At 40.3% G+C, this 288,358-nt stretch overlaps 2 protein-coding genes and 2 long non-coding RNA genes across 4 annotated transcripts in view; 2 read left to right on the top strand and 2 right to left on the bottom strand.

Moving 5' to 3' along the window:
• LOC134529063 (uncharacterized) overlaps positions 1 to 39,061 on the top strand; it is a 52,168-nt gene extending 13,107 nt beyond the window's left edge. The window contains exon 2 of the long non-coding RNA XR_010074452.1: positions 38,721 to 39,061. This is a non-coding gene — a long non-coding RNA (uncharacterized LOC134529063). The remainder of the gene's footprint in view (positions 1 to 38,720) is intronic.
• A 13,856-nt stretch (positions 39,062 to 52,917) lies between these two features.
• LOC134529061 (ras-related protein Rab-44-like) lies at positions 52,918 to 74,734 on the bottom strand. The gene is made up of 5 exons (XM_063362765.1): positions 72,760 to 74,734; positions 68,566 to 68,773; positions 66,052 to 66,233; positions 63,142 to 63,285; positions 52,918 to 56,706 (listed from the first exon to the last, which is right to left on the bottom strand). The coding sequence occupies exons 1-5, from the start codon at positions 74,683 to 74,685 to the stop codon at positions 56,593 to 56,595; spliced, it is 2,574 nt and encodes an 857-aa protein (XP_063218835.1). The 5' UTR covers positions 74,686 to 74,734; the 3' UTR covers positions 52,918 to 56,592.
• A 5,924-nt stretch (positions 74,735 to 80,658) lies between these two features.
• On the bottom strand, positions 80,659 to 149,691 carry LOC134529949 (uncharacterized). The gene is made up of 18 exons (XM_063364494.1): positions 149,611 to 149,691; positions 86,784 to 86,980; positions 86,436 to 86,700; positions 86,210 to 86,362; positions 85,984 to 86,136; positions 85,500 to 85,625; positions 85,274 to 85,399; positions 85,080 to 85,232; positions 84,513 to 84,665; positions 83,834 to 84,040; positions 83,608 to 83,760; positions 83,382 to 83,534; positions 82,702 to 82,908; positions 81,910 to 82,116; positions 81,424 to 81,495; positions 81,135 to 81,323; positions 80,891 to 81,043; positions 80,659 to 80,817 (listed from the first exon to the last, which is right to left on the bottom strand). The coding sequence occupies exons 1-18, from the start codon at positions 149,689 to 149,691 to the stop codon at positions 80,659 to 80,661; spliced, it is 2,907 nt and encodes a 968-aa protein (XP_063220564.1).
• A 76,740-nt stretch (positions 149,692 to 226,431) lies between these two features.
• LOC134529062 (uncharacterized) lies at positions 226,432 to 243,149 on the top strand. The gene is made up of 3 exons (XR_010074451.1): positions 226,432 to 226,512; positions 230,154 to 230,335; positions 243,058 to 243,149. It is a non-coding gene; the product is annotated as an uncharacterized LOC134529062 (long non-coding RNA).
• Positions 243,150 to 288,358: the final 45,209 nt, after the last annotated feature.

Genomic DNA, 288,358 nt, shown 5'->3' with positions numbered 1-288,358 from the left:
AAGAACAGTGGCAACCTAGTTACGCCACTTCTCACGATGGTTCTGTCAGGATAAGTAGAATGTACCAGGCTTTCCCCCCCCCCCCCCCCCGAATCAAGCTCCGCAGGACAGAGGTATGTTTCACAGAAAGCAGCCTGCTAATAGAGCTAATAGAGGGGGAGAAACAGGAATTAGCTGTGTCGCAGTGAGGTTTCCGCAGAGATAAGCGCTGCCAGCGTGCTACTCCAGCCCTCTGGCCTTCTTGTAATACAGTACACTCCCTATTTAACGCGGTTGTCGGGGGACATAACTTTTACCCGCGTTGTTGCATAACCGCGATGTTTCGATGTGACCAAGGTCAAAAGGCATAAAACACCGCCTGTGTTCTAATAGGTCGGCAAGCACGCACAGTATAGACGGCCCGCCTTTGTGCGGACTTTGCATCCGCAGTTTTCACTAAACGCGGCTGAAAAAATAAAAATAATAAATTTTAAAGATAAATATTAAATGTTGAATTTTATTTTTCCGCATGCCGCGCACAGTTTGTCGCACGGCCTACGAGCGCGCCACACGCCGCCATACACACGTGCGGCACACAAGCTGCTGCCAGTCTCGTGGTGTCAGCCACAGTATCTGCTTCGTCTAAGTGTCCGTAACAAAGTAAGTGCAGTGTGTGCGGTTACACACGATTCTGTGGTCAAAGTCTTCTAAATAGAAAGGCCATAGTAATACTTCAAACCGAATATGAATCGCAAAGTACCGAGTTTGATTGACAAAATAAAAATTCTAGATTTACGTACTTACAGATAGCGTGTCTTTTGCAGAAGTATGCAGCAGATACGTGAAAAACGATTCTAGCATTCGTACAATATAAAATAAAGAATCGTCTATCGTGTAAAGTGGTTAAACTTTGTTATCCATGCTTACAGTAAATTATAAATGGTCACATGTGGGATACAAAAATTGCGCCAAAATAATTTTAGCGCAATCAGTGGCGCCGTATTAAAAAGTCTGTTAAACGTTGTCTTTACTTATTCCATCAAACGCTGTGTCGAGTTGCTGAGTGTGTGTGGCTCGGATCGGCAAGTGTTATATTCCCCAGCCTCTGGTTAAAGGTCGGGAGGCCGCTACACATAAACATTTCCGGGGCTTGTTTACTACCTCACGGCAAAAGTGGTACAGTATGGTTCACGTAAATATTGGACCACTGGGAATTCCTCGGCAAAGATTAAAAATACGCTAGCTGATTTACTTTACTATTTAATGTTAAAACATTATACCAAAGTAAAAAGATGAACGTGTATAATACAACGAATAATATTACGTCTGTAGGTTCAAGTTGTAACAAAACATTTATATGTCTCCGCTTGTCAACACACGTGACCACGAGAAGTGTGCAGACGGAAATGAGTGAACTACTCAAGGTCACCATACTTCCCCCCTTTCGGCTTAATCGCCCCTCTCATCACTGGCGCTTATATTCCACTCCTCCCGTCTACCCGGGTGTCTTGGTCGCATATTCTCGGCTCGCCTCTCCCCTCCCAGCGCTGGCCGTCAACCAAACCTATCCAAAATCAATCCCCAGCCGAGTCACGCTGGATAATGTCGCTGGACGGTGGGCTTTATCGGGTCCCCTTTCCGATGCTTTATTTGTGGGTTTAAAAAAAATGTTAAGAACTAGTGTTTCAGAAAATAACACTGGGCTGGATTGGACCATAATTTGAAAACACTACAAGATAGAGGAATAATGTACGGAGATATCTTGTTTAGAATTTCACTGCGGACATTTTCTACGCCTAGGATTTTTTCTTCCCGATGCTTAGTTTGTGAGTTACAAAGCAAAATTATCCTAATCGGCTGTCAACCATTTATTCCATTATTATTACAGTAGAAACTCGTTAATCCGTGACGATTTAAAAGTGCAGAAAAAAAAGAGAAGTAAAAATTTGTCAGCGCTTAAAATTAACGTCACGCGGGCCGGCGGCCGGCAAACACTGCAAGCCTTCGCATGGGCCGCCAAACTCTGCAACGCTGTTTGTACCGACCCTTTGTGTCGTCCCCCTTTCAGCTGTCACATTTGTCACTCTTTAAACTTGAGGGGGATGTCCTGACTTCTGCTTCCCGTCTCCCTTTGTTTGTTTCCACCCGCCAACGCACCAACGCACGGCAGGCGCCTGGCGAGTGACGTGTCTGGCTGGCATTCGGCTGGACGAAGTGGGATGAGTGGGGGGGGGGGGGGGGGGGGGGGGGGGGGGCTACCTAAAATTGATGTGTGCAAGTTCAGCACGATCTTATCTTTCTCTCTTCGGCTGTTGTAAATGACCGTGAACTAATGGCTAGGCAGTGCCGTATTTTTTTAAGCCGAGACTAATTCGAAGACGGTCCTTACCTTGAACGGATTATCCGGGTTTATTACTTTTTTTTACAGGATTTTAACTATCCGGGCATCGGCGGGTCCCAATTAACACGAATAATGGAGAGTTTACTATTTTTTATCCATCTGCTGCCAAGGCGCAGTAAGCCTCGGTAGATGTTACATCACCTGACCTTGGCCTTAACCCAGCTGCACGCCGGTGTCTGAGAAGCTTGACAAGACCTTCCGGGCTTTTAATCGCTAGCCCGTGAAATTCGGTAATCCGTGATTATCTCGGTCCCGACCATCACGAATTAACGAGGTTCTACTGTTATTATTATTATTATTATTATTATTATTCATTTCTGATTGGGGGACATGGTTTGACCCGCGATATACCCGATTCCGCGATCTATCGGGGCGCGGTATACCGGGAGTTTACTGTATTATATACATTTTTTTTTTCTGTTACGGCGGACTCTCAATGATCCGTCGCGTCCTTCCGTAATCCGTCGGTAAAAAGCTGAGTAATTCACAATGATCCACAAGCCCGTCAAATACTTTTCCTTTTTAATGCTGCGAACAGATTAGAAAGCTAAAATAGTGGTGAAAATTTCTTTTGTATAGTAAATGAAATTGACAAGTCATGAAAGTTAAGCATTTATAAATCATTAATTCATTCTATTTCTTTCTGATATTAATTTATTTTCAGATTTATCATATGTTATTAATTACATTCCAATGTGTCTGTAATTTTTTTTATCAAACATTAAAATGTATTAAAACATCAAGTTAAAAAAATCAGCTACACAAATAAACTTCAAAATCTTTTGATAGTAAAGGTTGCAAACAATACCTTGCTAACCTTTTAGAGGTTATAATTTCATCCATTTGTCCATCTGTCGAATGTTAAAGCTTGGGAAGTTTATTGATGGGCCTTTTGTTTGGGTTGGGATCTTGCGATTGACGGTCCGAGGGGAAACGGGAGGACGTGGGGACGTGGGGATATTGAGAGTCCAGCTTTCACTTGTAATTCATCCCAAAAACCCACATTTAAACATTGACAAAGCCTCAGTGACAAATTTTACATGGTGATTGAGACAGACACCACAAGGTCAATACATCAGAGTGGACCCAACGAGATCATTATTTATTTTGTAACGTTTTTGAAACCATAAAAGATGTTGCCAAGATGAACACGTTGAACTGTCACCAGTAGGTGAGATGTTCAGGTTTCCTTGTACAGTTGCCAAGATGAACATGTTAAACTGTCACCAGTAGGTGAGATGTTCAGGTTTCCTTGTACAGTTGCCAAGATGAACATGTTGAACTGTCACCAGTAGGTGAGATGTTCAGGTTTCCTTGTTGTACAGCCGCTGAAGACGTGGGGTTCGGTGACCGTCGCTCAAGACTCGGAGGAATCTTGACAGTTGCGATATGAGGGAGGGAATGGAGCATGGGAAGATGAAGGAAAAGAGGCTCCATTGGAGGGATGTTGGGGAGCGAGGAGTGTGTGAAACTCTAAAGGGCTTGTGGCGCTCCATGGTTAAGTACTCAACTGGTTTGCTGTTTTAGTCCTCTGCCATGCCTGCTTCAGGGATGTCTGACACTTGGCCCGTATCAGCATCCAGCCAAAGAAGGTGCAGTAGTGGTCTTGAAGTGCGTGAGGAGGGGCAGGGAAGTAGCCGTGAAGTTATTCAATGTACTTCAGTTTATTACTCATCCAGACCTCGATGTTAGTGTTTGGATGGACATATACAATGTTTGCAGAAACATTTTACGGTTTTATTTTAGGCCTATTTTGTTTTTAAAACAGGAGATAACGGTAATATTGTCTTTATTTTGAATGAATTCTGTTTATTCGTAAAGAGAGCACCACTTTCAACAAATATATATCACTTACTTGTTCAATGATACTTTACCAAAACAGTGTCATTTTGACTGATACATGATGCAGTTTTACAATATAATAATTTGTAATAAGCATGTTCAACTACTAAGAACAATACAAATAAAGCGCCAAGTATATTGCAAGTACCTCATCAGCTCGGTGCTTTGATTCCAGATCCTTGCTGAGGGAATAAACTAGATCATGCTCCTTGCACTTCTCGTCAAGAGAATTCATGCCCGTCGCCTCGAGCTAGCCGTTTGGCTAGTTTCATGCCTGGAATGTGTAGCTGTAAAGGCAGATTATTTATCAGTGAGTTCACGAGTTCTGCACCGATGTGATTTTTGTTCTTACCATGCCGTCGTCCGGGGTCTCGGGCTCGAGTCCCGGTGTGGCTCCTAGTGGGAAAAGGCGGTTCTTGATCTGTGTTGTCCGGGTGGGCGCCAGACTAGCTCGTTTCTAGTCGTGAATTTGGGGTCGTGGGTGTATGTGCCCCTGCGTGGCCCACTAGGGCCGGCGGCGGTGTTGCGTGAGATGATTTTAAATAAGAGACGTGGAGTTGAGGTGGCGGCGTCATACCTTTTATTCAGAGGAGCGAGTCGTACACAATACAACACTCTACAGAGGTCCCCGGGGGGGGGGGGGGGGGTTTACTCGTTATTCCGTGGCGCCGTATTGTTTGTGTTCCGCGTTACGTGGGCCTCGGACGCTGTTACGTCTCAGACGTCTCACTGGGTACGCAGGTAACGTAATTTCGTAACACAAAGGCGGGACACAAAATACACTGAATTAAGGGGGCGCGCACAGGTTACGTGGCACTCGTTACTCGGGTAACGTAAGTTAGCAATACAAAAATACGGGACACAAAAATACACTGAATTAAGGGGGCGCGCACAGGTTACGTGGCACTCGTTACTCGGGTAACGTAAGTTAGCAATACAAAAATACGGGACACAAAAATACACTGAATTAAGGGGGTGCGCACAAGTCACGTGGCACTCGTTACTTGGGTAACGTAAGTTAGTAATACGAAATACGGGACACAAAAATACACTGAATTAAGGGGGTGCGTACAAGTTACGTGGCACTTGTTACTCGGGTAACGTAAGTTAGTAATACAAAATACGGGACACAAAAATACACTGAATTAAGGGGGCGGACGATTGGAGACGGCCAATCCCGTATGCGAATGTGTCTGCGCGGGTGTTGTGCCCACTGTGGTGAAACACGCACCGCAATTAAGTTTGTCCAAGTTCCCTTGTGGGTTTGTGGTCAGCGCCGTGCGCGTGACCTTAAATAAAGTTCTGTAAGTTGCGGGAGGCGGCCCGTGCCGTATACTGAAGATCAGCCCCGCTGACCAAGTGTGGTGCGGGGTGTCTTTAAATTGATGCGGTCGGATTAGGTCCTGGACCGAAAAAAGGGACCGGGTACTCACGGAGAGGTTAAGTAATAAAAGGGGTTCTGTTAATTAGTGACTATATTTACCGGACGTTACTTTCGATGAAGACAAAGGATGTTGCCTCTCCGTGGGACGTAGGTCCGCCCCGGTCCGTGAGCTGCGCTGAACTGCCGAACTGGCATGGCGTCCGAGGGAGGCTCGGCCTCTCTCGCGCCAGGCGTGACCTCATTACGCTAGACTCCAAACGGGTGTGTCTGGAAGAGACTTTATTGTCGCTAAAATCCTAATTTAATTTTCCAGGAGGAATGGGTACGGTTCTTCTCTTGTCTACTCAGGTTTTCGCGGGTTTGCTTTTAATCGCTGTTCGGCTCGCCTGACTCGGGTGGGCCATGGCCAGGGGTGTGTTCCGTTAGCGGGAGCGTATACTGGCGGGTGCAGGTCGGGCTCTGGGGTGGTCGTCGGCCGGACGATGTCAACCACTTCGAGGCATTATGCACAACTGAGCGGAAAATTATAAATGTGTTTACTTTTATAAAATTTCGCCAGTACAATGCAAGTCGTCAAGCAATAAGTGTGTTTGTCCATGCACATTATGTGAGATGACGAAGTGCTCGTTATTGCTTTCTAACTTACGATGCATTACAGCAGGCCTGTCCAACTGTGGAAAACATGTGTTCTACTGAGTTATCTGGAAGACCCAAACGGTCTTCGGTCCGAGAATGTTTACCTCTATTCCAAGATGTTGCATCAGCCAAAATATCAGCACCTAGCTACGATGCTACAAGTGATGGAAGGCCTGGAATATTTTCCATTTAATGATAATGCAAATGTGGTGCTTCCTAGTGCAGCAAGAGCCAATTCAGTAATAGTCCTCCATTTTGCAAACTCCCTCCTCCCTTGTGCAATTCAAGCACCCTCCTTCATGCATACCCCCCTTCTACTTGCGCTTCTTCTATCTCTGCTTCGGAACTCCCTCCGCTTTACCTTCGCGCATCGCCCTCCATCCCCCCAGTTCCCCACCCTTGAGGCTGCGCCTCAGTGAGTGAACAGCTGAGCGACGTCAGCGAAGCAACCGCGCACAACCTAATACCCCGCGTAAACATACAGAATGCTGCCACATAAGATAACGGCGGTGTGTCCACACCACCTCGACCGCAGAATGTCGATATACTGACGGGCCTCTCGCAATGTCGGGACACATGCACGTGCCCGCCAAAGTCAAGCCTCATGCAAGGTAAAAGCGAACCAGTAACACAACAGTGGAAGAAACCGAATTAACATGGCCCATACAACCCGAAACAAAACCGTAGCCCATGGACACCACGAGGCGCGAAACCGGAATGCAGACAAACAGCAAAGTAGACGCAACCCCCAACCTCGCCTGCCATGACATGAAGAGGATGTTGTACATGAAGGAGCTGCCGACCTCGGTCTACATGGACTGGACAACCTCACCACCACCCCTGATGAGCCGGCTAATACTACCAGGGTTTGGCGGAGCCCCATACGATAACCCTGAGGCATACTTGCAACAGTGTGAAACTCGACTGGCGTGCTGCGGGGTTATCACAGGACGAGCGGGTGGAGAGGACCGGCGAACAGCTGTGCGGTACAGCCCGGAAGTGGTGGAACCTGTGGGGAAGGTTCGACATCACATGCCAGAATTCCACAGAGACCTTCACATGTCGATTCAACACCGGGGCACCTTTAGTACACTGCGTGCCAGTTTTACGGCACTGCGTGAACTTCATTGCGAGCAGACTGCAACTGTTCAGACGAATTTCATCAGAGATTGACCCCATCCATGCATTACTCATGGTCACTATGTTATTAAAGGATGAGTTACAGCCCTTCCTACGAGTCAGCCACAGTAGAGGACTACGTTCAAGGTGGTAGCGACTGAATGCAACCTTCAAAAGATCTAATGCTGGAAACCACCTGAAGCGCACAGGGGAGACCATGGACCACCCAACAGCTGGAGATAACTTTCCCTGCAGGCCCTGTGATCTTCCCAACCACGACGCACCCGGGCAATTGACAAGGCACCACCGCCACCGGCAGCCCAACGTGCCAGGGGCCCCACGAACACGGACAGCATACTTCAATCCCCCCCCCCCCTTGCCATCAAGGTTGCCCTCAAGGGACACGCCACTGGCATCGCTACTGTCTACAGATGCCAGTTGACCCACAGTTTGGAACCACACAACCACTGCCACAGCGACCACAACCTCAAAAACCGCCTCCAGGAAACTGGTCGCAGGGAAGGCGAGAGTAGAACTGCCATCCTTGCGCCAACAGGAAGCACCCGCCACCGATATTGGGACAGATCAGTGGAACCCGACAACCTACTCTGCATCCCAGTGGAAGTGAACAACCAACCTAAAACCGCCCTGGTTCACACGGGGGTGAGTTACGTGTTCGTACACTCCTCCCTGGTGTCACCCGGAGCGCTATGCCCACACCGTGGTGAACTGCACCTGGCCACCACCACCCACACCTGCCAGATGATCGGGTACGTGGTTGTCAGGGTGAGCCTACGGGAATTCATTACTCATATCACTCACAATAACAGAAATAGCGACAGGGGAGCTCCAGGAACAGAGCGAACAACCACCCGAAATGATCTCCAGCATGACGGAACCGGATGAACCAGAAGCAAAACTGAGGAGGATGGGGTCATCAGACGACACTCGCAGACACGAAGTTCCGCATCCGAGTGGACGAGCCAGACGAGGTGTGGGCAGGTAGGTCCAAGCGAAAGCGTCGCTGCCCAACATGACTGCAGGACTATGTGGCAGGTCAGATCGGGCGAGACAGCCCTACCAACTACGACCCACGGACAACATGGCACCCACACCTCCGCCCGGTATCACAGAGCACGAAAGGCGACCCTGTCAGCTGCAGACACTGTCCAGCATGACAAAGGTCTGGGCACCCACACCGCAGGACAACCTAAAGGGCAGAGCGTGGACCCTACCAGCTGCGGCCACCCCAGGCGCCCCCAGCTTGGTCCTGCTGCCAGTGCTAGGGGTGGACACGGAGAGGGGGGTACCGATCGCGGGGTATGACCGGGCTTCTCCAGAGGGGTGGGGCGTGGGCGCTTGATGTTGTGTACCTCCTGCAGCATAAAGCCCGGTCCCCACCCCGTCAGCACCGGATCCTGCTGGTGGAACACACCCGTCCTGCTGTCCGCACGGAGGAAGTTCGCGAAGCCTCTGCCAGGCAGTAGACAACAGAACACGACCTAGGTGGTAGCTCCGTCCCACAGAAAATAAAAAGAAAACGTGTTTCCTGATTAGGATGACGACTGAATTCGCGATTATGCCTCACAGCACATGTTAACGGCGACAAACGCTAATAGTGTGGGTGGTGAAGAGCTATGTGAAGTGTGTGGTGGCATCCACCCCAGTGTTCCAGCTAACACAACAAGCAACAGGTAATTCTCTGGGAGAAGAATTATGCTTACCGTGTAAGAACAGTGCACATGAGCAGGCTTTATTTGGAAACTCTTGTAACCCCATAAAATTGTTTCGCTGCACAAAGTTAATAAGTTAATCATCGCTGCGAGTCCTGTGATCCACACTGGGGCTTATGACCCATGCAAGAGCAACGGCTAGCCTGGCACCCTCTCATAAAGAAATCCATTAAATAATCCCGACCAGCAATCCCTGGGCTCATCCCAGGTCCCGAACTTGAGACCTCGGGAGACGGCAGGACGAATTTAATTTACATTACACTTATTATGATCATGTACATACTGACATGATGTTTCAGGAATTAAAAGATATGTGCTCGTAGTGCTGGAAAAAATGAGCACGGATTTTTAGTTATAGTAAAGGACTGGCCTCTATATAAAGGTGGGTACACACAAGGTTTCGATCAGTGTATCGTCAAACATGAGTCATAGCACTTCGAAATTCGATCGTAGCAGTCGCACTACCAAACTGCATACTGTTCTCAAGTATCACGATCCCGATATCCGGAAATACATTTCGCTACTGGCTTAAAAAGTAGAAAGTGAGAAAAACGAATTACTATAGTATCTGCTAGCCATTGACCAGCGAGTGTAGGCCTCTGATTCTCAAATTCGCGACATGATCGAAGTATCCAACACACAAAGACGTGACGATTTAAGTAGCCTGCATGCATCACTAACTCACTTGACAACGAAAACAGTGACGTCGTCCGACCGAAGGCCACCCTAAAGCCCGACCTGCAACCGCCAGTATTCAACCCCGCTAACGGAACGCGCCCCTAGCCATGGCCTACCCGAGACAGGCGAGCCACCGGCTGACAAGGTAGAATCCGGCCCCATAATAACCAGACCGACACTACAGTCAATCCCTCTGATAAATCACACGCAGAATAAAAACAACATTGCGTATAGGTTAAACGTTCTCGCAATGAAAATGCGACGTAGGAGTGCCCGGGCACTCACGTGTGAAAATGTGTCAGTACGTGTGCGAGTGTCCCCCTGGCGGCCTTCTACCTGTATTAATTAAGTGTTTCAGGTGACATAATTGTTACCTCCCTATGTTAAGTTTTTACTCCCCACCAGAGCGGTCCGGCAAAAGACGAACAGTCTCTTGTGTGACTTACAGTTCAAAAACATAATCCGTAAACATGCTAAATCTAAATCGTAGAAGGGATGTGTAATTTAAATTTAGTTTGAATAATTAATGTAAGAATTTAGCGCTCTTAAAATCTCTTGTTAACTTGGAAAATAACGTAATGAGGTCAACCCCGGCGCGAGAGGACACTGAGCCTCGGCCGGACGCCATGACACCACGGCAGTACAGCGCGACTCGTGGACTGGGGCGGACGCACGTCCCACGGAGAGGCAGCATCCTTTGTCTACACTGAAGTAACTCCTGGTAAATATAGTCACGCCACCGAAACTTTTGTTTATTAAGCTCTCCGTGCGTACCCGGTCCAACCTTTCGGTCTAGGACTTAATCCGGCCGCGTAAATTCAAAACTCCCTGCACCACACTTGGTCCACGGGGCAGTTTGCCAGCATACAGCACGGGCCGCCTCCCGAAACCCCGAACTTTTGTTAAAGTCACGCGCCCCGGCGCTGACCTTACCAACGTAGGACTTGGACTAAGTTAGCTGCGGTCCGCGCTCCACCACAGTGGGCGCGAAGACCGCCTTGAAGCAAAGACATACGGGATTGGCCGCCTCCAACCACACTCAACGCCTTATTCACGTAACATTTTTAGTAATTTTGTGCAACGCCATATTCACGTAACATTTTTCGTAAATTTGTGCAACGTCTTATTCACGTAAAATTTTAGAGTGACTCTGTGTAATGTGTAACTTGTGTATTGCGTGACGTCAGCTTCTGTACGACGTAGTGTGTAACCCACTGTATTACGCCAAATCCACAGTCGCACGAATAAACGGCACACGTCATTTGCCGCATTAATTCAGTGCCTAATTAATCAGTCATACAAACCCCCAACCACCACCAAGTAGGGAATCCTTCATATCCCACGCAACACCACCGACGGTCCTAGTGGGCCACGCAGGGGCAACCGCCCCCACGACCCACCTCTCGACTGTGGTGTATAACGGTTGGCAGCAAGGGCGGACTAGAAAGGTGGTGTATGACAGGCCAAGATGGTGGTTTTGTGATGTGTTGACGAGTGTGTGATTTCCTTTGGGAATGGTAATAAAGAACTTAACAATTGGCGACGAGGATGGGATCGGCGATGTGCGGTAATTTATGGGAGTGCATTACAACAACAGTGGGGTGTATTGTGAGTAAGGCGGGCCACATTTTGTTCACTTTCACGTACCGCACATGAAAATGTAAACATGGGGTTGCTGGGACATATTGGAGAATATAATGCGCAGACAGAGGACTTTGATTCTTACGTGGAAAGGCTAAAACATTTTTTTGTAGTGAATGAAATCAAAGAAGATGCCAAGGTGCCACTATTTATTACCCTTATGGGGGCCAAAACGTACGCTACCCTCAAAAGCATACTGATACCAGACAATCCTACATCAAAGAAATTTGAAGAATTGTTGGAGGTGCTTTCTACACATTTTTCGCCTGCCAAGAACATCATAGTCGAAAGGTTCAGATTTCATAAATGTGATCAGCAAAGCAATGTATCGGTATCTGAATACATAATAGAACTAAAAAACCTGGCAAAATCATGTAACTTTGGTAAATTTCTACAAGAAGCATTACGGGATCGTTTGGTATGTGGCTTGCGGTCCGAAATCATACAACGTTGTCTGATCTGTGAACCTAACCTAGACTTTGACAAGGCTTGCCTTATCGCCAGCAGCATGGAACAGGCCGCACAGCAGACAAAGTTGTTCCAGCCAACATTGCCAACTTCGCCAATGGACGTAACAGAAACTGTCAACAAAGTAACAGATCATCAACAAGGTACAGTCCAGGAAACATACTCGCGAGGCGGGCAGCAGAGAAATAATGACTACAAGTCCACATACAGGTCTACATCCAAACACCCTAGTGGAGCAGCGGCAAGCGGAGCAGCATCATCTTGCTTCCGATGTGGACGGAGGCATGCTCATGAGACATGTCCAGCAAGGCAGTGGACCTGTTACTCGTGTGGGAAGAAAGGTCACGCGGCTCGAGTATGTCGCTCTGGTATGGTGAAAGAACTGGGGGCAGAGTCAAGTGACGAGCTTCTGGAACTTAATGCATTGCATCTTAATCAAGTTAACTCTTCCGTGAACACAACAGTATATATCAATAGTGTAAATAAACCCTTGACTGCAGTGGTTTCCGTAGAAGGTCAAAGGATAAAAATGGAGATAGATAGTGGAGCTTGTGTATCTGTTATACCAGTTTCTGCTTACAAGGACCATTTTCCACGGGTAGTACTTAAACATTGTGCCTTAGAATTAAAGTCAGTCACTAGTAACCATGTCAAAGTGTTGGGGCAAATCAGTGTAAATGTAAGAGGGCAGTCTGGGAGAGAGCACCAACTGCCCCTCGTGGTAATAGGAGGGAGAGCAAACATGTTGCCTCTGTTGGGAAGAGAATGGCTTGATGCTATTCTACCTGATTGGAGAAATAACTTGGAGGCAGTAAGTAACGTAGGTAAATTGATTGGTTGTGGTCAGGGTCCAAATGAGGTATCAAGCACATGTGTTGAAGTGGGGACACCGGGACTAAGTGAAATGAGTACAAGATTTCCTAGGGTATTTAATGCAGACACTACTGGATGCATACGTAATTTTAAGGCCCATCTGAATGTCAAAGAGGAGGCAATACCAGTTTTTCACAAAGCTTATGATGTGCCTTACGCACTTAAAGAGCAGGTAGAAAAGCAGCTACATGATTTGCAGAATGTAGGTAAAATTATTCCTGTAAGACATAGTGAGTGGGCTAGTCCCATTGTGGTGGTACCAAAAAAACAGGGGGGTGTAAGAGTATGTGTAGATTTTAAGGTGGCCTTAAACAAAGTCCTAAATGTTGATTGTTACCCGCTACCAAAATTGGAAGATATTTTTGCTGGGTTAACAGGGGGTAAGATTTTCACTGTATTAGATTTGAGCAACGCGTATCAGCAGTTAGAAGTGGGGGAGGAATCTAAGCCTTACCTCACAATGAATACTCACCTAAGCTTGTTTCAGTGGACAAGTTTACCCTATGGCGTAGCTAGTGCTCCAGCCATATTTCAGTCCGTTATGGATAGAGTGCTGCAAGGATTACCTGGGGTGGTATGTTACATAGATGATGTTTTGATTATGGGGACATCAATAGATGATTGCAAGCAAAAAGTATTTGCTGTACTAGAGCGGTTAAATGATCATAATATTAGAGTTAACCTGTCGAAATGCCGCTTCTATGGTGAGTCAGTAGAATATTTAGGGCATAAGATAGATGAGTATGGAGTTCATCCTACCGATGAAAAGACTGAAGCCATTACACAAGCAGCCTGACCTTTAAATGTAACACAGTTAAAATCCTTTCTGGGTCTGCTGCAGTTCTACCATAAGTTTTTACCTATGCTGTCCAGTAAGATGAAACCCCTGTATGACTTTACTAAATGTGGCAGCAAGTGGATTTGGAATGCAGAGTGCCAAACAGCCTTTGAGGCAGTGAAGCAAATGTTAACATCCAATCAGGTATTAACGCACTTTAACCCAACAGCTCAAATTGTGGTGGCATGTGATGCATCCCCATATGGAGTTGGTGCTGTGTTAAGCCATAGGATAGAGGGAAATGACAAACCTGTGCTTTTTGCATCGAGCACACTTTCAAAGGCAGAGCAAAACTATTCACAAATCGACAGGGAAGCGTTAGCCATAATGTTTGCGGTAAAATGTTTCCACAAGTACATTTATGGTCATCAGTTTGTACTGGTGACAGATCATCAACCTTTAAAGAGACTGTTGGGCCATGATCAGGCCATTCCTACCTTAGCACATGCACGGCTTCAGAGATGGGCAGTTATCTTAGCAGCTTATAATTATAAACTTGAGTACAGACAAGGATCATTAATGGCTAATGCAGACGCCTTATCTAGGTTGCCCCTGCTGGGGAGCATAGATAACGGCATTTTTGCTTTCACAAACATTCCTGATTTACCCCTCAATACAGATGATGTTTGTAAAGCTCAACGTCAGGATGTAGGAGCAGCAAAGGTAATATAACTCACAAAACATGGATGGACAGATAGGTTATCAGATCCAAACTTGAAGCCATTCTTCATGAGGAGGCATGAACTGTCGTTACAACAAGGATGCCTTATGTGGGGAAATAGAATAATTATACCAAAACAGCTACAAGAGAAAGTCATTGAAATGCTACATGATCAACATCCAGGAATTGTGAGAATGAAACTGTTAGCACGTGGTATGGTTTGGTGGCCTGGTGTTGATCAGGACATTCAAAATAGAGTGCAGACTTGTGAAGCCTGCCAATGTACACAGAATATGCGCAAGGAGATTCCAACAATGACCTGGCCTCAAACTTATTCAGTATGGGAGCGAATTCATTTGGATTTCTTGGACCAAGGAGGAGAAAAAATACTCATTCTATGTGATCACTTTTCTAAGTGGGTGAGTGCCTGGGTCATGAGTACTACATCAGCGGGGAAGGTCATTGAAAGGTTACGTTCATGTTTTGCCATTTTTGGAATTCCAGGTGCTATTGTCTCTGACAATGGGCCTCCCTTTAACTCTGAAGACTTCATATCCTTTTGTAAAGGAAATGGCATACAGGTGTTGAAAAGCCCACCGTATCATCCCAAATCGAATGGACTAGCAGAACGGGGGGTTCAAACATTAAAACAGGCATTGAAGAAACAGGTCATTGATGGAACACTCAAAAATAAGCATGTAAACATCCACCATAGGTTAGAAGAGTTCTTGTTTGTTTACCGAAATACTCCTTGTACAGTAACGGGACAGACCCCGGCGGAAGTGATCTTTAAAACAAAAGCCAGAACCAAGCTGAGCATGTTAAAACCTGATAAAAATAAAACCAAAAAGTGTGAACGAAGGCAACCAATAAAGGATGGTGTTCCTTTATATGAAGTAGGGGAAAAGGTCCTGGTGAAAACAATAGGAGATAAAGTATGGAAATGGGTTCCAAGTAGAATTGTAAAAGTCTTAAGTTCATTGACATATTTGGTGTTATGGGGAAGTAACCAAAGAAATAGGATAGTGCATGTGGATCAAATCCGGAAATCACAGTTACCAGATTGTAGACATCCAGTAGTGTCAAACAATGTGGTTAGTGACACACTGGCATGGGGGCCTAAGTTAGGAAACTGGGCAACATCAAAGCGTGGTAGTGGGGAAGGAATTGATGACGAAGTGAGGGGGAGGGTTGCCACAAAGGTGGTGCCTAAGGAAGGAATACCGAAAGAGCTGTCTTCCTCAGGACTACTTAGAGAAGATAGCCATAGTCCACCCTTCAAAGGCTTTGTATCCCCCACTTCAGTGCAAGGGGAAAGCAGACCTAGACCAGACAGACGGTCAACACGATTAGTGAAACCTCCAGTAAGGTTAGATTTGTAACATTATTTGTGATTGTTGAGAAATGCAACTTGTCATGTAATATGTATTTTTAGTAGGGTAATATACAACTGTACTATGTATTTTGGAGATCATTTGATCTCAAGCTCATAAGGAAGGATGGGATTGTGGTGTATAACGGTTGGCAGCAAGGGCGGACTAGAAAGGTGGTGTATGACGGGCCAAGATGGTGGTTTTGTGATGTGTTGACGAGTGTGTGATTTCCTTTGGGAATGGTAATAAAGAACTTAACATCGACTAGGAACAGAGCTAGTCTGGCGCCCACCCGGAAACATTCCATTGATAACAGCCTTTCCCGCTAGGAACCACACCGGGTCCTGTCCCGGAGCCACCAACCACGGCAACAGATTTTGATAACTACAGAGAAGAGGTTCCTGCATATGAATAAAAAGTATAAAAGGAAGTCTTCCAATATTATTTCAGCCAGTAAAATGTCGGGCTTGGCCAGTGACCTTCATCGTTCTTTACTGTTGGTTCGTAAAAAAATATCTACGTACTTGCTATAAGCGCCAGACTTTCAAATGAAATGGAAAATGACAAGACATTTAAACCAATCACTAGTCGTCCCGACAAACTTAAAATAAGGAACAAACACCCATCAACGTGAATACACAAGTGTTTGACGAGATGCCTACTGGAAAGGAGAGGAAATATGAGTCAGAAGACAACTTTACGAGTAGGTACACAGAATAAGCACAAGAAAAAATTACAGAAATACAGACACCAAGTTAATGCAATGGTCCGGTCATATCTGATCTCTTTCACGAATCGGGATAATGAAACGACATAGGGAGTCTACAGAAAACATAATAGGTGACTCCTCGGTGCTAAAGAATTTTTTTTTTACCAGGAAATGTCAAATGTATAGAGTAGTACAAAATGCACGGAACTCCAGGTCTGTACGAATTCCTGTTTCGCAGGGAACCTAAAGGTTATTCAAATGAAAATTTGCAAGAGTACATAAAAGTTCTAGAAATAACTCAAGCACATTTTCGCGATAACGATCATGAATAAATCGACATTCTCATAAATCTCTTCAGTGAAATAGCAGTACATGGTAAAGGTTTTAAAAAAGCTAGAAAGTGCTCAGAATTTTGACTATGTGTGTTGGGACGACCCAAACTAATTGATCGACAGGTTAGGAAATTTACTCGCTTCGCTTAGTGCAGGAAACTATTCGCACATTAACAAAAAGTCTCCATACTCGAAAAACTGGGGGAAGCTGGCTATACAATTAGTCGAACCGGAATCGCTTGTGAACTTCACGCTCTTGCAGGGCGAAAATACCTTCGGCACAAAGTCATAGTACATGGACTTGATTTATCCCAGGCGGACGTTGTTGAGATATTACCATATTACTGAAAGAATAATGGTTTTAAGTACATGTTGATGGTCATCGATGTGTGTAGCAGGATCGCGTGGGCCAGACCTGTGAAATACAAGAATGCAATTGAAGTAGCCAAGGCCACGAGAGACATTTTGTGTGATGGATGTGTACCATGGCACCTGCAAACGGATCTTGGCAAATAATTTTACAATGCAACCTTCAAGGTTTTTACAAAGAAGTTTGGCATCAAACACTACTCTACATTTAGTAATGTCAAAGCCTCTGTTGTCGAAAGGTTTTACAGAAGTTTGCACACTAAGATCTGGCGACAGATCACTTCTAATGGAAATTACTGCTTAGTGCCTGGATATCTTGCCAAAATTAATAAGTGAATACTATTTCATGGTGCATTCTACCACGAAAATGAAGCCTAAAGACGTGAAGGACGATCACCACTTTCGAACAGTGTTTTCCAATACAGAGAAGAAAGATCCACGAAAGCCTAAAGCTAACGTTGGTGACATTGTGCGGATTTCCAAGTAGAAAGGAATCTTCGAGAAAGGTTTCACTGCAAATTGAAGTGTCCTATACTTTTCCGTGTGACCCACGTTAGCGAATTGGAGCCTAGGACCTACTATCTCAAAGTTTTGGACCATAAGCCTATTCGTGGTGCCTTCTACGCCGAAGAGATTCAACCTACGATGTATCCCGATAAGTACTAGGAGAAAATTTCAAATGAAGAAATGATCGATCCTACGCCAAGTGACGGGGTTTCCCACCTCGCTTTAATTTGGGAGTAGCAGATGCTGAAATCGAATAATGCTAGTAAATTCCTTGTAGAAGATAAATTACGAAATAAATTTTTTATTGGCAGTTTTGTTGTTTTATTTCTCAAACCTGTCATATTTTGGTAAATTAAATAACATTTTTTTTACTTAAAATTAACTTTTTAATCAGTTAAGGATCGAACCAAGCACTTTATGCGATCGAATCACTCATTATTTTAACATGTGATTCTTGCATGATTTTTGAAATTTTTTCCCGAATTTGTAGCTAAAATATTACAGATTTTCAAGATGGCATACAAGATGGCCGACAAGATGCTGACATATCTACCTTGGTATTAGAGGTGGGAAGTCAGTCTTCTGGTGGCTTCCGCCGAGGAAGGATCCATAGCCATTTGTAATTGAATGACCTGAACTGGTTGACACCCCGTACATTTTTAAAAATTTTATCAAAATATAAGTACAGTTTTAATAAATTTTAAAATTCATCAGGAATTCCTAGCTAAAAAATTATGGATTTTCAAGATGACGGCCACATCGAAATTTGTAACGATGACGTAATACACATAGGTACTCCTGGCCATAAACTTTCTCCAACTTCGCATTCTCGTCTCTCACTGGTTTCCGCATTTAAAATAAAATATATACTATTTATTGTAGCTATTAGTTCAATATTAAAAAAATAATATAAAAGCTTATGTTTTTCAATTTGTTGAATTAAATATTTTTTCATTAATTTGAAAATGGGCCAGGTGCTAGGGGAAACATCTTGTGTATGACCACAACTGGATGAAACGCGCATGCCCATCATCCTGTTAAATTTCCATTGCATGGTGAGCGTGCATTTAGTCGCATAAAACAAGGGACGTAGGCAGAGGGGAGGTCATTGGGTCCGGATTAAAAAAATAATAAAACTAATGCCGGAATAAGAAAATTACTGCAACCTAACAACACAAGGAAGTTTTTATTGTAAGCCTTAGGGGTTACAATAATTTATTTCCTCCGCATTAGCTAGACATGTCTCGTGCACCGGCAATTAAATGGCTATCGAAACAACCAGATTTTTAGTCGGGGATCACACGCGAGGTCAGAACGCAGGGCGGTGCATTCATTCAAGCACCGACCGCGACGTGGCTTCGGAACCGCGCGGTCCCGGCGTCGAAACCGCGCGCGACCTCCTGCGGCGATCGCTCGAAGGCCCCCCCCCCCCCCTCCTTCACGCGAGGTGGCGTCGTGGCGGGCACTTGCGCCCTTATCGCCGGCAGGGAGACACGCACTTCTCGCTGGTCGCCACGTATAACGCAGTATCCGCTCGCCGCTACTAAACACGCTTCTGAAACATGCTGGAACCAAGTTGCCTTGGGTCATGCTCCCGTCGGTGAGTTTCATTTAGCAACTTACTTACATATAACCAACATCAATGTGAAATGCATTTTCTAGCATCTTCAGTCAGTGCATTATTTATAACTAATGAACTCAACACACGGTTTGCTAAAATATAATTTTTATCGATTATTGGTCTTTCAAAAAATTTAATTACGAAGGATATACATGCACCAAACACTACTGTACACTTCCTGGTCCAAAAGCTAGCTAAAATCTTACACCACATCGCTGCTATCCGAAGACGAGATCTGGCTTTCTTGTTAAAATCTGGAATTTGTAATAAATATTTGTACTTTTACCACGTCAAAATGAACATTGTGTTGAGCGGCTCAATTTTTAACGGTTACTCTATCAAGTAAGTAATATCGACTGTCCTGCATTATTTTACGTAATTCACAAAATCTTAGATTTTAAATATGATACGCAGATTGTGTTTACAACACATTAAAAGAGAACTGTAAGTACCGTAATGCATTTATGCTATCGGCTCGTAATTTCTCTCTTTAGGCATAGTGAATAAAGGCATTTGCATGGAGACGAGAATGCGAATTTGGAGAAAGTTTACGGCCCGGAGTTTGCCAGAAGGCCTGGGTTCGATGTCACATTTTATGTTGTTATTAAGTCGGCCGCGCAGCTTCGCGAAGGGCTGAATAATGTGGAACGACGTTGAACGGTTGTGTTACGTTTTTAGTTTATCGCAGCTACTGGAATTTTTATATCAATTGAAAACTATAAAAAAAATAAAAAAAACTATTTTGCTCGCGCGTTAGATTTTGATAGTTCACCATGCCACTTCAATTGGAAATTTTATTTTTTAATCGTCTTTACTGTCGTGTTTATTTTACGCCCAGAACATTTCGAGTAGTTTGTGGCATAGGCTACAGATTTATCCCCCCCTCCCCAAAGTATTTAAAACGTTCACGTCTACAGTGAACCATATATGTATGTTTAGGAATAGGATTAAACCTAGGGCAACCGCGATCGCCAGACTACAGGCTGGATTCACACTTCCACACTACGTGGACACTGCTCCAACAGCTGTGGCCGGCAGCCTGTTTACGATCCTCGTCGGAGACACGATACACGATACACGGTACACGGGAAAGGTCAAACGCTTACGCGAGACGAGCCGGTTAATGGTTTAATCACGTACTTCGACGGGCCTTATCAGTGCCTAGTCGGGTTAACGAGACACTTCAGTTTACTCTTTCCGTTTCGCGTTTTTTTCCATGCAAATCACAATTTGTACAGGATTAACTCCAGCTGTTGTGTGTAGTGTGATAATTCGCACATTTTGCTTGTATGTGCCTTTTTGGATATCTTATTTTTTTCCAAAGTTTGTGACGCAGATTATGGAAAAATAAATTTAATATAATTCTGACATCCTCCCTTCCAACCAGGGGCGCAACAACAAGGGGGGAGGGGGGAGGGCATGGGTATTTTGGCCCCCCCCCCCCTAAACCTTGAAGCGGGGGCAAATGGGGGCAAAGAAAGTGCTGTGTAACCAATTTTTAGATAATAAAACTGCTTAAATATCACCATTTTCCACCTTGAAATACAAATTTTCCTGGGGAAGGACCCCCGGACCCCCCACTTCAATAGGGGGGATCGATGATTCTTTATAAAAAAAGGTATATTGTCCCTCCCCCCCCCCCCCCCCCCCGGTTGGAAATTTAGTTCTTGCGCCCCTGCTTCCAACGAATTTAAACATGCATATTTTAAATGTAACACACACTTAATTTTATCATCTCCTTGTCTTCTGAGTTTAAATGGCTCAAAAAGACAATACTATACATTTATTTTGTGTTTCGGCTAAATTATTGTACAAGTTTGCTTGAACGACCAAAACTCAACTCTTCTCATACCAGTTTTTTTCACTTGAAGTATATTTTTAAGTTTTAAAACACCTATTCCTTGTAATGTAAAATCTCTTTAAAAAATGTTTAACACTCATGTGTTCAATCTCCTCAACTACAAATTTATTTTGTAAATTTGTGATGTAACATGTATATTCCAACAGTCATCATTTACTTTTCTTCTTGCACTTATTCAATATTCTAATGTTATGATTTTGTTCAAAGAATTAAAACCATTAAAATATGCATTATATTTTCAAGTAATACAATCATATTTGAAATACGCCAAATATTATACAAACTAAGTATAGCTGTTTAACTGCAACTCACAATACCGATTTATTCGGATTGCCAAACAGGGCAGTCGTGCGCGGGAATGAGATTCCACATCATTTTTTAAGCACTTGTTTACCCTAATTGTTGGATGAAATTACAAGTCTATTTGCTAATACAATTCACTGGAAATCTTACACATTATGTAAAACATACAGGTCACATTTACAGTTAGGGCTACAGTAACGTTCAGAGTGTAAACTTTTTTTTTTCCCCTATATTGTGGGGTTTAAAAAATTGTACAGACAAAATTAACTCATTCTGGGCCACTTTTTCTCAACTGCCTTGTTACCAATTGTAAATTTTTAGTTCAATGCAAGTTAACATACATATTCTTATTTCAAGATTAAAATCATTGTGGCAATTTTTTTACATTGCAAGTTTCGTTAGATACCAAATACCGTAAACCAAAACTTTGAAAATGGTCATCATTGTTGCATGCAATATGGCATCACACAACCTTGAAGTCAACAGACTCTTAATTCAAACATTGCACAAGATTCCCTAGCTACTGGATGCAATACATAAAACTTTCCCCAGCATTTTAGCTGTATGGTCTGTGTTGAAGAGTTCAAACAAGATTCAACGCAAGAAAGATTCACGTCAACTGCATTGATGATGACATTTTAAACAGTAAATACCTGTTACTGCTTTGATAAGTTTTTATGTGGATGAAATAAATGCACATGGTCAACTATCTGACAATGACGTGGTTTTAATAGCCATAGCTATGCGACTGTGTGATGAATTTGGGGGTAAAGAAAAGGAGAGTCAACACCTTTGAGAAATGAATATCTAATACCTTGGCGTACACCATAGCCTTGCTAACAATTGTAACCATTGCTTCTAAGGTTTGCAGTTGGTACTCTGATCACACCAACTTGTAATGAGCTAAATGGTGCATTAATTTCCTGCCTAATGACGGACTGCGGAGGCCATCTCTAACGTGTGCAGATCATGCAGAAAAAATTTTCATGGCAAGGCTATATCTTCTTTAAAGTAAATTTAATGCAGTGTTGCTTCTTTTGATGTGATAACGTCTTATAAATCGATGAACGCCCGCTGCACGCACGAAAAAGCATGACTCATTGTCACGTTCCGGCTGACCCGAGCGTGCAAGAACCGGCCAACCACCGTGCGAGAAAATCTTCTATAATATCAAACAGGTTAAGCGGGGCTTTTTAAAAGCAGCAATTTAAAAAATTTGATTTATTTGTCCAATTTCATCATTTCAAATTAACAATTTATTGACATTGATTTGATTTCAGTTTATTTATATAACTAATTGTTCGTGATTATATTTTAAACAAATTATTTAAAATAAATTTGCAAAAACTGTAAATAATATTTGAAAATTAAAAAGTATGCAAATTTTCATCAATGTTTTCTTATGACGTCACGTAAAATTATTGTCCATAAACCGACTTTACAGACAACCCCCTTTTTAGTTACAAATGTGTTTTTTAACAATAAACTGTCTCCGTCATCCTCATAGTGGGCCTGTATACCCTTCTAGGTTTAACAATAAAGCCAAAATTGATAGGAAAACAAGTATTGTAAGATGTTTTGCAATGCTGTGACGCAGGGTGGGAGTGGCCTAAGTCAAGACTGATCAGCTGCTCTATCCTAGAAGCATGAGAGAGATACGATGGAGTGTGCTGGAGTAAGTTGTTAAAAAGATAACGAGGATTGGGAATCTCGAGAACACCACGTCTGTGCACATGACAACTATCAGTTTTCCTTTTCTGTGGATTTTTTAACAAGTAAAATCACACCAAGAGATAGAAAACCAACAATGGAACAGAAAACAAGCCTTCCCACTTTGAGAAAATCAGTCTTATTATATGATTGAGATCATGTAATCAATTTCAAAAGTACAGTTTGAATTATTGCAGGGCAAGCACCGGAAATTGTTTACCCAAGCGAGAAGCAGACAAAAGAGACTACATGCAATGTTGAATTCACAAGTTCTTGAGCAGGAGATTCAAAAGCCCCAGTCAAAAGAACTGCTTCAGGCATTTAAGTTAAAAGTAAAATTAGGTTGCATATTTAAACAAGATAAAAATTGAGCACAATAAATTAACCGACTTGGCGGTTGGAGACCGATTCTCGTCTCTGGCATAAATGATAAGAACTGTTTTGAGAAATAGTTTGTAGCCTGAGTTGAATTCAAAGTGATATCAACATTGCTTTCCACCATCCACTTCAATTATGTGTGTACAAACACACTGTACTTATTACATCCTGATCGACTACAGCTTGGGTGGACTGTCATACAGGAAGGTCATCAAATGAAGGGTTCGGCTGTAAACAATGGTAAGGGACATTCAGTGAGAAACAGAGTTATTAGGTGTAAAACATGGTAAGTAACATGGTATTATGTATTAGTAAAGAGTTACACTCTCAGACAAGAGATGGCAGCTCTGCCTTGTCTTGCAAAGTTTTGCTCTTTGGATGTTTTTTGGGGTCTGTGCAAGTAAATAATGGTATGTGCCAATAACATGGCTGCCAGTGGCAGTAAGATGTGCGATGCTCCAATGAAAAACGTGAATATTTGTGAGTATTTAAACGAATCTGGAGATGATTTGGACACGTACGATTCCGAAGGATCCAGAATATGTTCCTGAAGGTAAAATCACCTTAGGATTGGCTGATAATCAGGTAAATGTGATTTATTCTTAAGCAAGTAAACAATGTTATGTTCTGACCCTTACCATCGTTTACATGCTGTCTCATGAATATGTTAAGGTTACAATGGTAAGGGGCTTCCTTAACATTGTTTACGTGCTGTGATGTTTGCATAGTTTTAATTTACGTTTTCATCTGTTGCTATGGCCGTACCACAAAATTAACAATTAGACAAACTATTTTGACCAGTGCATAATTATGCTGTGCAGTATACGAAATTTGTATGGACGGGTGTTTCAGGATAGGGGGGGTGGGTCGCTACCTAATATTGAAATAACCAGTAACTTCCCTTATTTTCCTTCCGAGAGTGGTTAGTTACATCAGTATCATAACTTCTAACGTTTCAAAGGTTATGCAAGCCGACTTGGCTCTAAGGTGACGAAGATAGAACGTCAGGAGTGCGAAAAATGGCATAAACATACTTCAATATTACTCAGTTTACTAGAATTTTCAGCGGTGACCATGGGGTTTTATGTTAAAACTTTGTTATTCGTGAGACGGGTGAATGTTTTCTAAAACTTAAAATAGGCTTCAGTTGACAAAGAATGAATTTTCATTCATTTATTGCTAAAAAATAATCACCCAGAAATGTTTTATAAATTTTGAGACAATATAACAGAGGTGAGTGTTTGAAACGTTACTTGATTTCCTGCAGTACGGATGCCCCTTAGATTCTGAACATTATCTTTAGCTGGGTTTTCTGTATGTGTCATTGTTCTAATTGGGCAAATGATTACACTTAATATCTAAATGGATATATAGGTTCAGAGGGACGTTGCTGATACTATTGGCGGGAGTGAACCTGACCCTGTGGGGAAGGTGATTGTCCCCTGAGGTGTCGGAGCTGTTGCCGGCTCTAGTATCCGAGACATGATCCTACAGGTGCACGGAATGGGTGCAAGGATGCGAATATATAGCCTCTCCACACCAAGTGGCAATCCTCTGCCTCCACGTGGGCACCGCTGTTGGGAGCGAATCGTGGTGACCATGTTGAGATGGGTAGCCTCAACCTCTGGTCATAGCATCGCCTGAACTGAAGAGGACAATGCCGGGCGTAACCCTGCCACAGTGCATCCTCAATTGCATGTATGGGACCAGAAATGGTGGATTGGCTGAATCTGCGGGCAACAGCAGATGCGATTGAAACCTTTCTGGGGGGTTCGACTGCCGAGCCTCGGTGTCTTGGTCCCAAAGGGCCCCATAGTGAATGGATCAGGCCTATGGTAATGGAAGGACCATGAAAGGCGACCCTGTGTTCGGGTGCACCCGGGCTTAAAAAAGGGCTGTAAACCGCTCGACTAGATACGATACGTTCCCCTAGTTCAGTGGTCGGGGGAGGTACCGAGGCATCCCCGAGGCCCTTCTGCACACGCACCGTGGTGTCATTCTAGCCAGGGCTTCCTGCGATCACCGCCGGATGAGTTCAGGCACTTCTGGGCCTTAATCGGCTGTAAATCCGCCGGGCCGAGGTACGGCAGGTCGGAGGGCAGTCCGAGGAGACGAGGACATCCAGTGGAGTAACTCTGATGAGTGGCAGTCGGTTAGCAGCTGGCGAACAGTCTGCCGAATCAACGCCAAGTTGTTAGCAGTCCGGGAAGAATCCATGAAAGATTGAACGGTGTCCCGCTGAGGTTTCCTCCAAGGCCCTGGATTCTGATTGGGTAGGACTCGTACTTGGTAGTGGTGCCCCAATCGCTTGTAGCAGGCTCCAAGGGTTCCCTAGCCTGATGCGTAGTCGACGTGGTGAGCGACTACACAGCTCCGGTGCTAGCCTGGACAGCTAGGCCTCCACCGGACCACGGGTTCACTGGGTCCCAGTGTGATGTGGGAGATTGGGTAAGGCGCCAGCAGTGCTGATAAAGTCTAGGGCACAGGACACAGCCAACTGTCTGGTTAGCTGAGTGTGGTAGAGGGGCTGAGGCGGTGACTATGCTGGGTTGGTGGCCCCAGCCGCTGGTCGGTGCCGAAGCTCTAATACCCTCCCAATCTACAACAGGGAGCGATCCCTACCAGTTCTGTATATTAAAAGCTCTGGAATGTTTAAAAGAGAACTGGAAGATACTCCCACACTACCCTTCAAAGGCGCATATTGGGAAGGGAATGTTGAGAAATGCCGGCCGCAAGGTCGGAATATATCTGCTGATACTATTGAAGCTGTACCTGGTAGTGAACATGGAGAAGATGATATAGATGGATATTATGTATGGAGCAAACGGAAAGGACGTAAGAGGTTAAACCACGGCAGTGTACAAGAAAAGATGAAGAAGAGAAACAAAGGAAATGAATATAAAAAATACAGGTGGAAGGGAAAAATTGTTGAAGGTAAACACATAGTTCCTCCATGCACATGCCCTAAACAGTGCTTTCAGCTAATAAATGAAGAAGACAAGCAAAACATTTTTAGAAATTTCTGGGTTATGAATTGCTACGATACACAAAATGCTTACTTACAAGGTTGTTTTCGATCAAAAAGTGTTTGTTGGAAAAAGACAAAACATGAGACATCTTGAAGAATTAAAACGCTTGTGTACACAGTTAAATCTGCAGGGAAAGATGTAATAATCTGCAAAAATGCATTCCTCAATATTCATGGAATTCAGACACATAGGGGGCGTGTAGAGAATATTGTGAAACGGTTAAAGAATGGAGCGTTTTTACCAGTTGCTGATGGCAGAGGTAAACATACCAATCATCCTATGAAATATGCAACAGAAGATATAGGTGATGTCAAAGCATTTATAGAGAGATTGCCTAGATACAAGTCACTACTGCAGAAAAGATTCATTACGAGAATATTTAAGTATGGAATATACAATACAGCTTTGTTATAATAAGCATGTACAAGAACGCATGCAAGTAAACAAAAAGGTTGTCTCTGCAGACAAGTTTAGGCGAATATTTACAGAGGATTTCAACTTTAGCTTCAAGAGCCCTAAAATGGACACATGTCAACTTTGTGATTCACTTGATTTAGCAATCAGACATGCTGAAAATTGGAAGAATGAAACAGACGCATGTCAAGCAGGAACTGCACCATCGAAAAGCAGAAGCTGGGCAGTCGGCAATACGTGAAGCAATAAAGGTAGCAAAGCAAGATAAAAATGTTCATGTAATCACATTCGATTTGCAACAGACATTTCCCACACCTAAATTGACTACAAGACAAATGTTTTACAAGCGTAAATTGTGGTGTTATAATTTTAGCATCCATTCATGCGGAGAGAGTCAAGGACACCTTTTCTGTGGGAAGAAGCAACAGTCAAAAGGGGGTCGGACGAGTTAGCAAGTTGTTTGAAGATGTATTTTGAAAAGAATGACATAAAACGTGACAAATTGATAGCATTTTCAGACAATTGTGCCGGGCAAAATAAAAACTGGACTTTAGTTTCTTTTGGTTATAACTGCTGACATCCGGTCGTTTCAAACACATTGAACACACTTTTCCACAGGTTGGACACAGCATGTTACCCAGCGACAGAGACTTTGCTAAAGTTGTGAAGAATGTCACTTCAAATTATCAGATGGTGTATGGTCCTGATCATTGGTAAGTAGTTCTGAAAACGTCCCAAAGAAAGAAGCCATTCAAGGTAACTCGAATGACTCAAGATTTTTTCTACAACTTTTCTGCACTAAAACAGCTGTTTCATCAACCTCAAGCTTCTGCAAAGCTAAGCAAGTTCAGCATAAGAAAATGTGTGCGACCAGTTTTTTCCGCTGAGTAAATGCAGCCTTTTCCGACAATGATGTTTTGTGATACCTATAGTTGTTCTCTGGAATCGGTATCCCTGTCAAAACATGGATGGCCAGCAAGTAGCATTTCGTTCCTTAACAAACTTAAAACAAAATACACTGCACCACTTCCTATCAAAGCAGACAAGTTTAGAGACATTATCTCCAGTTTGAAATGGGTCCCTACTGTTTATCATGATTGGTACAATTCCCTCTGAGCAGCAAGTAATTCAGCAGTTAGCCAAGGAGATGAGGAGGAAGAAGAAAGTTTGGTTTAAGTGTGATAAAAGAGACATGATAACTCAATGGGTACAGTTACAAACATTATGACAAAAAATTTAAAGGTATTGTGTGTTCTATACAAAAAAAGGGTAAATTCAGCATTTTGGTTCAATATCAAAGACTGTAGGATGTTAAGCCAACTTATTGAGCAAGTAAACAGTGTTAAATACAAAATGCTGAAAAGTAAATAATGTTATGTACATATTGACATAATCATGAACATTAATTTTTACGACTAATGGGACACACATAAATATTTATGATACAGGATTATCTAATAAACAATCATAACCATCTAAAACCACTACAATATTGCCTTGTTTTAATAAATTTGTTATTATTATTTTATTAAAACTTAAACCTTCAGTTTCTCAAATACACACATTTGTCCCTTAACATTGTTTACGGCCGAACCCTTCAAATACATTCTTGATTACATGACTACTATTACATTCTTTAAATGATAAATGCAATGGGAATTTTTAATTTAACACAATTTCTTGGGTATACACCATTTCAGTTTTGCACCATTGTCATGGGAAAAAATTTATAAATGCGAAATAAAAAATAAATAAATGTGAAAAACTAAACCCACAGAAAACAAGCCTAAATCAGCTGATGTCAAACAGATAAACCCAACAATGAACCTAAACACGTTATTATGGACATCACGACAACAGCACAGACAAACACATTCAAACTTAAATATCAGTCAGCACAAGAATTCTGTGAAAGGAATTCAGTCATGTAAAAGTAATAGCAGCACAGTCAAACACACTGGGCTAACGACAAGACAGTTTCAACAATAACAGTAAATGCAGACAGACAACAAAACTTCTACAACGCAGCGAAGGTACGAACACAACGATGACGATAAACAGATATTATGGAGAACACAATGACAACACTAATAAACACAGTAGGTTTCCTATGACAAAAAAGTCGTGAAATTTTGGGAACAGATGTCAGTTATAGAATAATGAGGAATGAAATGTATTATGTTGTATACTATGAAAAAAACCCTTGAATTATGAGCAACTGAAACTTGTAAAATAATTTATCAAACCAAGATATCTGATAAAATAAGTGTACATGATGCCCACCCTCATAAAAAAAAGTAAGAGGATGTTATTACTGTTTTTGTAATAAAATTTTCACAAATTAAGTGTTGCCAGCTTTTAATGGCAGAAGATGAAACATAAGGTAAATATAAATAAAATGTTATTTGGTTCTCGAATTAGTTTGACATGTAAGGGTGGTGAGTAATCTAAAGAGTTGCAAGACATGCTGCAATTAAAATAACTTCATACATTGATTCATATTACTCTATTTTCTTTGAATCAGTACAAGCACTGCCTTCACACAAAAAAAAAAGCCTGCAGTAACTGATTAAGTTCATTACTACACACATACAGTACTTGGCCAGTAATTGTTAAATCCCGGCTTCCTTGCCCATAACGTATCAAGCAATTCTTAACTGCTATATTGATAAAGGGGAGGACGAAATCACTATCTCACATTGCAAAGCATTAAAACTATTAGTAGCTAAATTTAATTAAATGAAGGTATGTTAAGTTATCTACATATACAAAGCACTGAAGCAGTTTCATCCAGAAACTAGCATATTGTCTTAACTTGCTTCTTACCCATCCTATTATAAGTGGAATAATTGGAAAAAAATTGTGCTAATTAATGTGAGGGACAAGTGTGTTAATTTAAAGTTGTGTACACCTGAGCCCTATTTCATAAAACTACAAGAAGTCACAAGTAAGTTATATTGTAGCTTGCAGCTAAGGAAAAATTTTAAAAAGTTGTTTCATAAAACTAGAAGTAAAAATTTACAATTACAAGAACAGATTTACAAGCCATAAGCTGTTCCTACAGATGATATTACCTTTGTGTTTCATAATGATTCTTGTAACCTACATGGGCTTGTAATTTATGTTGAAATTTCTACTAGTCTTAAAACCAAAGAAAATCATTTTTCAAATATAATTTGTATTCATAATGTGTAAGTACACTTGATAATGTATTCACAGACATTGATGGAAATGATATGTTATTGAAGTTAGGAGAGCATGCAATTTTCGACTCAGGATTAAAATCGTTATAGTGATATTTGAATATGAGAGATTCTGAATGAAAATTGCATTTTTAAGATTTTGTGGAGTTACATAATGTCAACTGAAACATCCAAACTAGCATAGGCTAGGCATCAATAATCTCAGTCCATTGCCACTTTGGTTATTTTTTTTATGCAACAAATACATAAAGAGTCCTTTACTTATACACTCATTTCCACATCAATAAAGCTTACCTACATATTATAAGCATTCAGACAATAACTTCACAAGCTACAGATAATGAAGATTTATAAGTCACAACATGTTTAGAAAAAGTTTTAAAAATCGGGCAACAGAATTTTTTAAACCTACTGATGCTCCTTTACTATCTTTTTAAACAACATCCCGAAATGTTGTAAATATTGCAGACCTAACCTAAATAAACTTCCATACATATTTACAGTACGGTACGTAGTTTAATTGTTGCCAACTTAACCTAAACATTTTGCAAGATTTTACAGAATTTTAAATGTTGCTAACCTAATCTTATTGGCATTTGACTTCTAATGTTCACATTTATGTTCAAAATCCTACTAAAATTTTAGAGATTTTTGGAAAATGTTTACAGATACATACATACTTTGAAAGCAATTAGAACTACTAAAACCATTTCCAAAATTTCTTTTCTTGGAAAATTTGATACTCTAGAAAATTACCCAATATATCTTTGTACGTACTTATTAACTTTCGCAAGCAATGAGTTTGCTATGCATTTTCAGGTTTTTCAAGTTAATACTTATATTTTTTTTACAGATTTTTTTTCTTCTCAATATGAAATTCCCTCCAATTATAAGCAATTCCAGCTAAATTGTAGACTTGTAATTCAGTTTAATTAGTGTTCAAACTTTTACCAGTCATAGAATTCTCTTTATAAAACAGTTAATTTTTATGATTGTAAAACTTTACTTGTAACTTGTAGCCTGTAGCACTGGTGCTGCGGTATGCACAACAAAATCTTACAAAGAACAATCAACTAACTCCACTGGGGTAGGCGTCGTGAAGTGCTGACAACAAATACTCCTGGGCGTCAAGGCTTCTGGCGAAAAGCTGCCGTTGTCTGCTGGTGTGCCTAGAATTGCCAACACGAACCCTTGGGGCATGCCTCATTTCTCAGCTGAACTCCGAAATATATTCAGCCTTTATACAAATTATCTCATCTTCTTTTCACCTCCTTAGGAGTGGAAAAAAATAGTCCAAAATGTGCTTTTATTTTTAAACCTGATTATAAAGGCTTTTTTTTTAGTTTGTAGTATACATTGTAACTTCAGATTCCTCTCAAAAATTATGTATTTACAACTTATGGCCTAAAGCACTTGAAAATTAAATCTCTAAACATATTTCGTCAAAAAAACCAGCAACTACAAAAGATTAAACAAAACAATTCCTGGACTGTAATTTAAGGAAGGTTGTAAACACAACCAGGCATGTTAAAGTTATACAGCATGTCCATAAAAGAATGTCTCAGTTTCAATGGTACATTGTAACAGTTTAATTTAGACTATTTACAACAAATTATACAACAAATTTAAGGTAAACTAACCAAGTTTTTTTTAACAAATGTTCACTATGTGCACCTTTAGTTAAATGGCACACATCAAACCTTAAGTCCATTTATTCCCACACTTCTGGAGTAATGGAAGCAACAAACAGCCTCTTCAATTCTGTGTCTCAACTCTGGCAAATCAGTAGGTAGCGGCGGAACATGGACACAACCTTTTATAAAGCCCCAAAGGATAAAATCGCATGGCGTTATATCAGGTGCGTGGATGCCAGCGAAAAAGAACTCTGTCATCTCGTCTATTAAGACAAATCCAACAGTCAGGGACATTGACAATCAAACTTTAAAAGAAATGCAAGTTAAACTGAAATTACAGATTCTTAGCAAATTGCAGAACACAAAATGCTTTACGCTCAGGAGTCACCATTTTGCGTAGATGGCGATGCAAGCGAGAAAACAAGAAAGCAATACTCTTGAATCACATATCTAAAACTGTTTTGAGTTACTCTTAAATTGTGACCTTGAACCAAAACTCTAATACTCATACAATTTATATTATTAAAGTTTATAACCGGGACATTCTTTTATGGACATCTGTATTTGCATTGGAGCTGCTGGAAACTATTTTTAAATGTGTTTTGTTTGGTAAATTTCAAATTTAGCGGCTCTTTCATAAAAAAAAGAAAAAAAAATTAACAATGGTGTTTTAGAGCACTACAGACTTTCCTTTATTTTCCTTGAAAAGAGTGTTTCAAAATTTCTACTGGTTTGAGAAATGACAGTTTATAGGTTACATTAGGTAGCCTGTGCAGTGATTCAGCCACTTCCATTGTGCTTTATAGCATAGCCCAGATTATTGTCACTGCCCTACTGTTTACTTGATGCTAGCTGAACTTGGATCCTGTGATTTTCCAGAGAACCTTAGGAATATAGCAAAGCCAAAGCTGTTATCAAAAAGACAGGCATGTTTAATGCCAATACATTATGGCCTGTGCCAAGACTGTTTCCCACCATAATTTGTTTCCATTTCAAGTGAAAAATATTATTCTGTTTCACAGTGCAAAAGTTTAACAAGGGAAAACATTACGTTTATAATAAAAACATTGAAGCCTCCAATGCATGTAACATCTGCATCTTTGGACTTATATAGTTTTTAATTGTATTCTAAAATATGGTTGCTGAATTTTTTGCTTAAAGCATTTCTTAAATAGTATGTAAACCTGTACTTTGAGTGATATACTAAGGTAACCTTCTTTATTAATCTGTAACTTTTTACTATTACAAAAAGTGATTGAATATCTTAAGTTCTTTACTGTTGCAATACTAATATGACTAATTATTGCAGTGAAAGGAGACTATCGTAATGAACTCCTAAAAAAAAAAAAAATCTATCATTCCGTAACAGACAATAGTTTGAAAGCAAACAGCGAGCAAAGTGGTTCTATACCCCCTCCCAAAATAAAATGGAATTCTTTGTACACTCCAGCATATTACCAACTATAGTTGTGAAACGTTCGTGAACAAACAAATCACTGTAAGAGAATTTTTTTTGTTTCCATCTCATGTAGTTAAAATATTTGTATAAAAATATTTTCCTACATTTTTTTTATGGGTGCATAATCTTTTTAGACAGTAAGTTGTAAATGCATTTTATCTTTTCTTTTGTTAAAAGGAATCTGTCCTTACAACATGTACTACGAATTAAACAACAGCCTGTATGTGTAAAATTTCACTTCACCCACTTAAGTTGATTAGGATCTACGCTTAGTCAAACCAAAATGTACTATTTTATCACTTTTACAGGGGTGGAATTCAAACTCATGCTCAATTATTTTTAATGTAGATTATACAGACCAAGACGTTATTAACAAAAGTATTATCATAACCTACTTATTAAATTTTGTATGCCAAAACAGAAAAATAGATAAACATGAAAAAAAAAAAGCGTTTTTCTATCATTTTTACAATAAGTTTTGTTAAGAGTATTTTCATTTTAGCCTGAAAGAGGTCTGCAGAAGTTTTGTCACTATGTTTTAGAAACATCCTGTACGTTCACAAACTAACAAAATCAACTACTGTTTAAGGATTGCTGACTACAGTTTATGTTAGCTGGTAATAAAACCTTTCAACATTAAAGTCTTATGATTGTTGGTAGGCATTTTACAAATTAAATAATAATAATAAAAAACAGTAAGATATTTTTTTAATTGCTCTAAATTATCTTATTTCCACATAAATAAACTTTATGTGCATGGGAATATATGGGTTGCATGTGTAGTGCAAAATCAATGACCACTATAAAACAACTTTTAACCCAACCAGTTCACAGATACCATCATCACGCTTCAGCGCATGCAAGCTGCAGTCTGTAAGCACATGTAATAATATGTTACAAAATTTAGGTTACACTATTAACATGTAAACAAACCATGTCACACCTTGAATAAAAGTACGTTAACTGCTGCTATCTATGTCTTTTTGTTTACTGTAGCTCAGTAAACCAACTGGCATCTCATAGACAGTATTTGGTCCAAATACAGCCTGCGTTAAGTACCTGATTTGGCAAATGCACATAAGGGTGTAGGTACACTTTCATGTATTATTCTACCTACATTGTAATACATCTTTTGTTGAACTGCCACAAAATTTTTACTTGTCAAAATTGTATTACGATATAAAATAACTAAATCCAATGCTTATAATTAAAACTGGTAAATGTACATTACTAATCTCAATCAGACCATACAGAACTCGCTATGTGCCACAATAATATATTCATATTGTCTAAGCAATGACTATTTGTTTGTACTCAAGAAACATACACATCAGCTCTTAATTTATGTTTGGCTGCCCAGTTCACTCATAAAATTTCCGTATGGGAACAGGCCCCCTCAGGTTTGGGGGTTTTGCCCCCTAACATTCCGCACATGGGGTTTTATACACAGACATGTACATTCAATTATTTTTACTTACTTAATTTGGCAAGCACATTGGCACATACAACAAACATAAGCAAGCCAATTTGGATGATTCTGGCTGTTCAGTAAGTATGAGAAATCATGAATGATGTGAGAATGTGCACAGTTTAAGTTTACCACTCAATCTACAGTATAACTAGGGCCAATGGAAAATGTTAAATAAAAATGGTCAATTTCGGTGAATAAAAACAGTTATTTTGGTACAAAATTCAGGTGGAAAAAAAATTGTTTCATTAATAAAATATAAAAATTTCATCATTATAACTTTACACATATATATTTATTTGATGAAAATTATTATTTTATTAGGTCAAAATTTATCAATAACAATGGTTTTAAGTACAACTATGACACCTTACAGTTAAATTGGCATACTGAGTTTACATTGTAACAGATTAAAATTCTCAAGATTGTATACATTTATAAAACAAGCCAGAAACTGATATGAAAAACATGCTTATTTAGGAGAAGATTAGTAACTCAAGTAAATTTTGACCACTATCTCAGAAAATAATTTTTTATTTACCTGCTGCTAAAGAGTCCCTCCTAAAACACATTGAAAACATTACCCCCAGGTTTTCCACCTCCAAAGATGTGCGTTTGTCATTTATTATAATGCTGTACGTTGAGAAGGCATGTTCGCTGTCAACATTGCACACTGGCAGCCAGGCTTGACACCTATCTTTGTTCACCTTATGCAATGCTTGAAATTTACAATGTTTTTCACACGTGTTTTCTTTTCCAATCTACGAGCAGGTTACAAACCTTGCACATCATAATGCCTTTTTCTTTATTGAACACAAATCTTTAGCTCTTTCGAAAACACTCGCAACTTTCAGCATTTTACATGCTTATTAACACGCCACAAAACATTAACGGAAAACAATCATAGAATACCAAAGATATACACATTACATCCACTTGGAAATGTTAAAGGAATTAATGTCGACAGATACGCATTCGTCTAAATAAACTATTAGAACATTTCGGTACCACTAATTCAATATTTTATATTTCATAACTTCCATTGCCACCTGCAATTAGCCAGCGAGTGGCTGAAGTTATGATGTTTATCACCACTCTTTACTCTATGGGTGCTGCAGAAAAACAAAATAGTCAAGACGGCATCCCGCGTATAACTGCTTTGTATTGTAAACAATGTTTTGTGCATATTTCAGAATGATTCAACCTAAAAAAAAAAGTTAATTTTGCGCAAATATTGTGATTCCGTCGTATTTCATGAAACATTACGGATTTCGCACATCATAACAAATTTCATTAAAACTAAATGCAGCATATTAACTTCTTATTGCTACTAAGATAGGTAAATTGCATTACACATCACGTCAAGTGATTTTTTAAATTTCGCGATTTCGTCATTAACGAAATTGGACTACCCCTAGGTATAACCTACCTACGAAGTTACTACTAAACATCAAAGAAACAAAATTGTAGATCTATGCTAATTATGTAGGCCTGCCACATTTGAAGACTGTAGATTTCCGTTATGTTTTGTATTTTAGAAAATGTATTAGATTTTATATAAATGTAATTTTTTTACAACTAGTGTCTTCAAAATTGGCAGACATATTCACATATTTAATGGCCACAAGCATGTAAAATTTGGTTGTATTAATTGCCATATAAGAAAGGAAAAACAAATAAGAATGTGTCGAGATTTACATTTCATCTAAGTTGTTAACAACACAATCTAAGGTAAAACCAATAAATATACAGCATATATATACATATATTTAACGTGAACAGGCCTGCGGAGTTTTAAGACTGAGGACTGAGGACTGAGGACTAAGACTGTCCATTTAGTGTGCAAAAGAATAAAAAAATTACATTGTAAAAAAAGCACATAAAATATCCTTGATCTAAAAATATGGCTCTATCTCGAGCATAACATAGAAATATGTATGCAACTTAAAAGTTACCATTTAAACTGTTAATGTTTCACTAGCTCTTGATAAAAGCACTTAATTTAATAACATATAAACTATTTTTGACTGTCTAAGAGGTTGAAAGTAAATTTAAATTAAAAAAATTGGTTGTAAAGTCGGTTTACGGGCGATAATATAATGTGACATCATAACAAAACATTGATGAAATGATTGCATACTTTTATGAATAAAATTGAATCATTTAAATTTTAATAATAAAAGAATAAATACTTGAAATTATACTAGTTGACGTCGACCGGGGCTACGCCCTCCCTATGCCCGATGTGCCTCACGCCGTCGCCACCCCTCTCCTCCCACCACCACCCTCTATTTCAAACCTCCCGCCCCGTGCATGTGTGTGTGTGTGTGTGTGTGTTGGGCGCCCGGCAAGAGGCGGTGCTAGAGTCAGTGCGACGACCCCTTTCTTTTATTAAAATAAACATAATGTATAAACCTTTTTATGTAATAAATTATCCCCAATTGTCACGCCTCAAGTTTTAGTAAGTAAGGACTGCGCAGCGCCCCATGCGGGCATCCGCAGAACTACCCGCCAATAGTTTTTAAACTTTTAATAAGAAATAACACCATAACTAAAGGTTGTTAATTATAAATAAGTGTACTTAAATCATGTTTGTTTTTTAAATAATATTTGTTTGATTAAGTATGTTACCGGACGGCTGCCTGGTAACAAAGCGGGAACTTAACCCTTCCCGGCGGCCATGATGCTCTGGTCTCGTCAGTCTGTTTCCGTTCGCCGCCTGGAGTAGGAGCGGCCCGCGCACCTCGTCGACTTCATCTCTTTTGTTCACTGATCCATTAGTTTCCGTCGCATCTTTAAATAAATCTAAAACCTTTTAACTTCTTCGAGGCCTGCTCCAGGTGGTAGACTCTTTCGCATAAATATTTGTTTTCCGTTTACGGATATTTCGTACGCGTAATACGTGATTGACTCTCGAGGCCAGGCCACGCGGTGACCTGGTCAGCCTATAAACTGGTTATCACCCGCAACGGTGTTTTTTAGTACTTTACGTAAAACTCTTTTAACATTTTTGTAACGTGCCGTGTAATAAAATCGCTGGTAATAAAATCACTAGCTCAGAATGTGTGGTTCAGTGGTCACGTGTATAATTCCCTGAGTTGCGAGGCGTGTGGGACGCCTCAAGAGCCCACGAACACGATGCATGAGGGGGGAGATTAGCCTAGCCTCACACGGGTCACGTCACGACCCTGAGCCGAGAGTTCGTAGCCGGGTCCACGTGCCCTTCCATGTGGTGGCGCCCAAATTACTCCTTTTTCGCCCATCCGAAAACCCCCCCCTACGACATAGTAATAAGATTTTTAAAATGCAAGAATAATTAACCTTTATTGCCGAAATTGTTGTTGTAATAAGCAATTAAAACCACATTAACTTTTCACTTCACTTTATAAACAGTTGACAAAACAGTTCACGTGTAGATGACTTGTAATTAATTTTAAAAACTGGCGTTTAGCTATAAAGTTTAAATATAATTATGAACAAGTTTTCATATAAATAAACTGTAATCAAATATCTATCATTAATTATATAAATCACCATAATTTTTTATTAGTTAATTGTAACATAACCTATTATTACTGCACACGCCGACAGCGTAACGGAACAATGAGCGCAACGGGACACTTTTTTGTGCGTGCAGCTGGCGTTCATTGATTTATTAGATGTTGTCACGTCAAAAGTTTTAAAAGTAATGATTGTGGTAAGTGTGTATTCTGGGTCTCCCGACTAGTTTTACGAACAATATCTGGCTCACGAAGAGTGAAACTGGTCATCACTGCTGTACACGTATGATGTATTTTGACCTGATTTCGATGTAATTATCATAGAAACGTTTGGGACTTAGCCGATTATAATTATAACGTTTGGAATAAACATTGGGCCATAAAATTGTACTATAATATAGCTTCTATTCATGAATTAATGGACATCAATATAAATGTTTTGAGTAAGTAATCATTTAGGCTGCATGTGTGAAGTATGCCTATATGGTATATAGCTTTGTAAAAACCCACTACCCCTGAGTAGTAGTTGTATTAATCTTTTGTGGTTTTGTGTGTGACAGCTGCAGAGTGCAGCAGAGTCTGTTTTCACTGTTGCAGCAACTTGGAGGACGAAGAAGAAGAGAACGTCCCCATGCCGGACGTGATCGCTCCGTACCAGAACTTCCCGATAGAGGACGACCAGTTGGACGCTCCATCAGAGCTCGACTCCGAAGACGAGGAGGAGCCGGGCCGCTGCTGCCGTTTTTGGTCTCAGTTTTGTCGCATGTTGAACCACTTCTGCGAATGGTTCATAACTTACTGCCTGTAAAAGTTAGAACCAGTTGTAAACATATTGTTTACTTTTGAGGACCACCGACCAGTAGTCTGACTCGCTAACAAAAAGTCGGGAAAAATCACAAACATTTTAAAATCCTCAAAATAAAATGATGTAAAGGAAATTTTGTTTTATTCAGTTTTAAAGGTAACCCTGAAATCAAAACATATGAGAATAAAAATGGTATATTAAGAGTTCACAAACCTTACATTCTAAGGATCACACAGCACATTTACAAACATTATTATTAGAGACCGGAAAAATTTGCGGGTTCAATGACCTTTAGGATAGACTCCAATATCCTTTACACACTCGGGAAAATGCCAACTGTTCATTGGCTGCTGACTTGTGAGTCGTCTCGACTGGGTGGCCTGTGATTCGACACTTCTATGAGTGAGGGTCTCTAATTGGCCCACTGTCCTCCAGATTCACAGTGGACCAATGGCAGAAGCAGCACTAAGGTATAATTATTTGAATTTTAGCATAGCACGTAATGAACCCGCAAATTTTTCAGGTCTCTAATTATTATTAAATGCATAATGTCTGGGCTATTTGCCAAATCACAGCCTTAAGCCAAGGCCACACAGAAAGCCACGCTATGTTCGCTATGTTCGCTATGTTCGCTGCACCAGGTGGCCAGACAGGGTAGTCCAGTTCGCGATGTCGGAGAAACGCATGGCGTCAGATTCAAGTGATGATTCCGACGATAATATTCTGCTGGCTTCACAGAATGTAAACGTAAAAAGAAATAGGTTAATGAATTTAATCTAAAAACAAAAGAATTTCATCATTTGATGATGCAGTTGCTTGTGAGGATGAAAACAAATTTATGGATTATTTCAGAATAAATTTAACTCAATTTCATATCATTCCTTTGGAATCAAATCCCAGGCATTGATTGACCTGCATATCCTGCCTTTTACATTCTTCCATCAATTTAGTCCATAAATATAGATAATTTTGTAATCTTCCAATGTACTTTTTCCATAGACTATTTAAAGCACAATACCGAGAGAAATTAAACTTTATAAAAATAAAATGCAGTACAGCACAATTCTACGTGAAAACAGATGTTTTTGATTATCTGTGCATGCGTGAAGTTGGCAACATTTAGAAAAATAGCAGAGAACCAGACACCCGGACACGTTGCCAGGATCACCAACATAGGGAACACGGCTTCATCTTGCCGTAACTGAAAAGTCTTTTCTTCTACACTTATATGCCTTCAATTATCATATAATCCAAAAAAAAAAAAATGGTTATAACAAAGGTGATGCAATTCAAATCCTTAACCACTGCCCAGTGACAAGAGATAGCTATGCTGTTAGATATTAACTGAACAACAATTAGTCTATGTTCTTTAAATGATTTATGCAATGGGGAATTTTGATTTAATGCAGTTTTTTGGACATACACCATTGCAGATTTGCAATGTTTGTCGTGGAAAAATTCCAAAAATAAAAAATAAATAAAAATATGAAGATAAAGAATTTACAGAAAACAAGACAATCAGCTGATGTCGGACAATCGGAACCAAATAGTACCAATCTGTGATGGTATATGTCCAAAAACCTGCATTAAAACATCGAGTCTGATTCTTTGCTAAGATATGATTATTTAACTGCTATATACTATTTCTTTTATGGACTTATTTTGTGTAACAAAGTTGTGTTCCTCGTCTACTACGTTTTACCCACTAGGCCACCCATACAGAGTAAAAGGGTCTTAATTGCAATGAAAACTATGGTGTCACACACTGGGTGCTAATTCATAAAACTACATACATATCTACAAGCTACACATAATAAGTTACAAGTGGAAGTTTTACAATTGTAAAACTGAACTGTTTCATAAAGAAAATTGTTCAACTTTTACACGTTGGCACACTAACAAAACCAAATTTATAGTCTTCAACTCAGATTCATATCGAAACACCAAATTTTATGTGAAAATTGAAATGTAGGTAGTTGCTAAAAGAGCGGCTCATTAGTGGAAAAAAATTTCCAAATGGAATTTCTGAGTTAATGCTTGTTTTTTGTTCCGCAAAATGACTTTCAGTAATTTTAATTTTGCTAATGCAATTTAACCAACCATTCATACAATTTTACAATATTTAAAATATAGATAACTTTAACCTTATTAACGGTTTACACAATTTTTACAGTATTTTAAATGCAGCTAAGCTAACCTAACCAAACATTCAGATGATTTAACACACTTTTAAATGTAGCTAACTTAAACAACCATTAAAACAATGGATTGCAGTAAACTAACTAAAATATTGAATTTTCTTATATAAAATTGTTAGAAAAAATATTAGGCAGTAAAATAAATCTATTATCAAATTTTTATTACCTTTTCTTTTGGTTCATAGGGGTGGAATTTGGAAATTACATATAGCCTAGTGTTAAGTTAGCAAAAGACCTTACTAAAAAAATCTCATTAAAATCCATTTAGTATTTGCTGAGTGATGCTGGACAGACAAACAAACAAACAAACTTACAAAATTTAAAAAACTATATTTTTAGGTTCCAAACAATGCAAATAGCAGTTTTCAAAAGATTTTTTAAATAAATTCATGTAATGTAGAGATTTTCCACCAGAAGAGTTTTATTATTAGTATAGATTATACATGCATAAGTTGAAAATGTTCAGCTTAGTTGAAAGTTACAAGGCATTTACACAAAGACCTTATATACCAGGACGAAAGGATCAAAATGACTTCCAAGTTTATTAAAGATAAAACTAGTACTAAACAATGAACAGGACATGTGAGGGTTTCACTTTAAAATAGAGTAATTGACTAAATATCTCAGATAGATATTATCAAAGTTGGAAAATAAACATCAGGTTTAAAAAAAAAACCAAAAAACCTGGGATTTTTTAAAACCAAGTATTTTTTTTTTTTTAGGTTTAGATCAGGTTTTTTATTAAGTTGGTTATTTTGGTTGTCACCATGTTCAAAGCCCTAAAACATCCTGCTTTCTGCCACTCTAGTTGAACCAGAAACTTTACAAAATCAAAGAACTCAAGTCTACAGAAAGGGTATTTTTCCCTACAGGAGGAGGATTCTCCATAGAATAGGTGTTTCCCACAGAATATTTACAGTAGTCAAGAGATTTCCCACAGAATAAGAATTAAATATGAAATATTTTTATTTTATTTTATGTTAGAGGAGTATTTAGCTAGGCAAGATTTACAACTTATTCTTAGCTAGGCAAGATTTACAACTTATTCAGACAATTAAAATGATAAGATCTTGATTATTATACAACTTTTTGTTCCTGTACATCACAAGAAACATTAATGACCAAAATTTTGTCATTATGAGAGTGGAATTACACCTTTCATTAAAATAATTAAAAAATACAATATTGAAAAAACCACTTGGTTTAAATCAGCCAACCCCAGATATTATTGACTAGTTCATTGTTTCAAATTAATTTTCTTTTATATAAGGTTCAAAAATTACTAGTAAAGCATTTTAAGTGCACGGACTGTTAGGGAACGGGACTCGCGTTCAAGTATTCCGCTGTAAGATCAGCACTCGTGAAGTATTGCACATAGCATCAAGCATGATAAAAAAGGATCAAAATTTCTTTAAACTAATAGATAAAAAAATGCACAGGATATGGTAGGGTTTTTAATTTTTTGTAACTGCAGCAATATATAATAATCTTATGAAGGACAAAAATCAGATCAACCTAATTTTTTTTAATGAGAATAAAAATTAGTAAGCACACTGTTTAAGAGGAAAGTGGTCAATTTCCAACATTTCCCTTTAAAATCAAGCGTCCACAAAATGTTGTACTTATACACACTGACATTTAGGTCACAATCACTTTTAAGACGAGCGTTCAGACTGAGAGGACGTGTTTCGGCCGCGCTCCTCGGTTTCGATGTTTTGAAGCGATTAACTCCGTGTTTAACTTTTTAGTTAGTGCTCAGGATCATTAATCATTAATTCCTGAATACTAGATCAATCGGATTTTGCGGGTTTTGATCTATCAAGTAATGATGTATCTATATCAGTACTAGACAGTGACGTCTGCGCGACCATGTTTTGGCCGCCTTCTAAAAAAAACGCCTGTAAAATCTGTGTTAACTATGGAAATACCATCGAATGACACCCTCACTTCTGAAAGTATCAACAGGGACATGGTGAACATGGAAGATCTGCTCAAAATAATGAATACGGTATGTGAAAAAATCGAAGAGTTAAAAAATGAGAATTGTATACTGAAAACCCTGCTTATGGATTCCAGAGCGGAAACGGCAGAAATCAAGCAGGAACTAACTAATATTAAAGAAAAACTATTCTCCGACAATCATCCTGAATCTTCATACAGCCAGGCCCTCAAGAAGCCTTTCATCGCCAAGCCAGCTGACCGCGCGATTCCACAGAACCGCGCCGGTAATAGCAGCCTGTCCTCTGACCTATATTCCACTCAGCACGACAGCACAAAGGAAAATAAAAAATGTGATGACACAGATGGTTTTACGCTGGTACAGCACAAACGTAAAGCCAAGTCAACGAGTCATCCTGAAATGAAGCGTGAACTGGTCATGAAAAAAACACCCATGAAAGTGGGCATCAGAAATATATCCTCATTAAAAATTATTCCCAAACCTATTTATAAAAAAACGAAGGCACTTTTTATAACTAGGTTTGATCCGGCCGTGCAAGAACAAGAGATCATCGACTAAATATCTAATGAACTGAACTTATCCCAAGTTAAAGTAACAAAACTCAAAACTAAATTCAACTCCTATGCATCTTTCCACATTTCCGTGCTGGAAGAGGACTTTACTAGAGTAAATAATATTGTTTTTTGGCCAAATGGCTGCTTGTTAAGCCCCTACTACGGCAAACTACATCATGATCAAATTCTAAACAACAACTCTACATCTGAAGAACCTATCTTCAGGCCTAGTGCATCTACTTCCACATCCACCTCTACTTCTATTTCCGCATCCACATCTACTTCAATCTTGGTGCCTGGAGGAGCATCTTAATCTCCACCCGTGAAGCAGTTTTTACATGCTTTATATTAGCTTCACCTGTATGTTTGTCTGTCCGTCTGTAACTCTGTCTGTACGTCTGTAACTCTTTCGACTAAGAGTGAGTGACTCATCACTGTAAAATGTCCCACCCATTTCATTACGTTCGTTAGCCGAGCGGTCTAAGGCGCGCGACTTCTGTGACGTCAGCTTTTGGATTCAGCGATCGTGGGTTCTACTCCCGGCCACGCCGAAAAAAAAATGTTTTTTTTTTTTTTCCCCGGTAAATTCTAATATTATATCCATACATCTAACTGCAAATGATTCGTAGAGACTTTACCATTTCTTTGTGACGTTGCAACTCCAAATAGTTATCTCAGATGGTAATAGGTAGTGTCGGTAACTCATTTCCCTATGATAATTATACATAAATATAGTTTAAAAAACTAAAAAAACATGCTTTTAAAGAATATCAAACTAAAAAGTTAAAAATAAATATAGTTTAAAAAACTAAAAAACATGCTTTTAAAGAATATCAAACTAAAAAGTTAAAAATAAATATAGTTTAAAAAACTAATGAAACATGCTTTTAAAGATTATCAAACTAAAAAGTAAAAAAATAATTTTAAAATTAAATTTATGACAATAGTATATAAGCAATACTAGTATAAATGAGAAAAAAGCTTGAGGCGCTTTGTGCCATATTTTTTGAATATTAAGCACCCCATGCTTTTTTCTCATTTATACTAGTATTGCTTATATACTATTGTCATAAATTTAATTTTAAAATTATTTTTTACTTTTTAGTTTGATAATCTTTAAAAGCATGTTTCATTAGTTTTTTAAACTATATTTATTTGAAGAATATTCAGTTGCGTATCAAAATGTGAGAGGTTTACGAACCAAATCTATTGAATTTCAGGAAAACCTAATTAGTTCACATTTTGATATTATTTGTTTAACAGAAACATGGTTTAATGAAAATAATATAAACTCTCACTATTTTACAGACAGTTATTTAGTTTTTAGAGACGATAGAAACTCACAACTGACAATGAAGAATAGAGGCGGAGGTGTCTTATCTGCCATCAATAAGCATAAATTCTTAGCAGTGCATCCTTTGTATGATTACGTCTTCCCCGGCATTGAAGCTGTCTAGTTAAAAATAAAACTAACGCCTACGAAATCAATAATCCTTGGTACTATCTACTTACCTCCAGATATCACACCTAATGTTTACCGGAATTATTTTGAAGCCTTGGAAGATAAACTGCTAGTTTGTTGTGATGATATATTGATTCTTGATGATTTTAATGTGCCTGGCATTGACTGGTCTAATTCTCATCCTGATAACATTATACACTCACATGTCAAATCTAAAGCCAGTTACCTACTTAACTTCACATCCAGCCTTGGTTTATCACAATTTAATTGTACCCAACCAGCTATAAATCTCTTAGATCTGTGTCTTTCTAATCTTCCTCATTGTTTGGTATCACATTCTGCTGATATCCTTATCAAAGAAGATACATTCCATCCCACTTTAAATATTAACATCACATTAGAAACATGGCATAATAATATTAATCCCTCTACTGTGTTCAGAAATTACAAAAAAGGGAATTATCTTGGTCTTTACAACTCTATTAATGACTGTGACTGGTCACACTTTTATAGTTCTACTGATGTTAATGATCTAGTGGATCAACTAACAACTTGTATTGCTGAAAAAATTGATACTTATATACCTCTATCTAGTAAAAAAAAATTGAAATATCCTATTTGGTTTTCCAGCGATTTAATACGTGCTCTTAAATCTAAAAAACATTTCCACAAGCTGTACAAAAGAAACAATAATCTACTCTACTATGCGCAGTTCTCTCATTTTAGAAAATCTGTGAAATCTCTAATTAAGCGCGACAAAATCCATTGGACTCAATCGACAAACAACAATATCAAGAAAAACCCTAAAAGTTTCTGGAGATATGTTAAATTAATAAAAGATGGTTATTACGAACAACTTTCTCTTAAAGTAAATGGTGATATATCAAATGATCCGAACGTGGTAACAAATGTGTTTGCTCAGTATTTCTCTAGTGTATATGTAACCCCAAATACTTCTCCCCCAATAACTACATCGGTCATGTCTTTTGAGACTATAGCTGTGCATAAAATTTCTGAAAGTCTAATACTTTGGGCAATTAAGGACTTAAAATCAACTAAATCCACAGGTCCTGATGGCATTCCCAATTTTATTCTCAAAGGCTGTGCCCAACTTTTAGTACCTCTACTTTATCACATTTTTAACATCAGTCTGAAAACAAATATATTTCCCAATAATTGGAAAATAGCAAAAATGATTCCTATTCATAAAAATGGTTCAAAATTAGATGTCTCAAACTACAGGCCAATATCATTACTTAATGGGTTCTCCAAAATTTTTGAAAAAATTATAGCTAAATTTTTAAATTTTCAACTTTGTAATATACTCACCAATAATCAACATGGTTTCAGGTCTGGTATGTCTACTACCACTAATCTTCTTACCTTTCTTAATCCTGTATATAATATAGTTACTAATAGGGGTCAGGCCGATGCCTGTTACTTCGACTTAGCTAAAGCCTTTGATACTGTAAACCATTCCTTACTTCTTATTAAATTATCCCATTTAGGTCTTTGTGGAAACTATATCAATTGGTTCTCAAGCTACCTATCCAACAGAAGTTTTTTTGTATCGATCAACAATCATAGATCTTCTCAGTATAATGCGTGTTCTGGTGTTCCCCAGGGAGGTACTCTTTCACCTCTTCTCTTCAATATATTTATTAACGACATTACACAAGTACTTTCCTACTCTACTGGCATTCTTTTTGTGGATGACCTAAAAATCTATAAAATTATTTATTCCTTAGAGGATTGTGAATTATTACAAGAAGATATTATTAAAGTTAATAATTGGTGTCTAAGAAACATGGTCAAACTCAACAAAGATAAAACCAAGGTCATATCTTTCACTAGGAAATACCATCCTATTAAATACTCATACAAATTAGTGAATTCTATTATCTCTCAAGCCCACTACGCAAAGGATCTCGGTATCATTCTTGATTCAAAATTATATTTCCATAAACATGTAGATTACATATATTCCTATGCACGAAGAACTCTAGCGCTTATAAAATTTATCACTTCTTATGCAACTAACTCAGACTCACTTATCTCTCTTTACATGGCACTTATAAGATCAAAATTAGAATATGGTTCTGTTATCTGGAATGGCATCAACTTAACAGATACTGAAAAAATTGAAAGTATTCAAAATAAAGTTATAGATTTAATTATTACGAGGAACCTCCCACGCCCCACTTGGACACCCCTGGTTGACCGCAGGGCCTATCATGATGCCCTTTTTGTTCATAATTGTTACATTCATAAATTAAGATGTCATTTTCTTGACAATACTGCCTTAAGAATTCCTCAATTAAATTCCCGCTTACGCTCTACTCTGTGTACTCTTCATACTAATAATGATATAATTTATAGACTTATAACAAACTACAATAATCTATATTTGAATTCTAACAGTGTTTAATTATAAATTCTGATTTATGTCTGTCATATCTATATTATTTTTCCTTCAATTGTTCTCTTAACACTTAATGATATGATTTTACCTATATGTTTTATGTGTTATGGTTCTTTTATCTTGTTAATGTTTTGTCTGTTTTGTTATTATCACTACTAGTGTGTGGTACTCTTGCTCTCGTTTGCTGGCCATCTGTATAGGTTTTCCTCCTATGGTACCGACGGAGGTGGGAGTCCATACACTGGTAGTGATAACTGTGTTCTTGTTATTGCATGTAGTGCCCACCACTAAAGTCTACGACTGTTGGTGGGCATGTGACAAATTACAAATAAATAAATAAAAAAATTAAAAAAATCAATGATGAATTCAAGGGCAGAAGAAAATTGGAGTCAACAAACAGAATCAAAGTTACAAGAAATCACATCCACACCTTATAACACTAGTACAAAAGTGTAAACTAGTATTTAAAAGGTACCTATTATAGAATTAAGAGTAATAAGTAGTAATCTGGGCTTTTAGGTGAGAATTTCCATGCTTGTGAAGTTTCTTAATCAACTCTTCTGATACAAAAATATACAAATAACCATTAAGCAGCTCATCCACAGCTAACGTAAAAAAAAAAGTCTTGCAATATTACAGCACAAATGCGTAAGCCCTTAAGCTATATCAATCAAATTTAAATTTCCGTAAATTATTGAAGTCCATTGTGTGCTGATTCATGTGGAAAAGTCAACTCATTCTAACCAGATTCAAATATGCATATCTTTTGAGATTTTTGTTCAGAGTTCAGCCACGCGACATTCAAAATTTATTAAATTTAATAATACAACAGTGGATATTCGTAAAAAAAGGGGGTTGTCTGTAAAGTCGGTTTACGGACGATAATTTTACGTGATGTCGTATGAAATTTTTTAAATTGCTGCTTTTAAAAAACCCGCCTTAACCCGTTTGATATTATAGAAGATTTTCTCGCACGGTGGTTGGCCGGTTCTTGCACGCTCGGCTCAGGCGGAACGTGACAATGAGTCATGCTTTTTCGTGCGTGCAGCCGGCGTTCATCGATTTATAAGACGTTATCACGTCAAAAAAAATGGAAAATGCTAGGGCTAAATAAACAGGACTTGTGTTAAAGTCAATGACTGGCAAAGGCAGACATGAATGAGGTTTCTTGGGCCATGACTGTTCAACTTGTATACCCTGTCCGAGTGGCCTGTAGTGCGCATCGGGTCTGCTGGACTCAAGTTGAACTCGTCAGTTACCACACTTGCGCCAATTCTTCGCGCCCATGTGGTGGAATCATGGGTTTAACCACCAAGTCGGGACGCAAGTACTTAAGAGCCTACTATAATATAAGTGGTCCCATCATCTCCTTTAGCCTTTGTGCAGTAAGCTCAACGGACAAAAAATGAGTCACCCCAGTGTTCATGCACAGATGAATCGTTTAGCCTGTACAGATGGCGCAGCGAACTCGTCCCGTGCTCAATCGCATGCGCACTGCCTCTACGTGAGCACAAGGCACGATCAGCGAGACATTGATGTTTCAAGCGGACAGCGTACATCAACATGGGTAGATGCCAGGATGTGACGAGTGGCCAAAAAGGGGCAAGCGTGTTTGGCCGTGCCCATGACCATACAGTGCGAGAAGTTGCTGGATTTGTTGGTGTTTCACAGCAGACTGTTCAACGTGTCTACAAGTAGTGGTGTAACACATGGCCACAAGCACGTCAGCATTGTGGTCAGAAAAAGGTCCGGACATGTTTCACAGCTGGTGAATCAAAATCGCTCCCAAACCCGAAAGGAATTGCTGCAGTCAGTAAATGAAGGTCCATCCAACCTGTTGAACATTGCAATGTGAACCGCATGCAATGAACATTTGGAGTTGTCACCTCGCGAGAGGAACATTGCTAATATAGGCACATAAAGCTGTGCATCTTCAATGGGCTAGAAATCATTGAACGTGGCCAGTAGCTGACTGGCGGAATGTAATGTGGTCTGACAAATTACCTTCTGACCTGTATTCCAATAATGCACGTTGAGTGCACCGAAGGCCAAATGAAGCATTCCAACCTGGATGTGTGCAAGCTCAGGTTCAAACCAGATGTGGCTCTATAATGTTTTGGGGGTGTTTTTCGTACATGGATTGGGCCCGCTCACTACAGTGACCACTAACATGAACCAGCATGTTTATATTAAACATTCTGGATGATCAGGTGTTGCCTTTCATTCAACATTTGTATGATGAGTATACCCCAATTTTTCAAGAGGACAACCGCAAAGTTCTTCGGGTTGGATGCATATGCGACTATTTCATGAACACTCCCCCACCCTATTACATCTCAATTGGCCTAAAAAAAATCACCTGAATTGAACCCCATGAAAATCTGTGGAAAATGTTGGCACAGTGGGTAAAACACACAATATCAGCATCCCCGCAATTTTATGGAATTGCATGACCAAATCCTCAGCGAGTGGCTTAACATGGATGTGACGTACCTCCACAACCTTGTGGACTCTCATCCTAACTGAATCCATGCGGTTGTCAAGTCCAGAGGTGGAGTTACACGTTCAGAGGTGGATTCAGAGGGGGACAGAAGTCAATCATGGGACCGCACCTGTTCACATTAAATGATGCCTGTAATGATTTCTCCAGGGGTGACTAATTTTTTGTCTGGTGAGCTCATTATAGAATGTAAATCCCAACCTTCGACAATGAGGGTGGGCAACACATTAACCATTTTGATTTTCCACATAACCTAAAATTAAAAAGTGACTAAACAAAGATTAACTTTTCAGTCGCACGATAAATTCTCTCTCTCACATCTAGTACCTTCAACTCTACTTATTAAGTCTACTTCTGACCTTAAATTTCTGTGATGGATAATGAATTTTATACACAGTTATGCTTATTATAGCAAAACAAACTTTAAGTTTGGCCATATATAGAAATATCCTCTGCCTATTACACACCATGCATCCCATGCTTCTATAAAATTTTTCTTTAACAAAATGGGGCTTACTTTGAGAAATATACAGCAAACGTATGTTTCAAATGCTTCCAACAGAGTACGTGAAAATGTTTTGCACTTACCCAATTCCTGGACTGGTTGCACGGTTCCTTAGCATCACCACGCTGGGAATAAAGTCGCATCCTTTCTACATGTCTTCAGTAACATCACTGTAAAATGACCAACATTTAATCTTGGGGCCCTCATCAATAAACTTGCCGTAAAGTTGATATTTCGGTGGTAACATTGCCTCCACGAAAACTGATCAATGCCTGTAAAGAAATTTAGATGTACTCTTTTACTTTCCCTCTGAAAATAAATGTTAAATACCAGAACTTCAACAAAAATTAAGTTTTGAGCTTCACTTCTTGTTTTTGTGGGATGATTAAAAAAAAAGACAATGAAGTCAGTTCAACAAGTGAAAGTAAGTTTAAAAATATTTTAACACCTAAAAACAAAAGACCAACAGTGCATGATAAATTGTTTCAATTTGTTACCACGAAAGCATTTTAACATTACAAGCATAGTCATGTAAAAAAAAAAACAGAAATCTCTGGTAGATAATCTAAAAAAAACTAGCACAAGTCTTGTTCAAAGGAGTGTAACATTTGTAAAAAAAATAATGGTGCAGACGATAAAATGGTGGAATGACATACTGAATGTGCACATACTAGTCAGATGCTATGAAGCAAACCACCTTTGTGTGCAACACTAGTGTTCAACATGCCTAATTCGACTTCAATTTGGAACTAACATAAGGAACTTTTTTAAATCACTGGACAGTGTAAAATCATGTTTTTGAGCGAAGATCACAGCTGATTTTCTAATCAATGTAGATTCCTTTTATTTTGGGGCTAATTCACACTATGACTAAGCTTGTAGTCATGGAAGCCGCTTCTTGAATAACAGCAAAAAAGTGAGATGCTGGACCAATCGTTGTGTAAATTACATACATCACAGTAGGGATAATACTACCCACAAAGTGACCACAGATGTTTTTCAGCTACCAAAGTTTCCAGGAAAATTTTTGTTGGGTCCAAATAATTAGTAAATTTTTCTTGTTCAGCATAACATTGCAATTTTAGCATAGTTAACTTATTTGTGAAGTAGCTCATCAGATGAAGGCATTTTTCATTATAACTTATCCATATTGGATGACAATGCAAATTTATGTCAATCCAATAGAAAATAAAAATTTCAAAAGCACTATTTCCAAAATGCTTTATATAGATTTTCAATTAGCCAGTGCCCAAAATGTGAGTTTTTCATAGGATCAAAAGGAAAATGTAACCTAGTAACTCTCACCCTACATCCAATTGTAAATAGGGAACAAACATTTTATATTGTGCTTAAAAATCTATCAATAGATGACACTGCATATATCTTTTAAGAGCATCCTACATATTGATATTTAAAATACATTAATTTTTTTTTTTTGACATCTCATTAGGCTCTAGTGGTTTTGCTCAGCACTGCATTCACCCTTTCGAATTCTTACCTACACACCCAACACGACACAAGTTGGTTGCTGATGTTTTCTCAAGAGTTGCCAAACATAAGCTTCTATGCAGGATCAATTAAACAACTTTCTGCAAGAGTGGCAGCTCCATTACTGGGCAAGTATGTTCCGAATGTAAAATATTTATTGAAATTAACAAATCCAAACTTTATTGGTTTAATAAAGCTGCAGCCCCATATCTTTATCATGTTCTCCAAACTGCCAGTCTAGCAGCATTTCAATTTCCAACCTGCATTCTTCGTTGCACACGCATTCTGAAGAACACACAAGCCATCTACAAACACCTGGCAAATGACTGGGCCGTTTGATAAAACAACAGGATTAACTTTACATACATTTAGTGAAACGGAACATAGTAGGTATGTAACTAATCTAACATTAGCATGTATGTTCCGATTTGTGCATTAGAGAGCTAAAACCATTCGAGAGAATTTCTATTCAAGTGTTCCAGTGAACAGTATCCAACCACTCATATTTAATGTTGAGACTAAACTGAAGGGAGGTGTAAAAAAAATGCAGGTTAGCAATAGGTTGCTGGAAATTAAGTAGCAACTTCCATCATTACAGTATTTTGGTACCATCATGATTTCATAATTAGTTCAGTTTTGTGACCGACATGAATAATTTATACACAAAGCATATAAAAATGGGATAAATCCACACAGGTTAACATACCAAGACTTAAAATCCACTTTTCTTCAGAGTCCTTTAGTTACCTATACCATAATTAAACAGCTTGACATCATTTGATGGATTCTTAAAATCATGCAATTTTTAGTTCAATATAAAATTAATATTTTTCATGAAATTTTTTTATTTTATACTGTTCATTGCTATGGTTTTAATTAAATAAAATGACAAACACAACATGACTAAAAATTTTATATTCTTTCTTTACCTTTTGCAAATACATTTGGCATTGCATGAATAGCAACAATGATGGTAGCAGCACACACAACTTCAAAACTGTTCTTTAGTAACATTATGAAAGTTCTACATGTAGCATTGGAAAAAAAAAAACACTTATTTCAAGAAATGGCAAAATATTGAACAATCAGTCTTGGAGCTACCTGCAGTGTACTAACTAAAATAACTTATAATGGTAAACAAAGAAAACTAACAAAAGCAAGTGACCCAAACATTTAAAGTTGCTGACAAAAAAAACTAAAGTTTGAAATCCGAAATCTCATCTATCACTGTTGATAATAAAAATTAACTAATCACAAAAATCATACATTAAACAACATTTACTTGAAGCAAGGTGACAGAACTCTTGTTAACTTTGAGAATTTTGGCGATACGAAGAATTAATAGCTTAAATTTGGGATGTGCTTTGTGGTCATACTAAAACTACAGAGCATGCCAAAAGCTGCCAGAAAAAAAAATTGTTATACTTTAAAATATAAAAGGATGCAAGAGAATTGGTTTTTAGACTAACATTTAGGTTCTATTCAGACTGTGATTGAGTAGCTATTTTGAAATCTGTAAACAAGTTTATAGCATACTATACTTTTCCACATTGTACATGTGCTACAAACCGAGTAACATTAATTTTATTAAACTGAGCCATGCCGCATGGAGATAAAATTTTTGGTGCTCTCACATCTAAATGACATCAAATCACTTGCAAAAACATTTAATATTCTTGTTTATTATTAGTAAAAATATTTGATGCCACAACAAAGAGATACCAGAGAAACTTCATTTTCCACTGCTTAGTTGACACGTAACAAGTGTTCAGTAGAATATATTCTGTCAGTGTAAGTACACTACAAAATTTCACAAACTATTTCCACATGAACTGGTAAAATTCAATTTTTTATCATGTACAAAAGCAAACACAAAGCAAAGCTTAAAAATTACAGTAACACTTCCAGGAGAATCAACTTTTGCAATCCAGCTCAGATTTAATACTATTTAAGGGCAGGCTAGGTATCAAAAGCTCAAGAAATAAGACAATAATACACCTTGGAAACAGTAAGAGGCACATTTAAACTGTCCAGTACCAGAACAGCATTAATTACAAACACAAATATTAAATTCCTAAAGCCACATAGCCATGTTTGCAAACCCAGACTTTAGTACACAAGATAAGGGTTAATACGCAATTTAAACAATTTACTTGCACAATGAATTATTTAGTGTTGCAATTGTAGAGGAAGTGTACAACTACTAACAAGCACTATAAAAGCTGATCTAGCAAAAACCATAAGGTTAGCTGCACTCCTTGCTCAGTATATATGGCACTGCTTGAATTATTTTTAAGGGAGCAACTGTGTTACAATAATAAAAAGCTGCTTGTAATTGCAGATTGGCAAAAATGCTTCACAACTATTTTATTTAATGTTTAAAGGAGAAGTCAAATACTGAAAAAAATGCAGTTTGAGATTTCTTTGAGATTTATCACAACTATAATATGCTAAACTTTCTTACATTTAAGTAATGACTGATAGTACTAAAATAATGTTCATCTTTACACTATTCAACAAATTCCACTAGGTTTACAAAAAAATCTTATTGAAGTAAAATATGCCAAACTTAACAGCAAAAATTTACATAGGTAAGAATTAAAATGCAGCAGAAAATGCTCAGACAAAGATTTACATAATTACAAATTCATTAATATTATCATTTAAGGGTAACAATGACAAACAGTTCATGATAAACAAATCTAATATAAAATTATGGGAAAACTGCAAGTCTGAAATAATTTTGGAAGATTTTTAACGAGTTTATATTACAGTAATGCTGTGAACATTTCCCAATACAAAGTGCAGAATGACACACCACTTTTACATCGAGAAACCCATTTTAAATCAAGATTCTTTTGAAAAAATATTTTTTAAATACTTTCATTAGTGCTGCAGTTATAAAACGTAGTAACAAATAATGAAATAAAAATTACAAGTAGTTTGATTTATTAACGTTACCTATTGTATAAATTACTAATAATTCACTTTTCATTCCTACATAATCTTTCACAATAGCTACTCCAAGATATTTAATAAAAATCTTGAGCATAACTACATTTTTTTCACATTCTTTTAATGATTTTTGCAATGGGGAAGGTATATTTCTAACAATTTCACGGACCTACTCCATTGATGGTTTGCACTGATGGCAAAGAAAAACCTGAATGCACAAAAATTAATACATACACACATTGAAAACAAGCCATATTGGCTGATGTAAAATTCTAATTGCCTAGACAGTACAGAGAATTACCCAGAAGCAATTTTGTCAGAAATTAATTAATGAAAACTAAATTTAAAGAGTGGCTTTATTAGATAGTTGCGACAGAAACAGTAACTACAGACTACCTTCAAGAACAGTGATACACAAACATACCCAACAATGAAATAACATTCCGGGCAATATGACAACGCAGACTAACACAGGCGACTTCCTACGACAAAACAGTTGCATATTTTGGGCAAGCAGCCCGATTACCACAGCAAATTTGAATTAAATTCCAACAACTGAATTCTCTGTTCTGCCTAGGCATCTAATACTTGACATCAGCTGATATTGGTTTCTCAGTGTGTATGTATTTATCTTTATTATCCATTCATTAGGTTTTTCTAAGACATCTAGTGCAAACCAGCTATGGCATTGTCCAAAAAGTTGTTTGAAACACACATCTTATCATTTAAATATTAACAGGTTTTAAAATAATAACTGCAGCAATATATTTAATTTACAAGAGTAACGTATAACAAATTCCAACTGTTGTAACATTAGATTTTAAATTTTGTCCACAATTGAATTGAAAAATAAAATGAAGGCAGTAATGAGACACAGGAACCAACACAATTTGTACTTTTTTTACTGGCAAGAATAATATTCACTGAGGCATCATCTTAGTTGCAAATAGCAGCCAAAGGCATTTTATAGTTAACTACAAACATGTTCAGTCTTGCAAGTGGTCACAATATTTCCAATAATTGTTTTAACACACACATCACAAATATACTCAATTATTATTCTTATTACTTTCATATACTTAAAAACATTTCCATGCCAATGAATGCTGCTTCCATATTCAAGAATTAATTGTATTTTCTTGAATTCCATAATGCAATTCATTTTTAGAGGTATTAAAAAACTTTATACTGTTAATGCATATATTAATATATTAGCAGAAATACCTAGCATACTTAAAATTAATTTTCTGAATAGCTTACATTATGGGTTTAAAGCACCTAACACTTAACTTAATTTGCAGACCTGAATGCTATATTGATCTTGCTATATGCAAGTTATGTGAAAAAAAATGAGGCGGATCAACATCTTACAAATCAATTATTCTATAACTGTAAAAAATATAGCTTGAATGTTTTGAAATATGCCTGCACCAATCACACTAGTTTAAAACAGACTGTACAAAATATTTAAATAAATTTTAAATACTAAGTGAAAAATCTCTACCAAACCTTTAGTTAACAGGAATGTATAAAAAAAAATATTCAAAAATTGACCAGTGAACAATTAGCCTTACAACACTTTCACAGTGTATCAAATATGACTTCAGTCGCCCCAGTATGTCAGCAGGAACATGATTTTCCACTTTTCTCACTAGTGTTCTTCCCATCAATCGAAAATTTGTCCGAATCTTTTAGTGTGTCATTTTGATGGATAAGTTTATCATTTTGCAGTATCTGGAAAATAAAATACAGACAAATGAGAAAAACCAAACTCTTTCACCATGAACAATTTAATTTGATGTTGGCAGAACCTGTGATCTTGAGAAACCTATAGATGATTCAACCAAGTGAAAAACACACACTAGACATGATGGAAATACTGAAACTGTACAAAAATAGAAAAATAGGTTTCCAGCAATGCATTTTTCTCAAGCACTTATGATTCTGACAACACATTACTTTTGCATTCTGCGACTAACAAATATTTGATGGTAGGAAATATCTAAGAACCAATGTGTGTGTTAAGTAAACTTTAATGTAAGCATATATATATTAAATGACTTAAGTAAAGGCACGCTTAAAAAATGAGACCTGAAAAGTGGTCTGCAGTAGCAAAGATTTGTAATCTTACATTTTACTGATAGATCTCTCAGATAACTGAATGCTATAATACATGTGATTCAAGGATAGTGTAGTTATTTTTGAGAAATTAAATCCAAAATTTATTGATGAATTTGTCTCCCAGTCTGCAAATGTTGGTGAGCACGTTAAAATGTTATCAATAAATTAAAGCAGCTTCGTGTAAGCACCTGGACTAAAAAGAACGAAAAGTATTAGATTTTGTGGCATTTTGAGTCTTTGCCCTTCCCAGCTTTGAAATATTCTTGCAAAATGTCCCAGTATTATAAGCCGATAATATAGTTCAAGGTCATGGTGACAGTTTTATATTTGTATTTTATTGAAAAGTATGTTTAATAGCCACCGATGTTTAATTATTTTATTCAGAAAAGCCATTTAAGTATGTGTTTACTGGTTTTAAAGTTGTTTGCTAGGTTTGTAAACACATTTGTAAGTATTTTATTTACACTCATTGTTTTTATGCCTATATTTTATGTTTGGGTTTATTTAGAACTTATTATGTTTCTAGAACATTGTGTACTGTTTTGGGAAAAGGACAAGAGAGAGGTGCACAAGACAGCACCAAGTTTCCAGATATTTTTCCAGCTGCTGAGACATTTGACTTTTCCTGTATGTATTATGTTGGGAAAATCAGCAGGTGTTCACTCCCACAGGAGACAAAGTTATCAGGGTTTGGTGCTAGCAGATGAAAAAGATCTGTGATTTTTTTACTTTTTTTTTACAGAAAATCCTCAGTGCAAGGTTATTTACTTTATGTGTAGTTTCCTTGAATGAGAGGTGTGCTGTGATTGGTCGGAGGTCACTCAGCTTCCTCCTCCCTGTGTGGCTGACAGTTGTGCCACATCTTGCCGGTTTTCTGTTCAATGTGGACTAAGTAGGTGGCGTTGGGCATAGGCTAACACCATTGGCTAATTATGTAATAAGTCACTGACTACGCTGTGGTCTGGGCAATGCAGAGTACGTAAACTTTTTTCGGAACAATTAACTAGAATTTCTGCGACTACAGTAAAAAACACTCGGCCAACGATGGAGCTTTATTTATGTTTTAGCTGCCATCCCGACATGTCTTTGGTTGTACCACCAACAACAAGCAACCAGGCATCTTATTTGCGAGATGTAATTTAATGTGAGAATTCCAAACATTTAGACGTGATTTAACGTCTTATAAATTGATGAACGCCGGCTGCACGCACAAAAAATTGTCACGTTCCGCCTGAGCCGAGCATGCAAAAAAAATCTTCTATAATATCAAACAGGTTAAGGCGGGCTTTTAAACTAATTGTTAGTGATTATATTTAAACAAATTATTTAAATTAAATTTGCAAAAACTGTAAATAATACGTATTTGAAAATTAAAAAGTATGCAATTTTTCATCAATGTTTTCTTATGACATTATCACGTAAAATTATCGTTCGTTAACCGATTTTACAGAAAACCCCCACCCCTTTTTGGTATCAAAATTAACCAACATTAAATTTTCAAGTAGGGAAATTTAATTCAAGCTGTTGCTATGGAAACCGTGTAAACCTGTTCTGAATAGCGTAGTGTTGTTTTTATTTAACTAAAATTAATCCTAACTTAAAGTTCAAATTTTTCTCTTCAGAAAATACATTCATATGCAACATCAAAATTTAAAACCATCGCAAAACATTTTCAGAATGAAATTTTTTGTAATGTTCAAGTCAGATAATCTTAACCAGGCCAATCAAGTTTACAATTTACCTGCCAAGTTTTTGCTTAGATTTTCCATACATTAGTTATTTATACAGTTAAAGCACTCGCATGAAAACAGCTTTGAGATTACTGAACCTTCCAGAGACTCTTCCTGCCAGCAACAATTAAAGCTTACAAGCAACCCGACCGTTGTACATATGGGAACATAACCATACATACACACTTGAAAATACCTTGAAAAATTTTATTGAACAATTTATATTGCTAATATTCACAATGTGTTTTTAACAATATGGACTAGTATTCAATATCAATTACTTAACGTATAAGATTTAAAAGCACATATTTGTATGTAGCCCAGGGGCGTAGCCAGGGGGGGGTTTTAGGGGTTCGAACCCCCCCCTTAGCACCAAATCTTTAATTAATTTCTTATTCATCACTCAAACAAATTTCATATTAAAATTAATAAAATTTTTACCATTACAATATTTAAATTTAAGTACCGAAAACTGCTAATATAGCACTATTTTACACCTTAAAATCCAAATTTTCCCGGGGGAGGACCCCCGGACCCCCCGCTTTAATACGGGGGTGGGGGGCCATGCTTCTTAACACCCCCCATATGCAAATCCTGGCTACGCCACTGATGTAGCCTTTTCTTCGTGTGGAAATTTGCATGGTGCTTACACATTGTACAAATTCACTCATTTTTTTCATAATGATTTTACAGTAGAACTTCAAAAAATTAAGAGAAAATTTTCTAAAAATTCGTCTACTTCACAGATACAGCTAAGTGGTTTATTGGTTTATTTTGTGAGAAATACAGTTTTGCTGCGCCAGTGCTGAGACCAAGTTCCATCACAGTTTTCAGCATTAATGATTAAAAAAAATTAAGTTTTTAAAATAAATATATGAAAAAGAATTTTTTTTATACCATTCAATTACCTGCCTTGGATAGATCGTCACTATCACTGTTAATACCCATATTGTTACAATTACTTTGTCAATCTCAAGTCAAAATGCACATGTGTCTTAACAGTTGCCGAGATTGCTTACCAAAGCGTAAAACCACTTTTCCGCACCTTTTAAGCAGAGCGCTTATAAAAAAGTCTTCAAATAAGCAACAAATTAGCATTTTTAATCTATTTTTCTTAAGCTAATACAAAATCTTACTTGTAATAAAAATGTAAATATTTGAAAATTTTTTGACTTGCCACACAAATATAATCACTTTTGATATCATTAAGTTCAAAATGAAAATTTTGCATTTTTATGATACAATGACATTTGGCGAAAGTATTTCCTATTCATGAGTTTTCATACGAGACTTGATCAAAATTTCAAATATTGGGACTTTTTCTATGAAAAGTAAAAACTTTTGCTTAGACTCAATGGGGAGGGATAGAACTCATTCATTGCCTTTATTAAAGTTTAAAGGCAGTTTTAAATTTTTTTCTTTTTATTACACACATTGACTAGTTTTGGATTCAAGAGATGTGGAATATAATGTTCTTCCTCTGGCCATTTGCCTAGTAACACACCATAATTAGGGACAAGACTATATGGTGAATTACGATAAAACCAAAACACCTAAAAGCATATAACATCCAAATTGAAGTTAAAATACACCACAAAGCACCGAAATTCAATTGAAATCATTAAAATAATCAGCATTTTTACTCAAAAATTAAAACTAATTACAAATTCGTAATCTTAAAAATATTAAATTCAATGAAAGTAATTTAATCAAGTTTGTACCATATTTTAGGCAAAAAATGGAAAGTTTACTTCTTTTTAATCCTCCTATGGTTATTACTAATTTTTACATTACAATGTTAGTACATTTTTTAAACTAAAAAAAATTATAACTTATTTTATTTGTTCAGAATAGTTAGTCATACATATTACAAATTATATTGTAAAATAATCATTATCAGTCAAAATGACAACTGTTAAGCATCATTTATTAAGTAATATACAATATTTAATAAAGTTTTCATCAAAAATAAAACCAGTAACACAGAAGCCGCATGTTTTACAAGCAAAATCAGCCCAAAAATAAAACAATTAAATCTTGTCTAACAATAATGTGCAATAGAGCAACCTAGAGATTTTATTGTATGTTGAGTAAGGTGAGCACTATTGTCCTACATGGTCCTCTCAAATAGACAAAAACACTATTTGGCACTTTTAAAAGATTAGTGGATGACTGAACTAATAGACATTGACCCACCAGGTGCCGACAGACTTCATGCAGTTTCATTCGGACCTACCCTACTCTGGCACTTTTTATCATAAAGTTCAATGCAGCACTCGCTGGAAAGAATATTACCTTACTAGAAAGGAGTGACCAAACAATAATGTCACAATGTCGGTAAACTACCATTACAAAACGCTCTCCGCTCCCACCCGCTGCTTCTATACAGTCCACATCTTTGCCTGCTCACGTTCACAAGTTCAAAGCTGTTTTTTAAGATATTGGCCTGCGCGCTATAATGATGTCCAATCAGCTTTAGCTCCATCAGCTTTAGTTCAAACTGCATAATTACAAGTTCCTTAGCAACCACTGTTAAGGAAAAAAAAGGGAGGTGGTGTAGCTATATACAACCAAAAAAAAACTTAATGTATATTGTCATCAAATAGTACGTACTGTGGACATGCTGAATTTACTGGTTCAGCTAGTATAATAAATAATCATGCTTGTATGTAAACCACCGAAAGTCCGACTTTCACGAGTTACAAAATAAGTCTATTTACGCATCACAGTAATTACCATTATGCAATAAACATGGGAGACGTTCAACACTGAATTAACAATTACTACTCTTCAAAACTTAATTTTATTTCTTCAGCAACCTGACTATCCTCTCAATGTGACGCACTCCACTGCAATGTGAAGTACTTTGCTTGACCTAATAATCACCTGAGATTCAAACAAGTTCTACCATGGGCATCTCCCTGCCCCTGGTCTTATCGTGCCATCTCATTTATCTGGCTTTTTCTACCGCATACTTGGTTTCTAGCTAAAACCATTACATGTAGGAATACCAAAAATATTAATGACTGACTTGCTTAGAGCAGTTAAGTTACTTGGCATTAAATAAACAAATGCTCACAGTTAATAAAGGTCAGCTCTTAAATGAGATATTGGTACGTTTCCTCGATTCGCGCACTCAGTTGAAAACCTGGCATGTGATGTGTCCATCTCTCCATCTCCGCAGATGACTCCTGGCATCTAGTCATAGATGGCTCGACGAGATACGGCTTTCCGGGGATACAAGAAAGTTCTTTAACCGATTAAATACAATTTTTGAATCTTACAGTGTCCTAACGAACAGTTTTACCCAAGAGGTACGCAAGGGTAAATTCGCTTACACCTTCACAATCAGTCAGCAACATTTCTCACCAGCTCAATTATGGCATGATTTAAGAAAGATACAAATCCATAAAATGATATTAATCCTAACAAATTGAACTAATTTTGCAAGCAATTCTATTCCTATGGCTACTTAAGTAAAAAAAAGAAGTAAATTACATAAAAATTTTAACGACGAGGTTCAAACATTTGGCTTCGGAGACGTTAAAAAAGCAGCCTACCGTGTAAAGAGTTAAACTGATCTAGTCGCATCAGACGTTAACTAAATCTTTTCTTCTTCGAGACCTACTCTGGGTGGTGGACTGTAACCTAATAATTTAGTTACTTGTTGAACATTTGAAAACTATAGACGAAACCTACTTCCAGGCCAGGTCATGCGGTGTCTTGGCCCACCCGTAAACCTACTGTAATGCCGCTGGCAGCTTTATTAGATTCATTACGAGACTTGAGCACATCCACGTGTAGACACTTGTGTGAAAAGCCATTTCACCATCACCGTTGAGTATTCTGTTAGTGCCAACAAGTGTTGTACACACAGGGACCCAGACGTGTGGGATGCCGTCAAAGCCTCAATACTAGCAAGTAACATCTCAACAGTGTGTGACGCTCAGAGCTGACCAGGTCAATGAGGTCTGAGGGAGTAGTAGGGTGTTCAGTGTGCCACACATGAGCGACTTCATGACCCTAACAGTCTCGGCGGGGTCTGTATGCCCAGCAAACATACAGTGGCACCCAGTTACCTTCCGTCAACATGTACAATCAGGATGTGAAAGGACCTACAACAATCAGCATATTTGCCAGATAGCTTAAGTTTCTTATAGACCACAATGTTTTGACTTTGAAGCAGGTTTACTAGTTGATAAATAATGTGCTATTAAATACTTATCACTGGAAAAATATTCTTACTTTAATAAAACTGTAAATCACAATATATATTAAAATCTTTTTAAGTACATATTTTACTAGCTGAAAGGTTTACCTTGGTAACAAGCATTTTTGCCGCTTCTTCTATGTTGATATTCTCTTTGGCTGATGTTTCATACCATCCTACGAATCCTTTCTCCTTGCAATACTCTTCCATCTTAGCAGGATTGTTTACCAAGCCTTCCTTTTGCTGGTCACACTATCAACAAAACATTACACTGTATCATAACACACAGCAAACATGTCTTCTTAAAAATAGTCTGATTTTAATACTGGTTTCCATAATTCCAACAATAAAGACTCAAGATGCATTATTGCTGGGGGCCTTCCGAATTCTAGTTCCCTCTGGGTACTACAATTTCATTCACCATTTTCAATTTAATAGTGCTGCTTCATATACAACCTCATAAGGCTATGTAGAAACATACTTATTGAGTAAAATAGCCAGCTTCACTTTTCACTCTCATACACCATGGTCATTTTTTATTTTTTTTGTCATTTTTATTTAGAAAATTTTAATTATGCATCATTTGCATTTATTGTTCTGCTATAAATATTCTTGACATATATTTACTTGGTGTAATATCATTAGTGTAAAATGGCAAGTAATTCGTCATAATCACTTGTAAATATCAGTTTGAAAGTATTAGTGGTAGAACAAATGCAAGAGGCATTTAGTTAAAATAAAAAATCAACGTGGCATGAGAGACCGAGGCTTAAAACACTGGTCCTCTGACCTACCTGCAGTGCGAATCACATTTCTTAAAATGACGTGTCTTGATGTATACTATTCTCAAAATATAAAAGCATTACAACTCCCAGTGGAGACTACCGTTCAGAGTTTTCCGAACTAAAAAAACATTTACTGTGACCAAGTCCAAAATGTTCATTTTCACAGCTCATAAATATTGCAAAATTAATTTTCTTACCGCCTTAACTTTCAAGACACAAATATAAACTTAACAGATGAAGTTTAAAAGCTACTCACTGACATTTACCTCCCATATTTATTAGAGTCTGAAGAGAGGTAATTAGACTGATACAGCTTACACTAACACTTACAAAAACTAACTTGTGTTTGCAGAGGCCCATGTTAAAACTGTTACACACATTTATAAAATGACATGTAACAAATTTTAACAAAACGCGGGCATTTTTTTAATGTGTACTTTTTGAATCAAACAAAACAAAGTACCAAATTTCCAAATCAACTCCATATTTCCTATTTTGTTAGAACATGTATGATCATTTACTAAAAATTTCTGTAACTTTTTGTTTTAGCAAGAAACCAGAAACCTACAACAATAACTACGCATATAAGGAATGTAATTTAGTTAGAAATAAAATGCCAACAAACTTTATTACCGCTGTCAATCCCATACATAACTTGTGTACTTTTTTTTCACCTTATCTGACTACTATATCTAGTTCACCATTTGCAATCGGCTCTTTTAAATGTTAGTTTCAACGCTTGCATATTTATGCTTTAGTGCAAAACAGCACCAGTGGAGGAATTGCATCCTGCAGACAATCCCATTTCTTGACAGGATTTTCATTATTAATTGTGTGTATAGGTATACCATGACACAGTCTGCAAAATGGTTGTGTATATGGAGAGCAAGGCAACCAAATTCATGAAAAATTTTTAAGTGCTTAGGCAACATGCTTACATAATGTCAGATCCACATTTGACCATTAAATTGCCTTTGCCTGCTAAAAATGTCAGGTGGCTGGTTGGGAGGAAATATAGCAAGTTTCTAAAAATGTTGCTAGGATTACCTCATTCAAGTACATTTCAGCAAACAACTATAACTACATTCCATTCACAACTATCTATTCCACATACTACTAAGACTATGATATTTGAAGGCCTAACATTATATATGCTTGCAAATACTTTTCTACCTTTTAGGAAGTAATAAAAAACAGAATTTATAATTTATGATTTTCACCAAAAATACAATACCGGTCTACCTACAGGTACCCTCAAGACTACAGCTACAATTTATCTAAAATAATGGCACATTTCTCTTCTGGCCAAGAGATCAATTCAGAAGAGCAATTCCAGCATAAAATTTTAATGTAAATATCAAAACACAAAATGCTAATATATTTTATGGATATTAAAGAGCAAAATAACACAGTCAAAATAAAAAGGGAATTCTTAACTTTTAGATATTGAGAAAGTACCATTTACGAAAAAAAATATCTTTATACAAATGGTTTATCAGATACTGGGCAATTATTGTTTCATCCGAGACATGAATGCTGAAACATTTTTCATTTGTTTAACTTGCATTTCAGGGCACACAATGTTTCTCCATTATTAACATTGCGCCAGATACAAAGCTTTCTTAAATTATATATTATTTAAGAAACATCTATGATGAAACTGGAGTTTGCACTCCTAGGTTCTTTCAAGATAAAATAAGCAAAGTCTTCTGTAAACATTAATAAGCAGCACATACAATAAGTTATCCAGGTTAAATACCTTGTATACCACTAATTTTTTACAGTAACAATGACTAGAAATTGTATTTAAGTTCTTAAGGAAAAAAGTTAATGAGTGAAAATACAAGGGGCACAAACAGGCCAAACTCCAATCAATAAATATCACATTGTGTTCGACACTAGTTGCAGCTGCCAAGACAAGACAAAACATGAATTAAAAACCATCACAAACATGATAGTGAGAAGAGAATACTGCGTGTGCTTAAAATTTTTAATTATAGCCATAGGAAACTACTGTCAAATTAAAATACTTCAAAGAATATATTTAAAGAGACATGTCGAGATTGTGTAATAACACACATTTGAAGGTAAATTATATTCCCATTTATCAAGACAATTTTAAGAAAGTACTATTTTTTAACACCACCTCTTTTCACACAGGTGTAGAGAACACATTCTAAAAAGTGGGTACCTTGAACAGACAGACAGATAAGCACGTCTAGCACTGGAGTACCTTGTTAGCCAAAAGAACACACGGGATTGGTGATCCGTCCGGAAGCTGTACTTTGGTGTCCAAGTCCTGCTTCCACTTCACCACCGCCTCAAACGTAGCTGCACGCGTCACATCAAACACTATGAAAGCACCAACCGCCTCTTTGTAGTACACTCTAGTCATGTTGCCGAATCTCTCCTGACCTGAACAAAGCAAAACAAAACAAATCCTAATGGTGCCGAATCTCTCCTGACCTGAACAAAGCAAAACAAAACAAATCCTAATGGTTAGGGTCTGACAATACTCCCGATACAAGTGATAGTCGTTGGTTCTAACATTACGAACTCCGCTACAGGTAGGCTACTCAAGGAAGCAAGATTATAGAGCAGTCAAGAGCCTTTTTGGTTCCAAATGTACTGATAAATCTTGCTGGACTATCGTCATGAGTGTGATGCATCCACCATTTCCATCAAGGACAAAATTACTTCATCTAATGCAGGGTTGGCTGATTTAAACCACAATGGTTTAAACTACAGTTTAAGCTATGGTTTAAATAAAGTGGTTTTTATAAAAAACCAAATTTTTTAAAATTTATTTTTAAACTGAATACCTTAAATTTTATCTAAAGTTCTAATTCCACTCTTATAAAAATAGTTTGCTCATTGATGTTTCTTGCCATTTACGGAACAAATTATATACTAATCACGATCATGTTGTAAATTATACCCAGCTAAATACACCTCAAATTAAATTAGAAAATTATAGTCGGCAGTATAAAAGAGCAAATAAATATATTAATTATTAAAAAAAATTCCTATTTTGCAGGAAATTATGGGAAATGTACTGTAAATCCCTTTTCTGTGGGAACGCCCATTCTATGTAGAATCCTCCTGTGGGGAAATACCCTTCCCAGTCAGATGTGCAGATTTGCTGACTTCAGTTCTTTTATGTTATAACTTTACTGGTTCAACATGAGTGGCAGAAAGCTAGATGTTGTATGGCTTTCATTTGAACATGCTGAGAACCAAAATAATGTAATAAAAAACCTGGTTAAAAAAAGGTTTTAAACAGAAAACCTAGTTTAAACAAAAATAAACTTTTTTTTAAACCTGGTATTTTTCCAACTGACCTAATGGTTAGTTTGCAGCAATCAAACTTATATGAGTGAAAGGTTAGGACTGGTCACTGTTGTATCCTCCTCTAAACTTGTTTAACAGCAGTCTTTACCAATAGCATGATACACAGGTTGTAGATTTTGCTAAAAAATATTTTTTTTTGGTTGCAGTGATTAAATTTTATATTCAGTACAGTATTCTTTCATTACATTTCAAATAACTGTCGGACCTGCTGCCTTACACATTTGCTGAGCAACACAGAACACTCCACAAAAAATTTAGGCTCCCATCAATTTTAAACATATTTAAAATACACGAATTTTGGAAATACACAAGTTACAGGTATTCTGCAAAAAATAACTAGTTGTGGAACAGACTTATGAACACATTACATCATTCCCAGCTTATAGGCAGTAATTTATTTTAATGCTTCATTCTAAAAAGTATTCAGAAATACAAACATGTGTGTACAATTGAATTGGCTGGGAGGTATACTTATAAGAGTAAATTATTAATTACATAGCTTGTTAGAGAAAAAAACTTGAAAATCTATAGTGTGTTTGTATAACATTCCACGTATTTATTTAACATTCCACTTATCTCAGGTTAATTTTAAGATTTAAAAAAAAAACTTGTGGAAGACCAAGGGACAGTGTGGTAAACAATCAACCAATAAGAAAATATCATTACTTTGTTTTCACTTGAGTACAATGTTGCAACAACAAACTGTGGCGCCCAAGCAACAAAAATAAAAACACAGCACTCACTTTGATGCCAGAAACGAATCTTATGTTCTGGTTGGGAATCAGTATCTATACGCAAATCCCTCACTTAGCACGACTAATACATTCCTAAAAATGTTTTGATATTCAAATGCTTGTATTTTGAAGCAGTCTCCATAAATAGCAAGGCTAATTTATTTAGTGTTCCCAAATGTGTAGGGAAATATTCTTTACGTAATATAAACGTGTAGACTCAATGATAATTATGTCACTTTAAAAGCCTACCATCGAATAGTCTGCATGACAAATACAACACAGCATAACGGGAGATAGGTGGTAATGTACCTATAAGTCTGCTGGTTGGCCTGCCCACTTGGGCTCTAACAACTCACATCTTTTCAAACCATCCTTTACTGGCAGAGAAACTGATATTACTGTCCAGATATTTAAATTTGATTTCTAAACTAGTCCCAGGGCCAGACATTAGAATTAATATTAAATACCTTCTCACAATTTTTTACAGAAAACCATGAACACACTATATGGCATCACAAGTACTTTCAAACCGTAAAATAAAGTTAAAAAACTTCCACAATTTGCTTTTTTCCCCTTTAAATCCATATTGCTCCACAACTGCCCAACACTTGTAAAAAATAATCTTAAAAATAAACACCCAATCCAAATCAAATGTTACTCACCAGCAATGTCCCACAGCTGTAGTCTTATGATTGAACTTGTGTCCCAATTGAGTACTTTCAGTGCAAAGTCCACACCTATTGTGGCTCGGTAGTGCTGGGAGAAAAACTGGTGCACGTATCTCTTTATGATGGACGTCTTTCCAGTCCCCAGCTCGCCAATAACCAGGATCTTGTACAAGTGCTCTCGCTTGTCTCCACTTTGCTGAGCCTGGAAAACAACGTTACCTGCACTACAAAACCTTCACAATTATCGGAAAACAAAGTAGCAACCAAATTAGTGCCGTGGATCATCTCTCGCTACCAAAATACCAATTACGTTGTCATACACTTTTCCAACAATTTCTAGGAAAAAAAAAACCAAGATAATATTTATAACAAATCATAGTTAACATTACATATAACACCAGTTTGACAAGATTAAACGTTATTTTATAGTTTAGAGGCTTCTGTGAAAAAAACATTTCAAATCATTTAGTGCCAACCTTTGTGGTGATAATTTTAGGACAGAAAAGCAAGCTTGCTACGTTTGAATTATTTGCAAAATGTTCGAAGGTTAAGGGGTGTATTCACGTCAGTGTATAATTAGTGCCATTTTAATCTTGTGTTTGTTTCCATTTCGGTACTACCTGTGTCATGTGATATTTTATTAAGAAAATTGTTTTGTACGTAATCCGATGTTTTAGTGATTGCAACTACAAAGGCAGGTTAATTTTCCAACACATTATTTGTGTTGTGCAATAACATGGGTGCCACCATGGCTTGACTCCATGACAGGGATCTTAAGAGTCAGAACCTGTATGTGACAGGTATCAAGTGACAAAGATACTTGGGTAATTTTTCCTTATTGCAAATGCAGTTTTATTATAAAATAGGTTGTGTGTGTGATGCAAAGCTGTAGAATTACCAATATATATTTGATTTTGAAAATATGTAAAAACTTAGAGGAACGTTGTTTCTGGGAGTAAACTTTCGTTTTAACATACCAATTAGTACTTTAAAATAAAATATTAAAATAAATCAAGCAATTGAATGTGTGCAATTTGAAACTGTACAATTATCAAAATATTAATTTTCAATATGCATAGTATGTATTTTGAAGTAAATGGTATAATCAATAAAAAACAATTGCAAATACTTTTTGCAATGTTGAAATCAATATTTTTCTAATTTTTAATGACTTTTACCCCACAATTTTCCTCAACGTCATGGTCCTGCCCACTAGAAAGTTTCTCAGAATTCTATTGAATAAAAACAAGACAAATATTGATGGAAAATTACAGCAAGTATCTGTTACTTCACTTGATACCTGAAGCTCCGCAACAGGTTCCGATTTTCAAGTCCCCATCATTGAGGCAAGCGTAAGCAAGCACGGTACACACTAGCATGGCAATGCCTGTGCAGTCACAGGTAAACCAACTTCAAAATGGTTAACTGGAAAATTATCCTGTCTTGGTAGTTGCACGAAAACCATTATTGATAAAATATCACACTTGACAAGTAAGGAGCACACACAGTTAAAAAGGCGCAAATTATATACTGACAAATACACCATTTAAGCCATAAATGTTTTGCAAGTTAAATGTAACAAAACTTTCTCTCCTCTCAAAATAACCACCAAAAAGGTGAGAACTATAATCTATTTGGATAGTTTTCGTAAGCAGCAGCTTAAATAGAAAATCACTAATTATATCATTGCCTACCTGTAAACATGTTGTAGCAAATACTATTAAGTTAAAACATACCCAAGAGAAACTTATGACAAAGCATTTTTGTAATATTCTATAGGAAACTGTTAATAAAATGCAAACTTGTGGGAAAACTGTATCTTGTTAGGTGTACAAGATTGCAGATTTTATATTTTTAATACTACTGGGCTATCTTTCTGAAAGCGTGAAAATAAAATTTTTGAATATTATGTTTTCTGGTGCAGCTTATGTTTAATACTGCCCCACAAGAACACTTTCAAAAAATTCTATATTTGTTTTTAGTAATTATTTATGAGAGGTGAATATAAAAAAATAAATTTAAAACACACTTATTTGTAATCTTTTTTATAATTATACTGTATAACTGCAACTATATTTGTATTACTTCATTAACTGGAACAGAACACTATCAGTAGTAACATGTTTATGGAACAATTGTCGGTATGTTGCATACTTTAAATAAGACATTCCAATGTAGTTTGAAATTTGAATGTTATGAGCAGCTGTAATCAGTTGAAAAGGTTTGCGTTATTTAATGTTTTCATATTTTGTAGTATGGGTGTTTATTTCATCATGAGTTACCGAGATTAAATTTTTGAAAGTGTTGCTTATCCTTGCAAAAAATAACCGTGTCGGGTTCGGTCAGCTATTATAATGTTTTTAATAGGTATGTTATCTGTAATGAATAATGTAGTTGACCTAACCTATTAAGATCAAACATTTTTACTGTGTTTTAAATGTTGCTAATGCAACAGAGCGTAAGCATTAAAATTGTTAAACTACTAGTAAACTCATTGGAATATCACAATGCTATTTTACAAAATTATAAAATGTCTCTCCAAGAAAATTAATATTATTGTTATTATTATTATTTTGTTGCCTTTTCCAAATACACCTTCATAGATAATTGCCTTTTTTTAATCACATACTGCTTTGTGTGGCTAAAGTGGGGCAAGCATGAAGACCACACATGCATACATGCTGTGTTTTATACTTTGTTTCTCCCTGTAGGTTCAGTAATTAAAAATTGTACACACTAATTTTCCTCATGCACACATACTTGCACACTGCCTAATGATTTTCTTATACCAAAATTCTTTTAACACATATTGCTAAAATTGTGTGTATTTAACCATCATACTGTTTTTAGCATGCACATGTTACAAATCATGGTGAATATTGTTCGCACGGGGCAGACAATCATGAAAGAACCAATTATGTCAGCACTACTACTCCACGATGCAAATGAGGTACTTAAAACTAATTGAACAGAACCAGATAAATTTAAGCCTACATGTTGCCGCTACATTACACAGAGCAGGTTCTGAAACCTGTTTTATTCGATTGGGTTGCAATGGTTGTGAATATTGGTTTCTATTTTTTCTTATTTATACGATTTACAATAATTTTCTAAATTTTTTTTTTTGGTGTGACAAACAGGGCAATGATGATAATTCCTGCATGAAACACTTATGATACTACTAAAATTAGATTTACTAGAGCGACAAAATATTCTACGAGCTGTAAAATTCTCACGGCTGCTTTTTCGTAAATATAATAAAATTCCGAAAATGTTTTTTTAACGCTAAAACATACCTCTATTTACTCTGAAAACAGAGTTTCTAAATTCCAACAGGTTTCTGAGAAAATGTAATTGTCATAGTAAGTGTATTCAACTTTTTTTCATGTCTGATTACAAGCTATCGCACACAAGTCTGCACTCCACGCCTCCATACTGCTATAAAACATCCCTGTCAAGGGTTAATTAACACTTAGGTTTGTAAGCACAGTAGAGAATGTGCGTTTTCATTTTTATTTACTTTCCACTGTGTCACAATCTCAATTCGGAATAAACATTCTTAATTGTCGAGAACCACAGGATCGCAGTGCAATTAGAGCACACATTAGCGATGGCCTGTCAGTGCACTGGCTTTAAAATGTAAACGAATGGTTATTTCTCAGAAACCAGTAGGATTTCATGATCAAAGTTTTCAGGGTAAAACAAGAATGTCTAGTACTGAAAAACACTATTTTTGAAATTATATATTTATATTTACGGAAAAGCAGAGACATAATTTACCAAATTAAAAAATTCTCTTTGCAGGATAGTTTAAATTGGCAGAACTTAAGCATTTTTGAAAAATAATACATTTCTTCAAAGGTTGTAAACAATTACCACAAAATATTTTGCTTTCTATGAATTTTCTCAATTTGACTAGCCCAAAAATTAAATTGGTTAGGCACACCAATTTTGTATGTGAATAGAGATTAGTTCCAATATATGATGGGGGAAAAATTATGTTTGCATAAGTTTAAGTGTCAGAAAACAGTTTTACGAGTAAAAAACAAGAATTCTTAATTAAAATTAAAAAAAAAATTCTATTCGTGAAAAAAACCTAGCATTACAGAAAAAAATGTGTTTTGCAATAATTCACTATATGTACTACTGCAATGAAACATACTGCCAGGTAGAAAATAAATAACTTACAGATGCTGCTGTGGCATGCGAGTTTCCAGAGGTACTAACATTAGGCGCCGGCATTTCCGAAGGTAAACTACTTGACTCTTCCTCCAAATCGTCTGTATCCAAATTATCACCAAATTCTTCAACTTCTTCCTCTTCTCTCTTCAGTGCCTGTGAGGACTTGTCGATACTTTTTTCAATGGATTGTAAATACCTTTCTGATGAAATTCTTTCTTCTGCCAAGAGATTAGCAATATCGTCTTCTAAATTATTTTCTGTTGATTTGGCAGCAGCGGAAGTAGCTAGCTTCTTAGCTTTCAGGGTCGGAGGGGAATAAGGTTTGCTGTGGCGGTCCGATTGAGCCTGCGACATCCAAGCTTCAGAGCTATCAAATTCCAAGCTTTTAATTTCCTTATTTTCCACTAGCTCTGGGTGCTCCGAGCCAATATCCTCACTTGCTTCAATTGGCTCACCAGCTTCAGGTTCCAACTTTGACAAATTAGTTGCTCTTAGTTCTGGATACTCAGAGCCACTATCTTCTGTTAATTCAATTGGCTCACCAGCTTCAGGTTCAAACTTTGACAATTTAGTTTCTCTTAGTTCTGGATACTCGGGGCCACTATCTTCACTTGCTTCAATTGGCTCACCAGCTTCAGGTTCCAACTTTGACAATTTAGTTTCTCTTAGTTCTGGATACTCGGGGCCACTATCTTCACTTGCTTCAATTGGCTCACCAGCTTCAGGTTCCAACTTTGACAATTTAGTTTCTCTTAGTTCTGGATACTCGGGGCCACTATCTTCTGTTAATTCAATTGGCTTACCAGCTTCAGGTTCAAACTTTGACAATTTTGTTTTTGTTGGTTCTGGATCAGCATCAGGTTCAAACTTTGACAATTTAGTTTCTCTTAGTTCTGGATACTCGGGGCCACTATCTTCTGTTAATTCAATTGGCTTACCAGCTTCAGGTTCAAACTTTGACAATTTAGTTTCTGTTAGTTCTGGATACTCAAAGCCACTATCTTCTGTTTCAGTATCAATTAACTCACCAACTTCAGATTCAGACAATTTAGTTTTTGTTAATTCTGAATACACTGAGCCAATCCCTCCTGCAAACGCACCGATTAGCCTACCAGTTTCAGGTTCGGACTTCGAAAATCGATTCTCTGCTGGTTCTGAATATTTAGAGCCAACCGACTCGGTTAACTCACCCGGTTCCGGTTCAGACTTCAGCAACTTGGATTCTTCAGCGGCATCAGATTCCAACTTTAGTTCTGTCGCATTTCTATCTTGCCCAAGATTTTCTTCCACCGTCTGAAGCGGCTCTAGTTTGTAGGACGGTGGACTCGGTGCGGTCTCCCAGACAGGTTCCGTGCGCGGCGCGGGCTCAGGATCCAACCTGGGGCCGAGCCCGAAGAAGGCGTCTCTCGGCAGGACGGCGGGCAACTCGTCCGTCGCAGCGTCGCTCGGGCGAGACCTCGGCGTGCTGGGGCTGTCGCTCTCCTCGATGTACGGTATCCGCGCCTCGCCGCTGCCTTCTGACGCCGTCTGCGCGCGGGGCGCCGCGTCCTCCGCTCCGGCCGGCTCTGATTGGCCGGCGCCGGCCGGCGGGGGGGAGGCCCGGGGGGGAAGCGGCGAGCCCTGCGTCGGCGACGCCTTGCCCGACTTGCTCAGCATGCCGATGCTCAGCTTGCGCACCAGCTGCGACGCCTTGCTGGGCTTGTGCGGCTTGGGCTCGCCCTGCTTCTCGCCGCTCGCCGCCTTTACCTTCTTCTGCTTCTTCTGCTTCTTCTTGTCGGCGACCTCCTTGGCGTCGTCATCCTTGTCCTTGTCCTTCTTGCCCAGCTTGAAGGAGCTGCTGCGCACCAGCTTGCCCAGCTTGCTCTTGGCCTTGTCCTTGTCCTTGTCCTGCGCAGACGCGGCGTCGCCGCTAGGGCCCGGCCTAGACGCCATGAGCACGCGGGAGTGTCGGCGCGTGTGTCCGCGGTGGAGCGGCGCTACAGTCTGCCGCGGCCCGCACACGGTCAGCCCGCTCACCTGTTCCCGCGCGTCCGGCGGAGGAGGGGGGGAGCCCAGGGGAGGGGGGGGCTGCTCGTTCCTCGGACCGTCAAACGCGACCGAGCCCCGCTCACACCGGCGACGCGTTCTTCAGCGGATCCACGCGGGAAGCCTTGGATGTCCATCAAGGTTCTGTCCCTGCCCGAACACGCCCGAATATTCACCTTCGGCCAACCTCGCGGTTATTTATATACATATTTATATTTCTCTATTTTGATGTAGCTATACTAACCTAACCAACCGTCCATAGTGTATTAATGCGGGCTGGGTTTTCCAATTTTTCCCAGCATCTTATACCTTTGCTGGTAATACCTTCTTTTCATTCTTTGCTTTATTTTCCCCCGCTCGTAGCAGTGTTTACGAAAGAGCTCCAAGAGCTGGAGCAGCGTTTGAACCAAACTGTTGGTGGTGGGATCGTGTAATTTACACGAGTGAGTATCTTGCACAATAGGTGATACTTGACTTGTCAAACCTTTAAAATAAAAACAAAACAAAAAAACATAGTGTTTTAAAGTGTTTTTATGTAGCTAACCTAACTGACCACTTTTAATATATTCGAATTCATTTTCCCTGCGCAAAAATAAAAAAAAATCCCGAAGTTGGCCGAAGGTGAGTTGTTCGGGTGTGATCGGGAATGGCAGAACTTTGTGTGCATCTTGGGTCTCCCGATTCACGCCGCGGCTCGTCCCAGTGACGCAACCACGCCCAGGTTTGCCATCCTTTACAGCGAAAAAGAGAGCTCGTTTGATGTGAAATCTGCTCTTTGTAACGAAAAAAAAAAAAACAAATGAACGAGGGCACCTGCAATCGCAGAGATTAAATCGTACATGGGTACACCAGGGTTTGGCGAAAAATAGACGAAACAAAAATTAAGAATTTTACCAGGTCAATATTTTGTATTTGTCGACACTCGAGCGTCTACCGAGCTCGCGTCTTGCCTTGTGTGAGCGCTCACATGTCCACTTGCCACTATCTGTCCGCTTGCCACTCGACTAAGTCACTGGCCTAGTGTAAACGAGCCTTCATTTCAAGGCTCGATCCGCTTCACATTGCTACGTTTTGTTTCTTGTATTTGGAAATCCGACGATAAACAGCTGACGCACGAAACCGTTGAAACTATGTACGGTATTGTTACATCTCTTTTAAATAAAAACTATGAAAAAAAATCAAAAGCACTAGAAAACATGGTCTAAAAATTTATCATTATAATTATCTGAGCGAAGTTGACGTAAACATAGATAAACACGTCCGTAAGTCCATTCACGCCTATCTGAACACTTCTGCTATCGAAACTTGACAAAAAAAAAAATGGTTGTCTGTAAAGTCGGTTTACGGACGATAGTTTAACGTGACAACGTCATAACAAAACATTGATGAAATGATTGCATACTTTTATGAATAAAATTTAATCATTTTTTATCGAATTATCACTATTTTGTATGGATACAAAGGAGTGAAATGAATCTACAATTTAATTGATAAATTTAGTTTTATTTGCACTCATTAATTCAAATATGTTTATTACTTTAAAGAACATATTATTTTAACTATAACTTTTATACATGTTTGCTATTTAACTTCTTCCAATCTGTGTTATTCTGTTAAGGATAAGACGATGATAGGAAAAGTAGGAAACCAATGGGAGTGTTTCAAGTTTAATGTGCCTCGAAAAAAGCCAAATCGATGGTTGTTCCAATCGAGTGGAAGAGAGATAGATGAGCGCAAGCGTACAATGAGCGTAACGGGACAAAGCGTAACGGGACAATGTGCGTAACGGGACAATGAGTCATCCTTTTTCGTGCGACTTCATCGATTTATTAGACGTTGTCACGTCAAAAAGATATCCCTGCTTCGTAAAACAGAAATGAATGTGTTAATTTCCTGGTAATCACCCTAATAGGCTGGCAGCATATGAGCAAATGTTGTTTCTGGCTGTTGGTCTTGTAAACTGCGCAATGCTTTTAGACTACAGCCGCGAAAATCTGTTTGCTTCATGACGAGAGGTTTTAAGGGGTTGCCTCTCATTTTAGGTCAAGATTTTATATTTACATTAATTACAGATAAACTTGTAGACTTTTTCAATTGTTTAACTTTCACGAAATGAAAAATATATACAGCGCATACTTTTTGCATAATTAGCTGCCAAAGTTACATTTTTAATGTTTTTGGGTTGTACAAATAAGAATAATTTAATTTATTGCAGCACTGCAACTTTTTAGGTTTAACTGCAATGTCACTGGCTACTTCAAGAAATGGTTTGAATTTCTTTCAAAAAAATATTAATTAATTTTACCTGGCATTTTAAAATCCTCAAAATTGTTACGAATTTGACAGCCAAGAAACATGAAATGTGTTTTTGTGATCGAAATGCAAACCATATCATGAAGTAGCCAGTGGCATTGCAGTTAAACCTAAAAAGTTTCAATTCTGCAATAAATTAAATCCTCTTTATTTGAACAACGGAAAAACGTTAATAATGTAACTTTGGCAGCTAATTATACAAAAAGTATTCGCTGTACCTATATATTTTTCATTTCGTGAAAGTTAAACAATTGAAAAAGTCTAAAAGTTTATCAGTGATTCTTTTAAGGCCTATCGCTTCGCGGTAAAATCTGACCGTTCTGCCTCGCGTCGCGCTGCGTTGAAGCTTCTGTCGTGTCTTTCAGCACTGCTCTGCACCAGGTTTCAGATACGTGTACATTCTGAACTGGCAAAATTATACAAGCGTGAGGTGGAAGGACGGTCAAGACGGAACGATAAAAAAAAAAAAAATAGGGCGCGGAGTCCCTCCGCGCGGAAGAAGTGAAACTTCGTAATGTGGAAATGAAAATAGGAAGGGGTAGAAATTGATTTTTAGTGAAATCATATTGTATCAAATCAAACTAAAAAAAATAAATCATGAAATCATTCAACGATAAAAGCTGTTTATTTAATTAAGCGGACGGGTTCGCCCCAAGGAGAAAATTGACGCGGCGAGACCTCGTGGACATAGAGAAATAAATGACACACACTCACTATTTGTGTGTCTATGAAACATGATTTTTTTCTGCAATTTAAATTGTAATATACAAAAGGGTATTGAAAATTGAAACAAATATGGCGACACTACAAACTGTCAGGATATTTTTTTTTTACCCTTTACTTAGTTCCTTACAATAGCAAAACTTAATGGCTACCCCCTCCATGGTAGCGTTAAACGTTTAACGCAACCTTGTTGGAAGTCGCATTAGAAGTTTCACTTCAATAAGTTTCACCAAAACTAAGATTAACCTAGAAATGGTTGCATTCATGCAAACAAAAATTTTATATAATGTTCAGATTGGTAAAACAATTGTTTAGAGCATAACTATTTTAGAGTAAATAACTTGGTTTGTAGATTGGAAGGGCTTGTTTGTGCAAGGCATAAACAAAGAAAAACCTTCGAAGCTGATACGCTATTTACAGTTTTTATACAAACTAAAATCAGCGATAAGTAAATCGCATCTTTAATTCATCGAACACGATTAGAACATTCTAGCGCCATTTCAGTTATTTCTTACGCCATTTAATACTAATCATATTAAAGATATTTAAAATGTTTATTCTGTTTTATCCTAGAGAAAACCCAGCAAGCTTGCGAAGTGAAGTTTTCCGATAATCTCTGTTTGAAAAGAAAGATAACAATCATAAACGTAAATTTTGACATAGCTGTCCACAAAAACGTAGTAGCTACACTGTAAAAAATGTTTTGTATATGCAACTGAAATAATTATATCAATTTACAGATATTTGTAAATTTATACATTTACATGAAATCAACTGTATCGCTACAAAAACGTTCGCAATAATACTGGGTTCGGATTTTTGCCAGGGAATATATGCTTTGTGCTGTTTAAATCCCTCCAGTTACTCAAAGTTATTGTAATCCGTTTCTTGAATAGCTTTCCAGTTTTAACTGCATAAATTAATAATCATAATGAAACAAAATACAGGTCAAATTTTCGAATATACGATTATCTATTCCATGGTTTAAAAAATTTAATCTTGTGTAAAATATCCATCAACATTAAAACTTAAGCGCAAATTTTCGTAAGGGAAACAATTAATATTTAAAAAAAAAAAGTATTTCACGTAAACAAAACTAATCGTAGCAATGTGCTGTACAAATAAACATTTTTTTTCTTGTGGTAATACAAACTATTTCTTGACAACTGGTTTCCAAAGAATATTTTTTGAAATACAAAAAGATATCACAAATTGCTAGCCACAAACACGCTTAGGATAAGACAAGTGGATGATAAAACGATTAATATCATGCTTTGAGGAATTAATTAAAACTACGGAATACAAATGTAGAGACGAAGCCTTCAAAGAAAAAAACTTTTTTTTTAACAAATTTTGTTTACCATACAATTATTTTTGTAACTATTTTATTCAGTGAGTAGCGGAATTGAAAATTAAATCAATTGTATTATAAATATTAAAATCAACGCCAATATCTGCCGAATTAGAACTTATAAACATAGTTTGCGATCACCACTACTTACGCAATTACTACAACTGAGCATTGCTCATCTCCGGTTTGTCAAGAAACCCGTTAATACAAAACATTATAAATATTTACAATAAGGGTCATTATTCATAAATATGGAAATCAAGACACGTTCTAGTAATAAATGATGATAATGGTGAATAAATATTTCTAGATTTGATACATTTCAACCTTCAAATAAATTAATTCAACTAACGTGTCTATCTTTAGAGGGAGACGAGATAGGCAACTTAATTGGAAAGATCATGTAACACATATAGTTCACCAATTAAATAGTTCATGCTTTATGTTAAAAGCCCTGTTATCAATTATTTCCACCCAGTGTTTAAGAATGTTTTATTTTGCACATATGCACTCACACATTAGCTATGGTATCATATTTTGGGGAATAAATAAAATAAATTTAGTCAATTTTTGTATTGCAAAAAGAGTTATTCGCATTATGTTGCATCTTCGCCCTACTGATAGTTGTAGAAATCGCTTCAAGGTAATGAGAATTTTGCCTGTACCTAGTATTTATATTTATAAATTATTACTTAATATACATAAAAATAGTGTTTACCATAAAAAATCATGATATTCATAAATATAATACGCGTATTAACAGTGATTTTCATTTAAATTTTGTTTATAAAAGTATTACATTAATTTCAACAAAAATTAATGGAGTTAGATTGTTTAATAAACTCCCATATGATATAAAAATGATAAATAATCCTAAATTGTTATAAAAAACAATTTTTTAAATTTCTTTTAGATGGATCATATTATAGTATATCTGAATATATGAATATGGCATAAATATGTTAAATTGTTGCGTATCTCTCCATTGAAATATAATAGATGTATGTATATGTAATATCTGTATCATGTACTGTACCTTTTTTTATTATTTATATGTGTGTATACTTTTTTTTTGCACAGATGTGACGAGTTATATAGCATGTATTTTTGGTCTTTTATAACAATAAAAAGAAGAAAAAAGTTCACAAAAACCAGGTTCGTCTTACATAGGCACTAAAACTAACGTTATTCAACACATCCACCCACACACCCTACCAACCGGCTAAGGCGTACATTAGGGACAGGGATAAGACACCGATTAAATAAAATAAAATATTCAGAACAATATTTAAACATGTATGCACGTAAAGTATAAATAAAGACATTATTTTACTGGGAGGGCCGTTCATCTCCGTGATCAGGTTAAAGCAAAACGTCCAAAAATAAAAAAAATCTTCTTTCACGGCCAACAAGAGGTATTTTTGCAAGACTCGTTTCCCTCGTGACGCACGAAACTTGCACATCAGGTTCGGTTGCATAAATGAAAACGAGCTCTACTGGCCGAATGACGCACAGACCGCGCCCTGGTTCGACGGCCTCCTGCACAGGGGAGCGACTGTCCGCGCTGTTCCCTCCCTCGCCCGGGCGGTCTCGCTGTTCTCGGGGTAGTCACGTGCAGTCACGCTAGGACCGCGCCCTGGTTCGACGGCCTCCTGCACAGGGGAGCGACTATCCGCGCTGTTCCCTCCCTCGCCCGGGCGGTCTCGCTGTTCTCGGGGTAGTCACGTGCAGGCACGCAAGGACCGCGCCCTGGTTCCACGGCCTCCTGCACAGGGGAGCGACTGTCCGCGCTGTTCCCTCCCTCGCCCGGGCGGTCTCGCTGTTCTCGGGGTAGTCACGTGCAGTCACGCAAGGACCGCGCCCTGGTTCCACGGCCTCCTGCACAGGGGAGCGACTGTCCGCGCTGTTCCCTCCCTCTCCCGGGCGGTCTCGCTGTTCTCGGGGTAGTCACGTGCAGTCACGCAAGGACCGCGCCCTGGTTCGACGGCCTCCTGCACAGGGGAGCGACTATCTGCGCTGTTCCCTCCCTCGCCCGGGCGGTCTCGCTGTTCTCGGGGTAGTCACGTGCAGTCACGCAAGGACCGCGCTTTGGTTCCACGGCCTCCTGCACAGGGGAGCGACTGTCCGCGCTGTTCCCTCCCTCGCCCGGGCGGTCTCGCTGTTCTCGGGGTAGTCACGTGCAGTCACGCAAGGACCGCGCCCTGGTTCCACGGCCTCCTGCACAGGGGAGCGACTGTCCGCGCTGTTCCCTCCCTCGCCCGGGCGGTCTCGCTGTTCTCGGGGTAGTCACGTGCAGTCACGCTAGGACCGCGCCCTGGTTCGACGGCCTCCTGCACAGGGGAGCGACTATCCGCGCTATTCCCTCCCTCGCCCGGGCGGTCTCGCTGTTCTCGGGGTAGTCACGTGCAGTCACGCAAGGACCGCGCCCTGGTTCGACGGCCTCCTGCACAGGGGAGCGACTATCCGCGCTGTTCCCTCCCTCGCCCGGGCGGTCTCGCTGTTCTCGGGGTAGTCACGTGCAGTCACGCAAGGACCGCGCGCCCTGGTTCCACGGCCTCCTGCACAGGGGAGCGACTGTCCGCGCTGTTCCCTCCCTCGCCCGGGCGGTCTCGCTGTTCTCGGGGTAGTCACGTGCAGTCACGCAAGGACCGCGCCCTGGTTCGACGGCCTCCTGCACAGGGGAGCGACTGTCCGCGCTGTTCCCTCCCTCGCCCGGGCGGTCTCGCTGTTCTCGGGGTAGTCACGTGCAGGCACGCAAGGACCACGCCCTGGTTCCACGGCCTCCTGCACAGGGGAGCGACTATCCGCGCTGTTCCCTCCCTCGCCCGGGCGGTCTCGCTGTTCTCGGGGTAGTCACGTGCAGTCACGCAAGGACCGCGCCCTGGTTCCACGGCCTCCTGCACAGGGGAGCGACTGTCCGCGCTGTTCCCTCCCTCGCCCGGGCGGTCTCGCTGTTCTCGGGGTAGTCACGTGCAGTCACGCAAGGACCGCGCCCTGGTTCGACGGCCTCCTGCACAGGGGAGCGACTATCCGCGCTGTTCCCTCCCTGCCCGGGCGGTCTCGCTGTTCTCGGGGTAGTCACGTGCAGTCACGCAAGGACCGCGCGCCCTGGTTCCACGGACTCCTGCACAGGGGAGCGACTGTCCGCGCTGTTCCCTCCCTCGCCCGGGCGGTCTCGCTGTTCTCGGGGTAGTCACGTGCAGTCACGCAAGGACCGCGCCCTGGTTCCACGGCCTCCTGCACAGGGGAGCGACTGTCCGCGCTGTTCCCTCCCTCGCCCGGGCGGTCCCGCTGTTCTCGGGGTAGTCACGTGCAGGCACGCAAGGACCGCGCCCTGGTTCCACGGCCTCCTGCACAGGGGAGCGACTGTCCGCACTGTTCCCTCCCTCGCCCGGGCGGTCCCGCTGTTCTCGGGGTAGTCACGTGCAGGCACGCAAGGACCGCGCTTTGGTTCCACGGCCTCTTGCACAGGGGAGCGACTGTCCGCACTGTTCCCTCTCTCGCCCGGGCGGTCTCGCTGTTCTCGGGGTAGTCACGTGCAGGCACGCAAGGAAGGCGCCCTGTTGCGACGGCCTCCTGCACAGGGGAGCGACTGTCCGCGCTGTTCCCTCCCTCGCCCGGGCGGTCTCGCTGTTCTCGGGGTAGTCACGTGCAGGCACGCAAGGACCGCGCCCTGGTTCCACGGCCTCCTGCACAGGGGAGCGACTGTCCGCGCTGTTCCCTCCCTCGCCCGGGCGGTCTCGCTGTTCACGGGGTAGTCACGTGCAGTCACGCAAGGACCGCGCCCTGGTTCCACGGCCTCCTGCACAGGGGAGCGACTGTCCGCGCTGTTCCCTCCCTCGCCCGGGCGGTCTCGCTGTTCTCGGGGTAGTCACGTGCAGTCACGCAAGGACCGCGCCCTGGTTCGACGGCCTCCTGCACAGGGGAGCGACTATCCGCGCTGTTCCCTCCCTCGCCCGGGCGGTCTCGCTGTTCTCGGGGTAGTCACGTGCAGTCACGCAAGGACCGCGCGCCCTGGTTCCACGGACTCCTGCACAGGGGAGCGACTGTCCGCGCTGTTCCCTCCCTCGCCCGGGCGGTCTCGCTGTTCTCGGGGTAGTCACGTGCAGTCACGCAAGGACCGCGCCCTGGTTCCACGGCCTCCTGCACAGGGGAGCGACTGTCCGCGCTGTTCCCTCCCTCGCCCGGGCGGTCCCGCTGTTCTCGGGGTAGTCACGTGCAGGCACGCAAGGACCGCGCCCTGGTTCCACGGCCTCCTGCACAGGGGAGCGACTGTCCGCACTGTTCCCTCCCTCGCCCGGGCGGTCCCGCTGTTCTCGGGGTAGTCACGTGCAGGCACGCAAGGACCGCGCTTTGGTTCCACGGTCTCCTGCACAGGGGAGCGACTGTCCGCGCTGTTCCCTCCCTCGCCCGGGCGGTCTCGCTGTTCTCGGGGTAGTCACGTGCAGGCACGCAAGGACCGCGCCCTGTTGCGACGGCCTCCTGCACAGGGGAGCGACTGTCAACGCTGTTCCCTCCCTCGCCCGGGCGGTCTCGCTGTTCTCGGGGTAGTCACGTGCAGGCACGCAAGGACCGCGCCCTGTTGCGACGGCCTCCTGCACAGGGGAGCGACTGTCCGCGCTGTTCCCTCCCTCACCCGGGCGGTCTCGCTGTTCTCGGGGTAGTCACGTGCAGGTACGCGAGGACCGCGCCCTGTTGCGACGGCCTCCTGCACAGGGGAGCGACTGTCCGCGCTGTTCCCTCCCTCGCCCGGGCGGTCTCGCTGTTCTCGGGGTAGTCACGTGCAGGCACGCAAGGACCGCGCCCTGGTTCCACGGCCTCCTGCACAGGGGAGCGACTGTCCGCGCTGTTCCCTCCCTCGCCCGGGCGGTCTCGCTGTTCTCGGGGTAGTCACGTGCAGGCACGCAAGGACCGCGCTTTGGTTCCAAGGCCTCCTGCACAGGGGAGCGACTGTCCGCGCTGTTCCCTCCCTCGCCCGGGCGGTCCCGCTGTTCTCGGGGTAGTCACGTGCAGGCACGCAAGGACCGCGCCCTGTTGCGACGGCCTCCTGCACAGGGGAGCGACTGTCCGCGCTGTTCCCTCCCTCGCCCGGGCGGTCTCGCTGTTCTCGGGGTAGTCACGTGCAGTCACGCAAGGACCGCGCGCCCTGGTTCCACGGCCTCCTCACAGGGGAGCGACTGTCCGCGCTGTTCCCTCCCTCGCCCGGGCGGTCTCGCTGTTCTCGGGGTAGTCACGTGCAGTCACGCAAGGACCGCGCCCTGGTTCGACGGCCTCCTGCACAGGGGAGCGACTGTCCGCGCTGTTCCCTCCCTCGCCCGGGCGGTCTCGCTGTTCTCGGGGTAGTCACGTGCAGGCACGCAAGGACCGCGCCCTGGTTCCACGGCCTCCTGCACAGGGGAGCGACTGTCCGCGCTGTTCCCTCCCTCGCCCGGGCGGTCTCGCTGTTCTCGGGGTAGTCACGTGCAGTCACGTAAGGACCGCGCCCTGGTTCCACGGCCTCCTGCACAGGGGAGCGACTGTCCGCGCTGTTCCCTACCTCGCCCGGGCGGTCTCGCTGTTCTCGGGGTAGTCACGTGCAGTCACGCAAGGACCGCGCCCTGGTTCGACGGCCTCCTGCACAGGGGAGCGACTATCCGCGCTGTTCCCTCCCTCGCCCGGGCGGTCTCGCTGTTCTCGGGGTAGTCACGTGCAGTCACGCAAGGACCGCGCGCCCTGGTTCCACGGCCTCCTGCACAGGGGAGCGACTGTCCGCGCTGTTCCCTCCCTCGCCCGGGCGGTCTCGCTGTTCTCGGGGTAGTCACGTGCAGTCACGCAAGGGCCGCGCCCTGGTTCCACGGCCTCCTGCACAGGGGAGCGACTGTCCGCGCTGTTCCCTCCCTCGCCCGGGCGGTCCTGCTGTTCTCGGGGTAGTCACGTGCAGGCACGCAAGGACCGCGCCCTGGTTCCACGGCCTCCTGCACAGGGGAGCGACTGTCCGCGCTGTTCCCTTCCTCGCCCGGGCGGTCTCGCTGTTCTCGGGGTAGTCACGTGCAGGCACGCAAGGACCGCGCTTTGGTTCCACGGCCTCCTGCACAGAGGAGCGACTGTCCGCGCTGTTCCCTCCCTCGCCCAGGCGGTCTCGCTGTTCTCGGGGTAGTCACGTGCAGGCACGCAAGGACCGCGCTTTGGTTCCACGGCCTCCTGCACAGGGGAGCGACTGTCCGCGCTGTTCCCTCCCTCGCCCGGGCGGTCCCGCTGTTCTCGGGGTAGTCACGTGCAGGCACGCAAGGACCGCGCTTTGGTTCCACGGCCTCCTGCACAGGGGAGCGACTGTCCGCGCTGTTCCCTCCCTCGCCCGGGCGGTCTCGCTGTTCTCGGGGTAGTCACGTGCAGGCACGCAAGGACCGCGCTTTGGTTCCACGGCCTCCTGCACAGGGGAGCGACTGTCCGCGCTGTTCCCTCCCTCGCCCGGGCGGTCCCGCTGTTCTCGGGGTAGTCACGTGCAGGCACGCAAGGACCGCGCTTTGGTTCCACGGCCTCCTGCACAGGGGAGCGACTGTCCGCGCTGTTCCCTCCCTCGCCCGGGCGGTCTCGCTGTTCTCGGGGTAGTCACGTGCAGGCATGCAAGGACCGCGTCCTGTTGCGACGGCCTCCTGCACAGGGGAGCGACTGTCCGCGCTGTTCCCTCCCTCGCCCGGGCGGTCTCGCTGTTCTCGGGGTAGTCACGTGCAGGCACGCAAGGACCGCGCCCTGTTGCGACGGCCTCCTGCACAGGGGAGCGACTGTCCACGCTGTTCCCTCCCTCGCCCGGGCGGTCTCGCTGTTCTCGGGGTAGTCACGTGCAGGCACGCAAGGACCGCGCCCTGTTGCGACGGCCTCCTGTACAGGGGAGCGACTGTCCGCGCTGTTCCCTCCCTCGCCCGGGCGGTCTCGCTGTTCTCGGGGTAGTCACGTGCAGGCACGCAAGGACCGCGCCCTGTTGCGACGGCCTCCTGCACAGGGGAGCGACTGTCCGCACTGATCCCTCCCTCGCCCGGGCGGTCTCGCTGTTCTCGGGGTAGTCACGTGCAGGCACGCAAGGACCGCGCCCTGTTGCGACGGCCTCCTGCACAGGGGAGCGACTGTCCACGCTGTTCCCTCCCTCGCCCGGGCGGTCTCGCTGTTCTCGGGGTAGTCACGTGCAGGCACGCAAGGACCGCGCCCTGTTGCGACGGCCTCCTGCACAGGGGAGCGACTGTCCGCGCTGTTCCCTCCCTCGCCCGGGCGGTCTCGCTGTTCTCGGGGTAGTCACGTGCAGGTACGCAAGGACCGCGCCCTGTTGCGACGGCCTCCTGCACAGGGGAGCGACTGTCCGCGCTGTTCCCTCCCTCGCCCGGGCGGTCTCGCTGTTCTCGGGGTAGTCACGTGCAGGCACGCAAGGACCGCGCCCTGGTTCCACGGCCTCCTGCACAGGGGAGCGACTGTCCGCGCTGTTCCCTCCCTCGCCGGGCGGTCTCGCTGTTCTCGGGGTAGTCACGTGCAGGCACGCAAGGACCGCGCTTTGGTTCCACGGCCTCCTGCACAGGGGAGCGACTGTCCGCGCTGTTCCCTCCCTCGCCCGGGCGGTCCCGCTGTTCTCGGGGTAGTCACGTGCAGGCACGCAAGGACCGCGCCCTGTTGCGACGGCCTCCTGCACAGGGGAGCGAGTGTCCGCGCTGTTCCCTCCCTCGCCCGGGCGGTCTCGCTGTTCTCGGGGTAGTCACGTGCAGGCACGCAAGGACCGCGCTTTGGTTCCACGGCCTCCTGCACAGGGGAGCGAATGTCCGCGCTGTTCCCTCCCTCGCCCGGGCGGTCCCGCTGTTCTCGGGGTAGTCACGTGCAGGCACGCAAGGACCGCGCTTTGGTTCCACGGCCTCCTGCACAGGGGAGCGACTGTCCGCGCTGTTCCCTCCCTCGCCCGGGCGGTCTCGCTGTTCTCGGGGTAGTCACGTGCAGGCACGCAAGGACCGCGCCCAGTTAGCTCCAGTCATGCCTCTAGCCTGACATCATTACTATCATATTCATTTAAGTGAACATTCCCTTCCTAAAACTAACAGTGAATATGCTTAACCATTCCCCGGATAGACGTGTTTTTTAAACACGATTCACTAGGGTACCTACGAATCACAAATCCTTTCGTACACGCACTAAAGGGCTCTCAGACGGCCATTAGAATTTTTATTTTCCTTTTTTTGTTTGGGTTTCAGTGAAAATATACAGGTATACTTTTAATGAACAGCGGAAAAATTAAATCTTTATTTTCAAGTAATTTAAAGTGCTAGTTCAACTGAGTTTTCATTATTTTGAATAAAAAAAACCTTCAAGGATTTTATTGACTCATACGACGCGATTTCACCGGACTTGGATTGTTAGCATTTGTGAAACCAAACTTTTAATAAATTAACAAAACAATAGTAGAAATTTAAGTAACAGGTTAGCTTGAAATAAAAATTATTAAACAAAAAAATTTTTTTTTTTTTTTCCACATTTTCCGAGCAGCGCTCCAGAACATCCCTTCACAGGGATGCTGCTCCATAAAAGTCATCGACCGATCAAGAGTTCTGACCGTCCCGGGCTAATTATGAGATCGCGCCCCCGCCAGGTGACAAGTCAGTGTTGGTTTAACGCGCGCTTTTTAAAATTTCAAAATTTATTGTTAAAATCAGGGAGCCCCAAGCTTTTTCAGTCCACAGCGCATTTAGTTTTAGTGTTCTGTCTCGGTCTAGTTGAGATATGTAGATTAATAGTGCATGCGAAGACACGATTTCAGCGCATCCCCCCCCCCCCCCCCCCCCCCCGATCCACGCGCCCTAGGCTGCAGCCTATTTAGCCTAAAGGTTAATCAGGCCCTGAAAAAAGTAACAGCCACTGCTACTTGCAAACAGCTTGCCTCAATGACAGGGATCTTAAAATCAGTGTCGTAACAAAGGTACTTCCTGCAAATTTCAAATCAAAATGTTTCTAGTTTTTAATAGTTTAAGTGCCTTTGTAACGTCACTTGATGCCTCTATGTCGCGTTTTCAAGGTTTCAACCCACGCGTTTTTTTTCATCTTAAAAAAAAAAAGGTGTGTGTGTGTGTGGCTGTGTCATGGACACGGCCGTGTGTTGTACGTGAATACGTTTACGTAACAGGAAATATTGTCTATACAAAATATAAAATACGCTATTTTATGTAAGTTCTAATCATGTTTGAACACTAAGAAGTCATCACCCACTCGCATAATCTCGACCGCCCCAGCTGCAGATGTACTGGTACCGTCGTTGATCCGCTCGGCCGCATTCATTCTTTTACGTTCCCGGCACTGCTTCACTCGGTCATGCGGTGTTTTATTGGTATCATTCCATTGCTTTTGGGAAGCCCTTTCCAATCGTATACGATCTCTGTATTTGTATTTGGCTTTTTGACGAGTATAGGCCGACATTATATATTTTTGATTATATAAGTATATTTTATTTTAACACCATACATATTCACTGCAACAATTTACACTAATGTTTTATAAATGCAATCTATAGATTTTAACGAAATCTGACGATTGAAACCCAAACGAACGCCGTAGCTTCTCCGAGTCAAAAGTTATACCAAATGGAAATCTCGAAACGCAGCGAAATGACCTCAAAATGGCGGCGCTTCCCCCTCCACCGCGCGCGATGCGTCAGTCCTCACTTAGGGTAACGAATTATTTGATCCTTTAGCTATCCAGTGGTGTGTTTATTTTGAATGGAGATGATAGATGTGTAGCTGCAACACCATTGTTATCATTCGTTTTTTTGAACGGCCTCCCACTATGGAAGCAATTTTAAAGACGTATTCACGTCAAAAATCCCGAAGTCCCACTACGGCAAGTGGTCTGCTGAGGGGACGCACCACAACGCCGAACGTACAATAACGCCGAAAACCATAACGCCGAAAAATGTCATTGCAGGACTGCCACAAAGGTTAGGTTAGGTAAGGTTAGCACACAAATTCATTCAGTTGTTTTTCATTTTGCTCCTGTGGCACCCCCCCTTCCCCGCAGCAACATTTTTCGGCGTTTCTGTATTTCGGCGTTGTGGTACACAGCAGTTTTCTAGCTGTCGGCGTTGCGGTCAATTTGGCATTCGGCGTTATTGTACGTTGGGCGTTGTGGTATTTCGGCGTTGCGGTAACGACCCGTCTGCCGAGACATCGTGAATCGCAGGCTCGGCGGCGCAGGTGGCGCAAGGCAGGGCCCGGAGGTCGACGGGTTGCCGTCATGTGACTTGGTCGACCACATGACGCGCGGCGCGAGCGGTCACGAGGTGTCCGCAGCCGGTCAGACGTGTTCTGCGCCTGCGTAGGGAACCGGTCCCCCCTCCCCAACCCCTCCCAAACAACCCCCCTCCCCATCCCCTCCCAAACAAACCCCCACCCCCACCCCCCCTTCCTCGGACTGCATCTGTTTTTAACAGCTTTTTCGAAACCCCGCCAGTTCCACGACTACAGAAACCGGCACAGCAAAGTCCCGTGATCGGTCCCAGCGCCGAGGCCAAAACGCACACCGAACCTACGTTTAAAAACACCGCTAATAATAATTATTACGATAGCAGCGACGAAAAATTCTTACACCTCAAAAGGCTCACACACCAGTCAATCGGATTGGAAGTTCAGAGTAAACTGTGTTTCAATGTTGCCGGATTCTAACCTCATTGTGTGCTGCATTATTGGAAAATTTACATAAAAACTGATCACACTAGTACATGAATTCCCATCAGGATACGCAGTGTTTCAACAAATACGCCATAACTAGTTTTTAGGTTACCTAGCATCAGAAGATTGTTTTATCTAATTTAATTTTTTTACCTTCTGGGTTTATTTCTGTAAGAATTGTTCGAGTATCACGTTGTTCTTTTCCTAAATATGGTGTACTTCGGAGACATAGACTTTTCTCACAAAAAAATAAATTCTTCAGGAGAATGCATATGGACGAGTGAGACAAAGTGAGAGACAGAGAAATAAAAAGAGAAAAATAGAGGGAAAGAAACAAAGAGAGAGAGAGAGAGAGAGAGAGAGAGAGAGAGAAAGAGAGAGCGTGCGAGAGGAAATGTTCATTTCGGGTAGAGGTGGGTTGTTACAGCAATTTTCGGTATCTGTACCAACCTGATACTGATACAGTAATGTACCTAGCTACAAGTATCTGATACTTTTGTATCAGAGCAGTAGCGGTCCCAGGAAGCGACAAGGTATCAGCATTCTCGTTACAGGGTACACATCCTCTGTGCCGTCATCACCAGCGTAAATAGGTATCGGTGTCTCTGATACATTATTTATCACGCCCGGTAATTCTCTACCTCTGTTACTCTCATGCCCGCCTGATACAGCCAGTATCAATCAGTTCAACATTCACTGCAGTTCGTCCTGGCTGTGTATTAATTACCACCATGTACATTGTTGCGGGCTGTCATGCTTTGTAGTTAGTATCTTTATAGTGAAATAAGGAATGGATAAGTGCAGGAAAAAGACTTCATTTGTGTGGAATTTTTTTACGGAAAATAATTAGTTTGCTAATTGTAATTTGTGTAAACAAAAACTGAGTTATAAATCATCATCGACTAATCTGAATAAACATTTGAAACGTAAACATTGATATAGTATGCTCACTAATGTACGTATCTGTTTTTTTTATTTTTAATTTTTGATAAAATCGTAATCTTTTAATGTATGAAAACACTAGTTACTAATTGTTTTCGGAAAAAAAAGTCCATATGTTGATTACATCTGTTATTAGTGTCAACTGAGAATTTATTTGCATTTTCATAGCTGTTAGGTGCACAAATATAAATATTATATCTTGTATTAATGTACTTTTTAATATTAAAATTTCATTAGTTTTATTATTGAACGAGACTGTGCACGCACTGCGCACTGAGCGTACTTTGATGTGGGACAATAACCAAACGACTCGTAACAATTTCGCTTTGTGCCTCTCCTTCAACGCCTTCCCCTGCGCTTCCTCCCCTACATTATTTCCCTTCTTTATCCCTTATTCGTCGTTCCTGCTCCCTCCCCTTTCACAAGCTCCGCCCAAGTGACCGTCATCTGTGATCGGGTTCTGCGCACATTGGCCGTGGTGTTGTTCCAGGCGAATTCTGAACTGATACTAAAGTACTTGAACTTTTCAAGTGTACTCGTTTGCCGTTCCTGATACAGGCGGTTATCAGTGCCAAAGTATCAGGTTGATACTTTTCGACCCACCTCTAATTTCGGGTGTAGTTAAATGCATGTGTTCATGCTTCATTAGGTCAAAACAATCTTAAGATACTAAACAGTAAAAATAGTGAGCTAAGTTAAGACCTTAAATATGTTGTTTGAAAAAAATTAATATTCTACCTGCAAGTAGGACCTGTATTTATTTAACAGATCACAGTAGTTTAGATGGCGAGTCATTTATATAGCTCCACTGCGGTTTGGGTTTGATACCTAGTACATTAAAAATAAAATTTTCGCATTTGGAAAACATAGCGAACGCTCCCATTTATGTGGGGTTTTTCTTTCCAGATCACACCCTTTTACAACCTGTGCATTCCAACATAATTCCTTTATAGAGCCTCACTTAAGGCCGTCCCTGGTCTGGCGACTTGATAGGGAATTGTAAGTTAAAAAGTGTTTTCTACATCTTCTACAACTTTTCAGATAAAAATTTCGTACTTGGCTTGTTTGCTGCAGTTTTACAACAGACATCATCGTACAGATTAATATTGTAGAAAAAATATTGATAAGTATTTTATTTAACATTTTTAAAATTCAGGAAAACCTATAAAGTGGTCAAAAAAACAAGCTGTAAGATATAAAAATATTTAGAGCCAGCACTATTTTTTATTTTAAAGTAAAGATAAAAAAAAGTAAGCGGTGGCATACTGCTAACTTTATTAGAACAATAAATATTTCGTATTTTGCATTTTCAGCTATTTTTTCTGGCCGCGAGTAGGTTCACTTGCGCGTGTCTTGCACGCGGGAGCATGCAGCCGACTGCCGTGTTTCCAGTACTTCGGACCCATCCTCGGCTAATGGAATATGACCCCACCTCCTCCGTACCAGTAAATAATCAGTATGGTGCGGAGTACTGTGTCAACGACATGAAGAAAGCTAAGAACAGTGCTATCAATTCAGAGACGCATGGATGTGCTGCGAAAAGCGAAAGGTTTGAAGAGAAGGTGAACCAAAAATTTTTATAGTTTTATTTTTTTCCATTTACTGTAAAGAGTGTTTGGGCAAAAAATATTTTGTGCCATAATGTCCTTTACAAAAACTTCCAATTTTTTAAAATTTGAAATGTTATCAAGGGGCGCTTTGCATACTAAACTATCCTGATTCAAGAAATGCGTTTATTTTTGTGTAAGTATAAGTTAGGTAAAAAATCCTCAGCAATAAAAGGCTCAGTAGATTAAGCAGCCAGTAGGTACATATGCCATTGTACTATTACATAACATTTTAAGTTAATCTGTTCTTCGGAAGAGAAAGAATAATTGTAAATTTTAGACGGCTTTCTGAATGTAACTTAAAGATAAATCCCTTTATCAGGCATTATTTTGTTTTTACTTAGGAAGCTACATTGTATGAATCCACATAGCAATGAGACAAAAGTTTGAAAATCGTATTAGTTGACTAAAACTGAGTATTTTATTTAAATTTAGTATACCAATATTAGTCACAAAAAATGGAAAATGTATTGGGGTGTGCGGATATTCGTAAACACGAATAGTTGCGCAGTTATTTATGAACTATTCACATTCGGAAGTCGAATATCAAAGATTAAAATTGCGAATATTTACAGGACATCTGCAGTTGCTGGTTGTTACTCAGGTGAAGCCAAACTTCTCTGTATTTCATAAGATATTATAGTCTCCATTGCCTCTCAGTAAAGGCTGCTTATGCGACCAAACCAATTGATACCGTTCGTCAGGCAGCTAGCAACTACGGGAACAATATCAGCATTCAAATAATCTAGGGTTTGTTTCACGCAATGTTATCTCACACACTGTGTGTATGGCAGTTCTCACCTCAGCTATGTGCCCAGTCGTATTGTGACGCTCCGCAAAAACTGTTGCTTTTTTCGTTATGATAATAATAGTGCAAATAAAAATGGCAGTTAACAGTTATAGACTCTCGTTTCTACCTACTGATTACTTTTTGGTAACCAATGAACGTTTTAAGATAAACACGTTTTAAATAGCGAAACTAAACAGATTTACATACAAACACAGTTATAAATAACAAGATGATAACACCATCGCTTAGCACTCGCCGCCCACGACCGTGCTACCACATTCGTGAAATGTCAGCCTTCGCGTGACACTCCTGGGAAGAGATCTACAGAACTATCAGGAGATTGCCGCTACTTTCGGGCAGCTGAGAATGTCTGCCCCAAGTGGTGTGGGTGTGTACGTGTGAGGGCGCCCAGTGACAACACGAGACGAAGCGCTGAATCTCAAATTCCAGCTACTCTTCAAGTGGGCCGTCGACCTTGGGTAGCTAACACAAGCTGGCTGGTAGTATAGTTCTCTGGAAGAGGATCTCAACACGCGGCACCCATGAGTGCAAGTTATTTTCCAGCCTACTTCCTTCAAATTTTACAAATTATCAACTCTCTCTCTCTCTCTCTCTCTCTCCCCCCCCCCCCCCCCCAAGGTGTCATTGCTTGGCAAGGTCCTTTATTCATTGCGGTCATGGAATTTTAATTTTAAAAAGTACAACACTGCACTTTTTAATATTTCTATTTGAGAAATGTGAATATTGAGGATGTTTACATTGCTTCAATGGTTAATAAACATGGTACAATTTTCACTTTGTCTGCAAAAGTTAATATAGTTTTACTATTTTAACTACTTGTGTTCTGTATTGTTATGTATCTATCTAAGTAACCTATAAAGAACATATGTGAATTGTAGCATTTTTTTACTATTAAAATGAAATTTGCACAATTAATAATGTGAAATAGCTATATGAACTGTCTGATAAATGTAATATTAAAAACATATAAATAAACTGCATTAAAGCAAATTCAATTTCACTTGTATCCTTTAAATTTTATATTATATTTTGAAACTAACCTACCAATAAAAAATGCAATCTCGTTAATTAAAAAAAGCTCTGTTTTTGTTTTTAAAAACTAAAATAACTTTGTTATATTTTTTTGCAAATGAACTATAGAGGATAAAATTTTAAAAAATCATTCACCAGGTGACATAATTTTCAACATAAACAGCTGCAATTTTCATTTTTTTCTTCAGTATTTTGTTAAATTGACAACAGTTTTATCCTTTCCTGATATGCTTGCTTTAGTCGGCAACTGCGTTGGCTGGTTTTCTGCTAACATTTTAGGTATCGTGTGTATGGAGTTAAGAATTCTTTCTTCTCTTCTGCTATACAAACTTTTATGCACATTTGTATACCCATGGGTATAACAAAAGTTATAGCAGAAAATGGGCCTCGTGTGGGGTGGGCTTTACGGCCGGGACGCTATGAGGTCGATGTAAGACAATGCCTCTAGGGTTATCCAGTTTCATAATGTTGCGGTTGGGCGACATCCAATACCCAATTCTACCCACGTGGCCAGAAAAGCATCTAGCATCTGTGACCGCTAAGCGAACAGTACATCGAGGAATGTTTTTATTCACACAGAAGCGACTGGTTATGGAAATTCGTATTTACAGAACCAGCACACGTTTAGCACTAAATAAATCGCACAACGCTTGTCTTTTTCGTTATATCAACACCTCTTTATCGACACTGTCTGTATAAAACATACGAACTAGGCTGTAATACATAAGTTGATCATGGAAAATATTTTTATGTACATATATAAACAAAAGTAGATAGCAATAACTATACGTTCGTACATGTTCTTCCAAAGTCAGAAAAACCGAAAAACATGTATTTTATTCTACTAATAAAGGTACAAAACGACACTAGTAGTATGTAAATGGGGCTCCGGAAACTGGCGCTGGCGCGTGGATTGTGATTGTCGGTCCGCCATCTTGGATTGTGACGTCACGGCGGCCATCTTGGATGACCTTGACCTTGACCTTGAATTTTATCCTCAAAATTTGCCAAAATTGGGCAAAAATTGCCCAAAATTCCTCAAAAATCCACAAAATTTCAATTTTTGTGGAAAAAAATTCCGCCAAAAAATCTTAAAAATTTGGATAAATTGAAAATTCCCATTTTCGAGGGAAAAATTTCCCTTTAAGTTCCTTCAAAATCCCAGCGACTAGAAAGTCCTAAAAGAGGCTTAAAACTCCTAAGAGATAGCCGCTTATAAGCCTCTGACGTCATCTAGGATTATGACCGCCATTTTGAAAGATGACGTCACCGTTTCAGTTCCCATTACGGTCGCCATCTTTAAAATCTTTATTTATTATCCGATTTTACGGGAAAAAATTTAAAATTTATAAAAAAATTCAAATAATAAAAATTTAATAAAATATTTAAAAAAACATACATTTTTGACACGGAGCTCGGAGTCTCGGTTTGAACCCGGTGAGGGCAAAAAAATATGGCGACAGGCTCCTTCCTCAATGGTGGATGCAGTAAGACTGACTCCCACCACTTTTTTTTTTCAAAGCGTATATAACTTCATCTAGTATGACGAAATATCCGCCATCTTGTCTTCGTTGCTGGAAGCCATCATCATTGTATCGTCGGCTAGAGTGCGCCGACGCCATGTTAGTTTAATTCGTACCCGCTAGAGTGCAGTAATAATTTATTATTACTGTGACACCTGCCATCTTGAAATGTAGGCGCCATCTTGAAAATCCGTAATTTTTATGCTAGAAATTCGGGAAAAGTTCCAAAATTCATTAAATAAATCACTCATTAATTTACATATTGATTCGATCCGCACCTGTCCTCGGTTCGATACCCGATCGATGCAATAATGTTTAATTTTATGAAAAAATAATAATTTCAATAAACCATGTTCAAAATTCTTAAAGAGACTTTAAATCCTCTACTACCATCATCCTATCAGACATCAAGACCACCATATTGGAAATTCGTAATTGTAATGCTAGAGATTCGGGAAAAAGTTCAAAATTCATTAAATAAATTTCCGATCAATATACTGATTGATTAGATCGACTTAGGTCCTTAGTTCGATCCCTGGCCAATACAAAACTTTAATTTTAAAAAAGTACCAGAAAAGTGTAAGGTTCGAGAAATAAAACACCACAAAGTCTTTTACAAACATAATATTTATTACACAATTTCTATCCTACTACAGAATGACTTGCGAAGGCCAGCAATATTATAAACATTTAGCCCTGCATAGACGTGCATCGACTACTTCTTAGCTCCAACAGCTCCAAATGCTTCAAATGGCTCCAAATGGCTCCAACAGCTCCAAATGGCTCCAAATGCTCCAAACGGCCTCCAAATGGCTCCAACAGCCACCAAATGCTTAACACAGCTCCAAATGGCTCCAAATGCTCCAAACGGCCTCCAAATGCTTGACAGCTCCAAATGGCTCCAACAGCTCCAACAGCTCCAAAAAAAGGCTCCAAATGCTCCAACAGCCTCCAAATGCTTAAAACAGCTCCAAATACTCCAAATGCTTGACAGCTCCAAATGCTTCAAAAGGCTCCAAATGCTCCAAATGACTCCAAAAGGCTCCAAATGCTTCAAAAGGCTCCAAATGGCTCCAACAGCTCCAAAAAAGGCTTTAAAATGCTCCAACAGCCTCCAAATGCTTAAAACAGCTCCAAATGCTTCAAAAGGCTCCAAATTCTCCAACAGCCTCCAAATGCTACAAATGGCTCCAACAGCTCCAAATGCTCCAAAAGGCTCCAAATGCTACAACAGCCTCCAAATACTCCAAAGGCTCCAAATGGCTCCGACAGCTCCAAAGGCTCCAAATGCTTCAAAAGGCTCCAATTGCTCCAACAGCTCCATCTTCAATTGGTTCCAACTGATTCCAATTACTTTTCTTATCGAACTTGGCATGATTACTAACATGTCTTTATTAGTATACATTTTGACTGGCAGTGGTAACGTATTTTGCACCTTTAAGTTATAAGTTTTATTTAGAAATCAGATTTCGATAAATGGTAGATACCATTTGGAAAGAAAATATATTAATTTATCTTCAAGTTTATACACATAAATTTAATTTAAGCTATTATTGTATGTAGCCAGCTTCCCTCAGTTCTTTGAGTATGAAGGATATTTCTTTAATGTTCGAATAGTTTCCTGCACAAAGCGATCCATGTAGTAGTCGTAGCCTGTCAATCAATATGTTAGGATCTTCCCATGAGGTATAATCAATCTCTTCTGCTGCGTTCATCATCATCCTTGCATGTTTATAATAAATATTATTATCTCTGGTGTCTATCGTTTTAACACCAACCACAAGGCCACTTTCGTCATCGTGCCAGTGATTATCACAAGCTTGATCAGGATAATTTATTTTATTACGATGTTTCCATCGTTTTGGTCTCAAACCACCATCACAGTCTTCGCTCTTGCATGCTTTTGGTGCTTCAGCACAGTACTCAATCATGTCAGCCTTAGATGTGTCAGCACAGTCTTCGTTCATGCCAGCTTCTGATGTGTCACCACAGTCTTCAATCATGTCAGCATCACAAACTTGATCAGGATAATTTATTTTATTACGTCGTTTCCATCGTTTTGGTCTCAGTCCGCCATCACAGTCTTCGATCTTGCCTGCTTTAGGTGCTTCAGTACAGTACTCAATCATGTCAGCCTCAGATGTGTCACCACAATCTTCAATCATGCCAGCTTCAGATGATTCATCAAAGTCTTCGACCTTGTAAGCTTCAGGTGGTTCTCCATCTTTCACATTTTCATGGAGATGACTAGATATTGGAGTAAATATATTTTCATTTCTAATGTGGTTACAACTTCCTTCGTTTGTTTTAAATTTTAAATTATTATCTTGATCTAGATCAGTAATTTTAGCAATAGCTTTTTCGCCTTCGTTCCTCTTCCGCGATGTTGTAGCCCAATCTTCGTTATCTTTATTCATCTTAATTGTACAGGTCTTGTAATGTCTATCCAAGTAATATCTTCTACCAAAGTATTTCTGACACTGACTGCAATGAAATGGTTTTTGACAAGGACCCAAATTACACTCGCTTCTCTCATGTCGTTTAGCATTCTTTCTCAAGGTAAACACCTTGCTACAGTATCTACAGTGATGACGTTTTGATACAGCAATTATTCCCGAATCAGGATTCATATTAGTTACTGAGACTAATGCCAGACGCAAACTAAGAGTTTTAAATTAGATATATTACTTAAATAGAATTTTTTAATTATTTCATCAGCGAGAATTAATTTATCTCATTCAAAGGTACTTGTTGCAAGTAGTTCTGCTTTTCAACAACAGATGTCGCCACATGTTACTTGCAGGTAAATAAAATTTAGTTCTTTTATGCGGGATGCGGGATGCTCACTAACGATCGCAAAAGAAGGATGGCTTCGCTAGACTCCAAGGAGAAGGAAGTTCGTCCTTCCTGTTAGTGCTTCTTATATTTCTCAGAGATTATTATTTGACTGAGTAATGATATTTTTATTAATTTCCACCTGATAAAAATATTACAAGTGTTGATTAAGTAGCAGAAATTCACTAATTGCATGTAACCTTGAAGAAAAAATATGACATGCCTCATTAAGTAAAAAAATCCTTCATGCAGAGATCAATTTCTCATCTGTAACCAGAAGCACTCGGAGAAAACCATCAAAATATTGACAATAATAATCAGGAGCACACGGAAAAAACCACCATAATATTGACAAGAATAATCGGAAGCACACGGAGAAAACCGCCACAAGTTTTCTTTGATATCATAAAAATACAAAAAAAAATAATAAAAAAATAAAAAATTAAAACGAAAAAAATTCATACATTCTGCTAGCTTGTGAACTTCTCTTTGATGTGCAAAGTTAGAGTTCTAGTACAAGCCAGAATCAGTTTTTGAATTTTTTTCGTTTTTATTTTTAATTTTTTTATTAATTTTTTTTTTGCAATTTTATGATATCAAAGAAAAATTGTGGCGGTTTTCTCCGTGTGCTTCCGATTATTCTTGTCATATTATGGTGGTTTTCTCCGTGTGCTCCTGATTATTATTGTCAATATTCTGATGGTTTTCTCCGTGTGCTTCCGATTATTCTTGACAATATTATGGTGGTTTTCTCCGTGTGCTCCTGATTATTCTTGACAATATTTTGATGGTTTTCTCCGAGTGCTTCTGGTTACAGATGAGAAATTGATCTCTGCATGAAGGATTTTTTTACTTAATGAGGCATGTCATTTTTTTTTCAAGGTTACATGTAATTAGCGAATTTCTGCTACTTAATCAACACTTGTAATATTTTTATCAGGTGGAAATTAAAAAATATCATTATACAGTCAAATAATAATCTCTGAGAAATCTAAGAAGCACTAACAGGAAGGACGAACTTCCTTCTCCTTGGAGTCTAGCGAAGCCATCCTTCTTTTGCGATCGTTAGTGAGCATCCCGTTTCCCGCATAAAAGAACTAAATTTTATTTACCTGCAAGTAACATGTGTCGACATCTGTTGTTGAAAAGCAGAACTACTTGCAACAAGTACCTTTGAATGAGATAAATTAATTCTCGCTGATGAAATAATTAAAAAATTCTATTTAAGTAATATATCTAATTTAAAACTCTTAGTTTGCGTCTGGCATTAGTCTCAGTAACTAATATGAATCCTGATTCGGGATTAGTTGCTGTATCAAAACGTCATCACTGTAGATACTGTAGCAAGGTGTTTACCTTGAGAAAGAATGCTAAACGACATGAGAGAAGCGAGTGTAATTTGGGTCCTTGTCATAAACCATTTCATTGCAGTCAGTGTCAGAAATACTTTGGTAGAAGATATTACTTGGATAGACATTACAAGACCTGTACAATTAAGATGAATAAAGATAACGAAGACTGGGCTACAATATCGCGGAAGAGGAACGAAGGCGAAAAAGCTAATGCTAAAATTACTGATCTAGATCAAGATAATAATTTAAAATTTAAAACAAACGAAGGAAGTGGTAACCACATTAGAAATGAAAATATATTTACTCCAATATCTAGTCGTCTCCATGAAAATGTGAAAGATGGAGAACCACCTGAAGCTTACAAGGTCGAAGACTTTGATGAATCATCTGAAGCTGGCATGATTGAAGATTGTGGTGACACATCTGAGGCTGACATGATTGAGTACTGTACTGAAGCACCTAAAGCAGGCAAGATCGAAGACTGTGATGGCGGACTGAGACCAAAACGATGGAAACGACGTAATAAAATAAATTATCCTGATCAAGTTTGTGATGCTGACATGATTGAAGACTGTGGTGACACATCAGAAGCTGGCATGAACGAAGACTGTGCTGACACATCTAAGGCTGACATGATTGAGTACTGTGCTGAAGCACCAAAAGCATGCAAGAGCGAAGACTGTGATGGTGGTTTGAGACCAAAACGATGGAAACGTCGTAATAAAATAAATTATCCTGATCAAGAGTAGTATAGGAAAGTATTTTCTGGCACAGGATTCAGGTTGTGGTGTGTGGTGGGGTCAATGACCGACCGACCTCTGACGTCACGGCGGCCATTTCTGACTCAAAATTCCTCAAAATTGATTCAAAATTCCTCAAAATTGACTCAAAATGACTCAAAATTTCCCGTTTTAAGAAAAAAATTCCCGTTTTCGAGGGAAAAATTCCCGATCCGAGGGAAAATTTCCCGTTTTATTCCTCAAAAATCCCAACGGCTAGAAATGTCCTGATAGAGGCTTAAGCATCCTTAACTCAAGCCTCAGTTAAGCCTCTATCAGGATGTGACCTTGACCTTTGACCTTGACCTTGACCTCGGCGGCCATTTTGGATCCGACATTTTGGATGACGTCATTGTGTTCTAGAAAATTCCGGTGATGTGTTTTCCGCCATATTGGATGATGACGTCATCGTTGCATTTTCCGTTACACGGCCGCCATCTTTAACTTTTTTATTTATTATCCGATTTTAAAGAAATTTTTTTTAAAAAATATAAAAAAATTCAAATAATAAAATTTTAATAAAATACTTATAAAAAATATACTTTTACGACACGGAGGTCAGAGTCCTCGGTTCGAACCCGGTGAGGGCAAAAAATTAAAAATGGCGACCGATCCTTCCCCCGCGGTGGCTGCAGGCATACTGACTCCCACCACTTTTTTTCAAAGCATATATATCGTCACCCAGTATGACGTCATGTCCGACATCTTGTCTTCGTTGCTGGAGACCACCATCTTGTATTCGTCGGCGAGAGTGCGCTGATAACATGTTAGTTTAGTTCTTATCCGCTAGAGTGCAGTAATCATTTATTACTGTGACACCTGCCATCTTGAAATTCGGCCGCCATCTTGGAAATCCGTAATTATTTAGCTAGGAATTCGGGAAAAGTTCCAAAACTCATTAAATAAATAGCTCATTAATTTACATATTGATTCGATCCGCTCCTGTCCTTGGTTCGATACCCGATCGATGCAATAATGTTTAATTTTATGTAAAAAATAATAATTGCAATAAACCATGTTCAACATATATTTAAAGAACCTCTAAATCCTCTACGACCACCATCCTATCAGACATCAAGACCACCATATTGGAAATTCGTAATTTTAATGCTAGAGATTCGGGGAAAAATTCAAAATTCATTTAATAAATTTGTAATCTATATACTGATTGATTAGATCGAATAAGGTCCTTGGCTCGATCCCTGGCCGATACAAAAAAAATTTAATTTTAAAAAATACCACAAAAGCGACAGGTTTGAGAAAATAAAAACACCACAAGTTCTTTTAAAAAAAATTATTACATAAATTCAATACACTACTACAAGTACAAAAAAAAAACACTGACAAATTACCAAAGCCTTTTGGATTCCTCGTTTCAAACAGTCTTCTTATTGTACGGACTAAGCCTTTAACATGACTTTAAATGTCTATCCGATCCGTTCATTACCTCAGCCAGAGACGGACTGAAGTCCATATCACCAGGGTCTCACTTATATAGACTCATCAGTCGGTACAACACATGAGTCAAAACAAGAACCATGTTCATTATACTCACACTTAACTTTCTCGGAGCATTTTACATAATGAAGATGTAAGCTATCAAGACGTGAAATTAGTTTTTTGCACTTATTGCACTGAAATTGTATTCTTTTAACATTATTAGAACAACTGCTTCTTTCATGTCTGCGAGCATTTGAGGTGATAGTAAATGATGCGTCACAGTATTTGCACTGACGCAATGTACGCTCTTCATTAGTTGAAGAATCCATTGCTGACGATGAAACTTCGGATGATGGTGGTATCACGTCTGTTGAAATCTCCTCCAATGTTGACATCGTCGGTGCACACGGGATCTGCTCCTTCTCCGTCGTAGCTGTCGTCAAGGTTCCCGTAGTCGATGGTACAACCTCCGAGTTCAACGTTAAAGACGGTAAAGATGCCATCGAGGTCTCAAGAACAGCTAATTGACACGACTTATGCACCAGAAGAAACAAACTAGGTGATCCTTACACCGCCGTCGTCAGAAACAAACTGAGCGTCCTGCTGTCTAGGACTCGCTTATATACATGCACCGTATGGAATAATACGCTAGTCAAATCAAGAACCATGTACAATAATTCTAGAGTCAAATCTACAAATTAAAAAAGAGGATCATTTGATCGAAAAAAAATTCGATCTCTCCAATATACGCCAGGCTCCAAGAGCTACAATTCACGTCATCAGATCCATCTACATTTTGCTCCTATGCTTCAATTGACCATTAGCTGCAAGTGCTCCAACAGCTCCATCAGCTCCAACACGTAATGTACGCAATGTACGCGCAATACATGCAATTTACACGCAATAAATGTAATGATTACACAGTACACACAGGAAATGGAACGTACACACAGTACACACAGGAAACTGAACGTACACACAGTACACACAGGAAACGGAACGTACACACAGTACACACACACAGGAAACGGAACGTACACACAGTACACACAGGAAACTGAACGTACACACAGTACACACAGGAAACTGAACGTACACACAGTACACACAGGAAACGGAACGTACACACAGTACACACAGGAAACTAAACGTACACACACACAGTTCACACAGGAAACTAAACGTACACACACACAGTTCACACAGGAAACTAAACGTACACACAGTACACACAGGAAATGGAACGTACACACAGTACACACAGGAAACTGAACGTACACACAGTACACACAGGAAACGGAACGTACACACAGTACACACAGGAAACGGAACGTACACACAGGAAACGGAACGCACACAGTACACACAGAAAACGGAACGTACACACAGTACACACAGGAAACTGAACGTACACACAGTACACACAGGAAACGGAACGTACACACAGTACACACAGGAAACGGAACGTACACACAGTACACACAGGAAACGGAACGCACACACAGTACACACAGGAAACGGAACGTACACACAGTACACACAGAAAACGGAACGTACACACAGTACACACAGGAAACGGAACGTACACACAGTACACACAGGAAACGGAACGTACACACAGTACACACAGGAAACGGAACGTACACACAGTACACACAGGAAACGTAATGATCACACATACAGTAGCAGAAACACACACAGGCTTAGTTGGAAATCAGAATACAAGAAATAAAAACATTAAATTTTTACTTTCAATATTTTATTACTTCTCAACATTACACAAATACAAGTAAAAGAAGCCATTATTGTATGTAGCCAGCTTTCCTCAGTTCTTTGAGTATGAAGGATATTTCTTTGATGCACGGATAGTTTCCTGCACAAAGAGAGCCATGTAGAAGTCTTAGCCGGTCAACCAATATGTTTGGATCTTTCCATGATGTGTAATCAATCTCTTCTACCACCATCTTACTTGCTTGTTTATTATAAATACTTTTAATATCACAATCGTCCCAGTGATCATAATAAGCATTATCAGATTTATTTATTATAACACGACGTTTCCATCGTTTCGGTCTCAGGACATCGCCACATTCTTCGATCTTGTCAGCTCTAGGTGCTTCATCACAGTCTATGCCTTTCTCAACAGCCTCAGAGTCACTGTAACAATCACTGTAGAAGACATCCTCTTCACCCAGATTACCATATGAATTCGCTATCGATGATGTCGAAGTGTCTTCATCGTCTTCATGCTTCCTTTTTAGGAGTCCATCATTTTTACAAAGAATGGAGGATCTACTGAATATAGGCTTGAATGTATTCTCACTTTTCACGGTGTTGATACTTCCATTAGTTTCAGTCTTCCCGAAGCCATTAGCATCCTTCAATTTATGTTCTTCCTCACGATCGGGTGAGCTAATTCCATCACGCTCAGGACAAGGAAAATTATTGTCATAATGCAGATCACTCTTCTTTAGTCTAGTGGATCCATCGGTGTCCTCTATGCCGTAAGTAGTCTTGACTTTACATGTTCTACCATGTCTTTTTAAGCTGTCAATTCGTGTTAACAACCTGCTACAACGATTACAGCTTAACATGTTGCGTAGTGGGTTTCTAGCACAATCATTCTTCTCATGTCGTCTAGCATTCCTTCTCATGACAAAATCCTTGCCACAGTATCTACAGCGGCTTCCTTCCGATTCAGCTATAGATAACAAACCACGATCCATGGTAGCTTCTGTGACTAATGTTAGATACAAACTGTCAGTTTTCTCCAATTGGAACCATTTCTTAAATAGAGTTTTTGAAATATTACATCAGCGAGAGTTAAGTTATCTAATGCAAAGCAAATTGATGCAAGTAGTTCCGGCTGTCGTCAACAGATGACGCCACGTGTTGCTTGCAGGTAAATAATATATATTTCATAATGTGGGATGCGGAACGCTCACTATCGATCGCAAAGGGAGGTTGGCTTCGATAGTAGCCAAGGAGAAAAAAGTTCGTCCTTCCTGCTAGTGCTTCTCAGATTTCTCACGGTCCACCATCTTGGATTACGACGTCACAGCGGCCATCTTGGATGGGTGTGACCTTGACCTGTGACCGAAACCGCAGGAATGATCGCAAGCACACGGATTAACCATCAAAATATTGATAAGAATAATCAGGAGCACACGGAGAAAACCATCATAATATTGGCAAGAATAATCAGGAGCACACAGAGAAAACCGCAACAAGTTTTCTTTGATATAATTAAAATACAAAAAAAATTAATAAAAAATTAAAAATAAAAAGGAAAAAAAAATTCAAACATTCTGCTAGCTTGTGAACTTCTCATTGTTGAGCAAAGATATAGTTCTAGTACAAGCCAGAATGTTTGAATTTTTTTTTCCTTTTTATTTTTAATTTTTTATTAATTTTTTTTGTATTTTAATTATATCAAAGAAAACTTGTTGCGGTTTTCTCTGTGTGCTCCTGATTATTCTTGCCAATATTATGATGGTTTTCTCCGTGTGCTCCTGATTATTCTTATCAATATTTTGATGGTTAATCCGTGTGCTTGCGATCATTCCTGCGGTTTCGGTCACAGGTCAAGGTCACACCCATCCAAGATGGCCGCTGTGACGTCGTAATCCAAGATGGTGGACCGTGAGAAATCTGAGAAGCACTAGCAGGAAGGACGAACTTTTTTCTCCTTGGCTACTATCGAAGCCAACCTCCCTTTGCGATCGATAGTGAGCGTTCCGCATCCCACATTATGAAATATATATTATTTACCTGCAAGCAACACGTGGCGTCATCTGTTGACGACAGCCGGAACTACTTGCATCAATTTGCTTTGCATTAGATAACTTAACTCTCGCTGATGTAATATTTCAAAAACTCTATTTAAGAAATGGTTCCAATTGGAGAAAACTGACAGTTTGTATCTAACATTAGTCACAGAAGCTACCATGGATCGTGGTTTGTTATCTATAGCTGAATCGGAAGGAAGCCGCTGTAGATACTGTGGCAAGGATTTTGTCATGAGAAGGAATGCTAGACGACATGAGAAGAATGATTGTGCTAGAAACCCACTAAGCAACATGTTAAGCTGTAATCGTTGTAGCAGGTTGTTAACACGAATTGACAGCTTAAAAAGACATGGTAGAACATGTAAAGTCAAGACTACTTACGGCATAGAGGACACCGATGGATCCACTAGACTAAAGAAGAGTGATCTGCATTATGACAATAATTTTCCTTGTCCTGAGCGTGATGGAATTAGCTCACCCGATCGTGAGGAAGAACATAAATTGAAGGATGCTAATGGCTTCGGGAAGACTGAAACTAATGGAAGTATCAACACCGTGAAAAGTGAGAATACATTCAAGCCTATATTCAGTAGATCCTCCATTCTTTGTAAAAATGATGGACTCCTAAAAAGGAAGCATGAAGACGATGAAGACACTTCGACATCATCGATAGCGAATTCATACGGTAATCTGGGTGAAGAGGATGTCTTCTACAGTGATTGTTACAGTGACTCTGAGGCTGTTGAGAAAGGCATAGACTGTGATGAAGCACCTAGAGCTGACAAGATCGAAGAATGTGGCGATGTCCTGAGACCGAAACGATGGAAACGTCGTGTTATAATAAATAAATCTGATAATGCTTATTATGATCACTGGGACGATTGTGATATTAAAAGTATTTATAATAAACAAGCAAGTAAGATGGTGGTAGAAGAGATTGATTACACATCATGGAAAGATCCAAACATATTGGTTGACCGGCTAAGACTTCTACATGGCTCGCTTTGTGCAGGAAACTATCCGTGCATCAAAGAAATATCCTTCATACTCAAAGAACTGAGGAAAGCTGGCTACATACAATAATGGCTTCTTTTACTTGTATTTGTGTAATGTTGAGAAGTAATAAAATATTGAAAGTAAAAATTTAATGTTTTTATTTCTTGTATTCTGATTTCCAACTAAGCCTGTGTGTGTTTCTGCTACTGTATGTGTGATCATTACGTTTCCTGTGTGTACTGTGTGTACGTTCCGTTTCCTGTGTGTACTGTGTGTACGTTCCGTTTCCTGTGTGTACTGTGTGTACGTTCCGTTTCCTGTGTGTACTGTGTGTACGTTCCGTTTTCTGTGTGTACTGTGTGTACGTTCCGTTTCCTGTGTGTACTGTGTGTGCGTTCCGTTTCCTGTGTGTACTGTGTGTACGTTCCGTTTCCTGTGTGTACTGTGTGTACGTTCCGTTTCCTGTGTGTACTGTGTGTACGTTCAGTTTCCTGTGTGTACTGTGTGTACGTTCCGTTTTCTGTGTGTACTGTGTGCGTTCCGTTTCCTGTGTGTACTGTGTGTACGTTCCGTTTCCTGTGTGTACTGTGTGTACGTTCCGTTTCCTGTGTGTACTGTGTGTACGTTCAGTTTCCTGTGTGTACTGTGTGTACGTTCCATTTCCTGTGTGTACTGTGTGTACGTTTAGTTTCCTGTGTGAACTGTGTGTGTGTACGTTTAGTTTCCTGTGTGAACTGTGTGTGTGTACGTTTAGTTTCCTGTGTGTACTGTGTGTACGTTCCGTTTCCTGTGTGTACTGTGTGTACGTTCAGTTTCCTGTGTGTACTGTGTGTACGTTCAGTTTCCTGTGTGTACTGTGTGTACGTTCCGTTTCCTGTGTGTGTGTACTGTGTGTACGTTCCGTTTCCTGTGTGTACTGTGTGTACGTTCAGTTTCCTGTGTGTACTGTGTGTACGTTCCATTTCCTGTGTGTACTGTGTAATCATTACATTTATTGCGTGTAAATTGCATGTATTGCGCGTACATTGCTTACATTACGTGTTGGAGCTGATGGAGCTGTTGGAGCACTTGCAGCTAATGGTCAATTGAAGCATAGGAGCAAAATGTAGATGGATCTGATGACGTGAATTGTAGCTCTTGGAGCCTGGCGTATATTGGAGAGATCGAATTTTTTTTCGATCAAATGATCCTCTTTTTTAATTTGTAGATTTGACTCTAGAATTATTGTACATGGTTCTTGATTTGACTAGCGTATTATTCCATACGGTGCATGTATATAAGCGAGTCCTAGACAGCAGGACGCTCAGTTTGTTTCTGACGACGGCGGTGTAAGGATCACCTAGTTTGTTTCTTCTGGTGCATAAGTCGTGTCAATTAGCTGTTCTTGAGACCTCGATGGCATCTTTACCGTCTTTAACGTTGAACTCGGAGGTTGTACCATCGACTACGGGAACCTTGACGACAGCTACGACGGAGAAGGAGCAGATCCCGTGTGCACCGACGATGTCAACATTGGAGGAGATTTCAACAGACGTGATACCACCATCATCCGAAGTTTCATCGTCAGCAATGGATTCTTCAACTAATGAAGAGCGTACATTGCGTCAGTGCAAATACTGTGACGCATCATTTACTATCACCTCAAATGCTCGCAGACATGAAAGAAGCAGTTGTTCTAATAATGTTAAAAGAATACAATTTCAGTGCAATAAGTGCAAAAAACTAATTTCACGTCTTGATAGCTTACATCTTCATTATGTAAAATGCTCCGAGAAAGTTAAGTGTGAGTATAATGAACATGGTTCTTGTTTTGACTCATGTGTTGTACCGACTGATGAGTCTATATAAGTGAGACCCTGGTGATATGGACTTCAGTCCGTCTCTGGCTGAGGTAATGAACGGATCGGATAGACATTTAAAGTCATGTTAAAGGCTTAGTCCGTACAATAAGAAGACTGTTTGAAACGAGGAATCCAAAAGGCTTTGGTAATTTGTCAGTGTTTTTTTTTTGTACTTGTAGTAGTGTATTGAATTTATGTAATAAATTTTTTTAAAAGAACTTGTGGTGTTTTTATTTTCTCAAACCTGTCGCTTTTGTGGTATTTTTTAAAATTAAATTTTTTTTTGTATCGGCCAGGGATCGAGCCAAGGACCTTATTCGATCTAATCAATCAGTATATAGATTACAAATTTATTAAATGAATTTTGAATTTTTTCCCGAATCTCTAGCATTAAAATTACGAATTTCCAATATGGTGGTCTTGATGTCTGATAGGATGGTGGTCGTAGAGGATTTAGAGGTTCTTTAAATATATGTTGAACATGGTTTATTGCAATTATTATTTTTTACATAAAATTAAACATTATTGCATCGATCGGGTATCGAACCAAGGACAGGAGCGGATCGAATCAATATGTAAATTAATGAGCTATTTATTTAATGAGTTTTGGAACTTTTCCCGAATTCCTAGCTAAATAATTACGGATTTCCAAGATGGCGGCCGAATTTCAAGATGGCAGGTGTCACAGTAATAAATGATTACTGCACTCTAGCGGATAAGAACTAAACTAACATGTTATCAGCGCACTCTCGCCGACGAATACAAGATGGTGGTCTCCAGCAACGAAGACAAGATGTCGGATATGACGTCATACTGGGTGACGATATATATGCTTTGAAAAAAAGTGGTGGGAGTCAGTATGCCTGCAGCCACCGCGGGGGAAGGATCGGTCGCCATTTTTAATTTTTTGCCCTCACCGGGTTCGAACCGAGGACTCTGACCTCCGTGTCGTAAAAGTATATTTTTTATAAGTATTTTATTAAAATTTTATTATTTGAATTTTTTTATATTTTTTTAAAAAAAAATTTCTTTAAAATCGGATAATAAATAAAAAAGTTAAAGATGGCGGCCGTGTAACGGAAAATGCAACGATGATGTCATCATCCAATATGGCGGAAAACACATCACCGGAATTTTCTAGAACACAATGACGTCATCCAAAATTTCGGATCCAAAATGGCCGCCAAGGTCAAGGTCAAAGGTCAAGGTCACATCCTGATAGAGGCTTAACTGAGGCTTGAGTTAAGGATGCTTAAGCCTATATCAGGACATTTTTAGCCGTTGGGATTTTTGAGGAATAAAACGGGAAATTTTCCCTCGGATCGGGAATTTTTCCCTCGAAAACGGGAATTTTTTTCTTAAAACGGGAAATTTTGAGTCATTTTGAGTCAATTTTGAGGAATTTTGAATCAATTTTGAGGAATTTTGAGTCAAAAATGGCCGCCGTGACGTCAGAGGTCGGTCGGTCATTGACCCCACCACACACCACAACCTGAATCCTGTGCCAGAAAATACTTTCCTATACTACTATCAAGCTTGTGATAATCACTGGCACGATGACGAAAGTGACCTTGTGGTTGGTGTTAAAACGATAGACACCAGAGATAAAAATATTTTTATAAACATGCAAGGATGATGATGAACGCAGCAGAAGAGATTGATTATACCTCATGGGAAGATCCTTACATATTGGTTGACAGGCTACGACTACTATATGGATCGCTTTGTGCAGGAAACTATTCGAACATTAAAGAAATATCCTTCATACTCAAAGAACTGAGGGAAGCTGGCTACATACAATAATGGCTTAAATTAAATGTATGTGTATAAACTTGAAGATAAATGAATATATTTTCTTTCCAAATGGTATCTACCATTTATCGTAATCTGATTTCTAAATAAAACTTATAACTTAAAGGTGCAAAATACGTTACCACTGCCAGTCAAAATGTATACTAATAAAGACATGTTAGTAATCATGCCAAGTACGATAAGAAAAGTAATTGGAATCAGTTGGAACCAATTGAAGATGGAGCTGTTGGAGCAATTAGAGCCTTTTGAAGCATTTGGAGCCATTTGGAGCATTTGGGGCCTTTGGAGCATTTTGAGGCTGTTGTAGCATTTGGAGCCTTTTGGAGCATTTGGAGCTGTTGGAGCCATTTGTAGCATTTGGAGCTGTTTTAAGCATTTGGAGGCTGTTGGAGCATTTGGAGCCTTTTTTTGGAGCTGTTGGAGCTGTTGGAGCTGTTGGAGCCATTTGGAGCTTTTTTAAGCATTTGGAGGCTGTTGGAGCATTTGGAGCCTTTTTTGGAGCTGTTGGAGGCATTTGTAGCATTTGGAGCTGTCTTAAGCATTTGGAGCTGTTTTAAGCATTTGGAGGCTGTTGGAGCATTTGGAGCCTTTTTTGGAGCTGTTGGAGCCATTTGGAGCTGTCAAACATTTGGAGGCCGTTTGGAGCATTTGGAGCCATTTGGTGCTGTTGGAGCCATTTGGAGCCATTTGAAGCATTTGGAGCTGTTGGAGCTAAGAAGTAGTCATGGCACGTCTATGCAGGGCTAAATGTTTATAAGATTGCTGGCTTTCGCAAGTCATTCTGTAGTAGGATAGAAATTGTGTAATAAATATTATGTTTGTAAAAGACTTTGTGGTGTTTTATTTCTCGAACCTTACACTTTTCTGGTACTTTTTTAAAATTAAAGTTGTTTTGTATCGGCCAGGGATCGAACTAAGGACCTAAGTCGATCTAATCAATCAGTATATTAATCGGAAATTTTTTTAATGAAATTTGAACTTTTTCCTGAATCTCTAGCATTACAATTACGAATTTCCAATATGGTGGTCTTGATGTCTGATAGGATGATGGTAGTAGAGGATTTAAAGTCTCTTTAAGAATTTTGAACATGGTTTATTGAAATTATTATTTTTTCATAAAATTAAACATTATTGCATCGATCGGGTATCGAACCGAGGACAGGTGCGGATCGAATCAATATGTAAATTAATGAGTGATTTATTTAATGAATTTTGGAACTTTTCCCGAATTTCTAGCATAAAAATTACGGATTTTCAAGATGGCGCCTACATTTCAAGATGGCAGGTGTCACAGTAATAATAAATTATTACTGCACTCTAGCGGGTACGAATTAAACTAACATGGCGTCGGCGCACTCTAGCCGACGATACAATGATGATGGCTTCCAGCAACGAAGACAAGATGGCGGATATTTCGTCATACTAGATGACGTTATATATGCTTTGAAAAAAAAAGTGGTGGGAGTCAGTCTGCCTGCATCCACCATTGAGGAAGGAGCCTGTCGCCATATTTTTTTGCCCTCACCGGGTTCAAACCGAGGACTCCGAGCTCCGTGTCAAAAATGTATGTTTTTTTAAATATTTTATTAAATTTTTATTATTTGAATATTTTTATAAATTTTTAATTTTTTTCCGTTAAAATCGGATAATAAATAAAGGTTTTAAAGATGGCGACCGTAACGGGAACTGCAACGGTGACGTCATCTTTCAAAATGGCGGTCATAATCCTAGATGACGTCAGAGGCTTATAAGCGGCTATCTCTTAGGAGGTTTAAGCCTCTTTTAGGACTTTCTAGTCGCTGGGATTTTTAAGGACTAAAAACGGGAATTTTTCCCTTGAAACGGGAAATTTTTTCCTGGAAAACGGGAATTTTCAATTTATCAAAATTTTTGAGATTTTTTGGCTTTTTTTTCTTCCACAAAATTTGAAATTTTGTCGATTTTTGAGGAATTTTGGGCAATTTTTGCAAGTTTTGAGGATCAAATTCAAGGTCAAGGTCAAAGGTCAAGGTCATCCAAGATGGCCGCAGTGACGTCACAATCCAAGATGAAGGACCGACAATCACAATCCACGCGCCAGCGCCAGTTTCCGGAGCCCCATTTACATACTACTGACACTCAGGACAAAAAAAATCCAGTCACTGTACCACTGCGTAAAGTTTCATTTGTCCTTCATAGTTCATCCATACATGACATAAATATTGACACAATAATGTAATATAGAGAATTCTTCCACAAAGCTAAGTCTTTAGTATTTTATTTAGCTTCCTTTTCCCAAGACTAACAAACAGCCTTCAGTATACCGGACATGAAATTAAAAAGTTTTCTGACGACTTCGGAGCCAAATATATTTCACTCTAGCACAAGCACCTCCTTTTATTTGGTTTTGTTGAAACACTGTGCTTCTCACTCTTCAGCTCAATTGATCCCAGAGATGCTCGATGGTGTTCAAGTCGGGTAGCTGTTGGAAGAAAGAAATAATACGTATTCAGTTGACAGAGGGGTGCTGTAGACGAACCACAAATTCCAGTGGTGTCTTGGGGCCATTTTCCTTAATAAATAGAAGTCGTCGGCTAAGCGCAGTTTTTCTACACTTTTGAGGGTTTGTGCAAAAAATATATTTTTAGACACATTTAACAAAAAATTGTTACTGGATATGTCTTATCCTTCTCCACATGCTGTCATGAACTGACTGCATTGGGGAATGTCATATTCTTTGACGAAAGTCAATTCAAAATTCTTCAGAGTGATATGTGGATATTGGTATGGCGTAAAAAGGAACACAAAATGAGATCGTCACACTAATCAACCTACTGTTAAACATCGCGGAGATGGTAATATATCATGATGTTGCACAGGATGCATGCGGGGGAGGGGGGGGGGGGGGGGTGCATTATGAAATCTAATAAAAACAATTTAGCGGAAAAACTATTTATTAAATTACTTTTACCATTCTCTAGCATTACTAAATAACAGCGAACAAAATTCATTTTAAAATAATAATATAACATTGATTTTGACATACAGGTAATAAAAAATGCATCACCCATATGTAATTTTAACCTGTATATTATCTTTTGCCTTTTAACGACTCATCGGCACATTAAAAAACATTTAACATAACTGTTACACAAACTTATTTATAAAAAAAAATCACAATTTGATAAAGTTCAGCGAATGGTAACGCAAAAGTTGGAAATTGTGGTCAAGTTTGTGGCTCAAAGACATAACGGCATGTCGGTGATCTCTCTCCGATATAAATAACAGTCAGGTCAAACATGACATGCCCTTAGTGCATCCCTTTCAGTAACCAGTAGTAGCCGGTATTGGAGAATTCTCATTAAAAAAATTCTTACGAAAACAAATGCACAGGGAATGTTTATCTGACATGAAAACATCAATGCAACAACTCAGGCGGTGCTGCAAATTGAAGCAAATATACTTCATTTGAAGACCGATAGTACACTACTGCAGACTTTATTGAGAGTTGATGAGCTCTTTGCTTTTATGAGGGCGCAAGTGGCGAGGAAAAGAGCCGAGGACACAACATCGCCCCAGGAACTCAGCCACGGCGGGGAGGAGACCGGACGATGCCCCAGGCCGCTGGGGTCTTCCTTCGCGGGTGGAGTTACACCTCGGCACTTGGCAGAGTTCTGGATCGATGCCCTTCGACATCGTGCCGGCCGCGAGCAGCCACACTCATGGGAAGCCGTGCACAAGCCATCAATACACTCTCAGGAGATCATAACAATGTAACGGTGCAGCCGATTCAACTCAAACATCTTTAAATCAGTAAAGAATCTCTGGAAGTTTTCCGGATTGCTTTATTGCAGGACACCATCGCTAGGAGTAGCTAGCGCGAATAATGGTGCTTACCCTACAGTAGAAAAGCTGGCGCGTGCTTCAGTCAGCAGAAAAAAAGGCCAGTAACTGAAGGGCAATGTGAATTCCGCACACACCATAACACGAAACCACCAAACCGGTCATCCATTTACATCTGGTACAATTCGTTTGTAGACAGAGGCTGCATTTGCCTAGGCAAGACTAGTGGTCGACACTCTGTGCCCAAGGAAGATGTGGACCAGTTCGAAAATCATTTTTGGTAGAGTCCCCAAAAATGGCTAGAATATATAGCGCAAACATTATGCTTGAAACCACACACACTCCGTTGGTCCAAACACTCAAACAGGATGATAACAGTGCTTGTTCCGCATTCTGCTCCGAGTTGTTAACGAGGATTGACGACAACAACCCGCTCATGAGGTTAATTTTCAGTGACGAGGTCACATTCCACACTAATGACAAAGTAAATACGCACAACAATCGTTTTTTAGGAATAAAATCATCATGTTACCACCCAGCATGAAAGAGATTCTCCGAAAGTGAATTTGTTCAGTGCCATGTTGTGGTAGAAGATTTACATCACGTCAAACTCGAAAAGGGGGGGGGGGGGAGGGGGGGGAGGGGGTAGGGAAAAATCACGAAATATCACAAGGGGGGAAGGGGGTGTAGAGAGATATCACGTGTATTTTTTTTCCGCCCGATTTCTACTAAACCGAAAAGCGACGCGTGACCTTGACTCGCTGTAGCCAGGCAACAATATCCCCGCCCGCCGCAACATGAACCACCCGGCTCGGCTTGCCAGTCGCCAGTAAGACTGTGATTTTGGCGCCGAATACATGCGTAAATCACATATAAGCCTTTGCTTTATTATTTTTATGCCAGTGAGAATAAACCTGCAACCTTAATGTGTGTCTGGACATTTTTATCACTGTGCTTAATTTTCTAGAATTAAATTAGACTATACCTATATTTAAAGATAATATTCTGAAATTTTTAAAAATATTTTGTACCAAAAAATACACGTGATTTAATGGGGGGAGGGGGGGGGGGAAGGTCTAAAACCTCACCCCAAATCACTAGGGGGGATGGGGGGTTAAAAATTAGCTAAAAAAACATCACATGATTAATGGACGACCCCTAAGGAGTCTGTCGCTTTTGCACACAATTAGGGCAGTTGAGAATATAATCTTTCAAGCTTGTAGGAAATCGTAAACACTAAACTGCCATTTTTTCCCACTACCTACAATTCCATTATGACCACAGTAAATGCATGCAAGTAATGGGACTGAAGGGCGCCTGGGACAAACAACTTCGTTCCTTTTATGAGGTATGGATGGATCACTGAAGGAAATTTCATGTTTTGAACTGAAAGTATGATAGAATTATCTCTGGAACTTCTTTTCACTCTGACCAACCCAGTAAGCAGCATTACTTTAATATGATTTAAGTCGGATCTTTTCCTTGTTCTTTCTGTATCATAAACAAAAAAAATATATATATGACGATTTGAAGACATTTTCTTTGTCGTAGAAAACCACGACCCACATATATTATTACGTAGAGAATTGTCAAAAAAAGGAACCAAGTCAGTAGATTATAAAACAAAACAACAAATAATAGATAAGAATAACAACCAGAAATATACATAAAAAACAGGCTGACTTCTCTGGACGACAGCAGATAAGAACACATCCACACCGCTGTCTGATAGGAATAAATTGCAGTTCCCGAAATGTCAATCTGAAGTTTTCCTTGTATTGTCCTGTAATGTATAATTAATGTATCTAGATTCCCAAATAAAACTGCAACTATCTTTGGGGATCTATCTTGTATAATAGGTGACATATTTTTTTTAAAAAAAATAGTACAACTAAAAAAAAGTATTCTAGCGTCAGTAAAACCTACCATAGTTTTACAGTGGCAATTCAAATAGTTTGCAAAGTATTTAAAACCTCATCTTCAAGCAAAATTTGTAGTGAACTAAAAATCTTGTTTGTATGCGTGAATTAAATTACAACAGTTTAAAGTGGTCCCGAGCCAAGATTTTTGAAGGGAAAGTCTGCGAAAAACGTTCATAGCGACAGTGATGACTTTTAATTAATTAATGTAACCACGCTGATTACTTTCAACATGCCAGCCATTCTGTTGCGAAATTTGTGTCTCCCATGCTTTCAGAAATTGAAATAACGTGGTTTCATACATACGGTTATGCATCGAGAAATGTTTAAAACTACTTATGTACTGCCCGAGTGTTTGGTCTTGTGTTCAGGACACCTGGTTGGTGGACCAAAGGCACTGGGCTCAATTCCCTGTCGGGCTAGAAATTTTTCACTTGTAGAAGTTATTATTTTTTTCCCTGGTTCTGAACTGGGTTCTGTGTTGTCTTCTTCTGGCAACGAAAATTCGCCGAAGAATCACCCTGCCTTGAGAACATTAGCTGCAACATGGGTTCCGTCGCCGAATGCGGGCTCATCATCGCTTCTAACCTCTTGAGCACCGAACCAGTGGTCAGTGGTCAGTGGTCAGTGGTCCAGAGGTCGTACCCAATCACTGACAGTGCCGGTCTGGTTCTGTTCGACCTCTGGCACATGAGTGGCTAGCGAGCTCCCGGAGACCCCTCAACACCAATCAGCTTGCCTGCCATGTTTCGAATACAAGCCTCGTATTGGCTGCACGTCAACTTGTGGCGTGCGGAAATTTCCTCAAATTGTCATTTCCGACTGCTTTTTTTACACAAAAAAATCAAGCCTTCGCCAATAACGGAGTATTTTAAACAGTTCTTGACCAAACATTGCATGTCAACACTGATTCAACACTAAGTCACAATTGACATTTGTAACAGAAATAAGTCAAACCAACATAAGGATACCCGAGATGGGAATTTTGTTAAATATTTTAGTCACAGCAATATATACTGGTTTAAAATTCTACAAGAACTAAATCATGTTTAATAATAAGAATCTAAAAAAAATTATACTGCCTCAGATGAGTCAACAATATAAATGATAGGAAAACACAAGTTACTAAATAAGGAAAAACCAAATAGCACAGACATGGGAATCAACCGAGATCCTAGTAATAAAAATCCATCGTGAAAATTGGAGACACGAATAAAAGGCGCCAAAATATATTTCCGAAATAACATAGGCCTAATTTTAGCAAATTTTTTTTTGGCAAATATGTAGCACAAAACTGAATGTCTAGAAGACATAACACTCAGTTATGTTTTGTAACGTCATTATTTGTTTGTGTATTTACAGTTACTTAAGGAAAGTGTACTATATGGTAACTATTTTTTTTAAAAAATAACAAAAGTAGTCATTTTATTAAACGTTGCAAGGGCTACACTACAATCCTGAGAGAAGGTTTGGTTTTGGTTTGGAGAATAACATGGCTGGAACGGGGAAAAGACGGAACAGGAAGATAATGACCACTGGTTGGAAGGAAATGGCAAGCTATAAAAAGAATAAAAACCTATGCGGATTAAAAAAAAACAACGTTTAAGAGGATAAAGAGAGCAGTCGCCAGGGGCACATCACTTATGTTGAGGTTGAGGAATCTTTAAACAACTTTCAATCCTACGCATTCGGTCACGGGATTCAAAATAAGGTGCCAAGATGCCATGGATATGCAATGCAAAAGTTAAAACCATCCAACACAATCTTGGTCGACGTTCAGCACTAAACCTGAACGATTCTAATCCAAAGTACGGTCACTACGACCGAAGACATTTCGAAGCTACAGTACTATTGAAGAAAAAAGAAAATGGAAGATAGCTAAATTGTACATTCCGACGTAGCGTGGTAGGTGCTTGGTTAACTAAACCACTGTAATAAAGTAATAAACAACTAGTTATAATCCAACTAGCTGAAATCGTTTGGTACCAAATGGTATAGCGCCTAGAGTAGAAAGTTAAGTTTCCTTTGTTCGACTGTTTGACTGTTTGACTCTCCAGCTCGCCACAGCTAAGGAAAGCACAGTTAATGAAGACTGGATCTTGCCACTTGGATCTCACAATACAAGCCACAACGGCCACACAGGTTTTGTAATATATCAGACGGCTCACAAGTCACGTCAGCCAGCTCACTCACTGCCAACAAGCCAACATCAGTGGACGAGTGTAATTATTACATTTGATGTTGCCGCCTTTTTAATAATTTATTCCTTCCTGGTTACAGCCTGTAATCTGTTACATAATATCACAAGGAAGCTTGGAACACCAATATTTATGTCCTCCTGATTATAAAAAAATGAGGGTCAACACACAATATATTAATTACTAGCTAATGCCCGGTATGAGTTGCTATGCCACTTTCAATTTTTTTTTTTGTAATCTGAAGAAAGAATTTCCCTCTCTCTGTATATATGACCCTCTATAAAACTCACTTTATTTCTCTCTATACATAATATATCTCTATACGTATTTCTATATATATATCAATGTCTCTCCACATAACTCTATCTCTCTATGTATCTATGTTTCTATCTATATCTCTATCTTCCAATCTATTTCCTTCCATACTCTAAATATATTCCTCACTCCATATTTATATATATATATATATATCTGTATATTACTCTATATATATCTTTTTATGGCTATGTCTTCCTATCTATATCTTTATCTTTACAAAACAGAAGAGGAACCACAAACATTCATTTATATGTACATTTACCTATCCATGTTTTTATTTATCTTTTTACCTGCCACAGGTGTGACATAGGTATAACAAAAACACGCGCGTATTCCAGTGTACAACGTTGTGTAGAAATTTCACGAGATTTCGGCGTTGAAGAGACAAAACTTATAGTTTGCTTATTTGTTCACTCATTCTTTGCAACACAGCATTAAAATGCCGTGTCTATAAAAAAGTTAATAAATAAAATTGAAAACCATTTAAAATTGGTTCGAACATAAATTTAGGAAAAAATTAGAACACACAATAGAAAATTCTTGTTTAAACTACTTTCCTGAATAAACAGGAACGATGAATAATCGTCGGTCAAACTGGTTTCAGTAGCGAAAATGCTAAATGCCTACAGCGACGCCTGACTCGTAAACACATAAACAGAGAAGAAGCCGAAGAGAGATCAGGCACAGAAAAAGCTCAATGCGAGAGTTCCATTCTCGAGTTTTGACGCCACGCCGAGGAAAGACGCGAAGAAACCAAATACAGGACAACTTAAATGATTTTCGTGTGTCAAATGTACAGTTATTGTCAGACCAGTCAAATGGAAGGCAGAATATATTTTCAGTACATAACATTGTATTCGTTTACAAATTTATGATACCAACATTACGAAAGTAAAAAAAAAAAACAAGCGTTATGTGCACTTGAGTACACGCGTTCGAAGTTAAAATTTATATGCCCATTACTAAAAAAAAAATTAAACTGAAACATTTTAAAAAACTTACATAATATGACACTATGTATAAGTTTATATCTTTGTTTTTGCTTAAACGTCTTAAATAAGGATGTAAATACTTCCTACACAGTGGCGGACACAAAAATTGGGGGAGGGCGGGTGGTGGTGGTTTATAACCACAAAATTATGGAATTTTTTTTAAAAAATATCAGTGAAGACAGTATGTTACTGTGAGAAGCCACGTTGCCTACTACTACTGTAGGCCCATATGACGTGTGTCAATAGTAATGTATGACATTTTGAACTCACGTGTTCAAATATTATTTTTGACGTGACAACGTCTAATAAATCGAAGAACGCCGGATGCACGCACGAAAAAGTGTCCCGTTACGCACATTGTCCCGTTACACTATGTCCCATTACGCTCATTGTAAGCTTGCGCCGCATCTATCTCTCTTCCACTCGATTGGAACAACCATCGATTTTACTTTTTCGAGGCACATTAAACTTGAAACACTCCCATTCGTTTCCTACTTTTCCTATCATCGTCCTATACTTAAGAGAATGACACAGATTGGAAGAAGTTAAATAGCAAACATGTATAAAAGTTATAGTTAAAATAATCTCTTCGTTAAAGTAATAAACATATTTGAATTAATGAGTGCAAATAAAAGTAAATTTATCAATTAAATTGTAGATTTCATTTCACTTCTTCTTTGTATCCATACAAAATTGTGATAATTCAATAAAAATGATTCAATTGTATTCATAAAAGTATGCAATCATTTCATAAATGTTTTGTTATGACGTTGTCACGTTAAACTATGGTTCGTAAACCGACTTTACAGAAAACCAATGTTTTCTATTAAAATATCTCTTCCCCACCCCAACGAAAAAAATCCCTGTACCCATCACTATCCCACAAGCAAGCCTTAATCTTATTGAGATGATTCAACATATAAGATTTAACAGTAAATAACAATTTCATCACACAATTCTTTCATTCATCATAGCTTCAAATTAATGTAAAAACTAATTTCTTGAGTCTCCACAGTGTGACGAATGCTGCGCTATCTTGCTTTTGATGTTCATCACAGGATGATCTTAATTTGAATGCCAGTATTCTAACGTATTTTTCAAGCTACCATTGTTTCTTGTAATGACTATAAATGATAACGAAAATTATTACGGGATAGTTTTACTATTATCAAGTGTTAATTGTTTAATCACTGTGATGTTCACGAAAGCAATATATACGGATGAATCACGCCGATCTCGAGATTCCCGCCCCTAACGAAGTGTAACTTACGTTCGCGTATGCGCGCTAGTAGCAGAAAGCTAAAATTTCTCTCCCAACAATGTCCCTAAAGAAGTATAACTTCATAAAAAATTGGTTGTCTGTAAAGTCGGTTTACGGACGATAGTTTAACGTGACAACGTCATAACAAAACATTGATAAAATGATTGCATACTTTCATGAATAAAATTGAATCATTTTTATTGAATTATCACTATTTTGTATGGATACAAAGAAAGAGTGAAATGAAATCTACAATTTAATTGATAAGTTAACTTTTATTTGCACTCATTATTTCTAATATCTTTATTACTTTAAAGAACATATTATTTTAACTATAACTTTTATACATGTTTGCTATTTAACTTCTTCCAATCTGTGTTATTCTGTTAAGGATAGGACGATGATAGGAAAAGTAGGAAACAAATGGGAGTGTTTCAAGTTTAATGTGCCTCGAAAAAGTAAAATCGATGGTTGTTCCAATCGAGTGGAAGAGAGATAGATGCGGTGCAAGAGTACAATGAGCGTAACAGGACACAGCGTAACGGGACAATGTGCGTTACGGGACACTTTTTAGTGCGTGCAGCCGGCGTTCATCGATTTATTAGAAGTTGTCACGTCAAAAAACTGTATTTTCTCTTCGCAAAACCTATTTTTGCTAGACAAATTTCTTGCAAGAATACCTCCAGTCCTTCAAATTTCCTGGTGAAAGTAGTGAAAAACGTTTTTTTTTGCCAAATAATAAAATACACTATTTAAATATTGACTGCAAAATGGGCGCGTGGCCACCACGCCACACTTCACGGATAGAGGGATAGGAAATTTGTAGGGTACACAAATATTTGAAACTCATGCACAAGTGTGCTAGTGTACAAGTGTGCTAGTGTACAAGCGTACAGTTGTACAGGCGAGTGTGCAAGAATATGTGCAGATATTCGTTTGAGCAAGTATGCGAGTGTGCTACAATGAAAACACACCATAGAGTGGTCTGCTGTCTGCTGCCATATTGATTTCGTCAAAAAAAATATCGACAGCTAACAAAGTACACAATGGAGGTTCACACCTGCGACGAAACTCTTGCAGAGTCCTTCACAGCCATTTCACGAAAAGTAAAACCAAAGTACTATGTGATGTAAAATAATTTTGCTCATTATAAACTTACAACGCTGTATATGATAAAAGTACATAGTTAATAAAACTAATATTTGAAACTAATTTTCAAAAACTTTCCCGGGACTTTCTTAGGTTAGTATGTTAGGCAACGTATCATATGCACGAAATCTCTCTGCCACAATCATATTTTAACAGCTGTTGTAGTAATGTTTATGAAAACATATGGTAAGGGCAAAAAAAAATACACCACGAATACTTAGGATGAAACATGCATTACTTTCGAACAAATAAAGAAAATTTTACCTATCCAAACATAACAGCAAGTGGACACAGTGTATTTTATGTCCTGAAAAAAAAATGATTCATTTATAATTTGGTAAACTTTCAACATTTTTAAAACATGACTAAGTTATGTGTATTCAATTTCAATCAAGGTTTATTTTGCATGAACTCGTGTCTTCATTAAATATGTAGCCTACATTGTAAGTCTGTTTATTGCACTATTCTTCTTAATTACTTAGAAATATCACAACAAATAACATTACCAACAATCAGTATTCATACTGGTCACATTCGTTACCCAGCTAAAAATTCATATTCTCATTTCAAGTGTAGATGTGTTAGTTTCACGATGTGGAAAGCTTCTTTGTTCATTTATCAGAACACATAAAAATAACCGTTACATTAACATGCACCAGACCAAACGAATTTGAAGTAGTTTTTGTAAGTTTCGTGACTTTTAGTTGTGTGAGTCACGTCCGTTGCCAATCATATCAGTAGATGGTCCTCAAATCTAAAATCCGATAACGTGATTAGGTACTCTATAGTTTTAATGATAGTAAATATATAACCGTCACAAGCATTATTTGGAATGGTTCAGTTAGTAAGGATCACGGGTTCGCGGCCATTTGTCTCAGGCTGCTTCTGGCTTCTAGCCGCGTCGAAGGCGAAGAAGCTTTCACCGACGTTTCGGTCAACCTCGCAGTCGCCATCTTCAGCAGACAACGGCTACCCTGAAGATGGCGACTGCGAAGCCGACCGAAACGTTGGCGACATGTCCGCCGCCGATGCGCCCTGGTGACGTTTCGGTCGACCTCGCAGTCACCATCTTCAGCAGACAACGGCTACCCTGAAGATGGCGACTGCGAGGCCGACCCAAACGTCGGCGACATGTCCGCCGTCGACGCGCCCTGATGAAGTTTCGGTCGACCTCACAGTCACCATCTTCAGCAGACAACGGCTACCCTGAAGATGGCGACTGCGAGGCCGACCCAAACGTCGGCGACATGTCCGCCGTCGACGCGCCCTGATGAAGTTTCGGTCGACCTCACAGTCACCATCTTCAGCAGACAACGGCTAACCTGAAGATAACAACTGCGAGGCCGACCGAAACGTCGGTGACATGACGCGCCCTGATGACGTTTCGGTCGACCTCACAGTCGCCATCTTAAACAGACAACCGCTAACCTGAAGATGGTGACTGCGAGGCCGACCGAAACGTCGGCGACATGACGCGCCATGATGAAGTTTCGGTCGACCTCGCAGTCGCCATCTTCAGCAGACAACGGCTAACCTGAAGATGGCGACTGCGAGGCCGACCGAAACGTCGGCGACACGTCCGCCGTCGACGCGCCCTGATGACGTGGTGGGCCGGGAAAGAGCGGGGCGCGCCGGGCGCCAAGAAAGAGTCTCGTCGTTACGTAACGCACATGTGCAGCGCGGCAGCTCGGCCATGCTGGAGTTACGCAATCAGCGAGGCCGGACGCGAGAAGCCAACCACACACGACACACCGCGTCTATATCTCACCAAGGCGTCCGTGGTGTCTCTCAGGTAGGGACCGGAAAAATTGGCGGTTTTCGATGACTTTCAGGATAGACTACACAGTCCTCAGTATAATGGGGAAATAACGCCTGTTCATTGGCTGCTGACTTGTGAGTCGTCTCAACTAGTTTGCTTGTGATACGATACTTCTTTGGTTGAGCATTTCCCATAGGCCCAGAGTCGTCCAGATGAACAGTGAACCAATAACAAAAGCAGCATTAAGGTATATGTATTTGAATTTTAGCGTATCGCGAAATGAATCCGCGAATTTTACCAGTCTGTACTCTCGGGTCTCTCAGGAAGATTTATCCCATGAAATCCTAAAACAATCCGTCATTCCTACCAACAAAAGTAAACAATTTGAAAGCAAACAGCAGGCGAGGAGGTTACCCCCCCCCCCCCCGGCCCGAAAACTAGAGAAAGGAAAATATGCATACGTTCCTGGTATCTCTCTTATACGTCTCTAAGAAAAATACGTATGCCTAGCAAATCCACTCAATTCTAATGGTAAAATTCCCATGCACCGTACTGCTTTGATTAATATTGTCTGAGATGATGGTTGTGTCCTGCCCGCAAGAAGATTCTCCCCGCGAGCTGCATCTCGTCCGCACTGACCCGGGCTTGCTGCTGTTTACTTCCAGTGCAGGCCCTGGACTTGCGGGGCTCGCCGCTGTTTACTTCTAGTGCAGTCCCTGAACTTTCGGGGCTCACAGCTGTTTACTCCCAGTGCAGGCCCTGGACTTGCGGCGCTCACAGCTGTTTACTTCCAGTGCAGGCCCTGGACTTGCGGGGCTCACAGCTGTTTACTTCCAGTGCAGGCCCTGGACTTGCGGGGCTCACAGCTGTTACTCCCAGTGCAGGCCCTGGACTTGCGGCGCTCACAGCTGTTTACTTCCAGTGCAGGCCCTGGACTTGCGGGGCTCACAGCTGTTTACTCCCAGTGCAGGCCCTGGACTTGCGGGGCTCACAGCTGTTTACTTCTAGTGCAGTCCCTGAACTTGCGGCGCTCACAGCTGTTTACTTCCAGTGCAGGCCCTGGACTTGCGGGGCTCACAGCTGTTTACTCCCAGTGCAGGCCCTGGACTTGCGGGGCTCACAGCTGTTTACTTCCAGTGCAGGCCCTGGACTTGCGGGGCTCACAGCTGTTTACTTCCAGTGCAGGCCCTGGACTTGCGGGGCTCACAGCTGGTTACTCCCAGTGCAGGCCCTGGACTTGCGGGGCTCACAGCTGTTACATCCAGTGCAGGCCCTGGACTTGCGGGGCTCACAGCTGTTTACTTCCAGTGCAGGCCCTGGACTTGCGGGGCTCACAGCTGTTTACTTCCAGTGCAGGCCCTGGACTTGCGGGGCTCACAGCTGTTTACTTCCAGTGCAGGCCCTGGACTTGCGGGGCTCACAGCTGTTTACTTCCAGTGCAGGCCCTGGACTTGCGGGGCTCAGCTGTTTACTTCCAGTGCAGGCCCTGGACTTGCGGGGCTCACAGCTGTTTACTTCCAGTGCAGGCCCTGAACTTGCGGGGCTCACAGCTGTTTACTCCCAGTGCAGGCCCTGGACTTGCGATGCTCACAGCTGTTTACTTCCAGTGCAGGCCCTGGACTTGGGGGGCTCACAGCTGCTTTCTCCCAGTGCAGGCCCTGGACTTGGGGGGCTCACAGCTGCTTTCTCCCAGTGCAGGCCCTGGACTTGCGGGGCTCACAGCTGTTTACTTCCAGTGCAGGCCCTGGACTCGCGGGGCTCACAGCTGTTTACTCCCAGTGCAGGCCCTGGACTTGCGGGGCTCACAGCTGTTTACTTCCAGTGCAGGTCCTGCACTTGCGGGGCTCACAGCTGTTTACTTCCAGTGCAGGCCCTGGACTTGCGGGGCTCACAGCTGCTTTCTCCCAGTGCAGGCCCTGGACTCGCAGGGCTCACAGCTGTTTACTCCCAGTGCAGGCCCTGGACTTGCGGGGCTCACAGCTGTTTACACCCAGTGCACAACCTGGAATTGCGGGGCTCACAGTTGTTTACTTCCAGTGCAGGCCCTGGACTTGCGATGCTCACAGCTGTTTACTTCCAGTGCAGGCCCTGTACTTGCGGGGCTCACAGCTGCTTTCTCCCAGTGCAGGCCCTGGACTTGCGGGGCTCACAGCTGTTTACTCCCAGTGCAGGCCCTGGACTTGCGGGGCTCACGGCTGTTTACTCCCTGTGCAGGCCCTGGACTTGCGGGGCTCACGGCTGTTTACTTCCAGTGCACGCCCTGGACTTGCGGGGCTCACAGCTGTTTATTCCCAGTGCAGGCCCTGGACTTGCGGGGATACAGCTGTTAATTCCAGTGCAGACCCTGGACTTGCGGGGCTCACAGCTGTTTACTCCCAGTGCAGACCCTGGACTTGCGGGGCTCACAGCTGTTTACTTCCAGTGCAGGCCCTGGACTTGCGGGGCTCACAGCTGTTTACTCCCAGTGCAGGCCCTGGACTTGCGGTGCTCACAGCTGTTTACTTCCAGTGCAGGCCCTGGACTTGCGGGGCTCACAGCTTCTTTCTCCCAGTGCAGGCCCTGGACTTGCGGGGCTCACTGCTGTTTACTTCCAGTGCAGGCCCTGGACTCGCGGGGCTCACAGCTGTTTACTCCCAGTGCAGGCCCTGGACTCGCGGGGCTCACAGCTGTTTACTTCCAGTGCAGGTCCTGCACTTGCGGGGCTCACAGCTGTTTACTCCCAGTGCAGGCCCTGGACTCGCGGGGCTCACAGTTGTTTACTTCCAGTGCAGGTTCTGCACTTGCGGGGCTCACAGTTGTTTACTCCCAGTGCAGGCCCTGGACTTGCGGGGCTCACAGTTGTTTACTCCCAGTGCAGTCCCTGGACTCGCGGGGCTCACAGCTGTTTACTTCCAGTGCAGGTCCTGCACTTGCGGGGCTCACAGTTGTTTACTCCCAGTGCAGGCCCTGGACTCACGGGGCTCACAGCTGTTTACTTCCAGTGCAGGTCCTGCACTTGCGGGGCTCACAGCTGTTTACTTCCAGTGCAGTCCCTGGACTTGCGGGGCTCACATCTGTTTACTCCCAGTGCAGGCCCTGGACTTGCGGGGTTCACTGCTGTTTTCTCCCAGTTCAGGCCCTGGACTTGCGGGGCTCTCAGCTGTTTTCTCCCAGTTCAGGCCCTGGACTTGCGGGGCTCACAGCTGTTTACTTCCAGTGCAGGCCCTGGACTTGCGGGGCTCACAGCTGTTTACTCCCAGTGCAGGCCCTGGACTTGCGGGGCTCACAGCTGTTTACTTCCAGTGCAGGCCCTGGAATTGCGGGGCTCACAGCTGTTTACTCCCAGTGCAGGCCCTGGACTTGCGGGGCTCGCCGCTGTTTACTCCTAGTGCAGGCCCTGGACTTGCGGGGCTCACAGCTGTTTCCTCCCAGTGCAGGCTCTGGACTTGCGGGGCTCACAGCTGTTTACTTCCAGTGCAGGCCCTGAACTTGCGGGGCTCACAGCTGTTTACTCCCAGTGCAGGCCCTGGACTTGCGGGGCTCGCCGCTGTTTACTCCCAGTGCAGGCCCTGGACTTGCGGGGCTCGCAGCTTTTACTCCCAGTGCAGGCCCTGGACTTGCGGGGCTCACAGCTGTTTACTTCCAGTGCAGGCCCTGGACTTGCGGGGCTCAGCTGTTTACTTCCAGTGCAGGCCCTGAACTTGCGGGGCTCACAGCTGTTTACTCCCAGTGCAGGCCCTGGACTTGCGATGCTCACAGCTGTTTACTTCCAGTGCAGGCCCTGGACTTGCGGGGCTCACAGCTGTTTACTTCCAGTGCAGGCCCTAGACTCGTGGGGCTCACAGTTGTTTACTCCCAGTGCAGGCCCTGGACTTGCGGGGCTCACAGTTGTTTACTCCCAGTGCAGTCCCTGGACTCGCGGGGCTCACAGCTGTTTACATCCAGTGCAGGTCCTGCACTTGCGGGGCTCACAGTTGTTTACTCCCAGTGCAGGCCCTGGACTCACGGGGCTCACAGCTGTTTACTTCCAGTGCAGGTCCTGCACTTGCGGGGCTCACAGCTGTTTACTTCCAGTGCAGTCCCTGGACTTGCGGGGCTCACATCTGTTTACTCCCAGTGCAGGCCCTGGACTTGCGGGGTTCACTGCTGTTTACTTCCAGTGCAGGCCCTGGACTCGCGGGGCTCACAGCTGTTTACTCCCAGTGCAGGCCCTGGACTTGCGGGGTTCACAGCTGTTTACTTCCAGTGCAGGCCCTGGACTCGCGGAGCTCACAGCTGTTTACTCCCAGTGCAGGCCCTGGACTTGCGGGGTTCACAGCTGTTTACTTCCAGTGCAGGCCCTGGACTCTCGGGGCTAACAGCTGTTTACTCCCAGTGCAGGCCCTGGACTTGCGGGGCTCACAGCTGTTTACTCCCAGTGCAGGCCCTGGACTTGCGGGGCTCGCCGCTGTTTACTCCTAGTGCAGGCCCTGGACTTGCGGGGCTCACAGCTGTTTCCTCCCAGTGCAGGCTCTGGACTTGCGGGGCTCACAGCTGTTTACTTCCAGTGCAGGCCCTGGACTTGCGGGGCTCACAGCTGTTTACTCCCAGTGCAGGCCCTGGACTTGCGGGGCTCGCCGCTGTTTACTCCCAGTGCAGGCCCTGGACTTGCGGGGCTCGCAGCTTTTACTCCCAGTGCAGGCCCTGGACTTGCGGGGCTCACAGCTGTTTACTTCCAGTGCAGGCCCTGGACTTGCGGGGCTCAGCTGTTTACTTCCAGTGCAGGCCCTGAACTTGCGGGGCTCACAGCTGTTTACTCCCAGTGCAGGCCCTGGACTTGCGATGCTCACAGCTGTTTACTTCCAGTGCAGGCCCTGGACTTGCGGGGCTCACAGCTGTTTACTTCCAGTGCAGGCCCTGGACTCGTGGGGCTCACAGTTGTTTACTCCCAGTGCAGGCCCTGGACTTGCGGGGCTCACAGTTGTTTACTCCCAGTGCAGTCCCTGGACTCGCGGGGCTCACAGCTGTTTACTTCCAGTGCAGGTCCTGCACTTGCGGGGCTCACAGTTGTTTACTCCCAGTGCAGGCCCTGGACTCACGGGGCTCACAGCTGTTTACTTCCAGTGCAGGTCCTGCACTTGCGGGGCTCACAGCTGTTTACTTCCAGTGCAGGCCCTGGACTCGCGGGGCTCACAGCTGTTTACTCCCAGTGCAGGCCCTGGACTTGCGGGGCTCACAGCTGTTTACTTCCAGTGCAGGCCCTGGACTTGCGGGGCTCACAGCTGTTTACTTCCAGTGCAGGCCCTGGACTTGCGGGGCTCACAGCTGGTTACTCCCAGTGCAGGCCCTGGACTTGCGGGGCTCACAGCTGTTACATCCAGTGCAGGCCCTGGACTTGCGGGGCTCACAGCTGGTTACTCCCAGTGCAGGCCCTGGACTTGCGGGGCTCACAGCTGTTACATCCAGTGCAGGCCCTGGACTTGCGGGGCTCACAGCTGTTTACTTCCAGTGCAGGCCCTGGACTTGCGGGGCTCACAGCTGTTTACTTCCAGTGCAGGCCCTGGACTTGCGGGGCTCACAGCTGTTTACTTCCAGTGCAGGCCCTGGACTTGCGGGGCTCACAGCTGTTTACTTCCAGTGCAGGCCCTGAACTTGCGGGGCTCACAGCTGTTTACTCCCAGTGCAGGCCCTGGACTTGCGATGCTCACAGCTGTTTACTTCCAGTGCAGGCCCTGGACTTGGGGGGCTCACAGCTGCTTTCTCCCAGTGCAGGCCCTGGACTTGCGGGGCTCACAGCTGTTTACTTCCAGTGCAGGCCCTGGACTCGCGGGGCTCACAGCTGTTTACTCCCAGTGCAGGCCCTGGACTTGCGGGGCTCACAGCTGTTTACTTCCAGTGCAGGTCCTGCACTTGCGGGGCTCACAGCTGTTTACTTCCAGTGCAGGCCCTGGACTTGCGGGGCTCACAGCTGCTTTCTCCCAGTGCAGGCCCTGGACTCGCAGGGCTCACAGCTGTTTACTCCCAGGGCAGGCCCTGGACTTGCGGGGCTCACAGCTGTTTACTCCCAGTGCACGCCCTGGAATTGCGGGGCTCACAGTTGTTTACTTCCAGTGCAGGCCCTGGACTTGCGATGCTCACAGCTGTTTACTTCCAGTGCAGGCCCTGTACTTGCGGGGCTCACAGCTGCTTTCTCCCAGTGCAGGCCCTGGACTTGCGGGGCTCACAGCTGTTTACTCCCAGTGCAGGCCCTGGACTTGCGGGGCTCACGGCTGTTTACTCCCTGTGCAGGCCCTGGACTTGCGGGGCTCACGGCTGTTTACTTCCAGTGCACGCCCTGGACTTGCGGGGCTCACAGCTGTTTATTCCCAGTGCAGGCCCTGGACTTGCGGGGATACAGCTGTTAATTCCAGTGCAGACCCTGGACTTGCGGGGCTCACAGCTGTTTACTCCCAGTGCAGACCCTGGACTTGCGGGGCTCACAGCTGTTTACTTCCAGTGCAGGCCCTGGACTTGCGGGGCTCACAGCTGTTTACTCCCAGTGCAGGCCCTGGACTTGCGATGCTCACAGCTGTTTACTTCCAGTGCAGGCCCTGGACTTGCGGGGCTCACAGCTGCTTTCTCCCAGTGCAGGCCCTGGACTTGCGGGGCTCACTGCTGTTTACTTCCAGTGCAGGCCCTGGACTCGCGGGGCTCACAGCTGTTTACTCCCAGTGCAGGCCCTGGACTCGCGGGGCTCACAGCTGTTTACTTCCAGTGCAGGTCCTGCACTTGCGGGGCTCACAGCTGTTTACTCCCAGTGCAGGCCCTGGACTCGCGGGGCTCACAGTTGTTTACTTCCAGTGCAGGTTCTGCACTTGCGGGGCTCACAGTTGTTTACTCCCAGTGCAGGCGCTGGACTTGCGGGGCTCACAGTTGTTTACTCCCAGTGCAGTCCCTGGACTCGCGGGGCTCACAGCTGTTTACTTCCAGTGCAGGTCCTGCACTTGCGGGGCTCACAGTTGTTTACTCCCAGTGCAGGCCCTGGACTCACGGGGCTCACAGCTGTTTACTTCCAGTGCAGGTCCTGCACTTGCGGGGCTCACAGCTGTTTACTTCCAGTGCAGTCCCTGGACTTGCGGGGCTCACATCTGTTTACTCCCAGTGCAGGCCCTGGACTTGCGGGGTTCACTGCTGTATACTTCCAGTGCAGGCCCTGGACTCGCGGGGCTCACAGCTGTTTACTCCCAGTGCAGGCCCTGGACTTGCGGGGTTCACAGCTGTTTACTTCCAGTGCAGGCCCTGGACTCGCGGGGCTCACAGCTGTTTACTTCCAGTGCAGGCCCTGGACTCGCAGGGCTCACAGCTGTTTACTCCCAGTGCTGGCCCTGGACTTGCGGGGCTCACAGCTGTTTACTTCCAGTGCAATCCCTGGACTTGCGGGGCTCGCCGCTGTTTACTTCCAGTGCAGGCCCTGGACTTGCGGGGCTCGCTGCTGTTTACTTCTAGTGCAGTCCCTGAACTTTCGGGACTCACAGCTGTTTACTTCCAGTGCAGGCCCTGGACTTGCGGGGCTCACAGCTGTTTACTTCCAGTGCAGGCCCTGAACTTGCGGGGCTCACAGCTGTTTACTCCCAGTGCAGGCCCTGGACTTGCGGGGCTCACAGCTGTTTACTTCCAGTGCAGGCCCTGGACTCGCGGGGCTCACAGCTGTTTACTCCCAGTGCAGGCCCTGGACTTGCGGGGCTCACAGCTGTTTACTTCCAGTGCAGGCCCTGGACTTGCGGGGCTCACAGCTGTTTACTTCCAGTGCAGGCCCTGGACTTGCGGGGCTCACAGCTGGTTACTCCCAGTGCAGGCCCTGGACTTGCGGGGCTCACAGCTGTTACATCCAGTGCAGGCCCTGGACTTGCGGGGCTCACAGCTGTTTACTTCCAGTGCAGGCCCTGGACTTGCGGGGCTCACAGCTGTTTACTTCCAGTGCAGGCCCTGGACTTGCGGGGCTCACAGCTGTTTACTTCCAGTGCAGGCCCTGGACTTGCGGGGCTCACAGCTGTTTACTTCCAGTGCAGGCCCTGGACTTGCGGGGCTCAGCTGTTTACTTCCAGTGCAGGCCCTGGACTTGCGGGGCTCACAGCTGTTTACTTCCAGTGCAGGCCCTGAACTTGCGGGGCTCACAGCTGTTTACTCCCAGTGCAGGCCCTGGACTTGCGATGCTCACAGCTGTTTACTTCCAGTGCAGGCCCTGGACTTGGGGGGCTCACAGCTGCTTTCTCCCAGTGCAGGCCCTGGACTTGGGGGGCTCACAGCTGCTTTCTCCCAGTGCAGGCCCTGGACTTGCGGGGCTCACAGCTGTTTACTTCCAGTGCAGGCCCTGGACTCGCGGGGCTCACAGCTGTTTACTCCCAGTGCAGGCCCTGGACTTGCGGGGCTCACAGCTGTTTACTTCCAGTGCAGGTCCTGCACTTGCGGGGCTCACAGCTGTTTACTTCCAGTGCAGGCCCTGGACTTGCGATGCTCACAGCTGTTTACTTCCAGTGCAGGCCCTGTACTTGCGGGGCTCACAGCTGCTTTCTCCCAGTGCAGGCCCTGGACTTGCGGGGCTCACAGCTGTTTACTCCCAGTGCAGGCCCTGGACTTGCGGGGCTCACGGCTGTTTACTCCCTGTGCAGGCCCTGGACTTGCGGGGCTCACGGCTGTTTACTTCCAGTGCACGCCCTGGACTTGCGGGGCTCACAGCTGTTTATTCCCAGTGCAGGCCCTGGACTTGCGGGGATACAGCTGTTAATTCCAGTGCAGACCCTGGACTTGCGGGGCTCACAGCTGTTTACTCCCAGTGCAGACCCTGGACTTGCGGGGCTCACAGCTGTTTACTTCCAGTGCAGGCCCTGGACTTGCGGGGCTCACAGCTGTTTACTCCCAGTGCAGGCCCTGGACTTGCGGTGCTCACAGCTGTTTACTTCCAGTGCAGGCCCTGGACTTGCGGGGCTCACAGCTTCTTTCTCCCAGTGCAGGCCCTGGACTTGCGGGGCTCACTGCTGTTTACTTCCAGTGCAGGCCCTGGACTCGCGGGGCTCACAGCTGTTTACTCCCAGTGCAGGCCCTGGACTCGCGGGGCTCACAGCTGTTTACTTCCAGTGCAGGTCCTGCACTTGCGGGGCTCACAGCTGTTTACTCCCAGTGCAGGCCCTGGACTCGCGGGGCTCACAGTTGTTTACTTCCAGTGCAGGTTCTGCACTTGCGGGGCTCACAGTTGTTTACTCCCAGTGCAGGCCCTGGACTTGCGGGGCTCACAGTTGTTTACTCCCAGTGCAGTCCCTGGACTCGCGGGGCTCACAGCTGTTTACTTCCAGTGCAGGTCCTGCACTTGCGGGGCTCACAGTTGTTTACTCCCAGTGCAGGCCCTGGACTCACGGGGCTCACAGCTGTTTACTTCCAGTGCAGGTCCTGCACTTGCGGGGCTCACAGCTGTTTACTTCCAGTGCAGTCCCTGGACTTGCGGGGCTCACATCTGTTTACTCCCAGTGCAGGCCCTGGACTTGCGGGGTTCACTGCTGTTTTCTCCCAGTTCAGGCCCTGGACTTGCGGGGCTCTCAGCTGTTTTCTCCCAGTTCAGGCCCTGGACTTGCGGGGCTCACAGCTGTTTACTTCCAGTGCAGGCCCTGGACTTGCGGGGCTCACAGCTGTTTACTCCCAGTGCAGGCCCTGGACTTGCGGGGCTCACAGCTGTTTACTTCCAGTGCAGGCCCTGGAATTGCGGGGCTCACAGCTGTTTACTCCCAGTGCAGGCCCTGGACTTGCGGGGCTCGCCGCTGTTTACTCCTAGTGCAGGCCCTGGACTTGCGGGGCTCACAGCTGTTTCCTCCCAGTGCAGGCTCTGGACTTGCGGGGCTCACAGCTGTTTACTTCCAGTGCAGGCCCTGAACTTGCGGGGCTCACAGCTGTTTACTCCCAGTGCAGGCCCTGGACTTGCGGGGCTCGCCGCTGTTTACTCCCAGTGCAGGCCCTGGACTTGCGGGGCTCGCAGCTTTTACTCCCAGTGCAGGCCCTGGACTTGCGGGGCTCACAGCTGTTTACTTCCAGTGCAGGCCCTGGACTTGCGGGGCTCAGCTGTTTACTTCCAGTGCAGGCCCTGAACTTGCGGGGCTCACAGCTGTTTACTCCCAGTGCAGGCCCTGGACTTGCGATGCTCACAGCTGTTTACTTCCAGTGCAGGCCCTGGACTTGCGGGGCTCACAGCTGTTTACTTCCAGTGCAGGCCCTAGACTCGTGGGGCTCACAGTTGTTTACTCCCAGTGCAGGCCCTGGACTTGCGGGGCTCACAGTTGTTTACTCCCAGTGCAGTCCCTGGACTCGCGGGGCTCACAGCTGTTTACATCCAGTGCAGGTCCTGCACTTGCGGGGCTCACAGTTGTTTACTCCCAGTGCAGGCCCTGGACTCACGGGGCTCACAGCTGTTTACTTCCAGTGCAGGTCCTGCACTTGCGGGGCTCACAGCTGTTTACTTCCAGTGCAGTCCCTGGACTTGCGGGGCTCACATCTGTTTACTCCCAGTGCAGGCCCTGGACTTGCGGGGTTCACTGCTGTTTACTTCCAGTGCAGGCCCTGGACTCGCGGGGCTCACAGCTGTTTACTCCCAGTGCAGGCCCTGGACTTGCGGGGTTCACAGCTGTTTACTTCCAGTGCAGGCCCTGGACTCGCGGGGCTCACAGCTGTTTACTCCCAGTGCAGGCCCTGGACTTGCGGGGTTCACAGCTGTTTACTTCCAGTGCAGGCCCTGGACTCTCGGGGCTAACAGCTGTTTACTCCCAGTGCAGGCCCTGGACTTGCGGGGCTCACAGCTGTTTACTCCCAGTGCAGGCCCTGGACTTGCGGGGCTCGCCGCTGTTTACTCCTAGTGCAGGCCCTGGACTTGCGGGGCTCACAGCTGTTTCCTCCCAGTGCAGGCTCTGGACTTGCGGGGCTCACAGCTGTTTACTTCCAGTGCAGGCCCTGGACTTGCGGGGCTCACAGCTGTTTACTCCCAGTGCAGGCCCTGGACTTGCGGGGCTCGCCGCTGTTTACTCCCAGTGCAGGCCCTGGACTTGCGGGGCTCGCAGCTTTTACTCCCAGTGCAGGCCCTGGACTTGCGGGGCTCACAGCTGTTTACTTCCAGTGCAGGCCCTGGACTTGCGGGGCTCAGCTGTTTACTTCCAGTGCAGGCCCTGAACTTGCGGGGCTCACAGCTGTTTACTCCCAGTGCAGGCCCTGGACTTGCGATGCTCACAGCTGTTTACTTCCAGTGCAGGCCCTGGACTTGCGGGGCTCACAGCTGTTTACTTCCAGTGCAGGCCCTGGACTCGTGGGGCTCACAGTTGTTTACTCCCAGTGCAGGCCCTGGACTTGCGGGGCTCACAGTTGTTTACTCCCAGTGCAGTCCCTGGACTCGCGGGGCTCACAGCTGTTTACTTCCAGTGCAGGTCCTGCACTTGCGGGGCTCACAGTTGTTTACTCCCAGTGCAGGCCCTGGACTCACGGGGCTCACAGCTGTTTACTTCCAGTGCAGGTCCTGCACTTGCGGGGCTCACAGCTGTTTACTCCCAGTGCAGGCCCTGGACTTGCGGGGCTCACAGCTGTTTACTTCCAGTGCAGGCCCTGGACTCGCGGGGCTCACAGCTGTTTACTCCCAGTGCAGGCCCTGGACTTGCGGGGCTCACAGCTGTTTACTTCCAGTGCAGGCCCTGGACTTGCGGGGCTCACAGCTGTTTACTTCCAGTGCAGGCCCTGGACTTGCGGGGCTCACAGCTGGTTACTCCCAGTGCAGGCCCTGGACTTGCGGGGCTCACAGCTGTTACATCCAGTGCAGGCCCTGGACTTGCGGGGCTCACAGCTGTTTACTTCCAGTGCAGGCCCTGGACTTGCGGGGCTCACAGCTGTTTACTTCCAGTGCAGGCCCTGGACTTGCGGGGCTCACAGCTGTTTACTTCCAGTGCAGGCCCTGGACTTGCGGGGCTCACAGCTGTTTACTTCCAGTGCAGGCCCTGGACTTGCGGGGCTCAGCTGTTTACTTCCAGTGCAGGCCCTGGACTTGCGGGGCTCACAGCTGTTTACTTCCAGTGCAGGCCCTGAACTTGCGGGGCTCACAGCTGTTTACTCCCAGTGCAGGCCCTGGACTTGCGATGCTCACAGCTGTTTACTTCCAGTGCAGGCCCTGGACTTGGGGGGCTCACAGCTGCTTTCTCCCAGTGCAGGCCCTGGACTTGCGGGGCTCACAGCTGTTTACTTCCAGTGCAGGCCCTGGACTCGCGGGGCTCACAGCTGTTTACTCCCAGTGCAGGCCCTGGACTTGCGGGGCTCACAGCTGTTTACTTCCAGTGCAGGTCCTGCACTTGCGGGGCTCACAGCTGTTTACTTCCAGTGCAGGCCCTGGACTTGCGGGGCTCACAGCTGCTTTCTCCCAGTGCAGGTCCTGGACTCGCAGGGCTCACAGCTGTTTACTCCCAGGGCAGGCCCTGGACTTGCGGGGCTCACAGCTGTTTACTCCCAGTGCACGCCCTGGAATTGCGGGGCTCACAGTTGTTTACTTCCAGTGCAGGCCCTGGACTTGCGATGCTCACAGCTGTTTACTTCCAGTGCAGGCCCTGTACTTGCGGGGCTCACAGCTGCTTTCTCCCAGTGCAGGCCCTGGACTTGCGGGGCTCACAGCTGTTTACTCCCAGTGCAGGCCCTGGACTTGCGGGGCTCACGGCTGTTTACTCCCTGTGCAGGCCCTGGACTTGCGGGGCTCACGGCTGTTTACTTCCAGTGCACGCCCTGGACTTGCGGGGCTCACAGCTGTTTATTCCCAGTGCAGGCCCTGGACTTGCGGGGATACAGCTGTTAATTCCAGTGCAGACCCTGGACTTGCGGGGCTCACAGCTGTTTACTCCCAGTGCAGACCCTGGACTTGCGGGGCTCACAGCTGTTTACTTCCAGTGCAGGCCCTGGACTTGCGGGGCTCACAGCTGTTTACTCCCAGTGCAGGCCCTGGACTTGCGATGCTCACAGCTGTTTACTTCCAGTGCAGGCCCTGGACTTGCGGGGCTCACAGCTGCTTTCTCCCAGTGCAGGCCCTGGACTTGCGGGGCTCACTGCTGTTTACTTCCAGTGCAGGCCCTGGACTCGCGGGGCTCACAGCTGTTTACTCCCAGTGCAGGCCCTGGACTCGCGGGGCTCACAGCTGTTTACTTCCAGTGCAGGTCCTGCACTTGCGGGGCTCACAGCTGTTTACTCCCAGTGCAGGCCCTGGACTCGCGGGGCTCACAGTTGTTTACTTCCAGTGCAGGTTCTGCACTTGCGGGGCTCACAGTTGTTTACTCCCAGTGCAGGCGCTGGACTTGCGGGGCTCACAGTTGTTTACTCCCAGTGCAGTCCCTGGACTCGCGGGGCTCACAGCTGTTTACTTCCAGTGCAGGTCCACCACTTGCGGGGCTCACAGTTGTTTACTCCCAGTGCAGGCCCTGGACTCACGGGGCTCACAGCTGTTTACTTCCAGTGCAGGTCCTGCACTTGCGGGGCTCACAGCTGTTTACTTCCAGTGCAGTCCCTGGACTTGCGGGGCTCACATCTGTTTACTCCCAGTGCAGGCCCTGGACTTGCGGGGTTCACTGCTGTATACTTCCAGTGCAGGCCCTGGACTCGCGGGGCTCACAGCTGTTTACTCCCAGTGCAGGCCCTGGACTTGCGGGGTTCACAGCTGTTTACTTCCAGTGCAGGCCCTGGACTCGCGGGGCTCACAGCTGTTTACTCCCAGTGCTGGCCCTGGACTTGCGGGGTTCACAGCTGTTTACTTCCAGTGCAGGCCCTGGACTCGCGGGGCTAACAGCTGTTTACTCCCAGTGCAGGCCCTGGACTTGCGGGGCTCACAGCAGTTTACTTCCAGTGCAGGCCCTGGACTTGCGGGGCTCTCAGCTGTTTTCTCCCAGTTCAGGCCCTGGACTTGCGGGGCTCACAGCTGTTTACTTCCAGTGCAGGCCCTGGACTTGCGGGGCTCACAGCTGTTTACTCCCAGTGCAGGCCCTGGACTTGCGGGGCTCACAGCTGTTTACTTCCAGTGCAGGCCCTGGAATTGCGGGGCTCACAGCTGTTTACTCCCAGTGCAGGCCCTGGACTTGCGGGGCTCGCCGCTGTTTACTCCTAGTGCAGGCCCTGGACTTGCGGGGCTCACAGCTGTTTCCTCCCAGTGCAGGCTCTGGACTTGCGAGGCTCACAGCTGTTTACTTCCAGTGCAGGCTCTGGACTTGCGGGTATCACAGCTGTTTACTCCCAGTGCAGGCCCTTGGCTTGCGGGGCTCGCCGCTGTTTACTCCCAGTGCAGGCCCTGCACTTGCGGGGCTCGCAGCTTTTACTCCCAGTGCAGGCCCTGGACTTGCGGGGCTCACAGCTGTTTACTTCCAGTGCAGGCCCTGGACTTGCGGGGCTCAGCTGTTTACTTCCAGTGCAGGCCCTGAACTTGCGGGGCTCACAGCTGTTTACTCCCAGTGCAGGCCCTGGACTTGCGATGCTCACAGCTGTTTACTTCCAGTGCAGGCCCTGGACTTGCGGGGCTCACAGCTGTTTACTTCCAGTGCAGGCCCTAGACTCGTGGGGCTCACAGTTGTTTACTCCCAGTGCAGGCCCTGGACTTGCGGGGCTCACAGTTGTTTACTCCCAGTGCAGTCCCTGGACTCGCGGGGCTCACAGCTGTTTACATCCAGTGCAGGTCCTGCACTTGCGGGGCTCACAGTTGTTTACTCCCAGTGCAGGCCCTGGACTCACGGGGCTCACAGCTGTTTACTTCCAGTGCAGGTCCTGCACTTGCGGGGCTCACAGCTGTTTACTTCCAGTGCAGTCCCTGGACTTGCGGGGCTCACATCTGTTTACTCCCAGTGCAGGCCCTGGACTTGCGGGGTTCACTGCTGTTTACTTCCAGTGCAGGCCCTGGACTCGCGGGGCTCACAGCTGTTTACTCCCAGTGCAGGCCCTGGACTTGCGGGGTTCACAGCTGTTTACTTCCAGTGCAGGCCCTGGACTCGCGGGGCTCACAGCTGTTTACTCCCAGTGCAGGCCCTGGACTTGCGGGGTTCACAGCTGTTTACTTCCAGTGCAGGCCCTGGACTCTCGGGGCTAACAGCTGTTTACTCCCAGTGCAGGCCCTGGACTTGCGGGGCTCACAGCTGTTTACTCCCAGTGCAGGCCCTGGACTTGCGGGGCTCGCCGCTGTTTACTCCTAGTGCAGGCCCTGGACTTGCGGGGCTCACAGCTGTTTCCTCCCAGTGCAGGCTCTGGACTTGCGGGGCTCACAGCTGTTTACTTCCAGTGCAGGCCCTGGACTTGCGGGGCTCACAGCTGTTTACTCCCAGTGCAGGCCCTGGACTTGCGGGGCTCGCCGCTGTTTACTCCCAGTGCAGGCCCTGGACTTGCGGGGCTCGCAGCTTTTACTCCCAGTGCAGGCCCTGGACTTGCGGGGCTCACAGCTGTTTACTTCCAGTGCAGGCCCTGGACTTGCGGGGCTCAGCTGTTTACTTCCAGTGCAGGCCCTGAACTTGCGGGGCTCACAGCTGTTTACTCCCAGTGCAGGCCCTGGACTTGCGATGCTCACAGTTGTTTACTTCCAGTGCAGGCCCTGGACTCACGGGGCTCACAGCTGTTTACTTCCAGTGCAGGTCCTGCACTTGCGGGGCTCACAGCTGTTTACTTCCAGTGCAGTCCCTGGACTTGCGGGGCTCACATCTGTTTACTCCCAGTGCAGGCCCTGGACTCGCGGGGCTCACAGCTGTTTACTTCCAGTGCAGGTCCTGCACTTGCGGGGCTCACAGTTGTTTACTCCCAGTGCAGGCCCTGGACTCACGGGGCTCACAGCTGTTTACTTCCAGTGCAGGTCCTGCACTTGCGGGGCTCACAGTTGTTTACTCCCAGTGCAGGCCCTGGACTCACGGGGCTCACAGCTGTTTACTTCCAGTGCAGGTCCTGCACTTGCGGGGCTCACAGCTGTTTACTTCCAGTGCAGTCCCTGGACTTGCGGGGCTCACATCTGTTTACTCCCAGTGCAGGCCCTGGACTCGCGGGGCTCACAGCTGTTTACTCCCAGTGCAGGCCCTGGACTTGCGGGGTTCACAGCTGTTTACTTCCAGTGCAGGCCCTGGACTCGCGGGGCTCACAGCTGTTTACTCCAAGTGCAGGCCCTGGACTTGCGGGGTTCACAGCTGTTTACTTCCAGTGCAGGCCCTGGACTCTCGGGGCTAACAGCTGTTTACTCCCAGTGCAGGCCCTGGACTTGCGGGGCTCACAGCTGTTTACTCCCAGTGCAGGCCCTGGACTTGCGGGGCTCGCCGCTGTTTACTCCTAGTGCAGGCCCTGGACTTGCGGGGCTCACAGCTGTTTCCTCCCAGTGCAGGCTCTGGACTTGCGGGGCTCACAGCTGTTTACTTCCAGTGCAGGCCCTGGACTTGCGGGGCTCACAGCTGTTTACTCCCAGTGCAGGCCCTGGACTTGCGGGGCTCGCCACTGTTTACTCCCAGTGCAGGCCCTGGACTTGCGGGGCTCGCAGCTTTTACTCCCAGTGCAGGCCCTGGACTTGCGGGGCTCACAGCTGTTTACTTCCAGTGCAGGCCCTGGACTTGCGGGGCTCAGCTGTTTACTTCCAGTGCAGGCCCTGAACTTGCGGGGCTCACAGCTGTTTACTCCCAGTGCAGGCCCTGGACTTGCGATGCTCACAGCTGTTTACTTCCAGTGCAGGCCCTGGACTTGCGGGGCTCACAGCTGTTTACTTCCAGTGCAGGCCCTGGACTCGTGGGGCTCACAGTTGTTTACTCCCAGTGCAGGCCCTGGACTTGCGGGGCTCACAGTTGTTTACTCCCAGTGCAGTCCCTGGACTCGCGGGGCTCACAGCTGTTTACTTCCAGTGCAGGTCCTGCACTTGCGGGGCTCACAGTTGTTTACTCCCAGTGCAGGCCCTGGACTCACGGGGCTCACAGCTGTTTACTTCCAGTGCAGGTCCTGCACTTGCGGGGCTCACAGCTGTTTACTTCCAGTGCAGTCCCTGGACTTGCGGGGCTCACATCTGTTTACTCCCAGTGCAGGCCCTGGACTTGCGGGGTTCACTGCTGTTTACTTCCAGTGCAGGCCCTGGACTCGCGGGGCTCACAGCTGTTTACTCCCAGTGCAGGCCCTGGACTCGCGGGGTTCACAGCTGTTTACTTCCAGTGCAGGCCCTGGACTCGCGGGGCTCACAGCTGTTTACTCCCAGTGCAGGCCCTGGACTTGCGGGGTTCACAGCTGTTTACTTCCAGTGCAGGCCCTGGACTCGCGGGGCTAACAGCTGTTTACTCCCAGTGCAGGCCCTGGACTTGCGGGGCTCACAGCTGTTTACTTCCAGTGCAGGCCCTGGACTTGCGGGGCTCTCAGCTGTTTTCTCCCAGTGCAGGCCCTGGACTTGCGGGGCTCACAGCTGTTTACTTCCAGTGCAGGCCCTAGACTTGCGGGGCTCACAGCTATTTACTCCCAGTGCAGGCCCTGGACTTGCGGGGCTCACAGCTGTTTACTTCCAGTGCAGGCCCTGGACTTGCGGGGCTCACAGCTGTTTACTCCCAGTGCAGGCCCTGGACTTGCGGGGCTCGCCGCTGTTTACTCTTAGTGCAGGCCCTGGACTTGCGGGGCTCACAGCTGTTTACTCCCAGTGCAGGCCCTGGACTTGCGGGGCTCGCCGCTGTTTACTCCCAGTGCAGGCCCTGGACTTGCGTGGCTCGCCGCTGTTTACTCCCAGTGCAGGCCCTGGACTTGCGGGGCTCACAGCTGTTTACTTCCAGTGCAGGCCCTGGACTTGCGGGGCTCACAGCTGTTTACTCCCAGTGCAGGCCCTGGACTTGCGGGGCTCACAGCTGTTTACTCCCAGTGCAGGCCCTGGACTTGCGGGGCTCGCCGCTGTTTACTCCCAGTGCAGGCCCTGGACTTGCGGGGCTCACAGCTGTTTACTCCCAGTGCAGGCCCTGGACTTGCGGGGCTCACAGCTGTTTACTTCCAGTGCAGGCCCTGGACTTGCGGGGCTCACAGCTGTTTACTCCCAGTGCAGGCCCTGGACTTGCGGGGCTCGCCGCTGTTTACTCCCAGTGCAGGCCCTGGACTTGCGGGGCTCGCAGCTGTTTACTCCCAGTGCAGGCCCTGGACTTGCGGGGCTCACAGCTGTTTACTTCCAGTGCAGGCCCTGGACTTGCGGGGCTCGCCGCTGTTTACTTCCAGTGCAGGCCCTAGACTTGCGGGGCTCACAGCTGTTTACTCCCAGTGCAGGCCTTGGACTTGCGGGGCTCGCCGCTGTTTACTCCCAGTGCAGGCCCTGGACTTGCGGGGCTCGCCGCTGTTTACTCCCAGTGCAGGCCCTGGACTTGCGGGGCTCACAGCTGTTTACTTCCAGTGCAGGCCCTGGACTTGCGGGGCTCACAGCTGTTTACTCCCAGTGCAGGCCCTGGACTCGCGGGGCTCGCCGCTGTTTACTCCCAGTGCAGGCCCTGGACTTGCGGGGCTCACAGCTGTTTACTTCCAGTGCAGTCCCTGGACTCGCGGGGCTCACAGCTGTTTACTCCCAGTGCAGGCCCTGGACTCGCGGGGCTCACAGCTGTTTACTCCCAGTGCAGGCCCTGGACTTGCGGGGCTCACAGCTGTTTACTCCCAGTGCAGGCCCTGGACTCGCGGGGCTCGCCGCTGTTTACTCCCAGTGAGGCCTTTGCCCGGAAAATTGCGGAAAGTCTACTTTTTCGAACAACATTTTTACGCCAAACAGGAACTTAAATTTCGACGGCGGTTTTACTCATTTATTTTTCCTGATAAATTATCCTCGTTTTAGTAATATAAATAAATATAAATATGATAAAATTTTCGCTAGAATCGCGTCATTATAAGCGGCAGTAAAATATTTGAAAGTTTTTTTGTAATGCGACTTTGAATTGCACATTACGAGGGTGCGTCACATTTTGGGTCATTATTTTGCATTTAAGAAAACGCTGGTAAACATGTGGACTTTTTTTAATGGATCAACTTTCACGAAATTATATATATATACGCACATACATGGCAAACTTCTTGCAAATTTAGTTGCGAAGTAAATTTTTTTAACGTTTTTGTGATTTAGAAATAAAGAGAATAAAATGGAAAACAAGGACTAATTTTTATTTATTTATTTTTTTTAGGTTTAACAGCAATTTTACTTGCTACTTCATCATAAAAGGCTGGAATTACTTTCAGAAAATTTAACTCAATTTTACCTAGCCTTTCAAAATGTTCAAATTTGTGAGGATTTTGACAGCTAAGCAACCGAATTTTTTTCCCCTTCTGTAATATACATACAAACCCTATCACGAAGTAGCCAGTTCATTGCCATTAAACCTAAACAAATTTTAATCATGTTTCCCGTTGATGTAACTTTGGCAGCTAATTATGCAAAAAAAATTGGTTGTCTGTAAAGTCGGTTTACGGACGATAGTTTAACGTGACGTCATAACAAAACATTGATGAAATGATTGCATACTTTTATGAATAAAATTGAATCATTTTTATTGAATATTCACTATTTTGTATGGATACAAAGAAGGAGTGAAATGAAATCTACAATTTAATTGATAAATGTACTTTTATTTGCACTCATTAATTCAAATATGTTTATTACTTTAACGAAGAGATTATTTTAACTATAACTTTTATACATGTTTGCTATTTAACTTCTTCCAATCTGTGTTATTCTGTTAAGGATAGGACGATGATAGGAAAAGTAGGAAACGAATGGGAGTGTTTCAAGTTTGATGTGCCTCGAAAAAGTCAAATAAATGGTTGTTCCAATCGAGTGGAAGAGAGATAGATAGATGCGGCGCAAGCGTACAATGTGCGTTACGGGACACTTTTTCGTGCGTGCAGCCGGCGTTCATCGATTTATTAGACGTTGTCACGTCAAAAAGTATGCGACGTATTGACTCTTCGTTTCGTAGAAGTTGGACGGCAAGCTCGCCGGTGATGAAGGTATACAAGACGGTGACCTGGAATGGGAGGCACCCCCTTGAGCCACGGGGGACCACGGGGGGTCACGGGGGGGCACGGGGGGTCACGGGGGGTACGCCCCTGCCAAACCTCAGACGGGCCGACGACAATACTCGGGGCAGGCGCTCTTCCTGTCGCGCGCGGCCAGCCCAACAGAGCTTCATTAGCGCCACAATGGCCGGGGCCTGCGAGCTGCAATTAGCGCGGCGCATCCCCGCCCGCCGTGACGAAACAACGCGAAGGCAAATACCGAGTCAAATGCCACTCCCACCACTCCCACTCCCGTAAGTGACCTGCCGCGCCAACTGTCAGGGGCGTACCTGCGTCTGTGAGGCGGGATGATAAGCGCGACGCTCGCTGGTGCTTCTAGCCAGTGGCGTAGCCAGAGGGGGGTTTTAGGGGTCCAACCCCCCCCCCCCCCCTTAGCTCCAAATCTTTAATTAATTTCTTATTCATCACTCAAACAAAGTTCATATTAAAATTAATAAATTTTTTTACCATTACAATATTTAAATTTAAGTACCTAAAACTGCTAAAATATCACTATTTTACACCTTAAAATCCAAATTTTCCCGGGGGAGGACCCCCGGACCCACCGCTTTAATTGGGGGGGGGGGCATGCTTTTTAACACCCCTCATACACAAATCCTGGCTACGCCACTGCTTCTAGCACGTAATATGAAAACACGCGTTTTAGCCATTTTTAACTCTTCCAAAACTACAGTTTAAAAACTTAAATCCGAAATCAAAAGTACTTTTCGGCCCTCAGCGAACTCTTAAATGCTTTTCGTAAACATACGCCGCTCGGATATCTTGCGTAGTTTTCCAATCGCGTTGTTTTTTCCTGAAGCTCTGCGCACCGTGTGTGTGCCCGGGTGGGCGGGGGCCTTAACAACTCGACTTGATGTAGTCTCGCACTGTTTGTCATGGAATAAAAAAAAATCACAGAAGACGACGACGACGATAGCACTGACGAACTCAGGTTTCCAGTGCCAACTTATTTGATTTTCGGAATTTTTCCATGACAAACAGTGCCAAACTACAATGGCGTATGTCCAAAAAACTGCATTAAATAAAAATTCCCCATTGCATGAAACATAAAAAAAAAGTTAACAACTCGACTACTGAACAAATTATCACACAAGATAACACTTTTTTTTGTGCGAAATCCCAACTTGCGAATAATGCCTCCTTTTTGAGAGAGAACTGTTATATTACTAATGCAATGCTAAAATGCTTGTGCTCACCGTTTTATCACACCAAAATGACATATCGGAAGGGGGGAAGACAAAAACAAACAAATCACGCAAACAAAAATTATCTTATTTAACTACGTGAAAATAGCTTGGATACAATTAACATAAACTAAAATAACTCCTGAACACAACTTTATTTGTATCAAATATTTTCCACAAAAAAAATTGAAAGGATGTAACTATTAAATTAACAAGATCTTATTATAAAACTCTTGGTATATTCGAAAAATGTTCCTTACTATTAACAGCATGTTTATTATATCTACATTAAATTATAAGAACATAGACGGCGGAGTGTTTTTAATTTTTGTAGCTGGCTCCTCGCCAATTGAAGACTATGAGCCCCAGGACAACGGTTTGCCGTCTGATCGCTACGAAGGTTCAGTGAGGTCTCAAATGCCCGAGATTCCGTATCATCCGAGCTGAACTAAAGCGCCATTACCAGCAAAGATTGTTAAAAAATTTCTTGAGGACCTGGATAGCCATAATTAGAGGTGGGTTGCAGAGTATCAACCGGCTACTTTGTAACTGATACACGCCTGTATCAAGTACTGCAAACGAGTACACTATTAAAGTATCAAGTACTTTAGTATCAGTTTAGAATTTGCCTGGAACAACACCACCGCCAATGTGCGCCGAACCCGATCGCAGATGACGGTCACTTGGGCCTTTGAATATATATACTGTATAGAAGTCGCGAGTGGATAGGATTTATTCTACGTTTTTCAGAAGCGTATGATGAGCAGCTTGGGAACTTCACCGCTGCAGTGCGCTGCCGTAACGCCCTGTATCGTCTTAGTTGTTATTTACACGTTAGAGTGCAGCACTGTCGCCCGCTGTCATTCCCCCCCCCCCCCCCCCACCAATCATTCACTGCAGCTCAAGGTCGTTCAACAGGAGGGGGAAGGGGTGTTTGAAGAGTTCGACACTTGTCCGCTAGGGACCACCACAAGTCGATGCCCTAGAGATGGTGGCGATTGCGGCGGTGAATTAACCAACTACCTCAAAACCGTATTAGAAATTTTAACCTGGGCTGGCAACTTCTATACAGTATATATATTCAAAGCTTGGGCGGAGCTTGTGAAAGGGGAGGGAGCGGCACGACGAATAAGGGATAAAAAAAAGGGAAAGAATGTAGGGGTGGAAGCGCAGGGGAAGGCGTTGAAGGAGGGGAAGCCTAAGATGCACATCAAGTTCTGTCCCTGCCCGAACACGCCCGAATATTCACCTTCGGCCAACCTCGGGTTTATTTATATATATTTATATTTCTCTGTTTATTATAATGTAGCTAAACTAACCTAACTAACCGTCCATAGTGTTTTAAAGTGTTTTAATGTAGCTAACCTAACCGACCACTTTTAATATTTGAATTCATTTTTCTTGCGCAAAAATAAAACAAATCCCGAGGTTGGCTGAAGGTGAATATTCGGGCTTGTTCGGTCAGGGACAGAGCTTGATGTACATCTTAGGCTTATCACAGTACGCTCAGTGCGCAGTGCGTGCTCCTTGCAAAGATTGAAGACTCCGATTACGAAAGGCGTAGAAAGAGAACATCGATACCTTTTTTGGACTACGAAGAATGTAGAATGAGAAAACTGATAACTTTTTACGAAGAACGTGGAAAGAGAAAACTGATACCTTTTTACGCTGGTGATGACGGCACGGAGGATGTGTAACCTGTAACGAGAATGCTGATACCTTGTTTCTTCCTGGGACCGCTACTGCTGTAGCTGATACAGAAATATCAGCTACTCGTAACTAGTACATTACTGTATCAGTTACAGGCTGGAACAGATACCGAAAATTGCTGTAACAACCCACCTCTAGCCAAAATAAAAATTATCTTCAAAGCTGCCATTTACTGGTAAAGCGAATCACGGAGTGACGTGGAAGAATCTACACAACTGAAAAGCAGGGGGGGGGGGGGGGGGGAAATCGCCCCGAAAAATGATACCACTGGCCCAAATGAAAACCAAGACGATATTCAAGGATACGATAATATCCATGCTATCCGAGATTTGGCTTATCGCAGGTTGTGGCGGTTCACATGACGTCGGCTTACTTCTAAAACCTCGTAACTTCATTTCAGTCAATTTTACAAGAGAACTTATGAGCTTTTGGAGCACGGTTTCGACTGACAAAGATACGAGGTTTTATAATTTGTGAATAGAAAAGAGACTAAGTTGAGTTGACTTAAGTGGTTTTAAGAGCATATGCACTTGAAAAAATGAAAAAAATACACCAAACACATCCAGAATATAAAACTGGGAAAATCTGGACTTACGAGGTTTTAGAAGTAAGCCGACGATGAGCTCTGTTAGTCGGGACACTTCTGTGGTTACAGACGGAGAACGGAGCTGGGCCTTCGACGCGATGTCGTGGAAACCCCCCGGCCAATGAGGAAACCCACAGGCACAGTAACGTCCGCCATGTTTTTCGGTTTCGAAGGCGGGTGACACTGCGGGTGACATGCCGAGTGACATGGCGCCAACAGTTAACCAACTCTCGAATGGAGGAAGAGTTTGCCAGCCAAATATTGTCGAGTGTCGCCTGCTTGCTCCATAGAGATTTTAAGCAAGGTGTTTTTTGACTATTGAATAGTGTTGTTCTCAGAAAGTTTTTACGTGTTATTTTTCTTAAAAATTAAAAAAATTGGTTGTCTGACAAGTCGGTTTACGGACGATAGTTTAACGTGACAACGTCATAGCAAAACAATGATGAAATGATTGCATACTTTTATGAATAAAATTAAATAATTTTTTATTGAATTATCACTATTTTGTATGGATACAAAGAAGGAGTGAAATGAAATCTACAAATTTAATTGATAAATTTACTTTTATTTGCACTCATTAATTCAAATATGTTTATTACTATAACGAAGAGATTATTTTAACTATAACTTTTATACATGTTTGCTATTTAACTTCTTCCAATCTGTGTTATTCTGTTAAGGATAGGACGATGATAGGAAAAGTAGGAAACGAATGGGAGTGTTCCAAGTTTGATGTGCCTCGAAAAAGTCAAATCGATGGTTGTTCCAACCGAGTGGAAGAGAGAGAGATGTGGCGCAAGCGTACAATGAGCGCAACGGGACACAGCGTAACGGGACAATGTGCGTTACGGGACACTTTTTTCGTGCGTGCAGCCGGCGTCCATCGATTTATTAGACGTTGTCACGTCAAAAAAAAAAAACTATTTCCGAGACCTCAACCACTAATAAACACACAGCGATGAACTACATTAAAGCAAATCCATTTTCCAGAACAGAATAAACACAGTAGGCTTCAAAACAACAGTTGCGACGTTTCGGGAACTGAGATCATTTCTCGTCCTCAGGCACAAATAGACAATCTTGAACCACAGGGTTTCAAAGTTAGTGTTACTAGTTTTCATTGTCTTAATTGTGACGGTCTACAAACAAGGACACTAAGTTCTTAAAAAATATAATTGCTAAGAGCCCTTTGTACGTAGGCGACCTCAATTTAAAAAAAAAACAATACAATGTTTTTCCATTCGAAATCGACGAGACGCAACCACAATTCAATAATTTATGGCCCAATATATAATCGAGTTTCCCACTCTCTTATTCTAGATAATTTGCTTGATTTTTCAGTTTTTTTTTCCATGTCCATCAAAACATTTCCCCCTGGCTAATTAATAGATTTTGCACGATACACAGGTAAATATACTACACTAAAATCATGTATCGAAACACGTTTCGACAACACGTAATATGCCAAATTGACCATAAAATCTTTTCCTCCCTTCCATTCACAGTTTGCACTGTTATCATTTCCATTAATGCTATGCAACCATGCCGCCGGTCTGTAATATAAAACCACAGTATGTAATCGAAATTTAAACAGTTCATCATTGATTGTAACCCGGCAAATTACTTACACAAAAATCATTAAATTAACAAACATTCGTTCCACTAGTAGTTGTTCCTATCACAGAGAAAAAGGGTTGTTTGAATCAAACAAATATTTGTTTATAAATGGGGAAACAAATATTTACTTGGTGGAACAAAATATTTCGTTAGTTTAATCAAACTCGGTAAGTAACAAAAATAATTTGTTACACCTAAACAAATATACATTTGAGTTGACAAAATCATTTTGTTGGGTCAACAGAATCTTTCCTACTACAAAATATTTGTTTGAATTAACAAAATATATTTATTTTGCCATATATAAACAAATATTTTGTTGAGGCAAACAAACCTTTCTCTCAGTGGATACGTTTCATTAATGATTATAACAGATTGGTTTTGTGATTAAAGTACAGGCTGGTTTCAACAACAGTTGTATTGTAATTTCCCTGAGTTTCCCTGTCTGCGGCAACCCTGGTGACGTGGACGCAACCAGGAAATGTCGAGGTGAAAACTCACGCGCCAGTGCGGCTTGCGTCTGCGTCGCCCGCTCTCCTCGGCGACCAGCCACAAGCCGCCCCCGTTCCCTGGACACCCCATCCGGCACCACTGACACCACTGACACCACTGACACCACCGGCACCACTGACACCGCCCCGGCAGTTCGCGAGCTCCAGCCTCGCCCGACCTCTGGACCATTGGTCACCGGCCCTCCTCGCCGCTGTGCGTCAACACGTCACCGCAGAAGAATGATCGACGCACATCCCCAAGACAACAGGAGCGGTCTCACTCGCCACGTGATCATTCCATCTCGTCGCCGTCACCGTCGTCATGTCACGTGATCATTCCATCTCGTCGCCGTCACCGTCGTAGTGTCACGTGATCATTCCATCTCGTCGCCGTCACCGTAGTCGTGTCACGTGATCATTCCATCTCGTCGCCGTCACCGTCGTCATGTCACGTGATCATTCCATCTCGTCGCCGTCACCGTCGTCGTGTCACGTGATCATTCCATCTCGTCGCCGTCACCGTCGTCATGTCACGTGATCATTCCATCTCGTCGCCGTCACCGTCGTCATGTCACGTGATCATTCCATCTCGTCGCCGTCACCGTCGTCATGTCACGTGATCATTCCATCTCGTCGCCGTCACCGTCGTCATGTCACGTGATCATTCCATCTCGTCGCCGTCACCGCCGTCATGTCACATTGCGGCAATTTCATAAAAATAGCTATCTCTTCCGCGTCTGCCGGTTGGTAAAGCAAGTTCTGTTACCAGAAGCCCGAGAGCTGAAGACAGTCACGGAGGTGGATCACAGTTACAGAGCTGCCAACCTCCAAGAACACCCATAAGTAATCTTCATCATCAACGGCTTTCCAGCCTGTGGCCGGGCCGGCAAAGTTATCACGTTTGTGTAAATTCAACAAACACGTTCAAACGAAAGCTATGAAGTTTATGCCAGGTACTAGATTCTGCCAAGTCATCAAGAAATATAAAAATTCAGAGATTTGCTGACCTCTTAATAATTAAAATTCTGAAATAAGTTTCAGAGTTCATTTTCACGTTGAGTACATAACTTAAGATAAACCTTCTCATTAGAAGAGATTAATGAGCCGTATTTATCGCACTAAACGCTGATTTCGAGACGTCTTTAAGTATCTTTTTTTTTTCCCGTAGTTCCGTAATTGGACGTCTACATCAGTAATATTTACTAAAAATCCGTAATACTCGGCAGTATTGTACTTTTATGAACACTTTAGTGAATTTTCACCACCACAAGATAATACTTGGCAACTCTCTGATGACTAAGTTGCAACGCGACTCGAAATGCAAGATAAACTCCGTGATAGATTTACCGGGCTAGACCTTAAATAGCAGTAATGGCAATAAAACGAAATAACCATTTGGCGCGTGAGAACAGCCTTAACGTCGATGTCGAGGACCTTAGAGAGGAATGATTGGGTGAGGGAAAACCCACCAACTCAAGGCAACGTCCGACACGTTTTCCCTCTGGCGAGAATCGAACCCTGCAAGTGATTTGATCCCATGTCACCGCGGCTTCTAAAGTTCACTGAAGTTTAAGCAAAGAGACATGTTAACTTTGCCACAACTTAAAGACAAATAAAAACTAATAACGCTAAAGTTATCATTCACCTGAAATTCACAATTAATTGTTCAGTCATGCAGAGTATGAACACATATTAAGAAGCCAGACAAATAGTTTGGCTAAACATCCGTTTGGCGAATAAAGGAAAATGAATTTATCTTTTGCGAATCCCAAATTCCTTAAATACTTATAAACTGCTTATTATTTCATTTGGCTGTCGGTAATTGTACAGTTAAACTTCAGACGATGGTAAAAGAAAGAATAATGTATTTTTTTAAATATTCAAATGACTTCACACAAACGTCTGTAGAAATATGTTTTTGACGTGACGTCTAATAAATCGATGAACGCCGGCTGCACACACGAAAAAGTGTCCCGTTATGCACATTGTCCCGTTACGCTGTGTCCCGTTACGCTCATTGTACGCTTGCACCGCATCTATCTCTCTTCCACTCGATTGAAACAACCATCGATTTGACTTTTTCGAGGCACATTAAACTTGAAACACTCCCTCCATTCGTTTCCTACTTTTCCTATCATCGTCCTATCCTTAACAGAATAACACAGATTGGAAGAAGTTAAATAGCAAACATGTATAAAAGTTATAGTTAAAATAATCTCTTCGTTAAGGTAATAATCATATTTGAATTAACGAGTGCAAATAAAAGTAAATTTATAAATTAAATTGTAGATTTCATTTCACTCCTTCTTTGTATCCATACAAAAAAAGTGATGATTCAATAAAAATGATTCAATTTTATTCATAAAAGTATGCAATCATTTCATCAATGTTTTGTTATGACGTCACGTTAAACTATCGTCCGTAAACCGACTTAACAGAAAACAATTTTTTTTATACACAGACATGCCCGGTCCATAAAGAGATGATTTCAACAGTTATCCATAAAAAATAAAATTCCATAGGTTAGATACATGTTGGAGAAAAATAGTTTACTGACTCGTACAGTAAACTTCAAAATCCTGAGTGTACACTTAATTTCACTGGGTGATCGGATACTGCCTTACTGTAAAGTATTTTAATGCAATCCTCGAGCTGGCTGCTGACGCAGAGGAGATTGTCCTCGCGGGAGCTGTCTGCTTGCGTGTCACTGTTGCATTCAGTTACAGCGGCGCCGCTGTTTCAAGTCAAGCTTCGCTTTTAGCAGTTTACAGATCTCCTTCTGGGTGTCTCGACGACTTCCTTAATTCATTAGACAATGCGTTCACCGTTCACAATACTTCAAAATTAATGCTAGTTGGTGACATTAATAAAAATATATGTACGACTGTTTATGATAAATACACAGAAAAATATTTAAACATTCTTGCTAAACATGGCTTATCATCTTGTATTAACAAATATACACGCAAAACACCTTTCATACAAACCTGTATAGACCATGCGTTTGCAAAAATTAAAAATAAAAAGATGTTTATGCTGCTGTGTTACATACTAATATTACAGACCATTTTGCTACTGTTGTTAGCTACAATATTGTGTGTCAAAGGTCTCTTAGGAAAAACAATATACAAACTAATTTTGGTGGAAAAATTTTATCTGATTTTCTTGAATTCGAGTCTTGGAATTGTGTATTAAATGAACAAAATGTTGATATTGCAACAGATAATTTTGTAAATTTGATAGAAAATTACATAAACAAAGCTAGTTCGCTTACTGTTAATACACGTAAGTCAGTAAAAATGTTAAAACCATGGATTACAATCGGGTTGATTAAATCTATTAGAACACGAGACAAAATTAAACAACAATTAAACAAACAACCATTTAATACGCAGCTAAGACAAACATTTTGTAACTACAGAAATAGGCTTACGTCTCTTATACGAATAACTAAAGACAATTATTATAAAAGAAAAATTGCTGAAGCAAAAAATGATTCTAAAAAAGTTTGGAATATTATTAAAGAGGTTACTGGCTCAAAAAATGAAAAAGTAGATATTAAAACTGTATTAAATGATAATAACATAATAAATGCCATGTCAAATCCTGAGCAAGCTGCAAACACACTAAATGGATAATTTACAAATGTTGGAAATGCTATGGCTTCAGAAATCATTAAAAATAATTCTAGTAAAAAGTCCAAAAATTATTCAGTTGCTACAAAAATTGTTCAAGGGTCTTTATTCTTAGCTCCTGTGTCAGAATATGATATACAATTAATTATTTCTGAAATTAAAAACTCCAATGCATTGGGTTCTGATAAGATAAGTGTAAACATATTAAAAGAACAAAGATATAAATTGTGTAAACCTCTAGCTCATATAGTAAATTTAAGCTTAAGTTTAGGTAAATTTCCTAGAAGTCTCAAGGAAGCGATTGTCATACCATTGCATAAAGGGGGTAGCTTTGCATCCTCAAATTTTAGACCAATCTCTATATTAAGCAACATTTCAAAAATTATAGAAAAATGTGTTAAAAAACAATTAATGTCATTTTTGGATAACAACAAAATACTGTCTGTAAACCAATTTGGGTTTAGAAAAGGCTTAAGTACAAATGATGCTCTAATTAAGGTAACAAACTTTGTGCACAAAGCCATAGAACAAGATAAAAAATGTATTGGTGTAATGTTGGATTTTGCTAAGGCTTTTGATACAGTCTCACATAAAATACTTTTAGATAAACTGGATAAAGTAGGAATAAGAGGTTTGGCAAATACTTGGTTTAAAAGTTATTTGGAGGGTAGATCTCAGAGAGTCAAAGTAAATAATAAATTAGGAGACATCCTACATATAAATATAGGCGTCCCACAAGCCAGTGTTCTTGGGCCAATTTTGTTTCTGATATATATAAATGATCTATGTAACTTAGACATAACGGGGCAGATAGTTTCTTTTGCAGATGATACTGCAATTTTATATTCATCCGACAATTGGCCTTCGGTTTTTGAAACGGCAAATAACGAACATAAATAAAACCAAATATATTACTTTCTCTGCCAACATTTTTGGTCAACCTATCGAACATGAACTAAAAATTCACGTATGTAACGAAATAAACGTTAACTGTAAAAAATGTAGTGTCATAGAAAGAGTACAGGATATAAAATACTTAGGTATAGTTCTCGACTCTTTTTTAAAATGGGATAAACATGTTTCTTATCTTACGAACAAGATTCGAAAAATGGTGTATAAATTCGTTGAACTAAGAACAATATTATCTATTGAAGGTATTAGAATGGTTTACTTTGCTATTTTTCAGTCTGTTATGCAATATGGTATTCTGTCTTGGGGAGGGATGAGTAAAACGTCAATTAAGCCACTTATAACAATTCAAAAACTTATTTTACGAGTTATTTAAAAAAAAAACCACATGTACCCATCCAAGGAACTTTTTAAACTATTAAATGTATTTGATATTAAAAGATTGTTTATTAGAGCTGCAATAATTAATATGTATCAAAGGGATAATCAGTTAAATTATATAGATCATAACTATCCCACACGACATAGACAGAATATAAATTTACAAATCCCTCAATTTCATAAAACAATATCTCAGAGATCTTTAGAATTTTTGCTTCCAAAAATTGTTGTTATTCTTCCTGCAAAACTAAAAACCAAAAATTATTTTCAAATGAAAAAATATGTTAATATTTGGCTACATAATTTAACTGATGAAGAGATGGCTTTAGTATTTAAGTTAGTTTTATATATTGTTATAACTTTGTACCTGTACTTTACTTAAATACTAATTTTTATTTAATTGAATTTTCATTTATTCATGTAACAATTATATAATTTATACTTTTTTGTTTATACATAATATTGCGTTTTAATAATTTGCTCTTTTTAACTTTCATATTTATATAACTAATGTAATATTTTATATATTTATTTCTCAGTTATTATACATTTACAAATGTTTACAATCGTCAAAATACCGCATGTAATTTGAAGTGACTAGATGCACTCACATACAAGCTTGCTTTCGTGAGTGCTAGCTAAATTTCCTGGTTAATTAAGTGAATATTGTCAACAAAGTGTAAAAAAAAATGGGAAATAAATTATTATATTATATATTATATTCTTGGTTCGAGTCTGCGTGTAAGCTACGGCTTCGTGTGCCGTATTCAGACACTGATGCCGTTTATACGTTATTGTAGTCTTGCCTTAATTTTAGAAACTTAAGTTCTTGCATATCTGAATTTTTTCCCCCCAAAAAAGTCTGGATACTATTTCGTACAAAAGAATGAAGAAATATCTTTGTTTTACTTGCGTTACGATAAATCATTTGAAATGTTACGGTGCTTCGACGAGATAAGTAACGCATGTTCGTGCATAAACAGTCAGTTGACCGCCGCGAGTTGACTTGCACTGACGTGGGGCACAGAGGCGAGGATGTCGACTCATGCAAGTCGTGCGTCTGAACCGGCGTGAGTCACATGAGTCACATGAGTCACATGAGCCAACATGAGTCTTCTCAAGGGGGACGCACCGCAACGCCGAAATACCACAACTCCGAAATGCCAAATTGACCACAACGCCGACAGCTAGAAAACTGCTGTGTACCACAACGCCGAATTACCACAACGCCGAAATACACTAACGCCGAAAAATGTCATTGCAGGACTGCCACAAAGGTTAGGTTAGGTTAGACTAGGTTAGGTTAGACTAGGTTAGGTTAGACTAGGTTAGGTAGACTAGGTTAGACTAGGTTAGTTTAGATTAGGTTAGTTTAGATTAGGTTAGGTTAGGTTAGGCTAGGATAGGCTAGGTTAAGTTAGGTTATATTAGGTTAGGTTAGGTTAGGTAAGGTTTGGTTTGATTGTGGTATTTCGGCGTTAAGGGTGTATGACCCGTTCCAGGTCATGATTTTAGATTTATATTAATCACTGATCAACTTTTAGACATTTTCAATCGTTTAACTTTCACGAAATGAAAAATATATATAGTTGCATACTTTTTGCATAATTAGCTGCCAAAGTTACATTTTTAACCTTTTTGGGTTGTACAAATAACGAGAATTTAATTTATTGCAGAACTGAAACTTTTTAGGATTAACTGCAATGCCACTGGCTACTTCAAGAAATGGTTTGCATTTCTATCACAAAAACTCATTTCATGTTTCTTGGCTGTCAAGATCATACAAATTTTGAGAATTTTTAAATGTCAGGTAAAATTAATTAATATTTTCTGAAAGAAATGCAAACCATTTCTTGAAGTAGCCAGTGGCATAGCAGTTAATCCTAAAAAGTTTCAGTTCTGCAATAAATTAAATTCTCCTTATTTGTACAACCCAAAAAGGTTAAAAATGTAACTTCGGCAGCTAATTATGCAAAAAGTATGCAACTATATCTTTTTTTCATTTCATGAAAGTTAAACGATTGAAAATGTCTAAAAGTTGATCAGTGATTAATATAAATCTAAAATCATGACCTGGAACGGGACATACGCCCTAAAGGTACATTTAAGAAACACACACAAATTCATTCAGTTGTTATTTCGGCGTTGTGGTACACAGCAGTTTTCTAGCTGTCGGCGATGTGGTAACGACCCGTCTCAAGTCGGCCACATGTGCGCCGCCGTACCCAAAACCCGTCTCCGCTTCCAGGCCAAATACCGATTAGGCCTGACCACACAACACCAAGTCTGCCTGGTATGCTCGTTACGTACCATTTCCAAAAACTATACAGAATTCAGCTCTGAATAAACACACGCGCTGCTTAAAATGGTCTCAAGAGGACGATTTCACATTTTCTGGAAGCACTTACACTTAGTTTCAAGTTCCTGAAATTAAAACGGTAACATAGTAATAAACGGAAATGAAAACCAAATTCTATCAGCATGATGGCAGTTTTGTGGCTTACTGTAGCCACGTGCATTCTAGTTGTTCGAGAAGACAACAAACATTTCCTTTCTTTTTGAATCAGTGGTGAGAGATATTCTCTTGTAAGTAGACACAGAAGTGTAAAAGTAAGTTCAAAAACCTTGGCAGATATCTCGTAAGTTACCGTCCTTAAATACGCCTAGAGACTGAAAGCGGACAGCTCAAATATATCGGTGTGAAAACCCGGCAGTATAACATCAACCGGTCAGTCCGATAGATAACAGCTTGTAAACTCGCTCAATGTAATCGAGCCTAAACCTGCTCAATTTGGAGAACCTGGACGTGATACGTCACTACGCCTAATACAGGGGATGGATGGGAGGGGGGGGGGGGGGTTCCAATTTGCGCGCAACTTACCGAGCATGAAACTTTGCCGAGTTGCTTTTCCGTACGTATGTTCTTTAACAAAAAAAGAAAGAAAAGGGGGTTGTCTGTAAAGTCGGTTTACGGACGATAATTTTACGTGATAACGTCGTAATAAAACATTGATGAAAAAATTGCATACTTTTTAATTTTCAAATATTATTTACAGTTTTTTGCCAATTTAATTTAAATAATTTGTTTAAATATAATAACGAACAATTAGTTAAAGAGCCCGCCTTAACCCGTTTGATATCATAGAAGATTTTCTCGCACGGTGGCTGGCCGGTTCTTGCACGCTCGGCTCAGGCGGAACGTGACAATTTTTCGTGCGTGCAGCCGGCGTTCATCGATTTATAAGACGTTATCGCGTCAAAATGCTTGTTTTGGCCTTTCCCTGCAACCAATTCTATTTATGCCAAGTTTTTCACGAAAACCTATAAATTACATACTAAACTTGCTTACACCACTCAGTAAACTCATATACATCGGCGATCTATAGTTATATTCCTCATCTTTCACACACTCTCCTGATAGCAATACAGACTTCGCAGCGTTCTAGAATGGCCGCCAGAGCAAACCACAAGGTCAACACTGAGTTTTTATCTGCATCCATACGGCTCATGCATTTCCAACCAGCACCTGTCAGAGCAACCAGTTACAAAACTTAATATACAGCTGTTGTGAGTCAGATTTCGCCCGACAAACTTTGAGTGCAGATAAATCACGAATACGTATATAGCTACACACTACTAAAGGTCTAAATGCTGCCCGAGGCTATCGGTACGCCTTAAAAGTTTTTTTATTTCATTTTATACTCAGCCAATGGAACATAATTATGTTATTGGTCTAGCCAAAAATACAGAGTACATTTGCACTTAACATTCAAGGACGCAAGAGAAAAATAAGCTGTATCAGAATACATAGGGATGCGTCCATAGCACACACATCCCTGCATGCCTTAGAAAATGCAGCCACAATTGTAAAGGAACATTTCTAATGGATGGATAGTATCCGAATACTTTTACTGTTACAACCACCTGTTGATAGTTGGTCGTACTAATGTGCAAGAAAACCATTTGTAGTCGTGATATCTACAAATCTTCAGAAAAAAAAGTAAATAACAACGACCAATTAAAAAAAAAATTAATGTAGCGTAACTGTTATAAATGTCAGCGATCAAAATAAATATTTTGTTATGAATCACACAATATTAAAAATACTTAAAATGAGCATTAAATACAACTTCTTTAAAGTTCAACTTTCGATAATTTTTATTGTATCTATTTGAGTAATCACTTACGCTTACAGCGTTTTAAACAAATCTTATGCCAAAAAACTTAACTAATATCATATACTAACAAAATGAAACTCGATTCCGGAGCTAATGGATGTTTTGACGCGTTAGTGGATGCGAGTGTCGCCTCCCTAGAAACCTCGACTTTAGTAGACGGATGTAGGGATGCATCAGCAACCCTATAGAGAATTCGGAAGCAATGCAAAGATAACCGCGTCCACTACGATGCACTTTTGGTGGATCCCTTAGCTAAGGGATCCATTAGGCTAGTATTCAGATCTAGCTATAACAACTTGAAAAAAAATCCACCACGTTACATTGTATTTTAATACAAAACTTTAATTCACAAATAATTTGAACTATAACAATTCTTTGAGATGAAATAATTTTACTGCAAAGACACGAGAATTATGAATAAGCCCTAAATGGCATTACATGTTATTTCTAATCTTTAAGGTATTCGTCTACTGTAAAAAACAAAACAAAAATTTTGTCTGTAAAGTCGGTTTTCGGACGATAGTTTAACGTGACAACGTCATAACAAAACATTGATGAAATGATTGCATACTTTTATGTATAAAATTGAATCATTTTTATTGAATTATCTTTATTTTGTATGGATACAAAGGAGTGAAATGAAAGCTGTAGAGTGTGTAGAGCGTGTAGAGCGTGTAGAGCGTGTAGAGCGTGTAGACAGTGCAGACAGTGCAGTAGGGTAGAGGGTGCTGCAGGAAACCGGGCCGGGAGGGTCTCGGACGGACCGCGGCCCCAGCTAGGGAACTGGTTCCCGGCCGGCACGCTGTTAGACGCCCATCCCGCCCAGCAACTGGTTGTGTTACGTAAGGGCGAGCGCCAGTCAGGTGCCCCCAGAGGCGACCAGCTACGCATCTGTGCTTCTTCCAGCCACGCCTATACAGGCTCTCACACTTAGTTTGCACTATTGTTGTTACCAGGCTTCTTAACATCCAAACTCTTCATTTGCACAACATATTTGTTCATAATAAATTTTAATATTATATGATTTACTATTTTTTGGTTTTTCTAAGACTATTTAATAGTGTATATTCAGGGGCACAACAAGGGGGGGGGGGGCAAGGGTATTTTGCCCCCCTCTGAAACCTTGAGGTGGGGGCAAACGGGGGCAAAGAAATTGCTGTGTAATCTTTTATTAGATAGTAAAACTGCTTAAATAGCACCATTTTCCACCTTGAAATACAAATTTTCCCGGGAGAGGACCCCCGGACCCCCGCATCAATAGGGGGGATCGATGATTCTTTATAAAAAGGTGTATTGCCCCCCCCCCCCCTACCTTTGGAAATTAAGTTGTTGCGCCCCTGTGTATATTGATAGTATTTTTGCAGTTGCAGACATCCTGAAAGAAGGAAAATAACTCAATGAAACACCAAATGTTATTGAAGTTGCCTGGCTTCTGTGTTCCAGCCATGTCGACGGCGAAGATTTCTCGATGTTTCGGCTAACCTTGCAGTCGCCATCTTCAGGGTAGCAATTACCTACTCCGGCATACCAGAACTAAGTTCCGTTCGAGATGAATACCACGCGACTTCCAAACTCGCGTGCAAACTAAAAATTCAAACATTTGGCTCCGGAGTGCCTAACTGCTACCCTGAAGATGGCGACTGAAGGTCGACTGAAACGTTGATAAACTCTTCGCTTCGAAACGACTTGGAGCCCAGAAGTCAAGCAACTCCGGACAATGTTCGCGAAAGAACCTCGAGCTTTATTATCCAATTATTATTTTACAGGAATAAAAATATATATTTTGGCAGCAGAGAAAAACATTTAATATCAAATCATATAATATTTCTTTTTAAGTTGAATCTTCTTAGAAGTAAAAAAAAAAAAAACTTGAATATGATCAGTTGATGGCCTTGATGTAAAACAACACGTAAATGTATTTCCAATATTCTCAATACAAATTTTTCTTTCAAGATAAAATGTTTCAGATGCATTTTAAAATTGTGCATTACATTACAAAGTTGTGTCTAAAACTTTTGCAGCTCTCGGGTGTACACGTGGCAACAGCGCACACCGAAACGATGGCGGTGCTAACGGCCGGAAACGTGCATCGTGAACAGAGAGTAGATGTTTATTAATATGCACATTGCAAAATAATTTGAGACGCGCTTTACAAGTAATACATCCAGACTCGTATGGAAAATGATCCAACGCAAGCATAACTAAGTTCACACTCTTGACAGGTTGGTACTTAAGGTCCTCATGTCGAGGGTCGTGTGTTCGATACCTACACCCCAGCATGACTCATATTCATGCCCGGCATGACTCATATTCATGTCCGGAGCCACTCAATCTTGTAGATCCCTTCTTCGTTGGCCTCCATGCGGCGTTAAACCCTATCAAAATACCGACAATTGTGCAGTACGCAACTTCTACAAAAGTAGATGTTACACGAACTTGCTACGTTCAAAAACAGCCTCTAAAGTATGCACTTACTTCCTAGAGTAAGAACTAGGTGATAGTGTCATATCCACTCGGTAACTCACGCATAGAAAACACTGGCCCCATTGAATTTTTTAACTGTCCATCTAGGGCCTATTAAAAAACAGCGAACGTTACAAGTTGCAGGTAGATTATCCTGCAAGTTATGAAACATGAAAGAGATTTGTCCTACAAATGTACTAAAAATTTTTTGTAAATACCAGTGAATTTGTACAAGTTACAAGTGTTTATTTTTGACGTGATCACGTCTTATAAATCGATGAACGCCGGCTGCACGCACGAAAAATTGTCACGTTCCGCCTGAGCCGAGTGTGCAAGAACCGGCCAACCACCGTGCGAGAAAATCTTCTATAATATCAAACGGGTTAACTAATTGTTCGTGGTTATATTTAAACAAATTATTTAAATTAAATTTGCAAAAAACTGTAAATAATATTTGAAAATTAAAAAGTATGCAATTTTTCATCAATGTTTTCTTATGACGTTATCACGTAAAATTATCGTCCGTAAACCTTTTTTTAATGCTTATAGATCTACCCTAATATCAGGACGAAAATTACAAAAATGTAAACCTTAATTTACGCGAAATGATCAAATCGCGTTTACAGTCTTGGCCGTGGTAACTTTTTAAACGAAAATCTGCCTGGAAGAAAGTTATGATAACATCCTACGAGGAGCGACAAAAAAAAAATATGTAAGATATTTTGTTTAATCTTAAACGAGGAGAAGGTTTGGTTGTGGGCGAAAATCCGTAGGATTCCAATTTCACAGTTACGATTTAGCAAGCGCAAGCGGAGTCCCTTAATTAAGAGCTATTTGATTCCCTGGAAGGGGGGGGGGGGGGGGTAACCGCCCCGAGATTTACGTCCATGGGCTTCGGTTATCGCTTGGCGGTGGTGGAATGTTGCAAAACTGATGATAAGGAAATGAAAAACCTGCCGGCCACGACAGGGGGAAGTTGCGTGAGGGAGATGTTATTTCAAAGATAATGAGTTTGACGGCTTCTATTGCAACCAGTAACTCATTTATTTTCGCAACTTGATTTGTATACCGCGTTCATTCAGTTACGGACGGCGTGTTACAGTGTGCACAACGCACACCTACACTAGGCGAAGCATAATCGAGTTATATGTGAGTGTATATATTATATATATATATATATATATATATATATATATATATAATCCAGTTGTCTACAGTATGCTTGGAGTAACAATCAAATGACTTGTAACTACAAAGAGCCGAAATCTCTCGCAAGAAACAGTGGTGTGTATTACTGAACACGCAGATAATAAATAGGGTGGCTTCAAAAAAAAATTTGTTGTCTGTGAAGTCGGTTTACGGACGATAGTTTAACGTGACAACGTCATAACAAAACATTGATGAAATGATTGCATACTTTTATGAATAAAATTGAATCATTTTTATTGAATTATCACTCTTTTGTATGGATACAAAGAAGGAGTGAAATGAAATTTACAATTTAATTGATAAATTTAAAGTTTAATGTGCCTCGAAAAAGTCAAATCGATGGTTGTTCCAATCGAGTGGAAGAGAGATAGATGCGGCGCAAGCGTACAATGAGCGTAACGGGACACAGCGTAACAAGACACTTTTTCGTGCGTGCAGCCGGCGTTCATCGATTTATAAGACGTCACGTCAAAAATATCTGTTACGTGACACATTAAATATACATCGAGTCTAATTTTGTTCGGAGTTAGAAATGAGAGCAGATTTCTGAAACTCATCGATATGTTACACTTTTTTTTTTTTAAAATTTTATCTATTTATTCAAAAATTGTGTTTCGTGCGCATATACTGCGTGTCCTGTTTGTGTCGCTCAAGCAAGAGATCTTTCAGTGTCTTTCACAGAATAAAGAATCAGTCAACAAATTCATACTAATCTAGGAACATTAAGCATTGATTCGAGCCTTGCGCGGAGACCACATTTTTTCTCTATTATTTAAACTTTTGTTAATATGAAAGCGAATTTTTTTTAATGATCATTGACTTTTAATTTACTGGGTATTAAGTATGTTATATTTTAAGTTGTTTATAAATTACATAATTTTTTAAGTATAAAAAAGAGCGTGTGTAACACAGTAGGCCTACATGTGATAGAAGTGAAACTTCTTTGGCAATTTAAACATCGACTAGTAAGTATACCGTAAGGGGTAAAACGCAGCAAGATAAAAAAAAATATATATATATATTCAAAATAAACATGAATCAACTAAATTATTACTCATTTCAAAATAACTGCTCATGATATCAATACTAATTGATCAATCAATAATGATCAATTAACAATAAATATTACTCACTGTTGAAATAATAACACCGTAAAATGTTATATTAAGATTTTCAGGACCCCAACTATAGCACGAAAACAATTCTAACAGCGATTTAAAAAGTAACTCAAATTCTGTCAATTTTATTCTGAACCACATTTATAATATTATCCAGTACAATTATTATAACATCTGTAACGATTCTTTGTGGAACACCTGTGACTAATATGTACGAGGCCATGTACTTGCATATTTGTAGCGTTTACATCTGTACCTTCGTGACATGAATATTGAACGTGCGTGGATTATTATTGGAGCTTACGGAACAAACCGCATTAAGAATGAATGAATTAGGGTGACACATCTCGGTGACATCGACGTAGTTGGACACGTTTAGGAGTGATGACAAAATAATCACTATAGCAGACCTGCCAACATTCAAATTTAAAAAATCATGAGGTACTCGATAAAAACTTTCAGGCACATAAATACAGGTTAGATATAAAAAAACAACAAATGAGAATCTTTAAATTTAAGTGACATACCTGTAGGCACATATGTTTTGTTACATGGTCTCTGCTTCAAAATTTATTTCAACAAATTATAGGTTGCAGATTTAATTTAGTTGAACATAATTTAGCGCTGTCGTGTAGTGATCATGCAGGGCCGCAACTAAAAAAGATGTAAAATAACATTCTGCTCGTGTAACACTATTATCACTGTTCACAGAAAAATTAATTTTTTTTTATTGGAAGCAATACACTTCACGTGTTAGTTGTGTTTTTTTTTGTAGTGACATGTTTCACAATGTCTCCTCTTCCACTATGCGAGATAGAAAAAGCACGGCACACGCTACAAAACGCAAAATTGCTTCCTTTACGTGACTCGAGTATTGATTGAAACTCGTTACTGTAAGATTTCGTAAAACTTGTTTTGTAACTTTTACAAACAAAATCTTGGGGCCCCGAAAAATCGTGAGGAAACACTATTTTGGCGTGAGGGCGTGAGATGGACCTTAAAATCGTGAGCCTCACACCAAAATCGTGAGAGTTGGCAGGTCTGCTATAGGAATGAGTGGGAGGGGGGATCGGGAGTACCCCGAGACAACCCACCGTCTCACGCACACGTCCGCCACATTTCTCGCTTGCAAACAATCCGGGCTGGACCCGCCGTGCCTATACAACTGCAGCCTACATGATTAGATGCTGTTATTATTTAGTGTCGCGAGCGACCGCAGCAATACACGTAACTTTAAATAATTGCACTTAATGCCTTTTTGACGTGACAACGTCTAATAAATCGATGAACGCCGGCTGCACGCACGAAAAAGTGTCCCGTTACGCACATTGTTCCGTTACGCTGTGTCCCGTTACGCTCATAGTTCCGTTACGCTGTCGGCGAGTGCAGTAATAATAGGTTATGTTACAATTGACTAAAAAAAATTTGGTGATTCATATAATTGATGATAGATATTTGATTACAGTTTATTTATACGAAAACTTGTTCATAATTATATTTAAACTTTATAGCTAAACGCCAGTTTTTGAAATTAATTACAAGTCATCTACACGTGAACTGTTTCGTCGACTGTTTATAAAGTGAAGTGAAAAGTTAATGTGGTTTTCATTGCTTATTACAACAACAATAATTTCTGCAATAAAGGTTAATTATTCTTGCATTTTAAAAATCTGATTACTAGTATAATTTCAAGTATTCATTCTTTTATTATTAAAATAAAAATGATTCAATTTTATTCATAATAGTATGCAATCATTTCATCAATGTTTTGTTATGACGTTGTCACGTTAAACTATCGTCCGTAAACCGACTTTTCAGACAACCATTTTTTTTTTAAATGTGCAGAAACACAACACGTCGGAAGCGAAATGAGCACGTATGAGGTGGAGAACGTGTTGCACGTAAGGTCGACGGGGCTACCAGACGCGCGTGTCCCACTGACCCTTGCTCAGGGACGCGCGGTAAGTGCCCGCCTGGTAACATCCGCTCCTCCGGCGGGTAATTGCAGCCTCGAAGGCCGCCCCAAGGCAGTAGCGACCGGCGACTGTCTGCAAACGAGCCGCGCGATTGGCCGATAAGGCAAGCGGCCAGTAAACACTGCCGGCCACAAACCACAGGCACGACTAAAGGCGCATCCGCATTTTGACGATACGAGTCGAAAAAAAACGTGTTGTGGCTGTGTCATGGACACGGCCGAGTGTTGTACATGAATACGTGTACGTAACAGGTAATATATATTTTTAATTTTAACACCATATATATTCACTGTAACTATTTTACACTAATATTTTATATATTCAATCGATAGATTTTGACGAGAGCTGACGATTGAAACTCAAACGAACGTCGTAGCTTCTGCGAGTCAACAGTTATACTAAGTGGAAATCTCTAAACGCAGCTAAATGACCTCAAAATGGCGGCGCTTCCCCCTCCACCGCGCGCGATGCGTCACAGTCCTCACCTAGCGTAACGAATTCTTGAGCTATCCAGTGGCGTAATTAAATTTTGGATGGAAATGATAGATATGTAGCTGCAACACCAAACTGTATCCCCAGATTTTATTCGTTTTTTTTTTAATTGCCTCCCATTACGGAAGAAATTTTAAAGACGTATTCACGTCAAAACAACAGGCACGACTAAAGGTGCATCCGCACCATGACGATTCGGAAGTGAATCGTGTAGTTCGACTCGTGGACGTGACGAAAGAGTCACTTGTAAGTTGAAAGTCGAATCGAATGGAGACGAACCTAACCCGAATAAAACGGACAGGGGGTCCCAGTTGATGAGACGAAATCGAACGGGGTTGCCTCGTCTGGACGTGTTGAATCATGTCGAAATCATGTCGCGGCAACTGATAATAATAATTTATTTCCCTTTTTTTTCACTTTGTTAACAATATTCACTTAATTAACCAAGAAATTTAGCACTCACGAAAGCAAGCTTGTATGTGAGTGCATCTAGTCACTTCAAATTACATGCGGTATTTTGACGATTGTAAACATTTGTAAATGTATAATAACTGAGAAATAAATATATTGTCGCGGGTTGAAATTTTGCAGGGTTGTTGAAATCAAATTTAGGGACTTTACTGACGGGACTCTGGGCTGGCTGCTCTGTTCACTCGTCAGCGCAAGTGGCGTGACCATGTAATTGGGGCACGGGGCCGGCGCGGCGCGCTGCGGGCTTGCAGAATTTTGTTTGTTTGTTTGGCCGCGCGCTGGCGCAGCCACGGGCCGCAGTTACTGGGGCGCGCTGTCGTAACAAGCCGCGCGGTGTGGCCTGCACATTGGGGTAGAGGGGGGGTAGTCTTCCCAGATGTTCTAGTTAGTTGTTTAGTAAATTTGACTTCAATAACGAGCTTTTGTTATGGTAGGCGCGGCAGGGCGCGCGAATTTAAGCGCAAGTGAGTGGTGACTCGGGGCTCACTCAGGCGGAGGCTATGCGTCTCACCTGTGGTCACGAGTTGTTAGTTCGTTCGTGATGTAGGAATTCAGGCTCACTCAGGCGGAGGCTATGCGTCTCACCTGTGGTCACGAGTTGTTAGTTCGTTCGTGATGTAGGAATTCAAGCTTTCGGGCGGAAGCTATGGTCGACGCCAGAGGCCACGAGTCGTTTAATTTAAGTTAGGTCATAATGTAGTCGTCAAGCTTTCGGGCGGAGGCTATGGCCCTCGTCAGGGGTCACGCGTCATAGTTTTTAAAATGTAATGTTCGTTCGGGATTTCAAGGGCAGGAGAGGCCCCTACGTTATTTTTTTAAAGTAATCGATCAAGAAAGGCTTTTCGGAAAATGTGAGTATGGACTTATCTTTGTTTTAATTTTAAGTATTAATTATGATTTGAGGTATTCGGAAGGACTAGGGAAGTGTTTAGTGAAGTTCTCTCATTCTCTCTCTTGTAAGGTCGTTCAATCGTTAAGGAAGTAAAGAGATTATTGTTTTAAATTGTAATCCCGCTATTTAAATGTTCTTTAAAATGATGTTGAGTATTTGACTTTAAGAATAAAATAATTTTAATTAAGTATTATGTTATTTTGCAAAATCTCCTTAGTTCAGCTCTCACCAGACATCCTGTACGGGATGACGAACCTATGATCCTAGGTACAGTAAAGTATTTTATGAAGTTAAGACTAGTTGATGCCAAGCGAGTTGTTTCTATGTAAAGAGCTACGATTCTCGCCCCCCCCCCCCCCCTCTGAAGGTGGATCGTGACTGAAATGGCGGTGGCACCGGCTAGGAACACGTGACAGAAATGGTAGAGTTCGCCGGATAGGTTCTATTTCTGGAGAGAGAGAGAGGTAGATTTTTATGTTTATTATTAAGTTAGTTTCAGCTTCTGATAGCAGGTTATTAAGAGTTTACTTGAGGAGAGGATTACGGAATTTAATCTAAGTGGAGGAAGTCTTTGAGATTTTTTTTGACGTAACAGATGTTTATTTGAGGATACTTGTAAGGATAAAGTTTATAGTGATAAGTTGTTTTAAGTCGTTGAATTTATTGTAGATTTATATCGGGGATTATTACGTGAGGAGAATACGTTATAAGTTAAATGCTTATTAGAGATAATGCAAGTGGTTTAATTTAATTGAAGTTCATTTTAAGATTGTAGGTTAAGAGAATTATAATTTAAAATAAAGTTTTTTGTCGTAAATAGGAATTATTTTCAAGAGAAGTTTGTTTTGTTTTCGTGCGCGTAGGAGACGAGACGTACGAATTAAATCAGTCGAGGGAAGGATAAACGTTAGAAAGGAATTAAAGAGAAAACGAGAGTTTATGTAAAAGAGAGTTATAGAATTTATAGTGATGTTTTGTTTTAATTAGAAAAATGTTGAGAGTTGTTTCAGAACGACACGTCAGTGGACGTGGCAGAGTGAACACGTGACGGGGAGGTGCTGAGACCTAGCGGAGAACGGAGGAACCGCAAGCGAGGGTTGGCGCACCTGATGGAATTCGGTGACGTCACGGGCTCATACGGAGACGTGGACAGGCCGTGACCTTGTTTTGATCAGCTGTACGGTAACTTAGCGATAAGAAAATAGACTATTGGTTAAATAAATTTAAATTTAAGTGTGTTTTAGGAGAAGAGGAACTTTCAGTATGTAAGTAATTTAATTTAAGAAGTGTATGATGTATAGGCTAGAAGTGTTTCGTTGTAAGTTGTTTATGTTTTTGTTAGTTAAATTCTACCTCGGTTTTAAAAATATTTTTTTGGGATTTGTAAACATTATTAAGGAGGTACACTATAAAATCGATAAGCATTGAGAAAACTGGGAAGGCTAGATTTTGTGTGTAGAGGGAATTTACTCCAAAAGAACAGAGAGACAAAATTAATGTTTTCATTAGGGCGAGGGACCCTAAGGTGAGGCGTTGTGTCCCTGGGAAGAAAGGGAATTGTAGCGCAGACCATAGGAGATGGGCTGACTACGGAATTAAGGGTCAGGAGAATCCTGAGAGTTGTGAGTAGTTTGGGGCAGGAGTTCCCCATGGTAGTACCGAAGTGGCTATCCTGTATGGGATAGGGTACCATTTCAATGAAGTTTGTTGGTGGGGTTAGAGCCCCCTGTGTAGTGGGCCTATAGCAGATAGGCACTACAGTGAAATTTTTGGTTATTTTGTGAGGTAAATTCCCTGGAGGTTAAGTAAGATTGGATTCAGTTAGGAAGGAGGGAAATGAGAAACATTGCTGTAGAGAGTTAGTGTACTTGCCTAATGTGAAATTGAATTTTACTAAATTAATTTAGGAGAAAGTTTTGTTCGGTAAATAAATAATAATGGAAGATAGCTAGATAATTAATTAATTTTTTTTGAGTAAGGTGTTTTAAGTAATGAAATAAAATAATGTGAAGAAGTTTGAATAATTGGGGAGGAATTTCTTTAAGAGTGTAGATAATTGTTTTTGAATTTATTGAGATATTCAGCCAGTGAAGTTTGAGTGTGAGAGATACAGTGAGATTTCAAGGAAATTGGTTGTTTATTAATTAGGACGAATGAGATTTTATGATTAAGAGTCAGTAAGCAGAGTTAAGTTTACGACATGATATTTGGTTGACAGTTTACAGTTATTAAGGAGACAGAGTAATCTATTTATTTTAATTTTAATGGTTTGAAGATAAGATTATGAATTTTTTTTTGGAAGTTTCTTTGGCATGTTGGAATAATTTTTTTTGATTTTTAGAATTTACAGAGAAAATTTAATTGATTTACATTAGTTTGGAAGTATGGAGGTTTAGTGTTTGATTAGCCCTAACTTGATGGTCGGATCCCAAAAGAATGCCGTAAAACCGATAGCCAATTGAGAGGAATGCGGTAGGCGCTTGTGTAGAGAGGGGTTGTGGGAAAACTCCTTGGGACTGATGGCAGATCAGGGGCCCTAAATAGTGTGTGATGCTGTAAAACCAGTGCAGGGAAAGCCTGGTATGCTTAAATTTTTGGGCACAGGTTATGTAAACCTGGGGTTCCATGGGATTTAGTCATGTTAGCTGCTGTGAGACATTGAGATTTCCAGGCTCCATAGTAAAGTCAATGTAAATTTTTGTTTTCTTAAAATAATAAATTTGTTTTTAATTTATTTGAGATATTTGATTTGGAACAGTGAATACAGACCCCGAGGAATAAGAGTTATGCTGTGAGAGGAGAAGGTGGTAGGCCTAAAGGGTACAGGCACCACAGAGGTTATTTGTATTGCATAATTTAAATATAAGGAAACTTGAGAATTTGAAATTTTGTTGTTGGTTTGTACACCCATAAGAAGAGTATAGGCAGAATTTTTATTGTTATGAGATGTCTAATTTAATTGAAAAGAAGAAAGTTTAAAGATGCAAGGTAACATTATTATTGTAATAATTGAAAGAGATTAAGAGGTAGAGAGAAATAGGCAGTTTTTGTTTGTAAGTACTAAAGTTTACATATAGAAATTTAGTAACTAAGAATGAATAATAAGTTAAGTCTAGTGTAAAAGTTTTTTTTAAGTTTGTTAAGTTAAGAGTCACAAGTAAATTTTTTTTTAGAGAGAATGTCTTTGATAGGAAGTATTAGAAACTTATGGGAATTTTAGGGTAACATAAATAATGTAGGTAATGAATAATAAATATATGGTAGGTCTTAAGTTAAGATTAACATTTGAAGCAGAATTTAATTAAGAAGAAGGAAAATAAATAGGCCTAATGAAAAGAACAAAAAAGTATTTTATGGTAAAGCATTTTTTTTAAGTAATAAACAATGAATAATAATGTTGTTTCAGGGTAATGTGTACTAATAATACAATTTTTTTTTAGGACCAAAGAACAGGAATTATGTAATTTAAATTAACATGTATTTTTGAAACTGTTACAGATTCCTTAAGATGAGCTGAGCAGCAGTCCAGTTTACAAGATGACAAGAGTTCGAGAGACAAGATACAAGATCACTGAAACAAGAGCCAAGACTGAAGATTCAAGAGAAGAGAAAGCTGGCAGCCATGGACTTACAAGTGGAGATTAATAAGGTCATGTAAAGTTTTATTTTTTTTTATGGAAGACAGTAACTGGAGTTTTTTTTTGTTATAAACATTATTTACAGAACTTTTTAGGTTATAGTAATGTAATGGAACTAGTGAGTTGTGGTAGCTGTCAAAAAGAACTAATACCTTAAGTTTAATTTTTAAAGTTAATTTTCTTAATTTACAGAGGGATTAGTAGTTTTTTTTAAACCTTATTTAGGTTGGAATTTAAATACAATAGCTTATTATAAATGTGTACGAACAGTTCAAGTTCACAGTACTGATAGGTAGGTCAGATGATCTTATTGATTTTGATGATTTGTTGTTTTGAGTTGATTTTTAAGTGTTGTGAATTAGACAATGAAATAGTTCTGAAAACTTAAATTATTTCAAGCTAAGAAATAGTAAAGTTAATTGTAACTCAAAGGACACCAGAATTTAATTTTTTTTTGAATTAGTAATGTTTGAAAATTTTATACTTTACAAGAAAGGTTATAAACAAACAGATCGGATGGAACAAGGATGCAGTAAATCACAATTTCATTTAGAATTATTGATTAGCTTTTGAGGTTATGAAGTAAAAGTAATTATAGTTTAAAAGTTTGAATAAAAAAAAATGTTTTTTTTTTAATTTGTTTGAAATAGAAAGTTTAAAAGTTAATTAGTCATGATCTAGGTGGGTGATGGGGTGGGAATTGGCCACTCTTTTTCCCTATAACCTCCCTAACATGGCCTTCTATTACAACTAACAGAAATAAAGAAGAAGAAAAATGAAGAATTATTAGTTAGAATGTTTCTTTCATGAAGATACCTGATGAACTTTTACTGTTTGGAAGAATAGAAGCAAGGTTAGTCAGATATTTTTACTCAGAAGAAGAAGAAGATAAAGCAGTTTTATGACTCGACAAGCCAGAGATTGGTGTTTCCCCTCTGCGCTTCTATTGACTACGTTGTTTACTCTCATGGGATAGCTGGTTCGGCACCATGGAGAGAGATTGGTGGGCATTGTGGTTGCCCCCAGAAGAAAAGAAGAGTAGAAGAGGTTATGGGTGGGTCATGTGAACTGACCTTCAACCCAGTTACTTCGTGGGGACTATTTGCTGTATAGAGAAGATCAAGACTCAAGAGTTAGGGAAAATCATTGGAGGTCATGTTTCCCTTCCTTAAGTTTTTCCTATCAAATTATTTGCCTGATTAGATTATGCTAAGGGTGGGATACTTTATGTTAGCAGTTGAATTAATTAATTTTATTTTTTTGTGTGTTTGCATCCTTGCCCATCGATTGCAGTTTAGTAGTTAGTTTTGTATTTGTCAGGCGTGATGGTAATGCCTGTTGATGATGTTTCAGAATTGTAATCTGTTCGTGATGAGGATGGCACAACTCCGAAGCAGATGTGGGGAGAAGTTGTGAGCTGCCCTGGAAGCCAGTCCAGTAGCTGTTGGAGTTGAGTGGTGTTTGCTGATGGCCAGCCCAGGGAGCTACTCTTCTCGACAACACTGACTTCGAGGAGTTGCACCAACCTTCACGAGATAAGAGTTTAATTAATTGAAACACTGTAAGGACACTTAATTTTTTTTGAAGAACGAAAGAAGTATGGTAATAAACGGAAACCGAAAAAAAAAAAATAATAATAATTATCAAGAATTTGCACATTGTTTAACGAATACTGAGAAACTAAGAACAGTAATTTAATTTGTAAAGAAAGCTTCACTAACAGAACAATTTTTTTAGAATTGAGAACTCGAGCCTCTGAAGGTTCCTGTGAGAACAAACCAGATAAAAGTTTTACATTTAATTTTATGAATACTTGTTGTTTTAAAATAAATCTTATGCAGAATTTAGATGTATGTTCAGACAGCAAGGAACTAAGAAAATTATTATTTTTGTGAAATGAGGAATTTATAGTTATGGTTTAATGGAAAAAGACAATTTGTAATTTTGAGGTAGCTCGATGGGGCTCGAGCTCTGTGAGGGGAGGGTTATGTCGCGGGTTGAAATTTTGCAGGGTTGTTGAAATCAAATTTAGGGACTTTACTGACGGGACTCTGGGCTGGCTGCTCTGTTCACTCGTCAGCGCAAGTGGCGTGACCATGTAATTGGGGCACGGGGCCGGCGCGGCGCGCTGCGGGCTTGCAGAATTTTGTTTGTTTGTTTGGCCGCGCGCTGGCGCAGCCACGGGCCGCAGTTACTGGGGCGCGCTGTCGTAACAAGCCGCGCGGTGTGGCCTGCACATTGGGGTAGAGGGGGGGTAGTCTTCCCAGATGTTCTAGTTAGTTGTTTAGTAAATTTGACTTCAATAACGAGCTTTTGTTATGGTAGGCGCGGCAGGGCGCGCGAATTTAAGCGCAAGTGAGTGGTGACTCGGGGCTCACTCAGGCGGAGGCTATGCGTCTCACCTGTGGTCACGAGTTGTTAGTTCGTTCGTGATGTAGGAATTCAGGCTCACTCAGGCGGAGGCTATGCGTCTCACCTGTGGTCACGAGTTGTTAGTTCGTTCGTGATGTAGGAATTCAAGCTTTCGGGCGGAAGCTATGGTCGACGCCAGAGGCCACGAGTCGTTTAATTTAAGTTAGGTCATAATGTAGTCGTCAAGCTTTCGGGCGGAGGCTATGGCCCTCGTCAGGGGTCACGCGTCATAGTTTTTAAAATGTAATGTTCGTTCGGGATTTCAAGGGCAGGAGAGGCCCCTACGTTATTTTTTTAAAGTAATCGATCAAGAAAGGCTTTTCGGAAAATGTGAGTATGGACTTATCTTTGTTTTAATTTTAAGTATTAATTATGATTTGAGGTATTCGGAAGGACTAGGGAAGTGTTTAGTGAAGTTCTCTCATTCTCTCTCTTGTAAGGTCGTTCAATCGTTAAGGAAGTAAAGAGATTATTGTTTTAAATTGTAATCCCGCTATTTAAATGTTCTTTAAAATGATGTTGAGTATTTGACTTTAAGAATAAAATAATTTTAATTAAGTATTATGTTATTTTGCAAAATCTCCTTAGTTCAGCTCTCACCAGACATCCTGTACGGGATGACGAACCTATGATCCTAGGTACAGTAAAGTATTTTATGAAGTTAAGACTAGTTGATGCCAAGCGAGTTGTTTCTATGTAAAGAGCTACGATTCTCGCCCCCCCCCCCCCCTCTGAAGGTGGATCGTGACTGAAATGGCGGTGGCACCGGCTAGGAACACGTGACAATATAAAATATAACCTAAGAAACTTTACATTAGTTATATAAAGATGAAAGTTAAAAAGAGTAATTTATTAAAATTCAATATTATTTATAAACAAAAAAAACGTATAAATTATAACATTGTTACATGAATAAATGAAAATATAATTAAATAAATATTAGTATTCAAGTAAAGTACAGGTACAAAGTTATAACAATATATAAAACTTACTTAAATACTAAAGCCATCTCTTCGTCAGTTAACCTCTTCCTCGGTCATATTCTCTCGGTCCTTGCGTGAACATCGCGAAGCGCTCCGTTTCAAGTGGCTGTTTTGAATTAAATAATTAGAGTGGAATGATGAAATGCACTTTGAAGTTAATGGAAATGTACCGCGCCCGGATAACGTTGTGGGATTCAAGGCGCAGTTTATAAAACGAGGTAAAAAGACGGAACGGAAATTGCCGTTTCATTTGGAATTGATAAGGAGGAAGTAGAACGTAAAATTAAAAATAAAAATTGGTTATCTGTAAAGTCGGTTTACGGACGATAGTTTAACGTTGACAACGTCAAAACAAAACATTGATGAAATGATTACATACTTTATGAATAAAATTGAATCATTTTTATTTTAATAATAAAAGAATAAATACTTGAAATTATACTAGTAATCAGATTTTTAAAATGCAAGAATAATTAACCTTTATTGCCGAAATTGTTGTTGTAATAAGCAATGAAAACCACAATAACTTTTCACTTCACTTTATAAACAGTCGAGTGGAAGAGAGATAGATGCGGCGCAAGCGTACAATGAGCGTAACGGGACACAGCGTAACGGAACAATGTGCGTAACGGGACACTTTTTCGTGCGTGCTGCCGGCGTTCATTGATTTATTAGAAGTTGTCACGTCAAAAAAAAAAATAATTACGGAGCTATTTCTTGAAAAAAATCTCTTTCAATCCTTTCACAATACAAAGCTTCTTGGGCGTTATGACGAACCAGACGAGCCGAATGGAAAAGTCTAACAGAATGAGACGTCATAGCGTGGATGCGCCTTGAAATAGCTTGGTCGAGTCAACAAGGACGTGAACAAATCACAATCAATCATAACATTGAAACAATGTGTTCTTGCGGCTCTCATACGAACTAACACCGAGGGCAATAAAAATCGTGCACTACGTAACAAAGTGATTTTAAAAAACTTACACAAGACCCAAACACAATGAGGTCAAATTAGCGTACGTGTAGGCGGAACTGAATATACCAAAGTGACCCACGTGTCTTTATGGCCTAAGAAAATTAGATATTTTTTAGAATGGTGATTTTTTTTAAACTTCACGTGTTATCCAGTGGAACTGGTAGGAAAAATATAATAACTACATTAATAAAGTTTCACGGCCATTTTCTGAAGTAGCTTGGCTTCTGGGTTGTAGCCGTGTCCTTGGCAAATAATTCACGGACGTTTCGGTCGACATTGCAGTCGCCATCACCAGGTAGCAGTTACCTACAGTACCTACAGCTACCTACGGTAGGTAACTGCTCCCTGATGATGGCGACTGCAATGTCGACCGAAACGTCGGTGAATTATTTGCCAAGGACACGGCTACAACCCAGAAGCCAAGTTACTTTAAATAACTGCATGATTCAGTGAATTAGCAATGCGAATGAATGAATAAATAAATGCAGGCTGGTGACGGCTACCCTCCAGATTCGTTGTTACGTTTGCTTAACGGGAGCTGCACACACATCATTCATTGGTTCGCCCGCATTTTTCCGTCTCCGTGGCTCAAACACCGCGTGTGTGGTGGATCAAGCTGGCGTGTTTTATACACGTAGTTAGCCAGCGCTGTTACGTATCGAAGGTTGACTGGTTGGGTGTTCCTTGGAGGTGTTACGTAATCCCCTTCCGCTACAGACCAGACGCAGCCCGGTGTCTGGAACTTCACGGCCAGAACCAAACCACAGGAGTTCACTACGGGGCCAACGCGTTACATAATCTCTGTCCCGGGTGGTGTAATACAATTTACATAATCGGAAACTAAATTAGCATAAACATTTAACAAGAACAACTGCTCAGAAGCAAAACTAAGTCGCGAATGGCGTTAGGCAAGGACATACATCGTGTTGAAGTAGGGGGGGGGGGGAGGTCCATATTCGGAAAATCCACGTACTACTTTGTAAGAGTGATCCATTCATCACGTCGAAATAAGTGTTGTTGATATAATAGCGGTTCAAGAAACAATACTATTAAGTCCCAATTAGAGCTTGAAAAATGTGATGATGTAAGTATTCTAAGCGCAGTTCTGTGATCTCACTGGGACCGGCAGGTCGGCGCGGTGAGAGTTTCTGTGCAGCACAGACATGAACACAACTGCGAGTCCTCGCGCAAGAATAAAGTCACGTGTCCGTGAGCAGCGAGGTCTGTGCTCGTGCCACAGTTCTCACTAGCGACTGCGACCCCGCACGCTGTGACACTAGCGACTGCGACCCCGCACGCTGTGACACTAGCGACTGTGACTCACACGCTGTGACACTAGCGTCTGCGACCCCGCACGCTGTGACACTAGCGACTGTGACTCACACGCTGTGACACTAGCGTCTGCGGACCCGCACGCTGTGACACTAGCGACTGTGACTCACACGCTGTGACACTAGCGTCTGCGGACCCGCACGCTGTGACACTAGCGACTGTGACTCACACGCTGTGACACTAGCGACTGCGACCCCGCACGCTGTGACACTAGCGACTGCGACCCCGCACGCTGTGACACTAGCGACTGTGACTCACACGCTGTGACACTAGCGTCTGCGGACCCGCACGCTGTGACACTAGCGACTGTGACTCACACGCTGTGACACTAGCGTCTGCGGACCCGCACGCTGTGACACTAGCGACTGTGACTCACACGCTGTGACACTAGCGACTGCGACCCCGCACGCTGTGACACTAGCGACTGCGACCCCGCACGCTGTGACACTAGCGACTGTGACTCACACGCTGTGACACTAGCGTCTGCGACCCCGCACGCTGTGACACTAGCGACTGTGACTCACACGCTGTGACACTAGCGTCTGCGGACCCGCACGCTGTGACACTAGCGACTGTGACTCACACGCTGTGACACTAGCGTCTGCGACCCGCACGCTGTGACACTAGCGACTGCGACCCCGCACGCTGTGACACTAGCGACTGTGACTCGCACGCTGTGACACTAGCGACTGTGACTCACACGCTGTGACACTAGCGACTGCGACCCCGCACGCTGTGACACTAGCGACTGCGACCCCGCACGCTGTGACACTAGCGACTGCGACCCCGCACGCTGTGACACTAGCGTCTGCGACCCCGCACGCTGTGACACTAGCGTCTGCGACCCCGCACGCTGTGACACTAGCGACTGCGACCCCGCACGCTGTGATACTAGCGACTGCGACCCGCACGCTGTGACACTAGCGACTGCGACCCGCACGCTGTGACACTAGCGACTGCGACCCCGCACGCTGTGACACTAGCGACTGCGACCCGCATGCTGTGACACTAGCGACTGCGACCCGCATGCTGTGACACTAGCGACTGCGACCCCGCACGCTGTGACACTAGCGACTGCGACCCGCACGCTGTGACACTAGCGACTGCGACCCCGCACGCTGTGACACTAGCGACTGCGACCCCGCACGCTGTGACACTAGCGTCTGCGACCCGCACGCTGTGACACTAGCGACTGCGACCCCGCACGCTGTGACACTAGCGACTGTGACTCACACGCTGTGACACTAGCGACTGCGACCCCGCACGCTGTGACACTAGCGACTGCGACCCCGCACGCTGTGACACTAGCGACTGCGACCCCGCACGCTGTGACACTAGCGACTGCGACCCCGCACGCTGTGACACTAGCGACTGTGACTCACACGCTGTGACACTAGCGTCTGCAGTTGTCGGCTCTTGCACGCACCGCGGACTACGTAGTTCCTAAGCAACCAGAGACATATTATATAGACGCGACGCCCGAAATGAGGAGGCGGTTCCAGAACGTGTTTTGAGACAAAACTTATTTCTTACAACGTCAAGTCTGTCGCTATGCTGGGGAACATACATGTTTGTGTCCAACTCCGATGGCCCAACAACAGTCAACGAGGCGAGGCCATACTTGATTGGCCGATACAGTGAACAATGGCAGGCGAGCCCATGTCTGCTTGGCTGGCGGTGGAGCCAATAGGAGGAGGCCTCTCGTGAATATCACTGAGGAAAACCGCTGTCTAGTGTACCTGTACACAGCCATAACATAGCTGTTGTTTGAAAGTTTTGTTGGAAGTAGGGTGAAAAGTTGAAAGTTGAGAAAACAAACCACTGAAGATTATTTGCACAACAAAGTGTGAGTCCATGATCGACATTAAAGCCAGTAGGACGGATGAAGAGTTAAAGTGATTATGGATGAAATACAATGCAACGTTTGATGTTGACCGGGGGGGGGGGAGGGGTTGTTTACCACGAAAAACCCACTGGCTTACAGCAACATCCGCCACGTTCCTTGCTCGCGTCTGTGAAAAATGTGGTATTGATCCCTCGGGGTTTCGAACCCAGATTGCCTTGGTAAGACAGTGGGTCTATTTTAAGCAGTTAGGGCCCCGGATTTTAATTTAAGCCTACAACATTGTTTTCCAAATTGCTTAAGATAACAAACTATATGAGGAAAGCGGAATAGTTTACGCTTGTGATCTACGTTCAGCTTTATTTGAACCTTTACGTATCAATGCATAGAGCATTAAAAAAATTGAAATTTGTTAAGTCATAAATACTTCATTATTGCACTAATGCTACTAATAATTCAATAAAACAGGAAGTCAAAGATCATCGTGGATAAAAATATTTTGAAATGTAATCACGGAACTAAGGCATGGATCAAGGATCAACTTTCTTTCTTGGCTTGCTGCTAAATTATGTGGGCGTATAACAGGCAAAATTAATTCTCAGTAACAAGCTTCAGTTTTTTTTTCACATTTGTTTCGATTAGCGTAAACGCACTCTACAAAAGGTCATGTGACGTCAACGCAGCTAACGTCACATGAGCTGCTTGGGCGTGGCATGAAGACAGGTATCGAGAAATGTCAAGGCCAAGACGGAGCGACATATACATACATCACGGCCTACCTGAGTATACAAATAAATTTTCATTTATTTTTTATTTTTACAAAAGAGTCCAATGGAAATCACTTGCCAATAAATAGTTTTAAGACTACAAGGGAAATCGTTTAAATTCGTACAACAAACATCTATTGTTATTTATGCACATTTGAGATCCGTTCTTAGAAACAATTCTGAATATTTCTTGTCACGCAAACGAAAATTGGAACATAATTTTAAATTTTGAAATGATTTTTATACGAGCATTTTACACAATGGAATATATAATCGAATATTCAACAATTGGACTTAATTTTGTTTAATCATGCTTATTAATTTCCGCAGTTAATACTGGTAAGCTATTCAGGGAACAGTTCACAAATAACTTTAAAACTAATTAAGTATTGGAACAGCACAACGCATAAATTCCTGGGCAAGAATCCGAACTCAGTATTACTGCGAACATTTTATTGTAGCGGTACAGTTGCTTTCACGTAAATGTAAAAATGTACAAATATCTGTAAGTTTACATGATTATTTCAGTTCCATTTACAAAAAAAAAGTGTGCGTAATGTTTACGCGCGATAAAAGTAAAACTTCTTGCTTATTAGGTATAGAGAGACATAAATTATTGGTAATTTTTTTTTAAATTATTTAACAAGAGATAATAATCGAGAATATTAAGGACGCAGGTATGATCTTACATGAAAAACAAAAGCCAATCGAACATAAATTACAATTATAAAGTCTATCTCACAAGTCTATTTATTATAAGTCCGTTTGACATCTAAAATCACAGTGTTTATATATCAAAACTAAATTACACTATAAAGCTAACCTCGTAAGTCTATACTTTTGTTTTACATTTTCAATCACACTATTGATATAAAAATGAATGATACTTATTAAGTTAATTGCACAGATAAATAACTCTTTTCTATACGATTAAAAAAATTGTGGATTTTTTTAAATAAAAGAAAATAAATATAATAGTGTCAATTGTTTGCCGTTACGAAAACTGAGGAATAGACAAACACAAGCAGCGTTAAGAGAAATCCGTAGCATCACTGCTGCATTATTTCTACATCTCCCCTGCCGTCTCCCCTTCCGGCCGTTAAAGCTGGCATACAGCATGCTATGCTACGTACCTATCCCTCCTCCTCAATTACCGTCTTCCCATTCGACCGCTAGCGCATGCGTTGGAGTGGCGTCGCCGCTGACGCACTCCCCTCCTCTAGCGGTTCCCCCACCATGTACCTATTCCCCTCGTGCGGTCGGAATTTTCGTAACCTCAAAAAGTGTAGCCCCCATCGCAAAAGATGTTTCACTTTAAAAATAAATATTAGTTACAGTCCAGTCAAGCTTATCTGAACACCTTGAAAATTAAAATTTGAAGGAGAAAAAAAAAAGGACTTCCAGTATCTGCCGACACAGCCAAAGTTCACGTCATTTCAAGTTAGAGGACCAGGGCCGGATTTAGAGGTCTGGAGGCCTCGGGGCAACAGAGGAGCGGAGGCCCCCTGGCCCCAAATTATTTTCCAAATAAAATGAACAATTTTTTTCAGTCGAGTTTTCCAATAAATAATTTATTGTGAAATTAAGTAGATTCTCTTAGTATTTAAAAAAACATACATAAATATAATCGGAGACAAGAATTATATGAAATTAAATTTTAGTGTTAATGAGTATTTCTGTTAATATTTAACAATAATATAATCATGTATGTACAAAGTACTGCAGGTAAAGGTAAAACAGCGAAAAAAGAATATCAAAGGAAAATATGTTTACCAGTGTTTACTTGTCGGAATTTGGAAGATTTTTTTTCCGAAGTCTCCGTTTGTGGGGGCCCTCCGTTTGTGGAGGCCCCGGGGCTTTCGCCCCGGATGCCCTCCCCTAAATCCGGCCCTGTAGAGGACAATCAAGAAAATAAGCTGCTTCTGAACGTACTACGTCAATAAACAAGTCATTTCTTTCAGGAACTAGAGGAAATTAGTTTAGATGAAAATTGCGACAATTGAAGAGTTTTGCGTGATAGAAACATGCGCGCACGTCTACGGACCCAAGGCAATGCTGAACGCGACCCCTCGAGTCATTACGGACGGGTCCATGCTTCAAAAGTCAGGGAAAATGCGGAAGTATTCGGCTAGTTGTGCCAGCAGTTATTTCTGGAAACCATGGGATGGATGATCCGGTCAGAACCCAGGTCTCAGCAATCAAGAGTCCATGTTACACCGTCGCGGCACTCCGCTCCGTGGAGAGGCATTCAAAGTATTTTTTTCAAGCAGAGCTTCCAAAGACTACCGGGGCACACATACGGTGTGCAGGGCTTCAGGAAAAACAACGCGATTTGAAAACCACTCAAGATATCTGAGTGGGGTCTGTCCACGAAAAGCATTTAAGAGTTCGCCGAGGGCCGGAAAGTACTTTTGTTTTCGGATTAAATTTTTAAACTGTATTTTTAGAAGAGTTAAAATGGCTAAAATGCGTGTTTTCAGAGTAATTTTATAGGCGTAAAACAACCGGTATAGATTCTCGAAAGCACTTAAGGGACTTGCATTACACCTTTATCTTCATTTCTCGGCCATATAATGTTACGGTCACCGCTCATGTGACGACGAGAAGACTGCGCGCCAGTCCAGAGGAGACACCGCGCTAGAAGCACCAGCGAGCGTCGCGCTTATCATCCCGCCTCGCTGACACACATACACCCCTTAAGGGGCCCGCCTCGTCAGGGGTGTATGTGTGTTAGTGAGGCGGGATGATAAGTGCGACGCTCGATGGTATTTCTAGCGCGGTATCGCTTCTAAGCGCAAGGCTCTGAATTGACGCGTAGTCTTCTCGTCGTCACAGAATAACTGTGAAATTTGAGCGGTGACCGCAACATTATATGGCCGATAAATGAAGATAAAGGTGTAATGCAAGTCCCTTAAGTGCTTTTAATAATCTGTACTGGTTGTTTTACGCCTAAAAATTACTCTCAAACTATGCGTTTTAGCCATTTTAACTGTTCTAGAAATACAGTTTAAAAACATGATCCAAAATTAAAAGTACTTTTCGGGCCTCAGCGAACTCTTAAATGCTTTTCGTAGACATACCCCACTCGGATATCTTGAGTAGTTTTGAAATCGCTTTGTTTTCCCTGAAGCTCTGCGCACCGTGTGTGTGCCAGGGTAGGCGGAGCCCTTAAGAAGGGCTGGGTGGTAGGCCGACAGGCTCCAGGCCTTGAAAGAGGCAACACTTGCCTGCTGTTTCCTGGCCTTGGGCGCCGCGTGGTCGTCGCAGCTGACCCACAGATGCATCGCCGCCGGACAGAGCGCACACCCGCCCGCAGCGGCGTCCAGACGCCAACATTGATCCGCTGCGCCGCCCGACCTCTGGACGCGTCGTCGGGCGACCTTGTTCGAGACCCGCGTGCAACCTTCTGCTGCTCCCGCGATCAGCGCGACTGCCTGTCTCCCCTGCTAGCCGCTCAGTACACCGGCAGCTCTTTAGTCCGGCACGTTCTGCAGTCCGGCACCCACCGAGATGTTACAGTTCGATACCAGCGTGAGGCATAAATCTTTGAGTTTTATTTTCTTCAGATTTTCGTGAACATTAAAGTCATTTTCTAGACTTGATGTAAGCTTTTGGACATACGCCATTGCTAAGCACACGTGTGTCTGTAGAAGAAAACAACAGAAAACACAAATTAAGCAAAAAAATTTCTGTTCAAAGATAATGTCATTTTCTAGGTCCTCAAACAAATGTTTCACGAGTCTTTGTTGGTAAAGTCACTTTAGGTCGGGACGGATAATGCGCAACCTCGGTTTATCGAAGTTCCTTTCACAAAGAGTCAACTGCGTGTGTGTATTCGATGGAGAACACTGCTTAATAAGTTAAATTAAGTCACTGACCAGAAGTGTTTCTGTGATTCCTGTCGAAGTATTTTAGTGGAATCAACATTTTGTTCCAACAAACTCGAGAGAATTTGTTTGACACTTCATGTTCATAAATGTCACTTAGAATCACCTGGCTGGCATTGTGTCTCGTCTCTCGGCTGCCACGAGATTTGGATGGGGAGTGAGCCGTCCATGTGAAAGCTCAAAGAACTCGTGACTATACTATAGTATTCGATACAAGTAATTATGTCGATACGCTCCCCTCACCATTAACACAATAATAAAAAAATGTTCAATTTAATAACTGGTTTAAATATACTGGTTAAGATTTAAGAGATTGGACATAAAATAGTATTTAATTAATAATGTTAATAATATTTTCTTGAAAATTTTAAAAATCATATTATTTAAAACGTATTTCATAGTGGTTATAGAGTAGATCATAACATAAAATGTTGATTAAAAAATTGGTTGTCTGTAAAGTCGGTTTACGGACGATAGTTTAACGTGACAACGTCATAACAAAACATTGATGAAATGATTGCATACTTTATGAATAAAATTGAATCATTTTTATTTTAAAAATAAAAGAATAAATACTTGAAATTATACTAGTAATCAGATTTTTAAAATGTAAGAATAATTAACCTTTATTGCCGAAATTGTTGTTGTAATAATCAATGAAAACCACATTAACTTTCCACTTCACTTTATAAACAGTCGAGTGGAAGAGAGATAGATGCGGCGCAAGCGTACAAATAGCGTAATGGGACACAGCGTAACGGAACAATGTGCGTAACGGGACACTTTTTCGTGCGTGCAGCCGGCGTTCATCGATTTATTAGACGTTGTCACGTCAAAAACATTATGTCAAGGATTAACTGCAAGTGGTGTACTTATTCAGTAGTCTTTATTTGATACTAACAATGCTAATTCCCCGTCTCATTTATCATATCCATTAATCATCACCCCCTTAAATAAAATGATTTTCAATAGTTATCAAAACATAACAATTAACAGTTTTCTGGAGAAGCGGATATTATTTATTCAATACAACACGTAACATAAACCCGCAGAAAGCTGCAAAATTGAGAAGAATAGTTTCGGATGAAAAACATTATCACTTTTCCGTTGTCAACGTCAGTGTTTTAAGTTACCATGTGGTAAAGAGGTTATTCGGTGTTCGAATGCTCTTATAAAGTATTTTTAAATAGTTTTGTATTTTGAAAAAAAAAATTGTTTTAAACATAACGACAGCCATTTTGCAAGACGTTAATGGTATATTTCCCTTTTAATTTGTGGCCAGAACATATTTCTAGACTCGCAAGAGCATTAAGGGCGACATTCGCAGGAATTCCTGTACGTGGCATCGCCTATATGCGCATGGCTACTCGCAATAGTTGGTCCGTGAGTCTGTGGACACTTTGTAAATACTTCAGACCAGAGTGTTCTTTCTCAACATGGTGTAGGCATAATCGCCCCTTACACAGCTTATCCTAGATTACAGAACATCAAAATTAAATAATTTTATAGACAGGCCCACCCAAACATCTCAATGAAAAAAAAAACCGTTAGTTAATTTAACAAATTTTACGAATTACCTATTCCCGAAGAGTTCACGCCCGCATGGGAGCATGACATATTCATAGAATATTATAATAATGTACATGTTGAAGACGAAAATTATTCACTAACCTAAAGCAGAATTTTAAATAAATAAATAAAATGTCAACAATTTAAACACGGTGTTTTTAACTTTCTACTACAAAAATGTTAATACTCCATAACAGCATATTTAAATGTGACAACTTTATTTTTAACCTTAAAATATTGTTGAACCAATTTTTTTTTGCCATACTTATTACTCTTTCAATGTTTGTAACATTAAATTAATATGTAGGATATATATATTATAACAATCTGTACATCTAATCTGTATTACTGTTTTACCTAATGTGAGTGTATTTAGATCTATTTTTAAAATGCAAAGCATGTACAGTATGTCCATAAAAGAATGTCCCAGTTACAAATTTTAATAGTACCAACTGTACACGTGTAGAGTTTTGGTTCGTCACAATTAAAGAGAAACTCAAATAGCAGCTTTAGATTACACATGCGCGAGTACTGCTTTGTTGTTTTCTCGCTTGCAGCGCCACCTACGCAAAATGGTGACTCCTGAGCGCAAAGCGTTTTGTGTTACGTGATTTGCTAAGAGTGAACAGGTAATTTCAGTTCAACTGCGTTTCGTTTAAAGTTTATTTGTGATCCCCCGTGTGGCAAAAACTTTTGCCGATGGTCGAGACGACAGAGCTCTTTTTCGCTGGCCTCCACCATCACCTGACATAACATCATGAGATTTTCTTCCTTTGGGACTTTAAAAGGATCGTGTCTACGTTCCGCCGCTACCCAATGATTTTCCAGAGTTAAGACACAGAATTGAAGAAGGTATTGCTTCCATTACTCCAGACTTGTTAACCAAAGTGTGGGAAGAATTGGAATTTAGGTTGGATGTGTGCCGTATAACTAGGCTAACATATTAAACATTTGTAAAAAAAACTAGGCTAGTTTATCGTCAATTTGATGTATGATTTGTTGTAAATAGTCTAAATTAAACTGTTATAGTAAACCATTGAAACGTGGACATTCTTTTATGGATATCCTGTATTTGTAACTGTATTATTGTTTTAATTTTATCTGTATGTACTTGCATCAGTTTTTTTTGTCTTTACATGCTACATTTGTACCTGTATTACTGTTTTACAACCATCTGTGTATATAAGTAAATACTTTTATCTATATAGGCCATATTTGTATCTGTATTACTGGTTTTTTAATACTTTCATATCCGTACGCTTTGTATATTTAACATTCAACTTATATTTTGACTGTCCGATACCATTGTATAAAACATTTATATGGTCAAATGGACGTAAATAAAACTAAAAAAATAATAAAACTGCTTCCACAATCCAAAAAGATTAGAATATGCTTAGTAAGTATGAAAGTGCGCTCATTTTTCCTACTAAAATTTTCTGTACGGGCACCAAAAATGTATAATTGATATTCAATGATTCTATCGTTTCAAATATTGTGCTTAGAATGACCTTCAACTAAAGAAGCATCGAATCACAGGCTCCCAGTCAAGACATCTCACAAGTCAGCAGCCAATGAACAGGTGGCATTTTCCTGAGAGAGCAGGACTGTGGAAGCTAGTTCGAAACCGTTGATTGGTCCAGTCCAGAAAGTAACGTGACTTCTGCACGCCTTTTCGCGTCACTTACGGCCAGGTGCACCATAACGCTCTGTGTCATGGGAAAAATTCATAAATACAAAATATTATTAAAAAAATTGGTTGTATGTAAAGTCGGTTTACGGACGATAGTTTAACGTGATAACGTCATAACAAAACATTAATGAAATGATTGCATACTTTTATGAATAAAATTGAATAATTTTTATTGAATTATCACTATTTTGTATGGATACAAGTTTATTACTTTAACGAACAGATTATTTTAACTATAACGTTTATACATGTTTGCCATTTAACTTCTTCCAATCTGTGTTATTCTGTTAAAGGATAGGACGATGATAGGAAAATTAGGAAACGAATGGGAGTGTTTCAAGTTTAATGTGCCTCGAAAAAGTCAAATCGATGGTTGTTCCAATCGAGTGTAAGAGAGATAGATGCGGCGCAAGCGTACAAGAAGCGTAACGGAACAAATAGTAACGGGACAATGTGCGTAACAGAACAATGAGTCATCCTTTTTCGTGCGTGCAGCCAGCGTTCATCGATTTATTAGACGTTGTCACGTCAAAATGAAAGTATAAGCCGACAGAAAACAAGCCCGAATTAGCTGATGTCATACAAATAAACCCAACGATGAACCTAAACATGTATTATGGACAACACAATAACGACAGCACAGACAAACACATTGAAACTTAAATATCAGACAACACAAGAATTCCGTGGCAGGAATTTAGTCATGAAAAAACAATAATAACAGTGCAGACGAACACAGCGGGCCAACAACGACGAGGCTTTTCAAAAATAATAGAAAATGCTGACAGTAAACAAAACCTGGACAAAATCCTAGTTTTTTAATTTGCCAGTTCTTTGTATTTATTACCGTAATTCTCGGATATAATTAATCTTTAGTTTACTTGTTTCGTTCGGGATCAGATATAGCAGGTGGAAGTTCAAGAAATTCCTACTATATTTGAATAATCTGTAGAAAATGCTGACAGTAAACAAAACCTGGACAAAATCCTAGTTTTTAATTTGCCAGTTCTTTGTATTTATTACCGTAATTCTCGGATATAATTAATCTTTAGTTTACTTGTTTCGTTCGGGATCAGATATAGCAGGTGAAAGTTCAAGAAATTCCAACTATATTTGAATAATCTGTATTTTTATAGACCAATCCTCAAAGTAAATCGGCAATTGTGGAGTTTTCTTACCCTGTGATTTCTAATGTTGATTAACCATAGAGTTGACAGACATCTATAACCAAATAATCTGCGTGCATAAAAGCCTGAAACCTTTCACTGGAAAGGTTTTGTGTTAATAAATGAATTTGGACTGGTAATATATATATATATATATATATATATATATATATATATATTTTGGTTTGCCACAGAATTTAAAAGAAATGCAGCATTTTGTTATTTTTTTACTTTTTTGATGAATATTTAAAAAGAAAATTTATATTTTATTGACTTTTTCCATCTCAAAAAGACCAAATTGATTAAAACACTTGTCAAAAATATTTCAAGTGTTTTCGTTACGTCATTCGCCCACCTTTACAGCTAGCAGGTCGTACAATAAATAAGTTGGGTTGGGAATTAATTATACAAATCGCCAATACAGTAATTTTACAGTCTTTAATTATTTTTTCAGCCAACATTGTTATTATGTGTATATATGCTTACATGTTTCGTCTCAACTCTTGGCCAATATTACATATAAAATGTCACAATCTCGCTAAATTGACAGTTAAGGTGCCACTGAAAAATTAAAAAAAATAATACACTTAACTAATCGAATTCGTGGCATGTGATCTCCGAATAACTTTTAAATAATTTTGTATAGGGCATTCTGTTAGATTATAATTTTTCCTAGTTTATACATGTGATTCGAAGTTATTTCTAGGCAAACGGTGGGTTCGCGGTGTTTTTTTCAGGCGGTTCGGAAATTGCTGGCCATGGATGCAATTAGTAGTGGGAATTGCCTAAGCAAACTGGGCTTATTCGCTACCTGAAACGAGCGTCTTGGAATACCGCCCTTAAGAGTCGGCCAGACGCTGTAGCGACCAGCAGTCCGCGAGCAGCGCAGTGGTACGTCTGCATGCTTGCTTTGGGCGACCAGTGAGTGCTGGGCTGCGACCAGTGAGTGCTGGGCTGCGACCAGTGAGTGCTGGGCTGCGACCAGTGAGTGCTGGGCTGCGACCAGTGAGTGCTGAGCAGTAGCAAATATGGCCGGCAGTCGCACGGTGCACGGGGTGGCGAGAAAGTGAAAGTTAAAAGTCACGAAAGTGATGCTTATTACGAAGACCAGCGCACCGATTTGACACCCATGATGTCAGACTTTGTGGAATAGCTGTTGAGAATATTTGTGGCAGGACAACGAATGGAAGGGCGCTATCTAGTTAAAATGTCTGACACAGCCTTTAAATAAAGGTAATGACGGTATAAAGGAAAATTCAACATGGCGTCTGAGACCTAACCTTAAAGAGTGTGGTGGACGTGTCGTTTGGTTTGACTTGACGAGGTTTCACGTCGCGCGGTTACCCACAATGACGCAGACGATTACCCGAGAGTGAGGAGTGGGGCGCTCAATACTCGCCCTCCCCCTGGAACCCATCGAGTGCCCCACTCCCCACTGCGCCTGTTGACGAGGTTCACTTGGATGACTGGAGGACGGCTGCGGGGCGGATGCAAGCAACGCCAGAGGCGACAGGCCTCGTCCCGCCGGCAGACTTGCTCGCGAATGGTGCACGCCGAGCCAATCAGCGAGCCTGATGATGTCGCCCATGGCAGCAACTCTATTTCCGCAGGAGAGCAGTACAGGGAGTAGGGTAAGGGGGGGGGGAGTCGCATCACGGTCTGAGGCAAACGAGCGAGGCTTGCCACTGAAATACAGGATGTCCTCAAATGATTGGAGCGATTTCATGATGTTGCTGTGGGTGCATTTGTCAACACATCGTGATGAAACTTGGTGGTCATCTGTAGAAACTCAACAAGTTTTATTCTGTGTTGCAGATTCCCGCCTTCCTCGGCACATAGATAAGCATTAGAGAGAGGGAGGCAAACGACAAGAAAGCATGCGCCGTCCTTGAATTTCATGCAAGTCGTTCAGTCAAAACAGTTCAACGACGATTCAGGACGAAGTTCAATGCAGAACCACCGTCTGCGAATTCCATACGGCGATGGTACGAACACTTCAGAGCTACAGGATGTCTTTGTAAGGGAAAGTCATCGGGTCGTCCACCAGTGGCTGATCAAACAGTTGAGCGTGTGCGGGCTAGTTTTCTGCGTAGCCCTAAAAAGTCTACGCGGAAAGCTAGCAGAGAATCGGATATTCCACGATCAACTATATGGAAGATCCTAAGGAAACTTCAAGCAGACGCCATACCGCATGCAGTTGCTGCAAGCGCTAAAACCTGCGGACAAAGCCATCCGGCTTCAATGGTGCACTTGATTGCAAGAACTGATGGAGGAGCAGGATGACTTTTGCGATCGACTTGTGTTTAGTGATGAAGCATCATTTTCCCTTAGTGGCACAGTGAACAGACACAATGTGCGTATCTGGGGAACAGAGAATCCCCATGCCATCATTGAGCATATTCGGGACGCCCCAAAACTCAACGTTTTCTGCGCCATCTCCAGATAGAAGATTTATGGGCCCTTCTTCTTCTTCTGCGAAAAAACAATAACAGGACACATTTTTCTGGACATGTTAGAACAGTGGCTCATGCCTCAGCTTGAGACAGACAGTTACGACTTTATCTTATCTACCAATTGGATGGAGCTCCACCCCACTTCCATCGCAATGTCCGCGAATTCCTGAATCACAGATTGCCAAACAGATGGATAGGCCGTGGTGGGATTGATGATCAACAATTCCTTGCATGGCCTCCGCGCTCCCCAGATATAACCCCGTGTGATTTTTTTGTGTGGGGCTATGTGAAAGATATGGTGTTTGTGCCTCCTTTAATGGTTGATTTTGCGGACATGAGAGCTCGCATCAGAAATGCTTTTGATCGCATTGACACGGACATGCTTCATAATGTTTGGGAAGAGCTTGATTTTAGGGTTGATGTGTGCAGGATCGCAAAGGGTCAACATATCGAAAACTTGTAAAGTCCCAATAAAACTTGTTTCATCCCGATATGTTGATAAATGCACCCACAACAACCTCATGAAATCGCTCCAATAATTTGTAGACACCCTGTAATAACGCGACAAAGGAGCGCAGGCGCCGGTTATAGTTTCTCGACTCGGCATAGTTTTTGAAAAGGGGAAGGGGTTGGGAAGCCACAACCCCACGGGAAGCCTTCATTTCACAGACGAGAGAGCTAAACGTCCGATCGTGCATCTTCGGTTTTTTTTTGTTCATTGTAAAAAGTTAGGTTAGCTACATTATAAATACTTTAAAACATTGTGGACGGTTGATTTGGTTAGGATAGCTACATTACAGACACTGTGTAATCATGTAAACGGTTTCCTAGCCCTGGATAGCTATATATTAAAAAGTTATTTGCTAAGCAACCATAAAATTATTTTAGAGTATTTTCAATGTAGCTATACTTACTACAACCAACCATACACAATGTTTTAAAGTATTTATAATGTAGCTAACCTATCCTAATCGACCGCAAAATTTAATGCCACACCGGTTTATACAATGGGATAGAACGGGGGGGGGGGGGGGGGGGGAAGCGAGCATGAACTTCGGGGAACTTCGGGTGTGGCTCTCTCGTCTGTGAAATGAAGGCTTCCCCACGGGAAACAGGAATAACGAGGCACAGTGGCGCTCCCGGTGGCCGCTGTAGCAAACAGCGTCACCGCGGGGAAAGTTCAGATGGGACTTGTGCCCCGGCGAGCTTCCGTCTCAGCGTTCGCGCCGACGATTATTATTAGCATTCCTATGGCTGTCTTCTCGCAAATACAAACACTGCAAAATCAACTCCTGATTATTTGGTCGACGTATTGCTAATAAATAATTAGTTATAAAATAGTTTTTATTTATTTTTTAGTGAGAAAATATACCCACAAAATTTATAAAAAATTTTCTTGCAAAAAGAGTAGAGTGTGGGATAAAAAAAAGTATATTTTATAACAACTTGTTTTGGGGAAATTTTTTTTTAGAAAGACTACATAAAACCTATGTAAATCCATGCACGCGGAATCTATTGAACGAAAATTCCAAATTATTAAAAGTAAGAAATTATTTAATAATATTTTTTCTCAGACCTTTTGCCTTCATATAAGGCGATCCAGTTTTAATTACCTGCAAGGTCTGAAAATATTTAGTTGTAATTGAAAAACGTGGTGAGCATTTCCATGGGGCAGTAGTGTTTTTTCGGGGGACTCGTGTTTTCCTGCCAGTGCATTCCACACTGCTCTATTTTAATTTCATAGTTTCTCGTTTTTAATTTGTATTATTGTAGCAGACAAGTTTGCTAGCTAATGCACGGCTCTATCCACGATTGTAATTACAAAGTACAAACATAACATGAATAGGCTAAACCCGTACATTTATGTCATAATTGAAAATGTATAAAGGCGCTTAAAATTTTGATCTCTTCTTCAGATTACAACTTAGTAAATAAAATTGCTATAAACATGTTTTTTTTTTTCCTGGATGTAGCAAGTTTTTGGAAGAAAAAAAAAAGAATTAGGTGTATTTAAACAAGATCTATGTAAATATTCCCACCATTGTAAATACATACTTTTGAGGTTTGTTTTAAGAAACATTTTGCTAGATAAAATAATTGTGAAATCTGAAAAATGGGAAGACCTAAATATTTTATTGAAGTAAGGAGGTTTTCGAGCCTCCGAGGTTTGTAATAAACACGGAGATACAGCAAGAAAATTTAGTCTCGTAACGAAATATGTTGTCCGAAGTACTCTGCTTAGTTCTTTGCGAAAGCTACGGCAAAATGATTTCCAAAGAATTTACCTAAAATACAAATAAAAGTTTCGTGTGTTGAAGTAAATAGGTTCGCGGCAATTTCGAAAACCATCTCCGAGAGACCCACACACACGCTTTCCGCCCGAAGGGGAAAAACTTTTTTTTTTTTTTTTTAATGAGTAATTCTTCGGCACGGACGCAGCAATGACATTTCTGCTCACCAATTTCCTCATCAGGATTTCATTTGCCGGGACTTGAGCGAACCTTGCAGCTGGCGGCGATGTGGAATTACGGGCGGGGCGCTTTGCAGCCAATCGCAACGGTCGCCGCCATTAGTCAGTCGGATTCTTCACTGCCGCGGGGACATTGCTTCATCCCTGGCAGCGGGGAATCGATTGTCCGTGATTAGATCGTTTGTCCTCGGGCACCAGTGATTAATCTTGATGCAACGTGGATGCATAACCAGGTCGTACAGTGTTGGCACCAATTGGTTCCGTAGGACATTGCCTACTATTTGGTTCTGCCAGTTCATTCCGAGCCCAACGCACGTCCATTCAACTATGCAGCCCAGTCCACAAGACGCTAGGCACAAACTTTATATCTTTATTTTATGAGTTGGTCTCTTTTTCTATGCTGCAGGATTTAAAACTCTCCAACTTTTGTTTATAAAATTGCCTGTCGACAAGTTCCAGGCCACATCTCTTCCCCTCATCCTCATGCTGTCTGTCACATCAATTCTTACCACACTAAAAGGATGCTACCAGGCTGCACCCGTGCGCCCCACACAGGCCTATAGTAAGTGTAAGGATCTAGTGTGAGCCGCAATCGGCGAAGACGTAGAAATATCCCTGCTAGAAGGGACAATTGGAACAGAAATGTTTTGGGTGGTAGTAGAAAAAAATTAATCTATAAAAACATAAATATATATTTTGTTCGTTTCTCAAATGTTAAACACGGTTAACAAGAAGCTCCTCTGGAGCATAATAATTAATTAAATTGAAAGGTATACAATTACATAGTTCAAAGATTCTGTCAGATGCCAAATGAAATAAACATAAGAAATTTGTTTGAACGACCCCCATAAGATGGCTAGTGACTAGAGTATCCAAACAAATGACACGTTAAGTAAACCAGCTACAAGCCAAAAGGCATGACCAATAAGACACATAATAAATATTCAAGCATAATAAATGCGAGTATCAGACAGTGCACCCCTGTCAATGGATATAACGCACTGCGCAGTGCAAGGGGACAATCATACAGGATAAATTACACCTGCCACACGTAGCTCAAATTATGAATTTAAGGAAACCACGGGACTAGCCACACGAAAGTCACTAAAGAAATTACGAGTTATAAGAATAAAAAAAAATTGTTGTCTGTAAAGTCGGTTTACGGACGATAGTTTAACGTGACGAGGTCATAACAAAACATTGATGAAATGATTACATACTTTTATGACTAAAATTGTATCATTTTTATTGAATTATCACTATTTTGTATGGATACAAAGAAGGAGTGAAATTAAATCTACAATTTAATTGATAAATTTACTTTTATTTGAACTCGTTAATTCAAATATGTTTATTACTTTAACAAACTTATTATTTTAACTATAACTTTTATACATGTTTGCTATTTAACTTCTTCCAATCTGTGTTATTCTGTTAAGGATAGGACGATGATAGGAAAAGTAGGAAACGAATGGGAATGTTTCAAGTTTAATGTGCCTCGAAAAAGTAAAATCGATGGTTGTTCCAATCCAACTTGTTACCTTATTTAAATTTTATCCATGTATAGGGCGTCTCTCAAGACAGTTGTTGGTTAGAAGTCATTCGTTTGCACTTTTTCTGAGACGAATCACTTCACTTTTGTTAAAATCAGACACTTTGAACATATCTAGTATATTGATATAATGTGAAGACAAGTGCGCGAAGTTACTTCTTATGTGATACAAGCTTGCCAATTCTGCGCCTAGAATGCGTCTGGATGTGAACAGAAGACTTGGGTGACAAACTGAATTCAAACGCTACGAAGAATATCAAAGCAGCCAGGATGTAGTTAAGATGACTGGATTTTTGTCGTTGGCCTCGCATCGTTTTAACAGTTTTGGCTTCGAACAGATGGGATGGACAGCTTCCCCAGTAGGGATAGCATGTTGGACACACGACATTCTGACTTACGGTCAAACAGACCGGACGCACGGCACGTCCCGAGGACCCTCCAGTGAATTCTTTTCAACGGGGACGCACCACAACGCCGAAATGCCAAATTTACCGCAACGCCGACAGCTAGAAAACTGCTGTGTACCACAACGCCGAATTACCACAACGCCGAAATACACTAACGCCGAAAAATGTCATTGCAGGACTGTTACAAAGGTTAGGTTAGGTTAGACTAGGTTAGGTTAGACTAGGTTAGGTTAGACTAGGTTAGGTTAGACTAGGTTAGGTTAGGTTAGGTTAGACTAGGTTAGGTTAGGCTAGGTTAAGTTAGGTTAGGTTATATTACGCTAGGTTAGGTTAGGTAAGGTTAGGTTTGATTGTGGTATTTCGGCGTTAAGGTACATTTAAGAAACATACACAAATTCATTCAGTTGTTATTTCGGCGTTGTGGTACACAGCAGTTTTCTAGCTGTCGGCGTTGTGGTCAATTTTGACATTCGGCGTTATGGTATTTCGGCGTTGTGGTGACGACCCCTTTCCAACTGGCGGTTGCGAGGCTTCGACGGACGACACCGCGGCAGCACTGATCTCAAGATGGCGTGTCTGGACACGGGCTCCCGGAGACAAGTTTGCCGCCGTGACGCAAGTGGTGATCACGCGCTCCTCTGACGCAGGCAGTCACGAGTGGAGCGCGGATAAAAAAAAGGGGCAATAAAAGCCGCGACTTTCACGTCCACATAACGAAACAGGACCGGCGAGGTCACCATTTCTCTCCCGACTTTCCGGCTCCCGGCCGCGATAAACATTCCGCGCCCGTCACTCGGTTCTTCGAGGCGCGCCGCCGCGGCGGCGTTTCGTTCGACCTTGCAGTCGCCATCTTCAGGGTGGCAGTTACCATGGGGGAGAAACTCTAGTTGCCCAGACTGAAGTAGTTACGGGCCCACCCACTAGATATCAGCTAGCAAATATTTTGTAGTAGGAAAGATTCTGTTGACCAAACATAAATGTTGTTTTCAACTCAACTGTATATTTGGTTAGGTGTAACAAATAATTTTTGTTTCTTACGAAGTTTGGTTAAGCTAACAAAGTATTTTGTTACAGAAAGAAAATATTTGTTTCGCCATATATAAACAAATATTTGTTTGATTCAAACAAACCTTTTTCTCTTTGTGTGAGAAGTAATGCATACGCTATTATCAGGCAAATAAAACCAGTGAATATTAATTCACTTCATTTTGGTAGCTACATATTTTGTGGTGTGGCATACCAGAATTTTTGCACATTCTACTCATTTATACAGAACATGACCTCTTTTTTTTTTATTACAAAAGAGTATTAACTGTTTCTCGCGATGTTTCAATTTCTGTTACTAAGCATTTAGTCGTCAAGTAGTTGGATTTGAAATCCCCACCGGAGGTTTTTTTTTGTTAGTAATTATGGGCCCACCCAACAGATAGCGTCACATGTTGCGGAAAACATAGTTTCAGTTTCCACTTTAAGAGTTTCACTTCTACATCTCCCTCCTTGATCTATGAATGGCCTACAGCTGCAGCCAATCAGGAAACATCCCCCTTTCAGGCCCATCGTTCACAAAGAGAAGCCTAAGATGTACATCAAGTTCTGTCCCTGCCCGAACACGCCCGAATATTCACCTTCGGCCAACCTCGCGATTTGTTTTATTTTTGCGCAGGAAAAATGAATTAAAATATTAATAGTGGTCGGTTAGGTTAGCTACATTAAAACACTTTAAGACACTATGGACGGTTAGTTAGGTTAGTATAGCTACATTAAAATAAACAGAGAAATATAGATATATATATATATATAAATAAACCCGAGGTTGGCCGAAGGTGAATATTCGGGCGTGTTCGGGCAGGGACAGAACTTGATGTACATCTTAGGCTTCCCGTTCACAAACACTGGCTCGACTGACTCCACATCAACATCAGAACCATCAGATAGCACATCCACGTCAATTTAAAAAAAACATTCCCCGTCGCTTCTCGCGAGGCAGACGGCTGGGGCTCGCTCGAGCGCAGATTTCGCGCCTTGTTCGGGGGCTCATTTTGCCCCACTGACTCATTTCTCTCGGCTCCTTTTTGCCTCATTCTACACCTACCACACTTCTCTGCATATTCAATTGCTTCTGCAAGGGCGAGTTTGCTCGTTTTATCTCTTTTCTCCAATATAACCTGTTTTCGCTTAGACATTCTGCGATTAATGGCTCCAAAACCAAAGTTAGTTAACTTTATAGTTATTCCACTGGACTAACAACAGTCAGTGCTCACTCACGAGCAACTTGTAGTTCAAATCAAGCAAATCGGTCTGTTACTTTCGGAGTGACGACTCTCACTGACTTCAGTTCGACGGCCCTCAACAACGCTCATGACGTCATCACTGCAAATGTTAACCGAGTGTGTCATACGTGACGACCAAGAGCAAAGTCTGCTCTACTGAGATATATTTACTTCAACCTTTGAATATATATACTGTATAGAATTCGCCAGCCCAGGTTAAAATTTCTAATACGGTTTTGAGGTAGTTGGTTAATTCACCGCCGCAATCGCCACCATTTCTAGGGCATCGACTTGTGGTGGTCCCTAGCGGACAAGTGTCGAACTCTTCAAACACCCCTTCCCCCTTCCGTTGAACGACCTTGAGCTGCAGTGAATGATAGGTGGGGGGGTGCGGGTAATGACAGCGGGCGACAGTGCTGCGCTCTAACGTGTAAATAACAACTAAGACGATACAGGGCGTTACGACAGCGCACTGCAGCGGTGAAGTTCCCAAGCTGCTCATCATACGCTTCTGAAAAACGTAGAATAAATCCTATCCACTCGCGACTTCTATACAGTATATATATTCAAATCTTCAACTCTGTAGCTGTCATAGTTCACGAGCTTTAAGCCGTGTAGAATCCTCAGCCGAAGTGACACCCAACCCGAGTTTAAAGATATTCACATTCCTGTCGGAAATTCATGTAAAAAAAAAAATGGTTGTCTGTAATGTCGGTTTACGGACGATAGTTTAACGTGACAACGTCATAACAAAACATTGATGAAATGATTGCATACTATGAACAAAATTGCATCATTTTTTTATTAATAATAAAAAAATATATACTAGTAATCAGATTTTTAAAATGCAAGAATAATTAACCTTTATTGCCGAAATTGTTGTTGTAATAAGCAATGAAAACCACATTAACTTTTCACTTCACTTTATAATCACTCGAGTGGAAGAGAGATAGATACGGCGCAAGCGTACAATGAGCGTAACGGGACACAGCGTAACGGAACAATGTGCGTAACGGGACACAGCGTAACGTAACAGGACACTTTTTCGTGCGTGCAGCCGGCGTTCATCGATTTATTAGACGTTGCCACGTCAAAAAAAAAAACATTGTTAAAGTTATTATCACGGTGCCACAACATTTACATACAAAGTGTTTGTATAATCCAATTTCTTTTTAAGTAATACATCTTTAAATTTGGTAGGGTAAGTCGAGATCGGAGTGTAACGAAAAACGAACAGTGTGGCGTTCAAGAGTGGGGCACTCGATGAGAGAGTCAGGGGGAGGTAACAGCGTATAAAGTAGAGAACGGGACTTTTTAAATGCCGGCTTGCACAGTCGTGGCTTGAGGCAAAGGAAAGTATTCCTCCAGCTAATTGACACGTAACGTTTTTCCTTATATTTTACTTACCTGACTCTGCAAGCGGGTTTTCGTCGCCATGTTTTTTACAATTGTGAACCTACATTGTACACTCTACTGAAGGAAAATTTGCGTATCCTAGTTTAGCTATCAAATTATTGGCTGGAAACTGACTCAATGGCATGTTTGTACTGTATAAAACTTGCATACTGACGCACGCGCATATATACCTGAAACCTTTTAATATACTCGCCTGTGCGCTTCTATGCATGCACACTCTGTGTGAAGTTCACACTGTGAGTTCCTGCCGTTGCGGCTTCTACTTCCACAGCGTTTTTCCGCTGAACATTCTTACGGCCACTTTTCGTGGAGTGTAAAATTCAGGTCTCTCAAGAATGCACTCAGTATATTTATCCAAATATAACATGTAAACAATTTATGTTGAAGACAGGCAAACGCTACGGTTCAACGGCCGACCTAGCGCGCCTAGCGGCCACCTATTTTTAATGTTGACGTAAAACATCTTTGAAATAGCACCGAAACATAAGGGTACTAGAACAGAAATTTGTACCGTAACGAAAAGGTCTATATCGACTTGCCTTAATAATTCCCTAAGTACTAGTCATAGAGACGTAGGTGCGATGTTACTATTTAACGTATACAGTCAGCTCGCTGATACGACCTTGAATTTGCGTCTAAACATAAATTTGCTGTTTGTGAAATATTCAACCAGTTCTTTTCCATTAAGAAAATGTTGAAATGACTACATAACAGTAATTAATTTTGTACCCGTGTTTTCAAATTTTTCTTTGGTAGGCCTACTCTTTACGTGAATGTTTATTTATGTGACCACGAATAGTTCAGTTTGTAGGAACATTTAAAACATTGGGAACAAAAAAAACTCATAATTTGACAGTATTGTGCAAATTATTTTTCCGTTAAAATTTATTTAAGCTGAACATCGGGTTTTTGAAGTAAAAACTTCTTTAGCCGCGTTGAGCGATTTTTGGTTGGGGGCAAAACTTATGGGTTCGCGTCACCGACATGCTATTGACGTGTTGCGCCAGACTGGCGAATCGCAGCGGCCAGTGTACATGTTTACGCATATATACACTAATACATTGCATATACTCGACTGTATCATGTGCGTGTTGGACTCTTTTTTGGATGTGTAAAATGTTGTGAGTTCGCAGCAGTAAGTGAAGTTAATTTGACCACGTGAATACATGACCTAGGTCTGACATCACTGGTAAGTCATAGCCAGGTAATTTAATTTACGTAATTTTTACATACCACTGACATCTGTTGTGACTTTAAAAAAATGATGTAAGGATAAATTATATCATGCTGACAACGTACTGATATAATACCAAAATAATTTTCTTACGTGCATTTGACGTATTACACATTTAAAAACAAAGTTTTAAGTTTTCACTTCTGTTGACAGTCCCCATGACTGGATATTTTATTTTTTGTCAGTGCCTAAAGATCTGACAACAGCTACAAGCAGGCCAGCAGAGTACCACAGAGGGACAGCGTGTGTGAACTTAATCTTGATAATAAGAACTGGTCTGATGAAAGTCACAAGACTTCACCACTGGTTTACGATTACATCGCGCGCCTAGTCAAACCTAACACGTAGGCCGATACGCTACTGAACAATGTTAACTTCTCACGTATGTTTGCTTTATCTCCAAGTATCTGGACTGCCATCCACACAGATACAATCACTAGCACGAGTGATGGTATCAGGCATCAGCGATGACCCGTCAACTCGTGACAGCCACCGACAGTCTGAATATCTCAAATCACTCAACGCTGATAGCTGGAAACTGAAGTGGTGATTTTGCGACAACTTAATACACAAATAGCGTTAATTAACAATGAATCACATAAAGTGTGTAGTACATTTTATCATAACAGTAATTACTTTAGCATAATAAAAAAAACACCTCTTTAAAAAAAGAAACAAATTTAGCTAATTCGTTAATGATTTTGCGAATATGTTGGACGATAACTCAAAAAATGTTTGTTTTACGGGGAAAATGAGAACTTATGCTATAGAGGTAAAATATGTCATTATTTTATGTAATAACACAATTGCTCTAGAATACACAGTTATTGTGATATGTACCAAGAGTTATTTACCAAAGCCATTTTTTAAAGATGACGGTGCAAGTTCACTTCATACGAGTTATTTACATGACTAGCTGATTTACTTGTAAATTAAAGATTACTATGTTTCCGACTAACCCAATTGAAACAATTTAAGAGCTGAAGTTAAAAAAAATTCTTAATGTGACCCTAGAACCTAAGTTAAAACCTATTTACCCAATTTTAGCTCCTTAGGCCTTTTTGGTGTTGAAATAATGAGGAAAACAGGTTTTAGCCTATTTCCTATGAAGTTAAAACCAACGATTAAATGAAAGGAAACCAAAAATACCTACACTGCGTTGACATAACTGAGTACGCAGTAAAAAAAAAAAGAAACATTTCTAATAAGTTTTACCATTCTGGTTTCAAATGAAACCATATGTCACTTCTATATTCTACGAAATGTTTCAAGAATATCTGTTATAAGATTTCCTGATGCGCTTATATATACATATATACTATATGAAAAGGGTTTAAAAAAAAATCCCAAAATCGGCGAATTAAGTTACAAGTGCGAACAAACTTCATTAGACCGTTGTCTGCATAACAGCGTAAAGATCGCCATTTAAAGATGACAAGAAACGGGAAAATTGGGAAACTGTGGTCGGAAATCACTGAAATACTAAACAAAACACTAAAAAGTATTTTGAAAAAAGCGCTTCGAGGTGCATCGAGGACAAGCATCACTCCCCTCCCGCCGTCCTTTTCACAAGAATCTATGTACCAAATATTGCGGCTCTATGTTTTCCGGTTCCATACTACGGGACGAATGGACTAACGGGCAAACGGACGGGGACGGAAAGGGACGGACAGGGACGGACGGACAGGGACGGATGGACAGAGACTGACCGACAGTAAGAGACGGGCAAACGGGCAGACTGGCGGACGGGCACAGACGGACAGACGGGCGGAGACGGTTGAACAGACTGACGGGCAGAGACGGTTGACGGACAGATACGGTTGACAGACATACGGTTTCCGGACAGAGACGGACAGAGATGGATGAAAGGACAGAGACGGACAGAGATGGATGAAAGGACAGAGATGGACGGACAAAGGCGGAAATGGACGGAAACTGACGGACATAGACTGACGGAGACTGAGAGACAGAGAAGGGCGGATAGAGAGGGCGGATAGAGAGGGCGGACAGAGACTGGGGACAGAGACGGGGGGACAGAGACGGGGGGACAGAGACGGGCTGACGGACAGGGACGGAAAGTAATGGACTAACGGACAGTGGTGGACGACAAAGATGGACGGGTAAGGACTGACGGACATGGACAGATGGACTGACGGACAGGGACTGACGGACAGGGACTGACGGACAGGGACAGACGGACAGGGACAGACGGACAGGGACAAACGGACTGACACAGACGAACTGACACAGACGGCCTGACACAGACGGACTGACACAGACGGACTGACACTGACGAATTGACACTGACGGACAGAGATGGAAGGGACGGGCAACCGGACAGGAACTGACGGACAGAGACTGATGGACAGACAGACTGACGGACAAGCTCTCTTTTATTATTATATAAAGACAACAAAACTAAGAGGAATTAATTCCGTCAAACATATTTTTTGTGTACATTTTAACTGGACTTAAAAAATTTAGTAATAGGTCGGTGGTAGCAAACTACTCTTCTGCCTCCAAATAGTGCATTCAGTTCAACCTTTCTTTCAGTTATTAAGTAGAAATTAGTTAAAAATGAAGATATCAGGAATACGATGTATCCATAAATCGGAAAATTGGGGCGATGAATTATAATAACCGTTAAGATTTTTGTAAACGATGAACTCCTTGCTTGCTCTTTTTAATGGCCTTGATATCGGAAGAAAATAGTGAGTTTAATTCAAATTTAGGGAATTTGCCAATCGCTGTTATTTACACACTATCTGAAAGACATTATCCTTGAAGAATTTCACGTGAATCGCAAAAGTATGATTAAATAAGACCTTAGAAAATATTTGTAATAAAGCATAAGTTTTCGTCGACAGCAAGATGGAAACACTAATTAGGGCTATTGTGGAAGGGCTCAGTCATGTGCTACACCTGCTGTCACGAACCATCTGACAGTTAGCCTGGAACAAGCGTGATTAGAGCGGTACTCGAACCCGCGTCCTTTGACACGGGAGTCCAGTGACTTACAGCTGCGCCGACACTCCGTTATTTACTCTTGAAAACAGGTTCGGAACCAGGGACGAGATTTACAAACACTCCAGATTCCTGAAACGTTTACGAGACTACGATTGGAGTAGTCATGAATGATGTAAATCTGAAATTATAACTAAAGTTCCCTAATTACTATCGTTCTTACGCTTATGTAGTATTAAAGTTGCATAGCGTATTACGGATGAGATATTTGGTTTATTGACTGTAGACAATGTTTCATGGTAAAAACTCAGGACTGGTGAATACAGCTACAACGACAGTCAAAACAGCACCAGAAAATTTCTTTAAGTGTTCACATCCAAATTAAAAGCAATGGATTTAGTGCACAGTATGTCCGAAAAAGAATATCCCAGTTATACATTTCAATAGTATCAACTGTAAGCGTTGAAGAGTTTTTTGGTTCAAGGTCACAAAGAGTAACTCATGCGCGAGTACTGCTTTGTTGATTTCTCACTTGCAGCGCCCCCTACACAAAATGGCGACTCCTGAGCGTAAAGTGTTTTGTGTTCTGCAATTTACTAAGAGTGAATCTGTGATTTCAGCCCTCCCCATTGAAATATCTATGTACGAGAGTGGTCGAACGTCGAAGTCTCTGATCGTTGGATTGGTCGTGATGGTCGAGAAGACAGAGCTCTTATTCGCTGGCATCCAAGTTCAATTGACATAACGCCATGCAATTTTTTTTCCCTTTGGGGCTTTATAAAAGATCTTGTATACGTTCCGCCGCCGGAAGTGATAACAAAAGTGTGGGGAGAACTGGACTTAAGGTTTGGATGTGTACTGTATAACTTACGGCATGGCCTCCACATTCGATTACGGGACCTGGACCCAGGATCAGAGGAACCCCCCCCCCCCCAATTTTATAGTCATGTGCTACATTATAATTGCATGGTTATTTCTGACCTACACTCTTTTTTAGAATGTTATTTAACCTGAAAATACAGGGTAAAATTATGATTAATATTTTATAAGTTCAAACTAAGCTTTATTTATAAAATTATTTTACTTTAAAATAACCACAGCGAGTATGTATATTTATTTCACACACTGAGAAAAAAATAAACGGGGCTGGATCCGAACCCTGGACCCATGGGTCCACCCGGCTCCACCCTTGTGGGGGCCATGACTTACGGTGCACATATTGAACATTTGCATAAAAAACTAGATTAGTTTACCTTGAATTTGATCTATGATTTTTTTTAAGTAGTCTAAATTAAACTGTTATAATATACCATTTAAACTGGGACATTCTTCTATTGACATCCTGTATCAGAGAACCGCTATAAATGTACGAGTCGAGCGAACAGCCTTACTACAAGTTCAACTTATTGCAACATAAATTATCCTCGTATGTAGCTACCTGGAGTGACTTAACCGGAATTTCTTACTTTTTTCACACGCTGTTAAACACGGACATATGTAACTGACCACAAAGGTTAGTGTACATGTCGCGAAGGTATGCGTCGATTTTAATGAATGAACTAAGCAGAGGAAGGGAGATCAATTTGATATCTTAACCGGTTATTCAATATGTTAAAAATGTTACCAAATAAGGTGAACATTGACGAATGGTTTCCTTGTCACATCACTCACGGTACACAGGGGTTAAAATAACACGAAGTGAGTCAAATTGGTAACTGACTGACGAGCCACATCGACACACAGTGTCCCGCCCGTAGGCCAGTCAACAAGAGGCAAAGTAAGCACTTTTTACCAGCAGAACTGAAAACTTAATATAAGGGTAATTCGAGGACGATGAATCGAATGGTGCTATTTTTTTTAAATCGGACGTGAAGTTTTTGGAGAAAATGGCTAAAAATTGGTTTGACAAAGTTTTTTTCAGAATCTAGGCGTTTAAGCAAAAAACGTTTCAAACAAAAGTTGTGGAGAATTAAAAAATACATAAAAAAGGTTCTCAGGTCCATCTTAGTATTTGCAAACATGAGCGAGAAATATTGGAGAGAAAATAGTAAAGCGTAATTGTAAAAGTGAGGCTAGTGTGCGTGCGAGCGTATGTGTGAACTAAACACAAACGAAGGGACTTCGGCTATTCTCGGGCCTCTCCGTCATGACTAGACAGCGCGAGTTAGACGGTCCAAGTGCCCAACCCCCGCATGGTAGACTCTTTTCTACTCTGTCCAACACTTCATCCAGACCATCCTCTGTCTCCTGTAAATTCCTACACGTAATGCATGCTAATTTGCATCCCGCATGAATGTGCCCAGGGTTTTCCCTGTGTCTATGCAGGTTTTACCTGGGCCCAACCTATCTCTAGTTATAGTCTAGATTTAAGAGTGAGGGGAGTTAGTCATGGCGCCAATCGCTGCCATGGCTGGCCAATCCCCTCCTAGCACATGATGCATGCGACCCTCTCCCTGCATGGCTAATCCCAGCATGACTAGGCGTATAGGCTTCGGCCTGAGACGCACCTTGGTCCCTCCCTAACCCGGACCCCTCCAAAATACACTTAGTTTTAGTTAGGTTAGGAAAAAAAATCGAGTTAGACGGAACAATTTGACCTCTCTTTTTATTATCTCACGTGTTATCGAGTAAGGCAGGGTCGGCATGGATGGAACGGGGCAGACACTCATAGCAGTCGAGGGACAGTCCTGTCGTTCCGCCAAATCTGAAGAGTGAGATGCGATGGGGTATGGGGTATGGGGTATGGGGTATGTGGTATGTGGTATGGAGTGGGGTATTCCGAACCCTACCCGATTTTCAGAACCGGCAACTTCTCTACAAGTCTTCAACGGCATTCCCGGTACTTTCGGTACTAGGAAGTTTTTTAATTTTTATATAATAATAATGCAGCAGTGAGTGGGTGATTGAAGCAATAACGGTTAGTTCTGGACGATTAGACAATTTTTAGTGACCAGAAGTAAAAAGATAAATATCTGTGTTACAATTTTTGACGTGATAACGTCTTATAAATCGATGAACGCCGGCTGCACGCACGAAAAAGCATGACTCATTGTCACGTTCCACCTGAGCCGAGCGTGCAAGCGAGAGCGCGGAACAAGCGATAGAGAGGCACGATCGGTTTGTGACGCATCTATCTCTCTTCCACTCCATCGGCCGATGCGTCCGAGTAGAAGAGAGACAGCGGCAGCACACAACCTACACGTGAACTGTTTGATCAACTGTTTATAAAGTGAAGTGAAAAGTTAATGTGGTTGGTATGCAATTTTTCATCAATGTTTTCTTATGACGTTATCACGTAAAATTATCGTCCGTAAACCGACTTTACAGACAACCCTTTTTTTTATTGCAAAAAGTATCTAACGTGAAAAAAATCACTTTATTCTGAGTCTTGCTCTCAATCTTTAACTTTGGAAAGCAAACATTAAAACAAATAATCGTTTGAACGCATGAAAAAATCACACAATTATTAACTTAAAATAACATTTCAACTTTTCACAACAAACTTAAATTAAAGTAACCTTAACGCGCAAAAAAATCTAAACTTTATGCTGTCGATGTCGAGTCCCGAAAGTACCGAAACAACCGGGAATCCATTTTAAATTCCCGCTTGTTTTACTACATCAAAAGTGCCAGGAATTCCTGGTACTTTGGGGACCGGGATTTCCCGGTTCGGAACGCTAGTATGGAGCAGCGAAGGAACGCTCGGTGGGGAAAACGGGAGAAACCCGAGAAAACCCACAGGCCACAGCAACGTCCGCCTCGTCTCCCACTTGCGAAAATCCTGGTTCGACGCCGCCGGGAATCGAACCCGGATACTGTCCAACAATCTGCATTTAAATTTTCAGACCTACAAAAATAGCGTGTAAAACAGTTTATTCGAGGCGCGTAGTAAAGGAAAAAAAGAAATTGGTTGTCTGTAAAGTCGAGTTTATGGACGACAGTTTAACGTGACAACGTCATAACAAAACATTGATGAAATGATTGCGTACTTTTATGAATAAAATTGAATCATTTTTACTGAATTATCACTATTTTTTATGGATACAAAGAAGGAGTGAAATGAAATCTACAATTTAATTGATAAATTTACTTTTATTTGCACTCATTAATTCAAATATGTTTATTACTTTAACGAAGAGATTATTTTAACTATAACTTTTATACATGTTTGTTATTTAACTTCTTCCAATCTGTGTTATTCTGTTAAGGATAGGATGATGACAGGAAAAGTAGGAAACGAATGGGAGTGTTTCAAGTTTAATGTGCCTCGAAAAAGTCAAATCGATGGTTGTTCCAATCGAGTGGAAGAGAGATAGATGCGGCGCAAGCGTACAATGAGCGTAACGGGACACAGCGCGTAACGGGACACAACGTGTAACGGGACCAGCGCGTAACGGGACACATCATGTAACGGGACACACCATGTAACGGGACACATCGTAACGGGACCATGTGCGTAACGCGACAATGTGCGTAACTGGACAATGTGCGTAACGGGACAATGTTCGTAACGTGACAATGTGCGTAACGTGACAATGTGCGTAACGTGACAATGTGCGTAACGTGACAATGTGCGTAACGGAACAATGAATCATCCTTTTTCGTGCGTGCAGCCGGCATTCATCGATTTATTAGACGTTGTCACGTCAAAAAACGATACAATCAGAATCAGAAACTATATTTAGACTGAATAGAAATATAATAAATAAATAAAGAGAAACAAGGTGCACTCAAACAGTAACTAGACGGTCCTGTGTCGGAAGATAACTCAAGTTGCTTCAACTAAATGTTGAAACTTGTGCATCGGGTTGCTTCACCGACACGCCTTTAAAGGACATGGCACAAGGTGGAACACACACGTGGTTTGACGGGATTCACAAACTTAAATAACAGGTTTCGTAACGCAGTCGTATTTATCTTGCAAATCATCACTGTCACGAGCCGATAGACAGCAAATCATCTGCAAATGATTCAACCGTAAAATGCATCACTCGGAGGGGCTTATTTTTATTTTTACATGGTCGGTTTACGAGTAATAATTCAACAAAACCAAGGACGCATTCCTCAAATAAATCGTGGTTTCTTCATAAGGTGTAGTAAAATGGTAATGCCATTTTAAATATTAAGATAAGAAAAATAGTTTATCAAAGTTATTTTTTGTACTTCGAATGAATGATAATCATAGCATAACACATGGTTCATTTCCGTCACGTAAATTTATAGAATATTATTTACGTGTAGAAAATGTGTGTACAATGTTTATTTACACTGTATATTTTACAAATAAGATATTTAACATTTTCAATAGCTAACAATATTTTTCATACTAATTAGAAATCACAGAAATAATTCTAACCGCAAAGGAAAATAATTATTAATGGCCCCTACGCGTTCATGTGGGAACCACTACACACTCTTTGTACCTTCCACAACCACGACCTTATCCCCTCACCAACTGCCCTTTGGGTGCGGAATTTGCAAAAGCGCAAACTAAAAAGTAAAATTTATTTCATTTAAATTGAGAAGAAAAATATGTTGTATTATTAAATATTATCATTTCTTTTTCTTCCTTCCTAAGGACACCTGAAAAGAAAATTCCCTTCAGAAATATGTAATACAACTCTGGATGCAGCCATGTTTTCACAGAGAAAGAAATGTTTACAATTGCTTTCTAGTGACTCATTCCATTCCATTTAGGTCTGAAAGTCTTATTAATGTTTATATTGGTACTAATTTTATCCTTCATTGGTCACACAAGCGATAAAATCAATTTAAATTTTTTGCTGCCAAACAGGAAAAATTCGGGAAGGGGGAAGCGGGAAGCGTTCAGAAAATAATGTCCCTCCGGTTTTCCCTGGAAAATGTTTTTTTTTCCCCAGCGCGAGCTCTTCTCAGAAGAAGAGATGGCGCGAGACATCGCCTGCAGACTCTTGGATCGGCCTGTGTTGAGCCCACCACACACGTCACTCCGAACAGACACTTCGGACCTATCCGTCGGAACTGAACAGTTAAACTGTCATGCGTGATCAAGTACGGTGGACTGATCGGTCGGAACTGAACAGTTAAACTGTCGTGCGTGATCAAGGACGGTGGACTGATCCGTCGGAACTGAACAGTTAAACTGTCGTGCGTGATCAAGGACGGTGGACTGATCCGTCGGAACTGAACAGTTAAACTGTCGTGCGTGATCAAGGACGGTGGACTGATCCGTCGGAACTGAACAGTTAAACTGTCGTGCGTGATCAAGGACGGTGGACTGATCCGTCGGAACTGAACAGTTAAACTGTCGTGCGTGATCAAGGACGGTGGACTAATCCGTCGGAACTGAACAGTTAAACTGTCGTGCGTGATCAAGGACGGTGGACTGATCCGTCGGAACTGAACAGTTAAACTGTCGTGCGTGATCAAGGACGGTGGACTGATCCGTCGGAACTGAACAGTTAAACTGTCGTGCGTGATCAAGTACGGTGGACTAATCCGTCGGAACTGAACAGTTAAACTGTCGTGCGTGATCAAGTACGGTGGACTGATCCGTCGGAACTGAACAGTTAAACTGTCGTGCGTGATCAAGGACGGTGGACTAATCCGTCGGAACTGAACAGTTAAACTGTCGTGCGTGATCAAGTACGGTGGACTGATCGGTCGGAACTGAACAGTTAAACTGTCGTGCGTGATCAAGTACGGTGAACTGATCGGTCGGAACTGAACAGTTAAAATGTCATGCGTGATCAAGTACAGTGGACTGATCGGTCGGAACTGAACAATTAAACTGTCGTGCGTGATAAAGGGCGGTGAACTGGTCAGTTGGAACTGATGGACTGACGAACTGGTGACATCCCATCAAACCGGAATGTGGGCTCGAGAGCTCTCAGTCCAAACTAACGTGTGTGGGAACAGCGTCTCGCCAGTCCAAACAATGAGTCCATCAGCTGAGTGTAGTGGCGGACCTATTTGTTTACACTCTTTGATTTTTTTTTCCTTTGTCTAACTAGAAGTGCAACTGCAACTGCAACTGCAGCATGCAAAGTTTCTTCCACGGATGCAAAAAATTTAGCCTGGTATGTTTATTGCTGTTAAGAAAGATGGGAAGGTGCGCAATTCTGTAGGAATCACGGAAATTCGAAAAAAAAAAAAGTAGGGGTTTAACTGACAAGTCGTCTCTGGATAGGGTGCTTGTTATGTTGTATACTGCCCATAATCTTGCCTATATGGCATGAAATAAGCAGAAAGCTTTAAAATATACAGAAGTTTTCCATAAAACAGAGCTTTGACGCTTACGTATATCAACTCCGTTTCACAGTAACGATTTTGCAAGTGCAAGAAGGTCCCATTCAGCGATGGGCTCCTTAATTCCAGGGGAGGGGGGAGTTTCCCCTGCCTGCACCCCCCCCCCCCCTCGGGATCTACGCCCATGGGTGTGGGTGATCCAAATTTCTGCCCCGGGCGAAGGAAAGCCTGGGTCCGCCGCTGACTCTGGAGAGCAGGCCACACTCGGGAGATCAGCGGGTCTTGGTCCGAGAGGGAACCTCCTCCGTGCCAGGGACTGAGGCATGCAGCGGATGAGTTCCCGCCAAGATCCGTCGCTTTTCAAACATTCTGTTCCCCCGCGCGACTCATGACACACGAGCACAAATGGGAAACCACGTAGTTTGCAGGCTTCTCACGGGTGAACAGGTACAACGAATGCTTTTGTTTCCAGTGGTTTCAGTTGCCCTAGGCATAACATCGCGCCAACATGAACAAATTTGAAAAAAAAAAAAAAAAATTGATTTTAAATTCTTAGGTTTTGTCCAGGAAAATCAGTCATTTGCCCTAATATAAGGCGAGCCCCTTAAAATCAGAGCCTGTCGCGCGGCGACAGCCCACAGGTATCAAAAGTGACGTAACAAATAGACTTGCTACCAATATGTTTCTCGTTTTCAATGGCTTAAGTTGTTTTTATTTGAAGTGACGTCTAATAAATTGATGAACGCAGGCTGCACGCACAAAAAGTGTCCCGTAAGCACATTGTTCCGTTACGCTGTCGGCGAGTGCAGTAATAATAGGTTATGTTACAATTGACTAAAAAATTATGGTGGTTCATATAATTGATGATAGACATTTGATTACAGTTTATTTATATGAAAACTTGTTCATAATTATATTGAAACTTTATAGCTAAACGCCAGTTTTTAAAATTACTTACAAGTCATGTACACGTGAACTGTTTCGTCGAATGTTTATAAAGTGAAGTGAAACGTTAGTGTGGTTTTCATTGCTTATTACAACAATTTCGGCAATAAAGGTTAATTATTCTTGCATTTTAAAAATCTGATTATTAGTATAATTTATTATTTTATTATTAAAATAAAAATGATTCAATTTTATTCATAAAAGTATGCAATCATTTCATAAATGTTTTGTTATGACGTTGTCACGTTAAACTATCGTCCGTAAACCGACTTTACAGACAACCATTTTTTTTTTGCTATGTCACTTATGTCGCACTTTTTTTAAAATTAAAAAATATCCCTATGTTACACGAAGGCAAGTATTCGGGCGTGTAAAAAAAAAGGTTTTGTGCACTGTAAGTTTCCCTTCTGGCAACTGTCTGCAACATTTCTGCCAACCAACAAACTGGTTGCGTTGTCCGGACAGAGGGGTTATTATTTTTTTTAAAGTGAAGGAGATAGGAGCCGAAATATGCGATCCTGTTTTCAACAGTGTTTGGGCCATAATATCGTTTGATTTTGAAAATTCGCCTTCGATAGAGCATAGTGTACATTTCAATGAAATGTAAGAAGTTAATACTGACGGGGTGCCACAAATAAGTTTACCTTGTGAAGTCATTGGGGTGTATAGTTTAATTTATTTTTGGGGACAACTACAGCTACAAAAATAATGTTAAATGGACACTACGTTGGTCTTCCTAAATCTCCTCATTTGTGATCTCTGCTTTAACGAAAGTAGATTTTCAAACTTAAACGATTAACAATTGAAATGGCATAAAAACTGTTGGAAGCAAAATTACGTATTTCAAAATTTCTAAAGTTTATAATTAACAGTGGACCAAATACGCAGACTGAAAAATACCATGGCCATCACGTAATTCATGGTATTAGATACTAAACGTCCACAACGGTTGGAGCAACACGGCTGTGGAACTCGGGCCTTCTCGCCCCAAGGTCTTCTATAATGAAGATTCAGCCAGCATAAATTCCTAACAGAGACAGTTATTGGTCAAGAAACGGGTTTCGAAATTCAAAAAGGACGAGGAATTTAATGAATAATTCATGGCCTTACAAATACAGTGTGTCCATAAAGAATATCCCAGGTTAAAAGTTATATTATAACAGTTTAATTTAGTCTTGATGTACGCTTTTGGACATACGCCATTGCTAAGCACTTTTTTCTGTAGAAGAAAACTAAAAAATACCCAAAAGACAAAAAAACACAAACTAAGCAAAAGATTGCTGTTGTCAACAGGATATAAACACCAAATAATATTCCATAACAGGAATATGGTCAACAAACAAAGAAAAATGGACTAAGAAAACGAAAAAAAAAAAAAAAAACCCACAAATGATGACAGCACAAATATATTTTTGCTTAATTTGTGTTCTTGTCTTTTGGGTATTTTTAGTTTTCTTCTACAGAAAAAGTGCTTAGCAATGGCGTATGTCCAAAAGCGTATATCAAGTCATGCACTCCCATTGCACAAATCTTTCAAAGATAATAGTTTAATTTAGATTATTTACAACAATTCACACATCAAATTTAAGGTAACTAACCTAGTTTTTTTTTATTTTTTATTTTTACAAATGATCAATATGTGCACCCTTAGCTATAATGCACACATTCAACCCAAAGCCCGATTCTTCCCACACTTTGGTTAACACGTTAACGAAATGTAAGCAATAGCCCCTTCAAATCTTATGTCTCAACTCGGGCAAAAAATTAGGTAGCGGCGGAACGTAGACACGATCATATATAAAGCCCCAAAGAAAAAAAAATCGCTAGGGACTTCGACGTTCAACCACTCTTGTGCAAAAATATTTCAATGGGGAACTCACGTTGAACTGAAATTACAGATTCACTCTCAGCAAATTGCTGAACACAAAACGCTTTACGCTCAGGAGTCGCTATTTTGCATAGGTGGCGCTGCGAGCGAGAAACAACAAAACAGTACTCGCGCATGTGCTTATCTAAAACTGTGTGAGTTACTCTTTAATTGTGACCTTGAATTAACACCTATTAAAATTTATAACTGGGTCATACCTCGGAGTACGCAGCTAATATATATGTATATATATATATATATATATATAATACTAAACAAACATACATGCTTTTATATATATTATATATTATAGAACATATATATTATAAATATTAAACAAGATTATGCCAAACACATATTTTTAAATTTCCAAGAAAAACGTTTAGGCACAACAACTTTCACTTCAACGAAATGAACAACGTGAAGATTCGAACAGAGCAGGAATCTGCGGTATTCTCAGAGAAAATTCTTTTTTATTTTTCCCTTACTTAAGCATGCTGTAGTTTTATAAGAATATTTCAGCACACATGTGTGTTTACGCGCGCGCACGTATGTATGTGTGTGTGTATGTTTGTGTGTCACCGTGTACCATGAACCCAATTCCCAACCAGCTGATTAGACAGTGCAACAACAAATCAGATAACCATATTTGGATTCTGTACCCGTTTAGTTCGAAAAGAAAAATAACTGTGTGTAATGATTGCTCTAAATTTCACACATTGTATTTTTAATGGATATAATATCATGACAAATAACAATGCAATTCATTTCTAAAAGCTAGCAAGAGACAACATTGAATTGGCACACACTGAAACTACTTATTGCTTAGTAAGGCAATACTCTGACAGTTGCATGAAAGTGGCCATGAGTTAACCACATGAGAGACTTTAAACAAAGTACTTTTACAAAATATTAATGGATTGCGAATTTAGTCAATTTGCCCAATACCAAAAGAGCTACTACTTAAAGAAAAATGTATACACGCTGTATATACTTACAGTTTCAAAATTCATGTTTTTTTTCTTCTGAGTAGCCAGCATTAAACACGAGAAAAAAATAATTTACGCTTCGGACGACATGCAAAATCAACATACCTGAAACAAAAAAAAAATTATCAAGTATTACACTACAAAAAAAGTCACAATAAAGAACACTAAATTATTTTCAGACCGTTAGTTTGAGGAATATAAAAATAAAGTTTTTACTCTTATTTCTAACAGTTAAGTAAACTGAATTTTTAGGTCCCACAAGTAACATATTAGCTGCATCCGAATACTAGCCTAATGGATTCCTTAGCTAAGGGATCCACTAAAAGGGCATCGTAGTAGACACAGCCATTATTGCGTTTCTTCCAAATTCTCACGAGGACATTCCTTCATGCGTCCAATAAAATCGAGGTTTCTAGGGAGGCAACTCTCGCATCCATTGTTGAGTCCCTACGTCCATTAGCTTCGCAATCGTGTTTTATTTTCTTTGTACATAATGTTCAGATTTATGCCTTTAGAGTTGTTTAAAACGTTACAAGTGTAAGTAATAACGCAAAAGAGGCAAATTAAAACGTTAATAAAATAACTCATAGAGTTAATAGTCATTTTAAGTATTTTTAATATTTTTTAAATTCATAACATTTATAACCACTACGCTACATAAAATATATTTCTAAATTGGTCGTTGTTATTTACGTTTCGCTCAATATTCGTAGATATCACGAATCGAAATAGCTACGTGCTCATTAGTACGACCAACTGTCAAGAGGTGGTGGTAGCAGTAAAAGTATTCAGATACTATCCCTACATTAGAAATGCGTCCTTTACATTGTGGCTACATTTGCTACGGTATGTAGGGATGTGTGTGCTATGGACGCATCCCTATGTACTCGGATACAGCTATTGATTTGTCCTACATCACTATTATAAAATATACATTCAAACCACCCCATATGTAACTGTACCATTTGTAACGGGGCAATTATTCTTCGTTACCTAATACAACCAGCCATTCCTAAACTTTAAACTGTTCTAATTCTCTCTATCCAATGTTACCAACTAGTTAAAATATATATATATATATATATATATATATATATAGATTGTATAAATTTTCTATACCGTCCGCAACCTAATTTCACGAACTAATCTGTTCCTAAGAACATTCGCTGGTAAATATTTTCTGTTCCAGATCTACTGCTAGCTTCCCCTTGAAGGAGACACTTCTACATCATATTGGCTTGCCCTGTCTTTTACCGACTGCTTGGGAACGCAGTAGTTTCGGTACCTAGTGCAGCCAATTGATGCTAACCCATGTAAATTTTCGTTCTGACGACCACACGATACTATGCCTGCGCAAAGTGTCGGCCTGATTCATCTGTGGACATGCGCATTTGGGCTAGCAACCCATGCATGTCATGCGTTCTAAGGGTTTCACACAGCTGTGATCGAAGACTGATGAAACCCTGAGACCAAAATGATGGAAACAACACGATAAAATAAATTATTCTGATCAAGCTTATGATGATCACTGAGACGATAGTGATTTTAAAAATATAATAACAAACATTGCAGGAAGAGTTTGATTACACATCATGGGAAGATCCTAACATATTGGTCGATCGTCTGAGACTATTTATGGCTTTGCTTAGGGCAGGAAACTACTCGCACCTCGACGAAGTAGCCTTCATACTCAAAGAACTGAGGGAAGCTAGCTACATGCAATAATGACTTGTTTTACCTACATCTGTACACAATTAAAAAATATATATATTTTAGATTTCAAATATGATTGTTTTATTTTCGAAAACTTATTTGTAACTAAGACTGAGTTCTCGTAATACAGCTCTTTTTTTTAATGTACTTCAAAATGTGCTCCCATTTTCTGAATATGCTTCCAAATTTACTTTCTTTTTCTGAATGTGCTTCCAAATGTGCTTCCTTTTCATTTTTTGTGCTTCCGATTGTGCTATCTTTTCGCTGATTGTACTTCATTTGTCCTTCCTTTTCGTTGATTGTGCTTCCTTTTTTAATGTGCTTCCAATTGTGCTTCCTCTTTGACGAATATGCTTCCGATTGTGCTTCCTTTTCGTTGATTGAGCTTCAATTTTTTACTTTGCTTCCAATTGTGTTTCCTTTTTGTAGATTAAGCTTCCAAATGTGCTTTTTTTAATTTGCTTCCAATTGTGCTTCCTCTTTGACGAATGTGCTTCATCTTTGTCGATTGTGTTTCCTTTTCGTTGACTGTGCTACCAAATGTGCTTCATTTTTAAATGTGCTTCCTTTTTTTGAATATGCATCGACAAGACTGTAGTCAGGCCATGATTAACCTCGAGGTTCTGAGATGCCTGGTCTAAACGCCTGACATTGGACATGGTCTGTTTAAAATGTTCGTCGAGTATCGTCGAAAAATACATCTTGGTTCGGAGACCCTTGGCCTACAGGCCTAACATTGTACAAGACCTGGTTGGAAGGTATTCCATGTATCGAAAAATTAGACTTCAATGGTAGCCACAGCGACAACGTATTTATTTCGTCAGGGAGGTATCTTGTATAGTCGTTATTCGTACAGAGAATGATTATAAACTCCACGAAAGGTAATGGAAACAGAATTTAAAATTTATTTTAAGCTTTAGTTACTCTTATCACTAGCCGAGAATCAAACCAAGAATGGAAATCTATCGAATCAATCTTACATTAAGAGAAGATTTTTTTGATAATTTTTAGAATATTTTCCAAAGTTCTATGTTAATTATTACAAATTTCCAAGATGATGGCCAATATGTCATCGTCGGTTTACTGTAGGCTGGTAGGCTAGGAAACTAAGTTGCTTTTAGGATTTTTCGCTACATTTTATTGAATAAATATTTTTTTTACCTAAAATTACTTTTCCTGCATCGTCCAGGGATCGAACCGAGAATATGAATGGATTTAATCAATCATTATTTTAATGAGTAATTTTTGATGAATTTTGGAATTTTTTTCAGGTTTCTAGCTACATAATTAAATATTTTAAATATGGCGGCCAAGGCAGCAGACAAGATGGCGGATATCAAAGTTAATAAATAACTGCAATCTAGCAGGTAAAAATTAAACTAATATGGCAGCAATGCATTCTAGAAATTGGCATGTGTACTACGTGACACTAGCACTCCTTGTATCAATTACTGAAAACAAATGGCGGCAGTACTCTCTATCAGGTGATGTGTGTTAACTAGTATTCCTGGTAGAAAGTGTTCAAAATAAAGATGGAACAATACCCTTTAGACGATGATGCTATTATTCCTTCAAATTAAAACAAATTTAAGTCTGGATATGTGTGTAATTTTTTATGTAACTTATTTAATTCTCGGTCTGGTAAATGTCTCGATGGCCGTACGGTAGAAGGTGTATGTTTTCAAACCCAGAGGTCTGAGCTGTCATGGTTCCGTTATAGTGCATTCTGTTAGTCTTCTATTTGTGAAGGATAGTTCATATTTGGATACCAACATGAAATTTGGCACAGGTTGTCTTTAACATGCCTTTGTGTAAAAAACATCGAGACACAACTCATAGTTGCCCCCAGAGCAGCCTGGAAAGGGGGGGGGGGAAGGATATTCCAGAATTGTAAACTTATGGCTGAAAAAAATTGAAGCTATCACTGATCAAGAAGAACCTGCTTCTGAAAATAATATAGTGTCATGGCCATCATTTACATCAGAAATGTTAGTCAATCCATTACAGCCAAAATGTAATCAAGTTATGCTCCCTCTTTTAAGAGAATATGCACAGTCTCCACCAGTTGTAGCACAGGAGATCAACCAATATATGCCATTGCTAAATTGTTGCAGTGGAAAGTCCCAGGATTGTTTGCAGAAGATAAAATTGTAGTGATGATGAGGGGACTGCACATAGAAATGGCAATACTGAGCATGATTGGGTCATGGCTACTAGGATCGGGATGGACAGACATCTTAGTTGATTCAGGTGTGGCAACTGCTGGTAGAGCTGAATCATTTCTAACATGTTCTCATGTAAAACGAACACGATATGCTCACCAAGTTACAGTGGCTTCATTACATATTTTGAGGATTAAAGCCCACAACACGTTCTTACTGTCAGAGGAGAAAGTAAGTTATAGCTTTGAAGAGTGGTGTGAAAAATGTAAAGAAGAATCTGCTCAATTTCTTTACTGGTCAACAACATTGGAACTTAAGATTCTATTGCTTGCATTTGTACAAAGTGTACGTGAAGCAAACTTCCTAAACTATAGAAGCATTCTCATAAAGGTGTGCCCATGGATGTTTGCTCTAGACGATATAAATTATGCAAGATGACTTCCAGTTTTTGTAAAAACTTTGAATGACCTAGAAAGCTCTCATCCAAAAATTTATGGCTTTCATCCAAACATTTATGCTGAATTCGTTAAAGGTAGGTAAGTTTGTAAGTCAAAAATCAAACCATAAGTTTTCTGTAATTGCAGATGATCACCTACATGAACAGAATAACAAAGGAATCAAGGGAGTGGCTGGTGCAGCCCAAGTGTTGGAATCTCCATCTGCACTTCTAAAATGGATGGTTGCAGGGCCAGACGTGATTCACATTTTGAAACAGTTTGAAGAGCTATTCTCACTTGATACAGATGGTAATGTGTTAGAGGGTAAACATAGAGAAGACACCACGGCAATGAATAAAAAATTCAGGAAAGATGTTAGCAGTTTTGTTACCTCATTTGAAAACATTCGAATCCTTTTGAAGAAAATGCGCTCTCAACAGCAGTGAGTAAAATTAGGTGCTCAAAGGAAGCTTAAATGTCAGTACACGAAGCCAAGAAGAAGGGAGGAACTTCGTATGAAGAATATGTAAAGGAAAGACTTGTCGAAGGTAATGTGTCTGTGCATGAAGTCATAAAATGGTCGAATTTGGTTCTGTTTAAAGTTAAAAGTGGGACTGTCAATTCCAAAAAACAGCTTCAATTGAAGGCTTTACGAAAAGATGCAAATGTGTTTTGTAAGTTATATGTAGCCAGTCAAATACGAGGGGCTGATATAGGTATGCTATTTGCTCATCATCAATCACCCACCATCAATCAGCGAGTTTGGAAATCTTCGTAAACCATCCAAGAAATCCGACATTATGAATTGCATCACATCTGGTTTAAATGAAGGATGTAACGAATGCTTGGAACATTATACTGCTAGTATTGTAGATCAAAACGAGGTAGTGGACAAAAAGTTATTGTGAAGCCCAGTACACCTTTTCCGAAGACATTCAACAAATTTCTTCTTGATTTTGACAACAAAAAACTGTTTCATCTTCTTGCTACAGCGATAACAACATGTGAAATAGGTCAAAAACTTCTAGTATGCAGTGACGAAGATCAAGTTACGAGCTCTGGCAACGTAACATTCAACAGTGAAGGTGTTGCACCATGCAATCATGACGAGGCTGACAGTAGACTTCTATTACATGTGAAAAACTGTGTTGAGGCTGGCCATAAGAATGTTGCTCTTGTTACAGTGGATTCGGATGTGGTAGTTATTGCAGCAACTGCCTTGTCGGAGTTAAAATCAATGGGTTTGCAAAACCTTTGGTTTGAATTTGGCAGTGGTAAGAACAAAAAATATTTCTCATTAAGTGTGTTCTTAGAAAATATTCCAAATGATATCAGAGCAGCTTTACCATTCTTTCACGCTCTCACAGGGTGCGACACAGTTTCAGTTTTTTATGGGATTGGAAAACAGAGGGCCTGGAATATTTAGAAAAGAGTGCCAGATATTACACCAGTCTTCAATCGCTTGTCAATCACTATAGAAATTCAAGAACAAGATTTCAACATGATTGCATGGTTCACAATTCTTCTGTACGACACGACTATCACCACAAAAAGTGTAAATGAATGTCGCAGGATTTTGTTCACAAAAAAACCGATCGATCGAGAATATCCCACCAACAGAAGACGCTTTACGGCTACATTTGAAGCGTGCGATGCTGCAGGCGGTAATTTGGAATCAGTGCCTTCAACGTCAATTGAAAGTTCCAGAAATTACATTTTTTGGATGGAAAAGGAATTCCTCTTCGCCTTCGGGATATGAACCAATTTGGAAAACTATTCCAGAAGTTTCAAAAGAATGTTCTCAGTTGATTTGTTGCCACTGCAAAACCATGTGCTCAAGGAACTGCAAGTGTGAGAAAAAACTGTCTTCCCTGTACTTCATTATGTGCATGCGATGGACAATGTGCAACTTAAACCAGCTTTTATGAAGTGGAAGATCCGCGATTTAAAATAGAACTCTGACTCCATGCTCTGATCAAACACAAATGTGAACAAAATATTTGCTAAATGAGTAATTAATTGCAAGTAGTATCAGTTGATCTGTAAACAATGTGCCAATACCTCATATATGAATGACACAAGTTTTATAACTTATTCATCCCCAAGTAAGTAGGTACCTATTACACAAGTGAAGTAGGTAGGGAATGAAATTAAAATATTTTTATTAACTCTTAACATTTATGAAAACTAATTAGTGTAAATTTACTTTCATGAATTGCTACATATATTTCAGTTGATCATTAATCTTCATATTCTGAACATATTAATGTTGATTCACAGTTATTATTGGAAATAAATAATGCATTTTAATTTATTTTTAATGTTATAACTAGTAACAAAGATCTAAAAACATTTTTCCTCACTTTCAGTGCCATACCTTTTATTTATGAGTTACAGTACTTACAGTATTGTAATTTTTGTAGTATTTTAATGTTCTTAGCATTTTAAAGTTCAATTTTCTTGCCTAACGACTCGTTAAATGAAAAAACTGTTAGAGACCTTTCTTAATGAAAATTTTATGATGCATATTTTTTACTTGAAATATTTTTTGATAAAATGTACTGTTTTTGATCAATCATAAAAAAAACTCTTTTTTCATTGACATTTTCACCCCTCTTTCCCCTCTGGGGGGATACGCGAGTTGTGTCTCGATTGTTTTTAAATAAGACTATGCCCAAGATAGTCCTGTCAACATTTCATGCTGGTATCCGAATATGAACTATCAAAAGACTAACAGAACGCACTATTATCAGTGGCATCAAAGTAGGTGGCAGATATGCGTACATTTTTGAGCAAGTTTGCAACTCTATACGTACTTTAATGCTTAAGCAGGTATCATAGCCGAATTGTACTTTATATGTGAAACAACTACTAACAAAATGAAGATAGTAGAATACTGGCAAAATAACAATTTTTTTAAAAATTAAGTGTCATGCATGAAGTGACGCAGAAGGCAACTGCAAACATCATAAGTGATGCTACAATATTTAAGTTTAGTATCATTTAATTTTAGTGCGAAATAAGGCGTAAGTGGGGAAGCATAGAGAGGGGAGAGCGAAGAGTAAAATGGGGAGAAGCACGCAAATACGAACAGAAAAACAGAACAAAAAGTCACATTCTGCTTGGCTGAAACTATAAACCTACCATGGTTTTACGAGCCACCGAGAGAAAGAGCGCTCGGACGCTAACCTGTTGGGGGACAATGGAAACAGCCATATCTACCCCAGCCGCAACCCAACACCCGAGCTTCGCAACAAATACTTCCACCCCAGTCGCAACCCAACACCCGAGCTTCGCAACAAATACTTCCGTTGTCTTATTCTTTCTTTATCGCTTCTCTGCTCGCCTTCCGATGCACGCCTGTGAGTCACTTTGCCAACCGTGGATTGACTTCTGTCGCCCCGATTGCGTGCTCCGTTGTTGGTTGAACAGCGGGTCAGACGGACGCGTCGCGAAGTTGCAGAGTTCCAGCGATCCGCCGCAGGTAAGTCCTTCAAGATCTCACATTGGCGAGTAGGGTGCTTCTTTTTTCCCCAGTCGGTTTAGGACTTTAAGGCCTGCTTGCACAGTCGTGACTTGAGGCAAAGTGGAGTATTCTTCAATTTGATTAACCTGCCAAGTTTTTGCTCGGACTTCACTTGCCTGACTCTGCAAGCGGCCCTCAGTTACGAACAGATAAGATATAACAATTAATGCTTCGTCGAACCTGCCACGTCCACACAATTTATTCACCCAGCAGTATAGTCGCTACCCGAGTATTTGTTCCACGGAACACAGCTCATCAGTAAACATAGGATAACGGTCATTAAAACGCTAAGTAAATAGTTAATCGACGGGAATGACTTGTAAAATTCACTTACACTATCACTATAAGTAGCCTACGTGTTGTAATCACTAGGCTGAGATTAGAATACCTTTATGCAAAAATACATTTCAGTAGTGTCGGCAACAAATGTTCTCATAGTTTAAGACTGCGGCCACAGTCACAAAGCAACGTTACAGTTAATTCCGTTTTTTTTTTTTCCTTTCTGCCTTGTGGGGCACCAACTACTAATGGTTTGCGAGATTGTAACTAAATTAACCGATAAAACAGCTTTGACAGATCGATTTCATCCGCCCAATTTCACCGCAGTTGCATTACCCCCGATTGCACGCTGAGTGCGCCTTGGTAGGTGTCCAAAGTGAGTGACGCGGAGTGACGTGGAGTGTAGAGCTGTAGCAAACCGTATGTATTCGTTACTGAGTAACGGGTGCGGCATCTAGTAACGAGTAACGAAACGTTACACACGAATGCATTTCGTTACTCGCATCTTCGGTATGTTTCACGCATGCGCGCGCGTATTCGTTACAAAGAACGATGTTTGTTTATTAATAAAAGTATGATTTGGAAATTCGTCGTCCAAGTTTTTTACTGTTTATTAAAGGTATTGTGTGTGTAGACAAAGTTTTAGATTCGAACAGAAACAACGTAAGAAAGTATTTTTTACAAATTATAAATATGTATGTTTTTGTTTTTTATAATCGCGTATTTTCACGTTTTATGTTCTTATCTTAAAAGATATATTATAATAAAGCCGCTCTAATGAGAGTTAATTGTTTCTTGGTTAACAAAAGCTGTTAATTATCAAATATTTTTAATTGTTTATATTCGATTTATTTTTATTTACGCGACGTCATACTGTACGCGTACGAAATACGACTCGATTCGATGCTGTTACATAACATAGCATGTGCCATGTCATGCGGTATCAGAAGTAACGAGTAACGATACGAAAGTAACGAGAACTAATTGTTATAGTAACGAATACATACGGGTACACATTTTTTCGTTACTTTTACACCTCTAGTGGAGTGACACGTAGCGATACGGCAACGCAGCGAGGGGCGTGGCCCGGCCAAGGTGTCACGCCCGGGTTGTTCGCCGGTCGGAGACGTGGCGGTCGTTGCTGTGACAAGTGGGTTTTCGTGTTTCCCCCACGCATTTGTTTTACTCTCATTTCACCCCTCGTAGTCTTTAATGACATATATGTGTTAATTCCTCATTCACACATTCTGCACACCTCGAGAATATGACAACACTTATCATGTATTTGTACACTACACACACATACTATATGTGTGTGTGTGCGTGTGTGTTATATTTATACAAATTGTCAATGCTGCCTACCTTCTTTTTACAACTAAAGGTATTTCTTGTTTGTACTGGTAATAAAAAAATTTTATGTGCATTAGGTAACCAATTTTATCCTCGCCTATATGCCAACGGTTTAAGACTAAAATACCAGGCAAAGTAACTACATTTGATTTTTGAACAAGTCACATTTTTTAATCAAAATAACTGAAAAAAATTAAACTTGGCAAGAATATCTTGTTTATTCTTGGTTGAAACAGGTGGTTTATCATACATTTTTGTTACATTATGCTGGTTGATTGTCTAAGTAAGCTACAATAATTACAAGTATTTAAGTGTGTCTTGGGACTTATGAAATTGGATTTTAATTCATATGAAAAAATGTCTTGTATATTGTGGCAAGTGCGCATGCTGTCCCCATACCATTCTCTTAGACATGGCCTTAACTGTAAAGTCAACAAGTAGTTAAGAACCACCTGCAAATTCAGTTATTGTCTAAATCAGGCCTCGCTAAAATGCTAGAAAGTCTGTACTTACAGATAAACTAAATGCATCACTTGTAAACATTCCTCCAGATAAGAAAAATACTGAAAAAAAAATTTAAAAGAAAAATCAAAATGATGTTTTCTTCCTTTATGTGTAGGCTTAAAAGGGATTGGAACCTGTCCATCAGAGTCTAGTAGGGAGTGTCCAATGAACAATTTTTTTTATAAAAAAAATAAATTACTAAGAATTTTTTCTCAAAACATTGTTTGTAGAGAGTTAAGTCACCTTAATATTGACAAAAAAAGCCAAACTGATATAACAAAGAGTGATAAAAACAAAATTATCATGTGTGACCTTTTACATGTATAACAACCAGAGGCTGCAGTCACTTTGTAACCATGAACAGTAGCGTTCCTGGACTTTTCCACCTAGTTATGCAGAGACCCAATGTTTTGCGAAGGGCCTTACCAGCATAATCAAAAGTTTTTCTGATATCAAATCACGGAAACTCAACAGAAATTAATAGGTCTTTCTTTGCCAGCAGTTTAAATTACATGCTAACAACAATAAATGCAGTTCTTAATTTACCGCATTTATCACAGAAACCTAGACGAACCAGGAAATTAAAATCAAGAAAAGGGCCTGAGCAGTTGCCCGCCCAGGGAGCTGCCCCTGACTGACAGTCGTGTGCAAGTCAAATGTTCATGTGGAGGCTATTGCTCAAACATGAAGAGTTGAATAATATCCTACACAATAAATATTGTTTAAAAAAAATGATCAAAATTTTTTCTTTAAACCATGATGTAAAAAAGTTTTTGACCATTTTAGAAAAAGTATACACATAAGGAAAGTAAATTAATTTCAGTTTTGTCTCAATAGGGAAATACTTTGTTCTCATTGCCACCACACAGTATTTTCAAAACATTAGAATAAAAACACACCATACATGTTTTTGGCACATCGTAGGAAGGCATATAATTGTAGTGTTTGTAATGAAGACTGATTTATAACTCAGTATCGGCAAAAGAGATATAGTTGTGTAGGAGCAGTCAGCTTTTGAGGGCAGAACTGCCGAGAGAGGGGGCAGAGGGGCGAAAGTAGCCTGGCTGAATTTAGAAATTTTTATTCATGTGTGTTCATCCTGATAGGACAAAAATTACAAGTCCTTTGCTATTATATTTCATTGGAAGTTTCCAAGTTACACAATATGCAAAGATCAAGTTGACAGGTATGGCCATTGTAACATCTGATCTGTAGATTTTTTTTAACTGTGGGATTTGAAAAATTGTACATTAATAAATGGGGAGGGACCCACAGACTTTTTTGAACCTGGGCCCTCGATTTCTCTCAAGGGCCCTGTTGATGGGCAATAAGAGAATGCAGTGAAATATGCACTATGCAGTTTTGCACTGAGAATCAGTATGTTTGTGAGGGGCCCTTGGCCTGAACTGTGTACAATCCATGAGTAAAGGAAGCTAGCAAAAATTTAAGGTTGAAACAATGCTGTGAATAACTCAAGTAGGTGAGACAATTTTACTACCGAAGCATGTGTTAAGTGATTCTTTCTGGGAAAAAAAAATTGAGCTTGCAACTATTAGCTGTAAGATGAGTTTTACTGACACAGCTCATATATTTTATTTGTCACAACAAACTGTGTAATAAGTCCTACAAAACATTTTGGAATGATCTTAACACAGGAATTTGCCTTAGCATTTTATGCCCTACTTTGACCATAAATAATTTTTAAACTGTTACAGTCAGTGCATTGGTTCCTACAGATTTATAACAAAAAAAGTGTTAGTGTTTACAGACTTCAATTTATTAAAACATCGTAAAAAAAATAGGTGGCTGGCAGCTGAAATTTTTTTAATGAAACCGTTTTAATTTTGTATGCCACAAGAACACAGCTGAATTCGGAGCTGTATAATGTTGAGGTGTTCTGGTGTGCAGAGGCTAACCCAGGTAGAGGCAGGAAGACTCTTGAGAAAACTAATGTGTCTTTGCAGGAGATTTCATCAAGAAATTCAGGTCTACTGGAGATCCAACGAAGAGATTCATGGGTGCCAAACTCAGGTGGAAGCCACTGGATATGAAAAAAGTCCCTCTTTGATTTGTCTGAGGCACGTTGAACGGGACACGAGAAAGACAGTGAGACACCCCTGAATTTTGGCTATGTCGACCACTTAGACCCCGGGATACATGTCTGCGAGCATCGTTGAGTAGATCACCGAAAATTTGAGGTCAGATTGTTTCCATTCACTATTACCACATGTCAATATTCAATATTGAATCTCACAATAAATTTTTTTTTGTTTACCTGACATGGCAGACTTTAAAATTTTAAATAGTAACTTCTCCCCTTGAATTATCACAGTGGAGAAATTAAGATAATTGATGTTTGAGGGAAAGGTTAGTTTGATTACCTTGTGGTGATACTTTTTGTGCAATTTAAACTGTCAAATTATTTTAGTAAGATTTAAAGCTGCTAGAGCCTATAATCTTGATATTCCTATAAAGTTTTATAGTAAATGGCTTCAAATAGAATATGTACTGTTATTTTTGGTATCCCAAATTACTCACTTATAACAAATTCTATGTACCATAGCTCTCTTAAGTGTTGGTAAGAGATTTAAAAAAAATATATATTTTTTTAAGAGTTTTAAAACATGTCTATTTTGGTTATTAACTAAAAATTGCTAGTTTAAAACTACTGGGAGTGTTTGGTCATCTATCTTCACTTGCAGTAACTATTAACATTAACTATGTTTGCAGTGACAAGAGGCGGGTGCAGAGCGATAGCAGGACAAGGGAATCGCTGCATGTTGGACTGAGACACCAGCTGGGAAGCTACAACACCAACAAACTAACACCAACAAAAACACAAATTCTGACAAAACTAACGATAATACTAACACCTACAATGTCGATCATAACTATCATAAGAGAGAGAACATCAACGAGGACAGCAACGAATATCATAGAGATGGCACTCATAACTACAACCGTAGTAAAAAATGTGTTGACATGTATGTCGTTTCTGACAACTGACATTACAACCATCATGGCAGACGAAATAACAGAAATAACAACAACAGTGGAAACAACAATGCTGGACACGATGGAAACATTCACAGCAGTGTCAACGTCGACATCGTCCACATCATCGGCAGGATATCTGGAGTGATGAATAGCTGCTTGGGTGAGTTACTTCTAGTCATGCAACTTCTTACACTGTTAAAGTCGTACTTTCAGCTCAGAAAATAACGGATTTAAAATTTTGAAAAAGTGATAAATTGACAGACTTACAAATCCAGTTTGAAAACAAGTTTTACTTGAATACTGCCTTGTGTGTGCTGTTAGAAAACGTAAAAGAAATACTTTTAAGGAAAAATTTTTTCAGTTTAAATTTGAGTGATAATGGTTTTAATTAAAATATTAATGGAATAAGGATTGTTTGTTAATTTTTTTTTGCATTATTGGAAGGTATTAGAATGTAGTTGGCTACTAGAAGGGTGTCTAGTGCCATATGTGCAGTAACTGACTTGGCCACTGCTGAACAAACAAGCAGTAACCTCTAAAAGTGAGCTGAAAGAGCTTGCCCTGGGAGTTGTCTTGAAGCAGACAGCTTTGGTGGGCTCTAAAAGTATCCAGTGAAAAATACAATATGTATAGTTTTGTGCTCAGAGGGGAACGTTAGTGAGGGGCCGGTGTACAAGCCGTAAGCGAAGAGAGCTCGTGAAAAAGCAAACTCAAAACACGCATCACAATTTACTAGATGAGCGAGTAAGTCCAGTGATTAATTCTGCAAGAAACTAATCTTGAAACTGTTAGCCACAAGCAGAGTTTTACTTACCCAGCTAGTTTATTTTAGTGTGTCACAACAAATTGCGTAACATGCCTTACAAAACATTCTGTCATGTTCATAACATAAGAATTTACCATAGCATTTGCGGCAATAATTTTACCGTAAAAAATTTAAATGTTAATCTGTTAAATATGCACGTGGATTGGTTCGGGGACGCACCACAACGCCGAAATGCCAAATTGACCACAACGCCGACAGCTACAGGGTGTCTACCAGATCTAGTAAATTAAATTCCCTGATTTTTCCAGGTTTTCCAGGTCTAAAACTGAATTTTTCCAGGTTTTCTTTAACAAAATTACGACATTCCAAGAAACTGAAAAAAAAAAACTGCATAATATTACATTGACGGTTTCAAAGTATTTCAACTTACTTAAATTAGTAAAAAAATTACCTTCTTCCAAACGTGGCCAAAGTGACTCAATTGATGGCAAATAAAACATGCTGCTACAAATATTTCACACACTTCCTTTTGCAAAAAACATTAGTAAAAGGAAGCTCCCATCAATTTCGCAGTGAATCAAATTTTGCGTCTATTGCACTTACTTCAGAACGAGCCAAATCCAACATTCAAGCCTTCTTCAACTGCAATGCCTTGATCTCTTAAACTCTTCTTTTTTCTGCCTTCTTCTTGTCTGTAGCTTCCTTTTCTTTTTGTTTTGTTTGCAGGGCTTCCTTACGCCTACAACTAGCATTTCTTACATACTGTAACATGGACTTGGTGATATCAACATGCTCTACACCTCCAGAACGTTGAACAAAGTCATACACCTGTCTTCATGCGATCAGTATTTCTTCCTGCAAGTTTTCTGTCAGCAGATTAGAATTCACTGAAAATCCTCTTTCCAACGATGCATTTCCATGGGAAAGTACCAACACCATCCTCACAAACTTTAGAAGGCCTGTTTTGGAAGCTACTGTATGTGCCTTAAGAATGAGCATCCACAAGTGATCAAGGCGCCCGTCTTCTCGAGAAAAAGATGTGAACAGTGCTGCAGAATCTTGCGAGGAACATACCAACTGATATGATCACTCTATGTTATCAGCTTCTTGTCCTGATAGCCACCTGTTTTGAAGACAACATTCTAAACTGTACTTCACACGCTGTTTCCTCACACCCGAATTTAAAGCCACAGACGGACATAAGCAGGAAATTCCCTTGGTAAGATTGTACTTCAGGGGACTTTTGTCTTGAAGTTTTTTTTACCATAACCTTTAGACAAGTCCTATCATTTTTCTGTAACAGGACAGACTTTTCTGGTACTTTCTCTTTCTTGATGGCATGGCGTACTGCATAACCCAACTTGATATTGTTAGCAGTCAATAGATTTTCCTGGTTATCTACATCCAATCGAGATAATTGCATTTCTCCCTAAAGCTCTTCAGTACTTCTGGTTTCAAAAACTTTCCTGCCAAAGCTAATAAAATGTCTACCAGTGAATCATAGAGAAAAGGTGCCATGGGTGCTTCACTTTGGAACATTGTGAGAAACAATTCCAGCTCTGACGCCAAAAAGTGGAAGAATGTCAATTTTACTTTTAGATTATCTTCAAGAGCACTTTTCACTACACTGAAAGAGAGAGATGAAATAGAAACTTCACTAACAAATTTCTTTAGATGGGGTAACGTTTTCATGGCACGCTCAGCAACTGCAGTATTCCATCTGATTGCACAAAATTTCTTGGGAAAAAGCTCTGATCCAGTTATTCTAATGTAATCTGCCCTCCTTGCAGGTATGTGCTTAAACAAATAGTAACTGTGCCTCAAAAAACTAACAACGTCTCATTGTGTACATAGCAGAAATTCCAGTTTTGAAAGCACCATGGACCGTATGAAGCCCACAGCTACCAATTTCTAGCAACAATGGCGAATCTTCACCAAAAGTGTCTGTGATATCTGTTTTCAAAGATAACAAAAATGTCCAGTTTACGTTGAGGGCATCCATAGATACTTAAAATTAAATGCACCTGTCGGTATAATCTGAACGTGGGAAGCACATGCTGCAGCACGTACGTCAGCAGGATAACAGACCATCTTGAACCAGTTTGTATCACGTGATTTGACGACTCTTCCGAATCTGATAGTAAATAAAAATGGGAGGGGATACACATGATGCCACGTCAATGCAAGCTGATCAATAAACAAAAAACGTATTGCCAACTAGAACCTACCAAACAAAAATTCCCTGATTTTTAAAAAAATTCCCTGATTTTTCCCTGATTATTCCCTGATTACAAAATTCCCTGATATTTCCAGGTTTTCCAGGTTTTCCAGGGTCAGTAGACACCCTGCAGCTAGGAAACTGCTGTGTACCACAACGCTGAATTACCACAACGCCGAAATACACTAACGCCGAAAAATGTAATTGCAGGACTGCCACAAAGGTTAGGTTAGGTTAGACTAGGTTAGGTTAGACTAGGTTAGGTTAGACTATGTTAGGTTAGACTAGGTTAAGTTAGGTTAGGTTAGGTTAGGTTAGGTTAAGTAAGGTTAGGTTTGATTGTGGTATTTCGGTGTTAAGATACATTTAAGAAACACACACAAATTCATTCAGTTGTTATTTTGGCATTGTGGTACACAGCAGTTTTCTAGCTGTCGGTGTTGTGGTCAATTTTGACATTCTGCGTTATGGTATTTCGGCGTTGTGGTAATTAAGCGTTGTGGTACAGTCTGCATTTTGGTCAATTTTGACATTCGACATTATGGTATTTCGGCGTTGTGGTAACGACCCCGGATTGGTTCCTGCAAATTTATGTCAGAAAACAGTGATAGTGGTAACAAGTTGAAACTTACTTAGAACTCAAAAACTGAGAATGCCACTGAAATTACTAAACCGAGGCAGGGACAATTTTTTTTATGCTACTTGATCACAGCTTAATGTGGATTTATACGGAATGGAGGTATTCTGGGGTGCAGAGGCAAACCCTGGAAGCAGGCTGGCACTGCAGGAACACTCTGAGAAAACTGACGTGTTGCAGCAGGAGGTGGTGTTGTCGAGGAGATGCGGTTGGAAGAGTTTCCTGGGGCCTCACTCATGACATACGTGTCGGATGTACAACAGTCCCTGGTGGAATCACCACCTGCATGTGATTGAGGGACTGGAGCAGACAACACATAGATGCCCCTGAGCTTTTTCAGCGAGGGACAGCTTCCAAATCTGGTACACACCTGCAAGCATTTTACAGTGGATATTCAATAAGATTTCATATTTATTTTCCATTTTGATCTTCAAGAATTTTTTTTCCACAATATAATTTTTTTTCCAGGACTTAACTCAAAACTGGCGACTTAAGATTTATAAATTGTAAGCCATCTTAACAGTTTTGAGTAAAAAAATTTAAATAATTTTTAAAGAACATGCTATAATGATTACCTTGTGGACGTATGTTTGCTTATATAAACCACTCAGATTTTGTCAATAATGACAAACTTTTGTAACAATTTTAATCGTTATTATATAAGTCTATAAGTAGCATTATTTTTTCATTATAAGACAGTAATGTAAAGAATACTGACTGCATATTTAGGGTAAATATCTTCATTTTCAGTTATTTCATATTTACTTGCTAACATTTTTGGCTTCCACCACGAATATCCAGGTTTCAACCCAATTGAGTCTTGAGTTTAAATTTTGATTTTAGAAATGTGGATGTTTGGAAAATTGCCAAAAGTTTTCCCAAGTTTATTCTGTTTTAGCAGTTATTGTATTCCATCGAGTTTGTATTGTTTCGTAAAATTTCATGTTAATTCAAGCATGGCAAATACTATAAGTCCGATCCCTCAAACTCATCAATTTGGTGGACAGTACTTCTCAATCTGGTGAAAACTGAATTAATTAATTCATTAACTAGCACTATATAATTTACATTACACCTATTTGTTTTGTTTTGTTTTGTTACATGAGATAAACCCAATGATGAAAATAACATAGAATTTGGTCTTTCAATTCCTTTGGGCAACATTTTTTACTCAAAAAGTATAAAATAATAATAGGAAAAATATAGTAAAAGGGGGAAAAAGTAGGAAATAAAGGATATACTCATTTTCATATACATGCATGGTATTCTATGTATTTGAATTTGTTTGAAACAAGAAAATTATAAGCTTAAAAATCTTAAAAAGCACTTTTATATATTAATCATGTGAAAGGTTTTATAAAAATACTATCAACTGTTATAAAAGACACATCTAACAGAGATCTAATCAAAATAATTCATTTTCCAATCAGGTAAGTAAGTGCGCTTGCTAATAAACATTTTAATCATGACACTATTCATGTTAAAATCAATTTACAATAATAAAATATGTGTAAATATGTTTTTAGTACATTTACATAAATGTTGAGTAATGTTGTGAGATTAAAAAACCTAAAATTAAATAAAAAAATTCACTGACTGCATTGTTTACATAATAGGGCTTTAGAATATTATTCATAAGAGGCTCTAACAACATTTCTGAGTTACAAAATAATAAAGTTATTAATATACATTTCAATTCTAATAAGATTTTAAAAGTTATCAATTAAATGTTTTCTATTATTAGAGAGAATATTTAACCTGTTGATGTGATTCCCAACTCTGTTGTTTACTAAATGTGCTGCTTCCTGTTTTTGCCAATAGTGCATCCTAGCAGGCATGAGATAAACTAGTCACAAAAGCTTCTGGCTTTTCTCGCCAAAGCTGCCGCTGACATATGGGATGGTATAACACAAACGTTGGCTGAACACTCGGGCTGTTGTCCGAGATAAATACGCAATAAGGCAACAAAATTGGTTGTCTGTAAAGTCGGTTTACTGACGATAGTTTAACGTGACACGTCTTAACAAAACATTGATGAAATGATTGCATACTTTTATGAATAAAATTTAATCATTTTTATTGAATTATCACTATTTTGTATGGATACAAAGAAGGAGTGAAATGAAATCTACAATTTAATTAATAAATTTACTTTTATTTGCACTCATTAATTCAAATATGTTTATTACTTTAACAAAGAGATTATTTTAACTATAACTTTTATACATGTTTGCTATTTAACTTCTTCCAATCTGTGTTATTCTGTTAAGGATAGGACGATGATAGGAAAAGTAGGAAATAAATGGGAGTGTTTCAAGTTTAATGTGCCTCGAAAAAGTAAAATCGATGGTTGTTCCAATAGAGTGGAAGAGAGATAGATGCGGCGCAAGCGTACAATGAGCGTAACGGGAGAATGTGTGTTACGGGACACTTTTTCGTGCGTGCAGCCAGCGTTCATCGATTTATTAGACGTTGTCACGCCAAAAAATTTGTTGCATTGTATTTAATACTTCCTAAGTGCTGTTGCCATTGTGTGCCCATGGAAATGAAAATTTCCATAAAATAAAAAAGTGCTACTTCCAATTGATGACGTGCTACTTTCAATTATGCCATTACTATTGACGTTGTTACTTCAAAACCGCGCAAATTGGACAACGTTAATTCAAAGGGTGGGTGTATTACACAATTTAGGGTATTTTTATCACAGTACTACATTTGAAGCAATAAAAATTATTATAGATAGACATGAAACTAACATATATAATGCCAGACATTTATTTATTTGGTATATAATGTTATAAATGAATAAACTGTCAGCAAGAATGTTTTAAAAATTATATCAAAAATGTTCAATGATGGAACAGTTAAATTATATAAAACTTTGTATGTTTGCAATTCTGGAACATTTTCACTATTCATATATGTAAACATGAAAGAATCTTTTTTGTGTTTAATTTTTATGTGCGGGGGCCACATTGGTGTTTTGAAAAAATCAGAAAAAGCGAATCCAAAAAAATAACTGTAAAGGAAGCAAAACGTAGAAAATGTAGGACCAATTCGCAAATATAGGATCATTCCTACTTTTATACTTTAAAGTAGGAAAACTCAGACTGTGACTTTTAAAAACATTGTGAATATGTTTTTGAATATTATCAGTTAACAATAATGACCTTAAATTATTGTTTACTATTATTATAAAAAACAAAAATAGAGATGTTAGAAATATTTACGTGTAAGAAATTCCAAGAAATCAAAATTGAAAAGTTATTTCGCTAAGGTGTTTGAGGCAAACTTAAGTAATTTCATTTTGAATGTCCACATTGATAAATATAAAGGGCTTGATTCTGTATCCCCAAAACTGGAATTGTTGTAGTACCCAATTCATTTGAGCAGCAAATCAAACTTAATATGAATCAACAATGAAAAGTCCTGTACATAGCTGTCACTACTTTTTGGGATTCCTAGGAGGGGCTATTCTGCAAAAGAGTGAGTTTTTTTTTAATCTTCAGGGATTTTTTAAAATAAATTATGTTTTTTGCATTATTGACTTTCTGTCAGAGACAGTTCATATGTGCAGTATTTAGTTACAATATAGGTATGCTTGGAATAATATTACTTAAAATTAGAAGTTACAAATATGTTCTTAAATTAATTTTTTTTGTAATGATTAAAGCACCCTTAGTTACCACAGTAAGGTTCTGCAGATATCATGCAAGGTCATATTGTGGGTTAAGTATACCCACCCATTGAAGTAATGCTGTTCAATTTGCGTGGTTTTGAAGTAAAGACTCCAATAAATAGCAGGGTTCCCACCAACTTGTTTCAGTAAATTTCCCTGAGTTTTCCCTGTTTTCCCTGTCCTATAATATATTTTCCCTGTGCTAAATTAAAAAAAAAATAATGCAATAAACTAATCACAATAAGAACAATTTTACATAATATAAAGGCATACCTATGCTACTAACATAAGGGTATTATCAGCTATTTTATTACCTACTAAATTGCTGTGAACATTTAGAGATACATAGGCCTAATGTTATACCACTTCTGCTGCATAGGAAAAAAATGTTTAGGTATCTTGCATATTCAATGTACAATCACAAAATATTACAAATATATACGTACTGGTTATTCTTTAAGCCCATTACATATTTTTCTTAATTTTTTTAATTTTCATCTCTAAATGCTCTTTTTGTTTCTCTAATTCCAGTTTTTTATTTAGCAGCTCTTGAATTCCTACAGTATTGCGTTTTCTTTCTTTCTTACAATATCTGTCCAACTTCTTGTCCTCTTCTTCATTTTGACGTTTTTGCTCCAGGGCACCTTTGTATCTTGAAGCTGCTCCTCTGACATATTTTATCATTTCCTGATCTACTTGAATACAATTTTCACCACCAGCATTACTAACTCCATCCCAAACTCGTCGCAGGCCAATCAAAGATTCCTCATGGAGATTTTCAACAAGCATCTCCTTATTGATGGAGAATCCAGATTCCACAAAAGCATTACCATGTGAGAGAATTAATATAATTTTCACTGCAAGCCATATATCTTTAAACTGTTCTTCTCCACTCAACATATCTGCAAAAAAAAAGTGTCCAATCTGTTATTGTGTACATGAAATGATGCAAGTTTGTCAGAATTGATATTAGTAACAAATTTGGTAAACTGAACACTAGCTCTATCAGATTGAAGAGCAGTTAGGTGCTTGGCAGACATAAGAATTTGCAAACATGTATCCATGCTTGTCCTACACTCTTCCTGTTTGTCCAACAATTTTCTAGGGTCCAAACAAGAAGCAGCTTTAACCATTTTGCATTTTATTGGGCTACGTTCAACAATTTTCTTGGCAATCTGAACCATGCATGTTTTGCATTCTGTTAGGAACCTTTGTTTCTGAAGTTCTTTTACATCAACCTCACCTAACTCATGCTTTGCAGCAAATCCAATTTTCAACTTTGAGAGTGGAAGTCCCAGACTTACATCGTCCAAATTAATACTAAGTAATAAGCTAAAATGCAGTTGTCTTGGCTTTCAAAATTTCTATCTTAATGAAACGTCCCAGCAACTCTCTTAGCAAGTCCCCCAATTCCTTATGCAGAAATGGTAACATTGGTTTCGATGTTTGGAACTTCTTCAAAAATGGTTCAAGTGAAGAAGCCATTGTCAGGAAAAAAAACTCAGCTTAGCTAGCAACAAAGGATTCCTCAAACAATCCTTCACTTTCTCAACAAAATATGTAGCAGGTAATTTACTGATCTTAAAAAATTTTTCAAGTGAGGAAAAATTTGTATAGCTCTCTCACACACTGAGACATTTTCCAACCACCGACAATCACAAAATTTGATCGGAAGAACACTGCAACTTGTAACTTGTCTGAAGTCTGATCAACGAGCAGGTGAGTCTTTGAACACAGAATATATGGCCCTTAAAAATTGAACAACATCCCACCCGGTCTTTCTAAAACCCATTTGAAAGGCACCATGAACAACATGGAGACCACAAGATCCTAGGTCTAATATATCTGGATCTTCTTCGCACACCTTAGTTTTTGCATTCAATTTTTTCATGAACAACCAATTGACATTCGGCCCATCCACGGATACTTGTATAATTTTTGATAGTTCCACATCCTTTAGTCCCTGTTGAAACCCTTCTAAGAGATCATCAACTGTAGAATGGCCTAAAAATAATGAATTCCAGTACCTGGTCATTACTTGATTTTTTTTGACGTCCCATATACATACAGCTATGTCCATTTGTTGTACCTTTGATACCCTATTGAAGGATTCATCAAAGCACGCAACAATGTATTTTGTGGATCTGATTTCATCTGTAAGTTTGTGGAAAAAATATGGGGCAAGTAACTAAGTTTTAACTCATTTAAAATAATTCCTTCTCTCTCCAGACCTCCTGTACAGGGGGCGGAACCTATTATTTTAAGATCCCGGGTTGTGAATAGTCTTGATTACTACGTACCCTATTTTTATTGCCAAGCGAGTGTAGTTTTTAAGAGTTACGGATCCCCCCCCCCCCCCCCCCCTCTCTTTAGACCTACCGTTACATTTGGTACACAAGCTACATTTCTTGTGCAATGGAACTATATGGAAACATTTTAGCAAACAAATTGCTTATTCCTTGTTGGCTATTAAAACTGTCTTTTTTCATAACAACATGTAATGCCCACAATATTTCTGCCTTTCTGACATTACTGTCTCCCTGAAAATGTATTTTATTTACCATGCCTGAAGATGCCTCTTTGAGAGCACTGAATGATGATGATGATGATGATCCAGTTAACAATGAACAGGATGCTGGTGTGCTGGATGCTAATTCAGAATTTGGTACTGTGGAAACTCTTGAAATAATTGATCCCTTCGTTTCTTGGTGATTAAAGGCTTTGTTAAGTATGCTGACATAGATGCAGAAATACTGCTCGGAGTAACCAACTGTATGTGAAATTTCCCTTCTTGATGGCTCTTCACAGACTGCCTACCCATACTACTCAAAGAAAATACCTTTATACACAAAGTACACTTTGGACTATTGTCATCACCCTCAACACGACGTAGCCACTTTTTCCAGTCAGGAAACAGTGATCCATCTAGCCAAGCAGGATTGAATTTAGACATTGTGAATGTCACACAATTATCCACTCAGACTATCAAGAATAGGCCTAGGCCTAATTTAGAGTAGCAAAACACATTCGATACTGAATCGATTAGTCTCACAAGTTTCACCGTGATTTCATTGCACAATTAAGGAAACTGTGCTAGCACACACCCATGAACGTAACCTATATCTCTAATGAGAAAATAATAAGAGGACCGCCGTTGATTTCTTCTGGGAAAAAAAACACTTCTCACAATTGACTAAAAAATTTCAAATATATTTAACTGCTTCTGTAGAACTCTTGACTCAGAATAACACAATGTGTAACTATTTTAGCGGTGTTTTTGTTGTATTTGATAGGCAAAAATCTCGTCATGAAACCATAATACTACCAACAACACAAATTACAGTGATACAAAAACACCACCACAGCTGCAGCACTTTTGAAAAAATACATCTAAATAAATGAAAATATGTTCACTAAACAATCTTCAAAAAGTTTCCAGCGTACTGGAAAGTTTCCAGCGTACTGGATACTTAAAAGTTATGACACAAACGGCCAAACGTATACAAACTACGGTGCCGCCGTTTTCTACAACTGGCTTGGCGCAGCTCGGCACGGTCCAGGGCCGCCTAGCATGAAATTCGGCACGTCACAGCTGTATGGTGAACCAAATTTTCCCGGACTCGTGGCTTATATATTACTTTGATTTACATGTACGACCCGCACCCCAACTTTCCGATTTTGTTTTTAAGAAAAAATGTGCTTGTGATACATGTATTAATCAATATATAAATATATATACACACACTGTGATTGCCGCACAACGAATTTCCCTGAGTTTTCCCTGTGTTTTTGACCCATTTCAATTTCCCTGAATTTTCCCTGTTTTCCCTGTTTTCCCTATCGTTGGGAACCCTGATTACGGCATTATTTGAAATAGCAAGGTCATCGATTCGAAATAGCGCTTTTTTCTTCTATGTGAATTTTTATTTCCATATAAGCGCAATGACACCACCACTTGTTAGCATTAAATACACTTCAAAAAAGTAATAATTAGAGCCACGGAATTTTCGCGGATTTATTTATTCGCAAGCTAGAATGCAAACCTCCACACTGTCGCACTGTGTTCATGATTGGACCGCAGTTATCTGGACACGCCCCTCTACGACCGTGAGCCAACGATGTCCAGCTAGGAGAGAAGTAAGCGAATCAGGTAGTGCCAAATAACAAGGATAAAAATGTTCTCGCTAAGAAATCAACCAATGGGAAAGTAAACATGGGTCGAGCACACCTGTAACTTTGAATTCTATCCTGAGGCCAGAGGAATCCGCGAAATTTCCGGGACTCTAGTAATAATGTGATGAATCAACAAACCATATTTTGCTTTTTTCCTTAACAGCTATTCGCTTTCTTCACTGCATATTTATCTCAGACTATGACCAGTGTGTTCAGCCAACGTTTATATTTCGCCATCCCTTGTGTCAGCAGCAGCTCTGGAGAGAAAATCCAGAAGCTTTCAGGGCTAGTTTACCTCGTGCCTACTACAGACCTGCCAACATTCAAATTTCAAAAATCATGAGGTCCTCGATAAAAATTTTCAGGCCCATAAATACAGGTTAGAAATAAAAAACAACAAATGAGAATCTTTAAATTTAAGTGACATACCTGTACATATGTTACATGGTCTCGGCTTCAAAATTTATTTCAACAAATTACAGGTTGCAGATTTAATTTAGTTGAACATAATTTAGCGTTGTCGTGTAGTGATCATGCAGGGCTGCAACTAAAAAATATGTAAAATAACATTCTGCTCGTGTAACACTATTATCACTGTTCACAGCAAAATTAATTTTTTTAATGGTAGCAATACACTTCACGTGTTAGTTGTGTTTTTTTGTAGCGACATGTTTCACAATGTCTCCTCTTCCACTATGCGAGATAGAAAAATCAGCACGGTACACGCTACAAAATGCAAAATTGCTTCCTTTACGTGACTCGAGTATTGATGGAAACTCGTTACTGTAAGCTTTCGTAAAACTTGTTTTGTAACTTTTACAAACAAAATCTTGGGGCCCCGAAAAATCGTGAGGAAACACTATTTTGGCGTGAGGGCATGAGATGGACCTTAAAATCGTGAGCCTCACACCAAAATCGTGAGAGTTGGCAGGTCTGCTACTAGGATGCGCTAGAGGAATATCATGAACATAGTTGGGGATCACATTAGGTAATAGGTTAAATAATCTTTTGTAAACATTTAGTTGATAATTTTAAAAATCTTATTAGAATTGAAACATATATTCTATATCAATTACATTCTTATTTTGAAACTCGGAAATATTGTTAAAGACTCTTAAGAATGTTATGCCCAAGCCCTACTATGTACACAATGTGGTCTGTGAATATTCTGAATTTAATTTTAGGTTGCTTACTCTCAAAATGTTACTCAAAATTTATTTATATGTTTAGACATACATTAGTATTGTAAATTGATTTTAACAGTAGGAATATCTTGATTAAAATTTTTGCCAGCAAACACTTACCTGATTGGAAAATGAATTATTTTGATTCTCTCATCATATTCAGTTTTTGGTTTTATTATATGTAAATAGCAGCTGTTTATTAATGTTAAGAAAGATTCATGTATCTGCCCTATGTTTAACAATCTTAATTTACTTGGTTTCAAGCTTTTTTTATGTTTTTGATAGTCTATTTAATTATGAAATAGTCGTTGGACTAGATTTTTATTTAATTTGGCCTATTTATTTGGTGAGTTCACAGATGTTTTTATACACTTCTCCAGTACTGCATATTTGTCTTTGTTCGTAAAATGTGCGGTAACATAATTTTCCATTATAATATTTGTAGAATGGCCAGTCCTTGGGTGAGGGTAGGCTGTTGGTGATGCAATAGTTTCGTCAATTGCGTAGTCACTGGAGGGAGATACAGTTATAAATTGTGTGAACTGCTCCGAAGTACTGTTGTCATACGTCGTGATTGGTTGTTAATTTTGTGATTGGGCGGTGAGAGCTCGCACCTGCGTTTCCGCCGTGGAGTGATAGTTGTGTACTAGTCAAGTTAGTCATTGTCTGGACGAGGTACCAATAGGCTGCGTGTTGGGCCGTGGCTCACGAATTATCACGTTATGTAGTTGAAGAGAGCATTCCATGGTTTTGGTCCGGGCGCCACCATGTGTGTCATATATAAATACATACACAGACAAGAAGATAATTCTTAATAATGCTGAACATCCTGATGAAGAAAAAGAAATTCAGCTTTGGACGATAGATGGATTCACATCTCATTCAAATTTAAGTATATGTTCACACCACTGAGTATCGCCATTATGTTTAAATGAGCGAGGTTTTACAACCACCACAAATTTTGTTACTGTAATAAAATTATTTCACTGAAATAATTGAGGGTTTGAACACGCCACAAAAATATGCTGAAAATAAAGGTGTTGCCCCCAATTATTTCAATGAAAAATACTTTGCTGCGACAACAAAAATTGCATAGGTTGTAGAGCTTAATTCAATTAAACATAATCCAGACAACTTTGCTGATGTAGCATCAATACAATTAAGGTGTAAGAATGCAAATAATGCACACCAAAAACTAACTTAATTCTTTGGACACCTGAATCAGTGGCTAGAGGTTAATAAACTTACTGTAAACACATTCACAATTAAATGCATAAATTTCAGAAACAGAAGTAATACAGTACATAAAAGTATTGAATTTAAGATTAATAATAGCTTCATGTTATATCTCAAAGATAATGTTCCTGGGTGTGAACTTAGATGAACAACTGTAATACACAGATTTATAACATTTTCATCAACATAAACCATTGCAAGTTTACAATGTACATCAAAGAGAAACCATAAGAGTGGACAAGAAAGATGAATACACAAACACACAGAAAAACATGAAAAAATCAGCAGATGTGAAATGTTTAATTCATAGGCAGCACAGAAAATTCAGTGAAAAGAATTAGTTGGATGGGCTGACATACAAGAAAGTTGTAACAAGAATAAAAAAAAAATGGTTGTCTGTAAAGTCGGTTTACAGACTTAGTTTAACGTGAAACGTCATAACAAAACATTGATGAAATGATTGCATACTTTTATGAATAAAATTGAATCTTTTTTATTTAATTATCACTATTTTATATGGATACAAAGAAGGAGTGAAATTAAATCTACAATTTAATTGATAAATTTACTTTTATTTTCACTCATTAATTCAAATATGTTTATTACTTTAATGAAGAGATTATTTTAACTATAACTTTTATACATGTTTGCTATTTAACTTCTTCCAATCTGTGTTATTCTATTAAGGATAGGACGATGATAGGAAAAGTAGGAAACGAATGGGAGTGTTTCAAGTTTAATGTGCTTCGAAAAAATCAAATCGATGGTTGTTCCAATCGAGTGGAAGAGAGATAGATGCGGCGCAAGCATGCAATGAGTGTAATGGGACACAGCGTAATGGGACAATTTGCGTAACTGGACACTTTTTCGTGTGTGCAGCCGGCGTTCATCGATTTATTAGACGTCACGTCAAAAACAGCTAAATGACAAGACTTGGACAACACAGTAGCTAACAGATGAAACCAAAAATTGTACAAAACAGATAATGTGGACAACTCGACAACACACGTGTGAACCCAGCGATAAAAGTAAACTGGTGTTCTGGACAATACGACAAAAATTGCACAGACAAAAACAGTGGACTTCCTAAAACAAGGCAGTTGCAACGTTTCAGTACCCGACATTTGTTCTTGTCATCAAGCACGATTATTTTTTGACGTGACAACGTCTAAAAAATCGATGAACGCCGGCTGCACGCACAAAAAAATGTCCCGTTACTCACATTGTCCCGTTACGCTCATTGCACGCTTGCGCCGCATCTATCTCTCTTCCACTCGATTGGAACAACCATCGATTTGACTTTTTCGAGGCACATTAAACTTGAAACACTCCATTCGTTTCCTACTTTTCCTATCATCGTCCTATCCTTAACAGAATAACACAGATTGGAAGAAGTTAAATAGCAAACATGTATAATAGTTATAGTTAAAATAATCTCTTCGTTAAAGTAATAAACATATTTGAATTAATGAGTGCAAATAAAAGTAAATTTATCAATTAAATGTAGATTTCATTTCACTCCTTTGTATCCATACAAAATATTGATAATCAAATCAATAAAAATGATTCAATTTTATTCATAAAAGTATGCAATCACTTCATCAATGTTTTGTTATGACGTTGTCACGTTAAACTATCGTCCGTAAACAGACTTTTTTAGAACCTAGATCAAAACTAAGTGTGTTAGGGAGGGGTCTAGGGAAGACTAAGGGCAGCTCAGACTGTAGCCTCTATGCCTAATCATGCAGGGTTTTTAGCCATGCATGAGGGGTAGCATGCATCTTTTGCTTGGGATGGGATTGGTCAGCCGTGGCAGCGATTGGCGGCATGACTAACTCCCCTCACTCTACGTTGTTTTCATGTATGTGTCGATTGAGTCTATGTAATATTATATCCTCAGCGAATTTTGACACAGTACTTAGTAAGCTTATTGGCCTGCATCAGGCCAATAGTAGACTCTTGAAAAACAGGGGACAGACTGATAGTAGACTCCTGAAAAACAGGGATTTTCATGTGTTTGACCCACTCTCCTGGCACAGACGACAGATGAGGGCTCCTCTGATTGGCTGAGCAGCTAAGAGCTTATGTTATTGGCTGGTGTCTTGCTGGAAGGATAGATGGCTTGCAATTGTTTTTGCGTTAAATCAGTTGTTTCAATTAAAGGAATCCATACATTTTTTTTTAAATTTCAATACTTTGTTGACTGATAAAACTTTTATTGCTACAATAAATGCTGATTTATTTTTATTGGGTGTTCCTGTATGAATGGAGAAGAACTGTCTCAGAGTATTTAATAAACTGAGATCCCAGGCATGTTGGGAAGTTTACATTTATTATGATTTTGTGCTCTTTAATGTGTGTTGAAAGGGCTGTGTTGTCATTGTGTTGTCCAGATATTCTTATTTGTATCATTTTTTTGGTTTGTCTGTTTGTATCTATATTGTCCAAGGTGGTTTTTTTTTGTGTTCTTGTTGAAACTGTCTCGTCATGTCAGCACACTGTGTTCATCTGAGCCGTGATCTTTGTTTACATGACTAATTCCTTCCAACAAATTCTCTGTGCTGCCAATGCATTTAACATTGGCTGATTTCGGCTTGTTTTTCCATGTGTTTGTGTATTTATATTTCTTGTCCATAAAATATTTTAAAATCCTTCTTTCCCATTGCAAGAATCATTCAAAGAATGATTTCAACAGACTACATTATTAACTCTGTCGTAAGATGGCTGGCAGAAACTAGTCAATTTCGACACGCAGAACAGGTACTGATTAGTGATGACATTTCTAAAGTAGTTCGTAAACTTTTGTTTGCAGGGCAAGATTTTTCGACAGACGTGGGATGCAGAGGTACGCAAGCCGAGCCAAGTTCGCCAGAATGCTGATAATGGACGGCACGGTGGAATCAAGGAAAGAGTCAGTTCCCCTAATTTCAGGAGAGATTATGTGTCTATTTCATTAGACTAATATTATTCTGTAATTCAGGTACATTATTTCATCATCATTACTAATTTTCCAAGAAAACATTCTTCTTTCCGCTCTTAAAAGTCGCAAACCATTCAATGCTCTGCTTTCTTCACACAATTATTCAAAATGGTTATTACTAATTATTCTGTTAAAGAATGGCTTTTTGTAAAAACTGTGACTTTATAACAACATATTACAGCAAACGTTTTGGCACACTAGTGTGCCCTAGAAGATTTCCGGTTGAGCACTGTGGTATTCCAGAGAAATATGTGTCCAGATATAAAAATAGTTACTCTATTACCATTTCAGCACGGATATACCGCTCCTTTCGTAAACAAATCATTATTATGGGTTATTTGAATGACTCTAAATGTTTTGCTTGAACAGTGACTTAATTAATATAACATATTTCTCAGAAATTTTTACGTGATGTGCCTACAATTATTTGTAGAATTATAAATGTGCCAAACTTCATAAAATTTAGAACCACTGTTATGGACGAAGACACTATGCCAGGCAGTGCAGCTGTGGCCGTGTGCTGGAAAATACTCGCTCTAAATCTTTAGGTAGCAAGATTTTTTTATTATTATTAGATAAGACCTTTAATTTTAAGCGGAAGATCAACTTCTGAGAAAAAACACATGTTTTATAATGCTAAATAGAAAGGCAGAACTTTCGAAAGACATTTTAAAGTAAGTTTTATCAGCTCTAATGGCTTTGGGATGGAGTCATTCCATGTCAGATCATCCAGCCAAGATACACATTGTCCACCCCACCATCTCAGATTTGGATGAAATTTGGTACATGGTATCTTCAGACAAATATAAGAGCCCGTATTTTTAATTTTTGGAATATTGGCTCCAGTCTGGAATTTAAAGCCCTTCAAAGTTTCCCTCTGTTGAAATTTTTTTAATCCGCAACCAAAGTCAAGGGACACATCTTGCTTCAACTTAGATTTGTAATAACAGTTATTAATGTAGAATTGTGAATTACACCGTACTTATTCAGAATTCTACACACATTTTAAATATTACTCGTAAAATATAATTAAATGCCCAGAAGTACGAGTAATTTATGTTAGAAGTGGAAAAAAAAATGAATTACCAAAAATTGTTAACATCAGTTCAGTAATTCTTTTTTTTCTCCTATTTATCTTTACAATCTCGGGCTTGGTACCATTAGGAAGAGCACAAAATTTGCTACAAAACGGTAAAATAAAATTTGTCTATATTTACCTTCTTACCCTCAACTAGAGGTGGGTTGCAGAGTATCAATCTGCTACGTTGTAACTTATACACGCCTGTATCAAGTACTGCAAACGAGTACACTATTCAAGTATCACGTACTTTAGTATCAGTTTAGAATTCACCTGGAACAACACCATGGCCAATGTGCGCAGAACCCGATTGCAGATGACGGTCACTTGGGCGGAGCTTGTGAAAGGGGAGGGAGCGGCACGACGAATAAGGGATAAAGAAGGGAAAGAATGTAGGGGTGGAAGCGCAGGGGAAGGCGTTGAAGGAGAGGCGCAGAGCGAAATTGTTACGAGTCGTTTTGTTTATTGTCCCATATCAAAGTACGCTCAGTGCGCAGTGCGTGCTTCTTGCAAAGACTAGACTCAGATTACGAAAGGTGTGGAAAGAGAACACAGATACCTTTTTTCGACTACGAAGAATGTAGAATAAGAAAATTGATACCTTTTTACGAAGAACGTGGAAAGAGAAAACTGATACCTTTTTACGCTGGTGATGACGGCACGGAGGATGTGTAACCTGTAACGAGAATGCTGATACCTTGTTGCTTCCTGGGACCGCTACTGCTTAGCTGATACAGAATGTCACTAAGGTCTTCCTTCGTAGGTGTAAGCTTGTGAGGGTCTGGGCCTTCCTCTTCGTTAGAAATATTCTGTGAATTTTCAAACTCTTGTTCTTGAAATAACTTCGTCCTACAGTTGGAACACAGCTTTTGTCCAGGAACTAACGAAACACAAGCTTTCCTTTTCACATCTTTCGCCATTTGAAGATATATAGGTCTTATGCCACTTTTTATAGACACTGTGTATTTCTTTGCTAGGTCACAACATTTTTTAAAAGCTTTCCCCATAATATTTACTCGTAATATTTAATGAGTGATGCATTTTGGTGTGAACATAAACTTAAATTTGAATGCAGTGTGAATCCATCTATCTTCCAAAGCTGAATTTCTTTTTCTTCATCAAGAAGTTCAGCATTATTAAGAATTATCTTCTTATCTGTGTATGTATGTATATATGACACACAGAATTAGTAAAAAGACTTACACTTTACTTTTCATATAAATTGGTAGCCATTGTAAATCTAAAAAAAAATTGTCGGTTTTACCTACTTCAGTCTGAAAATACAAAGCAAATAACTTATCAAAAATAAATAAATGAAAACCAGCTACATGTCAACACTCAAATATTAACAGTCATAGATTAAACAATCTCAGACAACTTGTTGAAGTGCACAGAAAAACAGCAGCTCCTAAGACTCCCACACAATGGACAACCTGTGACTGACTAATAACTTCTATAAGATCTTCCTACAGTAAACATTTAGATGATGCAATATATTACATCATCTACATTTAAGCAAGATGATGCAAACTATGCAAAATGATTGAGTGACCAAACATTAATTGATCCATAACTTTTCTTCAAACATTTTCTTCTCCTTTTCAATTTTATTTTTCATACAAAAGCCTACAGTATATTAAATGTGCATTTCCAACAAGGCTAAATTATTATTTCAAACATTTTTGCAATAAAATTTGTTACTAAATATTTGCTTTTACATGTACACAATATTTTGTAAATTTAAAATTGATTTATAATCATCTCAACCAATTCTTTCGCAAAGAACTTGCTTTTATTAAGAAGGACGGTAAATATCCACAAACTTTATCTCACCATTTTGTAGAAAATTTTGTGCTCTTTCTAATGGCACCAAGCTTGAGATTGTAAAGATTAATAGAAAAAGTTATAATACGATTACTGAACTGATGTTTACAATTTTTGGTAATTCATTTTTTCCACTTCTAACATAAATTGCACGTACTTATGGGCATTTTATTACATTTTACGAGTGATATTTTAAATCTATGTAAAATTCTGAATAAGTATGGTGAATTTCATGATTCTACATTAATAACTGTTATTACAAATTTAAGTTGAATCAAGATGTGTCACTTGACTTTGTTTGTGGATTAAAAAAATTCCACCAAACAGAAGGAAACTTTGAAGGGTTTTAAATTCCAAACTAGAGACAATATTCCAAAAATTAAAAATACGGGCTCTTATATTTGTCTGAAGATACCATGTACCAAATTTCATCCTAATCTGAGATGGTGGGGTGGTCAATACGTATCTTGGCTGGATGATCTGGCATGGAATATCCCGCTGGGAACCAAAATTAATTTTATTTAAAGAGCCAAGTTAAATTTGCATTTATTAGAAGAGGATGTGGATTAAGAAAGGAATTAGTTATAATAATATTATATAATGCTCCCTCACACACACACACACACACACACACACACACACACACAGAGGTGTCTGAAATTTAACCGACAAACTTGTGTTGTAAGGTCATTACGACTAAATAATAATTTGAAAACATTATATATATATATATATATATATATATATATATATATATATATATATATATGACTTGTGGTCCAAGTTTGTTAACCTTTTTTGATAATGGAGCAGAACAACATTTTTATCGTAAATAAAAGGGAAAGTATTTAGATTGAACACTGAGCATATGGATTATGTTTAATGAATGAAGTGCCACAACCAACGCAAGTCATTTTTGCTGTCGCGAAATTATTTCGTTCTAGTAATTCTTGGTAGTAAGTACGTCACAAACTTATGTGAAAAATTAAGGTGTTACCCCCAATTATTTCAATGAAATAATTTCGCGGCAGCGACAAAATTTGTGGTGGTTGTGGAAATTCATTAGATTGAACATAATCACTCTTAAATTCTTTCTCTACTATTTACAGTAAAAATTTTGTTTAGCTCCCACTTCAAAGCCACTAATATGGGCCTGCAGCTGAACATTGTCAGTCGAATTCAGACTCATCCTGTGCGTCTGTGTGTGTCTACATATGCATATATATACATGCATATATATATATATATATATATATATGCATATATAGACACACATATATAATCTAATTTTAGATAGTTAAAAAGGATAAAATTTTATAAATTATCAAACATGAAGTTATGTACCTTAAAAGTCAAAGAACAGTTACAGTTATGCAAATATTTCAGGCCTAAAATGTTGGTTCCCCGATTTTAATAACCACGCTTTGCCCCTGACCCAGTTTGTATCAACTAAATAGTATATCTTATATATAAAATTCTCGTGTCACAGTTTTCGTTGCCATACTCCTCCGAAACGGCTTGACCGATTTTGATGAAATTTTTTGTGCTTATCCGGTATCTATGAGAATCGGCCAACATCTATTTTTCATCCCCCTAAATGTTAGGGGTAGTCCACCCCTAAATTTTTTTTTTATTTCCAGTTTTTGGTAGGAAATCACCATGGCAACGGCTGTTGCTTTGTTGATGCTTCATTCGTCTCTATGGCAACGGCTATTTCATTGTTAGTGCAGTCCTCATCACCGTTGAAATTTTGCAAGTGGTAGTGGGAGGGGGAGGTGTGGTGGTAGTGGGGGGTGGAGGGGGAGGTGTGGTGGTAGTGGGAAGGGGAGGTGTGGCGGGAGTGGGAGGGGGAGGTGTTGTGGGAATTGGGGGGTGGAGGGGGAGGTGTGGTGGTAGTGGGAGGGGGAGGTGTGGTGGTAGTAGGAAGGGGAGGTGTGGCGGGAGTGGGAGGGGGAGGTGTTGTGGGAATTGGGGGGTGGAGGGGGAGGTGTGGTGGTAGTGGGAAGGGGAGGTGTGGCGGGAGTGGGAGGGGGAGGTGTTGTGGGAATTGGGGGGTGGAGGGGGAGGTGTGGTGGTAGTGGGAAGGGGAGGTGTGGCGGGAGTGGGAGGGGGAGGTGTGGCGGTAGTGGGCAGGGGTAGGGGGAGGGTGGGAGAGGGACCGCCGACGCCGAGCAGATTTTTTCGCGAAATATGCCTGCCCCTAATGTTCCTTATGTTACGCAGTATGACATTTTCCGAAAATTAGATCCCATGGGAGGTTAAAACCAGGCAACAGTGGGTACTTTATCCGTATGAGAACAGGATTGGGCATTGTTCATGCCTTCTGCGTCTCCATGGCAACGGGCATCGCGTGGCAGTGGCGTACCCACAAGGAGGGGCATGTATAATGAGCGGCGCAAGAGTGATCTGCCTGTAGACTGCCGTAGCGAAGTACGGGTACATCAGTTGTACGTTGCGTGCACGAGTCGGGAAACCATCGGTGCTATTCATTTTCTCTCCGGTACATTATACAGTATTGTAATAAATTTTCACCGAATTTTTTTTATTTACCATTACTGTAAATGGGAGATGTGACTTAATTTTTTTCCATTAGTAAAGCTGTGCGAAGCCGGGTCGGGCAGCTAGTACAATCATAAATTAATGTGTGAAAATAACAACATTTTATATTCTACACTAATGTTCTCATTCCAAGCAAACTAATTTCGCTGAGATCTTCGATATTTAAACATATACAACGCAGCTGACGCTCAGCTGTAAAGTTACATGATATTTCATAAATAAAAATATAAAAAATTTTTAAAGCATTTTAATTTGTGAAGAATGTTAACAGGAATATTATATTTAGGTGATGTCATCTAAAAAAGTTTAATTTTTATAAGCCGCATAAATCTTTTTTATAATTTGAGAAGTTATATAATTTTACAATGCTGTGATTTTCATTCAACAGTTGGTAGGCTCCATTTGTGGAAATTTTAACCTTTTTGATTATTTTTAAATAATTGCATGATTAAATATATTATAATAGGCATACAGAGAAGCAGATAAATTAAAAAACAAGTATTTAACTTCTCTATAAAAATTAGGGATGTCTAAAACAATGACTCGCTGTAAAAGCATAATTTAAAAAAAATTGTTTTTTAATAAATATGGTTTACAGCATTTGTAAAGATAAATCTTCTTTATATGTTAAATTAAGGCATATTCAAAAATTTGAAGTATTTTATAAAATATAAAATACTGAAAGTGGTATTTTTGAGTACTACCAATATTGACTGGTTGTTCGGCAAAGGAACATTTTTGATTCTCACCATACTCTGAAATACCTACTTGGTAGTGGGAAGGGCACTGAAGGCCATAATTTTGTAGAGTAAGTAGATTTAAAAACTTAAAAATATCGCCACAAGATTAAAATTGCAACTATTTCAGTAAATTTCAAACAATACTTAATAATTTTTAGTTTGTAAAACTATGAAGTTTTTCCTCAACTTCAAGGCCCTTCACAATCTCGGAGTTTTCCAGAATCCCAGACTAAATAAAAAACAAAATTTTTGGAAAATGTTTTAATGTCTCTGACCTAGCCTGACCCCAACATTTCACCTAGAGTTCAAAACCTACTCTCCTGGAAAAACAAAGAACAAATTGAACTATTTCATTAAAACCTTTCTGTCATATTAATGGGTAAATTGTCAGGATCGCGGCCTTTCCGTGAAAAAAAAAAAGTTATAATATTTGAAATGTCATTTTTGAAAACAGAGTTTCAAAATTCTTAATGTTTACTGAGAAATTACCATTAATAGATTATTTTAGATGGATGTGCACTCAGCTGCCTTCATTGTGCTTAGAGCAGCCGTGACTGTTTTCCACAAGAGATTGGCCAGATTGTTGTCACAGCTCTACCGTTCACTTGGTACTGGCTGTAACTTGAACCTGTGGTTCTCCGGAGAACCTTGGAAACTGAGCTTAGCCAAGGCTGTTTTCTAAAACACAGGGATGTTCGGCAGTACGTTATGGCTTTTTTCCACCCTAGTCGGTTTTGCACCCTAATGAGGCACAATTAAGGGAAAAACCAATTAGGGTGGAAAACGCTCTTGGCCTCACTCGTAACATACTCTGGAGTGCCACGGGTTCAAGTTGCAGCTAGTAAGTACCAAGTAAATAGTAGGGCAGTGACAACACAATCAGAGATATCCAACATGGAAACAGTCTTGGCTACGCTAATAAAGCACAACATGGCGATGGCAGCGTCACTGGCCAGTATCGTGTAAACGGTATAGAGCTGTAGCAAACCGTATGTATTCGTTACTGAGTAACGGGTGCGCCGTCTATATACGAGTAACGAAACGTTACACACGGCTGCATTTCGTTACTCGCATATTTCGTTACTCGCATGTTTCGTATGTTTCACGCATGCGCGCGCATATTCGATGAATTTATGTTACAAAGAACGATGTTTGTTTATTAAGTAAAGTATAATTTGGAAATTCGTCGTCCAAGTTTTTTTACTGTTTATTAAAGGTATTGTGTGTGTAGACAACGTTTGAGATTGGAACAGAAACAACGTAAGAAAGTATTTTTTACAAATTGGAAATATGTATGTTTTTGTTTTTTATTATCGCGAATTTTCACGTTTTTTTATTATCTTAAAAGAGATAATATAAGGCCGCTCTAATGAGATTTAATTGTTTCTTGGTTAACAAAAACTGTTAATTATCAAATATTGTTAATTGTATGTATTCTAATTATTATTATTTACGCGACGTCATAATGTACGCATACGCAATACGACTCGATTCGTTGCATGTTATGCGGTATCAGAAGTAACGATACGATAGTAACGAGTACTGATTGTTATAGTAACGAATACATACGGATACACTTTTTTTCGTTACTTTTACACCTCTAAAACGGTATAGTGACAGCTGAGTCACTCCATAGGCTACCCAAAGTAACTTATAAACAGTAATTTTTCAGAAACCATTAGGAATTTTGAAACACTGTTTTCAGGGTAAGTAGAGGAACGTCTAGGTAGCATTTAGAAAACAACATTAGCAAGTTAAAATTTTTTTTTCAGAAAACCCATGAACCCTGATAATTCACATATTTATGTAACTGCCCTAAACTAACCCACAACTTTCATTTTAGTTCACTATCCCCTAGACATGGTAATAACCTGGAAAAATAAAGACTTGTTTTAAACAAATTTAAAATATCTTAATGATTTTATGTATTAATTATGTACGCCTAACTGACCTAATACAACCAAACTTTCACATTAGTTATGATTACCTAAAAATGCAAACACCTAGCCTTCTAAAAAAAAAACTTAAAAAACACAACACACAAAATACACAATAACTCACAATTTTTGGAGTTGCTATAAACATATACCATTGTTAGTGCAAAAATTAATATTAATCTAGAAAAATATTAATGGACCGCTAAGTTAATTTGTTGAAATACTAAGAGATGTGCAATATCACATGCTTTGTAAAATTATTTTAAATGTCACCTCAACCTATCACTACCTCTCTAACATACATCAAATGAAAAAAAGATTAAAATGTCTACAATACAAATTTGAAATTTATATTGTAGCAGTTATAATTTAAATGCATCACTTTCAACAATTTAAATCAACTAGTGAAAAAAACAAAAAAAAAACATGAGTTATGCAATAGCCTATATAAAAACATTGATAATTTCCTATAGGTAGTTGAAATAAAAATTGTGGAAATGGTATTTTTGAATTACTACTTGTACAGAAAAACCTGTCAGGTATTTTACATGTCACTAACCTAATCCAAACATTTAAACTTATTTACAGTATTTTAAATGTAGCTAACCTAAACAATTGTTCATGCCTATTTAATATTTTTAATGAAGCTAACCTAGCCTAACCACCCCTTCAAACAGTAAACTACAGATAAATCACTTTAACTATAACAATGGTATTTTACAGAATCATCAAATACAATGAGAGGAAATCAAAAATACCATTTATAAGAATTCAGAAGAGAGCCTACACTATAAAATTACAAAAAAAAAAAAAATTAATTGAGAAAACTGAAAATAATTTATATACCACAACTCAAGAAAACATTAATGAAAACTGTATTAACATTGAAAATGTTGGTCACAATAAATTGTAGCATGGTAGCATAATTTGAAACCATATTAATATTACAAAAATAATTTTAGAGAAATAACCAGCAAATGTTATGTAATGTGTGTACCAACAGTTAGGCTAGTTTCTTAAAATGTATTTTCTGCAAGTGTCTATCGTGCACAACTACCGACTTAGTTATGTTCTGGGCAGGTTTGCTGTGAACGTCAGTCTGCCAGTTTAAAAATACCCGCGCGCGATCTCCCCTTGTTTCGAAACATGTAAACAGCATGGTGCAGAAAAATATATGAAATAAAAAACGTAATATCATTCTTACCATTGTTCTTGAGTGGAACTATTAAGAGCTTGAGGTGCCAATGTCTTCTGCCTCACCGATGTTAACTATAAACGCATTTTTTCTCAGAAAAAAACGGAGCAGCTAAAAGTCCATGCGAACATGATAATCATGCAATATCGCAACGCACACAGATAACCTTGTTCTGCTTTTTATCTGTTTTCGATCGAGGTGGGAGGATTTTATAGTAGGGCATGAAAACTAAAGTAAATATTTATACTTTATTTGAAAAACAGATGTATATTTGTCGAGTATGTAGCCTATTTGTTTTTAAATACACAGCTATTTTAACGATTTAATGCAAAAACACCTATAAAAAGCGCGTGGACACAAGCCTGTTGATTGTTTAATACTGTAAATAAACACAAATGCCGATGAGTATCTAAGGAACCATCGTTAAATTTTGAGGCAACCTTTCGTATTTTCCAACTATCTATTTTGGCTGCATTCCCTTTTCTACTATCAGCGCAATTGTTACTGTGCAGTACAAAACCGTTTTGGGACACACAGAACTAATTTTACCACAGCTAAGCTAAAAGCATTGTCTAAATTTATAAACAAATGTTTAAGCCTAAAAATTATTGTGTCACTAATCTCGTGTAGTTACTCGAATATTAACTTTATTTATGAACGCAGTAAAACATATTTTAAAGACAATTCTTTTTTACAAAAATGGTATACAGAATCTATATTTCTGTGTGGTCTCTGAACCAGTAATGTAAGAAACTTAAAAACATGCATTCGGTTATTTAAACTGGGGTGGCTATTCACTAACTTTCATTAATTAACAACATAATGTTTAACATTCCGCTCCTCTTAAGAAAACATTATATAATTTGGTTTTATATAAGCATTAACTAAAACTAGCTGTATTGGATTAGGAGAGTTCCAGGTTAAGGAAGCCTCTTACTGCATCTCAGGCCGAAGCCTGTACATATATTCATAGGGGGTTTCAATCAACCATGAAGGAAGTGTAGCATGCACGGTGAGCTTTTATTGGTGATTGGTAGCCATGGCATAGACACAAGGTAAACCCTGGGCTCATTCATGAAAGGAGGGGGGATGCATTATGTTATGCATTAGACTATCTGGTTTAGTACAGGATAATCGAGGATAGTCCAGGAGAAAGTTGGGCAGGGCTGAGAGGTTTCTAACAAGCATAGTATGGCTGTTTTTTTTTTTTGTTGGGCAATCCTGGGGTGAAATAAGCAGTGGTGCATGCGCCCCTGATAGTGAGTAACTACTATCGTAGTCCACCTGGCTCCCAGCAGCACCTGTGACTTAAGGAAGAAGAGAGAAGTTTTAGGATACTAAATTTAAATTAGATTCCTGATAGTAGTTTTTTTTGCATTTAGAGAGATATAATAAAAAAGTAATAGTGAGTTAGAGGATAGAGCTGCATTTAAACCTGTTGACAGATAATGGATGTCAGTCAGTGGCGTAGCCAGGATTTGTGTATGGGGGGTGTTAAGAAGCATGGCCTCACTCCCCCCCCCCCCCCCCCCGTATTAAAGCGGGGGGTCCGGGGGTCCTCCCCCGGGAAAATTTGGAATTTAAGGTGTAAAATGGAATTTAAGGTGTAAAATAGTGCTATTTTAGCAGTTTTCGGTACTTAAATTTAAATATTGTAACGGTAAATTTGTTTTTATTAATTTAATATGAAATTTGTTTGAGTGATGAATAAGAAATTAATTAAAGATTTGGTGCTAAGGGGGGGGTTTGAACCCCTAAAACCCCCCCCTGGCTACGCCCCTGATGTCAGTTGGTTAGAGAAATTATCCAGTCCATCACGAAACCCTAGCCGCATTTTCTTTGCATCGAGTAACTATGGGTGTGAGCTTAACAGTGGCGTAGCCAGGATTTGTGTATGGGGGGTGTTAAGAAGCATGCCGCCGCCCCCCCCCCCCCCCCCCCGTATTAAAGCGGAGGGTCAGGGGGTCCTCCCCCGGGAAAATTTGGATTTTAAGGTGTAAAATAGTGCTATTTTAGCAGTTTTCGGTACTTAAATTTAAATATTGTAATGGTAAAAATTTTATTAATTTTAATATGAAATTTGTTTGAGTGATGAATAAGATATTAATTAAAGATTTGTAGCTTAGGGGGGGGGGGTGTTGAACCCCTAAAACCCTCCCTGGCTACGCCCCTGGAGCTTAATAAATAGCTTATATATGTTTAATAACTGCCATTATATTTATTTATATATGTCGATTTTGCCAAGTGTGGGTTTTATTTTGCAATTGAAAATATACCATTACATCTATCCCTCACTTAGCACATCTTCAGATTGCGCGGATTCATTTAGCGCGATGTGAATTTTACTGCCTCAGTCTTGAATAGCACATCTGTAAATTTCAGTTAGCACGAAATCTCGGCAGGTCAAAAAAAAAAGTCGAGCACGACACATTAAAATCTGTTTCATTATTTTTTGTTGTTATGACCATTAAAACGTACAAAATGCATTCCAGGATAGTTTCGCTATCATAAAGTTTCATTTGGTACACCAAAATGCTTGGTATATTCCCCAATGAAAAAAAAAAAAATGGACTATACAATTTAATGGTGCTGGATGTGTTTCAGTCACCTAGGCGAAATCAACGAAAAAGCGAGCTTTGTGCATGTGCGAAATTAAGGCAACAGAACGCAATGGATAGGATACCAAAGTCCGTTCCCCAAAAATAAGGGACTGTTCGTGTCCTATCGTGCACTAGGAATATAGTTAAAGTACAGATGTAGCATATTCAACACCTACACCCTTATTTTTGTGTCTTGGAATACTGGCCTTAAACTCACAAATTATAATAGTTTATAATCAGAAGCATATGCAGAATTTCATTCGTCGAAGGGGGAGGGGGGCTATAACCTTTTTTTTTCCTACTGTTTGCTTTTAATGCTTTCCTTTTGTTGGTGGGAATGATAGATTATTTTTAGGCTTTCTTAGGATTTCGGGGAGGAGGGTTGCATTCACCCCTTCCCCCTCCCCCCGACAGATTATAATAGGTTAAGCAAAAGTTTAAATGTTTTATTAAGAATATTTTAGGAAACAAAACCCAATTTTTAGTAGTTTAATCACTTATATAAATAAACTATTGTATCACCTGGTATTGCTTGCATTTCTTATGTAGTTTTAAAACTTGGCCTTATGGTCATATGCGAGCTAATGTTACCTTCAGCCTAGCCATTCAGATAAGGACAGTAGGATATGCGATAAAGTGATCATAGAGCATTATATGTAACAACAGTAGCTTGGTTACTGACCTTAACATTGATATAATATCACCTTTAAAATTTTAAGTGAATCGACCACTTGGTATATTTTAAATTTTTTCCCAGGCAAAAGAAAATAACTTTTGTGAATTATTCTTACAAATGCAGTAAGATAAGATGTAATTTTGTAGAAACTCTTTTTATGTTTACATTTAAAATATTTTTTTGTTTGGAAAGCACCACCAAGGTAATTGTTACGTTTGATTATTCATTTTGGTCAAGTAATATGAAAATTTTATTGTGGTGTTTTTAAATGGTTGTGGAGAATTTTTATTTTATTAATTTATCACTATGCAAACTACACTTCTAACTGTTCACCATTTTACCTAGGTTAAAGTGTAAAATCATTTTTCCAAAGATATATGTGTAGCCCTTGCTTCACAGCACAATAAAAATATAAGAAATGTAGTAGTAGTATATATTGGCTGGTCCTGTGGCCGGGTCCAGGGTCAGAAGTTGAGTGTCCGTCCGCATTTTTGGATTCTGACATCAAGGCGGTCATATTGAAAGATGACATAATCGTTGCACTTTTTGTTATGGTCGCAATCTTGGATTGTGACATCGTGGTGGCATTCTTGGATGACCAAGACTTTAGACCTTGACCTTGATATTTGACATCAGTCGCCATCTTGGATTCTAACATCTTGTCATCGAACACCCCAATCCCCTAAATTTGCAATTTTCGTTACAATCGCCATCTTTAATTATAATAACATGTCCACTATCTTGATATGATGTCTAAACACAAATTTAGCTTCTGTCATCATGTCCACCATTCTGCAGGAGATCGCCATCTTGGATGCTGTTACCACTGCCATTTTTTTCTGTACTGCTAGAGGCCTCCATCTAGGATTCTGACATTTTTGTATTTGTTGTTTGTTCCAAGAGAGCATCTGCATCGCTCTGTCTCATCATAGCTCTGACCTCTGGGTTGGAAAACATATGCATTTAACCGCACAGCCATCGAGACAATTGTCAGACAGAATTAAATAAGTTATATAAAAACCACACATATTCGGACTTGTAAATTTTTTGATTTGAAGGAATTATAGCATCACCCTTTAGAGGATGTTGCCGCCATCTTTATTTTGAATAATTTCCACCAGGAGTGCTAGTTAACACATATTACCTACTAGAGTGCTGCCTCCATCTTGTTTTCAGTAATTTATATAAGGATACACATGCCATCTTCTAAAGGGTGCCTCCTCTATATTGATTTAATTTTTACCCGCTAGAGTGCAATAAATATTTACTGCCAGGGCGTCCGCCATTTTGTCAGCTGTCTTGGCCGCTGTCTTGGCCACCATCTTGGATATCTGTATTTGTTTAGCTAGAAATTCGGGAAAAATTCCAAAAATCATGAAAAAAAAATTACGAGTTAAATAAAGAATTGATTCGATCACCTCGGTTCGATACAGATGTAAAAAAGTTAATTTAATTAAAATTACTATTAGAGTCTCAGGTTTTAAGAAATAAAACAACAAAATTAAACAATTTATTATGTTATTTCTACAAGTTCATAAAAAGCAAGCAAATTACAAGCATTTCTTGTTTTCTACAGTCTTTTTAGACCGTGAAGCAAGACATTTACATGCTTTGGCATTTGTTTTCAGGGCATTTCTACATGTCAGTCGAATAACCAGGCACACCCAGTTGTTGGCTAGACATCTCCAGTCAATGAACAGACACATTTTGATGTAAGCCAGATACATTTATATTCAGTGGTCAGGAACGCATGTCCTGTAGGTGGTCAGCTACATCCAGTTGGTAGCCAGGCGTACCAGTAGGTGGTCAAACACATCCAATTAGTAGCCAAGAGGTATTTTTTTAACGATACTCGGCGAACATTTAAACTGTTTATGTACAAAATCACGCACATCTTCGAACCAAGAAATAATTTTCGTCGATACTCGACCAACATTTGGAACAGGTAATGTTCAATCTCAGGCGTTTAGTCCAGGCATCTCCGAACCACGAGGTCAATCATGGCCTGACTACAGACTTATCGATGCACATAAAAAAAGAAGCACATTTAAATTGGAAGCACACCAATGCAAAGGAAGCACAATCGAATGCACAATCAACGGAAAGAAAGCACAAATGAAAGCACAATTGACCAAAGAAAAGGACACACAGGACACGAAATGAAAACTTAATGAACATGTACACACTGGACACGCATTTGACAAAAAGGAAGGACATTTAACGAAAAGGACACACATTTGTACGAAAATTCAACTGCCGTCCGCCGCGGTCTCGTGTTCGAGGTCGGGCGCAGGTCCTAGCAGGGTGGCTGGCTTTCTTAGAGATTTCTGTTCTGGGAGGGCGCCAGGCTAGTTCGGTGTCTAACCGTGTGATGGTCGTGGGTTCGTTGCCCCAGCGTGGTCCGCTAGAACCGTCGGCGGTGATGGAATTTGTTTCCTGATTAGGTTGGGTTGTTTAGGTTAATTTACATACACTGTTCTGGTTGTTCTACGGGTCGCACGTCGTGCACGGGAGGTGCGGGGTGGACTTTTTATTGTTCACGATTTACACTGGTTCATTACATTGGGCGCGAGGTTTACTCGGCGGTACATGACTGCCAATGAGGCGTCGGAACACGTAGAAGTTTTGATTACACTATTATTACAATTACACTTGATAAAACGGCACTCTGTGGTGCTTTTACGTACACGATTACACTGCACACGTTATCTGAGAGGGACACCTGCGTGCCTCTACGTGTGTTTACTTATTAAGTCCTCACGCCAGTCGCAGTCGAGGGAGAGCGTTCGATTAGCATCGGCTAACCTCATAATCTGTAACTTGCGACGCGCGGGCCCACCTGTGCGGACCGCGGCTCGCTACTAAATTAAAAACACGTTTAAGCTCGAATGTAGCCTGTGCCTGTGCACTGGGCGCTTAACTAAAGTTCTGGGGTGGCGGGAGACGGCCCGTACCGTATACTGCACGGCCCCACGTAATGCTTTGTGTGGGGCGTGTTAAATTGACGCGGCTGGGTTAGGCCCTACACCGGAAAAGGACCGGGCGCACACGGGGAGTATTTAAAAAAAGGTTTTGGTTGTGACTATAATTACCAGATGGACGTGCGGTGAAACAAAGAGATGCTGGCTCCCCGTGGGACGTGCGTCCGTCCCGGTCCGCGAGTCACGCTGTACTGGCGTCTGGCCCTGGCGCGAGGGGAGGGGTGAGCTCCCTGTCGCGCCAGAGTTTCTAAAGTTCCGTTATTCGTAAAAACCTATATAATTAACTAATTTTAAGTGGCTCTAAATTCACATAATAAAACTTAATGATTAACTTAATATCTATATATGTTTTAGAATTGACATTTAATAAGTTTGTCTAAAATAAGTTTGAATATTAGAGTCAAGCTGGAGACTGTCTGTTTCTTGATAACTACTCCAGTGGCGAATGATAATGCTAATTTGGGGCGGTTTGCGTTACATCACACGTTTCACTACTGAATTTAGGCTGAAGGCCGCAAGGGTTGCACTCACAGATGTTTTAGTAGAAAACTACACGTGAGTGACCCGGGCACTCCTACGTCGCACTCTATTAATTAGGGGCTTTTGTTTGTTTTTGATTACTTTATTATTGTGTGGGGAATTTTGTAGGCACGGGGAGTGCGTTGTATGCGTAATTAAAATGGTTCGCTATTCTCTACCTTGGGCTGCGGTCCGCTCACTTGACTCAGGTGGGCCATGGCTAGGGGTGCTTTCCGTTAGCGGAGCCGAGTACTGGCGGGTGCAGGTCGGGCTTTGGGATGGCCTTCGGCCATACGATGTCACAACTTGATAGGAAACGATCTCATCGGAGGGATAAATTCTGATCGCAGGGATACCTTCTTGTCACAAGGATATGATATCGCCGGGATACTATCTCACCACAGTGATACGATCTCATCAGTAGGATACAATAATACAGGCTTGAATATGTACATTGAACGAAAAGGATTTACATTTTCTCGAACATTACAAGAAAAGAAACATTGTCTAGTAGGTACCTACTTTGGATTTTGACAGTATTAATGAGAAGTACAAAAAACAGCGTGAGGCGCAACAACACTGGTCGATTGCCGCTCGGGCGAAAATCTAAATGCCGGTGGCGGCTTGGTGTTCGTAGCGTTGCACTTGCTTGCCCTGCATTGGGCTGGGGCGCGTTCGGACCGCACACACTCAGGCGAGGTGGCGATGTGACATAGCGGTCCGTGCGGATGGAGGAGCACTGACGGATGTCGTCAGCGTGATGAGCATCCACTGTCAGAAGAAGCTGAGTCGGAACTTCCTGCCCCGTGTCATGTGGCCCCTGGGACTTTCAAAATAATGAACAGAACAGCTGTTCAGGCTAAGTTTAAAAGTAATTTCAAACTGTTATAAAAACTACCAAAAATGACAGCCCTGGTAGCTGGGTGGAAAACCTTATCATGTTTATGACTCTCCGTCCAAACTATCTAAGGATTAAGTACAATCTCAAGCAAACACAGTGTATTCAAACTAAATGTATGACTGCAAATAAGTTGTGCAAAAAGGTAGTTCAAAGATGACTATACATAATTACTGCAAAATAAATCCATGGGCATACAAAGCATTTTGGCACTCGTTGCAATCCTCTCTAGTACAGTGTATTACAAACTTTTAGACTTTCAGTGGGGCCGATGAAAAGTTCAAGACACAGATGAGCGTGACACCCTAGATGCTTGCGACCTCTCGTGGTGTAGAAGTGGTGACGAAGTCCCAGAGCAGTTGGCCGCGAACACAAGCCACGCACGCGGCGAGCAGGTGCGAACAGGCTCCTGGCTGGTTGTCTGGGCGAGCAGCTGCCTCCTCCAAGAAGGCTAAGATGTCCATCAAGTTCTGTCCCTGCCCGAACACGCCCGAATATGCACCTTCGGCCAACCTCGGGATTTGTTTTATTTTTGCGCAGGAAAAATGAATTCAAATATTAAAAGTGGTCGGTTAGGTTAGCTACATTAAAACACTTTAAAACTCTATGGACAGTTAGTTAGGGAAGTATAGATACATTAAAATAAACAGAGAAATATAAATATATATAAATAAACCCGAGGTTGTCCGAAGGTGAATATTCGGGCGTGTTCGGGCAGGGACAGAACTTGATGTACATCTTAGGCTTCCCGCTTCCTCCAGCCGCCACGGCTCGGCAGCACACTCATGCGGGGATCACAACAACTACACTTCTTTACCCAGGACAAATTGACTCTTACGAAAATTGTAAAACACAAAACATTAAATTTAAACATTAAATATGAAGTTACTCAGTATCAGAAAATAATAAAACGTAATGGCGTAAATAAATATGCACAGACTAAAAGAATTATGCTGAATGAAAACCTGCTTATTTTTCAAAAATAAGAGCAAAATACTAAAATTAGTGGAATAGTTAGTTAATGGACAAAGAGAAAGAATGCGAAAGCTAAAGAAAGAGGCGCGGTGTTTGAGTGTTTAGATCACTCGCCTCCCACCGAGGTGATCAGGATTCGATCCACAGCGAGGTGGAACCCGAGTTTTTTTTTCCACAAGTGGGAAACGTGGCGGAAGTTTCCGTGGCCTATGGGTTTCCTCGGAGTATTCCCGTTTCGTCCTTGCTCCACATTCCATCTCATCTCGCCTCACGCACTCTCCAACCTGGCCGAAACGACAGGCCTGTCCTTCGGGTATGACAGCCAGCTGCCATGAGTAGAAAAGTTACCAGAACGGTAAAAATATGCACTGATAAAACGACTTCCAAAGTAATAAACTAGGTTCAGAATACCGGTGCAACGCACCCCCCCCCCCCACCCCCCCCCCCCTCTTTCCAGAAGTCAATCCTGGGTCCACCCCTGGCTTTGAGTGTCAGCCCCATTCCATTCATGTAGACCCTGCTTCAGGCGGGAAACTACATTTAGATTTTCATACTGTACACAAGAGGTGCTGGTAAGCACCTCAACGGGAATGTCCTATGTATAAAACTGAGGCCAGATTGAGGTTGTGATTACGTAAACAAATTGATACTTTAATTGCTATTTAGTTGTTATTTTATTAGAATGATATCCGATTATCAAATTATTTTAATTATCCCTGTTGATCGAACAAAACACGAAACTGAGTCGACCATCGCTCGGGCGATAGTCGATACGGTGATCGATGGGCGCACACGGCTCGTTGCACTCCCTAGCCAGGAGCGGATCCTGGATTAATTATGGTGTTATTACTTTAGAAGTAGTATGATACGGTGCATATATTACCTTCTGGGGGGGGGGGGGGCGGCACTGTGCCCCTGTGCCCCACTCTCCTCTGGATCCATCCTGCCCCTACCCCTGCTTATATTCGCAGTGACGCAAGGCCCTGCTCTGGCTACACACGCCTGTTTGGGGCGGTGACTACCCTTGAGGGAGACCTAAGATGCACATAAAGTTCTGCCATTCCCGATTACACCCGAAAAATTCACCTTCGGCCAACTTCGGGATTGGTTTTATTTTTGTGCAGGAAAAATGAATTCAAATATTAAAAGTGGGCAGTTATGTTGGCTACATTAAAACACTTTAAAACACTATGGATGGTTAGTTAGGTTAGTATAGCTACATTAAAATAAACAGAGAAATATAAATATATATAATAAACCCGAGGTTGGCCGAAGGTGAATTGTTCAGGTGTAATCGGGAATTGCAGAAGTTTATCTGCATCTTAGGCTTCCCTACCCTTGACGGCCTGTGTGACCAGAGGGCGCACCAATGGTTGGCAAAAATATAAAATTAAAAATTGTTTTTCACATGTTTTTGTTCTAACTCTAACCACAGTTTTTGCATCAAAAATAACTTTGGTGTGATGTAAAAAAAATATTCCATGCAGCATACCATTTATCAAATGTATTTAAGAAGAGCTAAAAAATATTGTATTGACCATTAAAGTTAAAATACTTATATCTGCTGGGTTCGTTTTCGTTCTCCACTTTGTGAAATGATACATCCCGCGCAAAAAAAAAAAAGAGAGAGAGAGAGAGAGAGAGAGAGAGAGAGAGATCGATGAACTAAAGAATAAGACAGAGAGTGCGCATGCGCTTGTTTCAGAAAATATATATAGGTATCTTATACAGTCAGCTGTGAATGCCTTGACTCTTTATATTTGCTACCAGCGCGCTCTCGTTCCTCCTTGTTCAACCAGCAACGTAGAGAGCGCTGTTGAGACAGTCCCTGAATTTCACGCCTCGATAGCACTACCTTTTATGAAGTTCATATTTCGTTCAGAGATTAGGCGTGTCCCGAATGGCAGATTCGTTTGAAGAAACATGCACTGTTCTTTTTTATGGTGTGAGTATTTCAACAGTAATATTTATCGTTAATTAATAATTATTTATTGATCAATAATTATTGATATCCTGATAATAATTTGTTAATTCGTGTTTATTAATTTGTTTTTAATTTAATGAAATTTCTAATAAATAAAAAAGGGTTAAGTTTCTTAAATGCTTGAAAAATGAATGAAACAAAAAAAAACCACACTGTATTTTTAGAAACTTGTCTTCTTTCTCTCTTTTTCTATCTCTGGTGTTTTACGAGTCGAGGTTTGAATTGCCAAAGAAGTTTCACATCTATCATGTGTACTGAGTTACGTGAGCTCTATTTTATTTTTTCGCGAGCTGGGATTCGCTAGAGAAAAGTGGATGTACTAGAAGCAGCTGGAAACCTCACGGTGTGGCGGGGCCGACGGGGCAGGGATGGGATCGAATCGGGAAGCCTAAGATGTACATCAAGTTCTGTCCCTGCCCTAACACGCCCGAATATTCACCTTCGGCCAACCTCGGGTTTATTTATATATATATTTATATTTCTCTGTTTATTTTAATGTAGCTATGCTATACTAACCTAACTAACCGTCCATAGTGTTTTAAAGTGTTTTAATGTAGCTAACCTAACCAACCACTTTTAATATTTGAATTCGTTTTTCCTGCGCAAAAATAAAACAAAACCCGAGGTTGGCCGAAGGTGAATATTCGGGCGTGTTCGGGCAGGGACAGAACTTGATGAACATCTTAGGCTTCTCGATCGAATCTCGCAGACACGCGACGAACCAGTCACAGGCGGGCCGGCAGGTGGTCGCGGGAACACGGTTGACAAGGCTGACAGGAGACAGCAGCTGCAGCCGTGCTCGCCCGCTGATTGGTCGCCGCGCTGCCGCGAGCTTTCACCGCCCCCATGCGCGCTTCCTGTCCCAGGCGAGCGGCAGTCTCGATGAAGCCCGCTCCGATGAAGCCGTTCCTCGCCCGGGTGTTCGCCCTCCTGCTGCTGACGTCATCGCGCGCCCAGGGTTCGTGGTTCCCACTTTCCCGCTCCTGTCGATCCCAAGTGAAACTTCTCAACACGGCCGGTGGGGTGCGTCGAGGCGTACGTAACGGGAAGCCTACTATTCACTCGTCCTTCTGGACATACTCGAATACTCACGTTGGCAAGCCTTCTTTCAACAGACGAGAGAGCCAAACACCCGATCGTGCATCTTCGGTTTTTTTTTTTTTGTTCATTGTAAATAAATATACAACTCATGATAACTAATGGTCAATTAGGTTAGGTTAGCTACATTATAAATACTTTAAAACATTGTGGACGGTTGATTTGGTTAGGATAGCTACATTAAAGATACTGTGAAATCATGTAAACGGTTCCTCCCAAATAAATACACCTGTTGTGGTACGGGAAAAAAAAGCGAGCATGAAATTCGGGGAACTTCGGGTTTGGCTCTCTCGTCTGTGAAAAGAAGGCTTGCCAACGTGAGTATTCGGGTATGTCCAGAAGGACGAGTGAATCGTAGGCTTCCCGTACGTAACCAGGGTGTCCACAGTTAGTACTTTCGTACTAGATCTAGTACTTTCATTAGTTTTTTTTTGGTGGTCTAGTATATTTACGCTCAGATCTAGTGCTTTTTTGTCTTTAATATAATAATATTACAGTAACTCCAATATGTTTTAATATTAAGCGTAATTATTTTAAAAAACTATGCAATGTATGCGTGTGTGGTGTGATATTTAAGTTAGAGCATTGCAATGTCATAATAACTTCCTAAATTGTTAAAACCATAACAAATTATAATTTAGTACTTTTTTTTTTTCAAATCTAGTACTTTTTTCTTGCCTAAGTTGGTACGAAATATTTTTTCCTTGTGGACACCCTGCACGTAACTCAAAGTGCAACCAAATAATACCGGCCATCTCCATATTAACAACTCAGGCGCGAGTGTGAGAAATAACTTAGCGGCAAGAGGTGTGACTACACAATATTTTATTGATAAATCGTTAAAATTACGTACTATATTATCTGTTGTCAAACGATTAACTTCTGCTTAAGAAATGTTTTAAGCAGTGGGGGATAATTTCCTTCCATACAATTGTATAGTTTTAAAATAAGTTTTGCTGAAGGCCCCAACTCCCAGTACCGAACTGACAGTTTGGATTGAATCGAGGATCTCTGCACACACTATCAATCCCGGTTCTCAGTTCGTAAAGAGCAGTCCGAACTACAGTTTGGACTGGACTGAAGCCTCCCTACACAGTCTTGGTGTTGCTGTTGCTGTTGGATGTATTTTTTCATCTTAGAATATGGAAGAAACTTTGCATGCTGCAGTTGCAGTTGCACTTTTAGTTATGCAAAGGAAAAAAAATTGGTTGTCTGTAAAGTCGGTTTACTACGATAGTTTAACGTGACAACGTCATAACAAAACATTAATGAAATTATTGCATACTTTTATGAATAAAATGTAATCATTTTTATTGAATTATCACTATTTTGTATGGATACAAAGGAGTGAAATGAAATATACAATTTAATTGATAAATTTACTTTTATTTGCACTCATTAATTCAAATATATTTATTACTTTATCGAACAAATTATTTTAACTATAACGTTTATACATGTTTGCTATTTAACTTCTTCCAATCTGTGTTATTCTGTTAAGGATAGGACGATGATAGGAAAAGTAGGAAACGAAGAGGAGTGTTTCAAGTTTAATGTGCCTCGAAAAAGTCAAATCAATGGTTGTTCCAATTGAATGGAAGAGAGATAGGTGCGGCGCAAGCGTACAGTGAGCGTAACGGGACACAACGTAACGGGACAATGTGCGTAAGGGGACAATGAGTCATCCTTTTTCGTGCGTGCAGCCGGCGTTCATCGATTTATTAGACGTTATCACGTCAAAACAAAACCAAGGAGTATAAACCAAGATGTCTGCCAGTACACTCAGCTGATTGACTGAATGTCTGGACTGACTGTTTGGACTGGCGAGATACTGTTCCCACACAAGTCATTTCGGACTGAGGGCAAGTCATCAGTTCGTCAGTCCATCAATTCCGACTGATCTGTCCACCGTTTTGCTCACGCACGGCAGTTCCGACTATTCAGTTCCGACTGATGGGTCCGAACTTTCAGTTCGGACTGATCGTGTGTAGGGGCCTTAAGGGATACGGTTTTTGACGTGACAACGTCTAATAAATCGATGAACACCGGCTGCACGCACGAAAAAGTTTCCCGTTACGCACATTGTCCCGTTACGATGTGTCCCGTTACGCTCATTGTACGCTTGCGCCGCATCTATCTCTCTTCCACTCGATTGGAACAACCATCGATTTGACTTTTTCGAGGCACATTAAACTTGAAACACTCCTATTCGTTTCCTACTTTTCCTATCATCGTCCTATCCTTAACAGAATAACACAGATTGGAAGAAGTTAAATAGCAAACATGTATAAAAGTTATAGTTAAAATAATCTCTTCGTTAAAGTAATAAATATATTTGAATTAATGAGTGCAAATAAAAGTAATTTTATCATTTCACTCCTTCTTTGTATACATTCAAAATAGTGATAATTCAATAAAAATGATTCAATTTTATTCATAAAAGTATGCATTCATTTCATCAATGATTTGTTATGACTCTGTCACGTTAAACTATCGTCCGTAAACCGACTTTACAGACAACCATTTTTTTAATTTTAAAACCATATTTACAATTCATTCTTCACCCCTTAGAGTTCGTAGTTTTTGTATGTATATAAATCGTACGGCATAAGGTACGTAAGGCCTACCACTTGTTTAGCTTTAGAGATATAACTTTTATGATAGAACAAAACTTACGCCTTTTCACCCCTTTTGTGGTTGTATATAGAAAAATGGTAAAGTTAAAAAAAATGATATAAAATCATATAATGTACGCAATTTTATTTCAGTTGCTTTCTTTCAACCTAATTTATTTGGATAGATGATTTATTACCATTTTAAATAATGTACCCATGTTCCACAGCCTTTAGGGTCGAATTTCGAAACATGATATATTCACCCAACGTAATTTATTATGTAATTTATTCACGCTCATTTTCTTACATACAGCTTAATTTGCTATGGGGATATATTATTTAAATGATAAAAAACTAAACTTACAAATTTTAACCTCGGAAAATGAAAACAAAAAAGAAATACAAATCGTAACTCTATATGCTTGTTCATTCTTAATTTCTTACCCTTAGATATAGCATATTAGGAGTATGCATTCTATTCTTAAAACCAAACTTTCCCTCTTTACACTAATGTTGTTAATAATGTGGTTTATTACTTATATACCTTTCTTACCAAATAATTTACGTCGTATTAAATTAGCTTCGGAGATATGATTTTTACACCTCTAAGGGTTGCATTTCGCAAGTTGTGGTTGGTACTTTTCGTATGTTTATTATTGGTACCCAATATCCATTCATATGCTTGGTTGTATTCATAACTGTAATAGTTTCTTAAAACCATATTTACCCATTTATTTTTACGGATTGGGGGTAGGATTTCGCAAAATGGTCGAATTCTGTTAAGTAGTATGTTTATTATTGGTACTCAATATATTTTTTAATTCTGAATTACGTTCTGAGATATATTTAATTATTTTAAGGGTTATTATATTATTGTATGAGTTGTATTTTTTTTAATATGGTAAAGTTGAGATATTTCTTATGCTTCTTCTTGGTACCTAATATATTTTATAATTCTTGATTGGTTTTGGATGTATAATTATTTATTTTAAAACTATACCGAAACCTTTTTCAGTCCTTAGGGATTGAATTTCGTAACATGGGAAATTTGTGTTTAGTTGTTTTGGTATGTTAATTATTTGAACGCAGTTTGAATAGCTTCTGAGAAATAAATTATATTAAAAATCATATTTACGCTTTTTACCCACTTAAGGATTGAACTATTTAATTACTTACATCCTATAGTTTATGTTAGCGAAATACCTTACACAAGGGTGGGGCAGGGTGGACCCCTGGGTCCAGGCCTGTTTATTTGAAAATGTTTAACTATTATAATTTTTACAACTATAAAACCATATTGAATATTTTATAAATAAAGCTTATTTCTGATATAAAATAGTAAACATAATGTTACGAACGTTAGCAAGGCCGCGTCACGCGCAGGTGCACGCCGTAACATGAGATGTGCCGTGCGCACCTGGGTCGCCGCTTTATCTCCCTCCAGCCCTCCGCACTCCCCCGCGGCGCCCTGCCTTTGACACGTAACTGACACCGGACAGCCGGGAGTTGCGCGAGCCGCGGACACGTGTTTTCGAGAGATTTCTGCCGTCGGGACGGCTCGTAGTGACGCGACAGGCCCCGGCCGCTCTCGTGAGTTCTGGAATCGCGCTGGGGCCTATATATAGGCCCGAGGACGCCAGTAGAGTCAGTAGAGTTCAGAGTGTTCAGTCGGGAGTTCTTCCGCGGCGGAGTTTCCGGGCGATAGTGCCGCGGTTGCGGCAGAGTGGCGAAGTCCTTGGACGAAGGTTCCAGGGCAGGGAGTGAGTGAGTTAAGTGGAGTCGGGAGTTTTCCCGCGGTGGAGTTTCCGGGCGATAGAGTCGCGGGCGCGGCGGTGTCCCGAGTGAAGTTGCGAGCGAGGAGTCGAGTGGGATCTCGGCGAAGGGTGTGACGGCGGCGGCGAAGTGCGGCGACGGAGTCCCGCGGCGGAGACCCACGAGGGGTGCTGCGGCGAGAGTTGCGCCAGAGGTGCGGCCCAGCGAGGAGTGCGGAACGAGTGACTGGGGAATTGACATTTCTTTAAGTGTAATTAATTATTTGCCAATTTAGAAGATTATTTGTAAGTGACAAGTAGTTGTAATAAATAAAACTGTGTGTGCGATAAAAATCTTTAATTGGGCTATCCTGTACGAACCCGCGGTAAATCGTAACAATAATTATACCCTATATTTTCAGGTTAAATAACATTCTAAAAAGAGTGTAGGAAGAAATAACCATGCAATTATAATGTAGCATGTGACTGGTGGAGGGGGGGGGGGGGTTCCTCCGATCCTGGGTCCAGGGCCCGTAATCGAATGTGGGGGCCATGCCTGATCGACACTGAACGACAATCGCACGGGCGACTATCGAACCGCCGCGCCGGTTGCGACGCTTGTTCGTGGCGTCTCACTACACTGCACCGCACTGCACCGCACTGCACTCGTTCGGGCCGCGCACTCCCGCTCACGCCCCGGAAGGAACAGCAGTGAGACGTAACGCCGTGTGCGGGCAGAGGGAGAGCTGACGTGTCGTCGTCACAGAAGCTTATTATAGTTTGACAGTATTATATAAATAATGTCATTTTTATTATAAAGTGTACACGATGATGAATATGGATGAGAATTGAATGCATTTGCAATCAAAACTTAACTCTAATGACAAAAACCTAATATTTTAAATATTAATGTCAATGAAAGTAATTCATTTAGCATGTTTTTACCACAATTTAATGGAAAAAAATATTGGAAAAAGTTTACATTTAGTTCCCACTAAGTGAAAAATAAGACTATTTTATTTGTACTGCAAGACTATAATTCCTCAAATATAGTGGAATTTTTTTTTTCACTGTGCTTTTTTTCTTTCATGATATAATGTAAGTATGTTATTTACATAGATATTTAAATATGACGCCGCCGTCAGTGCTCACTCTGAGAGCACAGGCCGTTATGTGTCCTCAACACCTGATCAGTGCCGCGCCTCGAACGCGCCCGTGCGTGCAACGTAGTGCAGTGCCCCGAACGGCGTGACGTCAGTCACGGCCGGGAAGCCTACGTTTCACAAAGGGTTGAGGACCAACCCGAACATGCCCGAAGACTTAACCTTCGGCCAACTTCGGGACTTTGTTTTTCTTTTAACAAGACGCGCGGGAATTTTGATTATTGAAGGCCCACCGCCCATACTTAAGGACAGAGGCTATTCCTATCTTGCAGAATCTCGTCACTGTTCAACTATGTAACAGAACTTAACTGAATTCAACATGTTTCAGGATAATTATATTTAGTGTTGTATCTATAGCATGTTTCAATTGTTTTTCATGGAAAATTCAAAATCATCTTTATATATTTACAGCTTAAAAATTTTATTTTCTTTCCGGGAGGGTGCCAGGCTAACTTATGCAGCTGTTTGGTGGGTCGTCGGCCCGAGATTTGTTCACTAGGATCGTGGCGGTGGTTGGATTACTAACTAGAGAAGTAGTATCACACTCCTCAGGCAGCATGGTTGGCTGATGCCTAACTTAGGTAAGGGGGCACTGGAAATCACTGTCAATTTGTTCTCGCATTTATTGGCATGCTATGCATTGCGGTGTTACACTATGCGTTATACCTTATACTTTACCCTGACAAAAGTTTCTGATTGCTTCGTTATGTGCTTACATTACATCTAACAGCAGTCTTATTGGGGATTTGCATGGAGTCGGCCATACCCGTAAGATTTTGAATTACGACTCGAACAGGCTCTACGAGCCGTGAATCTACAAGTGCTTTAATGTCTTTGTTTGGGCCAGCAGACATATGCACGGCTACATTAAATTAAAACGCTTACCTCTGGAGTCAGCGAGTTCCATAATTGTCGACCCTGCGGCGTGGTCACGTGGCAGGGTTAAATCTAAGGCGGTTGGGATAAGCCCGGCTCCGCAAAGATGACCCAGGGATGGGTGGGTAACGAGAGAAAAAAGATTTAGAGGTGAGAAAGTCTATAAAACATTTACCACAATATTTCAAGACATGTGTGTGAAAATGCTGAGAGTTAATATTGTGGTCATTCACTAAAAACTGGTTTCATTATATTTGTGAGGTTCATACTGTGCAGCTATACTGCATGACTATAAAGTAAATTATATAAACAATTATTTTATGCACAAATTACTACATTCTGTTTCTCACCATAAAAGTAATTGTCCATAAAGGTACATACTGAGGTTGTTTAAAACAATAGCATGTTATGAGACTTTGTAGTGTCACCTGATGGTATAATGTAAAGAGGAAATATTACTGTGTAAGCTCTGTGTTGGTAATGCTCAGTATAGAAATTCAGTAATGTATGAGACATTTGCAGCCTAGATTGTCACTAAAGAATATTTTTTTCATGAAAAAAAAAAAAACAACATAAATATTAAATTTTTTTTTGTGTCCACAGTAATCTCTTTCCATTGTATTATTTTATCCGTAACATTCCTGTATAAAAAACCCTATCATTGTAGCTTTCCTAATTGTTCGTTGGTTTAATTGATATGTACCAACACAGTGGGTGAATGTATCTTGAAAGCGATACCACATAAAAGGTTACATGTTACATTTAAATTTATATGTTCACTTTATAAAAAAAATTCATTTATGTGCTGTGGAATGAAAAAAACGAAGACACATTGAATATTTAAACACTAATATTTTAAAGGCATAAAATCTTGCACTTTCTTTCTTGTACATACTAATAACTACAATGTGTTTTAAAGATAACTGACATGTCAAAACGTAAAATTATTTATTATGAACGTTCAGCAAAAATCTTTACACTTTTCTTTCCTTTAAATGACAGCATTATTTTTTCCATATGAATCACCCAAGTTTGGTAAGTTTTGAAGATAGACAATCATGAAATATAAGGTTGTAAAAAATACTCTTTATTTCTCCAAAAAAAAAATTTATTTCACTTTCTTAGTTACTATCAATTAACTGGCAATGAAATAAAATTCTAAGTGAAATAAAAAAAAACACTATTATAACAAAAATTCACAAAATAATTCATTTTCATTGAATGTCCAAAGAATTTAATCTACAAGAAAATGTTCTAATGTCTTCACATGCCAGCATTAAACAGAAAATAATTCTTCCTTTCTATGGAGTGTCCAAGGAGTTTAATGTTTCAGCTCATTTTCTAATTTCCTTACATACCTGCAACAAACAGAAACAATTACAAGTACTGAGAATGTAGAGAATAAGTCATATAAATGGCAATCTGGAGACAAAGTCCATAACAGAAACTGTAGAGCAATAAAGTAATACACAGTATTTAACAGAAACTATATAGCAGAAAAATAATATTCATGGCAACATGATACACACCAGATGGTCAACACATTTCATTTGGTAAGTACATGTATCATTTGATAAGCTCAATAGTTTTGGTAGGCCTATCTTATTTAAATGTATACTGTTCTTCATGTATTCACAGCTTTCAATATTTTTGTTTTGTTTTTAATATTTGTCAAACATTCAGTTACATAAAAAATTGGAAATATCGTATACCTACATCACAAAGAGTGTTTGGTGATTTAATGCAATGGCAAAATTAGCACCTACACACATTAATTAAAAAAAAAAACTACTACTGCTTATAAATACAAGTGGTAACAATAGTTAACAGCACTTAGCTCTTGATGTTTCTCAGGTAGATGTATAGAATATAAACGTGTGGTGATTGTAGTAGTGACTGCATTTTGCGATACTGTATGCTGCAACACTAAGTGAGATTAATGGCAGAACAGCAAATATTTTTTGTGTAAACTTAAGACAAGCAGCCAGAAAAGTAGGTGGTTTATTTTTATGATTTTATAAAATGTTATATTAATTAAGTAGTAGTGTTTTGTGTTCATTGTAATTTTACAGTTTATCAGATTTTTTGCAAACAAGAAAATAAAAATTACAAAATACCTTTTGCTTCCTGAAATGCTTTGGAATCATTTTGTAAGACAGCACTGTGTTACATCAAGCAGTCTACCAATAGTTTTATAGTTTTAACATTCATGATTGCGATATCGCAAGCGCCGCCATGTGCGAGTCCCTGCTGTGCTTGCAAAAAGCTTGCTTCAATAAAAACAAGGGCCTCATAATCAGATTTTGTCACATATGGAGTTATGTGTTTCTTGCTGCAAGTATTGCTCTCTTGGGTAATGACTGAAAAACATATCAGGAAGTAAAAAAAAAAGTTATAATTTTTACTCTTCTTACTTTTGTTGATTAAAACAAACTTAATAAAATCTTGTGCAGTTTTAAAAACGATAAACAACTTAAAGTACCTCAACATTCTCTTGGGAAATATTTCGATACATGTCAGGATGTGAAAAAAAGTTTTTCAGAATTTTTTTCTTTATTCATTTAAAAGCCGCAAAACAATACAATTACTCTGTGCATTTTATTTGCTGTTAGGAGAGAGGTGGGTAATAATCTTACGTTGTGGCTTTTCCACAAACTAAAAAAAAATTAGACAAAAACTTTTTTTGACACTAGTCATAGCCCTGAAGTTATCCTGAAAACAGACTTTAAATTCCTACAGGTTAGCAAGTAATCAAAGTTTAAAGCTTACATTATAATACCTGTGCATTCACACATACCTGTACGTTCTTAAAGTACAAACACTGGAAAAAAAACTTTTGGACGGAGGACATTCATATGCTTCTGTTACATCAGATATATATCTTGAGAAATAATAATGAAATGTAATATATCTTCAGTATGGTGTTCTATTATACTAGTACAGGTAGGGCTTGTTCTTAAGGGGCCTCCCTAGTAAAAATGTTTAGCGCGGTGGGCCACTGGCCACGTGCTACTGCCAGTGGTTGGGCGTGGCGATATACCTGAGCCTGTCGCCTGAGCCGCGGTGGAGGGGGGAGAGGGCGTTTCAGCGAGGGGGGCGGAATAATGGGAGGGTTGTCATTGTGTGGAGTCCATTTACTACTTATACCTGCGTTATCTGCGAACAAGATCGTGGCAAGAAAGGTGACTGTTTTTCCCTTTCGCTACATTCAACCAAAAGATAATGTTCTCATATTGCCTTGCTTGCTTCCTGACAGTGTTTATTAACTTGAAACATTAAATTAGTGTTGCGATCCAGTCCATATCCATTAAATACAAACAATCGTCAATTCTGTTTAAACATGAATTTTTATTTTTTTAATTATGTTCTACATAATTAATAGATTTACATACATTACAAAAAATTGTCACCAAAAATTGATGCGTTAGCTTGTGTTTTCAGAAAAAAAATTGTAAAAATTATTATAATTAAAAATAAATTTACAACATTATACTTTAGAACTGACATTTGTGTGATGAATGGTTTTGCACGAACATTATGCTTTCATTCATAAAAGTCTTCCGCACCGCGACGAGAAATCACGTCCTACTAATAGATTGAGTAATAAAACTGGGAATAAAATGATGAAAATAATATTACATATTTTTACTCTTAGACACAAATCAACTTTTGAAATCGCAATAACGACAAACAAATTTTTAACTTACTTCCTAAAGAAAAAGTGCATGTCAAACTCACTTTAAAATTCTGTAGAGAAAAAAATGTCAGGAACAAACAAGTGATCCCACCAACGACACATCGTCAACTTTGTATTCTAGGGTTCACGTCGTATTTAGGTACACTAAATATTACAGCATATTATTATTTTCTGGCACTTATTACATGTTTAGCATTTTATTTTTTTAAATATTTTTTAATGACTTTAACGTTGCATAATATGATGAATAAATATACACGAATGAACTGGAATCCCGTTCCGAGTTACATACAGACTGTTTACGAGCAGTGTAAATTTCTTAGCTGTTGCAACAGCGGCCTACAGGTGGATTCAGACTACAGGCTTAGTCAGTCATGCTGAATCCACCTGAGTTCAGATTTTATCGAAGACAAGTGCGGGTGGTATGTAAGAACTCAGTGTGCACTGACTGTTGTGCTCAAGGTGTCAGTGAAATGTATAGCTGGAATCACGGGCGAAAATCTGTAGGATTCCCATGAGGCCCGCGCGATAACGTGAAGATTTTGCAAATCCAAGCGGGCCCCCTCCGATGGGCTTTTTTTATTTCAGGGAGGTTCGGGCCACCCTGAGATTTTCCCCTCCTCCCGGAATGTACACATGCAGCTGGAATTAATTTTTAGCCAAGTACGTAATTTGGTGCTGTATTTAGGCTGTCAAAGAAGATACGAAATATGGCTGCTTTGATAATTGACGATAACTCCTTTTTATTGTGAAATAGTACCCATCTATAACGAAATCCCTAAATATATCACCACTACTGTTGGGGATTTTCTATACAAACTATCAAAATAATTTTGGTTTCGTCACTGTCACTAGCTGTTATTGTATCATACAAAAACATGTTTGTTTTGTGTATTAATTTACGGTATTCATCTCTGTCAAAAAAAAATCCATTTCGATAATAAAGTGTAAGCAAGGTAGAATATAAGGCTTATTTTAAAATAAAAATTGAATAAAGTATTTTTTGCTTGCAGTAGTTCAAATTTTTGAATTAATTTAGTTGTTTGTTAAAAAAAAACCTTCTAAAATCAAAGAAACTACCTACTTCCTAAATAGATAAATAGCGCTTTAAGTGTTCACACGCTTTTATAAATATTTAAACGCCAACATTTCAAATGTAGGTTTCACATAATGATAAAATCTTATCTATTTTCATGGTTACGCCTAATGGAAATAATACACAACAATTCGTCATATATGTTTTTTATGCTTTTAATAACTACTCTACACATGAGCAAATTTCAATATACATAAAACTAAGGAACTCTGCATTACATTTTAAATCTGTGTACGACACTAACAGAAATTGAAGCATAAAATAACATTTTTATTTTTTAATTAATAAGTATTTCATCAACGTGAGCTATGCTTTCATCTCAATGAAGCCACGCTACATAGAGGAAGTGCACATGTATTCAGTCATAACAACAGACCCTGCGGATCACCGAGTAAACTAATGAATGGAATTCATAGCATTACCAGGGTTTTAAGACATATTTTCGCTTCTACGCAATCGCAACATCTCACTTAGCGCGTAAAGTGGTTTCAGTAAACATAACATAAAAAATATTCGCCCCATGTACAGTAGAGGAAACTAAAATGTTTGGAACACTGTAAACTAATTGTATTGTCATTTCTGTAGTCGCTCGAAGCGGCAAACTATGTATTATTGTTCAATTAAACGAAATATTAAAACAAACAAACAATAACATTACGTTCAGACAATTCGTTACGTGAAGTGAATGTAATAAAATACACAAGACAGTTTCTTAAAAATACACACACCATTACCAAAACACAATCCCATAAAAATCATATAATATTCCATGTCGATTTAAATTATTATCTATTATTCACCATGGTAATTTCTTGCGGGTAGCCAGCAGCAAAGGGACACAATTTTTATTCATTTAATTAACTTTGACCAAACTTGTAAAACCTGGCATGAGCAAAGTAAGCTAATTCACAATTTTATTTTGCGTCACAATATGAAACATCAACTAGTAATGAATTAAGAGTTTGCTTCGCTTGGTAGAACATCGAATATAGTCATCTCCAGGTATTAAACTGAATTTTGAAAGAGGGACTCAAGTTTCTGAACAAGTTGTTGACTTTCCTGATGATCCATCGACAGTTCGTAAACGGTCTCATCGTCGGGATGTCGAGCTTGGGACCTTTTTCCTCACCATAGACCCGTGGTCTGTTCTACCATTCGCACAGCTATCCCAACCTATACAAATAGCCGAGTGCTACTTCTCCCGTTGCTTCTATCATGGAGCTCGCCCGCAGTCGTACTTCCCTATCCAGCCTGCGTAATACACGCGTCCTACCTGCTAGCCGCCAAGAACGCGTCCATTTGTGAAAAAGCCTCACCCGCTAACAAATACTAACTCATTAATTATAATATGCAAAACATAAAAACATTACATATGCGATAAAACAAAATTTGCTGCTGTCATAAGCCGAAGAAAAAAAATCAAGTTGAAATCCTTATAACATACAGATAAATCTAAAATAGAGTTATCGATAGTAATGTTTTAATAAACAGAATAATGTATGTCATATTACACTAAATACATGTTCTTACTAACAACCGAATTTAAAAATAATATAAATTACTTTTTTTTCTTTTTCAACCATAACCGCATAGACGAAACAATAATTTTGATAAAAAAATTTGTATAACTATATACGACAGGACTAAAAGTACATTGTACGTAATAAGTATTTGCTTATAGGAATTAATGCTGCAGAATATACGAATAGATTCAAATGCATAGAATTTAATATATTGTGGAATTTATTTGGCAATATGCATGTACAAAAGATTGAATTTGAAATGAATTAACTGTTTTTAACTACAAATATATTTTTATCATTTCTCACTTTTATTCAAACTTCAGAGTGTCATTTTCAACAACAAAATAGCCACAACTTCACTTAAAAAATATTTTAACTTGATACTTATATTGTATAACTTTTGATGAAATTAAATGTTAAGAGTTTCATTTAAGTTCGAAAGGAAACATAAATAAAACGTTCAAAATAAATAACAAACGTTTTGTCTAGTTAGGAGTTCCGCGTCATGCAAATAAAGGAAAGTTTAACTTTTCAGTATACGGCTGCAATAATTATAGAGGAAAATACTATTTATTCATTACTTTTAATTCCCGTTTGAAGAAGAATAAATCGAAAAGTGCTATACCGAAAGTATAAAGTTGAAGTTCAATATTGCTTGTCAAGTAAGTTCAAGATCAAAACAAAAAAGAAGAAAATTTGTTTTCTTGAATATACTTTTTTCAGAAAAGTATACATACATACAATATTTTTTAAAACTAAAATAAACATTTTTAGTCCTTGAGTATAAATTTACTGAAATATTTTTTTAGTTAATTAATTTTTTCATGCGAAGAAATATTTAATTGTTAAAATCACGAGAACATAATTTATTACGTTTATGTATTCTAAAAGCTTATGTTAAAGATCGACTATATGCTATTCAATTTGCCCAAGAATTTTACTGCAATAGGAGAGCATTGCAAAAACACAATTTAACTAATAGGTATTATCACAATAAGTTATGTTCATAAACTATATTAAAGGGAAACAAATATTTATCATTTAATGATATGCAACTTTTTCCTTTGAGGTAAAAATTGAGGTATATTTAATGTAATAAGTAAATCCTCACATAAAATTTACTGAAACTAATATTCTTCATTGTCCGTCATATTATGATTCCAAACAGTTTAAATCAACTGAAACATGAAATAAAATAGTAAGGTTAACCATGAGGTGTGGAAGAAATTAGAGATTGCTTTGTAAAAAGTGTTAAAAATTTCTCATGAAATATTGTAATTATTATGTTCGTACATCATGTAATAAAAAAATTCAATACATGAAATTCAACACATAGGTACTTTGTATTGCAAGTTATTAAACATACCTATATTTTAAAAACACATGTGCGTATCTAAGTCGAATTGTTATGTAATACATGATGAACAATAACATTACCAACACAACTTCCCTTCCAAATAACTTTCACCCAAAGATAAGGCCGCGGACAAATTATACACACTGGTCGCACGAGGAGCTGAAATAAGTCTTATAAGAAAGCCGGCCGGAGTAATTCTTTTCAAGCCAAAGCTGAAAGTAATGGATGTTGTTTGTCTAAAGCAGGCAGTGAAATTACATACAAGTTTACAGAATAGCCATATAAGATCTTTGACGCTTCTTATCCCGTCAGTGGACTGTACGCGAAGAACCAACTGCATCATGGCCCGCCGCCAGTTATATACTTACGTATGAATACACTTGTAAACGATGGTTTGTATACTTATGTATGTTGCCGACATCGATAGGTATTCTTTGGCAGCTCGATGTGGATTCATTCGAACACGTTAGCGCTAAACACGACATATTTTTACATAAGAGTGACATCGCGCACTGAAAAAAGTTGCAGGTCTGTAACGCAACAGTGATGCAAATATTACATAGTTCGAACATTTTCTGGAGCACGACATTCACTTTGGGTAATGCTAAGCTACTTGATAGGTAGCCTACACTTTACCCGCTTTAAAAGTGATAACTTAAAAAAAAAGTGCACATGGAAGCAGACTCAGCCATATGTTTATTGCTGTTGTATTTGTCATAAACCTACTAAGTTCAATACGGCCTGTAAGTAGAACCCATGTTTTTTTACGACTTGTGTACAAGCTGTGGTTGTAAAGCGAATTTATATTCTTAGTTAACTAACGTCTATCATAACAAATTTGGAATAAGGCTACCTTAATTTTTTTTCTAGAACGAAAATATCTGGAAATAAAAATCAAGGAAAAAAGCATGAAAGATTACGGATTTTTTTTTCAACAACAAATGATTAATGGTTTAACTGCTTTGTGTACTATATAAAAACATAACAAGCTTTCAAAATTTTACATTTTTTTTTTATTATCCGTTATAGTTATGTTTTGTTTTAACTCATAAATATTTAAGTTGATTGCCAACGTCACGAGTGTACAATAATTTATGTCACACTGCTCCGGGTTGCAGGTAAAGTAACAGGCGTGAAATTTGATTAGAAACGCGTTATATTTATTCAGGGCCTTTAATTGGGCGTGACGGACCATGTGCCAAATATGTAACAATTATAAGTAGGTGAAGTATTAAACAAAAAGAACTTGAATGCAAAATAATGCATCTAAAAAAAATAATTTGCAAGGTTCTTCGTGGATGTTGTAATGTATGGGCAATATTTACTTAATTTTGGTTTTTGGATAAATTAATTGTGGTTTGTAAAATTTTAATAATTTTGTATAATTGCTGTAAAAAATTTATTTCCTGTCCTTATTAATTAATCGAGCTGTAGAAATAAGTTTATCTGAAAATTTACGTCATCTTCATTAAACATTGCCACTATTTATACTTTTTAACTTCCAAATGGTTTTTGAATTTTGTAATTAATAACGTACCATCCATAATTACATATGTGAGCGATCGGTCACTGACCTCATCTTCAATACTCCTCGTGACTCCTGCGCCAGGAGGAACATATATATACTTCTGACTAGCTTATTTAATATAGATCTTCCCTTGTTTTTATTTTTTATTTATCATTCCATGAACATTTTTAAAACAGAGAAGACCATCAGATATCTATCTAACCAAAAAGCATAGAAAAATAACATTTAGTTTTCAAAATATGATTTTTCTTTTAGTTTAAGATACATTTTATATAAACCTACATTTTTAAGTATGAAAACTTTTGTAAATAGTTAACCATTTGGTTAATACCAGTATAAATTTTTCTTCAGCGTTGTAAGATGTGTAAAATAATTTTGGAAAACTAAAATAATTTAAAAAAATATTGGGCAGTATAATAATTGTTTTTTGAATATTTATTAAAAATAGAAGGAAAACACTGAAGTGTATGTTCATGTTAAAAGTTAAATAAAATTTTTGTCGAATTAGCTAGCGAGACTGTAAAGTCACCAATAAATAGTTTGTACGACAAATTTCAACGTGTTGATTGAAAAAAAGCGATGTTTTAGAGATACACGAATATACACACAGAGTAAGTCGAGCACATGGTACTGTGGCGAGGCACACTAAAAGCAATTCTGAGAATTTCTTTCGGTCATGGGATTATCTTTTACCGGTGCCGGTTGTGGGTTGTCTCCCTCTCACGCACGCACGCACACACAGGTAGCCTGCCTCCCCCCCGGGCCAGGGTCCACCACCACGCTACCTGTGCTGTGGGCTGCGAGCTGGCTTCGCCGAGCGGCAGCACGAGACGGTGGAAAACTTTCAGGATTTGCAGAAATTGCGGAAAAGATATCTCGGAATTCAGAGCGATGACTATATGTTTTAAATACATGAATTTCTTCAGAAAAAAATTATCTTTTTTTCTAGACTTGTACTTTTTTTCTGTCATTCTCCTAAGCAGTATAAAATGGCCCCAAAGTTGGACATATTGGTGATTTTTTATTTCATATTTTGATAGAAAAAAACATAAATGTAAAAGTATACAGACAATTCGTGTAGTATCTTCTCTTGGGTGAAAAATTTTCAGATTCGTAGTGTCGATCAATAAAGTCCCATCATTATTTAAAAAACATAGTGTTCCGCTAACTTCTGAAGCTACTAGGGAGGCCCCTTAAGTATAGAATATGATACCACAGGTAAAATATATACTGTAGTAGGTATGTTCTAAATCTAGAATAAGCATGGCCATAGCATAAAATACGTTACCAGAAAGCTAGTTTAATACACAAACATATTTTGTGCAAAACAAGCATTAGAATACTCCCCAACTAAAACCCCCATATAATCATGCTAGTCACATAATAATGCAGATATGGTAATGACATAAATGTGCCATGTTAATGTCGTCATTAATGTGATAATGATATTGTGATACATACTTGTCCCGAAAGTGAAATTGGTAAAAGTTCCGTATAACATATTCAAATTCATCCCTTGATCCAGAAGTCATGATCTTGTATACATTGTTCCTGTGGTACATTTTGCTTGATGTTTTGATTTGGTACATTGAAAGAACATGGGCATACTAACTTGTGTTATTACAATTTATATATGAATGTAAAACAGTTACAAAAGAAATTATTTCACAACACCTGAGATAATTTGTTTGTCTTGTGATGTTCTAGTATTTGTTATGTCCATACTCTTTCGACGTAACAAATTAAAACAGCAAGCATCTTGTACCACAAAACCAAGGGATCAATTTGGACACGTGATACGAAAAAAATTACGTCAACCTAGGCTAAACTTTAAAACCTGTAGAGAGAAAATATGAACTAAATGATGATGCATATCTCTTAATTTACACGCAAATCTGAAAGTTAGTTAAAGTTCAGTATCGCATATCCAAGTTTTTCACTTGATCCCGAGGTACATGATGCTTGCTGTTTTATTTTAGTGCGTTGAAAGATCCTGAACATAACGAATACTTGTAATATAACAGTGAATAATAATCTTAAGATTATTACTAAATATGCACTTTCTTTCTATGAATTAAACACTTAACCTCACAATTATTATTAATAAGTGTTTTTGATATCCACCAACATGGCTGTGCTGTTATGAAAATAAAAACAAAGTCACGAAGTTGGCCGAAGGTGAAGTCTTCGGGCATGTTCGGGTTGGTCCTCAACCCTTTGTGAAACGTAGGCTTCCCGTCACGGCCCCCTACGTGTGCAAAGCGCCCGGCCGGGTGTGGCACTGCGCAACTAAATAATTTGTTCATGCATTTGATAAAACAAACAAAAAACTAATACTTGTAGTAAAATAACTAATAATTAATGTTAATTTAATAATCATTTTGTAAACTGGGATCATTCACAAAACTGGCCGAAATCATCTTCCCGCGCTCCGCAGTTTCCCGCGGAATTTTCCCCCTCCCTGGCCCCGGCGGCCAGGGAGGTTAGTCAGTCGCCATCCAGCACTCGCCCGGGCCGGCAGCCCACGCACGGGGAGCCCTCAACTTTCGCGCCAACTCCACCAGTCACTACAATAGGTAAATATAGTCAAACCGTTTAACTCAGCTCCCCGGTCGGCCCGAATCGGCCGTTCGCGATTTCGCACGGTCCTTTAATATATTGTGTAGCCCGATACCGGGCTTTTCGTCTGCTACGTAATCAATTAGGTGACCCCTCGTGGCACCTGCGCCGCACGCTAGTGAAATCCCACCTCGGGAATTAGTTCATCGCCCACGCGGGGCGGCACTGCGCCAAACGCGAACCTAAGTGTTAAGACGGGTCATTAACTGGGACGTGCCACGGTCGCGGGTGCGATATCCTGCCTGATACCGCGGCGTCCGTACCCAGCATAACGTGGCCCCAGCCACCACGCGGAGTAGCCGCCATTGTATAACCACCTGTGTGGGACACCCGGACCTGGTCCGAACCCGGGACTAACCACAGTGACTGTAGTGTAGTGTTTTGTGTTAAGTAATTTTGTATGACCAGTCGTCCACGTATTTCACGTTGCGTTCCGCAAACTTCACGTAGGTAGGAACAGACTTACCGCTCACCCGAGCATCCAACTCGCAACTCGCCGGGAACAACCCCTATTAACGTACTAGTCACCGGGTTACTGTGTGGCCGTAATAAGTACCGCCAATAGAGGGTAGCGTGCGTGGAGCATAGGTCGACGATGAAGCGGCCAGTCGCGTGAGCGTGTCAAGTGTAAAGTGTGCGACGGAATAAACCAGTTAAAAGTACGTGTGTGTTTTTACTAATACGGCGTCCTGGGAGGCCATAACAGCCCGGGGAGCCCTTTGCCGACGCGTCCCTGCCTGCAGCCACGAGGCCAGGAACCCCGCCCTTGAGATCAAAATTAATCAAAACATTTCTAATTCACGTAAAATTCAAATCAGGCAGCGGGGACGGCGTCAAATATTGTAACAGCTATAACATTAACCAGTAAATAAACTTACTGATTGACACTTTTTTTCCTTCGTCCAAGATGCACAGCTGCACCTAAATGGAAAATAAAACAAAAAAAATATTGACTTAATTTATAGGTTATGTTGCAGTAAATGAAAGTGTTAACTACTTTTAAAATTCAAACTCAACAGTTGTATTGTATGTATTATTTATTATGTTTATTTCGTATATTAGTTTTAGTTCTTTAGATGGTTTTAATGTCTGAAGTAAAGTTTTTAGTTCCTTAGGTTAGATTAAATTAAGTATTGTTGTAACGTAATTGGTCGAATGGGTTATGCCATAAATTTGTTAATTAAATGGGGATGATATTAAGTGTTTACCTCCCGGGTATCGCTGGTGTGTCGGTTGCAGGACCGTCGGAGCCAACGACCGAATGTGACTTCACGGACGCGTCGCCGCGGTCTGGCCGCTTCCTCGCCGTACTCGCCAAGATGGCCGCCGTGCACGCGGTCGTGGCGGGCGGCGCGCTGGGAGCGCTCGCCGCGGGCCAGGCAGTAGCGTCCGGCCTCGCCACGGGCTACTCCCTCGCCCTGGCTGGTGGAGTGGGGCCGGTGTACTACCCCGCGGCGGGAGGCCAGCTACCCCTGCAGCCGTACCCCTACCCCGCGGCGGGTGGCCAGCTACCCCTTCAGCCGTACCCGTACCCCGTGGCGGGCGGCCAGTTGCCTCTTCAACCTTTCCCCTACCCCACTGCGGGAGGCCAGCTACCCCTTCAACCTTACCCCTACCCCACTGCGGGAGGCCAGCTACCCCTGCAGCCGTACCCGTACCCCGCGGCGAGGTCTAGCCCCAAACACCGCGTGTCCTAGTGCCGCACTGCAAGCCCGCGGAGGACTAAGAGACACGCCCTGCCCAGATATATCTACCAACCCTTCAGAAAAACCCACCACATTCAGAAGATCAAATCTCTTTGTAACAGGCAATATATCAGACTGATTAATATAGTTGCCTGGTGTTAAAGAATTGATCGACACGTTTGTGGTTAGAAGTCTATGGTGAAATAGTTAAGAAATTTCACCGATAATTTCTTTGATATGAGTGTTTCAAATTCATATCGATGATTTACATTTTGAACTATATGCAGGGGCTACAGTTTTTGAGACTTGACAACAATAAAAAAACTTTGAAGGGAGGGATAAAGTCATGCTCAGTTTTATGAATACATAATAAAGTATTAAAACTGACTGGTATCAGACGAGAAGTGAAAAAAACAAAAACATTTTTATGTTTAGTTTAGGGGCGTAGGTAGGGAAAAAAAGGGTCCCTTCCGAAAGGAAATTATGCTGCTGGTTTTGGTTGACGTTTTAATGGGCATTGAATATGTGTACAGGATTTAAATTTTTATCTTAATTGGTAAATGCTTGGTTTTCAAATGAATTGTATTTTGTATTATTGTATTATTAACTGAAAAATCACATTATGCTTTAGTGTTAGAATATGATTTTAAAAAAGTGTACTTGGCTAATTTATTTGTCTGTTGTCTAAAATGTTCTCCATTACTATAGGTACATACAAATTTGAAAATAATGAATATCACTGAAAAAATGCCTGAATAAAACATGTATGTGCAAACATTTTCGGCAAAAGTAGCTTGTAAAGAACCAATAAAAAATACCAAAGAAAAAATTATTGCCAAAATCGATTAATTAACTGATATATAATTTATTAAAGAAATATTTATAGAAACATTTACATTGGAAATAAATTGTTTTGTATTTCAATTATAATTATGTACTGTGAGAAATTTAAATCATATATTTTTTTAGGTTGATGTTTTATAAGCTAGGTACCTCATGTGTTAAGTAAAACCAAAATAAGAACATTTGTAATTTCATTTGGTTTAGCAATTAAAACAAACATTATTTTTATATTTATTAGGTTTATAATATCTGCAGGGTTACACATTCAAGTACGTATATTTAGGTTTGGACATTTATATATAGGTATATATTTTTGTTATCTACAACGTGACTGCAAAGATAAACGGTTTAAAGAAACAGTAAGTTAAGTGGTTTTTATGTACGGTATATGGTTATTATTTATGCAGACACTAATACAGTAACCGAGTTGTATTCAAGATTAAGTTGTTTTAAGATGGTTGCATTAGGTAAGTAAATTATGCTGGGAGGTAACTGGATTAAAAAATGTATTCTAAAAAAACGGCTATTCCGATTTCAATGCCACTGTCAAAGCTGTCGCTATCTGAAGAACTTGGTTTCAATCCCTCTTCGGTCGACATTATGTATGTTACATGGCTTCCATACATCCCTGCATGCTGATAGGATGTTTCCTTGCAATAGACCCTGGCCAATTCCTTTACCAATATTTCTGATTGGTTTCTTTTTGCATATGCCGATCTCTAGTGACATATTTGTGTAAGAGATATTACAAATTAACTGCACACATAAATACATGCTATTACGCATGTAACTATTATATATATAATTAATAGTTGCATGTATAGCTTGTATAATTTCGTGTTGTTCAAATGACAATTAAATAAAATATTAATGCATCCGCTAGATACAATGAGTGACAAAAATGTTTCTAAAACAACATATTATCAACCAAACATACCAAAAATTAATGTTGGACATATAATGATTAATCTTTTTACCTTTAAATCTTTGCAAAATATTATTATACATAACAGTTGAACTCATGTAATTCAATCTAAAAATCTACAATCATTCTTTTTTAAAATCATTTACAGAAGCCACTCAGAAGTTCTGAACATCCTACTATCATGTCCGATTATAGGCAGGACGCTAGTTTTGTGTTGTGTAAAGTGCTCATCGCTATAACTATTAATGTGTTATTACTATGTTTATGCCCAGACCTTTAGAAACCTTTCCCCCCCCTTAAAGTAATTGAAACAATGTAATAAAAACACGCATATCTATATGTGTGGCAAAAATAAGATACAAAAAAGTTTTAATTTACAACTTCACTGAGCGCTAGTACTGCTTCGGCGATCGTCGCACTTTCGTGTCGGCGCTCGTGTTTCCTTCATTATCTCCTCCCCCCTCCTCTACCCTCAACACCCCTCCCCTCCTCAACCAAACCCTCCTCCCCCTCCCCCTCCCCCATCCCCTCCCCCATCCCCTCCTCGCAGATCCCCTCCTCTCTCATATCCCTCCCTTCCTACCCCACCCCACCCCCACCCACCCTCATTATCCTCACCCCTCCATTCCTCCTCCATTACACCCCTACACCTTCCTCACCCCTCCACTCCCCTCCCCCTCCACTCCCCTGCTCGCCCATCCAATATCCCTCCAATTCCCTCTTTTAACATCCCCTACACTCCCCTTCCCCGCCCCGCCCCTCAACACCATCCCAACCCTCCCCTCCTTCTCTTCACCACTCAATTCCTCCCCCTTACTCCCATCCCACCCCTTCCTCACCCCTACACTCCTCTCCCCTCCTATCCCATTTCCTCTCCCTACACAACCTCTCCTCCCCCATCCACTCCCCCTTCACTCCCTCTCTATTTCATGCTCTTCCATTCCCATGCCTCTTCTCTCCCCTCCTCACATATACCCTCCCCCTCCACTTCCATAATCAACCCATCCCTCCCCCTCCCGTCCCTTCCCCTCCCCCATGCTTTCCACTACCTCCTCAACCAATCCCCTCCTCTACACATACCCTCCCCATCTAATTCCCCCTCATCTCCCATCTCCCTTTCCTTGTCCCTCATCCCATCTCCCTCAACTCCCCTCTTCACCCATACCCTCCAATCTCCTCCCCCTCTCAACCACCCCCTCTCCTTATCAACACTCCATTCCTCCCTCTTCCCACCCTCACCTTATCACGCCTCCATTCCTCCCTCTTCCCACCGTTCCCTCCCCTTCCTCATCTCTCCCCTCTTCTCCCATTTCTCCTCCTTCACTCCTCACCTATCCCATTCACTATCCCTTAACTCCCCCTCCCCTCCTCTCTTATACCATATCCCTTCAAATCCCTTCCATTTCCATGCCCCTCCTCTACCATGCCCCTCCCCCTCCGGTCCCTCAATTCCTAACCAACTTTCACCTTCCCCTCCTCATTTCTACCCTCCTCTCCCATCCATCCCCCTTTCACTCCCCTCCTATTTCACCCCATCCCCCTCCATTTACCCCTCAACTCCCTCTCCACTCCATTCCCCTCCTTCCCCTCCCCTTCTACTTTCCTCCTTCCCCTCCCCTATTACTATCCTCCTTCCCCTTCCCCTTCCACTCCCCTTCCGCTCCCCCTCCACTCCTCTCCCATCCCCTCCCCCTTCATATCCTCCCCTCCTCCTCCATCCGCAACACCTCCATTCCCCGTCTCTCCCTCTCCCTCTCCCTTCCTCTCCCACTCCTCGCCCATTCCACCACCCCCTCCACATTTTTCCTCTCCTACCCCCCCTCAAATTCCCTCCCACCCATCCCCTGATCATGTCTTTTAGATGAACCAAATACCTCACTACCTCATTCAGATACTCTAATATGTGTTTGAGCAGGTGGTAAGTCGCAGAAGTGGTAGATTAATTTTTTTGACTTCCAGATCTTCTCACACAATAATTTATGTTTGTTTGAAAATTTTATGATTTTATTGAAATTGTTATTTTTTGGGTATTTTTTAGATTGAAGGTATGGTAATTAGAGTATAGTTTTCCACGATTGTTTTGTCCCCTTTATGTTTAGGGTATAATTAGGTTATTTTCATGTTGTCTTTTATCTTCCCATTTCCATTTCCGATAATGTTTCAAAAAGTTTTCCCTTTATTTTTACTAGTTTTTAATCTGTAGTTGTAGATTTTTTTGGAACGTTTCGGTACTTTTTTATGTATGTTTTTGGTAATAAATTTCAAAATCCTTAGTAGCGTTCTCTTTTTTATGAATTTGGCGTAGTTCTTTAATCTTAGAACAATATATTTTAATACCTTTCGTTAAACAAACTTTTATAATTTTTTTTAAATTATGAGAATTTTTTTTAG

Source organism: Bacillus rossius, chromosome 2 (assembly GCF_032445375.1).
Source record: "Bacillus rossius redtenbacheri isolate Brsri chromosome 2, Brsri_v3, whole genome shotgun sequence".
In the NCBI taxonomy this organism is placed as follows: domain Eukaryota; kingdom Metazoa; phylum Arthropoda; class Insecta; order Phasmatodea; family Bacillidae; genus Bacillus; species Bacillus rossius.
This window is presented reverse-complemented; position numbering and strand designations above follow the sequence as displayed.

Bases quoted from the DNA above. Each gene is read 5' to 3' on its own strand.
- LOC134529061 (XM_063362765.1), bottom strand. From the start codon at position 74,685: ATGGCGTCTAGGCCGGGCCCTAGCGGCGACGCCGCGTCTGCGCAGGAC. The intron at 66,234-68,565 runs GTGAGTAACATT...TGCTTTGTTCAG, and splicing joins ACAGCTGTGGGACATTGCTG to GTCAGGAGAGATTCGGCAAC. The intron at 63,286-66,051 runs GTACTCCAGTGC...TTTTGTTGATAG, and splicing joins GTGTTCTTTTGGCTAACAAG to TGTGACCAGCAAAAGGAAGG.
- LOC134529949 (XM_063364494.1), bottom strand. From the start codon at position 149,691: ATGGGGTGTCCAGGGAACGGGGGCGGCTTGTGGCTGGTCGCCGAGGAG. The intron at 86,981-149,610 runs GTGAGTTTTCAC...CCCCGAGAACAG, and splicing joins GACGCAAGCCGCACTGGCGC to CGGGACCGCCCGGGCGAGGG. The intron at 82,117-82,701 runs GTGACTACCCCG...CCCCGAGAACAG, and splicing joins CCTTCCTTGCGTGCCTGCAC to CGAGACCGCCCGGGCGAGGG.